This window comes from Pinus tabuliformis, chromosome 7 (genome assembly GCF_031772625.1).
Source record: "Pinus tabuliformis cultivar Carrire ecotype Pingquan chromosome 7, CPIR1, whole genome shotgun sequence".
Lineage (NCBI taxonomy): Eukaryota > Viridiplantae > Streptophyta > Pinopsida > Pinales > Pinaceae > Pinus > Pinus tabuliformis.
The window spans coordinates 469,049,395-469,337,752 of record NC_142293.1 but is presented as its reverse complement, the minus strand read 5'-3'; the positions used below and the strand labels follow the sequence as shown (position 1 = coordinate 469,337,752).

At 39.3% G+C, this 288,358-nt stretch overlaps 2 protein-coding genes and 1 long non-coding RNA gene across 4 annotated transcripts; 1 reads left to right on the top strand and 2 right to left on the bottom strand.

Moving 5' to 3' along the window:
• Window positions 1-150,143: 150,143 nt before the first annotated feature.
• Window positions 150,144-286,316, bottom strand: LOC149247974 (uncharacterized). Of its 2 annotated transcripts, none has more exons than XM_089455975.1 (6): window positions 286,200-286,316; window positions 285,747-285,818; window positions 158,253-158,435; window positions 157,983-158,153; window positions 157,519-157,856; window positions 150,144-150,529 (listed from the first exon to the last, which is right to left on the bottom strand). In XM_089455975.1, exons 4-6 carry the CDS (start codon window positions 158,132-158,134, stop codon window positions 150,375-150,377), a joined length of 645 nt encoding a protein of 214 aa, XP_089312101.1. In that variant the 5' UTR covers window positions 158,135-158,153; window positions 158,253-158,435; window positions 285,747-285,818; window positions 286,200-286,316; the 3' UTR covers window positions 150,144-150,374. The 2 variants fall into 2 exon arrangements, with proteins under 2 accessions (XP_089312101.1, XP_089312100.1); XM_089455974.1 differs by having other exon boundaries at window positions 157,983-158,148.
• LOC149247976 (uncharacterized) lies at window positions 217,803-218,408 on the top strand. Its single transcript, XM_089446657.1, has one exon. The coding sequence runs from the start codon at window positions 217,803-217,805 to the stop codon at window positions 218,406-218,408; it is 606 nt and encodes a 201-aa protein (XP_089302783.1).
• On the bottom strand, window positions 281,062-281,950 carry LOC149247975 (uncharacterized). Its single transcript, XR_016264076.1, has 3 exons — window positions 281,721-281,950; window positions 281,413-281,488; window positions 281,062-281,240 (listed from the first exon to the last, which is right to left on the bottom strand). It is a non-coding gene; the product is annotated as an uncharacterized LOC149247975 (long non-coding RNA).
• Window positions 286,317-288,358: the final 2,042 nt, after the last annotated feature.

Below are 288,358 nucleotides of genomic sequence, written 5' to 3'. Positions count from 1 at the left end.
ACTAACTTCAAACTAATTGGGGTTACTAACTTCAAACGCAAATAACTCTCAAACTGTAAAGCACTGGGAGGCGTACCATATATCAATGGAAACATATCGATGATTATGATCCATCGAGAAGATCTTTGACGCAAAATAATATGGGTTGTCAAGTCAAAATTCCCTTGAAATGTCGGGGTAGCCCTTGGTGCTGCTTGGGTTGACATCAATGACAACCATTGATCAACAACCCAAACTCTTGGATTAGATCCTTACTACGGGAGACCCGAAGTGAGAAGTAGCAAGATTAGTGGATGTTGGTAGAGAGTGCTACACTGCAGTAGTCCCGGGCAGCACAAAGCTAGCAGGCTGCAATAGTGCGAGAGGCACAGAGGAGGTTGCAACAGTGTAGGATGGCACAGAGAGGTTTGCAGTGGTGCAAGAGGCAGGGAGTTGTTGCAACAGCGCAGAGGCAGTAGAGGGAGAACTTGTTAGTGACAAAGAGAGCTTCAACATCGGGAGTGTTTCTAGTGTGATATGGATGTCAGTAGTTGGGTGGATTAGATACTTACGTCTCAGTAACTGAGTTGTAGTGTAGTAGTAGTTAGCAGTAGCACGATGCAACATGATGAGAGGGGGTTGCAGTGCAAATGCAATGCTGGGAGAAAGGACCAGCAACGACACGGATGCAGAGGGAGCTATTGTACGGATGCAACAATGGCAGTGGCATGGCCATGGGAAGCAGTACAGGGTGCAACACTGCAGAGGATGTTGGTCGGGGAGGCCTAGCATCAGCACAAGTACCGGTGCCGTATAATCAGAGTGATGCTCAGTGTGGAGTATTACTAGAGCACAGTCCTCACTAAGAGGGAGTGTTGATTTGGGGAAGCATCGGATGTGATCTAGCCATGAAAATTGGTGGAGAGGCTAAAGCACATGACATCTCGAAGACCCAGAAATGGTTTGGGTAGATTCTACCGAGTTAAGGAGATATTAAGAAAATTAATATTTTTAATGGAGTTCCTAAGTTTAAACTTAGGAAAAATAAAATATTAATGGGTATTAATATAAAACTAGGTTAGAAGGTTCCAAATGACATGGATCAAGCCAAATCTAATCTTAGCCATTGATTGGAGATGTAATATCGGCTGTTGAAGGACCAACAGGAAAATTATAAGAGGAGGCTTGGGGGTCAGTTGGAGAACATACTAGAGTGATTAGTCATTTGATTTTCTAGAGTGGGGTTTGCTACGAAAAGTCAAATAAGTGATCAGTTTGCAATGGGGGGCGGTGAGTAGGAGACAGAGAGGCAGAGATAGTGCCGAGAGACCAGTGCAGAATCAGAGAGAGGCAAATGCTAAGCCAAAGGGAACACATAGAGTGCAGCAGAGATAGTGCAGAGGTCAGAAGGGCCTGCGTCATCCACGTAGAGGGAAACATGAGTGATGTAGAGGGCCGTAGAGGTTGTGTAGTGCCTCAGAGGGCTAACGCAGAGGGTTTCGGGCCGACGCTGAGGCCAGAAGGGCGACGTTGAGCTTTAAAGGTTGCTAGAGAGGGTTTCTTGGGGCAGATTTTCTATATATCTGCTTCCGAATAGAGAGGTATTACTGTCGGATTTTTTTCTCTATTAGGTGAGCTAGTTTGGAACCCAGTTGTACTCAAGGAAAGACTGCATAATAATATAACCCTCAGAATTGTTGCACCGATTTTCCCACATTGGGTTTTTTTGGGGACTAATTGTCCAAAAATAACGGTGTCACTTGTGTGTTTGCTATTTCTTTCAGTTGTCGATCTGTAGATGGTTGAGACTGTATTGTGTTTATTTTGATATTTATATGTTTAACTAACTTGTTCGTAATTAACAAGTAGGAGAAATAAAATAGAAGAATACAGATAAAATTTCCAACTATTAGACTTAGAAATTTCAACAAGATTGCACTTCATGGATCCCCACAGTCATTGAGAGATTGCTCGTGGTTCACTTATTGGATGAGGAGGATGAACTTGATCCATCATGCCCGGCTAGCCCCAGATCTACACCATACACTTGGAAGATGATTCAAGACTTCTATGCTGATGTGCCATCCCATACATTATCATCCTAACCCTTGAGGCAACTTACAGGCATTTTCGATTTGTTTGAAGAAACATGAGGACACTTGTGTGGCCCCACAATCATTTGGAGCACCACAAGTTATTACAAGGGGCCAACCCCTTGCCCACCGCTTTTGAGCATCCTATTTTTCATTGTGGCAACCATGGACCTCATTAGGCCTCTTAGAGGGCCCTACGACATGCATAGATTATTATATGACCTCTTGAGAGGCTTACTTTTTCATTTGTGAGCTAGTTTGTTGGGCTTGCCACTAAAAGGTTGTATTATTAGTACATTATTTTATTTTGGTGGCTTATGTAGGCCAATGAGGCTAATTTGAACTCTTTAGATGTGTATAAATACAAGTGAGGTGAGATCATTTTTCATCATCACTTTGGATTGGATCTCTTCTCTCTCTTGAGAATTTCACACTTTTTCTTAGTGGATGAATTGGAGCTTTATGGATGAATTTTGATGTGTGGATATTGGTCTATCTTCTCTTGGAGCTTCTTTCTTGCCAATTGTGAATGGTTGGATATACTCTGTTTCATGTAAGTACATGCTTTTTGATGTTATCTTTGTTCACTTTTTTCATATATGTTGGACTGGGATTTTCACTGTTTTAGGGCTAATTGCTCCATGCATTTATTGCTTAAAATTGTGGAATTTGTCTCTATTATAGCATCTCTCAATGTATGGGCCATGTAATATGAGCGAAATCTCCTAAGGGTAATTATATCAAAGAATTTTACCTTGATAAACCATTTCTTTTGCACATCGAAGTATAAAAGCTACAAGGTTGCTTCTCCTTGACCTAGAAGGCTAGTGAAGTGATCTTGAGGCCTCCTTGACTGGGAAGCAAGAAATCCTACTCATATTCATCATAGAATCCATTCTCCCAAATATTAAGACACATATCTACCAAGGGTGGTCACAAAAATCATATTCTTTCATCTCCTTCCAGGTCTAGCCAAGTTGGGGTACCTAGGGCATCAATTTCCCGACAAGCTAGGCCTCCAAAAAATTTGATCACCTAGGGTCTCCTGCACTAGCCTTTCATTAAGCTCTCCTCCAATTTTGAAGCCATTTTGATGGTGGAGTTGGGAGAAAAGCCAAGCCTTAGCTCTAGGATCAAAACTTGCCTTGCCATCCCCAAGGCTAGTACCTCATAGGGTCAAAACAACATCATCAAGCGAAATTCTTTCTTTGATCCTTTCCCCCACCTTTTCTAGGGTAAGAATATCATTGGTTGCTACATACTTTCCTCATACCCTAGATAGGTTCCACTTGACCTTGTGTGGTCCCGCTCCTTTGAAAGATCATTCTTCAAGAACCATCCAGGATACCGATTTTAACAAGGATTTTAGGGATTGGGGAACTCCTTCATAAGTCTTATCCCATAAACCTAACCCTCAAATCCTCTCTTCCTTTTCTTAGAATACATAGTACCTTGCTTAAAAAGCAATCAAGCTCCATCCTTCAAACTCTTCTTGGAAAGGGTTTATTTGGGTCACTCATATCCATTGACTTATCCTTCATCAGTGACTCCATACATATTGGGTCTCCTCCCATCGATGAAACTCCGTAAATAGAAGGGAGTCTTAACTGAGGTGACAGTGGGTGAAGTCTCCATTTGTTTCCCTTGGCCTAGCATTTGCCCTTTAGGGATCCCCCTTAGGTCCGCTGCTAGTTTGAACGGCAATAGGCCCTTCATGCAACAAGAACTGTGTAGTCAATATCGGAAGAGAAGGAATGCTTTTAGGTTTACATGATTCAAGCCAATAAGTACTTGGGGCAATGGATAGGACAAACAATTCCATTTTGGTCACAAGGTTGAGCTATATTTTTCTTTGAAAGGTACCTTATGAACCTTACCACATGGTTGGATACGACATGTGGATCCCCATCAAACATTGGTATATTCTACGTGTATTTCGATGAAGCACATCTTGGGGTCCCTGTCATATCTATGGTGGGAAAATATGTGGTCAACATGTTGTTGGGTCCTTAACGACATGGGAGTCTCCAGGGTGAATGAAATTGCCTTAACAAATGCTTGCCTCATCCTACAAGCATTGAATTTGAAGTGCACTGAAGAACTAGGGATTTTAATTATGAATACAAAATTTAATGCTTAATATATACAATAAAATATTAAAATAAAATCAATTAAAATATTATATTAAATGGATATTCCTTATTCCAGATTTATCTTTACTATTAGTAAAAGTTTTTTAAGTTTAGTTTTATTTATGATTTGATTAAATCATAGATAATCTTAATTTTTTTAAGAACAATTTTGATGTTAACTTTAAAAAACAATAAATGAAAAGAAATTTAATATATATAAAATTATTACAGATTTAAATATCACTTTATTATATATTTATTTTTGTAATTATAATAAGTGTTAAAAAAAAAAAAAAAAATTACTTTTAAAAAATTTAATAGTTTTTGTTTTGAAAATTAAAACATTATGATGATGATGATGATGATGGTTAACGTCTGCTGAGACCAAACATTGGTCTATCGGACCTAAAGAAACAAATTATTTATTTTGATTTAAGATTTTATTCCTATGCTCAAAAATCTTGGAGAGAAGCCTCCCGAGCTCACTATAATTTTGACATTGTAAAAGGCTAGGAAGGTCAATATTGTAACAAAGATTGTGAAACTGAGATCTAATGTGGTTGTAGGCCGAGCACTCTAAGAGGAAGTGGTTTTCATCCTTGATGTTCCTATTCTCACATATATGGCAGATCCTTTCCATCCATGGTGTTTTAGGAATTGCCCAACGACCTGTTTCACTATGGAGTTCATGAGAATTCATTCTAATCTTTGCTATATTAAGTTTCTTCCTTGAGCTAGTTAAAATAGAGAGATATTTTTGATCTTCTAGGGTGGCGTTGATGACCTTCTTATAATAACTTAATTTTCTTTTAGTCGCTAAATCTTTCTCACACCATATTTTTTCTTTGAACTTAGAAGTAACAATATCTTTAATGTTATTAATGTTTTGCAATGCATCATTCTCGTTGATCTCCCAATAGTTTAACTAGGCCCTTGTGTCTTTATGCCACCCCCAATTGAGCCTTAGGTGGTTTTGGCTGGAATTTAAAGCTAGCTTAGGAAGTCTATGATCGTCTATGTTATTGAGTTTCTGCTTGTACAACGGAAACGTAATCATAGCTAGGCTCTTAATAGGGGAAAGACCTACTTCTATAGGGAGAATATGATAGCGTGTATTACTTTTAATTTTCAGGTTATAAGTTATAAAATGCTTTTGGATTTTCTCAATCTTTCTCCATGATTCTCTGGAGATGCTGCAACCCCAAACCTCATAGCCATATAAGATAACAAGAGTGACTAAAGTTTCAAAGAGGAACTTCTTTTTTTTCCCACATTACGAGGTTTGTTGTTTTACAATTATTTTCAAGACCAAAATAAGCTTTCCACCCCCATTAATCGTTTTCTCAATGTTATGGTTCCAGTTGAGCTTGTGATGAATATCAATTCCTAGGTACTTGTAAGAATACACTTCCTCCAAGTTATTATTGTCATACATAAAATTAGCGTTAGTGTCCTTCTTGGATTTGATAATAATAGCTTTTGTTTTGTCAGTGTTAATAGTCATACCCATGGTAGAGCAAAAATCCTTAAGAAGCCTGAGTTTCTTATCAATATCAGATGGGCACCTTGCAAAAAGAACAATATCGTCAGCATAGAGAAGAAGGATGATGACTATCCCAGCTAAGATTGTGCCATCACATCCTACTTCCTCTAAATAGCCTTCGAGCTTATCGATGTAAATGCCAAATAGGGTAGGGGAGAGGGGGAAACCTTGTTTAACTCCGATGTTACACTTAATATCTTTCGACCACCTCTCATTTCTCTTTAGCTTGGCAATTACATTCTCGTATAACCTTATAGCGACAGTTCTCAACTCGAGAGGAACCTTTCGCTCTTCTAATCTATTCCAAAGGTTGTATCTAGGAACCGTATCGAAAGCCTTTCTAAAGTCCACAAAGAAACAAAATAAATTGGATTTATCATTACGACATTCCTTCGCAATGATCCTAAGTGTAACAAGGTGGTTTGTTGTTGAGTGATGCCTTCTGAAACCTGCTTGGCCTTTAACCCACTTACCTTCACTTTCAAGCCAAATGCTTAACTTCTTTTCCAAAATAATACCATATAACTTGGCTAAGAGAGGGCTGATCATAATTGTCTGATAATTAGAGGGGTTATTTGTATCCCCACTTTTAAAAATAGGGATAATGAGGCTCTTATTCCAAGGTTTAGGGAACCTTGCTTGACTGCTTGATTGAAAAGCTTGTGGATGTGGGGGATGAGGACAAGACCTCCAATTTTTAAGATTTCCGCCTGGTAACCTTCAATGTCCTTAGCTTTCCCATTAGCGAGGCGATTAACCCCAAACTTAATGTCTTCTAAAGAGAAAACTTCTTTCATTGTGAGCAGGGTTTCTAAATTATCCATGACATTTGGAGATTCATAAAGCTTTTTAAGATAGGAATTCCAATCGTGAAAAGAAATTTTATTATTATATTTAGTCTTCCTAGTCAGAATCTACCTCCAAAATTTCTTAGGAACTACCTTAGAGAGGTGTAAGAGATTCTCTTGTCTTTGATGAATGTACTGTCTCTTTTTCCTTTTAGTTAGGGCTTTGTATATTTTTATCTTGTCCATTTTAAGAGATTCATCAACAGCTTCCTTAATTCTCTCTTCGCACTTTTACAATCTTTGTCATACCATGGATTGGTTTTGCTATTTCTTTTATTATTTGAGACTTTAATTGAGAACGTGTTAATAGAATATGAGAGGGTTGTAGTAAAATTATGATAGAGGTCTTCTATGTTGTCTATACTAGATAAAGGAAGAAAATTATTTTTTAATTCATTTAGAAAGAGATCGTTTTTATTTCTATCAAATATTAAGTTCTTTTGGCTGTAAGTATTATTTTCAGTGGGAACTCTATGTATGACAAAATTGAGAGTTATAAGTAAAGGCATATGATCAGAGTCAGGTTCGTGGTCGTTTAAGATGTCAAAATTTATTATTTCGTTGTATAATGGGAGATAGGAAATAATGTAGTCTACCACGTTGCTACCAAGTCCATGGATTCAGGTCATCTTGCTAGAATTGGGCCACTTCTCTAGATCGTTGCAAATTATGAGATCCTGAGCATTATAGAGCTTGACTAGCTCCGACCCAAACAAATTTTCCCCGAGGTCTTCAGAGCTCCTTTTGTACCTACTAGCCAGAGTAGGGTCTTTATCTAACCAAAGAGGATTAGGGTTGGAGTGATTACTTAGAATAATAGCTTGGTTGTTTGAAGTTCGAGCATCAAAGTCACCTATTAAAAGGTTATTACCGTCATTCCTTAGGCTAGAAATATCATTCTCTAAACCATTGTAAGGGTTAGTTTTATTTAGATTCTTCTTCTTATAGAAGTTAGAATTGATGGGGGGAAATAACATATTGCTATGTAGGAGTTTTTATTATTAATGTCACTGATCTGTATCCAAGATTATATTCCTTCTGAAACCTGCTTGGCCTTTAGCAGGGTTTCCAAATTATCCATGACATTTGGAGATTCATAAAGCTTTTTAAGATAGGAATTCCAATCGTGAAGAGAAATTTTATTATTATCTTTAGTCTTCCTAGTCAGAATCTGCCTCCAAAATTTCTTAGGAGCTACCTTAGAGAGGTGTAAGAGATTCTCCTGTCTTTGACGAATGTACTAACTCTTTATCCTTTTAGTTAGGGCTTTGTATATTTTTATCTTGTCCATTTTAAGAGATTCATCAACAGCGTCCTTAATTTCTCTCCTTGCACTTTTACAATCTTTGTCATACCATGGATTGGTCTTGCTATTTCTTTTATTATTTGAAACTTTAATTGAGAACTTGTTAATAGAATATGAGAGGGTTGTACTAAAATTATGATAGAGGTCTTCTATGTTGTCTATACTAGATAAAGGAAGCAAATTAGTTTTTAATTCATTTAGAAAGAGATTGTTTTTATTTCTATCAAATATTAAGTTCTTTTGGCTGTAAGTATTATTTTCTGTGGGAACTCTATGTATGACAAAATTGAGAGTTATAAGTAAAGGCCTATGATCAGAGTCAGGTCTGTGGTCTTTAAGATGTCAAAATTTATTATTTCGTTGTATAATGGGAGATCGGAAATAACGTAGTCTACCACGTTGCTACCAAGTCCATGGATGCAAGTCATCTTGCTAGAATTGGGCCACTTCTCTAGACCGTTGCAAATTATGAGATCCTGAGCACTATAGAGCTTGACTAGCTCCGACCCAAACAAATTTTCCCTGAGGTCTTCAGAGCTCCTTTTGTACCTACTTGCCAGAGTCGAGTCTTCGTCTAACCAAAGAGGATTAGGGTTGGAATGATTGCTTAGAATAATAGCTTGGTTGTTTAAAGTTCGAGTATTAAAGTCACCTATTAAAAGGATATTACCGTCATTCCTTAGGCTAGAAATATCATTCTCTAAACCATTGTAAGGGTTAGTTTTATCTAGATTCTTCTTCTTATAGAAGTTAGAATTGATGTGGGGAAATAACATATTGCTATGTAGGTATTTTCATTATTAATGTCACTGATCTCTATCCAAGATTATATGCCTTCTGAAACCTACTTGGCCATTAGCCCGCTTACCTTCACTTTCAAGCCATATGCTTAACTTCTTTTCCAAAATACTACCATATAACTTGGCTAAGAGAGGGTTGATCATAATTGTCTGATAATTAGAGGGGTTATTTGTATCCCCACTTTTAAAAATAGGGATAATGAGGCTCTTAGTCCAAGGTTTAGGGAACCCTTGCTTGACTGCTTGATTGAAAAGCTTGTGCATGTGGGGGATGAGGACATGACCTCCAATTTTTAAGATTTCCGCCTGGTAACCTTCAGTGTCCTTAGCTTTCCCATTAGCAAGGCGATTAACCCCAAACTTAATGTCTTCTAAAGAGAAAACTTCTTTCGTTGTGAGCAGGGTTTCCAAATTATCCATCACATTTGGAGATTCATAAAGCTTTTTAAGATACGAATTCCATCGTGAAGAACAATTTTATTATTATCTTTAGTCTTCCTAGTCAGAATCTGCCTCCAAAGTTTCTTAAGAGCTACCTTAGAGAGGTGTAAGGGATTCTCCTGTCTTTGACAAATGTACTGCCTCTTTTTCCTTTTAGTTAGGGCTTTGTATATTTTTATCTTGTCCATTTTAAGATATTCATCAACAACTTCCTTAATTCTCTCTTCGCACTTTTACAATCTTTGTCATACCATGGATTGGTTTTTCTATTTCTTTTATTATTTGAAACTTTAATTGAGAACTTGTTAATAGAATATGAGAGGGTTGTAGTAAAATTATGATAGAGGTCTTCTATGTTGTCTATACTAGATAAAGGAAGCAAATTAGTTTTTAATTCATTTAGAAAGAGATCGCTTTTATTTCTATCAAATATTAATTTCTTTTGGCTGTAAGTATAATTTTCTATGGGAACTCTATGTATGACAAAATTGAGAGTTATAAATAAAGGCCTATGATCAGAGTCAGGTTCGTGGTCGTTTAATATGTCAACATTTATTATTTCGTTGTATAATGGGAGATCGAAAATAACGTAGTCTACCACGTTGCTACCAAGTCCATGGATGCAGGTCATCTTGTTAGAATTGGGCCACTTCTATAGACCGTTGCAAATTATGAGATCCTGAGCATTATAGAGCTTGACTAGCTATGACCCAAACAAATTTTCCCCGAGGTCTTCAGAGCTCCTTTTGTACCTACTAGCCAGAGTAGGGTCTTTGTCTAACCAAAGAGGATTAGGGTTGGAATGATTGCTTGGTTGTCTGAAGTTCGAGCATTAAAGTCACCTATTAAAAGGTTATTACCGTCATTCCTTAGGCTAGAAATATCATTCTCTAAACCATTGTAAGGGTTAGTTTTATTTAGATTCTTCTTCTTATAGAAGTTAGAATTGATGGGGGGAAATAACATATTGCTATGTAGGAGTTTTTATTATTAATGTCACTGATCTGTATCCAAGATTATATTCCTTCTGAAACCTGCTTGGCCTTTAGCAGGGTTTCCAAATTATCCATGACATTTGGAGATTCATAAAGCTTTTTAAGATAGGAATTCCAATCGTGAAGAGCAATTTTATTATCATCTTTAGTCTTCCTAGTCAGAATCTGCCTCCAAAATTTCTTAGGAGCTACCTTAGAGAGGTGTAAGAGATTCTCTTGTCTTTGACGAATGTACTAACTCTTTATCCTTTTAGTTATGGATTTGTATATTTTTATCTTGTCCATTTTTAGAGATTCATCAACAGCGTCCTTAATTTCTCTCCTTGCACTTTTACAATATTTGTCATACCATGGATTGGTCTTGCTATTTCTTTTATTATTTGAAACTTTAATTGAGAACTTGTTAATAGAATATGAGAGGGTTGTACTAAAATTATGATAGAGGTCTTCTATGTTGTCTATACTATATAAAGGAAGCAAATTAGTTTTTAATTCATTTAGAAAGATATTGTTTTTATTTCTATCAAATATAAAGTTCTTTTGGCTGTAAGTATTATTTTCTGTGGGAACTCTATGTATGACAAAATTAAGAGTTATAAGTAAAAGCCTATGATCAGAGTCAGGTTCGTGGTCGTTTAAGATGTCAAAATTTATTATTTCGTTGTATAATGGGAGATCGGAAATAACGTAGTCTACCACGTTGCTACCAAGTCCATGGATGCAGGTCATCTTGCTAGAATTGGGCCACTTCTCTAGACCGTTGCAAATTATGAGATCCTGAGCACTATAGAGCTTGACTAGCTCCAACCCAAACAAATTTTCCCTGAGGTCTTCAAAGCTCCTTTTGTACCTACTAGCCAGAGTCGGGTCTTCGTCTAACCAAAGAGGATTAGGGTTGGAATGATTGCTTAGAATAATATCTTGGTTGTTTAAAGTTCGAGCATTAAAGTCACCTATTAAAAGGATATTACCGTCATTCCTTAGGCTAGAAATATCATTCTCTAAACCATTGTAAGGGTTAGTTTTATCTAGATTCTACTTCTTATAGAAGTTAGAAATTATGGGGGGAAATAACATATTGCTATGTAGGTCTTTTCATTATTAATGTCACTAATCTCTATCCAAGATTATATGCCTTTTGAAACCTACTTGGCCTTTAGCCCGCTTACCTTCACTTTCAAGCCATATGCTTAACTTCTTTTCCAAAATACTACCATATAACTTGGCTAAGAGAGGGTTGATCATAATTGTCTGATAATTAGAGGGGTTATTTGTATCCCCACTTTTAAAAATAGGGATAATGAGGCTCTTAGTCCAAGGTTTAGGGAACCCTTGTTTGACTGCTTGATTGAAAAGCTTGTGGATGTGGGGGATGAGGACATGACCTCCAATTTTTAAGATTTCCGCCTGGTAACCTTCAGTGTCCTTAGATTTCCCATTAGCAAGGCGATTAACCCAAAACTTAATGTCTTCTAAAGAGAAAACTTCTTTCGTTGTGAGCAGGGTTTCCAAATTATCCATGACATTTGGAGATTCATAAAGCTTTTTAAGATGGGACTTCCAATCGTGAAGAGCAATTTTATTATTATCTTTAGTCTTCCTAGTCAGAATCTGCCTCCAAAATTTCTTAGGAGCTACCTTAGAGAGGTGTAAGAGATTCTCCTGTCTTTGACAAATGTACTGCCTCTTTTTCCTTTTAGTTAGGGCTTTGTATATTTTTATCTTGTCCATTTTAAGAGATTCATCAACAGCTTCGTTAATTCTCTCTTCGCACTTTTACAATCTTTGTCATACCATGGATTGGTTTTGCTATTTCTTTTATTATTTGAAACTTTAATTGAGAACTTGTTAATAGAATATGAGAGGGTTGTAGTAAAATTATAATAGAGGTCTTCTATGTTGTCTATACTAGATAAAGGAAGCAAATTATTTTTTAATTCATTTAGAAAGAGATACAGCACAAACCAACATCATAACAATAATGATGACATACAGCACAAACAAACAGGCATACCCACACACAGAAAAAAGAACAAACTCACAGAAAGAAAAATTGGAGCGCTCCGCACATTCAATCATGGCACACCAGACTACCAACGCCTAAGAGAAGATCAGAGGAAAACGAAATACACTAAATGAAATTGGGGCATGAGTTATATATATATAGTGAGCCATGCCATCTTTTCCCGCTTTTCTTAACGGTTAGCTTTTATGAGATCTTACGTGGCTAAGTGTCAAGTTTCCCGCTGTGAATATGCTTTTCAAGAAAGCATGATGATGCGGTAGGACATTCAAAATTCTAAAATTGCGAAAATGCTTTTCAAGAAAGCTTGAATTCAAAATTCTAAGAGTGCGAAAAGGTAGGGTTTTTCTAGACAGCGTTTTTATAAATCTCCTAATAATTGTTCAGTGGATGGTTATAGCGTCATGCCTGGTCTCGTTTACTCTGTCACGAAGATGTATCGTTTCCTTTCTCACAATATTGAAAGTGATTTCTAAAACAACTTATTAATTTAAATGTTTTATTTAAAATATTAAAAAACAAATCATTATATATATATATATATATATATATATATATATATATATATATATATATATATATATATATATATATATATATATATATATATATATATATATATAACGTTTTAAATATAATTTATAATGACCTAAATTATTATTTAGGTGAAGTGTTTTGATATTTTAAATTATTAAATATATTTTAATTTTAAATTTTGTCACAAAAGTTAATTTTAATTTTCGATCTTAATATATTAAATATTTATTACTTTAGATATATTAATAGTTTAAAACTTCAAATCACTATATTAATAATGAATTTAGAATATTTAATTTTTTACATCTCTTTGATGTTCAACCAATACGCCTTAAATGTTTGTGGATTATGGGCCACTTACTTTTTTCCTATTAAACTATGTGGAGTTTAATAAGGGAGATGAAAATTCAAATGTTTTCGAGAAGGTTTTCATATGCAATCCCAAGTTCGTCTAAGAGATGCAAGGGAAGCAAAGATTAATTTGTTTCTCTAGTAACATTTTCTCCTAGTCCCCAAAAATGCTTTGGTTAACAGAAAGATTCGTGGATAATGGGCCATTTACTTCTTCACTAATTAAGCTATGTGATTGTAGAAAATTTAAGCAAAATAGTTTGAAAAACATGTGGAATTTGGCCACTTACTTTTCTCCCTAATTAAGCTATGTGGTTATTTGCAAATACATAATGAAAAATACTCTAATTGCTTCACCAATTATGGTTCGTAAAGCGACCAGAAGTATTAAACAGAAAATACTGAATGCAGAGGTGAAGGCAATTCACTAAAGGCTGCCAATCACCTGAGAAAAGAGGAAAAATACAAGGTTTTTTGTGCTTTCTGTTGACCACGCAGTTTTCACAGACACAGATGCGCGCTCGCATCTATTAGAGAAAAAGGTGTGCGGACCGTGTCTGTCAGAGAAAAATTCACGCGAGAGATAAAGAATAGAAAAATTTTCACTTCCACGGGCTCAGAACAAGTCCTAGGGGACTATAAAAAATCCAGAGAGGTGAAGAGTGCCTTGTAGGATGGTTGTGCAGAGAGGAGGTCCTACAAAAACAATCTCTAGATTAATGAAAAGAGAGTAGTATGGTCGCCATTCCTGTTGTAGTGTTTTTGGAGCACAAGTGTACCAAAAGACACCCCCTTAGCAGTGGATTGTTCCCTGCAAAGGATCACAGTCAAAATTGGTGTTGTTAGTGGACAAACTTAAATAAACACAACATTGCAAACATTGGAAACAATGCATACATAAACATCAATGGTATTATGCAAAAATCTCCCTTTATTAATTATTGGTGGTAGAGGTTGAATACAATAGACAAATATTAGACACTTGAAGAGAATTCTTTGAGCTATGGAGCTCAAAAATCCTCAGCAAGGGGGTTTTTGTTAAAATTGGCAACTAGGGCCAAACTCCATGTGGGTCATCTTATTTATGGCAGCTGATATTTTTCTTGGATCCCTTTCATTGAGACGTGTAGGATTGATCTAAAGATCATCCGATTCCGATAAGTATTCATGGAGTTATGAATTTATTTGTGTTATAAGACAATTCATCAAGGTCGGCCAGCAACCAAATATGCCCCTCATGTGCTCAACATTTTAGTATAAAAGGAGATGACTTGATAGTCATTTCTACAAACACTTCTATCTTGATTTATGTCCACTTGTCTTGGGTTGTAGTGGAAGAGAAATCTAGGAGTGGAAGCCCTAGACGTTGGAGGATTGAGGCTGCCCTAGCCGCAATTAAGAAGAAGAACACTTCCCTAATCTAGAGGATGCAGTCAAATGAGAAGCCCTAACGCTACAAGGAGGACAACCCTAGTATCTACGCTACCAAGAAGAAGCCTTAGCCTATACGTTGGCCTCTACGTAGCCAAGAAAGAGGCTACCCTAGATAGCGTGGGTGAAATAGGGTTGTTCTGAAGTCATTTTAGGAAGACTGAAGGGATGAAAGGAGGTTGAGTATCTTGCTAGAAGGCCGAGGAGAAAGGGAGTTGTTTGAGGGCTCGTAGAGGGTGGAATAGTCCTCTAGAAAGGTTGCCACAGGCTTGTTCTAAGGGTTGTAGGATGCCACTGTAATGAGAGGAGGGCAGAGCCATTATTAAGGGCTAGAAGGCTGCCCAAAATTATAGCGAAGGGGACAGCCTTCCCTTGGAGGACAACCGCATTAACTAAGGGAAATTTTGGGAAGATTTTAGAGGTTGTTTGGCTAGGTGTATAAGGGTTTCCAGATGCCCTAACCAGTCAGCACATAAGCAGCAGTGAAGGCAGCATTAGAACAACAATGTTGTGGACAACTAGGCAATGGAGCATGGTGGAACCATGATGCACGGACAACAAGACAGCAAGGCTGCTATATGCCCAAAATAGCAGTGTTTTGGGCATGACTGTTAGGTAGAGCAGTGCAATAGTACAACTAGGACAGCTAGGCAATGGTACATACATATTTGGAGCAGCGCTAATATGTTATGTTGCTATAGGGACAACAAAAATGATGGGTTGCTGCAAGTATATTGAGATAACAATCCGTGATGGGACAACAGTACTAGCAGCAATGATATTGTGCCACAATGTTCAATGGGATAGCAACATGATGAGACAGAACAATGATGGGACTGCCATGTCATTGTGCAATAGTGGCACAATGGGACAAGAAGCATGGATAGCATAGTGCAACATGGCAAGCATGGTGCAGTATGGAAAGCATGTACAACATGGATAGCTATGACAAGTACATGAGACATGTTGTATGACAACATGGTTCAACCATGGCACATGGGACAGCAGTGCAGCATTAGGTGCAGTGGTCATGAGGTCCAACATTGTGATGATGGGTGCAGCATGGTGAGGTGCAGCATGATGACGAGATGCAACACGATGATAGGTGAAGGAGTCACCTTGGAGAATCAGTTGAAGCAGCATGTCTTCAACTGATCTCATGTATCATCTTCTTAGAGATGATCTATACTCTTATCTAGATAAGTCAAATTGTTGAGTTCTGTTGTAAATGTACTATCTTTCTCTCTCTGTTGAACTATTAAAGAACATATAAGAAGAATTGATCAAGGGTTTCCCCACATTAGGGTTTGTCCCTGGCTAGCGCCACACCTTGTGTCCTCTTGTCTTTTGCAATTTATGTTTGTGTTCTATCTACAGTTTACTTTAATGTTGATGTGATTGCTAATCTGGAAAAAATATTGAGCTAACTATGAAAATTGAAATAAATTTCTCTAAGCATAGAACATACCTAAAATTAACAGTTTCTTTCCTCAATCTCTTTGCAAGTTTCTCCTCTCTCTCAAATAAGTGTGAAGACTCTCCAATGGTGGATTCCTCTTCTCTCACTAAGATGATGGGTTGCTTAGAAGCAATATGACCAACATGCTAGTGCTCTTCACTTCTTTGGCTTCAACAATGCAATGGTGGTTTTCTCAAACAACAATTTGGCCAACATAACAATGTCTCATCCTTTGGTTCTCCCATGGCTTGTTTATATAGATATTTTTTGAATCCTTCTTCCCTCTCTTGGTACATGTATGATAAAGACACATGAGTAGGACAAGAGGATTCCATTGAGGGTTGCATATCTCCAAGGCGACTCGAATTCGGCTATACTGGACTGACCTCATGTCAGAGAATCAGCCCCAAGTGTGTAAAGTGGTCTTGAATCGCTAAGTCATCCTTTTCTACAACTGTGTGGCTTTTGGAGGTTATGTCGCACATGCATTTATCGAAGAAATATATGCGTGACCTTAATTTTTTTTCCTTTATAAACTTTGGACCTTAGGAGAACTTTGATTTTTTTAAACTTCATAATGTATTCGGCTGGAAAAATGTCCACCTGTGCATTCTGCTGGACACTTTAATGTCTTTTGGATTGTACTAATAGGTGTATGACTTTTCGGTGTTAACAAAGATCATCTCCAACTTGATCCATATGAGTTTCTAGAGAGATCTCACCTTTCTCAATTAATTACTGTTAATTAATCACTTTTCCCAAGTTAAACTTAGGAAATATTTAATTATTGATCAATTAACTTAATTGAGCCATCTCTAGGTGTTTTCTCCTGAAACGTTTTTTGGGTTTTGGAGATCTTGTGTTCCTTAGCTTCTCTGACCAAAGTCGAGACTAGAACACCTATCTGATGCTACAAAAACTAACATGACCAAGTCAGCTTAGCAATGTAAACATGGTTTGGCAGTTGATCTGAGGCCCAAATGAGGTTTGTCTCACCCCTTGAGACATGGGAGGGCTAATGTCATCCTCAGAGCCCTACATTTTGGAGCAGAATCAAGTTATTCTATCACCAGGAGACCCATGAGACCCATTTTGTGCCCCAAAGAAAAACTAGGATCCACAAGATGATTCAATATCTAGGGGCCAACCCTTAGATCATGACTTTTGGATCCCTCTACACTCACTTTGGCACTGGAGGAGCCTAATGCATGCCCTAGAAGGGCCTAAGCATGCTCATCTCGACCTCTTTTTGTGTTAATTGTTATGTTTTTACATTGGCTACTAGGTTAGCATGTGACCTAGAATGATTTTTCACATTACGTTATGACTTAGGAGAGGCTTCTTGCTCTAATTTGAGTTACTAGGACCTGTGAATAGAAGCTCACTCATTTGTGATCAATCATCATCAATCTTATGAATTTCAAACCTCTTATAGAATTTTCACTTACTTCTTGTGGGTGATTTTGGAGATACTTGGATGAATTTTGATATATGGAAGTTGATTTTGACATTCTTTGGAGTTATTTCTTGGTGTAATTGAAGGATATATTGCATTTTATCTTGTAAGTGGAATATTTTGTTGAATGTCTTTTTCTTGAATGTCTAGTGCATGAAGCTATTGATTGTAGGTTGAAATTATGTGCCCTAATTTGTTGAAGATTAGTATATTGAAGAATATCTAGATGAATGTTGTATGCATTACTCATTGTAATATGTAATGAGTGTTCGTAGTGGAGTACTTCTTGTTATTCTCCATCAAAATCCCTTATTTCATTAAGTGGGTAATTGTTGAAGTTTTGATAGCTAGGGCATCAAATTTCAACCTCCTTAGAAGGAATTTGGCTTATCTTAAACATCATAGACTCCATACCCCCATAGGACAAGGCACGGGTCCTATCACTCGCTGATCAACCTTAAATTTTCTCTATAATTTCCTCTTCCCAAATTTGGTCCTTTTAAGGTTAGGCAAAAAAACTAATTTGGGAGAGAAATTTTAGGGAGGAGGCTTTTAGGTGATTTGAAAACCTAAACATCAAGATATAGGTCTACACAACCTAACCTATCAATTTTGTGGGCATCCACTCAAATTTCATCCATAAAACCTCTTGCCCTATGTGTTGCCCTAAGAGAGAACACTAGTTTCTTTTCCCTCAACTTAAGGACTTTATTGAAGGTTTCATGGGCCTCGTCTTGGCTTGTATCCATTGTAGGAAACCTTTTCTCATTGGTATTGACCTTGTGAACACTTGTTTTCATCGAAAATTTCAAAACCTGGGGTCTTGAACCTTGTTTTCTAGGGCTTTTCATTGAGAGTGATTTGCTTCCTTGAAGTCTTGAAACATTATTGAGCCCCTCTCTTGAATGAGCTATAGTAGGATCTATTTGCACCTTAACATTAGCATATCCATTTTAAGTCATTCCTTCTTACTGAGACTCTTCCCATTTTAACTCTTTTTTGTGACTTCATTGGAAGAACGAAGCCCTAGTTCTTCATTGAACTTCAAAGATTCAAATGCTTGTAGGGTGAAGCAAGCATTCTTCAAGGCATTTTGAATTCACCCTGGCAACTTCTCTCGCAGTTGATATGCAAGATTGGAAGCAATTTTTGATTGGGAAGATTTAGACCTGGCTTTGGATATTACATGGATTCTTGGATATCCAAATAGACTCGATTGAAAACATGGATTGTGACATGGCAGCACACATCAAGTAAAATAATAAACCCAACACACCAAAATCTGAGCTGATTGAACATGTGAGACATGACTAGTTCCACTGTACACATCAGTTAAAATAAATAACCTTGACAGACCAAGCTTTGAGCTGATTGTACACATGGTTCATGGCTAGGTCCTACCGTACACATCAAATAAAATAAATAAACCTGACATGCCATGTACGTCACATACCATATTTGTCCACTATACACATCAACTAACATGAATAAACATAGAGAAGAGTGGTTTTTGAGTGAAAAACAGATTCCAAGTTCAATCCCCAATTGCCACGACTCTAATGGAGGGAGGCAATAATACTATTCTAGATCTACATAAAAAAATGTGTAGAGAATGGCAATGCAACCATGGTTGAGGAAGGTTCAACAAAAATAAACGGAGGAAAGAAAGGATTTTAATGAAGAAAAAATGTGACCGTCAAGCCAATGTAGCCAAAAAACACGAAAATCTATGACAAAATTGATCGAGAAAGATGCTACAATTTATTCATAGTTTATTTCAACATAAATAATCACACTTACAAATGGGAATAGAAACTACCAAATATTTTTTCATTCCAGTTCTTCAACCCGATGCTACACTTTATTCATATATTTGAAAATAAAAAGATGATGCTCCAGTTTATTTTGAAATAAATAATCACATTTACAAATAGAAATAGAAACTATAAAAAAAATGTTTCAGTTCTTCAGTCCACATTATTAAGAGTCGGTAATTGCTGAGAGGAAATGACCCCAACAATAGTAAGACTAAGTGTGAAACAAGGTTCATTACATATAATTCTCATAAACCCAACTCTAATTTACATGAATATGTTTTATTTAAGGATGGACAACATGAAATATGTGGGACTAGAAACACCCTAACATGGAACACACATTATTTATTTAGACAATTTGATTGTCCAAAGTCCCTTTTGGGTCTATGTTTCATTATAATTGATTTAAAGAGCATTCAAAGGCTAACCTAATCCTCATAACTATATCTTTAATTACTTAGCAAGGTTCTATGTTTCATTAGGATTGATTCAAAGGCTAACCTAATTCGCATAACTATATCTTTAATCACTTAGCAAGAAATTTAGAATATCTTTTGTATTTTTAACTCCAAATAAATGTTATCTATTACAACATAAGCAAGCCCGAAGATATTGAGGAGCATCTGCAAAGTACCTTAAAAACGTTGCTAGCTCCAGTAGTTTTCATTCCTTCCTTTGCAGTAGTGCTCACTCTGCGCTTTGCACTCAGTCCTCTCTCCTCTTTATATGCTAGCAAAGACGTTGGAAGCAAAAACAAATAAACAAAGTAAGCACTCTTAGCCCATAAGTAAATGAATGAATTATTTACAAATTGCAATTATTGTTAATTTAAAAAAATCAAATCATAATAACACCACAAATAAGCAAAACAGGGAGGTGTTGAGAAGGAGCTACATTGTACCCTGTATACCTTGTAGAATATTATTCTGCCCTTTGCACACAGTGCTTTGCAAGTTGTCTATATAGTCGAAGAAATGCTCGAAACAACAAAGAGATAAACAAACCAACATCATTACCACAAAAGGTATATAAATGATGAAGGCTGCTAAAAACAAAAACAAGAGAATTAGATATGGCAATTGTTGCTAATAACAGAGAAATAAAAAATTCCCTTCTCCTCGCCAGCAATGGGCATTGCATTGGCCAGTGTGCTTCAACTATTGAACGGCACAGAGATAAATAACTCTGCTTTAGAGATTTTCCCCCTCTGCTCTTGTTCAACAACTTCTCCCTCTGTGCCATGATTTTACCTCAGAAAAAAAATTTATGAAAAAGACGGACACTGATTCACATGTCACTTAGTCAAATGAATCAACGACTGACGAATGTTACTCGTCCAGTTGCTGGAGGTTATGAACAAAATGGACTTCAATGAATTCTCCCTTTCTTGCCACCTCTATCTCTTTCGTTGTTGCCCTTTGCTGCCACTTCTACCCCTTTAATTGTTGCCCGACTCTACTGATGTTGCTTAAACCAGTGATGTTTGCTCGGTGTTTGTCGTCCTGTTGCTAGCATTGCTTCATGGTACTAAACTATGGCGTTTTGTTGTGGACTTCGCTGGTGTATTTTAAGTGTTTATACTTTAAAAATACCACGTTGGCGTTGGCGTTGGCGTGAATCCCTTAGTTAAACCACACATCAAACTAGGGCCTGCATTCTACGTTATACGTCTAATAAACTAGGGCCTGCATTCTACGTTATATGTCTAATAAACTAAAGCCTGCATTGTTATAAGTCTAATAATTATTTCTCCAAACAAGTTCTCAATGATATTAGTTTAATGTTGTTATCTTTCTAATCAAAGAGTTTTGTTATTCATTATCAAAACATTATACGATGGATTTAAGTTCATCTTTTAAATTTTTTTAAATTAGGTTGTTATCAAATTAAATATATTATATTTATTTGAATATTAATTTCTATTATATATTTTTTGTTGTTAATTTTACTATTAATAATATTTTTTTATTAATTTATTTATGTTATATAAAAGAATTAAATAATTTTTCATTATTTAAATATATTGTAGTTTGTATTATTTTATAAATTTTATTATGATTATTTTGATTAATGATGATATTAAAATAGTTTAATTTGGCGTATATTTTTATTTTTAGAATTCTAAGTTAAAGCTGCCAGTTTCACAATTTTAAGTATTTCAGGGATTCTTGAGGATGTTGAATAAAAATCATTTAAACACTTTGAGTTTCAAAAATAAGTTAAAGCGGTCAAGTTTCACAATTTTAAGTATTTCAGGGATTCTTGAGAATGTTGAATAAAAATCATTTTTTGAGTTTCAAAAATTTTGAAAAAAATCATAAAAATTGTCTTCCAAGTAAAATTATCTCCTAATTAAACAAGTCCTCAATATAATCTCTTTTTTTATTAGTCATATTAAAATAAAAAATATTTAAAATATAATCCTTAATTATAATATTAATATACACCAATAAATATGTGTAAATTATTTTATTTTTATTCTTTTATATAACATTTTTTATATCTCATGTAATAATATTTTTGTATTATATAATGGCTTTTTTACCATAATTAAAATATATTAACAAATTATATATATATATAAAAGTTTCAATGTGAACATAATATTTAATTATACGTTAATAAATATGAAAAATATTATAATAATATATTAGATAATTAATTATATAAATAAACTATTAAATATTATTAATTTAAATATCATAATTATATTTATTAATTTTGAAAAAGAAAGATGTAAAATTATTGGCTTTAAATGGTAATGGTGATACGAAGAAAAGAAAACTAAGCGCTTATAATTTAATGTGAAGTGTTTTAAATTGATTTGGTAAAAAAAGTACAACACGATTATAAATTAATTTGAAAATTAAATAGTTATAATTGTTAAAAATAATAATAATAATTTATTTATTAATATTATATAAAATATATTTATTATTAAAATTTGAATATAAAAATAATAAATTTAAATTTATATATATATATATATATATATATATATATATATTTGAAAATTAAAATTAAAATATCGTTTTAAATTATATTTATAAATTTAAAAATAAAAATTAAATCTAAGAAGTCATTTTTTTAATCTCTAATTTATTTGAATAAATTATGTATCATAAAATCATCACATTAAGTAGATATTAGTTATTTGAATTTCTTTTTTCAGAAAGAAAAAGCTTTATATTATATTGAGGCAATATATACAAAATAGATATGATGGATCTGTTAAAGATCGATGGATGATCATCTGAAAAGAGAGACAGACATAGAAAATCTGATGCATGGATCGCCTGTGAGGAGACTAATAGTCAAAATATATAGCATCTAAGGATGGAGAAAGAAAACCAAAAGGGGCTGCGTGCAGAGCCAGCCATGATAATAGAGACAAAAAAACCACAACGGTTCAGCTTCAGCGGCTTGGAGAAAAGAGAGCGGAGAAAAGAGATAGGACATAAATGGAGGAGAGGGTTGAGTCGTCAAAATTTTTTTTGTTCCTCCATTTCCAGAGGCTCCATAAAGCAATGGGAAGGATAGGACGAAAGGAGGCAATCTGTCTACCCCACCATGCAAAAGCTGCATCAACTGAAATGAAACAAAGGTGCGGGAAAGAGAAGAGCTGAGCTAGATCGGACCAGATTTGTTGGGAAACAGTACATTTGAAAAACAGGTGAAAATTGGTTTCCTCTTCCAACTTGCAGAGGGCGCATCTACTAGGCCCATGCCAAGAGCGCTTTCGCAAGGACTCCCAAGTCAGATTTTTGTTTGAGAACACCAGCCAGGTGAATAAAATCACTTTGAAGGGGCAGCCTAGATTCCACCAGAGTTATTTGAATTTCATGTCTGCTAAAAAAGAGTAAATCTCTTGAGTTAAAGTTTCCCTTTTGATATGATTTTAAAAGATAATGGAAAAGAAAAAAATAACATTTATAAAAATTATATAACAAGCATATTTTCCTAGAACCCCAAAAAGGCTAACCAAGATTAATAAGCATTTTAAAATTACAAATTTCTAACCAAAAATAACACTCATCTTAAAATTAAAAATTTTAATTTTTTATAACAAATTTAATAATAACCGCAATAAAAACAATGAAAAGAGGAAATTCAATATACTCACTCTTATTATAGGTTAATAGGGTTAGATAGAACTTTACTGTGAATTTATTTTTTAGCTTTTATAATGTACAATAAAATTAATAATTAATAATTATTTAAAAAATCTTAATACTTTTATTTTAGAAATTAAAACATTATACTTTAATCTTTTAAATTTTACTTTAGAATTTTTGTTTAAATGTTTATTATTTTTTTTAATTAAATATTTGTGTTATGATTATAATATATCTAATTTTTTATATAAAAATAGATTTATTTTATTTTAATGTAATAATAATAAAAATAAATATTGTATTGCTATTACATTTTTTTTTATATAGAGAATAATAAATTGCTATTACATTTTTTATAAAGAATAATTTTATTATTGTTATAATTTATTTTAAAATCAAATTGTATTATTATTATTATAATTTTTTGTATTGAGAATAATTTTATAATTATTTCATATTTTATAAGTAGTGGATACATTAATTATAGAAGATTTATTTTTTTTGCATTTTAAATTTTTAATAAATTATATATATTTAAATTCAAAAGTTAGTTTAATTGGTGGAATCTCTTGGGAGTAGGAAGTGATCTTTTCTACAAGATCTATTAGATACAAATATTTAGTGAATGTAGTGGTCATCAATCTCTAAAAACACGATATTTATATATATTTATAAAATATATTTTTATTTTTATGCATAGTTTCAAATTAAGAATTCACTAATCCAACCCAAATTAAATGTTAATATTTGTTAACATTTTTATCATTATAATTTTTATCCCTAGATTTATTTTAACCCAAATTTGACTAACATGAAAGTATTAAAATAATATTCGTTTGTAGCATTCTAAACTTTATTTTCAAAACATTATAAAATATAATGATATCCACCCTTAGATAACTATTTATCTAATTATATTATTATTATGATTTAACTAGTCAAAAATAGCCGTTTTCTGGGTCCATTATAGCCTTTTGTCCTGTCTAGTCTAATATAGTCGTTTTCCAGTCAAAAACCTAGCCGTTGGAAGATCTGCTATCCCTCTTTAACATGTAGCCATGATCTGATTCTTCAACTTGTCCCGACGATGAACCACACTCGTTGATTTGAAACACGTCGACAAATACATTATCATTGGAAACACATCAACAAATACATTATCACGTGATTTATGCCAAAAAATTCTCTCAGAAAATCTCATATCTTATTAACCTATACAATTCATATCAAAACTTTTTTATGATTCAGAATTCACATTTACACTATTCATTTTTATCTTTATATTATGTCATATCCAACTATAATAAAATGTAATATACCATAGTTAATAAGTGTTCTTCAACCTAATATAATATAATATAATATAATATATATATATATATATATATATATATATTATTCAATTTCAAATATATTAATATAAATTAAATTTCTCATTCTTAATTGTAACTCATAATTACTTTTTCAACAATAAATTAATATACAAATAATCATTTATATTAATAAAAATTTAAATCTTAAAAATATTTTTTTTGTTTTTTTAAGTCGTTAAACATGTACGCTACACCATCTTCAATTATGCCCGAGAACTTGTAGATTGAACATGTAGGTCGGGTCCCCAGTACATGCCAGAAAATAACAACCTGACACACCGAGCTCTGGGTAGATTGAACGGGGGGGTCATAACCGGGTTTCAATGTACACGTCAGATAAAACGGACAGAATGTATGCACCCATACCACTTACCTCCACCATACACGTCAGCAAAACTAATAAACAAAACGGAGATTGGTTTTTGAGAAAGCTATAGGTTTTGATTTCAATTCCCAGTTTGAGTTCAATTTCCAGCAGCCATGGCTTCGATGGAGCGCAGATATAACATTGTTCTAGATTTGCATAGAAAATGTGTAGAAAATAGAGGTGCGGTCATGTTTTTTTTTTTTTTTTTCCATAAGGAAAAAGTCGTAATTTCTATTAATGGAGAAATTACATTTTTTGCATTCATAATTGTGGGACGGTAACCATTCTGTAGGTGCCGTTTATCATGTCTCTGATAGGGAGTCCTAAACAGCTAAGGCTGAATATGCCTGAAATAACAGCTTACATTCCGGCTCTGCGCAGAGAGCCCAGCAGTTGCTGATTTAGCTACATAGATGATATACAAAAAAACAATAATCAAGAAAACTACAAGAAATGTGCACTGATTATATGTGGGTCTAAAGCCCAGTCCTAAGGTAAATCATGAAATGGTCTGTGGTAGTATTGATGGGATGATCCATCAATCACCTCTTGAATTAGCCAGTCATCCCTTTGAATTTGCGCTGCTGCTTTGGATAGCTGGTCCGCCTCAGTGTTCTGTTCCCTGTATATGTGGCTGCATTTGAAGGATTCAAGTGATGCGATCAGCCTTTTTGTCTCTTGGAGAATGTGACTCAGAGAGAAAGTATAGCAGTGGGTTGCATCGTTCAACCAATTGCATACAATTTGTGAATCCCCGAATAAATGAAGATGGCTGCAATGTTTCTGTATGGAAAAATGGATGATATGCTTTTTTGTGCATAATTCAGCAAAATTGTTGGTGCCACGACCAAGATTAATCTGAATTTTATAATAATGATCATCGCTGAGATATAGCAGCGCTCCTCCACCACAACCTGTTTCTTGGGCTGAGCCGTCGAAAAAAGCCCAAGGTATCGATTTATCCAGATTAATATGCCTGAAGGTGCGCGTAGGATTTTTTGGAATAGCTGTAGGGAGTAATTCGAAGTCTGCAATGGTGTGGCTCAGGATGACAGGCCAATGAGGCGCCTTATTCTGAAATATAACCTGGTTTCGAGCAATCCATATTGCCCAGCAAACAAGCAAAGGCATGTTGACGGATTTGCCTGTGTGAGATCGGCACCATTCGCTCCACGCTTCCAAGAGATTCTGTCCCTGCCAGACTTTGAGGGATGGATAATGTGAAACAATGCTTTGCCAAAATGATTTAGTGACTTGACAAAATAGGAACAGATGCGTTGTGCTTTCCTCACCTAAACAGCATAGGTGGCATCTAAACGGACCGTGGAATGTTCGTTTCATGAGGTTGGTACCTGTTGGAATTTTATCAAATAGTATGTTCCACATAAGGAGTCGAGTGCGAGGGGCTGCATCCAGCTTCCAGAGCTCTTTCCAGATGGGGAGAATTTTCGTGGGCTTGTAAGGCTCCATAAGTGTTATATATCCCAACCTGGGAGAATAGATACCATGGGATGCGATTGCCCAGATAATGTCATCGGGGCCTTCAGTGAGTCGTATGTGCGCCTGCGAGAGAGCATCAGTATAAGCCCGCCATTCTAGATGCCATTGTTCAGGTATCTCTAAGGTACGGGGGGTTGCCCACGCTTGTTGCAGAAAGGTGGTGTTCGCCCTGTCTCCGATATGCTTGATATGCGTGATGCCTTTGTTATGGAGGTGTGCTAATAATTCATCAGATAACCTGTGCGAATTGCCGCACCCGACCCACGGATCCACCCCAATCCTAACACAGTTTCCTTCATTGATGCGCCAGGTGATGCCTTCCCTCAATAGCGGCAAAGATTGGAGGACAGCTTTCCAGATATTTGATATGTTGCGGCCAGGGTTGTGTTGAAGGCGGAACCAATCCATAAGGTGCATTGGCTTGATATATTTTACCTGGGCGACACGAGACCATAGGCTATCTGTGGTCAAGAGGTTCCACCCAAGTTTGGCAGCCAGCGCCTTGGCAAAGTGGTCGAGGTTCTTAATGCCCCATCCGCCCCATCGTTTGGGTCTTGCTATGGTAGCCCATTTCACCCAGGCAAATTGCTTCCCAGTGTGATGCCCTTTCCATAAAAATCTGGCACATATGTTTTGTAATCTGTTCAGGATGCCGCGGGGTATCCATGCCAAGGTCATCCAGTATACTGGAGTGGCTTCAATGACTGCTTTTATGAGAGTCAATCTACCAGCTCTGGAAAGATATCTGTGATACCAAACCTGCAGTCTTTTCTCCACCTTTGCTATTAACCAAGACCAATCTGCAATCCGATAGCCAAGAGGTTTTAATCTGTACCCCAGATATTTGATGTTGTCATTTAATGATAATGAGATGAAAGGGAAGCGCTGTAGTGCATTGGAATATTCATGATGAGAGCAGCCTACAACCGTGATTGTAGATTTGCTTTCATTTATCTGCATGCCTGTGGCCTGTTGAAAGAGAGCAAATATATTCTGGAGAGTAGTGGTGTCACCTATGCAACCATTAAGAAAAATGAGAATGTCATCAACAAACAAGAGGTGTGTAAGATAAAAATTCTCGGAGATATTGATTCCATTGAGTTGATTCCTATCTCGAGCAGATGTGGTAAGCCGACTCAGTCCTTCCATGATAAGGAGGAATAGAAGTGGAGATAATGGGCATCCTTGCCTGAGCCCTCTTTCTGAGGTAAAGAAGGATGTGGCTTCACCATTGAGAAGAATACTGTAGGACACATCAGTTATGCAGCTCATTATCCATTTAGTGTAGCTATAGGGAAAGCCTAGGTGAGTCAGGAGAAGCCTGACGTAGAACCAGTTGGCTCTATCAAAAGCTTTAGATAGGTCAACCTTTAATATTAGGCCCTTTTGTTTTTTGATATGGAGAGTATGAAGGAGCTCTTGTGCGGTGGCAATGGCCTCATGAATCTGCCTATGATGAAGGAAAGCGAATTGTTCAGGGGATATGTGGCGAGATAAAATGGGCTTCAGACGATTGGCGATGATCTTAGCAATGATTTTGTATAGGCAGTTGCAGAGGGAGATGGGGCGGAAGTCATTGTAGGATGACGGGTGATTGGCTTTCGGGATGAGAGCGATGAAGGTGGATTTAATAGCGGATGATATTCTGCCATTTCTTCTGCTTTGCTCAATAATATTGAGGAGATCATTGCCCAGGAGATCAAGGAAAGCGATGTAGAATTCGATGGTCCAACCATCCGGACCAGGGCTTCTATCTTTCTTGAACCATTTAATGGTGGATTCAAGTTCATCCATGGTGACTGCCTTTGTGAGATCCTCTGTTTCATCTTGTAGGACGAATCTGGGAAATTTCTCTGCCACTCTCATGATCTCCAGGATGTTTGCCGCTCTGGGGGCACTATAGATGCCTTTGAAGTGATCGATCGCTAAACTGGCCAGGTTCCTCTGTGATGTAATAGGCTGATTTTGTTCATCCCTTAGCTCCCATATTGAGTTGATAGCTTTGCGGCCGTTGGCGAATTTGTGATAGAAATTTGTGTTGTCATCTCCCTCAGTAAGCCATATGGCCCTGCTGCGAAGCCGCCAGCTTTCTTCTCTATCCTTCAGGATCTGTGTACGCTTGGCAATGAGGGAGTTGAACTGTTCTTTGCTCCCTGCGTTAGAGAAGATGCCATCAGAAGAGGTCTCATATGCTGCAATGGCTTTCTCAGCCTCCTTTAGTGTGTGGTCGTCACGGACGCGCTTCTGGTGTGCCCAATGCTTGGATAATCGCTTAAGTTCAGTTAGTTTCCTAACGAAACCAGCCGAAAGATCTTCATGATCGCGAATGGGATTGTTCTGCCAATATTCGGTGACCAGCTGAATATAGGAGGGGTCCTTTAACCATGTAGAATTAAATTTAAAAGGGCTCTTGATCTTGTCATAGAAATCGACCGTCTCCAGGAAGATAGGGCGATGATCCGAGATGCCGCCGGAACCGACCCATTGCCTTGTGCGAGGGAGATTGTTATATAGGGATTCTTTAAGCAGAAACCTATCTAATCTTCTGGCCAAGCTCTGATTTCCACTTCTATTGTTCGTCCAAGTGTGCTGTAGCCTGGCAGAGGGTATGTCTACCCAATGATGCTCCTCCAACAGGTTGGATATGGTATCCGAGAAAGGGTCTGTCAGGGCAGAGTGCCCCCATGATTCACACAAACCCAAAGTGAAATTTAAGTCGCCACCGAGCATTATATTGTCCTCCTTTAATAAGTCAGATTCAAGTAGTGCACTCCAGAAGGGAGCCCTACTAGAACATGGACCATAGACGTTGACGATGCGAAAGTCCATTTCCATGGAGAGAACATAAACATCCAGGCCGATGAAACCTCTGCCGCCCCAAATGTTACGGATCTTGACTACTTTGTTGAGGATCCCAATAGCTAATCCGCCCGATCTCCCTGATGCATCAATAGCATGAAAAGTCCAATAAGGCATCCAAGATTTGAAGGACTGGACTAGGGTGTCAGCAGGACAGAGGGTCTCTTGAAGAAGTATGATGTCAGGTTGTGATATGGTAAGCAATCTCCTGAGAGCTAGTTTTTTGGGGGAACTAGCAAACCCCCTGCAATTGAATGAGAGTACCTTCATGTAGGATGAGGGGCAGGGCCTTGCTTCGCTCTAAGGGCCCGGAGGATGGTTTGTTGTCGCCCAATGGCTACTTCAGCGTCAGCAATGTGTCTGGCTTTTGTAATACGAGATGGTCGACCTCGAGATTGCTTATGTGGAACAGGAGCAGATATGATGTCAAGACCGAAAGCATCGATACCTCTATCTTTGGATCTGGATCTGAGGGAATATCGAGGGGATGCAGGGGGGGATGGGGCAAGGGAGGCGGATATGGAGGAGGTGATCAAGGAGGGCGAACTCGGGGGAATGGCGGGAGCAGGTGGCGGAATGGAGCATATGAGGGAGGGAGGGGGAGGGGGGGCAGAGAGTCCGAGGGGTACCCCCGAGAGAGGCTCAGGTGAGCAGCCGGTTGGGTAAGTGCTCAGATGAGGTGCAGAAACAACAGAAGGAGATATCGGATGTATCTGAGGGGAGGAGGTATGAGGGACCGATGATCCATCGCCCAGCTGAATAGGGACGTCGTGCACGAGGTCTGGCAATGTGCGAGTAGTGGGATCAACAGTGCTGCCCGGAGGATCAAGTGTAGCATCTGTGGCCAAATTATGCTCCGATGTAGGCTGCTCCGACTCTTGCCGATCAGGAAAGTGTGGGGGGTGTTCAGTTGCCTCATCCTGATATGTCTTCTTACCCTTGAGAAGGAGTGGACAATCCCGGTATAGATGTCCAACTTGGTGACATCTGCGACATCTATATGGGATCCCTTCATAATCGATGATCTGCTTTCGCGCCAAGTCCCGCCAGTGTATAGTAATGTATTCTTGTAGACCACCCCTGGTGTCCAGGTTGATGAGAAGACGAGCATAAGTCATCACACCTGATTGGAGGAAGGATCGATCATAATCCAAGAAGGTACCCAATGCATTCCCAATTCTTCTGAAGATGTCTTCAGACCAATATTGTAATGGGAGGCCTGGGAGCCGTACCCATATAGGCCCAATGTCGATCTGCTCAGATTCGGGGTCAAACATGGGAGTCCAGCGTTTAAGGAGAACTGGGGCATGTTGAAAATGCCATTGAGAGGATAAGACCCAATCAGTGTGGTCGGCTTGTACTAAGGGGGCGTCCTTCAGATGGTGTCCCCAAATATCAGAAGTCCAGGCCTTCAATCGAGTAGCCGAGTATTTCCGTCCCCTGATGCGGCCCACCAGGACTTTGTCAGATTGATCCATGATATCGCCCCACTGGACATCCTCCTCAAGTCTGAGGAAGATATCTTCTGCTTTGGTCTTAAAACATCTGTTTTTCCTCTTAGGATCGGGAGCCAGGGATGAGCTCCGAGCTCGAGACGGTAGCGGGGAGGCTCCAGAAACAGGTGGAGGGACAGTGAAGGATGAGGGGTCAGCGAAGCCACCGGAGGTGCACATCGGATCTGGGAGAGAAGTATTACGAGGGTGACTGCCAAGGAGAGGATCTGAAAACAGAGAGTCGGCGAAAGGGTTTATGGGAGGCGGCGCAGATCTCGGATCTGAAGCAGAGAAGGGGGCGGAAAGGGGGAGCGCAGTCCACCGTAGATCCGAGGGTCGCCGGAGAAGAGAGAGCAGGCCTGGAAGGTGGATGGATCGGAAGAGTCGCCGGACAAGAGAGCGACGGATCCCCATTAGAAAAAGAAGTCAGATCTGTATGCGGGCTATACATACCTTGGGAAACAGTTGGGGTGCGCCAGATAGATACGCCTTCCAGAGGATCAGCAGAGTAATCGACAGCTTCTTGTTCTTCCATGAGGACAGCAGGTTCCAGGGTGACAGAAGATCAGAGAGCAGGTGTCAGGGGCCTGATGCAAAGAAGCGAGATCGGCCAACAAAAGAAGGGGGCAGGTGCGCCCGGTGAATGCAGGTCTCAAGGAAGTCTCGCAGGCTCAGGAAGCTGCAGAAAGGATCATAAACCCTAGCTAGCCAAAACCCTCGCGTTCGAAACCCTTTCGCTCCATCATCTCCCTATATTACAGTCAGTTTAACTCGTTGTTGCAGTCTTACATGAGGTGCGGCCATGTTAACAAGGTTAATTAGAAAATTGAGAAGGTTAAGTAGAAAAAACATAGTAAAAAGAAAGAAAAGATGTTAGTGAGGGAAAATTTGTGACGATAGGCGAATGCTCAATTTTCGTCTGTCTGTCTATCAGATCTATGTTTTACATCTGTTTTTTACATCTAAACATTAAAATTGTTTGGTTGTCTGGAGGAGTCTTGAAATCATGTTTAATTCCTGTTCTTCACTATTAAGATTCAGTAACTGACCAGAGGAAATGACCCGCACAGGGTCATGAAACCATGTTTAATTCTAGTTCTTCACCTCGTATTATTAAGATTCAATAATTGATAAGGGGAAATGATCCGTCCGAAGTCCTCAAACCATTCTTCATTCTAGTTCTTCACCTGACATTATTAAGTTTTAGTAATTGACCATTTTTCATTCACCTCGCATTATTAAGTTTTAGTAATTGACCATTCTTCATCCACCTCGCATTATTAAGTTTTAGTAATTGACCATTTTTCATTCCTGGCATTATTATGATTTAGTAATTGATTAGAGGAAGTGACTCATTAATAACTTGAAATTATTAAAATTTAGCGATTGACCATTTTTAATTCCAGTTCTTCACCTGGCATTATTAAGATTTAATAATTGATCCTTCTGTTATAAATAATTCTCAAAACCCAACTCTAATTTACATAAATATATTTTATATAAGGATAGACAACATGAAACATATGGAAGTGTAATCAGCCAGAATTATAAGTTTGTTGCATTTTAAGATTATATGAACACTCTAACCTATGTCACATGTTATTTATTCAGAAAGTTTGTTCGGTCCAAAATCCCTTTTAAGTTTATGTTTCATTATGTCTAAAGTCCCTTTTAAGTCTATGTTTCAGGATTATTTTAGGTCTAATCTAATCCTCGTTACTCTTTCTTTAACTATATTTTTTATCTCAAATAAACGTTATCAATTACAACACAAGTAAGTAAAAAAAATATTTAAGAACAACTACAGAGTACTTTGAAAACAAAGTACCTTAAAAACATTACTATTTAAGAGCAATGACAAAGTACTTTGAAAACATTGCTCCATAGGAATAGTGCTCAAACATTGCTCCATAGCAATAGTGCACCAACAGCAATAATGTCAAAAGTCTAGAAATTAGAAAAGTTACTAAAAACGAAAAACAGAGAATTAAATCTGTCAATTGCTACTAATATAAGGAAATCAAATTTCGAACACCTCATCCATCCAATCAGAAGAGGAATGGACTTTGTGTTAGCCAGTTTGCTTCAGGTAAAATACCTCGGCTCTAGGAATTTTCCCTATGTGCTCTTGTTCAGGATCTGTGTCTTGGACGTTTATCTCACACCCACACCAGACATAAATACATAATAGCTTTTGCCTCTTACAGCTAACCAAGTCCCGTCCGGCAAAGAAAAATGATGAAAAAAAAAACTTACGCGAATGCCACTTGGTGAAATGAACTAATAGTTTGGTGGATCAATAAATAAACAACGAATTCTCCCTTTGATGCCACCTCTTACCTCTTTAATTGCTGCCCGTGCCGCTTAAACGACCACTGATGTGCGCTCGTGTGTTTCTCATCCAGTTGCTGGAGGTTCTCGATAAAAAGTAATGCTTCTTGCATCTCTTATTTTTATTATTTTAAAATTATTATTAATCATTAATATATAATTATTTGAATAATATTTATCATTATAATTATAATTTTTAATATAAATAATTTATTTATTTCTGTGTGTTATATAAAATATAAAATAATTATTTTATATTTTTAAAAATATTTCATAAATATATAATGTTATTTATAATTAATTATTATTATTAATTTTAATATATACTTATTTTAATTTCAATTTTATATATAACAGTTTTTATATAAAATACTTATATGATAAATAAAATAAAGAAAATAAATCTTTTGTCTAAACCATTTAAAACAAATTCAATTAACATATTAAATATATTTAGTTATTAATTTATTCATTAACTAAATTATAATTTTCAATAAGTTCAATATAATTGCAATATTTTAATTATATGTTAATGAATATGAAAATTATTATAACCCCACAGGGTAGGCTGCTCAGCTGTTTCAATTAGCGATTCCTCTGTTAAAATATATATATATATATATATATATATATGAAAATTATTATAATAAAATATTATGAATAATTAACTACATAAATAAATTATTAAAGATTATTTATGTTAGTTATAAGTAGAACTTCGGTGTAAATCACATAAAAAAAGAAACATTTGTGGACGCGTTTAGAACCAATTAGTGTAGTTCATGGTCAAGACAAATTAATTTTATAATTATATTTATTAATTTTATTATTATTAAATATAAAATAAAATATTTATATTTCATTTTCATATTTATATTTGAAGATAAATATATAAACTAAAAAACTTATAATTTGAATATAAATATGAAATATTCATAGTTAATCAAGAAAATAAATTATGATGTAAAAATAAGTTTTATATAAGTATAATTTAATATTTAATTAAAAAATTAAAATGAAAAAAACAAATATAATTTATTCATTAATACTATTACAAATATATATTATTGTAAATAAAATTTATAAATATATATAACCAAATTTACATATAGCTCTCATATGCTAGATCAAAACTGAGCAAATGTATCGAAAACATTAATGTGAGCCCTAATCAGCAATAATCTCGCCATAGTACAGAACGTGTTTCAAAGGAAAATGGAAGCGAGAGTCCATAACAGCAGCACAGTATAACATAACGTATTAAAAAAGAAAATGTAAGGAATAGTCCATAACGGCAGCACAATATAACAGGGCATGACACCCTAGTTCATAATAGCAGCCTTAATTAATAGAGAAAATCCCGGCTTGGAAAAGCATATGTCCTCCTCACCATAACAGACACTGCGGAGCAGAAGTCAACGCCATGGAATTTGACCCATTTCCTGTAGGCAACCGGAGCCATGAGGAGACCTTCCTTCCTTAGACAGAGCATCAGCAAATGGGTGAAGGTAACCAACCGAAAACATTCCTTTAATTTGTGTATCCACTGCATACGCTATTCCTTTATTGATCCAGTTCCAGTCGATTGTTGTTTGGGAATCGCCAAAAATATGCACCTCATCCAGTTCCAGTTCCAGCCTCTAGCACGGTATAGTAATCTCCAAAAATAAATATATATATATATATATAAACGGGAATTAAATCTATTAGAGTATATATTAATTCCTAATCAATTAAAAACTTTAATTTTTAACTTATTAGAGTATATATTATTTTAATTATGAATAAAAAAATTGATGTATAATATACAATAAAATTAATCAAAATATTATATTAAAGGGATATTCTTTATTCCAGATTTATCTTTAATATTAGTAAGGCTCTTTTAAGTTATCTTTAATATTAGTAAGGCTCTTTTAAGTTTAGTTTTATTTATGATTTGATTAAAAAAAATAGTTTTATGTATAGATTTGATCAAATAAATCTATGCAATATATTCATATTATATTTAGATTTTTTTATAATATAGGTTTTTGCAATTTATATCATAATTAAATTTCTTTATAAAAATAGGTTTATGCTAGTATTGTTAATATTACATTTATCTTTGATTTAGAATAATTTTATCATTATTCTAATTTATTTTAAATTAAAATTATATTATTAAAATTTATTTTATTGAAAATAATTTTATTATTATTTTATATTTTTTAAATTGAACACATTAATTTTATATATATAATAATTTTTTCCAATATTTTTTCATTTATTTTTCAGGAAAAAAAAAAAAAAAAACAAAACAAAAACAAAAACTAAAACTAAGTACATCATATATTTTTTCACCATAAATAGATATACACATTTTTATATCTTTGACAAATTATATATATATAATCCTCAACTCCAACTTAATTTAAATTCTCATATTTTACTAACTTCACATTAGATCTCAGTTTCATAATCTCTATAGCAACACTGACCTTCCTAGCGTTTTACGATGTCAAAATTATAGTGAGCTCGGAGGCTTCTCTGCAAACTTTTTGAGTATAAGAATAAAATCTTAAATCAAATTAACTAATTTGTTTCTTTAGGTATGATAGACCAAAGTTTAGTCGGGCCAGGCCACCACTCCTTTTACAATTATTATTATTTTTTCCCTAACAACGTAAATAATAAACCCACACCATGCATTACATTAATATGTTAGCTACCATCTAAATTTAATTAACACAAAGATTAAATTTAAAGAATATAACTTTTTTTAAGCTGCCACTAAAAATTAGCCGGAAGTCTGAACATGTATCCTACACCATCCTCAATGATGCCCGAGCTAATCGGTTTAACACCTGGGTGGTGACCAGGTTCCCACCATACATGTGAGAGAATAACAAAACTCAAACACTTGCTATTGAACACATGAATTGTAGCCGGGTCTCACTATACACTTCAAATAAAAATATACCAACAAACCCATATCACGTATGTCCACCATACACGTAAGCTAAAACGAAGTATTATATTATATATGGATACGCTTAATTCACCAGACGCGGGAAAAGAAGCAGTTGTTTACTTAGGACGGATTAAAGTTTAACCACAACCAGCGACAGATTCCGAAATATCACCAGCGTATCGTCCACCGGCAGTGGGAGTATCCGAGCAAGCGATTTCCCATCGTAAAAAGCAGGAGTCGGCGCACAGTCAAAACCCAAAGGACGCTAAAGGAAGGGGCCAGAGCTTCCAACCAAGCGGAGAACAAATGGGTTAAAGGAACAACTAACAGACTTGCAGACTCATTAATATTGACAGGCAAATATTAATTATATAAACCAAGACATCAGACGCACCCATACCACCTATGTCCACCGTACACGTCAGCTGAAACGAATAAACAAAATGGAGTGGCTTCGACGAATCGAGTGTGGATTTTCAGAGAGCTACAGGTTTTAAGTTCAATTCTCCGTCGTCATGGCTTCTCCGATGGAAGGATAATACCGTTCTAGGATTGCGGAAAAAGATGTGTAGACAATGGCAGTGCGGCCATGTCTGACGAAGCCAAAGATTCAGAAATAAAATGGAGAATTTGAGGTAGAAAAACGTAGTAGAAAGAAAAGAAAATTGTAAACGCCATACCAATCTTCTAATTTATTCATAGATTTGAAAATCTTCTGCGTTTGAGTCTTCTACGTTCTATGTTTTGGCTTTACGCTTTAGCTTTCTCTGGCAGATTCCATAATTTAACAGAGAAAATAACTTCTGGAGGAATATGACTAAGTGTGAAAGAAGTTAATCTCTTACGTATAACTCTCACACCCGTGCTTCCACAAACCCTACTCCCATCTTACATATAATGCTCGTAAACCCAGTTCCAATTTACGTGAATAAATTTCAATTGGGAATATCCAAAATGCAATTTATGTGTTTAGCATCAAGCAGAGTTTGAAGATTGTAAAAACGCCCAAAATGGAACACGCCGAACTGTTTGTTTGCCCGGAGTCTTAAGATTATGTTTCACTATGATTGATTTTCGAGAAGAATCACATGCTAACCTAATCCTCATCGCACTTTCGGAAGAAATTTAGAATAACTTCTGTATTGTTAATTGTAAATTTTTAAATCTACAAAACAAATTGATATAATAATAAATGTTATCGATGGTAACAACACAAGCAAGAAGATATAATAAATGTTATCGACGGTAACAACACAAGCAATAATATATTGAGAAGGAACTGTGGCTTACCTTAGGACTATCGCTCCATAGCAGTGATGCTCACGCTGCTGCCCATTGCAGAGTCTCTATCTGTTAGCAAATAATCTAAAAGCAGAAATAAATAAACAAATAAAGCACCATCAGACCTCAATGAATTACTTATAGATTGCAATTGAAATCAAACCTGAATAAACACAGGGACGAACTGGGAAGGAGATTGAGGGACGAACTGGGAAGGAGATTGAGAGTTATGCTTTTTCTTTATCGTCAAAGAAAAACTTCAAACAGAAAATAAATAAGCAAAAAGACACCCTTAATCTAACTCTGCAAATAATTAATGTTATCAAAACAAAAACAAGAGAATTAGATATTGCAATTAGTGTTGATATTAAGAAATCAAATCAAATTTAAACAAACGGATCCAAATCTCCCTCACCTCATCCATCTAACCAGGAGGAATCGAGATTGTCTTGGCCAGTTTGGTTCAGCGATCCAACGGCCCAGAAATACCCTCTGATCTTTCCCTCTCTGCTCTTTTTCAAGAACTTTTTCCTCTCTGCTTTGCGCTCTCTCTGATTCTCACTTACAGACGTTGATTTCTCATACAAAAGCATAACAATAATGACGACGTACAGCACAAACAAACATACCCACACACCAAAAAAACAAAACAAAAAAAACGAACACACAGAAAGAAAAACTGGAGCGCTCCGCACATTCAATCATGGCACACCAGACTACCAACGCCTAAGAGAAAATCAGAGGAAAACAAAATACAGTCAATGAAATTGGGGCATGAGTTATATATATAGTGACCCATGCCAACATTTCCCGCTTTTCATAACGGTTAGTTTTATGAATCTTACGTGGCTAAGAGTCAAGTTTCCTGCGGTGTATGCTTTTCAAGAAAGCAAGATGATGCGGTAGGATATTCAAATTTCTAAAATTGCGAAGATGCTTCTCAAGAAAGCTTGATTATTCGGTAGGGTATGTGATGATGAATTCAAAATTCAAAGAGTGCGAAACAGGTTTTTCTAAACAACGTTTTCATAAATCTCCTAATAACTGTTCGGTGGGATGGTTATAGCGTCATACATGGTCTCGTTTTATAAGTCTCCTAATAATTGTTCAGTGGATGGTTATAGCGTCATGCCTGGTCTCGTTTAATCTGTCACGAAGATGTATCGAGTCCTTTCTCACCAATATTATAAATAAAGAAATATTGAAAGTGATTTCTAAAACAACTTATTAATTTAAATGTTTTATTTAAAATATTAAAAAACAAATCATTATGAAATAATATATATATATATATATATATATATAAAACCAGTTTTAAATATAATTTATAATGACCTAAATAAAAGGTGAAGTGTTTTGATATTCTAAATTATTAAATATATTTTAATTTTAAATTTTGTCACAAAATACAATGGTTAATTTTAATTTTCGATCTTAATATATTAAATGTTTTTTATTTTAATTTTCGATCTTAATATATTAAATGTTTTTTATTTTAGATATATTAATACTTTAAAGCTTCAAATCACTATATTAATAATGAATTAAGAATATTTAATTTTTTACATCTCTTTGATGTTCAACCAATAGGCCTTATGTTTTATTTAAAATATTAAAAAACAAAACATTATGAAATAATTTAAATATAAATATTTATTTATTTTTTAATTGATATTAATAAAATAAGTTTTAAATTATATAATTTATAATGGCCTAAATTATTATTTATTCGAAATGAGATTATAAAAATATGTGTTTTTGATATCCTAAATTATTAAATATATACATTTTATTATATTTTTTTATTATTTAACTAAGAAATTAATTCTAAATTTTGTCAAAAAATACAATGATTAATCTTAATTTCCGATCTTAATACATTTTAAATGTTTTTTTATTGTAGATATATTAATGGTTTGAAGCCTCAAATCACTATATTAATATTGGGTTAAGAGTATTTATTTTTTTAGATCTCTTTGATATTCAACAAATACGCTGGTTCTAAACCTTGACCACAAATATATTAACTAATCTTAACTTTTTATCTTAATGATTTTTAAATGTCATTTATTATGTAACAAAATTTAGTATGTAATAATGTTTAAATATCATTTATTATGTAATGACATATTGATGTTTGGAGTCCATATGTTCAAGTACATGCTCTCGATGCCAAGGAAATAAGGTTTGTTGCAAAAGATGAGATCTCAATATTTCCCTTTTAGGGTAACTATTTCTAGAACCACCCTCTCATAAGTGTGATGTTGCAATGTTGCTACTTGGATGATTTCTCCTACTTATTTCTTTTTATTCAAGCCTATTTATCTAGTTCTTCCATTAGATACATGAGGATCTAACCTCACATAACTCATGAATTATTTCAAATGACTCTGCCATGGTATATCATCTCATATGCCTTACACTTCAAATTGTGTGTGCACCTGCAAATGGTACTTCATACACAATCTTTATTTTAGTTGATGTGTTATATTCTCATGTGTAGGTTTCTTGCTTAGACATGGCTTCCTATTCTCAGGTGTAGTTTTCTTGCTTAGACATGGTTTCTTATTCTCATGTGTAGGTTTCTTGCTTAGGCATGTTGTGATGGTTTCCTACCTAGTTGTGAACATGGTAAACATTGGATGAGATCCCATAACACTTCTTAACAATAAAGATTTTATTATTTTGTTTTGTTATACCATGACGAGACATAATTGTCCTTAGATAGGAGTTGCCAAGACTTGGGCCAAGTTGTAACACTGGAGATCTCATTGGGTTATTGTACTTCATATCCTAAACATACTTAACATTTTCCCTTTTTCCTATTCAATGTCATCTCATTTCATAAAAATATAGTATTCCCATTCATATTCGGTGTATCATACGTCATCCAACAAGATCTAGTCAAGCGAATTGAAGAACAATGTGAGCCTAAGTCAAAGAAAGACAAAAAATACTAGAGGTGAAGAGCGTGAAAGTTAAAAGTTGAAAAAATAATAAAGTTAGACTAATGCCACCTCATTAAAAATGCCTTCACCCCAAGGTCCTATATTAAAAAATGCATATAGAAAGAAAAGACTAAGAGATCAAAGAAAAAAATACAAAGGGGTAATAAAACAAAGTACCAAGGTGCTAACTCTAAGAAAAGTTGCCTCTTAAAAGCTTGTAAATGAAAATAATGAAGATTCCTACCTCTTGAAAGCTAGTTGGACCAATCAAAATACCTTTTACATACCATTATATATGACTTTGAGGGTCAATACATGATGTTCCCTCCCCTTTACATAAGTTATTCATCATTTTTACCCATATCTAACTAAGTGACCTAAGAAATACCTCTTTCCCTAGAAATTATCACATGTAATAGCGATAAGTTTGTCCCATCATGGTAAAATGTAACACTCTCCTCCCACATCTACCCAAGCAACTGGCCAAACGGGGTGAACATGCGACGAGAGGCCACTATGATATTTTTCAACCTCCTAAGTCACATTAAGGAAGTGGAATTGACGGAAACACACCATACAGACATTCAACATCATCAACAGAACCCTCAGAAGGCAAGTCAGCCACTCAGACAGCGGTCCTTGGGTCCCACTGTTGTTTTAGCTCTCTTGGGCCATAGTCGCTCTCACAGTAATGAAGGATCCTTGAGGTTCCCAAACTCTTGGATCACATAAGGATACAGGATCCCTTAATGACAGTAGAAAAATGAGGGGAGTCAGTTGGTGCAAGGGATGATGGAGAAAGTGTGGCAGAGCTAGAGTGCCAAAGTCTGAAGCAGTGCAGTGGAGTGTTGTAATAGTGCGGAAGGCACATAGCAAATACAACAACAATGCACTAGCATGAGAGGGTTAGCACATATTAGTAGCAGAGGTAGCTTCAGCGTTAAGGGGCATCCAGACTAACCAGCATGTCAACTTTTGGGCGGCTTTTCAGTTGCTTACTTCTCAACAACTGAGTTGCAGTGCAGTAGTTAGCAGTGGCAGTGCTATGACCAGCATGCTGCAGCATATTGAGAGGGAGTTGTAGTACAGATACAACAGTGACAGTGGCAGTGTCATGGGCAACAGTATAGATTGCAACGGCGCAGTGGATGAAGGGCAGCAGGCCGAGCATCAGCAACACAGAGGACCGATGCCGTGGATCAATGTGATACTTCTGCTCGAAAGTATTGCTAGAGCACATTCCTCACTAAGAGGGGGTGTTGATTTTTGGGTAGCATTAGATGTGATCTAACTCTGAAATTTTGTGGAGGGGCTAGAACACATGAGATCTCCAAGACCCCAAAATCGTTTGGAGAAATTCCATCCGGAGTGCATGTTATTCAAATAATTAATTATTTTTAATGGTGCCTAAGTTAAAACTTAGGAAATTAAAATAATTAAAGTGAATTAATGTAAATATGGGTGAGAAGCTTCTAAGTGATGAGGATCAAGTCTAATTTAATATTAGTCGTTGATTAGAGGTTAGATAACAATCGTTGATTTCTCAACAGGAAAAGTATAAAGGAAGGCTTGGGGTCAGTTGGAGAATACATAAAGGGAGAGTAACACTTGAGCTAGATAGAAATTCTGGGGTTTGGTTTGCTGAGAATTTTAGAGTAAGCTTCTAGTGGAGAGAGGGGAAGTTTGGCAGAGGGACTTTCGTCCAAGGCTGATAATACATAATAGAGAGGTAGAGGAGCACTATGGACAGACAACACAGCTCCAGGAAGGTGACACAAAGGGTGGAGGACTGACGCAATCACATAGAGGCAGCGCTGGGGTTTTTGTGAGGCAGATTGGGCATTGATTCAACAGATCGATTTCAGAGTCAGGAAGGCTCACCGGGAGGTTGACACAGCTCCTAGAGGAGGTAACGCAATCCCAGTGCAAAGCTGGGACCAACCATCATTGCACAAGACTGGCTACAATGCAATCACCTGTGGGGTTTGTTCATCCGGTTGCTAGATCTGCCAAAATATCTGTCTCCAGATAGAGGTACTTCTATAAGATTTATTCTCTATTGGGTGAGCCAGATTTGGCACCCTAGTTGTATTCAAATATATGCATAGTAATAAAACCCTCATATCTGTTGCACCAATTTTCCCACACTGGGTTTCTCCGAGGATGTTTAGTCCAAAAATAAGTGTGTCCTTTGTGTGGTTGTCTCGTTTATTTTTTCAGTTCTTGATCTGTATATTGGTGTAGGCTGTAGTGTATTTGCATTAATATTTTCTGAATATTTCTGAAACTAACTTGTTAAAATGAATAACACAAGTAGGTAATGCAAATTAGTTTCCTACAATAGGATTTTTGATTTGTTAGATTTAGAAATTTAAGAAATCAAATCCACCTACTTTTGATGGAGATGTGAAGCTGGAAGATGCAGAGGCTTGGATACTTGGGATGAAAAAATTATTTGAGTTTTATGAGTATATAGATAACATGTCAGAAAGGTACTACAACAATAAGGCCAAAGAATTCTATCAGATAAATATGGGGTGATTGACAGATGAAGAGTACACGACCAAGTTTCTGGAGCTATTGAGGTATGTACCGTATCTTATATATGAGAAGGCTAAATTTCATCGATTTGTCAGTGGTTTTCCATTAGCATTTAGAGATCGGATTGAGTATGATGAACCTCGGTCACTTGAGGAAGTTATTGGGCAATTGAAGCATTGTTATGAACAATCAAAGTGTAAGAATGAATCTCAGCAAGGATGCAAACGAAAAGACAAAGGTAAAGGTAAATGGCAGCCTAAGAGAGCAAGGCTTCAAAATGCAGAGGAGAAAGAAAATGTGGCACCTCCAAAGAATTTTAATGTAGTTAGACAGGGACATGGATCATAGTAGTAGCATAGAGGTAATGGTACTGGGTAGTTAGAGTGTTGGACATGTGGTGAGGAACACCTTAGGAGAGATTTTCCTCAGAATCAAGGTGGCATGCCTAAGATATACAGTGCACAGGAGGCACAAATTGTTGGAGATGTGGGATAGGGTATTCCTCATATTTATGCAGTCGTGGACAATAGACAGGTTAAGCACCAATCATATATCATTGAGATGGAAGGTAAGCTTTGTGATCAAGTTATTTTTGACCCTGGATCTAATTATAGCTATGTTAGTCCTGACTTGGTGGATAAGTGTGGTTTGAGTAAGGAATTGCATGCAGAATCTTGGTTAGTGCAGTTGGCTATAGGTATGAAAAAAAAAGTTCGTCATTAGGTAAGATCTTGTGCATTTGATTTGAATGGTATGCCTACTGCAACACATCTGAATGTATTACCATTGGGATCATACAATATGTTGTTCAGCATGGATTGGTTGTATCTTCACAGGACCAAAGTAGATTTTTATGACAAATCCATTGAGTGTGTTGATGACAATGAGGAACCAAAAGTCTTACAGGGTAAGAAGAAAGCCACATTAGTTAGGATGGTGACAACTATGCAGGCAAAGCGTAGTCGCAGGAAGGAGTGTATGTTATTTGCAGTGAACATTTCTAGTGACAAGGGTAAGGAAGTTGAGGGTGCATATGTGTTGAGCAGGTAACCAATTATACAAAAATTTAAGGATGTATTTCGTAAGGACATTATAGAGTTTCCACCTCACAAGGAGGTAGAATTTTCTATTGAGTTAGGGCCAGGGGCAGCTCCGACATCAAAGGCACCTTACAATATGAGCACACCAAAGTTGGTTGAGTTGAAGTTACATTTAAAGGAAAATTTAGACAAGGGATACATTAGGCCAAGTGTATCACCTTGGGGCACACTAGTATTGTTTGTGAAGAAGAAAGATGGTACTCTTAGATTATGCATTGACTACAGGATGTTGAACAAATTGACCATCAATAACAGGTATCCATTGTCGAGGATTGATGACTTGTTCGATCAGTTGAAGGGAGCAGCGGTGTTCTCGAAGATTGATCTGAGATCCGGATATCACCAGGTATGCATCAAAGAGGAGGACATTTACAGGATAACTTTCTAGACTAGGTATGGGCATTATGATTTTTTTGTAGTTCCATTCGGTTTGAATAATGCTCCAGCTACATTCGTGTGATTGATGAATAATGTGTTGTGTCTGTATTTGGATAAGTTTGTTATTGTGTTCAATGATGATATATTGGTATGTTCTAAAAATGAGGAAGAACACGTCGAGCATTTAGCAGCAGTGTTGAGGTTGTTGAGAGAGTATCAGTTGTATGCTAATCTCAGTAAGTGCAACTTCTTTCAAACTAAGGTACACTACTTGGGGCATGTTCTTTACAAGGAGGGAATTGCAGTAGATCCAAAAAAGATAAGGGTCATCATGGAGTGGGTAGCTCCTAAGAATGTGGATGAGGCGAGATCCTTAATGGGGTTGGCAGGTTATTATAGGAGGTTCATCAAGAAATTCTCACAGATTTCTTATCCTATCACATCATTGCAGAGGAAAGGTAAGAAGTTTGAATGGATGGAGGAGTGTGAGGACAGTTTTGAACAACTTAAGCAGTTGTTGACACATGCTTTAATGTTAAAGATTGCAGATCCAGACAGGGATTTGGTAGTATGCACAGATGCTTGCAAGAGATGACTTGGTGGGGTCCTTATGCAAGGTGGACAGGTTGTGTGCTATGAGTCGCGAAAACTGAATGAAATGAGAAGAAATAATCGACACATGATCTTGATTTAGCAACAATCATACATGCATTGAAGATGTGAAGGCACTATCGTCTTGGTAGGAGGTTTGTACTAATGAGTGATCATATTGGGTTGAGGTATTTGTTTGACTAACCGAACCTGAATGTCAGGTAGGATAGATAGTTGGCCACGATCAGTGAGTTTGATTTCAAGATCAGGTACATCAAAGGAAAAGAGAACAAGGTGGCAATGTTCTTAGCAGGCGGATACAGGTAAATCAATCAGCAGCTATGAGATCCTATGGGACAGACTTACATGATAGGATCTTGTAGGAAGGTCAACAGGATGTCAGATATATGAAGATTATGCACAGGTTGCAGTAGGGTACTCGTATAGGTACATGTACAGGTAGTGGTACAAGTACATGTGCAGGTGCACGGGATGTGGACTATTGCCTTACAGTGGATGGACTGGTTAGATTCAGAGATAGGATATATGTTCCTGACAACAGTGAGCTCAAGAAGGTGATCTTGAGGGTATTTCTTGCGAAACCATATTCAGTTCATCCAGGTTATCAGAAGACACTGACAGTAGTGAAGAGATTTTATTATTGTCTGAACCTGAAGAGGGATGTAGCAGAGTTTGTGGCTAGGTGTTTTGATTGTCAGCGTGTAAAGGCAGAGTGTAAACATCTAAGTGGACTACTACAACCGATTGCAATTCCAAAATGGAAATGGGAGGTCATTTCCATGGACTTCATCACACGATTGCCGAGGATAGTGTGACAACATGATTCCATCATGGTTGTTGTGGATAGGTTGACAAAGTTTGCACACTACATCCCAGTCAAGTCTACATTCTCAGCTAGCGATGTAGCACAGGTATTTATCAGAGATGTGGTCAGATTGCATGGTGTTCCAAAGAAGATTGTGTCAGAGAAGCATGCAAATTTCACTTCCAAGTTTTGGAAGGAGTTGTTTGTAGGTTTCGACACAGATTTGGCCTTCAGTACAGCTTATCATCCGCGGACCGATGGACAGACAGAGAGGGTCAACATGATATTGGAGTACATGTTGATATAGTATGTGATGCATCAACAACAGAAGTGGGGGGAGTATATTCCCTTGGTTGAGTTTGTATACAACAATGGTTATCAGGAATCATTGAGGACGAGTCCTTTTGAGGCATTGTATGGGTGGAATTGCAATACTCCCATCAGTTAGAGCGATCCAGTTAACAGGGTGTTGATTGGACCAGACATGTTGGTAGACATAGAACATGAGACATAGGTTATAAAGAAGAATCTAAAGGTAGCACAAGATAGGAAAAAGAGTTAAGTAGATCGGAACAAGTTTTCAAGGAGTTCCAGGTTGGGGAACATGTGTACTTACACATCAAACCCAAGAAGAGCTCCTTGCGGATTGGATCATGTGCCAAGATGGCACCACAGTTTTGTGGACCCTTCTGTATTATTGGGAGGATTGGGCCAGTAGCCTATCGACTTGCACTACCTCCGTAGTGAAATTCCATGATGTTTTGCATGTGTCTCCGCTTAAGAAGTATGCTAAATATGTTGATAATGTGATTGATTAGTCTGTATTGCAATTGGAGCCAGATGGAGAATTCTAGTCGAAGCCTCAGTGTATATTGCAGAAAAAAGTTCTCATGCTCCGGAACCGAGTAATCGAGCAAGTTAAGGTGCAATGGAAGCACTTTGGGCCCGATGAATTTACATGGGAGATGGAAGATCAGATGCGGGCTATGTATCTTTCATTGTTTGTCATTTGAGGCAAAGCAGTTTTGGTATGGTGTTTTGGTATATGTCTTGGTATATGTTTTGGTACATGTTTTGATGATGTTTTGGTGTATGTACATAGGTATATGGATGTAAATACCGCCATGAGCGATGTTATAAAGCTCCAATAAGCAATATAGATGTCATGTTATTATGATATCATGTTGTTATGTTGTCATTTGGGTTGGAATTCAGCAGTATGATCATTGTAAATACTGCATCAAGCTATGTTATAAAGATCCATGAGAAGTATGTTTTCTTCCAGCAATTTTGCTAAGGTATATGTGTGATTGAACATCGAGGACAATGTCCCCTAAGGGGGATGGTTCTATAACAACCCTGATGAAAATTCCATGTAATAAAAGTTAAAAATAATAACCACGGTTGATGAGACACTTATTCCAACATGAATGTTGAGCAAGACATCCTAGGGGGTGTTGAGTTGGTTTATTATCGCTAAGGAAATTGGAAAATTCAATGGCTAAGGCTTTGGAAATGAAAAATGGAATTTTTGGCACATTTATTTATGAAAATAATGGAAATTAGGAGAAAGGGGAGGTGAAAGGTCACAGGTTTCATGTGAGGAGGAAATTGAAGGAAAATAATGGAAAATGAAGAAAACAGAGGCCTCATTAATAAAAAGGGTTTTGAGGATCAATTAGTAACCTTTTGTCAGTTCAATTTTGGAGCTCTCTCATTATTCTCTCTCTCTCTCACTCTTGGACACTTAGAGTTTTCTTGGAGCACTTGGGCATGGGATCAAGAAAGGGAAATAAGGCAAGAGGAAGGGAAGATCAAGCCAAGGAAAGTAGGATCAAGCAGTTGCAACAAGATTCTTTGAAGGTATTGATTTTCATGTGTGATTTCCTTGATATATTTTGCATGCATGGTATTGCATGTGGTGCTTTTGTTGTTATGGCATGGGTTTTTCCAGGTGTGACAATGTTTTTCAACCTAGCCTTGCCATTTCCTGATATACTTGATGCGATGGGTTCTCATACTTTGATTGAGCTAGATTTATAGATGGATTTGAAGCTGAGTGGGGTGGATATATGAAATGACAAACACATGACGTAGTGGTCCTTGAACCAGACTATGGATCACGTTAAAGCCACCGACCTAGTAACCCTTGAGCTAGATTGTGGGTTGCGGTAAATCTAGGATTGTATGCCTCAGTGGGCCTAGGAACCCTTGTCGACGAATGGCAGGATATACGATAAATCCAAGAGGTGGAATGCTCTCCATTGAGCCTAGTAGCCTAGAGAGTGGGTCTCGGTGTAGGTCCTAGTGATCCCTAGATTAGACTGTGGAATACGATAAAGTCTAAGAGAATAGAAGGTACTAAAATTCCTCACAGTGTAGGTGGAGAACTCCAGTATCATTCATGATTTTTTGGCTCTTTGATTGGTTATGAGTCCCACATTCATGCTTGGAATATGGCACGGGGGTGATTGGCTCAACCAATCTATGGTCGGGTGGAATGTGGTAGTCCAATCCCCGATTGGTTTCTACATTCATTAATGAGAAATTCATCCCTTTGGTTTTTATGTGTAAATTTATTGGTTTATATGTGGATTCTATGGATTATGTATTTATGGTATTTATGTTGTTACTATGCTAGTTATGTATATATTTATGACAACATCTATGTATGGCTCTCATCATGTTTTTACTTGTAAATGAATGGACAATGTATCTATGACCTAATAGATGATAATGTAGTAAATGATGTGAGGGAGCAATGGTTCTTATGGATTCTGAGATAAGTACGAGATCCCTATGCTTAAATCTGTTGTTTACACCTATAGATTACATGTTTGTGATATGTTTGACAAAATGCCTTTCATGGCTAGCAGGGGTCTGGTTAAGGTCTTTTTCAACTAATTTCTTTTGCATCATTGTTTCCCTGTTATTTTACTTCTTTGAAGATGTCATTCCATTATGGGCAGTGACCTTGGCTCTAGGCCTAAAAAAGTGGCTCAAATCTCAGGGACACTAGCACCAAATTGGATAAAATGGTCCCTGGACGCTGGCTTGCAAGCCTGTGAGAGCATCTAGAGGTCCCTGTATGCTGGCATGCCCATATCATGTGAGCGTCTAGAGGGAAAGTGATCAAAAACTTTAGTGGCACCCAGGGGAAAGATGCCTGGAGTGTTGGCATGGTTCTCAGGAGTCATGTAGCTGATGTGGATGTTTTGTATGTTGTGTTTCCATCAATCCCATTTCCTTAGGGTCACATAGGAGGTTGAATCCAATCATAGTAGCCTCTTGTCACATGTTTACCCCGGTTGGATAGTTACTTGGGTAGATGTGGAAGGAGGGTGTTACAAAGACTAAGCCATACTAGAAAGGTAATGAAAATAACAAAGGAAAATGGGACGAGAAATGAATATGACCTCAGGATTTAAGTAATAAAGAGAATGTTGCACAACCAAAGAAGTTCAATGCATTTGATAGGGGACAAGGACTTCGAACAAAGGAGCATAATCAGGAGCTCATGGAGTGGTTGAATTGTGGTGGGGATCATCGTAGGAGAGATTGTCCATAGTATCAAGGTGGTAGGCCTTAGATATATAGTGCACAGGAGGCACAGGCTACTGGGGATGTTGGTTAGAGTGTTCCTCATATTTATGCAGCATTGGATAACAAACAAGCAGACCATCAAGCATCTATCATTGAGATGGATGATAAGCTTTGTGATCAAATTATTTTTATTTTGATTGACCCTGGATCTAATTATAGCTGTGTTAGCCTTGAATTGGTGGATAAGCATGGTTTGATTAAGGAATTGCATGCAGAATATTGGTTAGTGTAGTTGGCTATAGGCACAAAGAAGCAAGTTCATCATTGGGTAATAGCTTGTGCATTTGATTTGAATGGCATGCCTACCACAACACATTTGAATGTATTACCATTGGGATCATAAAATATATTATTGGGAATGGATTGGTTGTACCTTCATATAACCAAGGTGGATCGTTATGACAAATCCATTGAGTGCCTAGATGAAAATGGGGAACAAAGAGTCTTAAAGGGAAAGAAGAAGGCCACATCAGTTAGGATGGTGACAGCTATGCAGGCAAATCATAGTCGTAGGAAAGGGCGGGTGTTATTCGCAGTGCACATTTCTAGTGACAAAGGTAAGGAGGTTGAGGACGCATATGTTCTGAGAAGGTACCTAGTTCTACAACAATTCCACGATGTATTTCTTGAGGATAATTCAGAGTTTCCACCTCATAGGGAAGTAGAATTTTCCACTGAGTTGGTGCCAAGGGCAGCTCTAACATCAAAGGAACCTTACAAGATGAGTACATCTGAGTTAATAGAATTGAAGATACATTTGAATGAAATGTTGGATAAGGGATACATTAGGCCAAGTGTATCACCATGGGGTGCATCGATATTGTTTGTAAAGAAGAAAGATGGCACTCTCATATTGTGCATTGACTAAGGCAGTTGAAAAAAGTGACCATAAAGAACAGGTATATGTTTCTAAGGATTGATGACTTGTTTGATCATTTAAATTGAGCAACAATGTTCTCGAATATTGATCTGAGATCTGGATATCACCGGGTACGCATCAAAGAGGAGGACATTTACAAGACAACTTTTTGGACAAGGTATGGGTATTATGAGTTCGTTGTAGTTCCATTTGGTTTAACTAATGCTCTAGATACATTTATGTGTTTGATGAATAGTGTCTTGCATCCATACTTGGACAAGCATATTATTGTGTTCATTGATGACATATTGGTATATTCTAAAAATGAGGAAGAGAATGTCTAGCATTTAGCAACAGCTTTGAGGTTGTTGAGAGAGCATTAGTTGTATGCTAAGCTCAACAAGTGTAGTTTCTTTCAGACTAAGGTACACTACTTGGGACATGTTGTCTCCAAGGAGGCCATTGCAGTAGATCTAGAAAATATAAGGGCCATCATGGAGTGAATAACTCCTCGAAATGTAGATGAGGTGAGATCCTTCAAGGGGTTGGCAGGTTATTACCGAAGGTTCATCAAGAACTTCTCACGGATTGCTTATCCTATCAATTTATTGAAGAGAAAAGGTAAGAAGTTTGAATGGACAGATGAGTGTGAGGCTAGTTTTGAGAAGCTCAAGCATTTGTTGATACAAGCACCAGTGTTAAAGATCGCAGATCCATACAAAGATTTTGTACTATGCATATATGCTTGCAAGAAAGGACTAGGTTGAGTCCTTATGCAAAATGGACAAGTGGTATGCTATGAGACATGAAAAATGAATGAGCACGAGCAGAACTACCCCACACATGATCTTGAATTGGCAATGATCATACATGCATTGAATATGTGGAGGCACTACCTTCTGGGCAAAAGGTTTGTGTTGATGAGTGATCACGGTGGTTTGCGGTATCTATTTGACCAACCGGACTTGAATGGTAGGCAAGCTCGGTGGTTGGCCACGATCAATGAGTTCGATTTTGAGATCAGGTATATCAAAGGTAAGGAGAATAGTGTGGTAGACACCCTTAGCAAGCGGATACATGTAAATCACTTAGCATCTATGAGCTCCTATGGGATAGAATTACAGGATAGGATCTTGCAGTTAGGTCAACAAGATGTCAGGTATATAGAGATTGTGCACAGGTTGCAATAGAGTATAGGTATAGGTACAAGTATAGGTGTTGGTATAGGTACATGTATAGTGCAGGTGCACAGGATGTAGACTATTGTCTTACAACAGATGGATTGGTAATATTCAGAGACAGTATATATGTGCCAGAGAATAGTGAGCTTAGGAATGTGATCTTGTTGGAGTTTCATGCGAAACCATATTAAGGACACCTAGGATATCATAAGACATTGAACGTAGTGAAGAAATTTTATTATTGGTCGAATATGAAGAAGGATGTAGCATATTTTGTGGCTAGGTGTTTCGGTTATCAGAGTGTGAAGAAAGAGTGTAAGAATCTAGGTGGACTACTACAATTGATTGCGATTCCAGAATGGAAATGGGAGTTCATTTCCATGGAATTTACTACAAGTTTGCCAAGGACAGTGAGACAACACAATTCCATCATGGTTGTTGTGGACAGGTTGAAAAAGGTTGCACACTTCATTCCACTGAAGTCTACATTCTCAGCTAGTGATGTGGCACATGTATTCATCAGAGATTTGGTCATATTGCATGGTGTTCTGAAGAAGATTGTGTCAGACAGGGATGCAAAGTTCACTTCCAAGTTTTGGAAGGATTTGTTTGCAGGTTTGGGCACAGAGTTGGCCTTCAGTACAACTTATCATCTGTAGACAGATGGACAGATAGAGAGGGTCAACAAGATATTGGAGTACATGTTGAGGATGTATGTGATGCATCGGTAACGAAAGTGGGAAGAGTATCTTCCACTGATAGAGATCTCTTACAACAATGGGTATCAGGAATATTTGAAGATGAGTCCATTTGAGGCATTTTATGGGCGAAGTTGCAACACTCCCATCAATTGGAGTGATCCAGTTAATAAGGCGTTGATTGGACCAAAATGGAATAGGAGATGCAGGTTATAAAGAATAATATAAAGGCAACATAGGATAGGCAAAAGAGCTATGTAGATCGGGACAAGTTGTTCAAGGAGTTCCAAGTTGGGGAACATGTGTACTTGCACATCAAACCAAAGAAGAGCTCCTTGCGGATTGGATCATGTGCCAAGATGGCACCACGGTTTTGTGGACCCTTTAGTATTATTGAGAGGATTGGGCCAATAGCCTATCGACTTGCACTACCTCTGATAGTGAAAGTACATGATGTTTTTCATGTGTCATTGCTTAAGAAGTATGTTAAATATGTTGATAATGTGATTGAGTGGTCTGTATTGCAGGTGGAACTAGATGGAGAATTCCAGTCGGAGCCTCAGTGTATATTGCAGGAAAAAGTGCTCATGCTCCGAAATGGAGTAATCGAGCAAGTTAAGGTGCAATGGAAGCACTTTGGGCCCGATGAATTTACATGGGAGATGGCGGATCAGATGCGAGCTATGTATCCTTAATTATTTGTCAGTTGAGGCAAAGCAGTTTTGGTATGATGTTTTGGTATATGTCTTGGTATATGTTTTGGTACATGTTTTGGTGATGTTTGGTATTTGTACATATGTATATGGATGTAAGAACCGCCATGAGCTATGTTACAAATCTTAAATAAGTGGTATGGGTGTCATGTCATTATGATGTTATATTTGTTATGTTGTCATGTTTCTTTGCTTCTCAGCAAGGCAATCATTGTAAATATTGCAACGAGCTAAGTTATAAAGCTCATCAACAGTATGTTTTGCTTACAATAGTCTTGTGGTTATAGGTGTTTTTGAACACCGAGGACGGTGTTCCCCCAAGGGGGAGGGTTTTGTAAAAACCCTGGTGAAAATACCATGTAATAAAAGTTAATAAATGAAAAAATAATAACCACGGTTGATGGGACACTTATTCCAAGCTAAACGCTGGGCAAGACATCCTAGTGTGGGTGCTCATTGGTTTATTAATGGCTAAGGAAATTGGAAAAGGCAAAGGCAAAATGGCATTTTTGGCACATTTATTTATGAAAATAATGGAAATTAGGAGAAAAGGTAGGTGAAAGGTCACAGGTTGCATGTGAGGAGGAAAATGAAGGAAAATAATAGAAAATAAAGAAAATAGAGGCCTAATTGATAAAAAGGCTTATGGGTACCAGTTGGTAAACTTTTTGTCAGTTCAATTTTTGGAGCTAGTTCATTATTCTCTCACTGTTGGACACTTAGAATTTTCTCGCAGAACTCTTGAAGGGAGTGGTATACGTGGAGTTTTGGAGAAATAAGGTAAAGGAAGAGCAAGAAATCACAAGAGGACTTCGGTATCAACAACTACAACTAGTTTTTCTTTCAGGTACCGAGTTGCATGTATGTTTTCCTCACTAGTTTTGGCATGCATGAGATATACATGTGGTTTATTGGTCATGATCTATCACTGGCATGGAGGATTTCCTGGATTGAAAGTGGATTTGCCTAGCCTTTCCATTTCCTAGATAGCCATGGTGATTATGTATTTACTGCCTTATTTTGTTTTAATTGTTCTCATGTTTCCTTAGCTAGGGTTGAGTTACTAGTTCCCAGAGCTTTGGTTGGAAAAATTCTCTAGAGCCCGATAACAACTTGGGTTGAGTTACTAGTCCCGTAGCCTTGGTTGGACAAATGCTCTAAAAGCCCTAGGTGGGTTGAGTTAATAGTCCTAGAGCCTTGGTTGGAAAAACACTCTGAAGGCCAGTATAAGTTGTGGGTTGAGGTACTAGTCATGAAGCCTTGGTTGCAACAAATTCTTTGGATCCCTGGAAGGCTTTGATAGAAATCAATATGATGATTGTTTTGTGATGTCCAACCATGAGGTGGAATCACTGTTTGATGGGTTGAGGTGGTTGGCTCTGGAATCCCTGGATGGTTTTGTATTGATGTGTTTATGAGATCCCACATTCATGATTGGAATATGGCATGGGGGTGAATGGATGAGGAGAGATTTGGCTCAACCATTCTACAGTCGGGTGGAACGTGGAAGTCCTATCCTGGGTTTGGATTTTGCATCATCAATATGGGGTTATTTCTCTTTGTATTTATATGAGTATTATATTGGTTTATATTTGGATTATATGGTTGTGATTTCCTTGGTATTTTTGTTGCTATTATGCTAGTTATGTATATGTTTTATGACAGTAGCTATGTATGGCTCTCATCATGTTTTTACTTGTAAATGAATGAACAATGTATCTATAAACTAATGGATGAAACTGCAACTAATGTGTTGAGGCATCAATGCTTCTTAGTGATTCTCATATTAGTATGAGACCCCTATGCTTATAATTGTTGTTTACACCTGTAGATTACATATTCGTGATATGTTTGACGAAATTCCTGTCATGGCTATTAGGGGTCCAGTCAAGGGCTTGTTAAATTATTTTCATTTACATCATTGTTTCATTGATATCTTTCTGTTCTAAAGGTGTCATTCATTTTTGGGCAGCGACCTAGGCTGTGCCTGAAAAAGTGGCTCAAATCCTAGGGACATTGGCACAACACTGAGAAAAATAGTCCCTAGACGCTGGCATGCCTTGTCATGAGAGTGTCCAGATCCTCTTGGATGTTGTCAGGCTCATATCATGGGAGCGTCTAGAGGTCAAGGGGTCTGAAACCTCAGTGGGACCCAGAGGTTGGTTGCCATAAGTGTTGGGATGGTTCTTAGGAGTCCTGTAACTGATGTGGAAGGTTTGTATGGTGTGTTTCCGTCAATTATGTCTCCTTAAGGTCACCTAGGAGGTTAAATCCAATCGTAGTAGCCTCTTGTCACATATTTACCCCAGTTGGCTCACTACTTTGGTAGATGTGGGAGGAGGGTGTTACAGATGTCCGAATGTGAGGTGGAATCACTAGTTGAGGGTTGAGGTGGTTTGGCCTTTGGAAACCCTGGTTTGGTTTTGGTTGGTTTGTTCCATGAGATCGCACATTCATGCTTGGAATATGGCATGGGGATGATTGGCTGAAAGAAATATTTTGTTGAGCCCAATCTATGGTCGGGAGGTACGTGGACGTCCCTGACTTGGTTGGTATTTTCATGTGTTAATATGAGATATTTTATATTGTGATATATGAACATATGTATTGATTATGATGGTGATCTCATGGTTGAGTTGCCATTGTTTATATGTTGGTTATTTGATGGTTTATAGGCTAGTTATTTGTTGGTTATATGTTGGTTATATGATGTACATTGTCTATGGATCTTAACATGTTTTATGAATATATGAATGGTTAATGAATGCATGGACTAAAAAATGTTATTGCAACTATTATGAGAGGGTATTAGGCCTTCTTGGTGAATCTTAGATAAGCATCAGATCCCCATGTTTAAATATACATTCATGACCTGTGATTACATGTATGCCACATGTTTGACGAAATGTTTGTCATGGCTAGGCTTGGTTGGGTTAAGCCCTTGATCAATTTTTGTGTTAGAGGCTTTGTCTTTCTGTAATTTATTGTTTTGGAAAGTCTCGTCAAGTTTTGTGCAGTTAGCTAGAGTCTAGCCCTAAAAAGGTGGCATAGATTTCGCGGTTGCAGGCACAGAACTAGGAAATTGGGATTACAATCACTCTCTTGCAGTCTTATGCATGCGACTGGAGGCATACAATCATATGGATGTGTTGATTCCTCAAAAATCACTGCAACAAAATGGGGAAAAACACTCGGTCAGGGACTTGAATAATGTCCCTTATCTGTTTGGAATAGTGGCTTTGACTGGATATAATGGGACCAATTTCCCAATAAAAATGTGATAGAATGGATAGAGTTTATGACCAAAAACTAAGTGTTATATGGGGTGGTTTATAAACTATAATACATGTATATTAATCTGTCTATTACAGGGGGTTTACTTATGTTTATGCGATCTAGAATAATTGTCCTTAGTGTATGATAATAAAGATTGGTCAAACACTTATAGAAACGAAAATCTTTTAAGATAATTATTTTGATTAAATAGTTAACCAAAATAATTGATGAAACACATATAGCATCAAATAACGTTAGGAAATTTCTCATATATGTATTAAGGATGAAAATTCTAACATGTTCAGAAGTGAATTAATATAGAACTGCATTAGAAAAGTACAAATAATGAAAAATATAAAGAGAAATGACTATCAATTCATAAACAAAACAAATATACAATGATAAAAGTACCCAATTTATATGACTCTTCTCATGAAAGAAATAGTTTCGGTCTAGTCTTTCTCATTAAGATGGTTTCAAAAGTACAAAAGTGGAAGCTTCCATAGCCTTCTCTACAAAACTTCAGGACCCTGATCCAGTCGTTCTACTAAGACAAACTTCAAAAGTGCAGTAGTGCAAGCTTCCAAGTTTTTCTTTATAAAATTTGGGGACCTTTTATTTTTAGACATGAAAGGGTTTATATAATAAAAATAAAGTATAAAAATAGACATTACATGAAGTTCTCAGGAGGTTAAAACAACTCTCCTTAAAATAAGTGACAAAAATATAGAAATAGAAACTATTGAAATGATGAGCTCAAGAATGAAATTGTGTTTATTCTTTCATTCACTACCTGAGCTCGTAGATATCCATCATTGGATTAACTTCAGGAGTCTAACCTGTCCTCATGCGTAATTATCCTATGTACACTGCATCTGAAAGTGCAGGAAGCATATGGGTGGATGAGTTAGCAAGGCAACATAGCATTAGCCACTGACTATGTGGCTTCACAAGATATCTCCAATACACTTCCCAATCGAGTTTGGTCGACTTTTTAATCAATTCTTCCTTTGATTTTAAAGATTCTTGCCATTGTCTTTCCAAGAATTTGATATCAGGAAGGTTGTCAGGTGGAAATTATTGAATCAGGTTAGCATTGTGCAGGTTATGATTGATAGTTTCAATGATGTTATTTGCAGCACCGGTTGTGCTGGAAACTGCTCTCTTTGCCTATTTCAACTGAATGTCCCAATCAATAAAGAGGATTTCCTTGTGAGGTTCCTTTATTCTAGGAAGATCCACTTCTCTTCCTTCTGGAGTATCCTGCGATGCTATAAATCCTGAGATTTTATCATCAATGTCATTGAAAGTCACCCTCAGATCAGATGATTGATTCATCAGCGAATCAATTGTGACACATAGTGGATTGATGATAGATAATTTTTGATAGAACATTTCTTGTTGCCTTGATAATAGAGTGTTTAGCTCCAATGCTTCTTTTATAAAATCCTCCACTTTAGGATTGTCCTTCAACTGATCAAGTGAAAATTGGAGCTATTGTATTTGGACATCTTTAGTACTAGTCTCTCCCTGATATTGGAGCTTTAATTGATCAAAGCTCTACTGGAGTTGAGACATTTGTGTCTTCATTTTATGGTCAATACTTTGTCTTTCTTTTGCCATCTGCTACTCTAATTGTTGGATTCTTTATTCTTTTTCTCTGAATGTGGAAGGTTTTAATGAAACAGAGGTCTATTCACTGCTCACACACACACTTCATGGCTACCCATTGCTATGGTGTCACATACTGCCTCAGAACTCCGTGCACTCATTCAAGCAGTTCAATGATCTAATAGAATCTGTTTTTCACCATTTCGATCTGGAAGCACTTGATAAAAAAATGGTACAACAACGAAAGGCCCTGCATGAATCTCTAGAGGAATTTTGGGGGTGCTTCCATCTACTCATGTTTGAAGCTCCGAAAAGTCAGATGAAATTCCAATATCACATGGACAGACTTGAATATTACCTTCAAAAATCAATGTATCCCAATGAGAAGAAAAATTTCAAACCCCACTCAACATACTTCGGTGATGGAGTTGCAAAATCATAAGCAGACACAGCCGCAGTCACATGTGGCTTTCTGCCTTCTCCTCATCAAACAACTCCACCCCCGCAGAGTGATGTGGGAGAACATGCACACACATCTGATCAATTGTCACATCCTCCTACCCCACCTCCTCTTGATATCTGTGTAGATTGGGCTTGCAAGCCTACTGGTTTTGATGTGGATTTGTTCCCTCAACCTCCATCCTCATGTTCCATTCATTCTCTGGATTGTACTGTCTTGTGTTCTTCCGTTCCCAACTCCACACGTTTTGTGAATGAGGATCGAGCTATTGACGGAGTTGATGTTGTGCATCCAACCTACGCTATCATTCATGATGAGTGTGTGGGGTAATCTAAACATGAACCCGCGATAAAGGATGACCTGCCTCTATCTTCTCCTCCTTCGCTTTTTCTTGACATTTTTGGTGATTCTTCTATCTTTGATTTTCCTTGTGTAAATTCATCCATAGATGTATCTACTTCCGATCATTCGCAGAACACACCTGATGTCAGTGTATCATTTGATAGCAGAGAAGACAAATCTTTAATTGAGAATCCACTTGACTTTTCATGTACTTTTTCGAGAAATACAAAGGGTCAACATCCTTGCTTCTCATCTACCCCTCTACACGATTCATCAAATCATGAGGATACCAATGAACATCCCGAATTTTCTGATCGTGGTTGTCGTGATCTCTGTACTTGTTCATTTGATCACAATGTTGATTCACTCACTATTAATTTGTCTAAGCCATTGGTCTCCAATGATCTATCTATTGATGGAGTGGAAACCCCACATGTTGTCGAGGCACTTCATCTTGGGCTAATGGCCATGTGAAGCCCTCGTTTTCCTGAGGTTATTTCCACTTCCCATCAGAAAAATTTTGAAAAGGCTCCTTATCACTCATCTATATGCACTGAAGATCAATCCAACACACATATTTCTCTTCCTCCACCAAAATCACAAGATCCCATCGCTTATGCACTGGAGGAATCATTCAAAGTGAGCACACTTGCAAGGCATAAGTTGTCTCTTTTTATCATGTTTTTTTGTCTGTCATAGTCAAGGGACTGCATATGATTATCATCTGTATGCAGTGTTCCACAACACCATGGTAAGCCCACAGAGTGTTTGTCTTGTGCTTTCACTCTTTTCTTTTTTGTGGATGCGTTTAAACTCAGAGTGTGTTGGTATTCATTATTACATCTTTCATGTTTGCGGGTTTGCTTGACTGTGCTTCTCACTAACCATGCCTTCACCAACATGGGCCAACCAATGTGCCAGTGGCTACATTGGAAATATCACTTCACGTGAGTAGGCCCATGCACTGTTTAGCATAGGAGTAGTAGTCTTTGCTTCTTGCTTTTCTTTACTTTCTGGTTTGCATGTTTTCTTTCTTGCATACTTGGTTTAGTTTGCTTACTTATTGTTTTTCTCACTTGTTTTGATCTCACTTTACTTCTGATTTTTCTTTTTGCTTTCTTTGCTTGCTTGTACCCGTAGGTTAGCCTCTCCTGAAGTCATGTTTGGCTCTCGAGACAAGCTGGGAAAATATAAGAGGACTTGTACAACTATCAACATCTGGTTATCTGTTTTCCTCTCTCTTTATGAAGAACTTGTTATCTTCAGTTGATGATGCCTTGATGGAAAATATGTTCTGTTCAGAGTGAGTCTTGGTGAAAACACAATGCTTGCACTATTAACTAGTACTGCCTACTCTATTTGGTCCTTTGGGTTAACCCTTGTCAACTCAATCAAGTAGAGTAAGGTGAGGGGGAAAACCTTAACAAGTATGTCAGAGGTATATATAACATACTTCTCTGAAGGAACAACCTCTCCTACTCTCAATAAGTCGGGATCCCTCTTCTACCTTTGAAATAAATAAGTGCTTGTTCACAATTCTTTGAAAAAAGATAAAAAAAATAAAAAAATAAAAAATGAATAAGGTGAAATAAGATAAAGGCTTCATGCACATAAAGGTGATACAAGTAACTTCGCTAGGGTACTGACCAGGCTCACTGGCAGTGGAGTGATGCTTGTGTTCCTGCATGACTCCGTCGGGGTACTATCCAAGCCTGCTAGAAGCGGAGCAATACCAGAGATGAAACTTAAACTCTGACAATCGTATTACTTGTGCACCAATATACCACTCATCCCCAATCAAAGCAACTGAGTTGACTTGGCTTGGAATGTGTGCTGACCGATCAACAACATGGTAGGGACTACATCTTTCAACCAAGCTAGTGTGGAAACCACGATGATCAAATAATTGAACAATACTTTCGGAAGGGTTAGACTCACTTTTCACGAAACAAGGTCCATACAGAGAACTGGAGTTCTACCAATGTGTCGCCAAGTGTTGTAGCAGAAACAACCACCCTCCAAAATTTTGGCTCGCATGTGAATTTTGTAGCCTACCTTGGATCTTGCGATCGATCATCCTTAGTCACTTGTTAGTAAGATGATGATTTCAAGCTCTCCTCCTTGATCTAAGAGTTGTCAATGTTCTCATATTTATGCAACATGAGTCATCTCACCCACATCACTACTATGGGCCATACTGTTGTAATCAATATAACGTGGAAGTCCAAGAGACCCACATGTAAAGTTGGAGAGTCATGAGGGAAGTCGAACAGTCACAAGGGCCAGTTTCACCCTTGGCTATATGTATACCCCTCATTTGTACATGCAAAAGAATTTGCACCTTGGCTCTTCCCACATAGCCTTGAGAGTCTGTAATATTTTCTTTGAGGAGCGAGTAGTGGCTCCAACGCCCCACTATCGGGGTTAATGATGTAATGGTGTACGGATGTGTCTTGGAAATTTCGCTTAATTCAGAAGCTTGTTAATAGGCCATCACATTTTCACACATGTATTGTATTCGTTTGTAAGGATATTCTTTGGACGCTTGTAATGCATGTCTCTTTAACCTGTATTAAGACAATTGAACTATTTTAGTTGTTTTAGTACATATGCTATTGGAAATGTGTTGTATCAGTTGTTAATGTTGTCTTGCCCGTGTGGGCTATCCAGTCGAACTCTCGACATATCCATTCTTGTAAACTTGTTATAACGCCCGTCGCACTCGTGTGGAATATTCCCTTTAGTGTTGTATGTGCTATCTGTTCATTGTGTGTTTGTGACTACCACATTCGTGTGGACTACTCCGTGGGAAGCTGCGCATGTCCTGTCGTGTTGTGTGATAGAGTTGGGAATATTCCCTTTTGACTTGAGACTCACTTCCACCCTCTCCCTCTACGGTGAAAGAAATTTGACACAAGTAACACTGAGAACTCACCAGGCACGTGAATCTCGTTGTTTGAAGACAAAGCAGATCACTCTCATGTGCTGACAAGCAAGATCTAAGGCAAACCTTTAAGACAATGGAAACTGAGCCATCGTACCGGATGGGAATTCTACACCAAACGGTTTGAGGTCTAGTTGGGACTTCATATCGAGGAGATCCCCTAAATGTTGGCGGGTCCAACACCATCAACAGGTTACACTTCCCATGGAATGATGGTTCATAATCTATGGTTACACTGCCTATAGTTGAGATCAGAATGTTACATATAAAATATAAAATGGTATATTCATGTTTGATGACATTCAATCTACCATTAATGTTGTTGATATGTATATGGTAGCGCAAATATGGTTTTTCCAACACTAGAAAGCTATTATTACAATCTAATATGGAGCAATGTATTACTTGCAGCGTTAAAGTTTGCAGTGCACCAATATAGTCGCCATTACCATAAAACACTATTAATACAATGTAACGTTAAAGCTTCAACTATATGTGGAGCAATGTTATTTTATATATGGAGTAACATTATTTTTTGTGTAGTGAGAGTTTATTGGCGCATTGTATGGCAACCTTCACTTGTGGTGGCACGTATTATAGATTTGGTCTGCAATTATATTATCACCTTGCACATATTATCAGTTGGTTTATGGTGACACATATTGTTTGCAAAAATATTATCTGTTGGGTTTGTCAGTAGATCTCTTATTGTTGGTATACCACTCTCGGTTGGCTATTAATGTTGCATTCAATGAGAGCATTATATCATATTCCAGTATATTATATTCGGTGCGACATATGAATGTATATATTTGTGTTTATGATTGTGTTGGAGGAGAGAAAACTGACCATACCACCATTTATAGACTTCACAAAGTTTATTTTATGTATTGCATAGAGTTGGTTTATGTTGCAATGTTAATACATGGCATAATGTTTGCAATATATGCATCATGTCAGTTGGCACAACGCTAATCTGAGTATAAATCGATGTTTCTTGGTTGACAACATTAACGTCACAATATATCAATGTTTCTTGAAAGGGACTATTTGGAGCAACATTCTTATGGTGCGGTAATATTCTCATAATGAATTCATATTGCGCAGAATTCACATTGCATAGTGTTTTTACTCATTCATATTGACAATGAAATATTGTTCTTATCTCATTTAGGTGATCTCACTCTTATGGTGCAGTGAGAGTAGTTTATGCTTGCAAATGCTCATAAACTTATTTGGAACAACACTCTTCAAATGACTATTGCGGCCTCCTTAATTTAAAATTCGCAAACCTCTTTCAAAATCATGGAGAGGTTTACTGTAAGATGAACTTTCTAATGAATTTGGCATCCCTGATCGTGTATTTTTTCACATCACTGGATTCATTGGCGGTGACAAGTCCTTTGATAGAGTTGCAACAATGACCAAAGCTACTCTTAAGTTGTGATTGTATTTTTTTTTATTCTATCTTAATGAATGTATGGGTTGAACACTCATGTGCCATGAATGATGAAACCTTGGATGCTAATAAAGTTAATGCACTCATAAATCACTTCAAAATTTGGAATGACACATGGTTACCTTAGTTCATAAATATGGAACATTGTCAAGAATTGGTAGCATGGAGAGGGTTAATGCCAATATTCATGGAAACGTTGGAGTATGTATGGAATGGTATCATAAGGTGCTTTAATAATTTGAGATATGCATATTTAAGCAGTCCAAGATATGATCCAAATTCTGTGGTTCCTCCCAGTGGATGTTCTCATATTTTTTTTGGTGTGACCAGGCATGGAACTAAAAAATGTGATGATCTCAAGAGGAAACACAATGAGTGCCATGCAATGCAAGAGACATCAAATTTATATACAATGGAAAAGTGCATTGACCTTTAAATATCCATGTTTTTGAAATTTGATGGATGTGTTCATCAACCAAGAAAGCTCAAATTCTTTTTGGTTCAAACAACCAAATTGCAAGTGCTATTATTTCCAGTGAGAGAAATGACTATATCTCCAACATTTTCAGTGAAAGAGGTCAAAGTTGCAAAGCTATTTCGAGATTTTATCAACAAAGTATTTGTTCAGAAAATTGGGCACTTGTATGATCATTATTGTGGGCATTTTTTAATCCCCCTTTCCATTGATGTCAAAGGGAGGGGGGGGTGTGGGGGGGTGGTAAGAGAGGAGAGGATAAGTGTTTTGCCATAAATGCCAAAGGGGGAGATTGTTGGCATTGTTTTCATTGATGGAAAAATAACTACAGGAGTAGAAACACAAGAGTATCTTGGGTAGAGGAACAATAATGGAGCAAAGGACAAACAAAGGAAAAGGAGAGCAACAAGGAAAAATAGCAACAAGGAAAAAGAGCAACAAGGAAAAAGAGCAGCAAGGCAAAAGAGAAGCAAAAGAGTAGCAAGGAAAAGGAGCAGAGGAGCAACAAAGGAAAAGGAGAGAAGCAAGGCAAAGGAGAAAAGGAATAATAAAAAACCAATAAAAAGAGCAGCAAGGTATTGACAAAGGAACAATGGCTACAGCAAGGCCTGTTTGATATGTAGGAAAAAGAGAAAGGGTGATGGAAAATGCTTCAGGAAATATGTTGCAGAGATTTCTATATTGAAGAATTTGTTGTGATGCGAAATTGTTGATTGATTTGAATTGTTGTGATGAAAGGCAAATACAAGACTCCATGAAAGCAAAGGCAAGGCAAGACTCCATGATAACAAGGCTGCTGAGACAATGACACGAAGATGTTGTGATGCAATTCCAAGGTAAAGGAAAAGATATTACAAAGATTGTTGTGATGCATTAATGATAATTGTTGTTATTGATCACGAGGAATGAATGCTCATATGTTATTCCTATAATTTTACATGATGTTGGCATTAGGTTGATGCATATAATCATTGCATGTGGCTGATATTAATATTGTATGGATTATAATATTCAAGATATGAAGAGTTTGGGAACGAATGAGTGGAAGGCAAAGAGTCAAGCCTGTTCACTTCATATTCTTATGTAGGATACAAACAACCAAAAAATTATGTTTATAAAATATGTGATTTGGAAGGCATGGAGGTGTTAGAGAGTTGGAGAATGTGCGAGAGCTGATTGAGGTGTTATGCATTAGTTACCTGGAAAATATGAAGTTTATGTGAAGTAGATTTGAAGGAAAGAAGAGGTAGAAATGAAGATGGAGATATGCAGAATTTATGACCAGGTAAACTAACACATTATTGTTTCTTGTTTGTATCAAGGGATTGTAGTCTCCTTTCAAGTTGTGGCTTGATAAGTATCCAGTTGGAGCTGGTTGACATAGGAGCCTCTTATGGGTTGTAGCCTGCATAAAACATATGGGAGTTGGAGCTTCCTTGCATGTTGTATCTTGCAGAAAAATTGAGGTAGCAGCCTCCTGTAGTTTAGATCCTACAAAAAATCATATGTAATAAGGAGTAGGAGCTTGCCTTTGCATCACAACAATAATAAAAACGTGGTTTTTTCCCTTTATGGGTTTCCACTTATATACAATGTCAATATGTGTTGTTATTTTGTGTTCGTGTGATGTTTTGGTTTGATTATTACTTGTTGTTCACATGTTCAATCCGCTAGTCATTATTTGTTAAGTTTCTCATGAAATTTCCAGTTAACGAGTTTAATGAAAACAATTTTAATGTCCATGAATGGACTAAATTGTTTCACCCCCCTTCTGAGTTTAGTCAAGTTTTCATCAGTATATATGTTGTAGATGTTGTATAACTGTTCTATGTACATATTGTGTGGTGTACATGTGGTATATGTGGTGTTGTGTACAAATGGCGTTGTGTATGCGTGGTATACTTAGTGTTGTGTACATATGGTGCTATGTACATGTTTTATATGTAGTGCTATGTACATATGGTGTTATGTGCATGTTGTACATGTGGTGTTATGTACATATGGTGTTGTGTGTGTGATTGTACATGTGATGTGTTGTGCATGTGGTGTTGCGTACATGGTGTACATGGGGTGTTGTGTGCAGGTGGTGTTGTATACATGTCGTGCATGTGGTGCTATGTACATGTGGTGTTGTGTACATGTCATGCATGTGGTCTTGAGTACACGTTGTGTAGGTGGTGTTGGGTAGATGTCGTGCATGTGGTGTTGTGTACATATCGTGCAGGTGGTGTTGTGTACATGTGGTGTTGTGTACACGTTGTGCAAGTGGCACTTTATACATGTGGTATTGTGTACACATCGTACATGTTGTGTTGTGCACATGTGGTACTGTGTAGTCATTGTGTTGCGGCATGTGTATTCATTGCATTGTACTATGTGTATGTATATGTATTGTGTTGTACATTGGGTGTAGGTGTCTGTATTGTGTTGTGGGGTACACCGGGTATAGGTGCATGTATTATGTGGTGTTGTATGTCATGTGTGGGTGTATCTGTGTGATGTACACTGTATGTATGTGTACGTGGTTGAAGAAAAGGCATTGGGTGCTTTCCAGGTGTGGTAACCAATCTGATGTGTGTACATAAAAGATAAGGACAAAGGTAGAAGCAAAGGACTAGTTGAAGGATAAGTATCAATATTTTATTTCAGTTTTATTATGCATATGATATGTGATGTTGATTTATGATGGTTACATGTGATATATGATTTTGATTTATGAAGATTGAGTTTTGAGCTAACCGGATGTGATATATACATGATGATTTGATCAAACAACTAGTTTTACTTGTTGTGACAAGAAGTAAATAGGATTGCAGGTGTACCTTGTTTACGAGCTACCAATGAGGTATGATGTGAATTTATTTCTATTCATTTCGAATCTAATGACAATTATGTGATTGGTGTAGGAAAGAATGAAAATTCCCAGGTGGGTGGTTGAAATTGGCTGCAAGCATTAGCAACAACAACAAAAGGAATTGGAACATGCAGTAGTATGTTGGCAAAGCACTTCAGGAGAAGGGCGATTGTGGGACACTGGTACCCAATAGTTTCCATTTATTTCCATGATCATGCTATGACTAGTATGATGGTTTTAAGGTAGGGATATGCCTTATTTTTTGGACATTCCAATGCGAGGAAACCTTGCCAAGTGAGGGTTCACCCAAGGGACTGTGTAGCAGAGAAGGGGATGCCCACAAAACTTGGAAGGTGTGTGACTGCACAAAACGGGGTGATTGGATTGCTTGGGGGATTGTGTAGTAGAGAAGGGAAGGACAATGAATACATTGATTTTGGTCATTAGGATTTCCAGATGGAATCAAAAGCATATTGGGAGTGTGCCCTGGAACAATGAGTCGGTAACTATTCACTGAGAGGACAAGTAGCGCAAGGATTGTAGTGTTGGACATTGGATGCAGCTTTGACTTTGGTAATGGATTCTAGAATTCATGGGAAGGAGGTGAATACTGTTACTAATTTTGAGGGTGGAGGTGTGAGCCTTTGGATTCCCTTGTCATTAATGTGAGCATCATATCCTTTTATTTTCTAGTTAGAGAAAATGTTCATATGTGTATATGTGTATATTATTTTAAATATTGTATCAAGTGTGTTTATAAAGATCCATAGACAATATGATTATTTTTTGGTTGAAGCAAATGTGTATGAGTATATATGTGGTTGTTATTGTAAATACCGTAATGAGTTGTGTTATAAAGCTCCAGTAAATGGTATTTTACCATGTTTTCAATAGTGGTAATTGTAAATACTATAACGATTTGTGGTATAAAGCTCCATAGGAAGTATGTTTTGGTTTCAGTGGTCTTGCTGGTTATAGGTGTCATATAACACCGAGGATGGTGTTCCCCCAAGGGGGAGGATTATGTAACAACCCGTGGTTGGATTTCGATGTAAAAAATATAAGACCAAGGTCAGGGGACACGTATTCCAAGCTGAATTGTGGGAAAAAACATCCTAGTGGGTGTCACTTTCGATTTATTATAGTTAAGGAAATTGGCAAAGTCAAAGACGCGTTAATTGTCATTTTATTTATGAAAATAATGGAAAATAGGAGAAATGGAAGTTGAAAGGTCACATATTTCCATGAGGAGCAAAAATGAAGGAAAATGAAGAAAATAGAGGCCTCAATGATAAAAACGATTCTTAGGATCAGTTCATGGGATTTTATCAGTGTTAGCTTTTGCCAATTCAGTTTGAGAGCTCTCTCTCTATTCTCTCCCAATCATACTCTTACATAGTTAGAGTTTTCTTAGAGAATTCTTGGAGCACATTGGATTTGGAGAAAGAAAGCAAAGAAAAGTGGGAAACCTCAAGGGAACATGTGGATCAATGGTGACAATAGGATTGCTTTGCAAGTATCGAGTTGCATGTATGGTTTCGTTGCTAGTTTTGGCATACATGGTGCATGCATGTGGTTTCTTGGTTATGATCTATCATGGGCATGGAGGATTGCCTGTATTGACAATGGTTTTGCCTAGCCTTGAAATTTACTAGATAGTCGTGGTGTTGTGGGTCTTTCCATTTATTTTCTGATTAGTGATCATGTTCCTCATGGTTGTGGGTTGAGTTACTAATTCGTGGAGCCTTGGTTGGAAAAATTATCTAGAACAACTTGGGTTGAGTTAGTAGTCCTAGAAACCTTGGCTGGAAAAACGTTATGGAGCCCTTGGTGGGTTGAGTTACTAATCCTGGAACCTTGATTTGACAAATGTTCTAGAACCCTGCAACTATTATGGATTGAGTTACTAGTCCTGGAGGTGAGTTGGAACAAACATTCTGGAGCCCTTAACAACTTGGGTAGAGACCTATCTGGTGATGGTTAGTGATGTCTGACTGTGAGGTGGAATCACTGGTTGAGGGTTGAGGTGGTTTGGCCTATGGAAGCCCTGTTTTGACTTTGGTTGGTTTATTCCATGAGATCCCACATTCATGCTTGGAATATGGCACGGGGGTTATTGGATGAAAGAAAGATTTTGTTCAACCCAATCTATGGTCAGTTTGTACGTTGAAGTCCCTGACTTGGTTGGTATTTTCATGTGTTAATATAAGGTATTTTATATTGTGATCTATGAGCATATGTATTGATTATGATGATGATCTCATGGCTGAGTTGCCATGGTTTATTTGTTAGTTATTTGATGGTTTATAGGTTAGTTATCTGTTGGTTATATGTTTGTTATATGATGAATATTGTCTATGGATCTTGACATGTTTGATGAATATATGAATGGTTGATGATTGCATGGAATAAAAGATGTTATTGTAGCTATTATGAGAGGGTATTAGATTTTCTTGGTGAATCTTAGATAAGTATCAAACCCCTATGTTTAAATATGCATTCATGACCTGTAGATTACATGGATGCCATATGTTTGACGAAATGTATGTTATGGTTAGGCTTGGTTAGGTCAAGCCCTTGATCAATTTTTGTGTTATAGGCTTTGTCTTTGTGTCATTTATTGTTTTAAAAAGTCTCATCAAGTTATGGGCAGTATCTGGAGTCTAGCCCTAAAAAGGTGGCACAGATTTTGCAGTTGCAGGCACAAAACTAGGAATTTGGGACTGCAGATGCTCCCTTGTAGGCTTATACATGTGATTGGAGGCCTACAGTCGCATGGATGCAGGCTTGTGCATGAGACTGGGAGTTAAGGTTAGTGAAAAAGAAAGTTAACTCAGGGTTTGTGAACCTGGGGTGGTTGTTTAACCCCTGGGGATCCTGTACCTCCTATGGAAGCTCTTTAAAGTTTCAGTTTGTCGATTCCACTTCCTTAAATGTAATTATGAGGTTGAGTCATATCATAGTAACTCTTCATCACATGTTTACCCCGACAGACCGGTGAACATCGGTAAATGTGGGATGAGGGTGTTACAATTTCTACTTGATATCATGTGGTTGCACCTATTTTTGGGGGCTCTTTCACACCTAGGGTTGATTTCTAGCTTGTTGGAGATTATTTCTACTTTTGATGTGTTAACAATCATTTGGGTGCATTTCCTCTCTTCTAGCTCACATGTGTGATGCTTCCACAACCTTCTGGAAGCCTGCAATACTCATTCTCTTGTCTGTTCATATATGTGGTGGTTCTAAAGCATTATAGAAGGATGTACCACTTATCTTCTTTGTTTCCCAAACATGTGAGGGTATTCTTAGCTCTTTCCTTTATTTAAGAAGGGTGCTCAAGGTTTCTAGCATGATTTTGACCCCTTAATTGAGGGTGCTCATGTTTTGAAGGTTTTCTCCAATTGTATTGAGGCACTCATGGTTTTACCTTGTGATTTTCAATGGATCACATGGTATGAACACATTATATCATTTCCAACTCATGGTATTGTATGCATGGTTTAAGGAGGCCCTTATCTATATCAGGAGGGAACCTCCCTCATTTTCTCTCGTTGGAAATAAAGTGGAAAGAACTTCTTGATAGTTGTATTGTGAAATATTTTCTCTTGTTGGAAATAAAGTGGAAAGAACTTCTTGATAGTTGTGTTGTGAAATATTTTCTCTTTTGAGAAATGTTCTAGGGTTATAATAGAGAGATTTAAATTGCAATTTTTGTTGATGAATGAGATATTATAAGACAAAATATTGCAAGTGAGGTATGAATTGCATGTCTATTTCATTTGTTGATTGAATTCCAAGATATATTTTTTGTATTAGAAATGAATCTACCAAGGTTTTACTTCTTTACTCTAGATTAATATAAGATTCACTTTGTGATACTTAGGTTGATTCCTATAGAATCAACCTCCCTGTAATCTTTGCAAGCTTTCATAATGTTTTAGTTTGATGCTTTTATAAGTATTTTTCTTGATGTATGGGGACTTCAACAATTAAAACAAGAGGATAAATATTCAAGGGTAATATAAACCCCATAAAAAAATGGTAAGTGCTAGTTTGATTGGTATTTCCAACCATCTTTCCAAATCAAACAATCTAGCATTTTCTTGCATATCATTTCGGATTTAGATTACCTTTTCTAGGTTTTTAACTACCCTTTGTGGATATCATACATCAAACTTGAGTCTTTATATGTGAATATCTATAAGTGGAGTTAGATAACTTTATTTGTTATTATGGGTGAATCTAATCACTTTCTTGTAATTTTCTGCACATAGATCTACACCCATTTTTCCCAAGATAAAATTAAAAAAATCACTAATTAAATGAAAAATGAATGCATCTTTAATACTATAAGCTTTGTATTCTCACTCATGCATTGTTAATGAGACCAAATGAATTAGTCTTAAAAATCACATTTCTACAACATTTATCTTATTTTGTTCCTCATATCTTCTTATGATAATTCAATGCCCTTCTTGATGGAATGGCTAGCTCTCTAAGCAAAAAAATTTAAGTCATTTTTTTAGTTTCTATTCATGGTTGAAATCTATGGTTAAGGGTTTTAACATCCAAAGGTTCTCTTTGATGCAATATTTAACATGTGAATAAATATATGCATAAATAAATAAACTTTTTATACCCTCATTTCTTGGCATCTTAATTCTTTACTATTTTCATACATTGTTTTAGCTCTAAGTTTCTAATAAGAATCCATTATATCTCATGACTCTTAAGCATTTTACATTTGGGTTGTTAGCACTTTACACTTGTTAATTTTTTATGTTAAACGAATTTGTAAGTGGGCTATCATTTTGTTGAAAATTTTGATTACAACTCAAGCTAAATACTAGTGCTTTAAAGAACATAATTTGATATTTCTCTTTGCTTGAGTAAATCTATTTTTTCTGAACATAGCAACAAACTATTAGCCTAATAGTTGGCACTTATCTTCTCATGTAATCATTCATTTGGTATATTATATCATGGCATTGAACATAAATTTCAATGTTTTTGGTGAATGGGATATAATTAAAGATCTTTTTTTTCCAAGAATTTGATATTGTAACACATTGTGAATCCCTCTAAGTGAGCAACATTTGGCACTACAACTTGAAATTTTGGCATTTAAGCTTATGAAGATTATGAATTATTTCATGGAATGGTGAAACTCTTTATGTTTATGGTGATTGAATTAATTTGCAGTAGTAACACTACTTGTAACACTCGCATTGGTCACCATCATTTCATTTTCCAATATTGGCTTAAATGGCATAAATTTGGTGATGTTAGCATCTCACATAAATGGTTAAAAATTCTAGGATAATATAAATTGGGCTTCAAGTTTTTTCCATTGATTTCTTGCATGTGTACTTCACGTATTAGATAACTAATGCTTAGAGATTGAGGTAATTGTAAATATTTATGAATAACTAGGATAAATATGAAGATTTAGGAAAATAGGAAGAGTCATCAAAACTTGGAAGATGAAACCAAATGTCATAAACTATGTATTTATGAATGTATCACCTTCATGAAATGCAATCAAGAGTAGGGTTATTCATCTCTCAAATAATGGTATTGTAGACAGTTCTAACTCCATGATCCCTACTCAAATATGTGTCTCTATATCTCTTCCCAATAGATCTACCACTCTATAATTCTGAGCATCATTAGAGGAAATTTTAGCCTAAAACTACCCATGAAATTTTTATGTAATTTCCATGTCATAATATGTAAACAAAAAAAAAAATCCTTTAAATTTAAAAAGAGGTACCTATAAATATTTTGGAGGGAAAAGAAGAAAATATTTTTTTAGTTGTATTTTTGGCTTATCTCCTTATAGTTTTAGTCAAATTTCAAGTGTAGACACTCGTTGGATGTATAATTAAATTTTGCATCCAACAAGTACCCCTTACCCATAGTTTAACACATTTTTTTAATGACTCTTCATTTTTCTTTTATCAATGTGGGGTCTTCTCAAAAGTATGCATAATGGGTACTCGTTAGATGCGAAATTTAATTATGTATCCAACGAGTGCCTACACTTGAAATTTGAGTAAACCTATAAAGAGATAAGCCAAAAATACACTTAAAAAAGAAGTTTCTTTTTTTCCCTCCAAATGCATAATTCTTGTTTTATAATTTTAACTATTATTTTATTATTTCTCCTTAGAAGGCCACTTGTAGGCTGAAATTTCCTCTAATGTATCAAATATGTCGCTATAACATTTGAACCTATCATACTACTCTTCCATTCTAAGACTATCAAATTGGCCATTATGATACCATCATATTTGTTCTTCTCTAACATTCCCTCAACCATATTCATGCATGTTTTCTTGTTCATTCATGTTTGTAGTCCAAAAATCCATCAAAAAATGCTCACATTCATTACACTCGCCTCAAAATTTGTATCTCCTATCCATTTCCATTGCGGACTCTCCCTTCAATCCAAAACTCTATTGAATGCTCAATCTTTGAGACTTCTTAACTTACATTTATAGCCTTTGCTCAACTCTCTCTTCACGTGTTATTGTCTCTATGTGCTCATTCTCATAGCTCATGAAGTAGAACCTCTACTCATCAACTCTCTTGTGGGCTATCTCTCTCATAGCTTTGTGTCATCTATAAATAATCATACCAAATATATCTCCACTTCCAAGATCATTTGCCCTATATCCTCCTAAATACATAAACCTGACTTTGGGAAAAAAACCCACAGTAGATAAATAGTTAGAAGGAAACTTTAGAACATATAACTATTTGATCTTTCAACAACATTATCTAATTTATACTTATGATAAATATGCATAGGCATGAAATCATTAGTTCAATTGTTTCTCTTTAGCATTTGGCCATCAATTAAAATTATAATCTAGAACTAGTAACATTAGTATCATCTCAATTGGTGAGGTGAAGGAAGCTACTAAAACAATCTACCATGTCAAAACATGGGCTTCCATGGGTATTACAAAATCTTAGTCAACTAAAGCACAAACTAGTTTGAATTCACTTGAATAAACGTATCTCAAAATCTCATGTCATACCTAACCAATCATAAGAGTATATATATATATATATATATATATATATATATATATATATATATATATATGTTTATTTATTTATTTCACCTTAATTCACAATTCTTGGGTTTCTTGTTTCTTTCAACAAAAGAACACGAAATCTATCCATTAATTTAATATTAAAAAATTATATATAATAAAAGAAAGAATTATATATATATATATATATATATATATATATATATTATTAAGTTTAAAATCTTTAATATAAAAAAGAGTTTAAAAAATAATATCTATATTTTTTTTAAGAAAGAAGAATTAAAATTTTATATAATTTCCACAATTTATTAAAATCAAAATGATTATCTTTAAAAATAATATAAAATTTATAAAATGAAATTTAAAAACTTCACATTTTTTTATATATACTTTAAATATTAGAATTTATTTAAAACAATATATTTTAAATATTAAAAGTCATGTATCACAACTTAAATATATTTTAAATTGTGATACATGTTTAATAGATTTTCTTTACATGGTGGTGTGATATTGGCATAGATCCATCTTAATCTTAGATCTATCAAGCGATAGAGGGATAAAAAAGAAACTCAAATGCAAACCTCTTGATGCTTGAAATATCTTGGGTCTAGATGGATCTATGCTAGTTTATTTTATTTTATTTTGTAAGTATTGATGCTTTTGTAGAGCATGAATACTAGTTTATTGTTATTGTTATTTTGATTCCTTTTCTCATCTCTCTTTTATTACATTAGATGCCCCGAGCCCCCCCCCCCCCCCCCCCCTCCGCCCTTTTTCCTTTTATTTGTTGACCTTTTTAGTGTTACCCACCTACCCATCCACCATCAACATATGGCGCATCTCATATATCTTACGTTGTAGAGTTCGCCTCTCTTTTCTTGGTGCATTGATGCATGGAATATTTTCCATGTCCATTTAATGCCACGATACACTAATTTTGAGAACAATTTTTAAGTGTTGTTGCTTTGCTTTAATAGATGTTTAAATTTGGTATGCATAATACAATGATATTTCCATGGAAAATATCAAAGGGTGGTAATGAAGTTTGAAATGCATCATGATATTGGTGTTTAGGATACGGTCCATACTAATTTCATTAATCATAATAACTACCCCTTCTACTAAGACCCTTAATTGAGGAGGTTTTAGACAAACTAGACTATACATTTGTAATGTGATAAATTGTAGTCTATAATCACATAAGATAAATACTTTAGTGAGATATGTAGGATAACTTGAGTTTAGAAGTGATGCAAACCTACATGAATGATTCCCACATGATGCATGATTCAAGTGCAAACACAAATGGCTACAAGCAAACCACCTTAGCATCCCTAGCTATTTGTAGCAACCCAATACCACTCCACAGAATGCCCCCTTAGAGTGCAAAAGGGCATTGCCCTTGGTAGCCTCTAATTTGTGTTGATAGGGGAGGTCAAAGGGAAGATACCTTGGGGGTGGAGATGATGGTGCCCATACATCCAAAAAACTTCCACAACATTTAGTGCACTAAGTTCAAGCCCCACACACCTAAATATTCAACAATTTATGCATGTTAATAACTAGGAATGCCAATAGTCACATGAAGGCTAATATCTTGGTGCCTTTGTATAAAATACTCATATATACATTTTTTTTTATATCTTGTAGATCTCTAGATCTCTTAATTACCTCTTGAATAATATTCTGCCACATAGTTCTTCTTAGAACTTTAGCATATGAGATTTCTTAATCTCTCAACCCTTGTTGGTAGTACTATCATGTATATCCCCATTTTGATAGTTAAGGGAAGAGATTTAATGTTGTATATCTATCTTAGTTTTGACTATGTAATGTGATAATCTTCCTTCATGACGTGCTCAAGGTTGGTTCTCAAAGGCATCTCAACTTCTCTAGTTGTTGACTATCTATGCGAAGTGCGTTCTACCATTCAGATTCTCCCTTAATTAATAGAACCATATCTTATCGATTCAGTAAGTATTGAATTAGGTCATTAGAAAGGATATCTACAGATTATACGTTCAAGACACTTGGACCTAACCACTGATGAGCTTGGGCTAAAACATGTCTTACCTAGAGCACTTTTTGGAGCTACAAAATGGCATCGTAGTAAACCCCCTTTACATGTGCAAACATTGGATGCATTCGTCTAGGATCCTATTGGGAAAATTCCAAGTTGGTTCTCATAGACTTAAGATGGAGATAGACCACCATATACCATGGTCAGACAAGATCAATCCCCCATCTCAATGGTGGGATCATCAATGGATATGTAAAATTACGAGGAATTTTTTTCATATATAATTAGTTCTGCATGCATAACAATTTGAAAAATATAAGTAATAGTTATATTCCTTTATGATGTTATGAATTTTGTACATTCTATTATTGAATTAATAATGTTGAGGTAGAATATGAAGAAAAGTAAAATTTATAAGCTCTTACATATTACTCTTGAAATGGAAAAATGGAATTATTGAATTAGATAAGCGTATAGGAATTTGATTTTGTCTTTATGCATGATTAATTTATGAGAAGGAAATCATGTGATTTTGTTCCTCAATGGTTATGAAACACAACTAGGTACATTGTTGATGGTCATTAGAGCATGTAGTATTTTATAGAATGAATGATCTGTTAAAATGTGGATGTCATAAATTGGTATCAAACTAGTGGATGCATTATATAGATGACAAGGAAGTATGTGGATATACCACATGTGTCATATTTTAGGGTCAACATTCAAGACTTTTTTATGTAGGGGCATCTAGACTTAGTGAACAATGTGAAAGACTGATCACATGTTGTGGCTAAACAAGTTGAATTTCACTGACCTGAGTGGTTGAAAGTCAGTTTTTACCGAGAGGGTTGGATCTCTCAAGAAATGAGTTGTAATTCATTTACTGTAATAAGTTAGAAATTGTCTTATTTTAGATTCAAAGATAAGTTGTTATCATAGGCGTGTGATAGAGCTTGAAAATAGATATTGAGTTGTTAGGTAGGATGGGATTGATAAAAAGAAGAAAAATGTAATGTAGATCGGATGGGCTGAGAGAGAGAGGATTGAGCGAAGCGAGAGTCAGGAAATAGGGCGTGGATTTCCAGATTGAAACAGAGGTCTTTTAATCATTGTAATAGAGCCAAAGGCTATAGAAATTTTGAATAATATGACACATATTCACAGAGATTATCCTGATTATACACTTATAAGCGGAACATACATAATACATAACCTCCTCTACGTTGATCATCAATTTACAGAAGCAGAAACATTCACAGGCGTAAATAGAAGTTTCAATCACACATATCAACACAGTATTTTCCCGGGGAAAGCATCTCGCTAAAAACCCCAACTATCTGTATATTATAGTGATTGAATCATGTAACAATACATAGTACAATACTCCTCACAAGTACTCAGTATTATCTCCACATGCTACACACAATACAGCTCAGATCTGGTCTCCAAATCCCCTCCGCTGCTTGCCTGCCTCCACTGCACAATACCTGCTCAAGAATTGATGAGAATGGTTTACCAAACTCGTATTTGACCTGAAAATAATCACTCACACTGTGTTGGACGTGAGCACAGGCTACAATTCTTGGTATTGGCCAATTCATTGGCATACTTAATCCCTCTGATTGTGCAAATCATCATGCACAACTATAGTCACAACTGATAGCAATCTGATCCTCTAACACCTGTCCCTGCTGAACTGAACATGCACTGACATGCAACTGAGTTAACTGATGTATTCTATAGTTGCATTATGAGTTAATAACTTGTGAATTAATTAATAACTAATTCACCCAACTCATCTCTAGTCTATTGATCAGTTAGACTAAATACAACCAGTTTAACAAAGCTAAACTGAACACAACTCCAGCAACTGCACCTCCAATCCACTAAACTCAACTCACTTGAGTTCTAACTGAAGTCCTGCATGCAAATATTAGTCATCCCATAGGTAACCACATATTTCCTTCTGGGATCTGCATGTACCACATCCGTAGCTCATCCTGAAGTGCTCCAAGAGAATAAGATCAAGTTTATAGTCCAAATATTATTATGAGACAATAATATTTGACTTTTCTATTTTTGACAGCCAGTCTAAAAATAGACTTTGATCACTCATACTGTGATCACTCATACTGTGGTCACCCATACTGTGATCACCCATACTGTGATCATCCCTGCTGGGATCAAAAAGAGAACTTGCGCCATAATTTGCCTGCGGGCCCACTTAGTGAAGATGACTCTTTTCACTAAGCTCCATCATCTTGTTGCATTCTCAACAAGTAATTATTGTTGCACACTTTTCAACACTCCCTCTCAACAAGAAAGGCTTCCTCTCAAACCCGATCCTGTAACTCTGGAATGTTCTCCATGCAACACATCTGGCCGGTCCACTTGCTCTGTCATCAAAGTCTCTGACTACTATTGCCTCTGTCGACTGAAAACTCTGCATCTCTGTGCTCTTCAGTATCTGACTGCTCTAGCCTCTGTCACTTTGATCTCTGACTGCATCTGTGCTGCTGCTAGTTCTATCTCCCAGCATTACATCTGCACTGCACCTCCCAACTGACCTCCCTGTTGGGCTAGAAACATCCTCTGGTGTTGAAGCTCTACCTGCTACTGACAAGTGCTCCCTCTCTGACATCTGCGCTACTGCAACATCTCCATGCATCTCGCACCATTGCACACCTCTCTGTGCCACCTAGCACTGTGCAAAACACTTGTGCCTCTCGCATTGCTGTAGCCTGCTAGCTATGCGCTGTCCTGGGATTCCCTGCACTGTCGCTCTCTCTACCGCTCCATCCGCATCTGTCTCTACCCAATCAATCAGTTCCTGCTACTACACATTGGGGCTCCCGTAGCAAGGTCTCATCCAAGAGGTTGGGTACCTCAAGGATCCTGCCCCTCCTCCTTGGGACGATCAATCCACATCACCCCACCTCCTACCTGGAGGTATGGCTGCATGCGATCCCTCAGCCCACCTGGCTCGAAGTTTCCCCCTATTGGAGGTATCTGCATGAGTAGATGTCTCTACTCGATCTCCACTCAGATTCCCTTGTTGTGGCTGCTCCACAACCTCCTGAAGCTGCTGCACCAATCGTGGCTCCTCCACAATTGTTTGAGACTTCTTCTGGCTCTGCATGTTGAGAGGTAATATACGCTCCCTCTCAACCACCAAGTCTCCATCATTTGCCTCGCTGCTCAAGGCTTCGCATGCATCTTGAACCTCAAGAGCATACAGGTTCCTGACCCGTGAACCAATCTCATGACAACGAAAGCAGCTCACCTTCGACTTGTCAACATTCTTCCCATCATTGGAAGAACTGGATTTGGAAAGAGAAACCTTCCCCTTTCCCTTCTTCGCCTTACTCGCTAAGGCACAGTTCTCCTCATCATGCATAGATGAAGAACTGTCTCTGGTGTGCCGTCTAATCTCCTCTTGCACAAGATCCGACCAAAGTCTTTCCCATCCTGGCAATTTCTTCCTTCCATTCACCGAGTCCTGGTAGCTATGCCAACTCTTAGGAAGGTCAAGGAGTGCTAGACTCACCATCCTCATCCGACAGTCACCCCCACAATTCCCAGCTCATCCCGACATTGGGTGAACTTCGTGAGATACTGGGGCATACTGTCTCCATTCTCAAACTGAATGTTTCTAAGTTTTCTCTCTTGCTTTTGAATTAAATTCGAATTCCACCAGCTCAAAACTCAACCGCTTCTGATCTAGAATTCGTGAGAATAAAGTATTTCTTGTACAGAGATTGACTGTCTGGGCATTCACCGGATATCTCACCTTACAAAAGAAGGATGAATCCAGAGGCTACCTGGCCCGATTACAGACTCTGCCTGAAGAAATAAAATGTAAACACTTTCTGAATAATAGATCCGATGATCAATCCTCGCTTGATATCCTATAAAAATCTCTTCTACAAATCAAGCAGCTCCGATACCATGTAGAAATTTTGAATAATATGACACATATTCACAAAGATTATCCTGATTATACACTTATAAGCGGAACATGCATAATACATAACCTCCTCTACGTTGATCATCAATTTACAGAAGCAGAAACATTCACAGGTGTACATAGAAGCATCAATCACACATATCAACACAGTATTTTCCCGGGGAAAGCATCTCGCTAAAAACCCCTACTATCTGTATATTATATTGATTGAATCATGTAACAATACATAGTACAATACTCCTCACAAGTACTCAGTACTATCTCCACATGCTACACACAATACAGCTCAGATCTGATCTCCAAATCCCCTCCATTGCTTGCTTCCTCCATTGCACAATACCTACTCAAGAATTGATGAGAATGGTTTACCAAACTCGTATTTGACCTGCAAATAATTACTCACACTGTGTTGGACGTGAGCACAGGCTACAATTCTTGGTATTGGCCAATTCATTGGCATACTCAATCCCTCTGATTGTGCAAATCATCATGCACAACTATAGTCACAACTGATAGCAATCTGATCCTCTAAGACCTGTCCCTGCTGAACTGAACATGCACTGACATGCAACTGAGTTAACTGATGTATTCTATAGTTGCATTATGAGTTAATAACTTGTGAATTAATTAATAACTAATTCACCCAACTCATCTCTAGTCTATTGATCAGTTAGACTAAATACAACCAATTTAACAAAGCTAAACTGAACACAACTCCATCAACTGCACCTCCAGTCCACTAAACTCAACTCACTTGAGTTCTAACTGAAGTCCTGCATGCAAATATTAGTCATCCCATAGGTAACCACGTATTTCCTTCTGGGATCTGCATGTACCACATCCGTAGCTCATCCTGAAGTGCTCCAAGAGAATAAGATCAAGTTTATAGTCCAAATATTATTATGAGACAATAATATTTGACTTTTCTATTTTTGACAGCCAGTCTAAAAATAGACTTTGATCACTCATACTGTGATCACTCATACTGTGGTCACCCATACTGTGATCACCCATACTGTGATCACCCATACTATGATCACCCATACTGTGATCATCCCTGCTGGGATCAAAAATAGAACTTGCGCCATAATTTGCCTGCGGGCCCACTTAGTGAAGGCGACTCTTTTCACTAAGCTCCATCATCTTGTTGCATTCTCAACAAGCATTTCTTGTTGCACACTTTTCAACAAAGGCAAGACTCTATAACCATTTTTATTATGAATAATTGATGTTGTGTGTATGATTATATATCAAATATGTGTGATGTTTATTTTGGCCTCTATGTATTCGCATTCTGGACAAAATCGGGTATTTTCCCTATTCTGCACTTTATATTGTTAATCGCTCTGTTTATTTGCATTCGAGATTGAACAAATATTTCTCTGTTTTATGATTTATGTTATAAAACTTAGAGTTCAATGGAATTGCAATTTTAGTGTTATTATCATTGTCGATGCCCACTTAAATCTTAATCGTTGGATCACCCTGCATCGCATTACAATTTTATTTTTTACAACGGACAGACCTCAAGCCTTGAAGAATTGCGATATGCGATCACTGCAATATCGCATCGCACACAGACAGTGGAGTGTGGTCGGACCGCGGCCTTGAGAAGTTGTGAAATTTGATCGCAAAATGTCGCATCGCAGGAAGGCTTGTGTGTTATCGAAATCCCAGTTGTGTAACACTGCGATATGCGATTGTGATCCATCACATCGCAACATTTCACTGCCAAAGGAAAAAGAGCTCGAAACTATAGTGACTTGCGATTGCAATACAAGATCTGGACCGTTAGATCTAAATGTGCTATGATCTACAGTGAATCATGAACGATTCTATTTAAAGGGGGAATATCATTGTTTTGGGTTTTTACAATGGAAATCCGATCAAAGAAGAGAAGGTCGGACTCTAAAGGGAATTGGGAACGCAGGGGCCAATTGTGGATATTTCTCTAAACAATTGATTCCTGCGTCATTTGTGGTATCAGAGCACAGTTTGACTGAACTAAACATGCTGCCAAGGAGAGGAGATGGCATTGGTCGAGGAAGACCTGAAACAAACACAGTTCTTCTAGAGGAGATTCGAAGTCTGCGTACGAGGATGGAAACAATTGAGACTGCTCAGAGGAGAACACCTGATGAAGGGGATGACAGTGATAAAGACGAATCTTCTGAAGAAGAAGAAGAGGGCGAAAATGAAACTACCAAAGTCATCAAGATGTTGGCGAAAGTAGGAGGAAAACCAAAGGTGGAAATTCCTGTGTATAAAGGCAGTCTCAACGCAAAAGAGCTAATGGATTGGATCAGGTCATTAGACAAATATTTTGACTATAAAGAAGAAGCTGACGATAAGAAGAAGGTGAAATTTGCAGTCACCATATTGAAGGAACATGCATCTATTTGGTGGGATGAGCTACAGACATCCAGAACAAGGAAAGGAAAGTCCAAGATCAAGCAATGGGATAAAATGGTAAGTAAAATGAAAGCCAAATTTACACCTAAAGACTATCAGTTAAATCTTTTTAAACAGTTGCAAACTTTAAGGCAAAAAGGAATGTCTGTTAAAGAATACACAAAAGAGTTTTATAGATTGAGTATTAGAGCAGGACATGCAGAAGATGACATGGAGAAGGTAGCCAGATATATCAATGGCTTACGATATGACATACAAGAGGAGATTAGCTTATTAAGTCTGAAGACTATTGCGGATGCCTATCAAGCGAGTTTGAAGGTAGAGGAGAAGATGTTGAGAAAGCAAAATCAGAGGAATAAAGGAAGAAGCTCAATAAGAGGTAGATGAACTACCAAACCAAGGGGACAACAACATCATCATGAAGCACGCAGTTCAAGTAGCAGACCGCTACAGAGAGGGGATTTTAATAGAGGAAGATTTGCGCCCAGAGGAAGGGGTAGAGGTAGAGATATTCGGTGCTACACATGTGGAGAATGGGGACATGTGTCGTGGGGCTATCCTCATAATAAACCAGCAAGTCAGAGGAATGTGAATATGGTTGAGGCAAGGCAAGAAACAACTCGACTTATGGAAAAGGAAGAACCCCCTGAAGTAGGAGAATCCTGGTAGTTGAGAAAGACATTACTTAAGACTGAGAAAGAGATTGAAGAACCAGCACAGAGGAAGTATTTATTCAGAACTACTTGTAAATCAAAAGGTAAGTGTTGTAAGGTAATAATTGATAGTGGAAGCACTGAGAACCTTGTTTCTACAGAGATGGTGGACAAGCTTGGATTAGCAAAGACAGTGCACCCTACTCCTTACAAAGTGTCGTGGTTGCAGAAAGGACATCCAATTATTGTAACAGAACAATGCAAGGTTGAAATATAGATTGATATGTATAAGGATGTCATATTATGTGATGTAATGCCAATGGATGTATGCCATGTATTGCTGGGGAGACTGTGGTAGTTTGATCAGAAAGCTATTCATGATGGAAGGAAGAACACTTATACTCTGGAGAAAGACGAAACTAAGCATACATTGTTGCCATTGAAGGATGATGCTGACAAAGGAGCATCTGGGAACAACGTTACGCTAATGAGCGGAAAGGAGCTGTTGCAAGAGATTGGGAAATGTGAATAAATGCATTTTGTTGTCATAGGGAAACCAAAGGTAATTCTAACTTCCACAAACTTAGATGATTTACCTGAGGAAATCAAAACTCTGTTAGATGATTTTGTTGATATTATTGTGGATGAGTTGCTGAATGCATTACCACCGATCATGAGTATTAGTCATCATATTGATCTAATACCAGGAGCGAGTTTGCTAAATAAAAAAGCATACATATTAACACCTCAAGAGAATGCAGAAGTTGGAAGACAAGTGCAAGAGTTGATGGAAAAGGGACTAATCAGAGAGAGTCTTAGTCCATGTGTTGTACCAATAGTACTCAGTCCAAAGAAAGGAGGTGAATGGCATATGTGCACAAATTCCAGAGCCATAAACAAGATCACAATCAGGTATAGATTTCCTTTGCCACACATGGATGATTTAATGGATTGTTTGAGTGGATCAAAGTATTTTACTAAAATAGATCTGAAGAGTGAATATCATCAAATAAGAATTCGAGAGGGAGATGAATGGAAGACAACATTTAAAACAAACAGTGGGTTGTATGGATGGTTAGTGATGCCTTTTGGACTCACTAATGCACCTAGCACGTTCATGAGATTGATGAATGAAGTCTTGAATAAATATGCAGGCAAGTTTGTTATCGTTTATCTTGATGATATTCTAGTTTTTAGTAAAAGTAAAGAAGAACATCTAGAGCATCTTAAATTGGTTTTAAGAACTCTGCAGAAAGAGAAACTACTAGTAAATCTGAAGAAGTGTAGTTTCATGAAAGAAGAATTAATCCACTTGGTATTTTTAGTTTTTAAAGAAGGGCTGAAAATGGATCCAAAGAAAGTCCAAGCAATTTGGAACCACCCTATTCCCATAAATATATTTGAGGTAAGAAGCTTCCATGGTCTTGCAAGTTTTTACATAAAGTTTATCAAAGGTTTTAGTCAGATTTGTGCACCAATTCTTGAAGCAATTAAGGAGATCAATCAGCCGTTCAAGTGGACCAAAGCAGCAGACAAGAATTTTAAATTGCTGAAGAGGAAAATCATAGAGGAACCAATTTTAGCTTTTCTTGATTTTGAAAAAGTATTTCAAGTTGAAACAGATTCTAGTGGAGTTGCAATTGGCGCAGTTCTGAGTCAGGAACAAAGACCGATAGCGTACTTCAGTGGGAAATTGAATGAAGCAAAGAAGAAGTATTCTTCTTACGATAAAGAATTTTACGCTATTGTACAAGCCTTGAAAAATGGAGACATTATTTGCTGCTGAAAGAGTTTATACTGTATTCTGACAATCATGCATTACAATTCATAAACAACCAACCAAAATTGAATCAGAAACATGCCAAGTGGGTTGAATTTTTGTAGAGCTTTACTTTAGTGATAAAGCACACAAGTGGTAAGTTGAACAAATTCGATGATGCATTGAGCAGGGTAAGTTTTATTATGCAAGAATTCAAAGTTGGTGTTGTAGGATTTGAATAAATGAGTGAAATGTACAAAGATGATGCAAATTTCAAAGATATCTATATAGCAGTGCAAAATCCAATAGTTCATAACAGAAGTTGATGGTTAGATTATCTCATCCAAGGAGGTTTAAAGTTTAAAGGAAACAAGTTGTGTATTCCCAAATGTTCTATGAGGGAAAACATAATAATGGAGAAACATAGTGGAGGACTATCTCGTCACTTCGGATAAGATAAAACCTTTGATCAGGTGAATGCTTTTTATTATTGGCCAAAAATGCAAACTGATGTTAAGAGATTTGTTGAGAAGTTCAGGATATGTCAGCATGCTAAGGGGAGAAGTCAGAACACAGGATTGTATCAGCCATTGCCAATACTAGACCAACAGTGGGATGCAGTTAGCATGGATTTTGTTTTGGGATTACCTAAAACTCAAAGAGGGAATGATTCCATTTATGTTGTGGTAGATATATTTTCCAAGATGGCACATTTCATTGCTTGTAAGAAAACTAGTGATGCAACACACATAGCTAATCTATTTTTTTCAGAAATTGTAAGATTACATGGATTACCTGTAAGTATTGTGTCTGATAGGGATACAAAGTTTGTAGGGCATTTCTGGAGAACTCTTTGGAAGAAATTAGGAGCTAACCTCAGTTTCAGTTCAGCATACCATCCGCAAACAGATGGACAGACCGAAGTAGTAAACAGGAGCTTGGGAAACATATTGAGAAGTTTAGTGTATCAAAATCCTAAGCAGTGGGATTTAGCACTAGCTCAGGCTGAGTTTGCTTATAATGACACTCCAAACTGAAGTACTGGAATGAGTCCATTTCAGATTGTTTTTGGAATGAATCCAAGAGGTGTGTATGAGCTCAAAAATTTGGGTAAACAAGAGACAAGAAGTGCAAAAGCTGAAGAGTTTGCAAAGCAGATGCAGAGACTACAAGAAGATGTCAAAGGCAGATTGCAGGAAAGCAGTGGCAAATACAAACAGAGAGTAGATATGAAAAGAAGAGAGAAAGAATTTCAAGTGGGAGATTTAGTGATGGTGTATTTTAGAAAAGAAAGATTTCCTGCTAAAACTTACAATAAACTTACAATAATATACAACTTATTTTCCTTTTATTTATTAATTAACCTATAATTTTTAATAATACTTTTAAATAAAATTATTTTATATATTACTTTATATATATTTATTTAGGCATTTAACTTATTCATATATTATAAGGTCATTTATTTAACTAAATTTCCTTTTAAATTATTAATTAACTTATAATTTTTAATAATTATTTCTTGAACCAAATACCCTTAATAATAATTTATTTATTTTTATACTAATTAAACTAATATAATAATTTTGACCCCAGTCCTAGAGTCAAACTAGTCGTTGGTCAAGTTAGCTGTTGGAGGCTCCGCTCAAACTATTTAGCATGCTGAGCTAGATCTGTTTCTTCAACTTGTCCTGACGATGAACCACACTAGTTGGTTCGAAACGCGTCGACAAATGGTATTCCATGTGATTTTCGCCGAAGAATCTCTCTCAAACTTGATATGGATCACAGAAGCCTGAACTCTATAAACTGAAAATGAAAAAGATAGGACCATGTAGAATTGTAAGAAAGTTTTCAACTAATGCATATGAAATTGAGTTGCCAGAAGGGATTGGAATATCGCCTATCTTCAATATTGCAGATTTGTATCCATACAAAGAGGTAGAGACAGAGCTACAGGAGGAAACTACAGGAGATGAAGTTCAAACTGTGAACTAGGAAGAACAAATTCCAAAGACAGCTAAGAAAGAAGTGGAAGTTGTTTTGGAGAAAAGAGTATCCAAAAGAACTAGAGGACAAACTTATTTCCAATATCTAGTCAAATGGAAAGGACAATCAGTGGAGGATGCTAGCTGGTTAACAACAGCGGAGTTGCAGAAGCATGGAATAAGTCTTGAAAGTTTGAGGGATGATTCTTTTCTTCCCCAGGAGTCTGATGCAGGAGCATCTAGACTTAGCTAACAATGTGAAATACTGTTCACATGTTGTGGCTAAACAAGTTGAATTTCACTGACCTGAGTGGTCGAAGGTCAATTTTTACCGAGAGGGTTGGATCTCTCAAGAAATGAGTTGTAATTCATTTATTGTAATAAGTTAGAAATTGTCTTATTTTAGATTCAAAGATAAGTTGTTAGCATAGGTGTGTGATAGAGCTTGAAAATAAAGATTGAGTTATTAGGCAGGATAGGATTGATAAAAAGAAGAAAAATGTAATGTAGATCGGATGGGCAGAGAGAGAGAGGATTGAGCGAAGCAAGAGTCAGGAAATAGGGCGTGGATTTCCAGATTGAAACAAAGGTTTTTTAGTCGTTGTAATAGAGCCAAAGGCAAGACTTTGTAATCATTTTTATTATGAATAATTGATGCCGTGTGTATGATTATATATCAAATATGTGTGAATGTTTATTTTGGCCTCTATGTATTCGCAGTCTGGACAAAATCGGGTATTTTACCTGTTCCGCACTTTATATTGTTAATTACTCTGTTTATTTGCATTCGGGACCGAACAAATATTTATTTGTTTTATGATTTATGTTATAAAACTCAGAGTTCAATGGAATCACAGTTTTAGTGTTATTATCATTGTCGATGCCCACTTAAATCTCGACCGTTGGATCACCCCGCATCGCATCACAAAAGATTTGTTTACAAGGGGCGGACCTCAAGCCTTGAAGAATTGCGATATGTGATCACCGCAATATCGCATCGCAAAGAGATAGTGGAGTGTGGTCGGATTGCGGCCTTAAGGAGTTGCGAAGTGCAATCGCAAAATCTCGCATCGTAGGAAGGCTTGTGTGTTATCAGAAACTCGGTTGTGTAACACTACGATATGCGATTGCGATCCATTGCATCACAACATTTCACTGCCAAAGGAAAAAGAGCCTGAAACTATTGTGACTTGCGATTGCAATACAAGATCTGGACCGTAAGATCTAAATGTGCTATGATCTACGGTGAATCATGAACGGTTCTATTTAAAAGGGGAATATCATTGTTTTGGGCTTTTACAATGGAAACCCGATCAAAGAAGAGAAGGTTGGACTCTAAAGGGATTGGGAACGCAGGGGCCAATTGTGGATATTTCTCTAAACAGTTGATTCCTACGTCACTTTTGGACAATATTTTAAAAAAATATAGAGTACAATGTTTGTATTCAAGTTGATGCCTTTTTGGACAAGATTTTTAGAAAAAAAGAGTTTGGTGTTCAAATCCTTGGGGTAGACTTTGGAGAACATGTTGCTATGATAAATGGGTTGGGCGATATCCTATCAAATAATTCATCAAGAAAATTGGGATACATTTGTAAATGGTTCCAAATTTCCTGACATTAAAAACGATTGAGTGAAACTTGTAGAACTATAAAAGGGCCTTTAGATTCTATTTTAAAGTATAAGAGGGTGTGAGCCATAATTAGAATTTGAAGTCTAATGATAAACATTCCCTCCTCTAAGTATTTTTTCTTTAAATGTATTTAAATATAAGAGTTAGGATTATTTAAAGAAATTTGGTCTTTGATTTCTCTTTCTAATATTTTCCTCCTTGAACTATGATTATACAAAAAAATGATAGAGTATGAGAATTCTAATTCCACTATTTTTTTTTTCCTTTGAACCATTTCCTCTCTTAAACATGGAAATTTGAGATTTTTGAGCTAGGAGAGAATTTGGGGTAACTTTTTGATCTCGATCTTCCTTCGAATATTGAATTCAAAGATCGTTGGAAATTAGAAGCTTAAGGAGTCCAAGGGTTCTTTATAAATCATTCATAAATTTAAACATTAAAACAAAGTATGAAGTACACATTTTCACATTTAGGGAGTTCAAAAGTTTTCAAATTCTCCAGCTTTTTCGAGGTTCATCTAACTTTTAAATAAGGCACATGTAAGAAAAAATAGAAAATGAAAGAAACAATAGTATAAGCATGCTTCTTGTTTTATTTTGAATTTTATCAAGGGCTTGAATTAGTTCGAGAAATCTTACCAAGGGCTGAAATTAGTTCGAGAAATCTTACCAAGGGCTTGAATTAGTTCAAGAACGTGATTCTTGAGGGCATGCAACAGTGGGTGCATTACATTGTGGCATTAGAGCTTTGGTTGCAACATTGAGTTTGTATGGGTTTCATAAATAACATGGTTCTCCATGTTTAGTGGGAAATATCTCCACACTTGGGTTTTGTTTTTGGGGCTATCTAGTGAAATTGATTTGTTAATTGATAGGTCGAAACAACTCATAATGCATTATAATTCACATCACAAAATTCTTCTACATGATACATCTCATAAACCAAAATTTATTTGGCATGATAACGAAAATAAAAATAGTGTAACATGACAAGAGAAAATAAGAAGAGACAAAAAAAGAAGAAGAAGAAAAATGAGGAAGATATTAATTTAAAAAAAATACACAATGAATGATTTGAGAATATTTGAAGCAAATATTTGTCTACTCTTTGCAATATTAGACACAACTCTCCAAATTTCTATAACATCAAACAACTATTGAGTCACATATCGACATTATACCATAATTGCTTAAGCAAATTAATGAGTGATATTTATCAAGGAATATATGTCATTAATTTTTTTTTCTCAACCAAGACATTATAAAGTTGTGAAGGGTGGGATAATAAATGCATTTTTTCTTTGAGGAATTTTAGATTAGATATTATATTGACTTTTAAAAAATATGATACATAACATTCAAACAAAATCTTTTAAATTAAATATAATATTTTCAAATATTAATATTTTAATGTATCAAAGAATAATGTTACTATATCAATAAAATATCACATTTAAATAGACATTGTATACAAAATTACAAAATCCAAGTACCATTAAAGATTTTATCATAATTGACATTTTGTTGAGATTAAAGTTATGCAAATCTTGTCAATAAAATAAATTTATATATACGTTCATATTTATAATTTTATTAATGAATATAGATTCAAGCAATTTAATTGCATCACTGTTCTGTAATATATCTTGCATTGATAGAATGAAATTCATAATTGAATTTCACTTCTTATGCAATTTATTATTAATAAAATAATAAAATTCATATTAAATGACATATATATGAGAATCATAAATAAATAAAATTATTTTTAAAATTCGATTTATCATTTACCATTACAAATAAAAATAAAATTATAAACATTATGTAATTTTATATTTTCATTTTTTATTACAATTTTTAATTATATATTTATATATATTATACCATTTACGATTTTTAATTATATATTTATATATATTATAACATTTACAATTTTTAGTATGCCTATAGTTGTCCTCCCATCGATTTGATAAAGAATGCTTGACTGGCAAGTGGGAGTTCTGGCAGCGAAGTTAACATGGATCGATATATGCCTATGGGGACTGTCGGGGAAAGCTCAGTCAATGGATCGTTGAAATCGGCGGATCGGGGATGGAATGGTGGACGAGGTTTCCAGTTCCAGTTCCGCGTTAGGGAAAATTCCAGTTTCAGTTCCGTGTTGTGCACAATTACTTCCTCTATGTGTTGTAACTTCGAATGGTTTTTGTCCCACATTGTTAAATCGGTGGGTACCTTAAACCTCATAAACTCAAGAAGAAAAAAAACAACGGTGTCGCACACGGGGCCTTATCATGGCGGGCTTTGCACGGTTGAGATCCATTCGCTGGATGGATGCCACATGCTGTGCTTTGGACGGCCGAGATTTGACCTCTGGATGGACGCTACCTGTCGCGCTGTGGATGGATGGGATTTGGCCGCTGGATGGCCGCCATGTGTCACCCCTCTGACGGCTGGGATTTGAGCATGAGATGGGCTCCACGTGTCACGTTGTGGATGGCGAAGATTTGTCTGTTGGATGGAATTTGGCCGCTGGATGGCCGCCATGTGTCACCCCTCTGACGGCTGGGATTTGAGCATGAGATGGGCTCCACGTGTCACGTTGTGGATGGCGAAGTGGATGGATGGGATTTGGCCGCTGGATGGCCGCCATGTGTCACCCCTCTGACGGCTGGGATTTGAGCATGAGATGGGCTCCACGTGTCACGTTGTGGATGGCGAAGATTTGTCTGTTGGATGGAATTTGGCCGCTGGATGGCCGCCATGTGTCACCCCTCTGACGGCTGGGATTTGAGCATGAGATGGGCTCCACGTGTCACGTTGTGGATGGCGAAGATTTGTCTGTTGGATGGATACATGTATCGTGCTGTGGATGGATGGGATTCGGCCGCTGGATGGCCGCCACGTGTCACCCCTCTGACGGCTGGGATTTGAGCATGAGATGGGCTCCACGTGTCACGTTGTGGATGGCAAAGATTTGTCTGTTGGATGGATACATGTATCGTGCTGTGGATGGATGGGATTTGGCCGCTGGATGGCCGCCACGTGTTATCGTGCTGTGGATGGATGGGATTTGGCCGCTGGATGGCCGCCACGTGTCACCCCTCTGACCGCTGGGATTTGAGCATGAGATGGGCTCCACGTGTCACGTTGTGGATGGTGAAGATTTGTCCACGTGTCACCCCTCTGATGGCTGGGATTTGAGCATGAGATGGGCTCCACGTGTCACGTTGTGGATGGCGAAGATTTCTCCGTTGGATGGATACATGTATCGCGCTGGACGACCGAGATCTGGCCGCTGGATGGCTGCCACGTGTTACGCTGCAAATGGCCAAGATATGTCCGCTGGACAGATACCATGTGTCGCGCTAGACGGCCGAGATCTAGCCACTGGATGTTCGCCATGTGGGCATGAGATGGGCTCCACGTGTCACGTTGTGGATGGCGAAAATTTGTCCGTTGGATGGATACATGTGTCGTGCTGGACGGCCGAGATCTGGCCGCTGGATGGCTGCCACGTGTTATGCTGCAGATGGCCAAGATATGTCCGCTAGACAGATACCATGTGTCGCGTTGGACGGTCGAGATCTGGCCACTGGATGTCCGCCATGTGTCGCCCCACGGACAGCTGAGATCTGAGCGTTAGAGGGTCTCCACATGTCACGCTGCAGATGGCCAAGATTTTTCAGGGATGGATGCCATGTGTCGCGCTGTGGACGGCCAAGATCTGGCCATTGGATAGCCACCACGTGTCATGCTGCGGATGGCCAATATTTGTCTGTTGGATGGATGCCATGTGTCGCGCTGTAGACGGCTGAGATCTGAGCATCAGATGGTCTCCACGTGTCACGTTGCAGATGGCAAAGATTTGTCCACTGGATGGATGTCATGTGTCGCGCTGTGGATGGCATAGATCTGAGCGTCAGATGGGCTCCACGTGTCACGCTGCAGATGGCCAAGATTTGTCCGCTGGATGGATGGCATGTGTCGCGCTGTGGACGGCCAAGATCTGGCCGCTGGATAGCCGCCACGTGTCATGCTGCGGATGCTCAATATTTGTCCGCTGGATGGATGCCATGTGTCGCGCTATGGACTACATAGATCTCGCTGCTGGATGGCCACCACGTGTCACTCTGCGGATGGCCAAGATTTATCCGCTGGATGGATGCCATGTGTCGCGCTATGGACGGCAAAGATTTGGCCGCTGCATGGATGCCACATGTCACGCTAAGATGGCCAAAATTTATTCGCTATAAATCCGCCACGTGTCGCTCTGTGGACGGTCGAGTTCTTTCCACTGGATGACCACCATATGGCGTGATGTGGACGGCCGAGATCTGGCCGCCACGTGTCGCGCTGTGGGCGACCGAGATCTAGCCACTGGATAGCCACCACGTGTCATGTTGCGGATGGCCAATATTTGTCCGCTGGATGGATGCCATGTGTCGCGTTGTAGACGGCCGAGATCTGAGCGTCAGATGGGCTCCACGTGTCACGCTGCGGATGGCCAAGATTTGTCCGCTGGATGGATGCCATGTGTCGCGCTGTGGACGGCCGAGATCTGAGCTTCAGATGGGCTCCACGTGTCACGATGCGGATGGCCAAGATTTGTCCGTTGGATGGATGCCATGTGTCGCGTTGTGGACGGCATAGATCTGGCCGTTGGATGGCAGCCACGTGTCACTGTGCGGATGGCCAAGATTTGTCCGCTGGATGAATGCCATGTGTCGCACTGTGGACGTCACAAATCTGGCCGCTGAATGGCCGCCACGTGGTGCGCTATGGACGGCCGAGATCGAGCCGCTGGATGGCCGCCACGTGTTGCCCCGCCGACCACTAAGATCTGGCCACTAGATGGCCGCCACGTGTCGCTCCGTGGATGGCCGATGTCTTGCCGTTGGATGACCGCAACGTGACGCGCTGTGGATGGCTGAGATCGGGCTGCTGGATGACTGCCACGTGTCGTCCCGCTGACGGCTAAGATCTGAGCGTCATACGTGCTCCACGTGTCACACTGCGGATGGCCAAGATGTATCTGCTGGATGGATGCCATTTGTCGCGCTGTGGACGGCCAAGATTTGGCCGCTGCATGGACACCACGTGTCACGCTAGGATGGCCAAAATTTATTTGCTATAAAGTGGCCACGTGTCGCTCTGTGGACGGTCGAGTTCTAGCCGCTGGATGACCACCACGTGGCGCGCTGTGGACGGCCGAGATCTGGCCGCCACATGTCGTGTTGTTGGCGACCGAGATCTGCTCGCCACGTGTGGCGCTGTGGACCGCCGAGATCTGGCTGCTGGATGGCTGCCACGTGGGGCTCTGTGGACGGCTAAGATATTATCATCGGATGGATGCCACTTGGGGCGCTCCGGACGGTTGAGATCTGGCTGTTGTGTTGCTGACAGCTGTGGACGACAGAGATCTGGCCGCGGGATGAATGCCACGTGGGGGGCTGAAATCTGGCCGCTGGATGGAGGCCACGTGGCGAGTTGTGGACGACCGTGATCTGGCAGCTGGATGGAGGCCACGTGGCAGGTGGACTTCCGCGCTGATTTCGGAAATCTGCCATTGGATTGCCGCCATGTGGCATGCTTCAGTTGGACAAAATCTAGCCATTGGATTACCGTCACATGCGCGCTGTGGAATGCGTCTGTTTCGCTAAACATATAATGTTATTCACAATGCTGTCTCAATCTTCTCCCAACGCTCGGTCACGATTTAGTTGTATTGCAGTGAAGCGTAAAAGATGCATGAACTTAACTGCGAACACAAATGTCGTCCCTGCGAACACAAATGTCGGGCGGTGGAGAGAAAAGTTTACATTTGGAAGTTTACACGATAGAGATCCCCACCATTGATTATTCAATGTTGCAGCTGAGAATTTTCATTGGTAGAAAAAGTAATGTTTGTGGAGATCATTTCCTAAAATCTCACAGTGCGTAACAATATTACATTAATTCATTTCCTAGTTTAATAAACTCAACTCACTATTTGGATAATTTAATACACTACGTATATTTATGCCAAGAAGTGAATTTATGCAAAAGCTCTGGAGAAAAACTAATGCATTTTTGAGCTTTATAGATAGAACAGTGGCGCTTTATAGATAGAATAGTTTGGTCACTTTTTATTGGCATAGATTTAATTTAATGGTTTTTTATTATTCACCTCTAGTTTTTTCGCTATGTATTTTATTTGATCTTATAATTTAATGTTTTTATTTACTGGTGATGGGTTTGGATAAAAATTTACCAAATTTATTATTTGGCTCTAACAAATTGAAAGTCGTTCTTGTTCTAAGAAAGTTATAAAAGTTTAAAAAAAACCATCAAAAAAATTCAACTTTTATTATCATCTTTTCATTCTCTTTTATATGATATATTTTATTTTTAACATATTTTCATATATCTTCTATTATCATCTTTTCATTCTTTTGGTATATTTTATTTTTAACACATTTTCATATATCTTTATATAGAAAGAAGTACAATATATAAGCAAAATATCAAATAGATTGAATACAATAATTAAAACAAAATTTCAGAATTCTATATAAAATTTCAAAATTTAATATATTTTATTAATTTATTATAATTTTTTTCTTCCCTATTTTATTCTAAACATCTTCCCTACCCAGAAGCAAACAAATAAAAAACATCTTCTATGAATGCCAAATTTATTTTGTTTCCATGTTTTGTTCCGAACAACTTCCCTATCCAAAAACAAATAAATACTAAATAGAAAACATCTTTTAACAATGCTAAATTCATATAATGTTGAATTCTAATTCGTCCATCCCATGGAAACATTTTATACTTTGTAAAACATAGAGATTAAGGATTCACACTATTTCTTCACTATGATTTGTCTTTAACTCAAATCTCTTTCTCATGAGGTAGTGCCTCTAAAGTTTTATAGCTAGCATCATAAATGCCAATTCTAAGTCACATGTAACATAAATCTCCTCATTTTTCTTCACATGAAATAAGTGATGGGTTTCATAGTCTTTGAGAAGCCTTCCACAAGCCTATAATAATAACTCGCTTGACCCATGAAGCTTCACACCTCGTGAGTTTTTTTCAACACTGGGTAATCCATTATGGCCTTCACCTTTTTTGGGTCCACCAAAATTCCTTCTCCTGAAATAAGATGGCCAAGATATTAAATTTCATTCTAAAAGAAAGAACACTTTGAATATTGCTATATAATTTTTTTTCCTTTAAGCGTGTCAACACAATCCACAAGTGCTCCTCATGTTCCTTTTCATTATTGGAATATATGAGACTGTCATCCATAAATACCTGCACAAAGTGGTCCAAAACATTTCGGACACACAATTCATGAGGCTTATGAACCCTATTGGTTCATTGGTTAAACCAAATGGCACCATTTTGAACTCATAGTTCCCAAACCAAGTTTGGGAGGTGATCATTAGAATGCCACCCTTCTTAATCCTTAACTAGTGATATCCTGCAACATATCAACTTTTGAGAAAGCCATCACTCCCTTCATGTGATCACAGAGGTAATCTGTCTGAGGTATCAAGTACCTATTCTTCATTGTCACTCAATTAAAATCCATGTAATCTATGTACAATCTCAAGGAACCATCCTTCTTCTTAACGAAAATTATAGGTGCACCCCAAGGTGAAAATTTGGGCCTAATAAATCCCAAGTATAGTAGTTCCTTGAACTACATCTGTAACTCACAAAGTTTGGGAGTCATCATAATGTATGGTGTCTTGGATATCTTATCCATGCTGGGTTTTATCTCGATTTTTAAATAAAGTTCCCTCTCAAGGGGTAACAATGGTAAATCCTTAGGAAAAACATCCTCGAATTTTGATAGAACTAGATGCTTATCTAAAGAGGGTCCCTTCTTGTCACTCATTGCCTTGATCATGTACAACTTACACCCATTCATGAGGCAACATTTAACTTTCATTGTTGAGATGAATCATAGGGACACTTTCCTCTTGATATCATAGATCTCAATTGACCTTTAGTCAGCATTTAAACAAATCATTATTTTTTGTAAGTAGTATATGAAATCCTGATGGCCTTCTATCCCATACATTTTAATGATTATATCGTATATTCCTAAGGAAATGACATACACCTTTAACTTAGTTTCACAAACATAGGTCTAAAAAACATTAGTCACTAAGTCCTACCACGTGTTTTACTATAGAAGCCATCTCAACGCGTTTAAAGTCATCGTGCTTATAGAATGCCAACCCACATTTTTCTAATGCATATGGTGAAATGAAATGATTTGGTGCACTATAATCAAATAAAATTTTAACTTTTACATGATTTAGCATACTTGAACTCTCCAAGATAATGGATCAATATTTATCTTGATGATTATGAACCACTGAATAAATATGATTATTATTACCTGCTCTTCCCATTTGTGCCTTTCCTTCTTTATGTGCACAACCAAGTTACGAGTTCAGTGTTGAGAAAAAGGGTGCCAAGGAGGTGTTCTTGGTGCTTTTTTCCTTTGGCCTAGGAAAACACACAATACACCTTTTTAGTAAGTGACTTTGTGAGTTATCAAATTCATGTGACTTTAAGTCACTTTACGATGTTCAAAAAGTACTTAGTAAATTTTCTATATTAAAGTTACTTTATAACATTAAAGTGACTTTATGATAAAAAGTGTTATGGTACAACTTAAAGTTATAAAGTGACTAGGGGAAGACATTAATGAAGGGAGAAATGAAAAGGGGGTCAATGGGAGATTTGATCTCCACCATTGATTAAGGAGAGCTAAGATCTAATCTCAACCATTAATCATAGCGTCAGGGCTTCACTTCATTATGAAGACTAGAAAGGGAGAAAAGGCAAAGAGAGCTCATTCATTCTTCAAGTGTAGAGTTGGAGAAGAGGAGAGGAGAAGAGGAGGTTGAGATAACTTCTAGAGGCTAAGATAACTTCAAGAGAAGGTTAAGATAACTTCTAGCTAAAGGGGACCCTGTAATTCAATCCCATGGAGATTTGGCAACCCAAAATCTCAAATGTTGAACTGGAATCGACCCCAAGACAAACTTGGCCTCCTTGGAATGCTCTTGGCCCACTCTTAGTGCTCATTACCTCTATGAAAATCATACGGCCTGCACATCTGTTAAATAATCCCAAGGAAAAAACTCTACCTCCAAAACAAATCAACCTCTTAGCTAGGTCCTGCTCTTCCTGCCCAACTTCCCTTGAATTTCTCCAAAAATCTCCCCTAACAATTGCTCAATCTTCTTTCGTTAATTGGAGCCTCTCGACCCTCTACCCGCCCTCTTTCCCCTCTCAACCCTCTCTAGGCTCTCTCATATCTGAGGCCTACCATAGGCCCTCTTGTCAAATATGACGCCTTTATCACAGGCCCTCTTGACCCTCCACAAATTTTAGGCTTGTCAATAGCCCTCTCTGTCACAAGATGCTCTCTTGTTGACCACTACAATGAATCACACACCTTTCTACTTATAATTTTCCAAAGGGCGCAACACCATGAGTCATCAAAATACCATTGGTCCATGGGTGCAAATCCACATCACTTAGCCCACTTTCCCCACACATGAGAATACCCTTGATGCCCTTGGACATAATTTTGTAGACTCTCATGGATTTCAATGCCAAGCATGAGTGTGTTAAAATTTGGGTACCAGAGAACAAGTGGTTCCCTAAGGCTTTGATCTTTGGCATAGGGAAAAGTGTCCAAATTTATATTTTAATTTTCTCCTAAAGTGAATTTTTAATGGTAAAGCCAATTTAATTTAAAAGTGACTTTATAAGTGGTAAAGTTACATTCTAATTTAAAAGTGACTTTATAAGTGGTAAAGTTACATTCTAATTTAAAGGTGACTTTATTAAAGTGAATGAAGAATTAGAAAGTGAAAATGTGACTATGGAAATAAAAGGCTAAGTGGGTCTTTATTTAAGTGGGTGAGTTAAAAAATAGAAAGTGAGAAATAAATGCACATTTATTCTCATCCCTAGATCTAAATGTATCTCAGCCATTAGATCTTAGGGTAACCCAAAAGGTCATTTAGAGAATAAAAGGAGAAGAGAAGAGGAAAATATCATTCATTCTTTCATAAGCATTTGAGAGAAAGAGAAGAGAGAGCAAGGAGAAAATTTCTTAGCAGTGAGGAAATGAAGGAGAGCAGCGAGAAGACATTTCAGCGAATCTGGGTAGCGGCATTTATTGGCACACATCCCAAGGAAAAACCGTACAATAGGAGAAAGGCACAAAAATCGAGGAAGAGGGACAACAAGTTCTGGGCACATTTTTCGAGGCTAGTTGTACAACATTTAATGTTGTTTTATTGCTGTAAAAATTTCTGTTTTGGCTGTTTGTTGATTGGCACAATTTTCGAGGCGGAGTTCAAGCACGAAAATCGAGATAAGTTGTAATTTGTGGTTGCTGGAATTTTTACTGTGTATTTCAGTTTCTCTGTAAAAGCATTTTCAGAAATAAAGAAGAGCTCTCAAACTGGTTTTCCCCAAGAGTTGTAGGGGGTTTTTCCAGGGTCACATTGACCAAAAATCACTATGTTATTTTCTATGTGTGGTTGTCATAATTTTGTTGTGTTTTATTTTTGCAATTTCAGCAGTTGTAAAATCTCTAAATTTGTGTTTTCAGAAAAATATTATCATTTCCAGATTTTAGAATTTTTATCATGCTTGGATTTAAAACTAAATGCATGGAGTGATAAGGAAAACTGATAACCGGAGTGGGGGTTGAAATTTCTTCATGGTATCGGAGCTTGGTTGGCTGAAAAGTGCAGTTTGGGACAACAAAGTGAAAATTACAACAAACTGATTTTTACATAGAAAACATAAACCTTTACCACAGATTTGAAAATTTCAGTTTGATAGGAAAGCGAAACATGTATTTGGGTTTGAGAGTTGAAGACAGGTTGGATGGGCAGAACAACTACAGTGCATGGAAGGAGAGAATCCAGAGCATCTTTGAAGAAGCAGAAGTTTGGGGCATTATGGTAAATACCACACAGAACCCAGTCACAGTACCTGCTAACCCTGTACAGTTGGCGGGGTTTAACAAAAAGAATGCTAAGGCAAAAAGATTGATTCTGGAAGGAATCAAAGACCATGTCATTCCTCATGTGAGAGGAAAGACTTATGCACATGAGATGTGGACAGCCTTGACCAGTCTTTACCAGAGCTCAAATGAAAACAAAAAAATGGTCATAAAGGAGAAACTGAAGGCCATTAAAATGGCTAAGACTAACAGTGCTACAACATACCTCACAAAGATCACTTCAGTGAGAGATGAGTTGGCAGCCGTAGGTGAGATCATTGCACCCACTGAGTTGGTGAGAATTGCTTTGAATGGTCTTCCCAAGACTTGGGAGAATTTTGTGGATGGCATTGTTGCACGGGAAAACCTTCCCGATTGGGAGAGGTTGTGGGATGATTGCATTCAAAATGAGATAAGAAAGAACCATCTTGGGGCAGCCAAACAAGTGGAGGAGGATGACAATGTGGCATTATTAGCAAGAGGCAAGAAGGGCAGAGCAAAGAAGCAAGATTCCAATAGTGGAGGCAAAAGTAAAGGTAAAGGCAAGCAGCAGAACAAGGAGAAGGACTATTCCAAAGTCAAATGTTGGAATTGTCAAAATTTGGGACATTATGTTGTTGTGTGTCCGGAGAAGAAGAACAAGAAAGGGAGAGACAAACCCATGGTAGCTTCTGCGGAGATAGAGAGCTTCTCAGAGAGATTTGATCAGGAGTTTGGGTTCATAGCTTATGAGGCCACTAGTGCAGGATCACCTGCCATACAAGTTCAGAGGGAGTGTGCCTTCCCCGCTACTAGCAGAGCATCTTCTAGCATTTGGTATGTTGACAGTGGCGCTTCTCGCCACATGACAGGAGTCAGAGAGTACTTCTCAAAGCTTTCAGAGGATGATACCGATATGGAGGTAGTACTTGGTGATGACAACATTGTTAGAGTGATCCGTGTGGGGACATTGACATTTGATAGGGGACCCAAACCTCCCTTGAAAGTGTCAGATGTTCTATATGTGCTTGGAATGAAGAAGAACCTGATATCCGTCTCAGCACTTGAGGATAGAGGGTATGATGTGTTGTTCAAGAGAGGGAAGGTGCTTATATATCCTAGGGGAACTCCAGCTTCTTCAGCTAGATAGATTGGTGTGTGCCATGCCAAGGTATACAAGTTCTCATTCCAACCCCTGATGGCATTGAGTAGCAGCACCCGGGACAGGACCGACAACAGATCTAGCAGTTTAGAGTTGTGTGAGATTTGACACCGCAGGATGGGGCACATGTATCATGGGGCCTTGAGTACATTGCGGGAGATCACCATTGGTGTGCCATATTTCAGTTCTGATCACCTTGATGTATGCAGAGGATGTGCTATGGGGAAGTTTGCCAGATCCCCTTTTCCCAGCAGTGACAGCAGAGCAACCGGGATCCTTGACTTGATTCATACCGATGTGAGTGGTTGGATGTCTCATGTATCCTTGAGTGGCTATGTGTACTATGTTTTATTCATTGATGACCACTCCAAGAAGACCAAGAGTGAGGTCTTCAAGTGGTTTCAAGAGTTTAAAGCTCTTGTGGAGACCCAGACAGGTAGGAAGATCAAGGTCCTCAGGTCGGACAATGGAGGGGAGTATACCCTTGGTGAGTTTGTTGATTTTTGTGCTGAGGCAGGCATTAGGAGGGAGTTCACAGTTCCTTACTACCCCCAACAGAATGGGGTTGCAAAGAGGAAGAACAGATCCATTGCAGGGGCTGCCAAAGCCATGCTTCATGATCAGGGGTTACCTTTATTTTTGTGGGCAGAGGCCTGCAACACTGTTGTGTACTTGCAGAACAAGAGTCCACATCGTGCCTTGGGGAATGTGACTCCGGAGGAGGATTTTTCTGGGAAGAAGCTTGATGTTGGGCACTTTCATATCTTTGGGTGCCTTACATATTCCTATGTCCCCAAGGAGAACAAGACCAAGCTAGATCCCATTGCAGAAAATGGCATCTTTGTGGGTTATAGCGAGACCTCGAAAGCTTATCGGATTTATATTCCTGCGTAGAGGAAAGTGGTTGTCAGGTGGGATGTGAAGTTCGAGGAGGATAGAGCTTTCAGGAGGTCACGGGAGTTAGAGTATCCAGAGTCACAGGATCCTCAGGAGTAGCTGAGTCAGTCATAGGGATCCAGTGGTCAGCGATCAGGAGGTACGTCGATTACAGTGTCAGGACCATCAGTGAGAAGTGGCTCTCAGAGTCAGGTGGGTGGTTCTTTAGGTAGCATGCAGGGAAGTCCGCAGAGCAGTTCATAGGGTAGTCCACTAATGGACAGTTCGCACAGTACTTTAGCATCTACAAGCACAGGTTCAGGCATGAGGTCAATTGACAGGCCTTCAGGAGTTCAAGATTTTGATGATGATGAGGATTCTTTCACTACGGTGGGAGAAGTATGCTCAGGGAAGAGGAAGCCCAGGTGGCTTCAAGATACCTTGCACGAGGCCACATTAGTTGCTAGGCCAAAGAAACATGTTAGAGAGAGTAAATCACCTGAGCGGTTCTGTAGTTACATGGCATTGGTAATAAGCATTGTTAACTCCGAGCCTTCTAGTTCTGAGGAGGCAGCCAGCCAGCAAGTCTGGAGAGAGGCCATGATGGAGGAGTATTCTTCTATTATGAAGAACGATGTTTGGGAGGTAGTGCCAAGGCCTGAAGGTAAATCAGTTGTTACTTCCAGATGGCTCTACAAGGTAAAGCATGCTGCAGATGACAACATCGAGAAGTTCAAGGCTTGATTTGTGGCTAGAGGATTCTCACAGGTAGAGGGAGTTGACTATGAGGAGACCTTTGCTCCCGTAGCTTGGTATACATATATTCACTCCATTATATTGATTGCAACAGAGATGGGTTGGAAGATCCACCAGATGGATGTGAAGACTGCATTTCTCAATGGCTTCATTCAGGAGGAGGTTTATATTGAGCAGCCACAGGGCTTTGAGGTGCATGGGAAGGAGTCCCATGTATGCAGATTGAAAAAGGCAATCTATGGCCTGAAGCAAGCTCCTAGAGCTTGGTACTCGAGGATTGATACATACTTGTAGCAGTTGGGTTTCACAAAGAGTGAGGTTGATCCGAACCTATACTTCATTGTGGTGGGTGAGGAGCCTCTCATTCTGGTGTTGTATGTTGATGACTTGATCATCACCAGTGCAGAGAGACTCATTAAGGGCTACAAGAGAGATCTTGCTTCAGAGTTTGAGATGAAGGATATTGGCTTGATGCATTATTTTCTAGGATTGGAGGTGTGGCAGGAGGAGGGGCATTTCTTCCTGGGACAAGGGAAGTACATTGTGGATATTCTTAGCAGATTTCACATGGAGGACGAAAAACCCATGTCTACACCTATGATCACTAACTGGAAGAAGCTTCACGCTTCTGATTTCGAGTTCGTGGATCCTAATCTATACACACAATTGATTGGTTGTTTGATGTATTTGGTCAACACTCGACCAGATATATGTTTTGCAGTTAACACTATGAGTCAGTTCATGTGTGAGCCCAGGAGAGTGCACTGGGTAGCTGCAAAACACATTCTTCGTTACTTGCAGGGGACAGTGGATTTTGGTCTAGATTATAGACAGGGTGATGGAGTGAGACTGGCAGGGTACATGGATTTAGATTGGGTAGGTTGTGCTTCAGATAGGAAGAGTACTTTCGGGTGTTGTTTTGGGTTGGGTTCGACAATTGTGTCGTGGATCAGTCGGAAACAATAGTCAGTTGCATTGAGTTCAGCTGAGGCAAAGTATATGGCTGCTAGTTTGGCTAGTTGTGAGGCCATATGGCTTCGCAAGATGTTGTTTGGTCTATTTGGTCAGGCATTGAGACTTTTAGTAATTTACTGTGATAATCAAAGTTGCATAAAACTCATGGAGAATCCAGTTTTTCATGATAGGTCAAAGCATATTGAGATCAAGTATCACTTCATTAGAGACTATGTCCAAAAGGGAGCTATCAAGCTTGAGTACATTTCCACAAATGAGCAAGTAGCAGACATTTTCACCAAAGCCTTACCACACGGCAAGCATGTATACTTCAGAGACAAGATGGGAGTGGTGAGGAACACTTTCCTCGGTAAGAGGGAGTGTTAAAATTTGGGTACCAGAGGACAAGTGGTTCCCTAAGGCTTTGATCTTTGGCCTAGGGAAAAGTGTCCAAATTTATTTTTTACTTTTCTCCTAAAGTGACTTTATAAGTGGTAAAGTCAATTTAATTTAAAAGTGACTTTATAAGTGGTAAAATTACATTCTAATTTAAAAGTGACTTTATAAGTGGTAAAGTTACATTCTAATTTAAAGGTGACTTTATTAAAGTGAATGAAGAATTAGAAAGTGAAAAAGTGACTATGGAAATAAAAGGCTAAGTGGGTCTTTATTTAAGTGGGTGAGTTAAAAAATAGAAAGTGATAATTAAATGCACATTTATTCTCATCCCTAGATCTAAATGAATCTCAACCATTAGATCTTAGGGTAACCCAAAAGGTCATTTAGAGAATAAAAGGAGAAGAGAAGAGGAAAATATCATTCATTCTTTCATGAGCATTTGAGAGAAAGAGAAGAGAGAGCAAGGAGAAAATTTCTGAGCAGTGAGGAAGTGAAGGAGAGCAGCAAGAAGACATTTCAGTGAATCTGGGCAGCAGCATTTATTGGCACACATCCCAAGGAAAAACCGTATAGCAGGAGAAAGGCATAGAAATCGAGGAAGAGGGATAGCAAGTTCTAGGCACATTTTTCGAGGTTGGTCGTACAACATTTAATGTTGTTTTATTGCTGTAAAAATTTCTATTTTGGTTGTTTGTTGATTGGCACAATTTTCGAGGTGGAGTTCAAGCACAGAAATCGAGATAAGTTGTAATTTGTGGTTGCTGGAATTTTTACTGTGTATTTCAGTTTCTCTATAAAAGCATTTTTAGAAATAAAAAAAAGCTCTCAAACTGGTTTTCCCAAAGATTTGTAGGGGGTTTTTCCAGGGTCACATTGACCAAAAATCACTGTGTTATTTTCTGTGTGTGGCTGTTATAATTTTGTTCTGTTTTATTTCTACAATTTCAACAGTTGTAAAATCTCTAAATTTGTGTTTTCAGAAAAATATTATCATTTCCAGATTTTAGAATTTTTATCATGCTTGGATTTAAAACTATATGCATGGAGTGATAAGGAAAATTGATAACCGAAGTGGGGGTTGAAATTTCTTCAAAGTGTCAAGATTTTGATTGACTCTGTAACACCTTTGGCAAAAGCCAATTTTTTTAAGGAAATGAAATATTTTCTCATTATGGGAGAATAGTTTGTAATGTCCCTTCATGTCAGTTCAGATTAAGGGGATCTTGATGCAATTAATGCTCCATGTTGTGTTAATAAAACACCATATCAACTATCATTATTGTGTTTATTAAAAGTGGGTTGGTAATTCCATATCAATATAAAATTTAATAGCTTATAATTACTATAATAGTTAACATTGTACTAATGGTTATATATAAGATTCTCAATCCTCTTTGTAATCATGTATGGTGCCATAATAAGGCATTGAAGTTATATTGGTAAAAATTGAATTTATCTTGTAAAGGTTTTCAAGTTTTCTCCACTAATTTATGTTCAAGTTATCTCCACTAATCTATGTTTATTGTGTAAAGGATTTATCCACTATCAACTTAATGTTCATGTGAGCTCTACTTTCTTATGACATTTTTTCCCCTAAATTTTAAGATATGTTTGAAATCGAGTTGTCTTTAGTGAGACTTTTTGAAAGCCTTTCCCGATCTAATTTCTCTAAAATCCGACAGGAATTTATTGAAATCACAAGTTTGATGGATAACCCTTGCGCAATCCAAGTGCCCCAAGGGATTTTCAGGGTGTTGGATCCATAGATACAATTAAAAAACTAGTTTAAATAACACAAATTAATATTTCACCTCAATTTTTTCCACCGGATTCCGACGCCGGAAAGTCCAAAAGGTCACACTAAAGACAACTCCATTTGAAATATAAGACTATTTTATAGCCCGTTTAGCTAATCAAATTTTAAATCACTATATTTGGTAAAAAGATTGATACATTCAATTAAACCAACCTAGATCCATCTTAAGAGTGATCAAATCTCTCTAGGTGCAAACCTTTTTTTGAGTGGAAACTTTGAAAAAAAATTTCACCTCTCTAGATTTGATACCTCTTGAAACTTGATAGATCTAGAGTTAAAATGTATATAGATTGGTTTATGTATATATATATTGCAATTTCATTGAGTCAAGATGTTTAGATAAACATGACATTATATCTCTTCCATACTAGGCTTGAGAATGTTCAACACAAAAATGTAAAAAAAAAAAAAAAAAAAATTATTTATAAACTAATTTGATTGTGAAATGAGAAATGGTTTTTGGGCATGTGGTATTGATAAGCCATGGTATTGACCTATGGTATTGCAACCAAGCCTATTCACAACTTAACAATATCCATGGTTAAGCGGGGTGAATATCCATAGTTAAAAAGCTTGTTATATTGTAAGTATTAAGTTTTTATGTGCTTATTAATGAAATTTAAATATGATTACAAAATTATTATTTTAACTTATATGGTAAAATGAATTCATTATATCGTTACTATTTAAATCTTATATATTTTAATGTGGTAGGGGGTTTACATATATCTTAAAAGTAATTATGATCAACTTTTATATTTAATTGAAAAAATATTATAAAATTAAATTCAAATAAAATATTAGAAATTATTTTGATTGTGAAATGAGAGGTGGTTTTTGGGCAGGTGGTATTGATGAGCCATAATATTATAACAAAGCCTATTTACAAGGTAATAATATTAAAGTGGAAGTGAATATCTATTGTTAAAAATATTATTATATTGTAAATTTATTATAAGTAAATTTTTTATGTACTTATTAATTAACTTTAAAAATGGTTATATAATCATTATTTTAATTTATGAAATAAAATTGATCTTAACATTTAACAAATTGAATTTTATTATTTAATTTCTTATAGACACTATAACATCTCTCCAAACTCAGCTATATTCTATATTACTTTTAACTTTTCACTATTATTTAATTAAATCGACATGTAAATATTTACAAACTATTTATATACTAAATTATAAAAAAACTTATAAACTTAATTAATTATTTAAAAAAAAAACACAAAATATCTAAAAGTAAAAAACAACAACAAAAATTAAATCAAACACTACTTATATGGTATATTTAGACTCGTACCATATCACTAACTGAACGACAGAGATGCAATAAAGAAATAATTGAGCACATAGAGTAGAATTAGTGATTGGTTTGACAAATCTGCCTAGGTGCATAAGTGATAAAAAGTTCTTAATTATTCTTTTACAATAAATTTTAAACAAAGATATTAAACATTTAATAATTGGTTTGACAAATCTACGCAAGTACATAAGTAATGGAATCTTTTAAAATATTCTTTTACAATTAATTTTAAACAAAGATATTAAACATTTAACAACTTTTTAAATGGTTGTAGAGAAGGTTAAAAAAATTAGCGTTTATAAAAAAAATAAAAAAACTATAAAGTAAATAAGATTTCAGAACACTGCTATTATAGTGCTAATGGTAAATCAATAATACACATGATGAACCGGAGAAGAAAATTCTCTAATCAGAAGTAAAAAGCTATATGTCACTCAATATTGCTTTACATTTCCTAAGCAGTTAACCTAAATGCACGCCCTAACTTATCACCAATTTTCATTTGATGGTATGCAAAGCAAGGTCTTGCCATTGCCTTCACTACCTTGTGAAAGCTCCTCCTGACCTGGCTACAGGAAGTAGACACTAGATGAGATTACCATACCATCCAACTTCCATTATATTCAGCTAAATCAAGGAAAGTAATAATGTCTTGCCATTGCCTTCACTACCTTGTGAAAGCTCCTCCTGACCTGGCTACAGGAAGTAGACACTAGATGAGATTACCATACCATCCAACTTCCATTATATTTAGCTAAATCAAGGAAAGTAATAATAAGCTCAATTCTCCCTGAAATAACAAAGAGACATGATAAAAACGTTTCAAACAATAGCCATCAGAAGTGAGATAATTATTATGGAACAGAAATATCCCTGCAGAGAAATTCAGTGAATTTCAAGCCAAACTATGAAACTAGTAACCATTCAACCCAGAAAATGATGTAGGTAGCACTTGCTCATCGAGAAAGTCGTGCACAAAAATGATGCAAGTTGTGAATTATTTATTCCGTCGATGCAAGGATTAGACGAAAGGGAGAATGAGAAGCTCGTTCATGTAAGCTCACTGAACATGCCAAGTGGTTTTCCAGTTCGTATTCAAAGAGGAAGAGCACTTTTGGTGCATAAAAAAGCCATAGAGTTATATACCAAAAGGATAAGGCATTTTAAGTATTTGGTTATTACAGTTGCAGATCAATCTAAATAGCAGAAAGAAAGAAGCCCCCCTGAGATCTCCCAACTCCCACCTCCATATGTGTTCTTATGCACAACTCCATATGTATTCTTATGCAGACTCCATCCTAGAAGCTATGTGCAACAAGAGTTCATAACACATATTTCTAACACTTCCTAGGAATTTAGGGTTTCGTATGCCATGATTTGATGGGATCCATGTCATTTCTATAATTATGATTACAAGAATTAAAGGTGCTTAATTATGGTTTGATCAATGTCCACTTTGTGGTCTCTAAATGACTATGTGGTACTCTCATGTCTACATAGTGTTACTATGTAATGTTGTTTTGGAAATAAATAGTTTTGGTGGGGTTGATTTTCACGAATGTTTATAAATGTTAATGAAAATTATTGTATTGATATATTATAAAAAATAATTATACATATAAATTATTAAGTATTATTTATTTTAATATCATAATTATATTTATTAATAATAATATATTATTATTATTTTAGTTTTGAAAGATAGGATGCAAATTATTGAATTTAAATACATATAATTAAGATATCACCACAACATGTTGGGAGTGCTAAAAGAATGTTTCAAACACAGAAAAATATGCAAAGAAAATAACGCAATTATGATGAAAAAAAAGAAAAGGAAAAGAAAAAAGAAGGCTAAAATGTTTATCATTTGAAGAGGACTAGGTTAAGAGGGTCCAATAGAGGAGGACCGTTAGGCTAGAGTCTAAATAAAGCACTAGGCCCGAGCTAGGGAAGTCCAATTGCAAACTAGGGGAACTTACTCGAAATGCCTCTATTTGTTGCAACAGGGGGGAATGCCTCTATTCAATGTTAGCATTCCTTAACTACTACCATTACTTTCGGTATACGCCCTTATATGTAAGCCGACTAGGAGGGTATACAACTCGAACTAAGTGTTTAGATTTTTTTTTATTTAACAAGAATTGCGAATAATTATTATATTAAAAGACATTGAGCTAAAGCTCAATGTAGATATATAATTTACATAAGCAAGTTGAAACAGTGGACATGGTTGGAATGGAATATGTATGAATGGCCATCTAGAAATTGGAATGGAATATGTATGAATGACCATCTAGAAAATTTTGACCTTGAAGTTTTTAAACAAAATACTACAATATCTACAATATTCCACTTGTACATTCATCAATACTGAGCTAAAAAGCCCAAAGTTTACAAAGCATCAAATTTTTACATTAAACCATAAAGAATTATTATCCTATGCATTGATTTCTAAGTCCCTTGATTAACAATTAAAGAAGGGGGGCATATCCCTTTTGCCCCTATCACTAAAGTTCACCTTGAATTAGTCTTGACCCTAAATTATCTATGTGATCATCCCTAGAGTTGTTTGATCAGAACATGGAGACATTTCTTCTGGGGATAAACTCATACAACTGACAAATCCATTTGAGACTTAACTTTGTATATGAGGGAAGAGATTTTAAATACAAATGATGAATGATATTCAAGGAATCACTAAAAACAATCATCTCATAAATTTCTAGATTCACAATTTGCCTCAAACCCTAATATAAGTCATAAGCTTCAATAATATTCTTGGAAGTGTGACCTAAACTTTAAGCATACATATATTCTTGATTCTCAGGAAAGTGCCCAGCTCCCCCTCCCCAACTCCTAAAAATAAATCATCAGATCAAAACAACTTTATATACATATACATGTAGTTTAAGAATTAAAGAATTAATAATTTATTATTAATAATTAATAATAAACATTATAATATTTAAATAAATTATAAAAAAAATTAAATTGAAAATAAAATATATTTCAAATTATCCATTAATACAAAGAACATATTCATTATTCAAAACTTCAATATAAATAGAATAAATTGAAAATAAAAAATATTTCAAATTATTCATTAATACAAAGAACATATCTATTATTCAAAACTTCAATACAAATAGACCAATTTAATAAGAAAAAAATAAAATAAAAAAACCAATTTTAACACTAAAATTAAAATCAAAATTTATGTTAACTTTAGAAATTTACAAATGAAAATTGAATTTATAAAATCATTATTAATTTTTCATTTATTCCAATAAATTAATTTTTAATTTACTAGAATATCCATTATATTTTATTAAGAACAAGATATCTATTTTGTGATATATACTCCAAAATATTAGAGTAATCATAATACTAAATAGATATTATTTATTTCAATTTCATGTTATAAAATCATTAATTATTTTTTATTTCTCATAATAAATTAATCTTTAATTTACTAGAATATTCATTATTTTTATTAAGAATAGAATATTTATTTTGTGATATGTACTATAAAATATTAGAGTACTTAATCATACTACTAAATGGATATTATTTATTACAATTTCATATTTGTTAAGTGTTAGCAAAATCTTTTTAACTTTCAGTTTAATCTATGATTTGATTTCAAAGAAAATTGGAAATAAATTTTGTATATGAAAATCACATCGTAAAGCATTTTAAAGTTGATAATCTAAATTTTTCATAACAAAATTGATGAGCAAAACAAAAAAACAATGAATAAGGGTAAACTCAATATACAAATTTGATGAAAAAAAAAAATGGATAAGAGGAAATTCAGTATATTCAAAGTTATTACAAATTTAGATGACACTTTATTATAAAATATTAGAGTAATCATAATACTAAATGGATATTATTTATTTCAATTCCATATCTGTTAAAAGTGTTAGCAAAATTCTTTTTAACTTCCAGTTTAATCTATAATTTGATTTCAAATAAAATTGGAAATAAAATTTTGTATATGAAAATCACATCGTAAAGCATTTTAAAGTTGATAATCTAATTTTTTCATAACAAAGTTGATGAGGAAAACAAAAAAACAATGGATAAGGGTAAACTCAATATACATATTTGAGGAGGAAAACAAAAAAAAATGGATAAGGGGAAATTCAATATATTCAAAATTATTACAAGTTTAGATGACACTCTATTAAATATTTTCTTTTGCAATATGCAACAAAGTTTAAAAAATTAATAGTTGCTTCAGCTTTTTTTTTAGTAATTTTTGTTTAGAAGCTCATACATTATATTATAATTTTGCAAATTTTACTTAAATTAATAGTTGCTTAAACTTTTTTTTAGAAATTTTTGTTTAGAAGAAAACACATTATATTATAATTTTGCAATTTTTACTTTACAATTTTTTTGTTTGAATATTTATATTTTTCCAATATGTAATTTATATAATTTCTCTCTTTGTTATTTGTAATTATTTAATAGATCTTAAAAAAAAACATATTTTTTTGTTTGAATATTTATATTTTTCCACTATGTAATTTCTCTCTTTTTTATTCGTAATTATTTAATAGATCTTAAAAAAACATATTTATGTTGTATTTAGATTTTTGGAAAAAAAAATCTCTTACCATTATTTTATTATTATCTTCAATTGAGAATGATTTTATTATTGATGTAATATATTTTATGGTTTCTTCCATTAAAAATAATTTTATCTTTTTTTTTTTTCTTCTTTTTTTTTTGTAAATTGACTCAGTAAATTTTTATTGATATCAATATCAAAAGATTTTATATTGCACTTTATTTAGCAACACCTCCAAAAAAACATCCTTCACAATGACCTACTAAGTCTTGTCTACCACCAAGGATAAGCATAGGTAATGCCTTGACTATCAATAACACATTTCGAGAATATCATGAGGGCTGACTAATGTGACACATCCCTCTTCATTTTTCTAGTCTTGCTAGTGTAACTAGGCCAAGTAAAAACTAAAAGAGCTACAATAATACATATTCTTGTCGAAAAACAAAACTAACAAAACATCTAGATACAAAAAACCACAAAATACCACCCATTGTAAACCAACATACAGAGTGCTTGGTGGACTTGCTAGTCCAAAATTATTACTGGTGATGTGGTAGTAGAGTTGGCCTGAGGAGAGGCTTGAGATGGAGCGTTGATGACCGCTGACACTGCTTGATGCTCATTTGATTTCGTGTCATAGTATGAAACAACATAATGTTCTATGTAAGATAGTCTGACCACTATATCATCCAAGTTGTATCTGATATCCCTCAAAATTCTCTTTATATCCTCATGACCTGCAAACCTTGTAGTTGTCTACTTGCTTGTATCTAATAACCATGCTAAGAAGAGTTTCCAGTTGTCAATGAAGGTTGATGGAATGAAGGAAATTAATCCTTCTCTTACAAAACTTCCCTGGGTCTGGTACCCACTTGAGGCTACTACCTTCTAACTATGAATTCGAGAAATAGTCTCTATCCCCAAACTCTTTTGCCTCGAAATGGAGAATTTCCTTATAGATCTCTAGAGAGCTACCTCGAAAAAATTGGCTATGGATTCCTAACCAAACAAATTCCTTTGTCACATCGAAGGTGACCCAAGAGCGCCACCCCTATTAAAATTGGAAACTAGGGCCAAATTCCACATTAGGACAACTCATATAGTGGAGATGATTATTGCATTGGATTCCTCTTTTCAAGAGGTCCAATATTGATATAAAGATCATATCATTCTAACAAGTATAAATGGAATTTTGAATTTATTCTCTCTCATGCACAAATTGTCAAGGTCAGCCTCAGTCAAATATGGGCTCATGAAGCCCTATAGATGTGTCTCCTCACCCTCCGTGAAGTGTATATATAGGAGTGACCTCTCTCCTCATTTGGACACCACTCATCTCATCACATAGCTCTCTCTCTCCTCTCTCCTCTCTTGATTGGTTCGTACAACTTGGAGGCAACCTTCTCTACTTCGCACGTGTGAAAGGAGGACAAATTTCAGGGTTTGTTTGCTGACCGAAAATTTCAAGAAAACAGAACATTGACCAGGGTTCTTTTGACCAGCGTTGACTTCGTTCTTGTGGGTAGAAATTTGATTTTTGAAGGCCACATTTTTTGGCACAATTTTCGAGGAGTTTGGGATAGTTTGACCAGGGTTGACTTCAGCGTTGACTTCAAATTTGATTGCAAAATTTATGGTTGTGTTTACTCTCTCCTTTGACTGGTTTGACCAAACTGTTTTGGGCTAACTTTGACCCTCTTGGAAGGCCGAATTTATATGTTGTTGACCGAGCTGCTTGGAGGATATTTTGGAGCTGCTTTAACCACCATTGACTTTCTAGTTAGGGTTGCAGTTGATTGTTGTTGACTGTTGATTTGACACGATTGTTTTGGGCAAGTTGATTTGATATTTGTATTCTTTTCTCTTTGTTGAACTATTGAAGAATAATAAGAAGATTTGATCAAAGTGTTTCCCTACATTGGGGTTTATCCTTGGCAACCACCATATCTTGTGTCCTCTTGTCTTGGCTTGTCTTCTACACATGTTTTTATGTTCTATCTGCATTTACTATCAATGTGTTTAAGTTAATGTGATTACTATTGGATATTATTGGAAATTGTCATTGGGTTGCTTAAGGAACATTGAAGTAAATTGTGCTAAAATAAAGAACATAACATTGTTATCTAAAATTAACATGGTATCAGATCTCAGGTAAAGACAAAGCCCAAGAAAGAGTGAGGAAAAGAAATCATTAAGGGAAGTTGTTGGACAAGGACTTGGAACTAGTCCCAATGACGACTACATCTTACTTCAAATTTGAGGACGATCTTAAGGACAAACCGACTATCATGCATGGAAGATGTCTCTAGATTTGGCATTGGAAAAAAATGATGCCATGGACTATGTCAAAGGAAGAGTAGTGGAGCCTACTTCAAATGCATCCGCAACTGCACAAACAAAGTACAAGAAAGGTGAGGTTAAAGCTAAGAAAATTATTGTTGATTCGATTCACAAGCCTTTGGTTGCCTATATTTCTGATTTGGAAACATCTAAGGAGATGCATGATAAGCTGGTTGGGATGTTCAAAGTAAATACTGCAAATCAAGTTCTTTTTCTCAAGAGAAAGTTGAAAGACATCAAGATGGATAAAGGAAAATCCATCCAATCCTACTTCATGAGGATTACCGAGATCAAGAATGGTCTCTTATCTATTGGAGAAGTCATTGGTGAGAGGGAGCTTACTCTTATCACACTTGGAGGCCTTACAAGAGAATGGGATGTGTTCAACACTGCCATTCTCAATAATGACAAGATTCCAGGATTTTATGAATTATTGGCTAGATGCACTCAAGAAGAAATAAGGATGATGGAAAGAGACAAGCCTTCAAATAGAAACAATCCTACAACCTTCTTCGCTCATTCTAAGAGGAAGAATAATGTTGGTCCAAGAAATCAAGGTCAAGGGTTCAAGTCAGGATTCAAAGAAGGAAGAAAAGGAAGCTGCTTCAATTGTAACATGTTTGGCCACTTCTCTAGAGAGTGTCCTCACAAGAAAGACACTCCAAGAGATGATGACAACAATAACAAGAACTTCAAGGGAAATGGAAATCAAAGGAACACCAAGTTCAATAACAAAGGAAAGAGGAATGCTCCCGCTGCTCGAAATGGAAATGGTCATCCTCCCAAGAAGTCAAGAAACTACAGGTATGAAGAAGTTAATGTTGTAAAGCAATTTTTTTATATCTTATTTCTACCCTCACTACCGCCTCTCCTCCAGATACATTGAATCATTGGTTGATTGATAGTGGTGCCTCAAGTCACTTCACTGGGTACAAAGAAGCTCTCTCACTTGATTTAAAAGAAGACGAATATGGAGATTATACTTGGGGATAATACCACTTATCCCGTGAAAGGAATTGGGACTGTTACTCTTCACTTAAATCAAGGTAAAACTCTTCATTTACAAGAAGTTCTATATGTACTTGATCTAAAAAATAACTTAGTCTCTATTTCTGCAATAGAGGATAAAGGTTTCAAGGTGACATTCATTGATGGGAAGGTTCGTGTTTGGCAAAGGAACCCAAGAGTTGCATTCACTGGGTACAAAGAAGCTCTCTCACTTGATTTAAAAGAAGACGAATATGGAGATTATACTTGGGGATAATACCACTTATCCCATGAAAGGAATTGGGACTGTTACTCTTCACTTAAATCAAGGTAAAACTCTTCATTTACAAGAAGTTCTATATGTACTTGATCTAAAAAATAACTTGGTCTCTATTTCTGCAATAGAAGATAAAGGTTTCAAGGTGACATTCATTGATGGGAAGGTTCGTGTTTGGCAAAGGAACCCAAGAGTTGCATTCACTCTTGGATTCAGGGTTGAAGGTCTCTATCAAGTTGGAGGAAGTTTGTTTGGAGCAATGACTTCGTGATAGTTCTCTTCAATCTGAATTATGTCATCGAAGATTTGCTCACCTTCATTTCAAATCCCTTCCTGATGTACTGAAGATGGTCATAGGTATGCCCGAATTCAAATTAGATCATGAAGGTGTTTGTCAGGGATGTGAAACTAGAAAACATACAAGGGGACCATTCCCCTCAATTGAAACTCAAACCACCAACATTCTTCAATTGGTTCATTATGATCTATCAAGTATGTTGCCCATAACATCTTTGCATGGATATTTTTACTATTCTATTTTTTTGGGTGACTTATCTCGCAAAACATGGATCTATTTCTTAAAGAAGAAAGATGAAGTGTTCAAATTGTTCCTCTCTTTCAAAGCCTTGGTCGAGAATCAAACAAGGAAGAAGATCAATATATTGAAGATTGATAATGGTACCAAATATGAGTCAAATGAATTCAAATACTATTGTAGAGAAGCTAGCATTAAGAGGGAGACCACTATTGCATATACTCTTAAACAAAATGGTGTTGCCGAAAGGAAGAATCGAACCATCATAGAAACCACCCATGCCATGCTTCATGACCAAGGTCTACCAAAGTTCTTATGGGGAGATGCTGCCAACACCGTTGTGTATGTCCAAAATAGATGCCCACATCAAGCATTGGACTTAAAAACACCAGAAGAAGCTTTTGCCAATAAGAAACATGATGTTTCTCATTTTAGAATTTTTGGTTGTCCCATATATTTTCATGTGCCGAAAGAGAAAAGAAACAAAATAGATGCATCTGGGAAGAAATGAATGTTTGCGGGCTATAGTGAAACATCTAAGGCATATAAAATCTACGTACTTGGTCAAAGGGAAGTGGAATTAAGTCATGATGTCACTTTCGATGAAGATTATGCTCTTAGGAAAGTCTGAGATCTTCATATCCACAAGGACAATGATGATGCCGATACAAGAAAGCAAGATGAACCTTCGTCTGATCGACTGATGCTCAATGTGGAAGGTCCGATGGATCCCATTGATCCACCTCCTAGTGAGCCCACTACTTCAAGAAAAAGACCTTTATGGCTCAAAGATACCCTTGAAGACGCTGAGAAACATATTGCACTGAGGGGGACATTTCATAAAATCAAGAAGTCGAATAGGTACCAAGGGTACTTAGTTGCCATGAGTACCATTGTACAATATGAGCCTTGTACATTCGAAGATGCTGTGAAAAACCAAGTTTGGAAGGATGCAATGAATGAGGAGTATGAGTCGATCATTAAGAATGATGTCTAGGATGTGGTTCCTAGACCCAAGGACAAGCCAGTGGTCACTTCAAATTAGCTCTACAATATCAAACATGGAGCTGATGGGAGTGTTGGAAAGTTCAAGGCCAAATTTATTGCTCAAGGCTTCTCTCAAAAGGAAGGAGTAGACTATGATGAGATATTTGCACCGGTTGCCCGATATACCACCATTTGTTCGATCATAGACCTTGCCACTTCGCAAGGATGGAGCCTACACCAGATGGATGCCAAAAGTGCCTTCTTGCATGGTTTGCTTAAGGAGGAAGTCTATGTAGAACAACTCGAGGGGTTCAACGTTTAAGATCATGAGATGTATGCAGGATGAAGAAATCCCTCCATGGGTTGAAGCAAGCCCCTAGGGCTTGGTATGAGAGGATTGATAGCTATCTTATGAAGCTGGGATTTACAAGGAGCGATGCTAACCCGATCCTATACTTCAAGTTTGAAAATGACAAATCTCTCATTCTGGTCCTTTATGTGGATGATCTCTTTCTGACAGGGGATGACCCTCTCATTCATCAATGCAAGAGGGAGTTGGCTTCTGAATTTGAGATGAAGGACCTAGCATTGATGCATTACTTCCTATGGCTAGAGGTCTGGCAAAATCCAGGTGAGATTTTCCTTTCCCAAGGAAAAGACATTATGAAGCTACTCGAGAGATGTGGGATGGTGGATTGCAAGTTCATGACTACTAGGATGGAACTAAACTTCAAGAAGCTATGTGGAAGTGTTGTTGGGCCCGGATTATAAAACCCTTCTGAGTATCATCAACTTGTAGGGGCCTTGATTTTCTTGGTCAACTCTCGTTCTGACATATGCTTTGTTGTAAACACATTGAATTAGTTTATGGTGGAGCCTCATCACATTCATTAGATTGTTGCTAAGAATCTCTTGAGATATCTCTGGGGCACAATCCACTATAGTTTGAGATACATTGTTGGGAACTTGAGGCTACATGGATATTCAGATGTTGACTGGGCTAGCAGTGTGGTGGATCATAAGAGCACGTCTGGGTGCTGCTTCTCTTTGGACTCTGCTTCTCTATCTTGGATGAGCAGGAAGCATAAATTTGTTGCTTTAAGCACCGCAAAGGCCGAATACATTGCTACGAGTATGGCCTGTTGTGAGGAAGTTTGGTTGAGGAAGCTCTTCAGTGAGCTATTTGAGCAGGCGCTAGGTACCACCATGATCTTTTGTGACAACCAGAGTGGGATTCACCTATCAAAGAATCTTGTGTTTCACGACCGCTCCAAGCACATTGATATCAGGTACCACTTTATCCGGGATATGGTGCAACGGGGAGCAATAATGCTCCAACACATTAGAACATATGAGCAGGCCGCGGACATTCTCACGAAGCCTTTGGTGAAGGTCAGATTCTTAACCTTCAAAGAGAGACTTGGAGTCGTGGAAAGACCCTCCTATGAGGGTCTCGTATGAGTTGAACACTGAGCTTTGGGAGCTCTTGGGGGCTTGGGGTACTTCTTGGAGCTATGAGAGACCATAGGTTGAGTGGTTCACCTTCCCCTAGTGGTGTGCTATGTACAGGGTGAGTGGTTCACCTTCCCCTGTGATACCCCATGATGGTTGACATGTGTGTAGGGTGAGTGGTTCACCTTCCCCTATGATACCCCATGATGGTTGACATGTGTGTATGGTGAGTGGTTCGCCTTCCCCTACCCGGACACATTTATGTAGGGTGAATGGTTCACCTTCCCCTACGATTGACATATGCATAGGATGAGTGGTTAACCTTCTCCTATGACATATGAGCAGGATGAGTGGTTCACCTTCTCCTCATGATGCCCCAGCACACATCCTACCAATAGAGTCTAGGACTCATGGAAAGTACCTCTCATCTGGCTAATGAGTTGGGAAAACATGGTTAGGGACCATAGCACTACTGATGGATGCATCGTGTACTATCGTACTTCCTATGACTAGGATGCATGGTGTTCAACAACTTGATCTGGGATCAAGCACTGACTTTTGTCAGTGGAGAGTGGTATGATCTTATGAATCACTCTCAATCACTTCTTCTTCATTATTACTTCATGGTTCAACAAAGCAGAGTAGGGCAGTGATGACAGTGATGGTATATGATGACAAGATGGCATCATGATGACAGATGGATTGGCAGGTGGAATTCTCCCTAGTTGAGAGGAAGTGTTCAAATTGGAAACTAGGGCCAAATTCCACCTTAGGACAACTCATATGATGGAGATGATTATTGCATTGGATTCCTCTTTTCGAGAGGTCCAATTTTGACATAAATATCATCTCATTCTGACAAGAAAAAATGGAATTCTGAATTTATTCTCTCTCATGCACAAATTATCAAGGTCGGCCTCAGTCAAATGTAGGCTCAAAATCCCTATAGATGTGTCTCCTCACCCTCATCAAAGTGTATATATAGGAGTGAACTCTCTCCTCATTTGGGCATCACTCATCTCATCACATATCTCTCTCTCTCCTCTCTTGATTTGTTCGTAAAACTTGGAGGTAACCTTTTCTACTTTGCATGTGTGAAAGGAGGACGAATTTCCGGGTTTGTTTGCTAACCAAAAATTTGAAGAAAACATAACAATGTTGACCAGGGTGCTTTTGAACAACATTGAATTTGTTCTTGCGGGCATAAATCTGATTTTTGAAGGCCACATTTATTGACACAGTTTTTGAGGAGTTTGGGATAGTTTGACCAGGGTTGACTTCAAATTTGCAGCTGTGTTTTCTCTCTCCTTTGACTGGTTTGACCAAACTGTTTTGGGCTAAATTTGACCCTCTTAGAAGGCTGAATTTATCTATTGTTGACCGATTTTCTTGGAGGAAACTTTGGAGTTTCTTTGACCACTGTTGACTTTCTGGTTAGGGCTACAATTGACCGTTGTTGACTCCTGATTTGACATGATTGTTTTGGGCAAGTTAATTTGATATTTGTACTCTCTCTGCTGAACTATTGAATAATAATAAGAAGATTTGATCAAAGGGTTTCCCCACATTGGGGTTTGTCCCTGGCATTCGCCATATCTTGTGTCCTCTTGTCTTGGCTAGTCTTCCGCACATTTTTTTATGTTCTATCTACATTTACTATCAATTTGTTTAAGTTAATGTGATTGCAACTGGATATAATTGGAAATTGTCATTGGGCTTCTTAAGGAACATTGAAGTAAATTGTGCTAAAGCATAGAACATACCATTTTTATCTAAAATTAACAACCCTTGTGGCTAGAAAAGTGTTATCGAGGAGCCATGACGACAATTAACTTGCAATGCAATGAACTAAACCTTGTGGTATACTGACCGACTCTAATGGAATGAACGACTTGATGGTAGGGTTTGCTAACGAAAGGGAACATAACCAGTAAGGTTACAACATTGGTTTTGTTATGTGAACGAAAAACAAGAAGTGAAAACCCATGACCCTTACACTCGGGAACTGCCCATAATCCCAACCTTCATGTACATTTTGTCTTAATGAGGCTGGAGGGACTTGCAAAAAGACAATATTGACACAACCATAAACCCAATTAAAACCAAATGGAGAAGGTACTTGGGTACCATACTCCACACGCCAAGCCTGGACAACTAAAGAAAATCCCAATAGGGTCCGAGTTTTGAGGAGTTACGAAGGGTAACACTGCAACAAGTTCAAACGATAAACCAGACCCAGAATTGTGAAGGAAAAGAACAAATAACATTGACCCTTATGTATAATAAACGATAAAGCCAAAAACCTGTGAAACAATAAGCAGTTACAATCACCAACCAAGAGATAGCCCAACCTCTGTAAGGCTATGACAAAACCATACTTTAATAATGTCAGTGAAATACAGGAAAAAATACAAAGAGATAGCTCGACCTTTGTAAGGATATGACAAAACCATACTTTAACATTGTAAGTGAAACACTGTAAGAGATAGTCTAACTACAAAGAGATAGCCCGACCTTTGTGAAGCTATGGCAAAACCATACTTTAGCAATGTAAGTGAAATACAAGAACAAGATACCTCTGCACCAGCCTGAATAGAACAATGGTTGCAGATACACATATGCAATGACCTTGACCCAATAATTTTGCCACCCTGAGTCCATGGCCATGCAAATATAATGCGTTAGAGACGTGATGGAGTGAGTGTGTAGAATGAGGTAAGGCACAGGGACACTCTCCATGACAAGATAGGTGTAGAGAATAAACCAGTACTCCATCCTTCCAAGACATTTGAGCATGATTTTCTTATAAATGAGCTTACCTTGACTATCAGAGGTGACTTTGCTTGCAACCAATTCTCCATGAGAGGGGTAACCCATCTCAGAGCAGGAATAGCTCAATTTGAAACCAGGAAACTTAACGAACGCAAAGACAATACCTCCCACTTGCTCACATTTAAGTCACAACTCTGACTTGATTAGATGTGAACTGGGTTGTGATACCAAATTGTGCCATGTGAATAACATGCAACACTAGGTGTGGAGCCTAGATCTACCACCGAGGGTCGTCATCCTATTCACCACACAAATTGTGCACATGTCAATAATTATGATGTCGCTATGAATACACCACCAGAGAGCTATTGCGTCAGAAAACAAAATTCTTAGCAAACTTCCATTATATCCCCCAACGCTAAACAATTGACATGATAGAACCCCTATCGAGGATTTGTACTCTTACACAATGTTTATCCAGTGCCAGCCATTTCTTTAAAGATGAAAATTCTTTTCTCCTAGCCGCCACCAACCAAGATTCATCTAAGGCTACGTACCTCTCCAAGCTACTCCAATTCACTAATACATTGGTTGCCTTATTTCCTTCCCTTCGCGTATGAATAGGAATAACATAATCAAAGTTCACCAACAAAAAATTATACTGCTTACCACTTCTTGAAGGTTCCGACTGTGAATGTGTTTGTCTGACGTGTGCCCTAGGATCAATTTGTAGACAGTGTGGATGACTAGTTGGGAGTCGCCATGAACCTGGATTAAATGAAACCCTTCTCTTATAACTATTTGTAAACCTTTATCAAGTGCCAAGAACTTTGCAAGATTGCTTGTTGCTATACCGCATGAGAAGGCATAAACATGTATTGGTTCTGAGTTTTCGTCCTGAGAGTACCACCATAACCTACCATTCTTGGGTTGCCCTTTGGCACCCCGTAAAAACTCAATTGGATGAAATCTCTTCGAGGAGGCATAAATAAATTTTTGTTGTTATCCTTACGTCCATTATTCTTAGAAGGAGTAGAGACCCGCATATTAAGTGAAATATCAAGACTTTTTAATACGACAACCTCAAACTCATCCATTTATCCATCCTCCCAATCTGAGAGGGATATCAACATCATTTCCTGAATGTTCCTAAGAATGGTTTCCTGTAGAAGCGACATATGTCTTTCTTTCACTTCAAAGATTCTTAGGTTGCGCTCCTTCCACAAATTCCATCACGTAAAACCCAATGCGAGATTCCAAGCTTGTAAGACCATCAAGTTGTTATACTTATGATCATACCATTCTTCTATCCACGATTTAATATTCATGCTACTAGGTAAGGTACACCTAAAAACTTGTTGAACAAAAACCCACAAACCCCTGGTGTAAGGGAAAGTGATTAGGAGATGCTCTGCAGTTTCTTCTACTTGGAGACAGAGCACAATACGATGGACCCTCAAATCCCTTTCTTCTAAGACAATCCCAGGTTAAAGAACACCCCCATGCAATCAACCACGAGAAAGTTGAGATCTTAAGACATCCCGATTCTTTCCACAATATAGGTTTTAACTTTGTACAAAAATTACCGACAAAAAAATTATTAAAACATAAAAATATACAATGATGAGAACATAAAACAAATATACACAAAGATTTTCCCCTAGCTCCCAAAATCGGGACTACCAAATTGATTTTTCATTATATTCTTTTCAATGTTACAATACATATATATATATACATGTTGAAGCATTCATAAACCCCAATCCACTAACCTTGGATTAGAACATAATTGTAGTTCCTTTGACCGGATCTACAAAATATCATGAGCATAAAATCATCAGGACCAAAAACATACGCGAAAATCATGTGCAAAACCGCCCAATTTTTTTTCCCTCGAACCCCAAAAAAATCATTCCAAGGTTAGTTGTGGAAATAATATAACACATACCCAAAATTCTTCCACTTGTTTTCTTTCTACATAGGGGGTCACGGGAGAGCTTAGTCATTGTTCCAACCTTGCAACGCCCATTGTTTCTCTACACCAATAAAACTTCTCAGTGCTCACAAACTTCGTCAATGCATTAGCAGCATTCTTCAGAGTGCCCACCTTTACTAGTAACATATTTTTGTCCTCAACCATATCCCTTACAAAGTGATACTAAACATCAATGTGCTTTGTCTTTGAATGATAAGAAGGGTCCTTTGCCAAGAAAATTACACTTTAGTTGTCACAATCTATCCTTATAGCTTGCTATATTGACCCCATACTTGAACACAATATCTACAACCAAACTATTTCCTTGCTTGAATGAGTGGTTGCCATGTGTTTAACCTCTATAGTTGAAAGTGCCATTGCAGACGGTCTCTTTCCACTAGTACAAAATGGCTGATTAGTTACTTAAAAAACAACTAAAATCTGCATATAAACGACTATTTTTCGGTTGGTGACCAATAGTAGTTAATTTACAATATCTTATAACATGACCAACTTTTAGTCATTTTTAGCTTAGTCATTAATTGGTTGTCTCAACTTTATTGTCTAATAGTATATTTAGTCATTTATTGTCACAATTAATGACCAAATATACAACAAAATATATTATTAAAGGATCGCCCGAGAAAACCAATTAATGACCAAAGAAATATGACCAAAAAGTTGGCCGTGTTATAAGATACTGTAAATTAGCTACTAATAGTCGTATATATGCAATTTCAGTCATCGTTTGAAACAAATTAATAACCAAATAAATATGACTTAATTTTGGTCGTGTTATAAGATACTATAAATTAGCTACTAAGAGTCTATATATGCAAAATTTAGTTGTCATTTGTAATCATAAATTTATCATTTGCAATAGTCATTTATCTTTTTTGGCAGTTTCATATTCATTATATAAATGACTATTTTAGTAATTTATATTCATTTCATTTACTTTCATTATAAGCAACTAATTTAGTTGTATATTCTGTTAGCTTTCACTCTCACATTAAAAACAATTCTAAGTCCAAATAATTAAATATAATTAAAATCATGAAAGGTAGGATTTAATTCTACCTTTCTAGATTGAGTTTGTTCCTCATGGTTAGGAGTCAGTTTAGGCTTAGTTGGTTGAGATATTTTTGTCAACTAGTTAGGCTCCTAGATTAGCGTGTTGTTGAGATATTTTCTCAACCATAATGTCCAAGATAGACGTACTATCTTGAGACCAACTTCCTCATGTATTTATTTGTACTATTATCATTCTTTGTACATTGGATTGATTGATAATAAGAATGTGAGGAATGTTGTAAGGTTGAGGCCTTTTCTGCCATGTCTGCTCTGTATATATCTGATATTTATTTTATGATTGTAGTGTTTATTATTTGTTTATTAGTTTTCTTCGTGTGGTATCAGAGCTTTGGAACTGAGTTGGCACTGGAATTTAAGAGAAAGATTACATATCAGTGTTTTTGAATGTGTGCGACCGCACAGTTACAAGTTGTGAGTCAAGGCCATTCAAATCAACTATATAGGACGATGTAGATGGAAACGCAAATGCATCATTGAAGGTTACAGGAGCGGTGTGGAAGGATTGGGCGCTCAATTTGTCATTATGCAATCCTAATTTGCTGGTAAGATCTACATAGAAATGAAGGGAGACAAATTCGTCATGAGGAAGAAGCTTCCATCGCTATTGCTTCACATCTACATTGTGTGAGAAGGAGAGTATGATATTGTGCTTCTCAGAGGAGTCAGTCATCGAGAGGACCAAGCCATCCCATTCCTGAAAAAAATGTAGCAAGAGCGAGGATCGATGGAAGCTATCTACTGCAGTTGGAGGTTATATCCTAGCTTCAATTGAGTGTTGAATTTTCAATCCTTGGCAACGATGGTGGCAGTAACTGATTGTTGTTCAGATCCAACCTAGATGTTACCTTTGCATTTGCATAAATTCCATTTGACAGATTTCAGAAAGCTCTCCTCTTCTGTTAATGCTTGAGTGCATATCAGAAGCAGCTATTGAAAGGCGTGTTGGTAGTAGAAATCCATCCTGCTCAACACTTCCTCCATGAACTATGCTCAAAAGCCGATGGATGCAACGACAACAGATCTTGAATAATTTTTCAGCATATCTATGTTGTAACCCTGCATCAAATAATTCACCAGCTGTAGCCCTTTTTTCTATGAGCTCGTGAATCACAACGCACCAACCAAGTACAATGTGATGATCATCATTTTCTACTCGTATTTTTTCTAGACCATCTGAAAGTCTTGTCAAAGTATCTTCATTTTGAGAGAGCCACTAAAGAAGAAGCACAACTTTTTTGTGGTTTTGCTTACCCTTGAACGTCACTACATGTTGGAGTAGAGGTAGAAGCATCTGATCTAGCAATTTGTTCCTGTGAACCATCTCGTCGGCATGCTTGCCAAGAGTAGTCACTGCTCCATTCAGTGTACCCCTCTACTCATGGCAAATCCGCTTAGAAAGAAGCGCTTCCAACTGACCAGGTCTTGCACTTAACACACTATTCAATATATGGCCAAGTTGAGGTCCTTTCTTTTTGCTTTCCAACATCTGGCTTAGGGTGAGAAGTGACAACTTCGTCTGTGATGGCATGCCCCTTCGAAAACTGTGTACCACTTGTCTGCCCAGTCGGAGGTGGAGCTATAGTTATTTGCTACTCAGATGGAAACGCTACAAGATTTTCGTGATCTAATATAATTGCCTTTCGCAATTTCCGCTGACATGTTGCTGCTTTTGAGCGCATTTTCAAATGGGCTCTCTCAGATTCACTAAGGGTGTGTTGCACATTTAATTTGCGCCAAATTGAGCCAGATTCAACAAGTACACCATTGCCATCTCACCACTTAGTTGTTCTTCATATATAGCACACAACTCACCTTGCTCTGGCGCCCATGTGAATCTAAATTCTTTACCTCCCACATCAATGATATTTCCAGAGGGATTGTTGGCAGTGGATCCGAATTTGATTTTTTCTGCCCATAGTCATTGACATGCCTCTTGTGCGGGAGCTTCTTATAGGGGCAATTGCACCTGCACCTGCACCTCTCGAAGGAGGCACCATTCTCCCTGACTGACCTCGCCCGCCTCCTCACCCAAATTTCCCTGGAGTGAACATTATTGTTGATCGATTCCTCTCTTATCAACTTATTCAATCAATTAGGCTACGATGTCATATGGCTTGTTGTCTGCAACTCCTTTGGAGGACTGGAATTGCAACACTTTCATCCTGTTCGAATTCATCAATTCCTTAATACCACAACCCTCTGGCGAGGGTGTAACTCACGATTTTCTTGACGCTTGTATTACATAATTCACAGTTTTCTTGAGTGATTTTTGGAGTGGATCAAATATTTTTATTTGGGAGTCATAAGGGTGAAGATTGGGATTAATTATGAATAAGGTTGATGATTTGTGGAATGAAAAGGTGAACTTCATTTAGTCATATTTAAAGTCATAAGTGAATTTGTTTGAGTGAAATTCATTATTGTAATCCAAAGTAATATTTTACTTTGAGAGCGATTGAGTCAGTGTAGGCAGTTTTTTGAAGACAATTTACTTCCAAAGTTTACAAGTGTGACATTCTCATTGAGCAGTTTTCATGACAAAGTTGTGACAATAAAAAATGATGTATTCCAGTGATTAATAAAATCATAATTTTTGTGGTGCTTGTGTCCTAGGTCCGCCTGAAATTGAATAAGACGATCTTAAGTACACTGTGTGTAATGAATGCATGTGCATGACTTATGTTCAGATTATCAAAGCGCTCTCTTTGTATTATGCTTAAACAACTACATGCACATAAGCAAGCTTAAGTGTAAGAACACTTAATAAAGCTCCTGTAATCAAGCTTAAGTACACAAGCACAAAGCGTCACATCATCAACTTGATAAGATGATCTTCCAAGCAAGCACATTTCACATCATGTAATCAAAGCAATCAAGTTAAGGATGCTACAAAGTCAAGCATTTCAAGCCAAGACGACATCAACATCAACACTTTTTGTATCACTTGCAGATAAATTATTTTTTACTGAATTGTACGAGTGCATTCTCGGTTGTAACTGACACCCTAATTTCAATTGTTAAGGTGAATACATTAAGTCAAATATTCAATTGAGTCATCAAGTTTGAGCTTGTCATTTGTCTCTTGGGTGCATTTTCAACAGTGTTCGACACCCTTTATTTTTTAAAATCAGCACATTCAATGAGTACATTCAAGAAAGCACAAAGTGTCAGTGATCAATCAAGCAAGTTCAAGAAAGCCATCTAACAAGCAATCATCCTCAAACGAGTGTGAATTCTAGTATTCTTTTCTTCAAGTGAGCAATGAGCAATAACTTAAGCGAGCATGTCATTCAAACAATCAAAGCAAGCAAGTGTGTCATTCAAACAACCAAGAAAGCGAGCGTGTCAATCAAACAACCAAGCAAGCAAGCGTGTCAAAATCAAGTGTGAAAGTTCAAAGCACGACATCTACAACAAACGAGCCAGTGTGAAGTTGATTGAAGCATTCACAAAGTGTCAGTGAAGCATTCAAGCAAAGTGATCGTCATCAAGCAAGCGTGAAATCAAGAGTTCAAGCAACCAAGTTATAAAACTCTAGCAAGTGTTTAAAGCATCAGCAATAAGAAACAGTACAAGCGAGCCTGAATTCAAAGTGAGCAAGCTAACATGGCGACACACATTCAACTGTCCCAAATTCTTAAAAATTTGATTTTATCATCAGCTGGCGACATGGTGAACATCAGCAAAACAACTCTTGTTGATATTCAAGTGCGTCTTCAACATGCACATGAAATGATTGAATTCCTTCAACTGGAGTTGCAACTACAAAGAACTGAGTTGCTAGAGAAGAGTGGTGCTTCCAAGTGTTTGAACAATACAAATTCAGCACACGATTCCAAGTCACTGATCCAACCAACTTCAAGTGTCGAAGTGGTCCCTGATCCAATTCAACTTTCTTCCAAACCAATCATCAAGCCATGGGAAGAAATCCAAAGTAACAGAAATTGACGAGGCTTAGGATATGTAAAAGATGACGCCAAATTGCATATCCCAGATTATTCAAAGCCCATTAAGTTTGTCAGTGCAGGGTTTGCACAAATCACATCGGCTAGTTCTGAGAAAGTTGAAGACAAACAGACTGAAGTTGCAGACAAACAGACATGCACGCAAACTGAAGTTGCAATCAAACCAAACTGCCTCCATTGTCAAAGAATCGATCATTGGAAGATCAGTGTTTTGATCTCCATCCTTGTCACCATTGTGGCAAGTCAAATCATTCATCAACTCAATGCAGAAAACAACAACAATCAAGCAGATTGAAGATCGATTATTCATGGATTGATCCCTGGGAATGGTCATCCACAGTCAGAAGATTGTATAAGTTTTACAATCGAATTCACTCACACATATTGCAGCCATTAGTAAAAATGAAGATGGTACTCTCGTGCAGTTGAACAGGGAAGTACACCAGTGACACACTCCTACACCTGAAGGGGGGAGTTCAGAATTCAGAAATCAAGTGAAAGATTGTCTCTCCTTTTAGCTAACAAAGGGGGGAAAATGTCAATGAAATTGACAATGGTTGTCAAACTAAAAGTCTCGACAACATCAACAAAGCAGCCAGTGGGCATTTTCATCAGCAAGTGAGCATCAACAAAATTCGCTAGTGGGCGATTGATAGCAAAGTCAGCCATGAGCATCAACAAAATCAGCCAGTGGGCATTCTCAATATTTTGTCAGTGGACAATAGATGCTGATTGCAAGCAAAGGACAGATGGATCCTTTTGCAGCTTGGCACGTGATGGAGTTGTCAAGCGACATTCAGAGATGAATCAGGCGTGCAATTGATTCATGTTCTCTTCAAGATTTGAGTTTTTTCAGCATCTAGCTTTGGTGGTTTTTCAGGCAAATGTTTTTTGAGAATCAACAATTTTAGCATAAGAACTTGGAAGATGGTTCCTGGTTCTTAATTTGGACTTATCATTGAGGGAGGGGGGGGGGATGTTAGCCTTCACTCTCACATTAAAAACAATTCTAAGTCCAAATAATTAAATTAATTAAAATCCTGAAAGTTAGGATTTAATCCTACCTTTCTAGATTAAGTTTGTTCCTCATGGTTAGGAGTCCGTTTAGGCTTAGTTGGTTGAGAGATTCTTGCCAACTAATTAGGCTCCTAAATTAGTGTGTTGTTGAGATATTTTCTCAACTATAGTGTCCAAGAAAGACATACTATCTTGAGACCAACTTCCTCATGTATTTATTTGTACTATTATCATTGTTTGTACATTGGATTGATAATAATGAGAATGTGAGGAATGTTGTAAGGCTGAGGCCTTTTCTGCCATGTTTGCTCTGTATATGTCTGATATTTATTTTATGAGTGTAGTGTGTATTATTTGTTTATTAGTTTTCTTCATATTCATTTTATTTGAGTTCATCATTAATCAACATAAAATACTAATTTAGTAGTTTTAGATTGATTTTATGTGTTCATCATTAATCAACTCAAATTAATTAGTATGATTTTGTAACTAAATTTAAAAAGAAATGTAAAAAAATATACATGTTCATCTAATATGAAAATACAAAATTATATATGTTAATTACAATATTAAATAATATCAAGTGCAACTATAAATAATTTCAACCACATAAATTATATTATATAAAATGTCAAGTATTACAATATGAGTTTCCAACTTAATATTGTTTGGAGTACAATTTACACATGAAATATTGTTTCATCACTTCAAAACATTATCATTGTGTTGCCAAGGCATTGCAGGTGAATTCACTAACTCTAGAGACTTCACCATCGGTCTCTGTGTGTGTCTTATGCAGCGTATTAGCTCTACGGGTACCACTAGACTAGTTCTCTCCTCTTTCTCTTTAATTTGCATTCTATCACTCTAATGTTATTGTTCTCCTCTTTCTTCAATTTTTGCTTATTACCATCAATATTGAGTTCCTTTTCTAAAAAAAGAAAAGAAAAGATACAATGCATAATATAAGACATGAAAAACGATGAACAATGGAATATAAACTAAAGTAGACTATAAACTATTTATACGATATATACCTCAACATCAACAATATTGTCAATGCCATTTTTCTCCATAAAAGCAAGAAACTCGAACACGTTTTCTTTAGTTGGGCAATATTGGCCACTATGTGGCTAGATGACCTGTATAAACAATGCAAATAAAATATCACCATATAAAATAACATCTTAGTAAACTTAGTATTCAACTTTCAAGGAAAGCTTAGGCACAATCATGCCAACTAAGTTACATGCTAAAAATCTCAAGTTGTAGATTACTTATACAATGTGGGAGTGCAAACAAAACTCCAAAAAAATGCCAAAGCTAAGTCTAAAATAAAATGAAATGAATTAAAAAGGATACCATAATAGTATACATGAATTTAACCAGATAATGTAGGAGGCTAAGTGAATAAGTCCAGAGGTCGATGATGTCAAGAATGCCCAAGTTTGATCATCACTTCTTCAAATAAGAAGTACTATTTGGGTTCATTATCACATATGATAAACCAACAAGTCTATATCAAATTATTAATGTTTCACTTGTATTTATGGATCACTATAGTATGAGTGGATAAATTGCAAAGCCAATTCCATTCCCATTATGTTCCTGACCTATGGTACAATATATTAGCTGTGATTTGGAGCAAATTTCCAACAACGAAAATATGTAGCAATCAACACTAGTAATCTCTCAAATAGGATTATTTTGGAATGTAGCTTTTAGATTCCAGTTGCTATATGATTCTTGAATGGAAAATCCACACTGAATTCCAACACCAAACTTCCAATTTTAGATAACACCTGTGGCTATCCTCAATCACTCAAACTCAAAACGTCAGTGATCATTAGAATGAAAAGATAAAATAATAGCTTTTATCTGTTTTACATATTTAGATGCAAAGCACCAACAGTTTTCCTATATTTACCATATTTGTAATTTCCAAGATATAACACATTGATTGGTCTTTTACAACAAATACTTGATTCAATACAAACAAGAATTCAACATATTACAACAATACCACCAATGTTTGATCCTCAATTAGTTCAAACTAGTTAGCACAAAAACTTCAAGAAAGAGCAACAAGTAGAAATATCAAATCCATCAATTAATAATCAATCAAAAAAGGATAAGCTTTTTGTTGAAGCTTGATAAACAACTACAAATATTGACAAACCACTACAACTAGTGATCTTGTTCAAAGAGCAATGCTACCTAGATAACTCATCTTCCAAATTCTTTGCTCTATCAATGAAGCTTTCTGCTATCCTCAAAACATAATTCGCATTCAATCTTTTATGTTTTTAAAGCTGCCCAAAGGCCTTGCCAAATGAAGTAGTGAATTTCATTTATTTTCATAAAATGCTTTTGGTACTGAAAAAATATAGTTTGAGTTTGACCATGAGATAGACAATTCAGGCAAGTAAAAAATTGTGTACAATATTTCTCAAAAGACTTCATGTTAAAAGGAAAACTTGCATATTTCTGATAGAAAAAATAGCCTAATAGAGATGGTCAATATTACAAAACAATAGACTGGATATAAAACTATAAGTAGAACTAAAAAAATCCTAATTGAAATAAAGTTGATTGATTATTCTAAGTGAAGTCAACTAGATACATACAACTTTCATTTTCAAATTTCTTTCCCATATCTTTATTAGAGGTGGAAGCTAACTTGCATGCATCTCACAAGGTTGTTTTAGCAAGAGTATATGTTGCATTCTCATATTCCACACGTGTTTTTCCATGAACAATCGAATTAGATATTGGAGGAATTAGTTGCTACATTAGCTAAGTTGTCAGCTTTAACATTCTCTTTACTCGAGTTATTAATCCTTCCCCTTCTTCTTGGTTATCAATCTCATCTTTCCCCTGTAGCCAACATAGGAATAATTTGGGTCCCAAAAGAATAAAGATATTCATACGATGTCTTTAAATTTGAAAGGATGCATTTTTATTATTTAACTACTAGTAAAATAGTCATAGGAAGACCTTAAATATAACCAAACCTTTTATGTGAAGCAGTTTGTTGCAAATGTCCATGTTAGCACAACATCATTGAAAATAAATGGTCAACAATAATTAAAACTTTTTCCCCTAGCATAAGCATTGGCTTAGTCTTCGTAAAGAAACATAAACCATTTCAAACTACAAGGAATAAACAAAATAAACACCATTGATATAGATTCACAGAATACTAACAACAAAAAAAGAAGTGAATTTTCAAGGTAGTGTTGATTTGGGGTAGCATTGGATGTGCTCTAGCCATGAAAACTGGTGGAGACTAAAGCACATGAGATCTCCAAGACCCGGAAATGGTTTGGACAAATTCTACCATGTTCAAGAGATATTAAAATAATTAATATTTTTAATGGAGTTGACTTAGAAAAAATAAAATATTAATGGGTATTAATATAAAATTGGATTAGAAGGTTCCAAAAGACATGGATCAAGCCAAATCTAATCTTAGTCGTTAATTAGAGATGCAATCTCGGTTGTTGAAGGACCAACAGGAAAAGTATAAGAAGAGGCTTGAGGGTTAGTTGGAGAACACACCGAGGGAGACTAGTCAGTTCAATTTTTGGAGTGGGGTTTGCTGAAAAATTCGAACTAGTGGTTTGGATTGCACCAAGAGGTAGTGAGTACGGAACATCGAGGCAGAAACAACACCATAAGATTAGCACAAATATTAGAGAGGCAGACGTACAGGCAACAAGACTGTGTGGTCACTGGAGGGCCTGCATGGGTGACGCAGAGAGGCAAGAGCTGCACAGAGGCCAACAAGTCTGACGCTGACTCTGGGGGAGGGTGTTGGAGAATTTTTTTTTTTGGTAAGTTAGTTTGGCACCCAGTTGTACTCAAGAATAGTTGATTAATAAAATCCTCCTCTGTTACACTAGGTTTTTCGCATTGGGTTTTTCCGGGGACAATTGTTCAAAAATATTTGTGTTGACGTGTTTGATTCTTGTGCGTGTATTTGTTTCTATATTATGATGTGATGTCTACAGCAGAATTTATTTTAATGTTTATTGATGGGTTTTCATAAATAACTTATTGGAAAATAAGTAGGTAAAACAAATCAGTTGTTGCAGTGATAGAATTTTCACATGGTATCAGAGCAAGTAATCATAGACAAAAAGGGAAAATCAATTATGATTCGATACCGTGATGCAGAGGCATCTACTTTAGGAGACTCACACAGATTTTCAGAAAATTACACAAGAGATAGTAATTTCGATTTCTTTATGTTGGCTTCGAGATTGGAAGAAGAAGTCGCTTGTGTGACAAGCTCTGCATCATCAGAGGTATGGTATATATACCATGGAGCCTCCTGGCATATGACGGTAATCCATGAATGTTTCTCAAATTATCAGGAGGAAAGGATGAATTTTTAGATCACCATGGGGAACAAGGCAAAGTGTACTCCAGTAGGGAACAATACCATAGTTTTTCAAACAGAAACCAGAAAGAGGTTTTGTGCTACCAACGTGCTGCATGTACGAGGGCTAGGGATGAACTTACTTTCTGTATCGCAACTTCAAGGCAAGGGCTATGATGTGTTCTTCATCAAAAGAGAAAGTATACGTCAAACACGCGAGTTGGAAAAAGAAAATGCAAATCGGGATCAGAAGCAACAGGTTGTACAAATTACAACTAGAATCACCAATGGCATTGATAGGTAGTCATGGAGACAAGGATTTGAACGAACTATGTGTTGATTTGTGGTAGCATCAGATGTGCCCTAACAACGAAATTTGATGGAGAGGTTGGGGCACATGAGATCTCCAATACTCAGAAAGGGTTTGGGCAAATTCTAAACAGTTTAAGGGATACTAAAATAATTAATATTTTTAATGGAGTCCCTAAGTCTAAACTTAGGGAAATTAAAATATTAATGTGGATTAACATAAAACTGTGTTAGAATGGTCCAAAAGACATGGATCAACCCAGATCTAACCTTAACCATTGATATGTCAACGAGAAAAGTATAAGAGGAGGCTTGAGGGTCACTTGGAGAACACATCGGATGATAAGTCATTCTATTCTCTAGAGCGGATTTGGCTAAGAGAAAAAGAATCAGTGATCGGAGTTACAACTAAGGGGCATTGAGTACAGAGAGGCAAAGATAATGTTGGGAGATCAGCGTAGGAGCCAGAAAGAGTGAAGCAGTAGTAGCCAGGGCCACGCAGAGGCAACCAGGAGCTGCGCAGTGCTTCAGAAAGGCCAGCGTTGCTAATGCAAGGCCTCCTGAGGCTGACGCAGACCCATTCAGGGTGATGCAGGGCCAGCACTAGGCAGAGAGAGGCTGACACAGTCTAGAAAGGCTGACGCTGGGGTTTCTGGGGCAGATTGGCGCTGAGTAGCTGTCGGAGGGTTTATCCGGGGTTTCACCCGGGACATTTGTCTCAAACTGAGAGGTACTACTGCCAAGGGCATTCTCTGTTGGGTAAGCCGGATTTGGCACCCAGATTGTACTCTGAAATTGCTTAATCAGAAAACCCTCAAATAACTGCACCGATTTTCCCACATTGGGTTTTTCCGGGGACATTGGTCCAAAAATAGCGGTGTCATTTTGTGTGCTTGTTTCTGTTTCCTTTAGTTGATGATATGTAATATGTTGAGCATGCACTAGTGTTTATTTTCAAAATTTACATTATAAATAACTTGTTAAGTAACGGAACAAGTATGTAGGAATAAATCAGTAAAGTGCATGGGGGGTTTTTAACCGGTAGACTTAGAAACTTCAACACTATGGCACAGAAGAATGGGACATTTGCACCACAGGGCTCTAAGAATTCTCAGGAAAACCGTAACAGGAGTTCCAGATCTTAATACAAAACGAGATGATGTATGCAGAGGATGTGCTCTAGTAAAGTATGCAAAAGCGGCATTTACTAGAAGTAAAATCAGGGCCAAGAGTGTACTAGGATTGATACACTCAGATATCTGCGAACCTATGTCCACTAAAGCTCTTAGTGGTGCCGAGTATTTCCTTACCTTCATTGATGACCACTCAAGGAAAATTTGGATTTATTTTCTGAAAACCAAGGACGAGGTTTTCTATCGATTCAAAGAGTTCAAGGCTCTGGTGGAGAATCTCACTAGGAAGAAAATAAAAGTTTTGCGCTCAGATAATGGTGGAGAGTATGTCGATAAGGACTTCACCGATTTTTGCGCTAAGGAGGGCATTAGGAGAGAGTGGACAACTCCTTACAATCCGGAGCAGAATGGAGTAGCAGAAAGAAAGAACAGGACTATCGTGGAAGCAGCGAAGGCCATGATGTATGATCAGGACATGCCAAAATTCCTATGGGCAGAAGCATGCAACACGACAGTCTATGTTCAAAATAGAACTCCTCATCAGGCATTGGGCAAGATTACTCCAGAGAAAGTCTTCACAGGGAAGACACCTGAAGTCAGTGATTTCAGGGTATTTGGGAGCTTAGCATATCGCCGCATACCCAAGGAAAAGAGGAAGAAGCTGGATCAAACTGCAAAGAAAGGATATCCAGTGGGATATAACGAGAACACTAAGGCATACATAATCTATCTTCCAGGGAGCAGGAAGTTAATAGTTCAACGAGATGTGAAGTTCATGGAGGATAGGGCCTTTAGAAAATCTTGAGAAAAACTGCAGAGGAAGGATATCTAGTGGGACATAACAAGAACGCTAAGGCATACATAATCTATCTTCCAGGGAGCAGGGAGTTAATAGTTCAATGAGATGTGAAGTTCATGGAGGATAGGGCCTTTAGAAAATCTTGAGAAATGCCTTCTGAGGTGCAGTCAAAAAATGAGTCATTGGTCAAACCACTTCAACCAACGGAAGTAAAGAATTCTTTCTCAGATTAGTAAGAATCACAAGAGGAGGAGGAGCTAATAGAAGCACCTGTTACCAGAGGAAGAACGAGCAAGGAACTTCGTTAGATTATGCGAGATGAAGAGGATTTCATTAGTGCACCAAGAAACAATAAAAGGGAGAGAAAACAACTAGATAGATATCAAGCATTAGTAGCTCAGGATGGAGAGCCTTCCAGTTTTCAGGAGACTGCTCAACATCATGTTTGGTTGGATGCGATGGTGGAGGAATACAATTCCATAATGGTGAACGATGTCTGGGAGGTAGTGTCGAGGCCTCAAGACAAATCAGTGGTAGGTTCGATATGGATCTACAAGATTAAATACACTGCAGACGACAGTGTGCAAAAATACAAAGCCAGGTTTATGGCTAAGGGGTATGCTCAGAAGGAAGGAATTGAATACGAAGAGATCTTTGCCCCAGTAGCCAGGTATACATCTATTAAACCGTGATATCTCTTGCAGCACAGATGGGATGGGAGATTCATCAAATGGATGTCAAAACAACATTCCTAAATGGGGTGATAGAAGAGGAGGTATACATTGAACAACCAGAAAGCTTTGAGACACATGAGAAAAAGTCTCATGTATGCAGATTGAAGAAAGCTTTGTATGGGTTGAAACAAGCACCTAGAGCATGGTATTGTCGAATTGATGGCTACTTGCAGAAGATGGGATTTGTCAAGAGTGACCCAGATCCAAATCTCTACTATCTGGTTGCAGAGAATGAGCCTCTAATCCTAGTATTATATGTGGATGATCTCTTCCTTACAGGATCATCCAGGCTCATCGGGGACTGCAAGAAGAATCTAGCCACGGAATTTGACATGAAGGATTTGGGACAGATGCATTATTTCCTGGGGTTGGAAGTTTGGCAGCAAAAGGGGGAGATCTTCCTTAGACAAGGGAGATATGCTACAAAAATTCTGAAGAGATTCAAGATGCAAGATTGTAGACCCATGGCTACTCCAATGATCACCAACTGGAAGAAAATTGATGCATAAAAAGACAAGGATGTTGATCCCACCTTATACAAGCAGCTCATATGGTCCTTGATGTATCTGGTCAATACCATGCCAGACATTTGTTACGTTGTCAACACCCTTAGTCAGTTCATGGTGAAACTGAAGAGGGCGCACTGGGCAGCAACCAAACATGTTCTTAGATATATACAGGGAACAGTCGATTATGGACTCTTGTACACTAGGATTAAGGATATCTGATTGAGTGGATTTACTGATGCAGATTGGGTTGAAAGTTTAGTGGATCAGAAAAAGACCTCTGGATACTGTTTCAACATTGGATCGGGAATGACCTCCTGGTGCAATAGGAAACAAAATTTCGTAGCTCTGAGCTCAGCTAAGGCAAAATATATGGCTGCAAGCACACCTTCGTGCGAGGTCATATGGCTTAGAAAACTGCTTGTGAACATGTTGACGGTGCTAACCCTACCAACATGTTAAGGGGATCTCCCCGGTAAGAAGTCCCAATTAGACCTCAAACCGTTTGGTGTAGGAGTCCCAACAGTGGGTCGTAAGGTAATGCCTTGACCGCGATGTCGCACAGAGGCAAGTAAGATAACTTTGTCAGTAGCAAGGGTGTGACTGATGCAGTGAGTCAAGGAATGAGTATGAGAGGTTCCAACACTTCAAAGGGAGAGGAAGGTGAAGGTGAGTTCCAGGTTGAAAGGGATCAGTCCCAACTCAGCTAGGAACACACATAATAAAGGACATGCACAACTTCCGACAGAGTAGTTGACACGGATGCGACAATACAACATACAAGGTAAGATAACCTGAACAACACTCACGGATCAGTCTAAGACAAGTGTGACGATTGATATAACAAGGTTCAAAGAAAGGTCTGTCTGGTGTCTCGAAGAGCAATCGACACGAACGGTGACAACATTAACAACATATGCAACACATTAACAACAAGGTTCATATAATTGCATGTGAATCAGTTCATACACAAGTACATAAGTTAAACAACATATATCATTAAGGCAACCGGAGCAATCCAACTACAATAACAACATATGCATGAAAATGTGTTGGCTTTTATTATATAAAGAAGGGTAAGTCACAATCATACAATACACCATGTAAATTTGCTAGCCTTATTAGTAGAATGTTACAACCACATCCGCCTGCTCCTCCAAAGAGATGTACTAGCTCTATGCAGTGGAGAAGCCAAGGCGCGTTACAATACTGTCCAAGCCTTCTTCAAGATAGTTTTAGTAGAAAGTTGGCTGACCAAAAGCCTTTACAATGAGTTATGAGGGATTATTTATAGCAAAGGGTGGGGCGAGCCTTGACATTCCCCTTTGTGACAGTTCAACTACCCTCATGACTCTTCACCTACTCTATAACTGCTACATCCAACTGTTGACACTTGACTTACACTTGACATGACTCAACATTACAATGCACATGTACACATGTGAGACAACATGGTTTGAGCAAGCCTGGCAAAACATCACTGGCACTTGGTCCATTGTGGTGAGACCAATTCCCTGACATGCTTGTGATGGTGAAGTCGGTGAGCTGATGCCAAGCTTGGTCGTCTGTGATGGTGTGCATGCACCTCACGGTGACATCTTTTTGAAGCGAACTCTTGCCTCTGTTGTAATCAATGCATTGGTTCGACCCCTTCATCCAACTCGTCTCCTAACATGCGCATGGTCTTCTTGGGTATAGTTGAACTAGCAACACACTGATGCATAGCGTCCGTGTTGATATTCAAGTGTGTGTTGGTGGTCATGCGCATCAACTTGTCGAAGTGCATGTTCAGCCCCAGTTGGACTTGTTTCTTGTCTTCGCTTTGGTGAGTGTGTTGAATGGGTTGGATTGCATGCATGCGCTCAACGACATTCATGTCGTTGGATCCTTTCCATGCGATCAACAACACCGCTCACCATGTTTGCTCTATGTCCGCTGCTGGGATAGATCCTTAACTCTTACTGGCGCAGTTTCAATCATGAATGTATGTTGCACCCACTGTTGTTCATGTTCTTGTTGCAACTCATTGGTTTGTCTATGCAGCTTCATGTTCTTCCCGAGTTGCTGCTTTGGCACATGCAACTCCTTTGTTCCATCTTCTGCCTTCGCGTGATATTCATGTTGCACCATCAATTCATAGTCTAGGTCTCCACAGTTGCTTTCATTATCAGTGGATCTGCTTAATCTTGCAACTTTGCACCGCCTCTATGTTGTCAACAACCTTTCTCTTGCATCTGTTGCGTTTGCTGCATTTGCTGCGTTCGCTACATTTGGTATGCTGCTTTAGTTGTTGTTCATGATGCAATTCACTGTGATGCTGCTGCTTGGTGTCCTTGTCCATGAACAACTTGATGTCTTCGTGAGTAGGTAAGCCCATGGACACTTGATCGACTGCATCCCCAAGTGTGCTCTGAACGGTGTCTTCGTCTCTACTCTCTTGGAAACCATTGTACATGTACTGCTGAGAGGTAGATGAACACCTGTGATACCTGGAGACATGGCAACACTCATAGCAAGCAATCTATCAGTCGAAAACCAAAATGAACATGAGAACTGACCTAAAACATACCTAAGTGAATGATCGTGAAGGTTGCGCAATTTCGGTCGAGAGTTTGGGAGACCGATTGCCAAGACTGCACAAGGCATAGTCCGGGCTGCTGGGAGACTAACTGGCCACTGGAACTGCAAAATGCGCAATCCATTTGGGCAATTGGTTGCTGGGGTTGTAGAATGCGTGATTCCAACTAGGAAAGTCTATTGGCCCAAGGACAGATTTGCGCAAATTTTTGGGCCAAGCAACCACTGACCTCCAGAAATGCGTAATTCAGTCCAAGAGGTTAGTGCTGGGCCAGAATGCGCAAATCTGGAGAGGAAGGTGAGCCCTCCTTCTCTAGATTGCGCAATGCAGCCTTAGTGAAGGCAAAGACGGGGCCAAGGTAGGCCCGACTCGCTGACGGGCAACTGAAAGCAAGTTAAGTTAATGAAATGCATGGCGACACTAAGTGATAGCAGAAGTGATAAACAATGCATGTAAAACATGAATGGAATATTGAGCAAATATATCAACATGCATGTGGGTGAGGTCGTTCTGCGGTTGGGCGAACGTCCGTGCAAAACAGTTTCATGCATGCGACAACAATGAGATAGCAATGAAAGTTGAAACAAAGCTAGGACAAGCTTGAATATATGTAAACAACAATAGGTGTTCAAAGAAATCAAGCAAACAATACTCATACAAGCGAAAACCCAAAAAGCGATAGAAATGCAACACGAGGTATGGGAAGCGAGGTTACCCCAAAACAATTGAGCTGAAAATGCCAACTGCTCCTAAATGTGATGTAGGATGTCAGAGCTATAAGGTTGATGTGAGGAACGATCTCTGCAGCGTCCGATTGATAAATTTGGATAACATCGAGGTTATGATGTGCAAGCCACAAATCTAGGGGACACGACACTTGGAGGGAGGTTTCTGAATTTCTCCTTGCATGTAACCTCCAACTGCTAAACATAGATCCCTGAAACAAGGGATGCCTTTGCATGCTGCCTTGGGAGAAGAAACCTATGCATGCAAGTCTGTTTTGCTCAGTCCCAGAGGGAACCGGTCAACTCAGCTGCACATGCAAGCGATTGCTCGACTACTGGAGAAAAATGCGCATTTCTGACTATCAGTTGGGCTCACTACCCAAGGGGATTGTGCAATTTCTAGGCCCAACAACTCATTGGTGCCCAGATTTGCGCAAATCCTGGGTTGAACTTCCTGTTGATGAGAAGAATTGCGTAATTCCTGCTAGGGGGTTGGTTGGTAGGATTGTGCAATCCAAGAGACCAACAGGTTGTCAGAGGGAATTGCGCAATTCTTGGAGGGAAATGTTGGTTGCCCTCCAAAAATGCGCAAATTTCACTGGGAAGTTGCTCAGCCTGCAACTGGACCAAGTCCGGATGAGCAACCTATGAAAGGAAAAGATCAACTGTGATCAACAGGCTGCCTTTGAGCAAGAAAGACACTGAAGCTTGAGGACTTGACGAAGCAAGGCAAGCTACTGTGAAGGTTGGTAGGGAGGCCCAAAAACAGGCTAAGGCAAGAAATTTGGAGGGTGGTTGTAGCCACTACAACAGAACCTATTCAGAAGAAAGATGGAGGCGACTAGGATCATGTGTGATAATCAGAGTTGCATCAAGCTCTCTGAGAATCCATATTTCACAATCGATCAAAGCATATTGATATTCTGTGTCACTTTGTCAGAGACTGTGTCCAACGAGGAGTTGTACAGTTGAGCTACACTCCTACAGGAGAATAGGTGGAAGACATCCTTACCAAGGTCGTTGGAACAACAAAGTTTGATTATTTCATGGAGAAGATGGGGATCATAAAGAATCCATTTCAGTAACAGAAATGGGTATGATGTTGCAGTGCAGTAGCATGATGAGAAGAGGTTGCAGTGCAGATGCAGTGTTGGGAAGAAGCACCAGCAACAACACAAATGCAAAGGGAGTTGCAGTGCAGATGCAGTGTTGGGAGAAAGGACCAGCAGTAGCACGGATGTAGAGGGAGTTGTCGTATGAATGCAACAATGGCAATAACAGAGCCATGGGCAGCAGTACAGGATGCAACAGTGCAGAGGATGTTGTGCGGGGAGGCCTAGCATCAGCACAGGTACTGGTGTTGTATAATCAGAGTGATGCTCAGCATGGAGTCTTACTAGAGCACAATCCTCGCTAAGAGGGAGTATTGTTTTGGAGTAGCATCAGATGTGCTCTAGCCATGAAAATTGGTGGAGAGGCTAAAGCACATGAGATCTCCAAGACCCAGAAATGGTTTGGGCAGATTCTAATCGGTTCAGGAGATATTAAAATAATTAATATTTTTAATGGAGTTCCTAATGGGTATTAATATAAAACTGGGTTAGAAGGTTCCAAAAGACACAGATCAAGCCAAATCTAATCTTAGCCATTGATTAGAGATGTAATCTCGGCCGTTGAAGGACCAACAGGAAAAGTATAAGAAGAGGCTTGAGGGTCAATTGGAGAACGCACTGAAGGAGACCAGTTAGTTCAATTTCTAGAGCGGGCTTTGCTGAGAAATTCGAACTAGTGGTCTAGATTGCAGCAAGAGATAGCGAGTATAGAACAGAGAGGAAAAAACAACACCAGAAGATTAGCGCAGAGATTAGAGAGGCAGATGCAGAGGCAGCAGGACTGCAGAGTCAATGGAGGGCCTACATGGGTGACGCAGAGACGCGGGCGCTGACGCAGAGGTTCTGGGAGCTGTGCAAAGGCCAGCAAGTCTGACGCTGAGTCTGGGGGAGGGTGCTGGAGAATTTATCTGTCTTAGGTAAGCCAATTTGGACCTAGTTGTAGTCAAGAATAGCTGGTTAATAAAATCCTCCTCTGTTGCACTGGTTTTCCCGCATTGGGTTTTTCCGGGGACAGTTGTCCAAAAATATCTCTGTTGATGTGTTTGATTCTTGTGCATGTATTTGTTTCTGTATTATGGTGTGATGTCTGCAGCAGAATTTATTTCAATGTTCACTGAAGGGTTTTCATAAATAACTTACTAGAAAATAAGTAGGTAAAATAAATCAATTGTTGCAGTGGAATTTTCACACGTAGTAGCTCAAAACCTTGTCGTGGGAAGATGCCCTCAAGCTTGAGTAATATTTACATGCCAGAGAAGGAGTTGTGACACTCGTTTCTTACATTTACTAGGAAGAATTGCAACTGGAGCTCCAACGTTTACTTTAGATAAATAATATTGGCGTTGATATGCAATGTGGCCCTCCATCATTAACAATGGCATAGTTGTTGGGTTTCACACAATTACTGTAGATTCAACCTCTTTCATGTTTGACTGACTAGTGTGGCTGGTAATTATTGGTGCTAATCATGAGCCAGGGAACAAATGCTTAAGATTTCTCCTCGAAGGATTCTGTTGAGATTTTAAATTTCCAGACCTTCCAGATTCACCCAAACTCTTATACATGACAACAACTTGCAAGGCTAAGAGTCTCTCACTACTCTGAGGCCAAAACTACATTAATTTGGAATTCAAAATTTGTTTATTGAAATGATTTCTATCACCCACTCTTGAAGACAACTAAAGCATTTTGATAATTGATTCGACTAAAAAGTCAAGTTGAGCGGGTGAGAGAGCCCTGTGTCTTAGTTTCCCTTTCTATAGCATAATTTAAGGAAGAAATTGTAAACGGTGTTGTTGAATGGAAACTTAATATTATTTTCCCTACAACAGCTACACCCCATGATCCTTGAAGTTGATGAGTGGTGATCATGTTACCCTGCATGTTGGCATGTCTTTGCGTGACTACATGTGGAACTGTTGATTGAGGAATTGATATAAGTTTTCCAGTGGCATTTGGGTGTTCAATATATTCTAACTGAGTTGAAGGATGAATATCGAAGGCTACAAATTATGGAGGTTTGTCCATCTTTACTGTTGATTTGGGGTAGCATCGAATATGCTCTAGCCATGAAAATTGGTGGAGAGGCTAAAGTACATGAGATCTCCAAGACCTAGAAATGGTTTGGGTAGATTCTAACCAGTTTGGGAGATATTAAAATAATTAATATTTTTAATGGAGTTCTTAAGTCTAAACTTAGGAAAAATAAAATATTAATGGGTATTAATATAAAACTGGGTTAGAAGGTTCCAAAAGTCATGGATCAAACCAAATCTAATCTTAGCCATTGATTAGAGATTTATTCTCGGTCATTGATGAACCAACAACAAAAGTATAAGAGGAGGCTTAAGGGTCAGTTGGAGAATACACCAGAGTGATCAGTCATTCATTTTGCTAGAGCGAATTTGCTAGGCAAAGTTGAATCAGTGATCAGCAACGAGGGGCAGTGAGTACGAGGCAGAGAGACAAGGACAATATTAGGAGACCAGCATAGAAGCGGAGAGAGCGAGAGCAGCAGTCAGTCCAGGCTACACAGAGCACAACAAAGGCAACGCAAAGCCCAGAGAGACTGCGTCATCCATGCAGAGGGCAGAGGGAGTGACGCAAAAGATCCATAGGCTACACAATGCCTTAGAGGGTTGACGCAGAGGGTCTTAGGGCTGATGCAGTGGCCAGAAGGGCCAATGCTGAACTTCAGTTGTGTCAGAGAGGGTTTCGTGGGACAGGTTTTCTGAATACTTATTTCTGGATATAGAGGTATCGTTGTCGTATATTTTTCTCTGTCGGGTGAACCAGTTTAGGCACCCAATTGCACTCAGATAAATTGCATAATAATATAACCCTCTGAATAGCTGCACCAGTTTTCCCGCATTGGGTTTTTCCAGGGACATTGGTCCAAAATACAGTGTCACTTGTGTGCTTGTTTTCTTTTAGTTGAAGATCTGTAGATGTTGATACTGTACTTGTTTCTATTTTCAGTATTTACATGGTAAATAACTTGTTAAGTAATTAAACAAGTAGGTGAAATAACCAGATAGTACAGAAAGAATTTCTAACAGGTTAGACATAGAAATTCGAACATGGTATCGAAGGGTGGTTGCAGATCACAGGAAAACTGAAGGCATCAACCGCGCAGAGCATTTGCAACAAATTCAACTGTCCCGAGTGACGTAGCTGTCCATGCATCTAGGCTAGAGAAAGGCTAGCATAGAGGCCGAGGGAGGCAGAATCAGGCTCACGTAGAGGCCAGAAGGGCTGACGCAGTTGGATAAGGGAGTTGATTTGCCGTTGTCGGGATTGCGCAGAGCCAAGTGGCTCAATCCTTCAGTTGCTAGGGCATAGGAGGCTATGGGTAGTTTGCGGAGTGAAGCTGGTGGGGTACTGTAGTCAAAACAGTACCTAACAGGGCAAGACCAAGCTGGAAGGAGTTGTTGCCGAGGCAGATTTCTAGCCAAGGAATCCAGATCAGTCTTGTAGTTGCATAGACGATCAAAGTGGGGAAACTTGACGTTGGTAGAAGGATTTCCAGAAGGGAAATCGAGACTTAGAGGTAGTCAAACCAAGAACTTCCAGATGGGAAGTTGAGAGACTTAGCAGGGGTCGAACAAAGGACTTCCAGGAGGGAAGTAGAGAGACTCGAAGGAGTCGAAAGAAGAGCAACGAGATGGTTGTGAATGGGCTAAGAGATCAGGACAGGCTGGACGGAGTGTCCAACTTTGTAATCTAGAAGGCTATGATCTTGTCCATTCTAGATAGACATCACATCAAGGGCTTCGTCTCAAGTGTGATAGCTATCCCCGTTGACTCGGTAGCTAATGAAAGGTACGAGGAGGCAATGGCTAAGGCTAAGTGCATCATCCTTGATGGGGTCAAGGATCATGTGTACCACATATTGCCGAGAAGGAAATGAAAAAGGAGATGTGGGACACCTTGAAGACATTGTACCAGCATACTTCCGTGCAGAGGAAGATGCTCCTAGAGAATCAGCTAAGGGCATACCAGATGCAAAAGGGAGAGTAGATAGATGTCTTCCTCGGCCAATTGAAGGAGATTCGTGACCAGCTAACTTCCATAGGGGCCATGCCAGATGAGGAATTGATGGTGAGGACCGCACTTAACGTAGTTTCCGAGGATTGGGAGGTATTTGTCCAGAGCATACTGGATAGGAGGAGTCTTCTGGATTGGGAAGAACTGTGGGCGACGCTTCGTTAAGAAGAGATCAGATGGCTGACCAAGGCGGGGTGTAGCGACAAAGGGGTCAAAATCAAGAAGGAGGAAGAAGAGGATGTGGCTCTAGCATCTGCGGGAAAAGCAGGAGAAGAGAAAGAAAAAGGACCTCTCCAAGGTCAAGTGCTTCCATTGTGGGGAACTGGGTCATTTTGCAAACCAGTGTCCTAGGAAGAAGAGTAAGGGAGAGGCTTCTGACTTGACAAGAAGTGGGGATACATCGAGCTGTAGTCAGGAGGACTACAGGGGATGAGGGGCAGGATCCTTGAGGTACCCAACCTCTTGGATTATACCTTGTTATGGGAGCCCTGAAGAGGAGTAACCACTGTTTTAAAAACCGTTTTCAAAAACCGGTTACTGGTCAAACTGGTGTTTTCCCTCCAAAAACACCCTCTCCAAGCTATAAGAGGCCCCTCTCACTCTCATTTGTCTCACACAACTGATTTGGAGTGTTTGTGAGTGTTTGTGAGTTTGTTTGTGAGCTTGGAGAGTGTTGAGTTTTTGCTGAAGTAGTCATCTTGGAGTTGGAGTTGGAGCTATTTTGGAGATAGTGTGTAGCTGTCAATGGAGTTGCCATCTTCAAGAGGAGGCTAAGGAAGCTAGTTTGCATTTCCAGGTAAGGATTTGCACTTGAAAATTCCTTATTTGACTGTTGTCCATGAATTATTTTTTTTTGTGTTATAAACTTCTCACTTTTATGATCTACCATCGAGGGAGTCATCATGCCTCCAAAAGCCAGAGATACTGCATGGGCTCATTGTGATATGATTGATGGCAAAATGATCTGCAAATATTGCCAAAAATCCATTCAAGGAGGGGGTATTAACAGGTTCAAGCAACACTTGGCTGGGATAGGAGGCCATGTAAAGCCATGTGGAGCACCAAATGAAATAATAGGGCATATTAGGGCAGAATACCTTCAGAAGTTTGAGACTCAAGTCACTGAACCAATAGAGAATTTTGTGACTGCAAAGTTTGGGAGTCGAGACTCAACCAACTGAGTTTGATCATGATGACTGAGACTCATGAGAAGTTTCAACTTCAAGTGATCATGTTGATCACTATTATAGTATTCACTATTATCATATATGTAGAGTCTAGACTGAAGTCTTGTAGTAGGCCACTGGCCCCATAGTTTGTAGGCTTTGTTTTTGCACTCTAGAGGCCATTTAGAGCCTCATTGCTTATGTATTTTGCCGATGATATGTATTGCACTCGGTGCCATTTTGATATATTCACCTTTACATGGTATATAAATGAGCAATCTTTGCATATTTTGTCTCTATTGGCTTGGAATCATGGTTTTAAATCTTAAAAATAGTTTTTTTCATTAAAAAATAATTATTTAATGTATTTTTCTAAAACCGGTTCGTTTAGACCAAACCAGTCCCGGTTAGACCGGTTCCGGTCGGTAAACCGGTTCATTAGGTGGACCGGTCCGGTCACCGGTTCCGGTTTTAAAAACATTGGGAGTAACAGGACTGGCGAATGTCGGTAGAGGCAGAAGCGGATGAAGTGGCAAAGAGTGCTACAGTGCAGGAGTCATCGGACAATGCGAGGCTAGCAAGTTGCAACAGTGCGAGAGGCACGAGAGTGTTGCACCAATGCAGGATGGCACAGAGAGGTGTGCAACGGTGTGAGATGCAGGGAGTTGCAGCAGCGCAGAGATCAGTAGAGGGAGCTTCAACATCGGGAGTGTTTCTAGCCTGACAGGGATGTCAGTAGTTGGGTGGATCAATTACTTACTTCTCAATAATTGAGTTGTAGTGCAGTAGCACGATGCAACATGATGAGAGGGGATGTAGTGCAGATGCAGTGCTGGGAGGATGGAACAACAACACGGATGCAGAGGGAGTTGCCGTACGGATGCAACAGTGGCAGTGGTAGGGCCATGGGCAGCAGTACATGATCAAGCAGTGCAGGGATGTTGGGCGGGGAGGCCTAGCATCAACATAGGTACCGATGCCAAATAATCAGAGTGATGCTCAGTGAGGAGTATTACTAAAGCATAATCCTCGATAAGAGGGTGTGCTTATTTGGGTAGCATCGGATGTTCTCTAGCCATGAAAATTGGTGGAGAGGCTAAAACACATTACATCTCCAAGACCCAGAAATGGTTTGGGCAGATTCTAGCCGGTTTGGGAGATATTAAAATAATTAATATTTTTAATGGAGTTCCTAAGTCTAAACTTAGGAAAAATAAAATATTAATGGGTGTTAATATAAAACTAGGTTAGAAGGTTCCAAAAGTCATGGATCAAGTCAAATCTAATCTTAGCCATTGATTAGAGATTTAATCTTGGTCGTTGATGGACCAACAGGAAAAGTATAAGAGGAGGCTTGAGGGTCAGTTGGAGAATACACCAGAGTGATTAGTGATTCATTTTGCTAGAGCGGGGTTGCTAAGCAAAGTTGAATCAGTGATCAGTAGCGAGGGGCAGTGAGTATGAGGCAGATAGGCAGGGACAATACTAGGAGACTAGCACAGAAGCGGAGAGAACGAGAGCAGCAGTTAGTTCAGGGTACACAGAGCCCAGTAGAAACAACACAGAGCCCAGAGAGACTGCGTCATCCACACAGAGGGCAAAGGGAGTGACGCAGAGGCTCCCGGAGGCTGCGCAGTGCCTCAGAAGGTTGACGTAGAGGGTCTCGGGGTGACACAAGTCAGTAGGAGGCTGACGCAGTGACCAGAAGGGCCAGCGTTGAGCTTCAATTGTGCTAGAGACGGTTTTGTGGGACAGGTTTTCTGAATACCTATTTCCGGATATAGAGGTATTGCTACAGTATATTTTTCTCTATCAGGTGAGCCGGTTTAGGCACCCAGTTGTACTCAGATAAACTACATAATAATATAACCCTCTGAATAGCTACATCGTTTTCCCGCATTGGGTTTTTCAGGGGACATTGGTCCAAAATAACGGTGTCACTTGTGTGCTTGTTTTCTTTCAGTTGATGATATGTAGATGTTGATACTGTACTTGTGTTTATTTTTAGTATTTACATGGTAAATAACTTGTTAAGTAATTAAACAAGTAGGTGAAATAAACCAGATAGAACAAAAAAAATTTCTAACGGGTTAGACTTAGAAATTCCAACATTTACAACAATTCTCTTTTACATATGTTAGTGATTATCCAGAGGGAGAACTTAATGACATTGTTTAGGTGGTCACTTGCAATCTTTTTACTTCAGATGTGGCAACACCACCTACCTTTGATAAAGAATCTTGATGAGTTGTTAAAGCTACACTCTTGTGGGCACTTTATCCTTTTGATGGATGGGTCTGCCTATCCAATATTACATTTGTAGTTTGCATAGATGCACTTGTTTGTAAAGATCAAGTTTGAATCCTTTGCAATAGTTGGGCTGGTGAATAAGCTACTGAGTCAGATGATTGTTTGTCCTCTCTTTAAGTTCATCAATTTTAGCTTGTCTTTCAGCACACAATTTATCAAGAGTCTTTTGGTCCTTGCACTCACCTATGATAATTATAAAAGAAATTTCACTATAGTCAATGGTGAAAAAAAAACATTAAATAACTTCTAACATGTAATCAACTTAATGCTTTTAAAATTGCTTGTTTCATAGTTGCAACTCACAATAGCGTGTTAGCCCATCAAATACTTGTATATAAATAAGCTCCATCAATTGTCCACCAAAAAACTAAATGTAATGGCGGGTAGAGAAGGAAAAAAAGAACAAATATATTAATGTCATTGAATGACTAAAAGAGTTAATGGGAGAAGAAGTGACAAAAAGTGTAGCAAGGGATTGTGTAAGGCATCTCTAATAAAAAAGCCTATAGGCTATGTCCTAATCAAAGAGAAATTTAATGATAACTCATGTCAAAGTCCTCAACAGGCCATTCATAAGTAGATTGACCCAAGCCAACTAATCTTGAAGAATGTAGTGATCCAGACACTCATGGCACACATTTGGATAATTTGTACACAGATCATTCACAAGAGTTAGGGACAAACAAGTTCGGATGATTCAAGTAGATTAGTATGAGTTTGGATCTTGAACTTTGGGAACCCAGCTCAGGCCCTTCCTAGCTTATTTTTGGAGTCTAACCCATCCACGCATGCCCTCATTTAGACAATTTGGATCACAAACCATTTACAACAGTTAGGAATAAATCAAACTTCGAACAGGTTTGGATGGATTCAAGTAGATTAGTATGAGTTTGGATCTTAAACATTGGGAGCCCACATCAGGCCCTTCCTAGCATATTTTTGGAGTTTGACCCACCCATGCACAAAATTCTTATAGAAATTCCAATTGATGAATACCAAGACCCAAGACCAAAACACTAGTTCTCTTTCTCCTCTTTTCTTCTTCTTGACTCCTCTTCTACTTTGACCTTCTTAGCACTGAGATCATCTCCTCAACGAACTGTAGATACACTAGAGATAGCACCGAAACACTGTGATAGATCTCATAACTATAGCTCCATAGCACCAAACTATAATTTCTATGCCTTAGACCGAACTATGTGCCGCTGTTGTAGTATTGAGACATAACTTGTATCTTTACTAGTCACTATAACTGTGATCCGAATCAGAGAGATCCAAACTTCTTTTTATTCCTTGTCACTGCAACTGTGTCCAAACCTAAAGCTCTTTGCTGCTCCCTATCCGAGTTCCTTTGACATCCGAACTTACTGACTGTAATCCTATTCGAACTTCAAAGAGATATCTGAACTTCTGACTGGAAATGTGAAGATCATACTTGCATATATATAGTTGTTCGTCTACATAAATAGGCCAATATGATCTATTGAGGGGATGTGTCTTCAAAATAAATGAGCCGTAATGAGTTTCTACTTCATCTTGAGGCCGACTAGAAGAGGAGAAACATGTGCTTGTCTTGGAGGGCAATTAGACAATCCTATAGACTTAAATACATTTGACTCTTTGACTTTTATCATTATGACAAATCCTAAAGGCTCTCAATGGGAGCCATCTAAAAATAAAATCCCTTGCTCATGAAACCCATGAAGCAAGCATAATGATGATTTTTTTTTCTTCTTTACATCATTTAAAAAATCACAATTACATGTCATTATAAAGACCGAACCTAGTTACACTTTTCAACATATGATCAGACCTTACAGTGTTTATATCAGACCTCAGATTGGTATGGCAGTCCTTCCACAAATCACAAGAGATGTCATACAATCCCTATTAGTGAAGTAACTCAACAATGCAAGATATATGCCAATGAAAAGGTATGACTGTAGATTGCTTATGATGTCCCTGTTAGGTGTTTATATCACTGCTGTAGGTGATACATCATACCTAAACAATTCTCCAAAATTCACTGCAATCCTTCAAACAAGAGTCCCTGTAAATTAAATTTATTTCTTTATGAATTTTAGAGACTCTAGAAGCCAATTTTTACCACTGCTATATTAATGATAATGATCAGATTTAATGTTAGGTCTATCAGACTTCTAATTTAACATAACAATCCTTCAAAAATTGTAAGGAAATCCAAGCAATGCAAGCCGAATAATGCAAATGATAAAGCTAGTCTATCCTCAAGGCAAAGGGAAGAGATTTATGCGAATTATGATTTTAAGAACACCACTGTAGAGTGAAATCAAACCTCTGCAAACTTATATCCGATCCTAGAAGCAGTATATCAAACCTCCCAGAATCACAAGCAAGTTAGAAGATCAAGGCACAAAAGGCATCACCAAGATGCTAGGAATACTTCCAATTAAAAAATCCAAGCTTATGCGTTAGAAACAATGTAAAGATGCCACTGCACAATCACTGCAAGGAAAGATCAAACTGCTGCAAGCTTGTATCAGAGTTCTGCAATGATAATGTTCATCAATTTTAGCTTGTCTTTCAGCACGCAATTTATCAAGAGTCTTTTGGTCCTTGCGCTCACCTATGATAATTATAAAAGAAATTTCACTATAGTCAATGGGAAAAAAAAACATTAAATAACTTCTAACATGTAATCAACTTAAGGCTTTTAAAATTGCTTGTTTCATAGTTGCAACTCACAATAGCGTGTTAGCCCATCAGATACTTGTATATAAATAAGCTCCATCAATTGTCCACCAAAAAACTAAATGCAATGGCAGGTAGAGAAGGAAAAAAGAACAACTATATTAATGTCATTGGATGACTAAAAGAGTTAATGGGAGAAGAAGTGATAGAATGTGTAGCAAGGGATTGTGTAAGGCATCTCTAATCAGAAAGCCTATAGGATATATCCTAATCAAAGAGGTAAGGCATCTCTAATCAGAAAGCCTATAGGATATGTCCTAATCAAAGAGGTAAGGCATCTCTAATCAGAAAGCCTATAGGATGTCCTAATCAAAAAGAAACTTAAGGATAACTCATGTCAAAGTCCTCAACAGGTCATTCATAAGTAGATTGACCCAAGCCAACTAATCTTGAAGAATGTAGTGATCGAGACACTCATGGCACACATTTGGATAATTTGTACACAGATCATTCACAACAGTTGAGGACAAAACAGGTTCGGATGATTCAAGTAGATTGGTATGAGTTTGGATCTTGAACGTTGGGAGCCCAGCTCAAGCCCTTCCTAGCTTATTTTTGGAGTCTGACCCATCCACGCATGCCCTCATTTAGATAATTTGGATCACAGACCATTTACAACAGTTAGGGGTAAATCAAACTTCGAACAGGTTTGGATGGATTCAAGCAGATTAGTATGAGTTTGGATCTTAAACATTGGGAGCCCACCTCAGGCCCTTCTAGCATATTTTTAGAGTTTGACCCACCGATGCACAAAATCCTTTTTATAGAAATTCCAATTGACCAATACCAAGACCAATACCCTTGTCCTATTATCCACTCCAAGACCAAGACACTAGTTCTCTTTCTTCTTTTTTCTTCTTCTTGACTCCTCTTCTACTTTGACCTTCTTAGCACTGAGATTATCTCCTCAACAAACTGTAGATACACTAGAGATAGCACCAAAACACATCAATGTGATGTCACCAAAATGTGATCACTGTAGCAGCACCAAAACACTGTGATAGATCTCAGAACTCTAGCTCCTTCATAGCACCGAACTATAATCTCTATGCCTTAGACCGAACTGTGTGCTTCTGCTGTAGACTATAGTATTGAGACCGAACTTGTATCTTTACTAGTCACTGTAACTGTGATCCAAATCAGAGAGATCCAAACATATTTCTGTTCCTTGTCACTGCAACTGTGTCCAGCCCTAAAGCTCTTCGCTGCTCCTTCATCCCTATCCAAGTTCCTTTGACATGCAAACTTCAGAAGTATCTGAACTTACTGACTGTAATCCTATCCGAACTTCAGAGAGATATCCAAATTTCTGTGGAAATGTGAAGATCATACTTGCATATATATAGTTGTTTGTCTACATAAATAAGCCAACATGATCTATTGAGGGGATGTGTCTTCAAAATAAGTTATCCGACATGAGTTTCTACTTCATCTCGAGGCCAACTAAAAGAGGAGAAACATGTGCTTGTCTTGGAGGGCAATTAGACAATCCTATAGACTTAAATACATTTGTAACATGCCCAAGAAGGGCTCTCCCTTACAGTGTTTATATCAATGTTGCGAACATTGGCATCGGGATAAAATCGGCAAGGGTCCAGAAAACCAAAAAATCGTAAAAATCAGGAAAATATCGGTAAACATCGGCAAAATTAAGATACCATAAAAATATTTTTAAAAATCAACAAACATCGACTAGGCCAAAATATCGTGATTTCAAGATAAAATCGGGATGTTATCGAGATGTCCGCAACACTGGTTTATATCAGACCTTACAGTGTTTATATCAGACCTCAGACTGGTATGGATGTCCTTCCACAAATCACAAGAGATGTCATACAATCCCTATTAGTGAAGTAACCCAACAATGCAAGATATATGCCAATGAGAAGTTATGACTGTAGATTGCTTATTATGTCCCTGTTAGGTGTTTATATCACTGCTGTAGGTGATATATCAGACCTAAACAGTCCTCCAAAATTCACTGCAATCCTTCAAACAAGAGTCCCTGTCAATTAGATTTATTTCTTTATGAATATTAGAGACTCTAGAATCCAATTTTTACCACTGCTATATTAATGATCAGATTTAATGATGCATATAGCAGACTTCTAATTTAACATAAAAGTCCTTCAAAAATTGTAAGGAAAGCCAAGCAATGCAAGCCCAATAATGCAAATGATAAATCTAGGCTATCCTCAAGGCAAAGGGAAGAGATTTATGCGAATTATGATTTTAAGAACACCACTGTAGAGTGAAATCAAACCTCTGCAAACTTATATCAGATCCTAGAAGCAGTATATCAGACCTCCCAGAATCACAAGCAAGTTAGAAAATCAAGGCACAAAAGGCATCACCAAGATGCCAGGAATACTGCCAATCAAAAAATCCAAGCTTATGCGCTAGAAACAATATAAAGATGCCACTGCACAATCACTGCAAGGAAAGATCAAAATGCTGCAAACTTGCAATGATAATGTTAGTCTTTCAATAGACTCAATCAGTCATCAAAATTACATAAGGTGACAACCAAACATTTGTGATAAGTCTTGGTGTTATTTAGGATCTCTTTAGAACGATTGTGATGTAATTATACCACTATATGATCAACTTCAGATCTGATCTAGGATTATGACAGTCATACAGTGAGTTGTTTTAGCTGCAAAAAAAGAGAAATCAATTAGCAATAGATGATTGGGGAAGAGAACCAAACCCTCAAGGCCCTATAGCAACGTTTGGCCTAAATGCTTCAAACCTCTTCCTTTTCACTAGAAAATATTGCCAAAAACCCTTAGAGAAATTTCGTTTAGGCCTGCAAAAAAAAGATGGATCAAAGTATAACAATTATAGCAATGATAACCTCCTCAAAATATCTGTGGCTAAGCATAATAGGGCAAAAGAGGGCAGTGACTAGGCTAATTTAGCCTCTTTATGGATGTGGCTGCCCAATTAGGCCAGATCTAGCCTTCAGACAAATACAACCCTCTAGAAATGAGCCAAAAATGGCTAACGTCCTTCAGGAAATTCAGCCTCAAACCCTAGACGTCTAGGGTTTTTGACGTCACCCATGCCAATTTCTTCCATGATCCTTGAAATATTTCACCTATACAAATGAAGAGAAAATTTTCCAAAACCCAAATATATACAAAAATAATAAAAAATGAAGCCCAAGTCAAAGGCCCCACTAGTGAATGGTCATGAGTCCAAATGGCAGGCAGTCTAGGTTTTTATGTTATGCCACCAACAAGATTGCTTGAGAAGCAACACAGGTGCTGAATCCAAGAGTGGAAGAGGAAAGCGAGTCTTAAAAAGGTAAGATAGGGAGTCATTCAATCTACCTTGGAGGAGGAGCATTGCCCACTAAAAAGGAGGGCCCTCAGCTCTAGGGACGTTGGGACCACTTGGCATGCCTTAAGAGGACAAGTGCTTGACTTTAGGACAATAGGGTTGAGGGTGCATTGCTTAGAGTTGTATGTAGACCTGGAACCCATATGTTGACAAGGAGCACTGGAGGAATGAATACTTGTATTGGAGAGCAAGAAGCCTTGAAATGAGGATCACTCGACACTTGGAGCCTATGCTTGAGGGTACACCACATGAGGAGCCTTAACTTCACACATGTACAGCTTGAAGAGAGATTGCTTCACTTGGAAACCTTATCTTGAGGAAAAGATTAGGTTGCTTATGTACCTGCTACCCACCACCAGTGGGTGACCCCATAGGATATTTTTTCTCCTAGATTTGTCTTCAACCGACAGTCAACAACCCTTTGCTAGCCACCTAATAGCTTTTACATGCTACTTTTCTCTGCCACTTGAGCCAGCCATTGTGTACCCTCGCTCATTTGTTAGGATCGTATGTTTGAAGGTGGGCCATCCAATCCCAAAGTTATGATTTTTCATTATGTAATTGGGTGTTTATGCTTGTTTTTCTTGGGCACATTTGGGAAGATATAAACTTTAGTTGTAGTATTCATGTAGTAAGCATGCAAGAGTTCATTACATCATTTGTATCTTGAAGATGGACTTGTCTTACACAAGGGAGAAAGGCACTACGATTTATGTGAGACAAAACCTAAAGGAAATTTGAAGGACCGAGGGTTTGTGGAAAAGAAATTGTAGAAAGACCTGGAACGTTTTGCTTGGACAGCTTGTGTGAGGATAGCTTGATGAAATATCAAAGGTGAAAGCTTGTGTGAGGCAAGATTGGTGAAATAACAAGGATGAACATGTTAGTATTGATGCTAGCTTGTTGTGGAGTCTTTGGTGTGACTAGATAACTTGGTGGGATGTCTTGCTAGGCATTTGTATTGCTGGTTAGGGTTTGCTATTAATGGTGGATGCCCTAGCTAGGGTTTGGAGGAACTTGAGAGTCCTAGCTTGTGATAAGCTTGAAGAACTATTGTGTACCTTGTGATAAGTTGTCCATATGTGTACATCAAACATAATACTTATGCACACTTTGCTGCCCAGACTCCAAACATTGTGTACTTGTAGATCTGATTTTCAGCATATTTCCCATGGTGAACAAATATTTTCTAATGCTGCTTGGCATATTGATTTATCATAAACAATTAACATATTTTGTTGAGTGATTAAACAAGTATATGGAAGCGTAGAGGGAAAAATTGTGTCTGTAACAAACCTGTTAGTAAGTTATTTTCAGATCTGTTATATCTTGAGGAATGTGCCCTAAGGGATGGAAACATAACTCCCTTGAAGTTTGTACAGTGTTTATTTTCTTGGGCTTCATTGTGTATTTGGTTGGACATAAATGAAATATATATAATGCTATATTCTATGTTTCAGAAATTCAGACTCAACACTAAGGCTGAAACTTCACAGGAAATTGATCTAGGAAACCTCAAGGTTGACTCTTGAGGTGAAATTTTTGAATTTGCATTGATCAAATATTTCTCAAAATTTTCACAATAAATCACGATTCATGACCCATGACTCATCAATATAATTAGTGTATGTTGAATCCTCCAGAATTCTCTCTAGATAAAAGTTTGCACTGGATGTGCTCCCCTCTTGAGGGGTGCCCCTCAAGGTCCAACACTTGACTCAACCACCTCCAATGGATTAAATAACCCAAAGTCTATCTAACAGACATCATCCTCTAGGATTTAGAAGGTTTATCAGTCCATCTAATCTTACATCACCAGATAAATGAGTTTAGGGTTTACAAGGCTTTGCTTTGCATATATGTTGAAAGCCAAAAATATATCCACATTCTCTCTATCTGAGGTCTGATGGAATTGATTAAACCAGAAAACCTCCTGCAATGGGGTTATTCATTTAACTTGTAACATTGAAATATAGTTTAAATAAAGTAATGATAAACATATCCATCAACTTTAGGAATTAACATCCAAGGTTCTCCCTCTTCTATACCTATAAAGAGCTTATCGTTTTATTATTCTATTTTTTCCTTCCTTTTTTTATTTTTTTAATTACATTGATGCATCAGCTGAACAGACTCAACCAAGTCATATTTTTCTAACTCATCCATGTGAAGGTGACTTGGCTGAATCAAATGTTGACTCAAGCTCTGGAGCAGTTGGCATCTGAGTTGGACTGGTTTTGGCCAAAAAGACCATCTGAATCTGGCAAGCTAAGTTGATTCATCCGAGTCTAATAATATGGCTTTCACCATCCTTGTATATTTTAGCAACACAATCATTGCAATAGCAAGGGAAAGCAGTTCCATCCATAGGAGTATGGCCACCTCAATGTCAGGCCTATCACCCACAAGCAAGTTATAAGATGAAGATGAAGATGGATTTCCTAAAGAAGATGAAGAAAATTCTATAATCTTCCCTCAAACTCTCAGCTTGTGTAGAAAATGTAGGGATCCTTGGTGCCCATTCTCATTGATTATACTATATCTCTCCATCAGAATTTTCTGTGTTCCATGATGCCAATACAGTCCATATGTATTTACACTGTGGCCGTGCAGCAAGAAAGGCTAAGGTGAGAAACAGATGCATCATTCACAATGGAAGGAATGGAGGAGGGAAATCCAGCCTCTAACATGATGGTTAGTGATCTTTCACTAAGCTTTGAGTGCTTTCAAACAGCATCTGATTATCAATGCTATTGGCACCTAGCTGCAATTTCTTCAGCTTCAGATCTGTACCATAAAGAAGTCAACACCCAAACAACTGAATAGCCTAGAGGTCGTAGATATGAGGTAAGTTGGTAACTGTGTGTTTTTATTTCCTCATCTATTCTTTGTGTTCTAAATAGGAAATAATCCCAGTAAAACATGCTGCTTTTATACGGTCAAAAATGTACATATCACATGTCTATCCAGAGTTTATATTTTGCTAGCTTGTTTATAGGGTTCTTAGCACTGTTGATAATATCGGCGATATTCGAAAATATCGCGATATTTTCGGCAAAACGATATATCGCCGAGAAAATATCGCGATATTTTCTGTTTTGAAAATATCGGCAAATATCGGAAAATATCGGCAAAATATCGCGATATTTTGAAAATATCGGCAAAATATCGGCTATATTTAAAAATCTGGAAAAATTATTTTTTTATGCTTGCCGATATTTACCGATATTTTGCCGATATTGCCGATAAGATATTTTCTGGACCCTCACCGATATTTTGCCGATACCGATATTTTCAACACTGGTTCTTAGTACTTACCTAGTATATAGATTTAAATAATTTTTCCTTTTGCTGACCTCAATATAAGTATTGAAGATAGCTGAGTAAGAAGTGAATAATTTTCCCACTATCAAGAGTGCGTTGTCAAGGTATGTTAAAGTTAAAAGCTGCTTATTTGTATTATAGTGATCTAGTTTACTTAAAAGGGAAAAACAACCAAAAAATGTAACACCATAATACCTCCTCCATTTGTTAGGTCTGTTGTAAGGTTTGAAAGACTAAAATTCTGAGGCAGCTGTCCAAGTGATCTGAGTGAGTCCCTTAGGCTGCTTCCTCCAACGTCTGGGACAACCTGTAATGTGCCAACTCCATTTGGACCCGCTGTGTCACCAGATAAGAATGCCACATCAAGGGGCATAAGATTTGTACCGATGCCTGAAATATCAGTCGAATTGAAGGGGAAATGACTAGTTGACATGGTTGAAGCTGGACTTAATGACATGTCAGTCATAGATGATACACCACTGCAAGGTGTTTGCATAGCAGAACCTACTTCCATAGAACTGTCTGTAATATTCCTGTGTCAGCAACCACTATATCAAGACCACTTCTTCAGCTGTAAAATGGCCTCCCTATGAATTAAAACATCTAAAAGAGCATTAACATTTCAATTTGAGAAACAAAAGGAAGAAAATAAGTCTTACTCTGTTGCAGAGCTGCTCCAAATTGACTGAAAATTTCCCTGAGCAGGAATTCCATTCACTACAACTGGACTAGATAGTCCACATGACATGGAAACTAGATGGAGATGTCCAGTTGCTGGAAGAATGGGTTGTGACAAGACAGGGTACCCCATGGGTAGATGCTGGACTGCACTGCAAATAGGGTGAAAATGAGTAATGACAATTCCAACAATCAGATGCCAATAAAAGGGGCAACAAAACAACAAGGTAGAAGAGGTCAAGAAAATTTACCAGGTGAAGGGTGCATGCCATTTTGCATAGGAACCAAAGGACCAGTTGGTGGCACCTGTAGTCTCATAAGCTGATACTGTTGTTCTAGCAAACAATTGAATAATATGATCTGTTGCTTTAACTTCAACCTTGTGTAATAAGCTTTAAAGAAGTCACGGTTCTGTTCTTCTAACTTCTGCCACACTGCAATTTTATCTTTATCATACATCTTAGTCACATAATTGTCCAGATAATATCCCATTACACTTTTGGCCATGCTTCAAGACAATGTTCGTTATTCAGTCAGAATGCAAACATTAGGCACCAAACAAAGTGAAAGTAAAAATTATTGAAATTTCCTTGTCAAACTCATGGTAAACATTGCTTTAGACTGGTGTGTTATGCTGCACACTTTCTAGTGTATCATCTTCAGACTGGTGTGTAACATCCAAGGTTCTCCCTCTTTTATACCTATAGAGAGCTTATTGTTTTATTATTCTAATTTTTTCTTCCTTTTTTTCTTTTTTTAATTACGTTGATGCATCAGCTGAACAGACTCGACCAAGTCAGATTTTTTCTAACTCATCCATGTGAAGGTGACTTGGCTGAATCAGATGCTGACTCAAGCTCTGGAGCAGTAAGCATCTGAGTTGGACTAGTTTTGGGCTGTTAGCTTCAGTCGTATTAAGCACTTTTCTAGTTTTTTAGCTCAGTGTAATTTCAGTTAGGAGCATTCACTCTAGTAAATAGGGTGCACGCTCTCGCATGCATCAAATCATCTTCAATTGAGGCATTGTTGTGCATGTGTCTAGGTTTATTGTACCTACTCTTCTCCTCAATCTATGAAGGAAAAAGAAAAGGTATAGATTTATTCATTGACTGTTCAGTTCAGCAGCTAGCAGTGAGTTGCTTTTCTATAGCAGATATTCATTTTCAGAAGTAATGAAAAGCTATGATAGGTTTTGCCAGTCAGTTTACTATGTTTCCATTATATATTTATGTGTTTATAGATTCTAGCAATAATTACAGGGTGCATTTTTTAGTAGCTTTAAGATTTTAGCTGTTTAGTTTCATGTAGGAATTCTCTTAGAGTGCAGAATCTGTTTCCCATGGTTTGGAAAATCTAAATGGTATCAGAGCACAGTTTCTGAAATCTTCCAGATTCCAGGTATGGAGAGGCAAGTTGTCTAGAGTAGAGAGTTGTCAGAGGGTTTCAGTGTGCAGTATGTCCAAGCTTCAATGACTGAAAGATATGTGCCAATGTTCAGTTGTCAGAGGGTTTCAGTGTGCAGTATGTCCAAGCTTCAATGACTGAAAGATATGTGCCAATGTTCAGCATATGCGACTGAGAAGAGTTTTGGGGTGTGAAACCCTAGTTGACCCAGTTAGCCAAGAACGAAATTTGTTCAATGGAGCTGCAGTAATGGACATTCCCTTTATGTAAGAGAGTCACTTGCAGGCAGTGTCCAACTTTAAGAACCTCCAAAAACGGAATATTTATGGTATCATATGGAGAAGGAAGTTGCACCGCTTATAGATTGCAAATATCTGGCAAGACAACAAGAAGATAGTAGGTATGAAGCAAAACCTGATGGATTCAATTAAGGATCCCCTAATTCATCATATCGTTGGGACAAAGACTGCCAAAGGGATGTAAGATGCCTTAGGAACCCTGTATCAAAGTGTGAACATATCCAAGAAGATGCTCCTAAGGAACAAGCCCACCACTGCTTGCATGAGAAAAACAGATATAGTAGCAAGCTATCTCATGAAAGTAGAAAAGCTGAGAGATCATATTGTTGCAGTGTGGCACACAGTTGAGGATGATGAGCTAGTTCACATTTCTCAACCAGTTACAAGGACGATGATGATGTACCATCTAATACCCCAGTTTTGATCCCCGGATTAGCAATGCATATATGTGCATATAATGAAAGGCTGAGTGTTAAATGATGTAATAATTATCACACACTGAGGGTTAATAATAATAATAAATACAACATGAGCTGCAAATGGAGGACAAAATATAGGGGGCTACCATTCCACAAGAGAGGAAAGAAAGGGGACTTAGGGGGCTCAAAGGGGGGCAAAGACAAATAATATTATTTTATTCTAAGCCTGAGACACCTACCTCATATTATCCTGAATCATATTAACCTTGGAGTTGGTGGGGAAGTGAGAAATGTGAGCTTCTTGGGAAGACATATGGTGCGTTGTGACCATGCAAATATAATCCAAGACTTGTGGTTTTAGTGAGGGAGTTTCTAATCATTCTTCCCAGAGGTTGCCTTATAGAAAGTCTTGATGGCCTCTTAGGCCATGTCCATGCCCTCATAAATGTATCCATTGGAGGTTTGTCTCCATCCATGATCCTCAACAATTTCACAAGGGGCTCGGGCGTGCTAACAAGCTTGCTGATTTTATAAATTATTTTTAAAGTGAGGCACTTCCACAACAATTGCATCCAGTTTTGTGTTCTCTTTCCAAAATAGCCATCCATGGCTACAAAACATCCATCTCAATGCTTGATACTCATTTAGAAGGCTGAGGGAGAAAAAGTATGTGACAAAGCATGTCACAATGGAGCAACTGAGCTTGCCCTCTATGAACTCTCTCATAAGGTTCAACACCCAAGCATGATTATAAATGTACTTGGTTGTTCGTTTTCACTTGCGAACAATATCTTGCACCCACTCAAACTTTCACATGTCCTCCAAAAATGCAAGGGGAAGAATAGTAGGGTATTTTGGACATAGTAATTTTCCATCTGCCAAAAAAATTGCAGAATTGTCCATGATTACTTGGACAGCATTTTTAACCCCAACTTCTTCTACAACATCCATCAAGAATGAATATATCATATTTTCATCCTTTTCATGTGACAATACATCAATAGGTTTCAAGGGCGTGGTTATTTTAGGGAGAGCCACAAGAATATTGATGACTGTTCTACTCCTATGATTTGTCGACCCATTTGACAATATTGAGGAGTTTCAAAGGAGTGTGGCAAGTCTTAAGCAATTTCAAAGGAGTTTCATGAGCCCTGAGGAGTTTCATAGGAGTCTAGGGGAGTGGGGAGTATTATAGAAGAGTCTATGTGAGTAACTATTTTCAATGGTGACTCAGTGAGACTTTGTTGATGATTGTAGCAGTTGACACGTACTTCTCCATTGGCTAGATGTCAAGTATGCAAACGGTCATCAAAAGTCTCCTTAGGATACTTGCTCAATTTATTGAGTAAATTGCTTTTCTGATTTAGCTTAAGTCTAACTTAAGAAAAGCACATAATTGGAATCTAAATTGGTGTTGGAATTTCTAAGTCTAACCCATTAGAAACCCTTCATGTACTTTCTGATTTATTCCTACCTACTTGTTCTGCTAATTAACAAGTTATTTACCATGTAAATACTGGAAATAAATACAAGTACATGTTCAACACATTACAGATCATCAACTGAAGGAAACAAAACAAGCACACAAGTGACACCGTTGTTTTTGGACCAATGTCCCTGGAAAAACCCAATGTGGGAAAACCGGTGCAGCTATCTGAGGATTCTATTATTATGTAGTTTCTGAATACAATCTGGGTGCCAAAACCGGCTCACCCAACAGAGAATAATCTCGGCAATAGTACCTCTCCTTTGGAGACAGATGCTCCGACTTGAAACCTTGGATAAACACTCCGACAGCTCCTCAGCTCCAATCTGCCCCACAAAAAACCCCAGCGTCAGCCTCTTCTGCCCTCTGTGTCAGCTTTCCCAGCAGTTCCTGGCAGTTTCGGCTTTTGCCCTCTGCGTCAACTTTCCCGGCAATTCCGACAGTTTCGGCTTCTGCCCTCTATGTCAACTTTCCCGGTTGTTCTGGTAGTTCCCATTGTTCCTGGCAGTTCCGACTTCTACCCTCTTCGTCAGCTTTCCCGGTTGTTCCGGCAGTTCCCGCTGTTCCCGGCAGTTTTAGCTTATGCCCTCTGCGTCACCTTTCCTGGCTGTTGCGCAGATCCTCCTAGCACTATCTCTGCATCTCTGCTTCTGTATCCACTGCCCCTCAGCTGCAACTCCTGATCACTCTCTCAACTTTCTCAGCAAACCCAGCCCCAGAAAGTCGAAATCTTGATCTCTTGGTGTATATTCCAAGTGACCCTCAAGCCTCCTCTTATACTTTTCTCGTTGACAAATCAACGGCCGAGATTAAGTCCCCAATCAATGGCTAAGATTAGATCTGGCTTGATCCATGACTTTTGGACCATTCTAACACAATTTTATATTAATTTACATTAATATTTTAATTTCCCTAAGTTTAGACTTAGGGACTCCATTAAAAATATTAATTATTTTAATATCTCCCAAATTGTTTAGAATTTGCCCAAACCCTTTATGGGTATTGGAGATCCTCCAAATTTCGTGGCTAGAGCACATCCGATGCTACCCCAAATCAACACTCCCTCTTAGCGAGGACTGCTCTAGCAATACTCCTCACTGAGTATTACTCTGATCATCCGGCATCGGTCCTTGATGCTAGGCCTGCTACCCATCATCTGCACTACTGCATCCCGTACTGCCACCCATGGCTCTACCACTGCCACTGCTGCATCTGTACGACAACTCCCTCTGCATTTGTGCTGCTGCCCATGGCCCTGCCACTGCCAATGCTATGTTTGCACTGCATCCCCTCTCATCATGCTGCATCGTGCTGCCCATAGCACCACCATTGCTAACTGTTGCACTGCAACTCAGTTACTGAGAAGTAAGTAACTGATCTCCCAACTCTAACATCTTTGTCAGGCTAGAGACACTCCCGATGCTGAAGCTCCCTCTGTCGCTGACAAGTGCTCCCTCTCTGACCTCTGCATTGCTGCAACAACTCCCTGTATCTCGCACCGTTGCACACCTCTCTGTGCCATCTTGCACTGGTGCAACACTCCTCTACCTCTCTCACTATTGCAACCTGCTAGCCTCGCGTTGTCCTGGGAATCCTGCATTGTATCTCCCTCTATCGCTCCATCTACATCTGTCTCTACTGACATCGCCAGTGATGCTACTCCTCTTTGAGGCTCCCGTAGTAAGGTCTAATCCAAGAGGCTGGGTACCTCAAGGATCCTGCCCCTCATCACCTGTAGTCCGCCTGACTACAACTCGATGTCTCCCCACTTCTTCTCAAGTGGCACATGAGTACTCATGGCATAATCGTCATCCCTCAAGGCGAAGGCCTTGATACAATGTTTATCTAGAATGGACAGGATCCTGGCATTCCATACCACAAAGTTGGACGCTCCATCCAACTTATCATGATCACTCATCCCATTCACGGCCATCTCTCTACTCTTCTCTGCCGACTCCTCCGAGCCTCTCTACTTCCCGCCTAGAAGTTCTCAGTTCGACTCCTGCTGAGTCTCTCTACTTCCTGTCTGGAAGTTCTCTTCTGGACTCCCTTTGAGTCCCGATTTCCCTCCTGGAAATTCTTTTGCCAACCGTCAAGTTTCCCCTCTTCGATCGTCTGTGCAACTGCACCACTGGTCTGGATTCCTTGGCTAGAAATCCACCTCTGCAACAACTCCCTCCCCTTGGTCTTGCCCTGTTAGATACTGTTCTGACTACAATACCCCACCAACTTCACTTTGCAACTTACCCACAACCTCCTAAGCCCCAACAAACTGAAGGTTAGAGCTTCTAAGCTCTGTGCAATCTCGGCGCCAACAAAATTCGCACCTCTTGGCCACGGGCGTCAATCATTCCTAACTGAGAAAGATGACCGGGCACTGCATAGGTCGAGTCGGCTCCCCTTTGCCACTGTGTTGATCCTCTTCCTGGCTCAAACTTGATGACGCAGGCATTGCGTCACCCCTCCTTGTTGCTTCTCTGCTAGGAACAACTTCTGTCACTTGAGACAACTGTTTTTTGTTGTCGCTGCTCTGCTCGGCTGATGTCCTCAGTTCTTCTATGATCTGCAACCATGTTTTGATACCATGTTGGAATTTTGTAGGTCTAACCTGTTAGAAACCCTTCACATACTTCCTGACTTATTCCTACCTACTTGTTTTGTTAATTAACAAGTTATTTACCATGTAAATACTGGAAATAAATACAAGTACATGCTCAACACATTACAAATCATCAACTGAAGGAAACAAAACAAGCACACAAGTGACAACGTTGTTTTTGGACTAATGTCCTCGGAAAAACCCAATGTGGGAAAATCAGTGCAACTATCTGAGGGTTTTATTATTATGCAGTTTCTGAATACAATCTGGGTGCCAAAACCGGCTCACCTAATAGAGAATAATCTCGGCAGTAGTACCTCTCCTTTGGAGACAGATGCTCCAGCTGAAACCCCGGATAAACACTCTGGCAGCTCCTCAACTCCAATCTGCCCCACGAAAAACCCCAGCGTCAGCCTCTTCTGCCCTTTGCGTCAGCTTTCCTGGCAGTTCTCGACAGTTTCAATTGTTCTCGGCAGTTTCAGCTTCTGCTCTCTACGTCAGCTTTCCAAGTTGTTTCGGTTGTTCTTGGTAGTTCCGGCTTCTGCCCTCTGCATCAACTTTCCCGACAGTTTCGGTGTTTGCCCTTTGCGTCAGCTTTCTCGACAGTTCCGACTTCTGCCCTCTACGTTAGCTTTCCTGGCTGTTGTGTTGATCCTCCTGGCACTATCTCTACCTCTTTGCTTCTGTATTCACTGCCCCTTAGTTGCAACCCCTAATCACTCTCTCAACTTTCTCAGCAAACCCAGCCCCAGAAAGTCGAAATCTTGATCTCTTGGTGTATACTCCAAGTGACCCTCAAGCCTCCTCTTATACTTTTCTCGTTGAGAAATCAACGGCCGAGATTAAGTCCCTAATCAACTGTTAAGATTAGATCTAGCTTGATCGATGACTTTTGGACCATTCTAACATAGTTTTATATTAATTTACATTAATATTTTAATTTCCCTATGTTTAGACTTAGTTACTCCATTAAAAATATTAATTATTTTAATATCTCCCAAACTGTTTAGAATCTTCCCAAACCCTTTCTGGGTATTGGAGATCTCATGTGCCTTAGCCTCTCCATCAAATTTCGTGGCTAGAGCACATCCAATGCTACCCCAAATCAACAGTTGGACTGGTTTTGGCCAAAAAAACCATCTAAATCTGCCAAGCTAAGTTGACTTATCCAAGTCTAATAATATGGCTTTCACCATCCTTGTATATTTTAGAAACACAATCATAACAATAGCAAGGGAAAGAAGTTACATCCATAGGAGTATGGCCACCTCAATGTCAGGCCTATCACCCACAAGCAAGTTATAAATGACATTATTTCCCTCAAAATGGATTTCCTAAAGAAGATGAAGAAAATTCCATAATCTTCCCTCAAACTCTCATGTTGTGTAGAAAATGTAGGGATCCTTGGTGCTCATTCTGATTGATTATACTATATTTCTCCAGCAGAATTTTTTATGTTCCATGATGCCACTATAGTCCATATGTATTTACACTATGGCTGTACAGCAAGAAAGGCTGAGGTGAGAAACAGATGCATCATTCACAATGGAAGGAATAGAGGAGGGAAATCCATCCCCTAACACGATGGTTAGTGATCTTTCACTAAGCTTTGAGTGCTTTCAAACAACATCAAATTATCAATGCTATTGGCACCTAGCTGCAATTTCTTCAGCTTTAGATCTGTACCATAAAGAAGTCAACATGCAAACAACTAAATAGCCTAGAGGTCGTAGATATGAGGTAAATTGGTCACTGTGTGTCTTTATTTCCTCATCTATTCCTTGTGTTCTAAACAGGAAATAATCCCAGCAAAACATGTTGCTTTTATATGGTAAAAAATGTACATATCACATGTCTATCCAGAGTTTTTATTTTTCTAGCTTGTTTCTGGGGTTCCAAATGAAGTAAAAGAAAATGGATGGAATTCTTTACCTTTCATAATATTATTTTCGAACCAAAACTTTTAAATGTTTCACCTTCAAATCAAGAACTTTTTCAAAGCCTATAGGAAATAAGGGTATGATTTTTCTAGGGATAAATCAATGTAAAGTCTTCCCCTGCACCCTCCTGTAACATAGAACCATCATAAAACAATGTCTAGAAGTTAGTTTCTAATTAGGTTAGAAGATCTAGCACTATCTATATCCACAAACAGAACAAATTTATGCAGAGTTGAAGATATTATCTAGGAAGATTAAAGCATCAGGATATGTCCCCAGTGCAAAATTTGTTTTGAGTAATGTGGAGGAGGAGCAGAAAGAACGGGTTCTTTATTACCATAGTGAAAAATTGGCAATTTCATTTGGGCTCATCAACACATCATTAGGGACTATGATTCGAGCTATCAAGAACCTTAGAGTCTGTGTTGACTTCCACTCTACAACAAATTTCATCTCTAAGATTGTTGCACAAGAAATTGTTCTAAGAGATACGAACTGTTTCCATCATTTCAAGGATGGGCAGTGTTCTTGTGTGTTGATTTGGGGTAGCATCGGATGTGCTCTAGCCACGAAAATTGGTGGAGAGGCTAAAGCACATGAGATCTCCAATACCCATAAATGGTTTGGGAAGAATCTAACCAGTTTGGGAGATATTAAAATAACTAATATTTTTAATGGAGTCTCTACGTCTAAACTTAGGGAAAATAAAATATTAATGTGAATTAATATAAAACTGAGTTAGAATGGTCCAAAAGTCATGGATCAAGCCAGATCTAATCTTAGCGGTTGATTAGGGACTTAATCCCGGTCGTTGAATTGTCAATGAGAAAAGTATAAGAGGAGGCTTGAGGGTCACTTGGAGAACACACCGAGTTGATCAAGATTTCGATTTTCTGGGGCAGGGTTCGCTGAGGAAGTCGAAAGAGTGATCAGAGTTGTAGTTGAGGGGCAGTGGATACGTAAGCAGAGAGGCAGTAGTACCAAGAGGGTCAGCGTAGAAGCCTGGAGAGAGGGACGCAGAGCTAGCCAAAGTTTCACGCAGAGCCAGCGAAGGCTCACACAGAGGTAGCCAGGAGCTGCACAGTGCCTCAGAGAGCCAGCGTGGGTGACACAGAGGCTCTAAGGGCTGAAGCAGTGCCTCTAGAGGTTGATGCAGGGCGAGCTAGGGTGACGGTGGGTAGACACTGGGCCAAAAAGTGCTGACGCAATCCCTAGACACTGACGCTGGGGTTTTCATGGGGCAAATTGGAGCTAGGAGTTGTCGGAGTGTTTATCTGGGGTTTCAGATGGAATATCTGCTTCCCAGTAGAGAGGTACTATTGCCGAGATTATTCTCTGTTGGGTGAGCCAGTTTTGGCACCCAGATTGTATTCAAAAACTGCATAATAATAAAACCCTCAAATAGTTGCACCGGTTTTTTCGCACTGGGTTTTTCCAGGGACATTGGTCCAAAAACAATGGTGTCACTTGTGTGCTTGTTTTGTTTCCTTCAGTTGATGATCTATAATGTGTTGAGCATGTACTTGTATTTATTTTCAGTATTTACATGGTAAGTAACTTGTTAATTAATCAGAACAAGTAGGCAAAAATAAATCAGAAAAGTACATGAAGGGTTTCTAACAGTTAGACTTAGAAATTCTAACATGGTATCAGAGCATGGTTGCAAATCACAGGAGCACTGAGGACATTAGCTGAGTAGAGCATCAGCAGTAGAAAATAGTTGTCCCGAGTGACAGAAGTTGTTCCTAGTAGAGAAGCAACAGGAAGGGGTGACGCAGTGCCTGTGTCATCAAGTTTGAGCCGGGAAGAGGATCAGCACAGTGCCAGAGGGGAGCAAACTCGACCTATGCAGTGCCCAGTCATCTTTCTCAGTCAGGAAGGATTGACGCCCGTGGCCAAGAGTTGCGAATTTTGCTGATGTCGGGATTGCGCAGAGCCTAGAAGCTCCAACCTTCAGTTTGCTTGAGCTTAGGAGGTTGTGGGTAAGTTGCAGAGTGAAGCTGGTCGGATACTGTAATCAGAACAATACCTAACAGGGCAAGACCAAGGAGGAGGGAGTTGCTACCGAAGATTTCTAGCCAAGAAATCTGGATTAGTGGTGCAGCTGCACTAACGATCGGAGTGGGGGCATCTCGACATTGGCAGAAGGGTTTCCAGGAGGGAAATCGAGGCTCAGAGGGAGTCACACCAAGAACTTCCAGGAGGGAAGTAAAGGGGCAGAGAGATGGCAATGAACGGGGTAAGAGACCAGCACAGACTAGATGGATCCTCAAACTTTATAGTCTGGAAGGCCAGAATCTTGTCCGTTCGAGACAGGAATCGTGTCAAGCACTTCGCCTTGAGGACGATAGCGATCCCAATTGACCAAACTAAGAACGACAAGTACGAGGAGGCAATGGCGAGGGCCAAGAGCATCATCCTTGACGGGGTAAAGGACCATGTAGTACCACATATTGCCGAAAAGGACACGGCAAATGAGATGTGGGAGGCCCTAAAGAAATTGTACCAACATACTTCTTTGCAAAGAAGGATGCTAATTGAAAATCAGTTGCGGTCATACCAGATGCAGAAAGGGGAGCATATAGACACCTTCCTCAGTCGATTGAAGGAGATCCAGGATTAGCTGACTTCCATAGCGGCCATGCCAGATCAAGAATTGATGGTGAGAACAGCCCTGAACGCAGTCTCAAAAGACTGGGAGGTGTTTGTCCAGAGCATACTGGGTAGGGTGACCCTTCCAGATTGGGAGGAAATGTGGGAGTCTCTTTCCCAAGAAGATATCAGAAGGCTAAGAATGGCGAGAAGCAGTGGCAAGGGGATCAGAATCAAGAAGGAGGAAGAAGAGGATGTTGCCCTAGCATCTGAGGGAAAGCAGGAGAAATGAAAGAAGAAGGACCTATCCAAGGTCAAATGCTTCCACTATGGGGAATTGGGTCACTATGCAAACCAGTGTCCGAGAAAGAAGAGCAAGGGAGAGGCTTCTGAGACCAAGGCTGCGCCAGCAAGGGCAGAGAAGGAAGTGGACACAAATGAATGAATGTGCCATAAATGCTCACATGCCACTTAAGCGGAAGTGGGGAGACATCGAGTTGTAGTCAGACAGACTACATGCGATGAGGGGCAGGATCCTCGACGTACCCAACCTCTTGGAATATACCTTGCTACGGGAGCCCAAAAAAGGAGTAGCAAGACTGGTGGATGTCGGTAGAGACGGATGCGGATGGAGCGACAGAGGGAGCTACAGTGCAGGAGTCCCAATACAGCGTGACGCAGCAGTGCGAGATGCACAGAGTTGTTGCTTCAACGCAAAGGTCAGAGAGGGAGCACTTGTCAGGGACAGAGGGAGCTTCAACATCGGGAGTGTTTTTAGCCTAACGGAGATGTCAGAATTGGGAGATCAGTTACTTACTTCTCAGTAACTGAGTTTTAGTGCAACAGTTAGCAGTGGCAGTGCTATGGGCAGCACGATGCAGCATGATGAGAGGCGTTGCAGTACAGATGCAGCAATGGCAGTGGTAGGGCCATGAGCAGCAACACAGATGTAGAGGGAGCTGTCATACAGATGCAGTAGTGGTAGTGGCAGGGCCATGGGTAGCAATACATGATGCAGCAATGCAGAGGATGTTGGGCAACAAGCGTAGCATCAGCACAGGGACCGATGTTGGATGATCAGGGTGATGCTCAGTGAGGAGTACTACTATAACACAGTCCTCGCTAAGAGGGAGTGTTGATTTGGGGTAGCATCGGATGTGCTATAGCCACGAAAATTGGTGGAGAGGCTAAAGCACATGAGATCTCCAATACCCAGAAATGGTTTGGGAAGAATCTAACCAATTTGGGAGATATTAAAATAATTAATATTTTTAATGGAGTTCCTAAGTTTAAACTTAAGGAAAATAAAATATTAATGTGAATTAATATAAAACTGAGTTAGAATGGTCCAAAAGACATGGATCAAGCCAAATCTAATCTTAGCCATTTATTAGGGACTTAATATCAGCCGTTGAATTGTCAACGAGAGAAGTATAAGAGGAGGCTTGAGGGTCACTTGGAGAACACACCAAGTTGATCAAGATTTCGATTTTCTGGGGAAGGCTTTGCTGAGGAAGTCGAAAGAGTGATCAAAGTTGCAGCTGAGGGGCAGTGAACATAGAAGCAGAGAGGTAGAGACAATACCAGGAGGGTCAGCGCAGAAGTCGGGAGAGGGACACAGAGCCAGCGAGAGGTTCACGCAGGGCCAGCCAGGGCTCACACAGAGGCAGCAAGGAGTTGCGCAGTGCCTCAAAGAGCTAGCGTGGGTGACACGGAGGCTCTAAGGGCTGACGCAGTGCCTCCAGAGGCTGGCGCAGGGCGAGCTAGGGTGACGTTGGGCCAGAAAGGGCTAACGCAATCCCTAGAGGCTGACACTGGAGTTTTCGTGGGGCAGATTGGAGCTAGGCACTGTCGGAGTGTTTATCAGGGTTTCAGCTGGAATATCTGCTTCCGAGTAGAGAGGTACTACTGCCGAGATTATTCTTTGTTGGGTGAGCCGGCTTTGGCACCCAGATTGTATTCAGACACTACATAATAATAAAACCCTCAGATAGCTGCATCGTTTTCCCACATTGGGTTTTTCCGAAGACATTGGTCCAAAAACAACGATATCACTTGTGTGCTTGTTTTGTTTCCTTCAGTTGATGATCTGTAATGTGTTGAGCATGTACTTGTATTTATTTTCAGTATTTACATGGTAAATAACTTGTTAATTAATCAAAACAAGTAGGCAGAAATAAATCAGAAAAGTACATGAAGGGTTTCTAACAGTTAGACTTCGAAATTCCAACATTGTGGAGATTATTGATGACACCAAGTGAAAAAAATGGAAGTCAAAATCATGTATGGTCTAAGGGAAAAGGCAGGGGATTCGACATAGTTTTTAATTACCATTGTCTTGTGCTCAGAGCTAGATCAGTGGAATATATTTGACATCTGTTCTACTATATGCGGATTAAAGTTGATTACTTGCATGGGTTTTGAAGGTCAGATTGGTCTTCTTTTGGTATCCATTATGGATTGTTCAAAATGACTTCAAAGTTCATAGCTTTGGGATTTTTGTATTTTTGCATTCTATATTTGATGCTAAAGAAACACCTTTCAAGCTTCCAAGTAAGGTAATAATATGTTTGAATGATTCCTGGTAAATAATTCATAATTATAACGATGCTAATTAGCTCTTTGAAATTTTGTTTAATTTCCAGATATTTAGCAAAATATTGGTGAGCAATGGGAGCCTAATGTCAGATACAAATAAAGCTTCGATGTTATTATTCCATAAACAAGCCCCCTGAAATATTAAGACATGTAACACAATTTCATAGCACTCATTGGTACATGTGAAGTTCCTGGAGTTATCATGGAGCAATAAGGGGTCAGGGAGAGAGGCAATAGCTAAGCACCTAGATAGATTCCTTCAAAAAGAGTTGGGTTCTTAATGGATTCTGGAAGATTTAGTTCTTGGGCGGGATCAGGGAGGAGATATGATCTCCTTCCAATTTTTTTCCAAGTGGGCATTTGGGACTTCAACCCCTCACCCACCCTTTAATTTTACTTCCTGCGTTAAGTATGTTCATGATGATGGAGAATGTACCATGCAAGTCATTCCAGAAATCTTCATCAAAATTAAAAGTATCACTAAATCCTGGGTAAAGAAGACTTTTCACATTTTTGGTGCTACTCTTCTTTGCACAGAAAATAGAATTGATAAATTATATATGGGCTTTCCAAATGTTCGGTTTTCAGAAGACATCAAGGTCACTTTAGCTACATTGGAGAAAGAGAGAGGGCACCTTTTGGCATGGAAATAAGCTAAATGGAGAATAAACAGTAGTATCTTGGCACAAGGATGAAGATGAGAGTACAAAATTCTTTGAGTCATGCAAAATGAAAGAAGGTACAAAATACTATTTGGAAGATCACTAATGTGAAAATACTAGAATGTACTATATTTGATGATATCTAGAGCAACAACACCATGATCAAGGGGAACATGTTCACCCACAATATTATCGCCAACAGGTTGAAAATGTTCAACAACAAGAATCAAGGTTGACACTACAACAATATTTTAGTTCTCCTGAAGCCATTGAGGTACGTATACATGTTTGGATATTTTCTTTATTTGAAAAAGTGGATGTAGAAGGGCCATATTTGTCACCTCTAGTAAATTGGAATCTCTACCATTGTCACTCAAGCTCTATTGAGCGATCAAGAAAGACTTCACCAGCTTTTGGAACAACACCCAAAATTGATGCAAATGCTCCAGGTATCTTTTATAACTTCAACATTTTTTTGATAGTGACCTTGAAAGTTGGAGTAATGTTAGTTACATTTTGTTGAATAGTTTGCGCTATTTGATTAATCCTCACTATGCCATTTGGTTGTAGCATCAACATTTGTTTTCTTCAACTGATATATTCACATTCCCTAGTTAATAATCTATTTATTTCATAGGTGCATATGTAGCAATACAAATTTTTCATCTATCACAATTTTCACATTGATATTTCTATCACATGCTTTATGTTGCATCTCCTCGTTGTATGTGCTATCTGGATTGCATCACATGTTTGCCATTACATCAAAAAGACCACATAGACTGTTAATCTTTGTAGTATGTGCTATGTAGATTCCTGCATGAGCGTTAACTATTTTTTCCTGATTACTATACTCATAATCCATAATGCCATTGGCCAAACATGCAGTGCACATGGTGTTGTAGCCTTGAAGTCTCTTTTTGGACTTGATTTAGGGCCATCAGACCATCAAACTAAAGAAAAGTTGAAATATGTGTTTTCCATGATGGACCTTCATACAAAGAAAATAAATGACCATAGCACAAATGTTTCATTGCACACAGGGACTACCTTAGAGAAAGTAACAAACCTTGAAGCTATTGTTTCTTTAAGCATGTTTCATTTTAATCTAGTTCTTTCTTGTCTTTATTTCTTTCTACTAACTAATAGTTTATGATGGCAGACTAAGACAACTGTCAGAGCAATTCTTCGTTTATTAAAGAAACCTACAGGTATAATTCAGCTGTCAGAGATAGTGCCAAAAAAAGAGCTTCCATATTCTGCAATTGAGATTACAGTTTCATCTTGGGAGTTTCCACCTCATCGATCTATTAATCCCACTGTTGATAATATCGGCGATATTCGAAAATATCGCGATATTTTCGGCAAAACGATATATCGCCGAGAAAATATCGCGATATTTTCTGTTTTGAAAATATCGCGATATTTTCAAAATATCGGAAAATATCGGCAAAATATCGCGATATTTTGAAAATATCGGCTATATTTAAAAATTTGAAAAAATTACTTTTTATGCTTGCCGATATTTGCCGATATTTTGCCGATATTTTTGCCGATATTGCCGATAAGATATTTTCTGGACCCTTGCCGATATTTTGCCGATATCGATATTTTCAACACTGATTAATCCTAATGAAGATTTCAAAAGAGTCAACACCCTCCAATGAAAAAACCAAAGAATGAGTCTAGAGTATTGAAACAGTTGATGATTCTTATTTTGTAGGGGGTATTGCAGACAAATTTATGTGGGAGTGCCCAAATTCATCACCAGATAGGCCTACATTGCCTGTGTCTTCATTAAAGAGAAAATTGGCTTAAGTGGATGGCCCAAATAGGCATCAGAGAATTGATGCCATTGGTTAAAGAGATGTGGTAGGAGCCAAAGCCACTGTCTTGTTTGTTCGTACAGGAGGTACAATTGTTTCCTCATCTGGTCCAACTAGAAGAGACACATTTCAGAAACGCAAAGCTAATACTAGTAGACCACCTTCTATGCATGTTGATGATTATGTTGCAAGAGAGAGAAACAATGATGGCATGAGTAGCAGCTCCAATGTTGTTAATGTTCAGTATGGAGGGTTTATTGGTGGGAGGCCACCATCTATTTATGTGGATGAATTTATGGCTTGACAACATGAATGTCAATATCCAATAGCTTCAGCTGGTGGAGACTTGTAGAAATTTGTGCAAACACTGCCACCTGAGACTGAGAGCAGTGTTGATAAAAATACTAAATCTAGAGAACTAATACTAAATCGATTGAACTTGAAGGGCATGCCCAAACACATCTGTTCACTTCTCCATAACAATGTGATGGGTAGGTGATCAGATATATATGATTTTAGGACCTCAAATTGTAGAAATCCCATTCTCTCAATCAAATCTTCATCAACCAAGTATCGATCCAGTCGCTTGGCAATATGCTGTGAATCGGCTCCGCCATTGTGCCAAGTGGGCACAGTTGTTTGGGGTCGAACCTCCATTAGATTATTATCACTGAATATTGATTTAAGCCTATCCGCAAGTGGATCCATCCTTCGAACCGAACCCCAGCATTCATCCAGTGTTACAGTGGCGTTAAAATCTCCCACCACAATGAGGGATCCAATTTTAAAAATATCTGATGACTCCAATTTGTCCCAAAAAGTTGCTCTATCCCAATATGGAGCATATAGATCTAGTATGCGGAAATGACCAACCAGCCCCCTGAGACGTCCAGTGAGCAATATATCAGCAAAGCATCTATAATCTCGAAAAGCTTCCCATCTCGGATTCCACGGTGCTGCCAAACCCCTGGAAAGACCCAGGGAGTCAACAACCACCATATGCCAATTCAGAAACATTTTTCTGAAGTATTCAAGCACCCGGTGAGCAATTGTCATGGATTCTTGTAGAAGGATGATATGGGGATTGACAAATGAAAAGAGTTCTCTGAGGGAGAGGAATTTTTGTGAGTCCCCCAGACCCCTCATATTGAGGGAAAGGAAGAGAGTCATGACGCATGGAGTCTGCAGGACATTGCTCTAAGGGCCCGAGGTTCCAAAGAGGTACCAATTGGGATACCGAGTGATATTAAGAGCCGAGTTGGGGCTGATAGTTGGAGAGGTCCGAGGACATTCCCGATGTATGGACAGGTTTTTCAGGTCAAGTGTCGGGTTCACAAGCAGAAATTCTATGTCATTGTCCACCGAGTTCATGGGGGATGATACAGGCGACCGGGGGGAGGGTGGGGAGCCATGGGGAGAAAAAATGGTAGGATGTGGGGGATTCTCTGGAGTCCTCAACAGGGAAGGATGAGATTGGGATGCCAAATTCTCAAGGGTCATCAAGGAGGCAGAGGGAGGGGGGGCGACCTCCTAAGAATCGAAGGAGGGGAAGTGTGTAGGGATATGTGGGGATGTTCAAGCGATAGAGGTGAGGTAACAAAATGCACAGTACCCGAGTCTGATGAAACAATAGGGAGGTGCGAGGGGAGGACGGTCCAACGTTGGGGGAAATGGAAGATGGATACTCCTTAAATATCAGATTAGGAGATGAGGGGTGGGTGCAAGGGGAGGTACTTGATAGTTGTTGTCGATATTTGTAATATGTCCGACTAGGTCCATCGATCCCTCGACCACGTTGATGAAAAACATCCCGGCCAGCGCCTTCAAAAACCCGAGCATCACCGCCCACAACGCCCTTATTCGTGTGTCTCCAAGGGCATTGTGCCATAAGATGACCTATGTGGTGGCAAATCAGACATCGAAATGGTATACACCAAAAATCCAGTCTCTGATGTATGTGGATTTTATCCCAAACCAGATCTATATGTGTAGGAAGGCCCCCAGAGAAGCCGCATTCTATCAAAATCCAGGTAACCCTTTTGTCCCTAGCCCCTAAGCACTTCGGATCCACATATATGAATTTACCAATTGCATTTCCAATGTCTATAAACACCCTTCTGGTCCAAAATTCAATGGGAAGTCCCGGAAGCTTCACCCAAATCAGTTTGTTGCGAGGGGTATCCTGAGTCGGTTAAAACCAATATACCAAGGGTGAAGTGATAAAAACCGCGTCCTCGAACCCACAACAATTTGAGGATTTTTTCCAGGTCCTCCTGGTGTAAGAAGTGGAAGTTGTAACAAGAATTTATGAGTTGCCTAAGCGTGGGAGTGTAACCAAGGAGTGCTTTCGACTAAGTCGAAACCCATGTTCGCATCTCCTTTTCCTGCAAATCCGATAAGTACCAGCGACCCACCAGTGCTCTTTTCTGTAGGTTGATCACTCGATCCAGGAGAACATCGTATCCAAAACTCAACGACTGCGTCTGAGGAGAAGTCCCGATCGCCCGGTGTCGATGTCTAGTCTTAGGAGCCCGTGAAGAGTCGTGGCATTTCACAAATTGAGGTTGTTCCACATTTGAGGCAATTGGAAGATCCCCCTCCGCCAAGTGTACACGGATGGTCTTTGCATCAGGTAGTAATGTTGTTGCATGGATCTCCAATGACATATGGGCGACCAAGTGGGGAGCAGGATGGGCATTCCACTGAGTTGGTCGTGGGGTCAGAGAAGGGCTAGGTGGATGTGCCAATTCAGCCTCCAAGGTAGCTCTGATGTAAGCTTCATGTTCCGAGGTGTCCGATCTGAAAAGATTTGATAGGTCCATAGGCCCCTAGGTGGAAATAATGGAGGTAGGGTGACCATTCCAGTGCGAAGGGGCAGAGTAGGTAAGCAAGGTACAAGTGTCAGAGGTAGGTAGGATAAAGAGACGGAGGAAATCCCCATCCAGAATAGATGGTCGATGGAGAGGACTTGAATAAGTTTAAAAATTACCTCGGGAAGAAGTCCATGAGGATCTGAGTCCCATCAGGTGCGAAAGTGGTCAACACATAGCGCCCACGGCACATATACCCATAGCCACCCCGGCATCGATCCAGACCCTAATTTGGTAAATTAATGTAGATAGAAGGAAATGTCCCAAAATACCAACCCCTGACCAGATGGCATGTCTGACAATTGGGATGAAATGACAAACAGTTGTTGGGGAGTTAATACCTCAAGGTGGCAAAATTATAATGCCTAGTAAAAAGCTTCCATCAACCTCACGGAAAAGCAACCACAAAAGAATTTGAATTGCTCGGAAAATGAGAGATATGAGATATATTCCGGTAAGGTCCACCAGAAATAGTTTGCCACCCCTGCATATCCAGTTACAGTCTAAGCATGAAGGAAACTACAATGTAGTGGTGAAAGCTAGTGGAAGTATCATCACGTGCAAAAACAACAACAATAGCCCAAACATGTCCACCGTCGGTTACAACATCCGAAACCAAAGTTTTTGTAGGGTCACGAAACGGTGGAAGTGCCAATCCACTTCCTCCAGAGAGATGAGTAATTAGTGGTCTCTAAACAAGACCCATGTTCTTGATGTGATGAAGGACATGCAATCTTAAGGATGTCAATCCACAGAGGTATATCGTCTCCAGCGAAGTAAACTCGAATGGTCATAGATGATACGAAGTAGGATATATATAGTAATGAGAAATAGGATGACAATATGTAGAATTTCATATGCAAGGATATTAAACATGTCCAGGGAGGATGAGTGGAGAAGCCTCAAGTACGAACGCCGGTGATATGGTCGTTAGTGGAACAGCAAGAGGTGGAAATACAAGGATGGAACAATATTCCAGATGTATCCAAAAGAACAGAGCTAAGGAGAGGGCCTAATATGAAAAACACCGAAAACAGAAATGTTTCCAATATGCAAAAACTCCTCATTCATAGACTAATTTATCCGTCAAAACAAATGTTATCATTAAACAATTAACAAACAGCCCACTAACTGAAAAAGGGAGGCAGACAACTTAGTCACCCAGTTACCTTACTGTCAACTGATGGGACTCCATCCTGGTATGCTACATACAGGCTTCGATTGTAATCGTGAAGGCTATCTCATACTATTACCTCCTCTATTGGCATAAAATCCCTGGATCCCCTGCCCTCCAAGCATTGTTCTCTACTCCTGGCGTTGTTCTCTCACAATTATCTGAATCTGATGTCATGGTGCATTGCTCATTACACCACTTCGGCTATCTTGCAAGGAATTTACACCAAAAGCCCCCATCTTTGGTATTTATCTGCGGCTTCACATCTAGAAGCAAGGATGGGATAGTTTTTACAGTATAAATCAAACCCTAATTTGTACCAGAATGGTAGTGCCATGCTTTTAAGCTAGGAATGACTCATCAGGTTTTGAATATATTGAGAAGAGGACAACTGCGTCAAGAATAGAAATTGCCAACCACAATGAGAATAGATGCCTTTGAGTTTTTCAATGAAGATTCAATGATGGAATTCGATATTGAATTTGCCAGCAATCAATGGACTGAAAATTTGATGGTGGCATTCCATATTGGGTCTACGGCGATCAATGGGCTAAATATTCAATGGTGGCATTGGATATTGGGTCAGCCAGTGTAAAACCGTAATTCACAACTCTCTCATATATCATTTTCCCACCCTATGAAAAAAATGTGGTTGGGAGGGGTATTGTATAGAAAAATTTAAATTTAAATTTTTAAAAAGTATTAAAATTTTCCAATGCATGAAAATAGATACAATATTTTATTCTCACTTACATATTTTAGTTGTACTTGAAAAACTAAAAGGTTTTTACATGTTTTTGGTTGTGATATTAGGTGGTATTTATAATAATAATAATTTAATTTTAAGGTTATGTTTTCATGCAATGATTCTGCTATTAAAGTTTATGGAGGTTAATTGTGAGATGTTGGAAGGAAACAAATGTTTTTAACTTGGTTGTATGAAAAACATTTAGGTGTTCTTGCATATTAGGTGGGTAAAAATAAAATAGAGTATATAGTAAATTGATTTAATAGTTAAAAACAGGTGTTAGTTTATCAAAATTCATATGTCAAATTTGGAAGGAGTAGGATACACATCTTTCTTTAGGTTAAATATATTCAAATTGTTGCGTGAATGGGGTTGTAAGACCCTATGTTTTCATCTTGAGAAAATTGAGTTCTCTCCTAGTCATTCATATAGTTTAGGTTGCTATAAACAAAGTAGGTGTTTTTCCTTAAGATGTGAACATTTCGTTTTAAGCAGTGCGATAATGTGGTTTCAATGAGCCATTAAAAGAGGGAATGAGCATGCGCATTTGGGATGCTAGTGTTAGGTTTTGCTTCAGGCATGAGTGCACGTCTAAGAAGACTCTAACAAAGGTTGAAGAGTTTGAATAGTTAGAGATGTTGGAGGGTTGTAGTCTCAATTAGAGGTTTAGACAAGTAATTTAAGCACCATGAGAAGTTGTGAAGCAAACTTAAGACATTTGACTACAAGCTGCACGAAGGAAACTTCGTAGTGGTACTAAGTGAACATTCCTTGATCAAAGTTCATACCCTCTCCTTAGCACTACCACTTTGCAAGACGAAGAAGAAATGTGAAATAGATGTGCAACCCACTAAATAAGTTGGCAAGGTTGTTGCAACATATATAGGTATGTCGTGTTGCAAAAGGAGATGTTGGCCCACTCCCATTTTCGATAATTTGTCAACCTTTGAATTTAATTCCCTGTGAATGTGATCAAATGATATGACCCTAAAGATTTTTATAAGCTCCATAATTCTAATCATCCTCTGATCCAATAAAGAAGTGTATAAGGAAGTATAACCTTTCATCCAATCTATAACAACCTTTGAATCCCCTATGACTTGTAAGTTTAGATTGTTGAAGTGACACAATTAAAATGACTAACATAAATGACTAATTCATATTATTGTAGTTCTTGTTAGGTAGTCATATTTTTGTTCCTAGACTAAATTAGTCATTCACGTTAGTCATTTTTAGTAGTATTACTTATTAGCTAGTCGTGTATTTTAACTCAGGACAAAATTAGTCATTTATGTTAATCGCTTTTAGTTGGGTCTCTTAATATTGCTAATTTTGGGTAGTATTTCACTTGGAAAAGTTGTGGTGCCTAACTTTTTTAGTCACCTAGTCACTAATTTCATCATTTTCTACTAGTGTGCTCATCCAACTGACTGCTCCTCCAAATAGGTTAAACACATACCCACTTGTATATCTTCTTCGATCCAGATCTCCAGCCTAGTTTGCATGAACAAAGCCACGAATGTCTGAAACTCTATCCAATCGTGGTTTTCCTTGGTAGCATAAACCATAATCACTAGTGCCACACAAATACCTGAAAACACGTTTCACTATTGTCCAATGCTCCTTTCCTGGTTTTGACATAAACTTGTTCAATACTCCCACTACATGTGCAATGTCTAGTCCAGTGCAAATCATTGCATACATCAGGCTACCAATTACACTCACATATGGAACACGGGACATGTCTTCTTCCTCTTATTTTGTCTTGGGACATTGTTCAACATATTACCTTACACTTGCAGGAATATGAACCTTCATCGATTTACTATCCTGCATATTAAACCTCTACAATATTGTTTCGACATACTTCCTCTAGTTTAACTAGAGATTCATCTTTGCCCGATCTCGTTTAATTTCCATGTCCAAAATATAGTTTGCAGGACCAAGACATGTCGAATTTAGAGGACAATTGGGTCTTCAAATCCTAGATAATTTCCTTGTCATTTCCAATCAGCAACATATCATCCACATACAAGACCAAATAAATAACACAATCACCAATTAATTTAAAATACACACAGTGCTCTACTTTGCTCCTGGTGAAGCCAAGACCCATATATATGTATCAAATTTATGATACCACATCCTTGATCACTGTTTTAACCCATACAGAGACATTTTTAGCCTGTAAACTAATTCTAATTTCTTAACCTTCACTACAAAGCCTTTAGTTGCTTCATGTAGATCTCTTCTTCCAGATCCCAGTGAAGAAATGTTGTCTTCACATCCATTTGTTCTACTTCAAAATTAAAAGTAGCATCAACATATAAAAGTAATCTAATAGAATATAACTTGGAAACAGGGGAAAAAATATCACCAAAATCAATTCCCAGCACTTGGGAATTACCTTTTGCTACCAATCGAGCTTTGTATTTCTCCACCTTGCCTTTTGCATTCATCTTCTTTTTAAACACCCATTCAACCATCTTTGTTTTGTGTTATGTGGAGGGTGTTTTATGCATCCAATGGGTTTCCTTCTAGCTGACAACTCCACCAAACCCTAAGCCTTATTTTTGTCCAAGGATGCCTTTTCATCAACCATGGCCTCTTCCCAGAGTTTGCCATCCTTTGAATCCACTGCTTCCTAACAGTTATGGGATCATCATCAGTAATAGATAAAGAAAAATTTGAACAAAAAGCAAATGGACTATACCTCTCTAACTGCCTTCTCTCTCGAACTGATCTTCTCAAAACTGGAGTTTGTGGCTCTTCCTCTTCTGATTCTTGTTTTGTTGTAGAGTCTGATTCTTCCTCCTTTAGTTCAAACTCTATCTTTTTAGGTTCCTTTGGTAGGACTTCATGTTTAATAACATCCTTCACATCTCTAAACACCACATCTTGGTTGTACACAACCTTCCTTGTTTATGGGTTCCAAAGCTTATAACCTTTTAAACCATCCTTATATCCAATAAAGATACACCTTTCAGATTAACTATCCATCTTGGTTCTTTTCTCCTTTGGAACATGTACAAATGCATCATAGCCAAATACCTTGAGATGTGAGAGAGAGGATTTCTTATCAGTCCATACCTCATGTGGAGTCTTATTCTCCAACGCTGATGAAGGTGATCTATTAAACAGGTAACATGCAGTATCCACTGCCTCTGCCTAGGATTCCTGTCCTAACCCAACACCACTAAGCATGCTTCTTGCCTTTTCCATCAACGTCCTATTCATTCTTTCTGCAATTCCATCTTGCTAAGGTGTGTATGGAGTAGTCTTCTACCGTGATATACCACACTTCTTACAGAACTCTTAAGATTTCTTCTTGCAGAACTCTCCACCATAATCTGTCCTCAACACCTTAATCTTCTTCTTTGTCTGATTTTCCACCAAAGCCTTAAATTCTTTAAACTTGTCAAAGACTTCAAATTTCATCCTAGGAAAACATATCCATGTATTCATCAAGAAGTCATCTATAAATGAGACATAATACACAGACTTTCTCAGTGATGGAACTGACACAGGTCTAAACACATCATTGTGCACAAGCTCAAATATCCCTTTCGCCCTCTTGGCGCTAGAAGGGAAACTCACCTGATTTTTCTTCCCATATAAACAATGTTCACAAAAATCAAAATCCAAAGAGAAATTAGACATACCTTCTACCATACCATTACCATGTAGCATTCGAAGGCCCTTATCTCCAATATGTCCAAGTCGTTGATACCACAACATGGTCTTTTCTCCAGAGACCACTAGATTTTCAACTCCACTTTCATGAACCATAGAACTGTTGCACCCAGCAATAACAATGCTACCCAGAAGCTTGTACAGAGTTCCAATTCGAACTCCCCGCATCAATACCAGTGTTCCCCGAACCATCTTGCAAGTATCTTTCTCGAACACTGTTTTTACACCTGCATCATCCATCTTGCTTACAACAATCAGATTTCTGACCAATGCAGGAATATTCAAAACACCAGGAAGTGTTATAATCCTTCCACATTGCAACTTCAACTTGACTTTGTTGAAGTTTCTAAGTCTAACTGTTAGAAACCCTTCATGTACTTCACTGATTTATTCCTACCTACTTGTTCTGTTAATTAACAAGTTATCTACCATGTAAATATTAGAAATAAATACAAGTACATGCTCAACACATTACAAATCATCAATTGAAGGAATCAGAAACAAGCACATAAGTGACACCGTTGTTTTTGGACTAATGTCCCTAGAAAAACCCAATGCGAGAAACCGATGCAGCTATCTGAGGATTTGATTTATTAAGCAGTTTCAGAATACAATTTGAGTTCCAAATCCGGCTCACCCAACAGAGAAAAATCTCGACAGTAGTACCTCTCTACTCGGAAGCAGATATTCTGGCTGAAACCCTGGATAAACACTCCGACAGCTCCACAACTCCAATCTGCCCCACGAAACCCCAATGTCAGCCTCTAGGGACTGCACCAGCTCTCTCTGGCCCAGCATTAGCCCAGCGTCACTCTGGCTTGGCCTGCGTCAGCCTCTAAAGGCACTACGTCAGTCCTTTGGCCCTCTGCGTCACTCACTCCAATGGGTGGTGTTGATGTTGTACTAGGAGTCCAATGGTTACAATCTTTGGGGATGATAGCTTTCAATTTTCAAGAACTTTTCTTGAAATTTATTTGGGAAGGAAAGTTAGTTGAATTAAGGGGTATCGTAGGGAAACCAGGAAAGATAACCAGCCCTAATGGCATGACAAAGATTTTAAAGAAATAACAATAGGGCGTAATTGCACAATTATTCTCACTAGAGGTTCAAACATCGAAATCATCTATTTCTCCATATCTCCAAAAAGCCTTGGACAACCATTCCAAGGTGTTTGAGACTCCCAAAGGCCTCCCACCTATTCGTGATCATGATCATGCTATTCACTTGATTCCAGGAAGTGTTCCTCCAAACATCAAGCCTTACAGATGTCCTTATCTGATGAGGTCAGGATGATGAGTTCCAAGGTATGGCTTTGATATTGATTATGGTTTTGGATTTATATCCTGATGATCTACTTGTGACAGGTGATGAACCTTTGATGATCTAAACGAGGGAGATGGCTTATGAAGCCCGAAATAATGTATCATGGCATGATGAATCAATTTCTGGAATTTGGGAAAGAAATTCCATATTGCAAAGCTATTGGAAATTTTTTTTGAATAATGAAAATTGCAAATCCTTGGATACTCGGATTTGAAGTTCAAGATGTTGTTGAACTTGACATGGCATCCGACAGTTGAAGCATTGATGTTCCGTTTTGAACATCCATATGTATATGTATGATGTGCATAGAACCTTAATGAATTCATGATTGAATTGCTTCACTCAAATAGAGTTGCCTCCGCGAATGCTTTGAAATATTTGCATGAGGTGTTCTATTTTTGAGAATGTGATATTTCTCCTATGATATGTATCTACATAGATGTATTGCTAATATTTGAGATTATTGTTGATAAGCACATTTGGATGTTGCTTTAGTATATGATCTGCCATGATATCTTGGATGAGAGGTCCATAACATGACCAAGGTTGATCATGATGTTGCTAGCATGGCTAGCTATGAGGTAGGATACGAAATCTCCTTAGATAGTTGTTTGAGCATGATCTGAATATGACATGGATACCATGGATACATTGTGATGATCCAATTGGTAGTAAGTCCCATATTTATAGTTGGGACCGAGATACTCTCATATATTGAGACAGTGTAGTTGTTTGGAACAAGCTCAAGCTTGTGGTTGGCACCTCCTTGAGAGGGACGATGATTATGGTATCCTTTTGTGACTCATATGATTATATATGATCTGACATGATATTTGATTTGATTTTATGTATGAACAAGAAACAACTGCTATTGAGGCAAGTTGATGTCGAGAGCAGCGCTGATTGAGGACACTAAGAAAACTCTTCCTACCCTGCTTGAGCTCCCAGGGTGAGGAATTGAGATAGAGGGCTCCTAAGGTTGAGGGAACTCTGGACAATAGGGCGTTACCCTATTTGTTACCCAGGGTAGAATAATGTTGCTCCCCTATCTTTATAGGGTCGAAGAATGTTGCTCCCCTCTTGGTCTTTGCAAAGTATACCCCAATTGGCATCATACCTTCAAGCATGCCAACTTGATGGGAATACTTCTCATTTTGTCCAACGAGTTGAGAGTGTACTTGGGATGTACAACCCAAGTCGATTATGATGCAGGTGTTCTACCACATGACTATTCTGGGTCATCGATGGGAAGATCAGTAGGCAATAGGATGGGTTGAGATAACCTGATATGATTCTAGGTTGAGGGTAAACTCCCCGATGAAATTCCAAGGTCGAGGATGCACTCCCCTGTGTGATGAGTTATCCTATTGCTTGGTATGGGTGGAAGTTATTACTTCCCGATGTGGTTCCAGGTTGACACATGCTCCTTGATGATATGCCCTCTGATGACGATTGATGATGATATCCCAGGTAGCAGCCCGCTAGTAGAGATTCTAGATAGCAACCTAATGTTCAACATACGAGCAGGAACAATCAAGAGATAAGCAAGAATACACAAAGGACAGTTCGAGATATGCAATGATGATTTGTGATGATGAGATACTTGAGATGAACATGGCACAACGACTACATGAAAGAGATCATTCGCAATGATAGATGATGACACTCGAAGATTCCAGAATGGCATATTGTTCGATGGACAAATATTGACAGGTGGAATTCTCCCTAGTTGAGAGGGAGTGTTAATTTTTGCAACTGCAGTAAAATTCCACCTTGGACAACTCAAATGATCAAGATAATGATTGCATTAGATTCCTCTTTTCGAGAGGACCAAAATCGACCTAAAGATCACCCAATTTGGTTAAGCGGAAGTTGAGTTATGAATTATTTTATTCACACATGTATTATGGAATGGGTCGGCCCTAACCACATGAGTAACTGCTTGGGTCAGTCTTAACCCCAAGTGACCCCTCAGGAAATCCTATAAATAGAAGAGACCTCAAGATCATTTGGACACATCTTCTCTTCTCTTTTGTCTTGGTTTGCACAAGTTCGACAGAAGGAGTTCACTCAAGGGTCTGAAATCATAGGCGAAAGGTTTGCTTTGGGTTAGGGTCTTCTGGATCTCGATCGCTGGCATAGAACAGGGCATTCTGGTCCCTGGTCACTGGCACACAAGCCTATGAGAGCAACTATAGACCCTTGGACGCTGGCACAGAGGCTTATGGGAGCGAATTTGGGTTCAGAGGAAGATCGGAAGGTTCCAGTCCCCGTCACTCGCACCAGGTAGCCCTGGGAGCAACCCTATCATCTAGGTTGTTTGCACAACTCAAAAAGGGTGCAACTTTGGTTTGTCGATCGCTCGCATAGCTTGACTAGGGAGTGACTTTGGGTCTTTGCAGTTCAGTGCCAAGATCGCATGCATAGAGACCTTCTGGAAGCAACTCTACAGTCACAGTTGCTCACATACTGTATTCATGAGAGCGACCCAAAAGTTTCAGTCGCTCACAGATAGTGTTGATGAGGGCAACCCAGTTCAGATCTAGGGTTTGACATCTGTTGGTTTGGGGTAGCATCGAATGTGCTCTAGCCATGAAACTTGGTAGAGAGGCTAAAGCACATGAGATCTCCAAGACCCATAAATGGTTTGGGCAGATTCTAACCAGTTTGGGAGATATTAAAATAATTAATATTATTAATGGAGTTCCTATGTCTAAACTTAGAAAAAATAAAATATTAATGAGTATTAATATAAAACTGGGTTAGAAGGTTCCAAAAGTCATGGATCAAGCCAAATCTAATCTTAGCTGTTGATTAGAGATTTAATCTCGGTTGTTGAAAGACAAACAAGAAAAGTATAAGAGGAGGCTTGAGGGTCAGTTGGAAGACACACTGAGGGAGACCAGTCAGTTCGATTTATGGAGCGGGGTTAGCTGAGAAATTCGAACTAGTGGTCTTGAGAGTAGCAAGAGGCAGCAAGTATGAAACAGAGAGTTGGGATCAACAACAGAAGACCAGGGCAGAGGCAGGAGAGGCAGACGAAGAGGTAGTCACCAGAGGTTTGCGTGGGTGACACAGAGAGGCCTAGGGCTGACGAAGTCAAGCAGGTGTTGACGCAAAGTGTCTGGGAGCTACGCAAAGGTCAACCAAGCTGAAGTCGGGACTTGGAGAATTGCTGGGGAATTTTTCTCTCTGTTGGGTAAGCCAGTTTGGCACCCCGTTGTACTGAAGAATTGCTGAATAATAAAATCCTCCCTTGCTACACTGGGTTTCCCACATTGGGTTTTTCCGGGGACTGTTGTCCAAAATATCTGTGTTGATGTGTTGATTCTTGTGCATGTGTTTGTTTCTGTATTATGGTGTGATATCTGCAGCAGAATTTATTTTAATGTTTATTGAAAGAATTTCATAAATAACTAATTGAAAATAAGTCGGCAAAGTAAATCAGATGTTGCAATGATATAATTTTCACATGGTATCAGAGCAAGTAATCAGAGATGGGAAGGGAAAATCAGTTACAGGTCGAGACCATGATGCAGAGGCATCCACGTCAGGGGACTCACACAGGTTTTCAGAAAATTGCACAAGAGAAAGAGATTTCGATTTCTCTGTGTTGGCTTCCAGGCTGGAAGAAGAAGTGGCTTGTATGACTAGTTCTGCATCATTAGAAGTATGGTATATGACAATCGAGCCTCTTGGCATATGACGAGAATCAGGGAATTTTTCTCAAAATATCGAGAAGAGAAGATGAACTTTCAGATCACCATGGGGAACAAGGCAAAGTGTACTCAAGTAGGGAAGGATACCATAGTTTTTCAAATAGAATCGGAAGAACGGTTCTGTAATACAAATGTGTTGCATGTACCAGGATTGGGGATGAACTTACTTTCTGTGTCACAACTTCAAGGCAAAGGCTATGATGTCTACTTCATCAAGGAGAAGGTATACGTCAAACACCCAAGCTAGAAAAAGAAAGTGTAGATCACGATCAAAAGTAACAGGTTGTATAGATTACAACTAGAATCACCAATGGCACTAATAGGCAGTCATGGAGACAAGGACTTGAACGAACTATGGCACAGAAGAATGGGACATTTGCACCATGGAGCTCTGAGAATTCTCAGGAGCACTGTAACAGGAGTTTCAGATCTTAGTATGGAACGAGATGATGTATGCAGAGGATGTGCTCTAGGAAAGTATGCCAATGCAGCATTTCCTAGGAGTAGACACAGGGCCAACAGTGTACTAGGATTGATACACTCAGGTATCTGCGGACCTATGTCCGTCAAAGCTCCTAGTGGTGCCGAGTATTTCCTTACCTTCATTGATGACCACTCAAGGAAAACTTGGATTTATTTTCTGAAAACCAAGGACGAGGTTTTTTGTCGATTCAAAGAGTTCGAGGCTCTGGTGGAGAATCTGACTGGAAAGAAAATAAAAGTTTTGCGCTCAGATAATGGTGGAGAGTATGTCGATAAGGACATCACTGATTTTTGCGCTAAGGAGGGCATCAAAAGAGAGTGGACAACTCCCTACAATTCGAAGCAGAATGGAGTAGCAGAAAAGAAGAACAAGACTATAGTAGAAGCAGCTAGGGCCATGATGTATGATCAGGGTATGCCAAAATACCTGTGGGCAGAAGCATGCAACACAGCAGTCTATGTTCAGAACAGGACTCCTCATCGAGCGTTGGGCAAGATTACTCCAGAGAAATTTTTTACAAGGAAGACAGCTGAAGTCAGTTATTTCAGGATATTTGGGAGTTTAGAATATTGCCGCATGCCCGAAGAAAAGAGGCAAAAGCTGGATCAAACTGTAGAAAAGGGATATCTGGTGGGATATAGAGAGAACGCTAAGGCATACAAAATCTATCTTCCAGGGAGCACGAAGGTAGTAGTTTGACGTGGAGGACAGGGCTTTCAGAAAATCTCGTGAGATGCCTTCCGAGGAGCAGTCAAAAGAGGAGTCGTTGGTTAAACCTCTTCAACCAACGGAAGTAAAGAATTCTTCATCGGGTCAGGAAGATTCACAGGATGAGTAGGAGGAGCTAACAGAAGCACCCATTGGCAAAGGAAGAACTAGCAAGGAACTTCGTCAGATTTTGCGAGATGCAGAGGACTTCATTGGTATGCCAAGGAACAGTAAGAGGGAGCGAAAACAACCAACAAGATATCAGGCATTAGTAGCTCAGGATGGGGAAACTGCCAGTTTCCAGGAGGTAGCTCAACATTAGGTTTGGCTAGATACGATGGTAGAGTACAACTCCATTATGGTGAACGATGTCTGGGAGGTAGTGCCAAGGCCTCAAGACAGATCAGTGGTAGGTTCAAGATGGATCTACAAGATCAATAATGCTGCAGACGACAATGTTGAGAAATACAAGGCCAGGTTTGTGGCTAAGGGGTATGCTCAGAAGGAAGGAATTGACTACAAAGAGACCTTCAACCCATACCCAGGTATACATCTATTAGAACCATGATATCTCTTGCAGCTCGGATGTGCTGGGATATTCATCAAACGGATATCAAAATAGCTTTTCTGAACGGGGTAATAGAAGAAGAGGTATACATTGAACAACCAGAGGGCTTTGAGACCAGTGTTGTGAAAATCGCGATAAAATGAAATAATCGCGATTTTTCGATGTCTCGATAAAATCGCGATAACTATACGAAATTATCGCCGGAATTTTTTTTTAGCCGATTTTTATGAAATTATCGCGATAAATTCGAATTTATCGCGATAACAATCGAAATTATCGTGGGGGTCTCCGGCAGCGAGGTTTTATAATGTTTTTTTTGGTTTTTTAAGGGATGCTAAATGTTTGAAATGCAATTTTTTTTTGAAAGAAACAAATAATTTTTTAGTGGGGCAGCTTAATGATCAAGTCTAGGCCCTAGTATTGATATGCTATTCATGGTAATGTTAAATTCTTAAAGTAAAAGTGACATTCTCCTTAATCTTCATTTTCATCCTTTTACTTAAATTTTTAACATTACCATGAAATGACTCAGGATGTTTGAGAGTGGTTCCAACCTCATTGGATTTCATATGGAGAAAGTAGAATTTTAGATTTCATTCAAAATCCAGCAGACTTATCAGTTTTTCAGGATTTCAGGATTGGGAGATTGTAATGTTTCCAGGTGACACCACCTACCCGGGCTACCCCTGCCACCAGTAGAGGACGTGGTCTACCTCCTATAGCTCCTACTTCTAGTTCTTCAGCTTCTAGAGCATAGCAGACTCCACTGCCAACTCCACTAGCACCAGCATCTACATCTAGAGGGAAAGGGAAAGCTGTGGCATTTTCTCGCAAGAGGGACAGAGGAAATCAATAGGATTAGACTTTAGTTATTTTCTTCATTTTATTGTATATGACATTATGACATGATGAGATACATTATCATATTTTTTGTTGATATTTTGAGGTTGAGTTGGGACTCAGGAGTCAAGACTTACTATTCAGGACATGTTTCAATGTTATGCGTGATTTTAGCACTAGAAATGATATTAAACATCTTATATATTAGTTCTTTTATCATATTTATGTGTCAATGTATTTATTTTATGTTGTAGATGGTTTAGATATTAAAAGAATTGAAAAAAAATGAATTTTTTTTGTACCAAACAATTATTTCCCGATAATTCCGGTTTTTTCCTCGCGCCGATATTATCCCGATAACGGTTAATGCAACATTGTTTGAGACACATGAAAAGAAGTCTCATGTATGCAGGTTGAAGAAAGCCTTGTGTGGGTGAAACAAGCACCTAGAGCATGGTATGGTAGAATCGATGGCTACTTACAGAAGATGGGATTTGTCAAGAGTGACGCGGATCGAAATCTCTACTTTCTGGGAGCAGAGAATGAGCCGCTGATCTTAGTATTGCATGTGGATGATCTCTTTCTGACAGGATCATCCAAGCTCATTGGGGACTCCAAGAAGAATCTAGCCACAGAATTCGATATGAAGGATTTGGGACGAATGCATTATTTCCTAGGGTTGGAAGTTTGAAAGCAAGAGGGAAAGATCTTCCTTGGGCAAGGGAGGTATACTACAGAAATCCTGAAAAGATTTAGGATGGAGGACTATAAACCCATGGCTACTCCAATGATCACCAACTGAAAGAAGATTGATGCATCAGAAGACAAGGATGTTGATCCCACCTTATACATGCAACTCATAGGGTTCTTGACGTATCTAGTCAATACCAGGCCAAACATTTGCTACACTATCAACACCCTCAGTCAGTTCATGGTGGAACTGAAGAGGGCGCACTGGGCAGCAGCTAAACATGTTCTCAAGCATTTACAGGTAACAGTCGATTATGGACTCTTGTACACAAGGAATAAGGATATTAGATTGAGTGGATTTACTAATGCAGATTAGGCAGAAAGTTCAGTGGATCGGAAAAGTACCTCTGGGTACTGTTTCAACAATGGATCAGGAATAACTTCCTGGTGTAGTAGGAAACAGAAATCCGTGGCTCTGAGCTCATCTGAGGCAGAATATATGGTGGCAAGCACAACTTCGTGTGAGGCCATATTGCTTAGAAAACTGCTTATGAACCTATTCAGAAGGAAAATGGACCAGCAACAGCACGGATGCAGAGGGAGCATCAGTATAGGATGCAGTAGTGCAGAGAATGTTGGGCATAGAGGCTTAGCATAAGCACAGGTACCGATGTCGTATGATCAGAGTAATGCTCAGTGTGGAGTATTACTAAAGCACAGTACTCGCTAAGAGGGATTGTTAATTTGGGGTAGCATCGGATGTGCTCTAACCATGAAAATTGGTAGATAGGCTAAAGCACATGAGATGTCCAAGACCCAGAAATGGTTTGGGCAGATTCTAACCGGTTTGGGAAATATTAAAATAATTAATATTTTTAATGTAGTTCCTAAGTCTAAACATAGAAAAAATAAAATATTAAAGAGTATTAATATAAAACTGGGTTAGAAGGTTCCAAAAGTCATGGATCAAGCCAAATCTCTTAGCCGTTGATTAGAGATTTAATCTCGGTCGTTGAAGGACCAACAGGAAAAGTATAAGAGGAGGCTTGAGGGTCAGTTGGAAGACACACTGAGGGAGACCAATCGGTTCGATTTCTGGAGCGGTGTTAGCTGAGAAATTCAAACTAGTGGCCTAAAGAGCAGTAGGAAGCAGCAAGTACGGAACAGAGAGTAGGGATCAGCAACAGAAGACCAGTGCAGAATCGGGAGAGAGAGACGCAGAGGAAGCAAGAGACTGCGTAGTCACTAGAGGGCCTGCGTGGTTGACGCAGAGAGGCCCAGGGTTGACGAAGTCAAGCAGGGCCTGACGTAGAGTGTCTAGGAGCTATGCAGAGGTCAGCAAGGCTGACAATGGGACTGGAAAAATTGCTGGGAAATTTTTCTCTCTGTTGGGTAAGCCAGTTTAGCACCCCGTTGTACTAAAGAATTGTTGAATAATAAATCCTCCCTTGCTACACCAGTTTTCCCAACTTAGATTTTTCCGGGGATTGTTGTCCAAAATATCTGTGTCAATGGGTTGATTCTTATGCATGTGTTTGTTTCTGTATTATGGTGTGATATCTGCAGCAGAATTTATTTTAATGTTTATAGAAGGAATTTCATAAATAACTTATTGAAAATAAGTAGGCAAAGTAAATCAGATGTTGCAATGATAGAATTTGCACATGGTATCAGAGCAAGTAATCAGAGACAGGAAGAGAGAATCAGTTATGGGTCGAGACCATGATGCAGAGGCATCCACGTCAGGGGAATCACACAGGTTTTTAGAAAATTGCAGAAGAGAGGGATTTCGATTTCTCTATGTTGGCTTCCAGGCTAGAAGAAGAAGTGGCTTGTATGACTAGTTCTGCATCATCAAAAGTATGGTATATAGACAGTGGAGCCTCTTGGCATATGACGAGAATCAACGAATGTTTCTCAGAATATCGAGAAGAGAAGATGAACTTTCAAATCACCATGGGGAACAAGGCAACGTGTACTCCAGTAGGGAAGGGTACGATATTTTTTCAAACAAAATTGGGAGAACGGTTCCATGCTACAAATGTGTTCCATGTACCAGGATTGGGGATGAACTTACTTTCTGTGTTGCAACTTCAAGGCAAGGGTTATGACGTCTACTTCATCAAGGAGAAGGTATACGTCAAACACCCAAGCTGGAAAAAGAAAGTGCAGACGCGATCAAAAGTAACAGGTTGTATAAATTACAACTAGAATCACCAATAGCACTAATAGGCAGTCATGGAGACAAGGACTTGAACGAACTATGTCACAAAAGAATGGGACATTTGCACCATGGAGCTCTAAGAATTCTCAGGAGCACTGTAACAGGAGTTTCGAATCTTAGTACGGAACGAGATGATCTATGCAGAGGATGTGTTCTAGGAAAGTATGCCAAGGCAATGTGTCCTAAGAGTAGACGCAGGGCAAAAGTGTACTAGGATTGATACACTCAGATATCTGCGGACCTATGTCTGTCAAAGCTCTTAGTGGTGTCGAGCATTTCCTTACCTTCATTGATGACCACTCAAGGAAAACTTGGATTTATTTTCTGAAAACCAAGGACGAGGTTTTATGTCGATTCAAAGAGTTCAAGGTTCTGGTGGAGAATCTGACTGGGAAGAAAATAAAAGTTTTGCACTCAGATAATGGTGGAGAGTATGTCAATAAGGACTTCATTGATTTTTGCGCTAAGGAGGGCATCAAAAGAGAGTGGACAACTCCCTACAATTTGGAGCAGAATGAGTAGCAGAAAAGAAGAACATGACTATTGTAGAAGCAGCTAGGGCCATGATGTATGATCAAGATATGCCAAAATTCTTGTGGGCAGAAGCATGCAACACAACAGTCTATGTTCAGAACAGGACTCCTCATCGGGCGTTGGGAAAGATTACTCCAAAGAAAGTTTTTACAAGGAAGACACCTAAAGTAAGTCATTTCAGGATATTTGAGAGTTTAGCATATTGTCGCATACCTGAAGAAAAGAGGAAAAAGCTGGATCAAACTACGGAAAAGAGATATCTGGTGGGATATAGTGAGAACGCTATGGCATATAGAATCTATCTTCCAAGGAGCAGGAAGGTAGTAGTTCGACGAGATGTAAATTTCATGGAGGACAAGGCTTTTAGAAAATCTCGTGAGATGACTTCTGAGGAGCAGTCAAAAGAGGAGTCATTGGTTAAGCCTCTTCAACCAACGAAAGTAAAGAATTCTTCCTCAATTCAGGAAGATTCATAGGATGAGGAGGAGGAGCTAACAGAAGCACCCGTTGGCAGAGGAAGAACTAGCAGGGAACTTCGTCAGATTCTGCGAGATGCAGAAGACTTCATTGGTGCGCCAAGAAACAGTAAGAGGGAGCGAAAACAGCCAGAAAGATATCAGGCATTAGTAGCTCAGGATGGGGAGCCTACGAGTTTCCAAGAGGCAGCTCAACATTAGGTTTAGCTAGATGCGATGGTGGAGGAGTACAACTCCATTATGGTGAACGACGTCTGGGAGGTAGTGCCAAGGCCTCAATACAGATCAGTGGTAGGTTCGAGATAGATCTACAAGATCAAATATGTTGCAGACGACAGTGTTGAGAAATATAAGGCCAGGTTTGTGGCTAAGGGGTATGCTCAGAAGGAAGGAATTGACTACGAAGAGACCTTCGCCCCAGTGTCCAAGTATACATCTATTAGAACCGTGATATCTCTTGCAGCTCAGATGGGATGGGAGATTCATCAGATGGATGTCAAAACAGCATTTCTAAACGGGGTAATAGAAGAAGAGGTATACATTGAACAACTAGAGGCAATTGAGACACATGAGAAGAAGTCTCATGTATGCAAGTTGAAGAAAGCCTTTTGTGGGCTAAAACAGGCACCTAGAGCATGGTATGGTAGAATCGATGGCTATTTGCAGAAGATGGGATTTGTTAAGAGTGACGCGGATCCAAATCTCTACTATCTGGTTGTAGAGAATGAGCCATTGATCTTAGTATTATATGTGGATGATCTCTTTTTGACAGGATTGTTGACCACTACATGTCAACGACCTATAGCAGTACACCCCCTTTGTGTTCCTGCCATCTAACTATCATCATCAGCTAGAGGATCATCTTATAATGTAAACCCAGTATGCATGTGTAATGTAAATAATCTCAACAGATCCGTGTCATGTAAGTCATCACTTAGGTAAACCTACTTTTCTGGTGACGATCTACATTCCGGGACGTTTTTTGTCTCACCTATCCATTCTCGGATGGTCGACAGAGTTTTCCTTCAGCCTTACCCCAAAGTCGAAATGGATTTTATCAATGGGATCTTAGGGGAGTCCTAGTGTTCTAGATCGAGTCTATGTAAAAGTGACTTAGAGATAATCCTAACTATTTGGTTAGGTTATTTTATTACAAATTGTTTGATCTGCTAGATTATATTTGTGTCACAGAACTGGATAGTCTGTGAGAGTCTTTTGCAAATGGGTTTTCCCCCCTGAGATGTAAAAAATGTGAAAATCATGATGTAAAGTGTCTTGAGGGTTAGAAAAATAATTTATCCCTTCATAAGTTGATTAATTAAATTTTCTGGCCAAAATTAATTAAAATTTTAAGCCATAAATTTAATTAATTGTAGGTCCTAGGTAAATTTAAATTTTCCAAAGGCAAAATTCGTGGGTCCTTTAAAAATTAAATTTTAAGAGGTCCAAGGACTAAGGTTAATTGATTATTTTGCTAAATTTTAAGCCTTTGGTCCCTGGGGTTAAGTCAAAGTCAAAATTTTGAGGAAATTAATTCAAAAATTTAATTGAAAATTTTGAAATTTCCTCGATAATTAAAATTTTGACAGATGAGATTAAAATAAATTTTGATCCTCATCAACAGTCGAGATTACTTTGACAAGGATCACTCGAACTAGCCGTTGGAAGATTTATCTTTAAATAGGAAGTCAATTGTCAGTTGAGATCATCCGATCTCTAGATCGTGTACTAAGCTCTCAAGCTCTCTTGTATACTTTTTTGAATTAATGTAAAAGTCTTTGGGGTTTCAACGTGTTGTAGTGTTCCTCTTCATGAATTTATGGTAACATTGTTTTAATTTCTGCTTAATATTATGTGAAAACTATCAATCAATAGCTCTCTTAAAATAATCTAAATACAGGTATCTTATTCAGTTTGTTGGATCTAGGGTAACATTTTTAATTTTGATTGAAATAGCAGGTATCTCTATTTCTTCATAATTTTATTGTTGTTCTATTTCTCTACTTGATTTGATGGTTGATCTAGTATTTGCAGAAGATCTCTCAGGTTCTCATTGAGCGTTTGGGGATAGTCTTTGGTTGGACCAGCCAACTCTCAACACATATTTTCTGAAGAGCCTACTTCATATAAGCTTCAGGATTTATGTAACGATAATCTTTTTTTTTCTGCATGGTGTTTTTGGGCTAGTACCTCTCTAAAATTTCAAAATCTTTTAAATATTTTGTGGAAATTTTGATAGATCTGGATATTAAGAGCTTTAGATTATCAAATTTCGGAGCAGAGTTGGACTCATATTCCTTAGATTTGATAGATATGTAAATTATTTGTATAGATCCGTAAATTATTTGTATAGATCTATTATTTATTTGTGCAGATCTGAAATTTTGTAACATAATTTTGAATTTTAACACTTGGGATTTTGGGATTTTCTCTATTTTTGTACATATTGGGTATTGAATTTTTCTCTTTTCACTTGTGCAGAAATAGATCTGAGAAATCAGCCAAGAAAATCTTCAGATTTGAGCTAGATCTAGACCTTGAAGGGCAAGATCTGGGCTCAAAGATTGTTTGAAGGAATAGATCTGAGAAATCAGCCAAGTAAATCTTCAGATCTGAGCTAGATCTAGACCTTGGAGGGCAAGACCTGAGCTCAAAGATTGTTTGCAAGAATAGATCTGAGAAATCAACCAAGTAAATCTTCAGATCGAAAGTTTTTCAAGCAAATATGGGGGTTTTGAGACAGATCTAGGCCCTGGAGGGCAATATCTTATCCCAAATCTTTTTACAAGGCCAGTCATTAAAGATTTTGCAATAAATCTGAAGATCTGAAGCAAAATAATTTTTTTTCAAAACAAGGGTGTCAAGTATTAGGGCTCCTAAGCCCAAATCTGTCTTCTCCTAGCCCAACGCTAGTTCTATTGGGTCTAGTGCTAGCTCTCATTGGCCCTAGATTCCCTTGCTCCATTTCTGATTTGAATATTTGATTTTCTGAAGCTAATCATTGGTGGGTTTTTGCAGAAAATTTGGTAAAAATTTGTGTTTCAGATATTGAAATTTTTTTGGCAACTTGGGCAAGTGATCTTCAAGGCCTAGAGCCTAAGGATTTGATCTCTAAACCATTTTTTTCCTCACTGTTTGCTACAGCGGTCATATACCTTTCTAATAGGGGTGAAAAACACATCTAAGTGGTTTGAAATTAACTAAAAATTTGATAAATACATTAATAAGTCATTTATGTTTGATGTGTATCAAGGATTTGGCCTAGATCTACATTTTGGGTCACTGTTATCACTGAATAATTCTGTTTCTGAAGTCCGAAATATAACAGTGGAAAAATTTCATGTGGGTTAGCCTAAAATCAGTTCCTAAGTTGTGTAATACATTAAGGAATTAATTTATTGAATTGGGTATTCATCATTAGGCTTATTTCATGTTTTAATTGCTCGCTGTAATAAGTATATCAGCCCTGATATAATTCCAAAAATCACATCACAACATGCTGAAAATTTTTGATAATTCATGTGGGCAAGTTTGGAAAAATTTCAGTAAATTTTCGGCATAAAGATATCATTGATAGCTTATTGTTTTCATTGTCATATTGTTGTTGTCATAAAGTTTTTCTTACTGCTGTCCTAAAAATTAATTTCTGAAAATTAAGTACTCTATCATGGAATTGTGATAAAATGCATATCCTTTGTTTCATAAACTGAGTATTTTTTTTTGAGCATTTATTGACATTGATATCAAATTGCAAAGTTGTTTTTGTTCTCTTTGAGCTAGTGGTCTTGAGAGCAGCAGGAGGCAGCGAGTACAGAACAAAGAGTCGAGATCAACAACAGAAGACCAGCGTAGAGGTAGGTAATGCAGACGCAGAGGAAGGAGGAGACTGCATAGTCACTAAAGGGCCTGCGTGGGTGACACAGAGAGGCCCGGGGCTGACGCAGTCAAGCAGCGTCTAACGTAAAGTGTCTGGGAGCTACGCAGAGGTCAACCATGCTGACGTTGGCACTGGGAGAATTATTGGGGATTTTTTCTCTCTATTGGGTAAGCCAGTTTGGCACCCTGTTGTACTGAAGAATTGTTGAATAATAAAATCCCCCCTTGCTGCACCGGTTTTCCCACATTGGGTTTTTCCAGGGACTGTTGTCCAAAATATCTATGTCGATGTGTTGATTCTTGTGCATGTGTTTGTTTCTGTAATATGGTGTGATATCTACAGCAGAATTTATTTTAATGTTTATTGAAGGAATTTCCTAAATAACTTATTGAAAATAAGTAGGCAAAGTGAATAAGATGTTGCAGTGATAGAATTTTCACAACCTCTTGGCTTCAGTTGACTTCAATGATCAAGTAGATATGGGTTTCTCTCTACTGTTATACAGATATGTAGATCTGATTTGTTAGTTTCCGCTGCAAACATGTGTATTGGGCTCATTAACAGTTACAACAGTACTCAGCGTATTCGACACAGCGACAACAGTGTTCTTGAGAGCAGCAAGAGGCAGTAAGTACGAAACAAAGAGTCGGGATAAGCAACAGAAGACCAGTGCAGAGGCAGACGCAGAGGCAGCAAGAGACTGCGCAGTCACTAGAGGGCCTGCGTGGGTGATGCAGAGAGGCCCAGGGCTGACGCAGTCAAGCGGGGTCTGATGCAGAGTGTCTGGGAGCTACGTAGAAGGTCAACCATGCTGACGCTGGCACTGGGAGAATTACTGGGGATTTTTTCTCTCTGTTGGGTAAGCCAGTTTGGCACCCCGTTGTACTGAAGAATTGTTGAATAATAAAATCCTCCCTTGCTGCACCGATTTTCCCACATTGGGTTTTTCCGGGGACTGTTGTCCAAAATATCTATGTCGATGTGTTGATTCTTGTGCATGTGTTTGTTTCTGTATTATGGTGTGATATCTGGGGCAGAATTTATTTTAATGTTTATTGAAGGAATTTCATAAATAACTTATTGAAAATAAGTAGGCAAAGTAAATCAGATGTTGCAGTGATAGAATTTTCACAACATCTTGGCTTCAGTTGACTTCAATGATCAAGTAGATATGGGTTTCCCTCTACTGTTATACAGATCTGTAGATCTGATTTGTTAGTTTCCGCTGCAAACATATGTATTGGGCTCATTGACAGTTACAACAGTACTCAGCGTATTCAACACAGTGACAGCAGTACTCAGTAGTGTTCGACACAGTGACAACAATATACAACAGTTGACATCAGTTTGTGACAGCACATTACAGTCATCAGTATGAGGGTTCTGATTCTTAGCATGATTAGATATGTTTCATAGATATCATTGTTGTTTTGCTACATAGACACAGTGACAGATCATTGTACTCTCTATTGTTGCATCATTTGATGACGATCTAAGAAGAAGATTTATAAGGGTTTTCCCAATAGTCGGTTTTTCCCTCGTCTCAGACCAATCCTGGTGTCTCTATGTGTGTACATGCTTTCTTCTGCTGCCCCTTTTATATCCCGTTGCATTGATGATGATGGTGATGTTGTTTCTTCTTACGTAATTGCATATGTTGATGTATAATGGCGTAGATCTTAATAATGTAATCATGAAATTTGGTGAACTTAATGTATTAATGATGAAATGCAACTATCATAGCAAAGAACAATGTCACCTTAAGAAAAATTAACATGGGCTTCCCCTATGCCCCATTATGTGGCCTAGGACTGCCCCTCTCATTCCCTATTCCATCTCACTTATTTGTCACTTGCCACCCCCATTAGAGGGATGTACCTTAGACATACTATCCCCTCTAAGGGTTGAAACCACCTAATAAGGTACTTGGCTAACCCCCTTCAAAGCCTTTGGAGACACTAGCACATGCCAAAGCCCACTACGAAAGGGCATGCCATTATGAAGTGCCCACTTTGCTAGGGTTGTACTGGAAGCCTAGGGGACGCATTGCATTTTATGCAGGATTGCAGGTGGTTTCCATTTTGGTTTGGTTTCCCTATATGGGATCTTGACCCCCAGAGGTCTACATTGGCACATGTAGGGTGTGCATAGAGAGCCATGGGCCTCCACAGCAGCAGACAACACTCCACAGATCTTCATGGATGTTCAAAGACTACTAGCGATCCACTTTTGGGATGATGGTGATATGCTTGGTACATTATGCCCAGCAGGCCCCCCACAGGAGCCCCACACTCTTGGCAGGTGTCCCAGCACTTGTACAATGTCATGGCAGCATTCATTCCACCACTTGGACCATTACAGAGGATCTACAGGCATCTCCGATTCATATGGAGACCCATGGGGTCATTGATGTGCCCTTAGACCCACTGGGAGCACCACAGGTCTACTACTTGGAGAACAAGGGGCCACCCCCTTGTCCATCATATTCCGAGGAATTTATTCCTCAATATGGCACTTATGATACTTTTGAGTCTTCGGAGGGCCCTACGACATGCACATACTATTATTTGATCCTTTTTGAGGCTTATTTTTACATTTGTGAGCTAATTTGGTGGGCTTGTCACCAATAGGGGTTATTATTTGCACATTATTTTATCATGAGGGGCTAATGTAGGCCCATAGGCTAATTCGAACTCCTTATGAGGCTAAATATTGATGTTAGATCCATTCGTTTGGATCATCACTTGACTTGGGATCTCTCTAATATAGAGAACTTCACATTTTTTCCTTGGAGGATATTTTTGGGAGATGGATGAATTTTGACATATGGGTTTGGGCTATTTATCTTGGTTTGGAGCTTTGTCTTGTAAATGAAATGTTGGTTGGATATATTCTATAACGTTGTAAGTAAATTTTGATGTTATTATTCTTGTTGCTACATACCGCTAGAATTAGGGCTAGTTGTTGCATGATTGAAATGTGGATTTGAGCATGCTTTATCTAATTTAATGTATGGGCCAATCTTATATGAATGAAATGTCCTAGAGATTATTTGTATCGATAAGCTTGCGTCGTTTTCTTTGAATTATAAATGCTTGAAGGTCACTTTTCTTTTCTTTCTTTCAACATCGGATGAAGTTGACTTTCTGGGCCTCCTTGATTAAGAAACTAAGTCCTTACTCCTCATCGTCCTTGACTTCATATCCCCAAGTGAATTAGGCACTGGTCCCTTAAAGGAGTGATCATTTTGACCCTCTTTTTACCATTTTCCCATTTTTCCCCAAGTCTAGCCCCATTAGGTCACCTAGGGCATCAATTTCCCGACAATTGACCCAAGGAAAAACTTCGATCTCCTATAGGCTACTGCGTTAGTGGGACCCCTCCCTCTCCTCCAAATTTGAGGCAATTCTAACGTTGGAATCTATAGGAATCCCAAACCCTATCTCTAGGATCGAATTTTGCCTGGCCATCCCCAAGGCTAGACCTCAATAGGATCAATTCAACATTTTGAAGTAAAAATTCTTGTTTGGTCATTTCCCCTCACCTTGTCCAGGATAGGAACATCATTGGTTGTTGCACTCCATCCCCAAACCTACGCTGGGTCCACTTGGCCCTGTGTGGTCCCACTTCTCAATAAAGATTATTTGTCAAGGACCATTTAGGAATCCTCACCCCTTATCCCTGGTGGACCAAGTCCCTTTCCTAAAGAGAAAGCAAGCTCCATTCTTCACTCCATCCTTGGGAAAAGGTTTTTAGGGTCACTTTTACAAGTGATTCCTACACAATCGAGACTCCTCCCATCAGTGAATGTCCATAAAGAGCAGGGAGACATAGCTGTGGTGACAGTGGGCTAAGCCTCCACCATTGCCCTTAACCTGGGAATTTCCCTCTTAGGAACCTCTTTAGGTCCCCTGCTAGTTAGAGTGGTAACAATATGTATAGGAGAATTTTCTTTTCCTAGATGGTCCTCAACCGACAGCCAGCAACCCCTTGCAGCCACCAAATAGCTCGATGTGCCATTATCTCCACCACCTACGCTAACCATGTGGTCCCTCACCCATCTGTTCTGATTGTATGTTTGAAGGTGGGCCTCCCGACCCCGAAGGTATGGCTTTTCATTGGTATAGTTGAGTAATTTTGCTTACTTTTCATGGACACTTTTGGGCATGGATCGATGGGGGGATTCGGCGGAAAGAGTGAGCTAGGTTTGTACTCATGTCCCCTCTCCTCGATCTGGTGGCTACCTTTGTATCTTAGTCCCATGGGATCTCCTTTACTGCCCATTAGTTTTAGGGTTAACAGGGTTAACACTACATGGGAAATCCTTATTATGGTCGCGCGGTCCCGCTTCCCGACACCATATACATCACCACTTTCCACTCATTCTAGCCTCATTCATCATTTTTCCCATCTGGCTCCACATGTGCCCACTAGGTCCACATAGGGTTAGCCTCCCCCTCCCGTTGTCCACACCTTGGGTTGGGCCTAAAATGATGCCCTAGAGGTTGATGCAGCTAAAAAGAAAAGAAAAATCATAATTTGGCCACTCTCAACAGGAAATGTACCACAAAATGCAAAAGATTGTTGGGACATACAAATTTAGCACTTGGGCAAAAGCCAAACATGAGCTCTACCCATTATTTATGGCCATCATCCTAGTTCCTATGGGCCCTAAATGAGCACCCTCCACGTTAAGTAACCCATGATTGTCCCAACCCCTAGTGGGAAATGAAATGCCCCACCTTAAAAGGGGGTCCCTACTGTTATATCCTATACATCGTGCTCTCATTACCTGGAGCCCTGAGCAGTTATGAAGAAAAATTAATTAAAGGCAAAAGGCATATGAAGAAGGGTGGATAAACAAAAGCCAGGGTAACTCATTTACCACGATTTGCTCTCTCCTACACTCATATACCCAGATGTGGGCCTCCCTTCTTATAGCTACCCTTGTACCATGGCATGTGACTTGGAGCATTTCCCTAAGCCCCACTTTATTCCATCACTATATCATTTGCCACCTACCACCTGATGGATGCACCATGGACATGTCACCCCCTTAAAGGTTGAAACCACCTAATAGGGTCCTTGATTAACCCCCTTATTGAGCATGGAGACACTTGTACATGCCAAAGCCCACTATGGAAGGAGATGACACCATGAAGTGCCCCATTGATTCCACGACTTATAAGCTCTTTTACTTGATTGTTCTAATGATTTGTTGTATTGGAGGGCAAGGGGATGCATTGGATCTTATGCAGGATTACAGGTTGGTCTCCATTTGGGGCTGGTCTCCCTATATGGAGTCCTAGCCCTCCAGAAGACCACATTGGCACTTGTAGGGTGAGTGTTGAGAGCCATGGGCCTTCACCATAGCAATGTAATATCCCTTCCAATAAAAATTTGCTAAGTGCCTTTCTCAATTTTTGTAAATTATGGATGGGGAAATTTTGGAAACAAAACCTAGGAAAAGCGGGTGGACATTAATTAATTTAACGTTGTGCGATAATGGAGGCCCCAAACATTAGACAAAGGGAAGATTAATCACATAGTGGGATGTGGGGACCACCCCATGATGAAATACACACCCCTTGATGGAGAAATTTGAATGGCTAAGGAGGGAGCTCGAATTGCTTGGTGAAGGGGCCCACGTGAAGGAAGAGAGAAGCAATTATAAATAAGAGGAAGGCAACATCATTAAGCACTTTTGATCATTTGACATTTTACACTTTGTTGCTCAAGTTGTTCAACTGAGTCACAGGTGTTGTTTAGCACCAGAGGTTTCCAAGGGGAAATCTCACCCTCTTCTTCGGTGGACCACAAGTGCCACCCTAGGGAGGCAAATTCTACTCATTTTTGGAGTTGGAAGGAAGACCACACAGGCAACACTAATTCTGAGTTAGCTGGGACGCAGTTCAGGGAGCCACATAGTGATTGGAGGAGAGAAGAGCCGGAGTGAGGGGTTGTATTGTTGTTGGGGCACTCTTTGATCAATTTTCTGGCACAGGAGGGAGATTTGCAGGGACATAAAGCATCACCCAACAACCATTCGAATTCCTGGAGGAGGGCCTGCGTCATTCTCTCCATGGACTGCGCAGTCCTTTGTTGAGGCAACTTGTGGGGTGGCTTGCAAAGGGGTTTGAGGAGCTGGGGCTATTTGGAGTTGGATTGGAGGGGATTGTGGGGGATTTTCCAGCCATTTGGTGGAGTAGCAAACGTAGCATCTGCTATAGGTTACATTTTTTGTTTGTGGAGGGCCAAGCATTTGGGGCCAATTTTGGAACTTCAAAAATACGACAAACCCTTTCTGGGTTCTTTTGGGTTTATTGATGAGAGACCAAGATTAATTTGGCAGAATTTTCTGGGCAAATTTGAGGGGTCACCGTCAAACAGGTGTCCCAATTCAACCAGCAGCTATAGGAGCTAGGGAAAACTGCGCCGAAATTCTAAAGTCAACATTTGGCCAATCCTTTCATGGGTTATTGGCGGGGAGAGCGAGGTTAATTTTCCAGAATTTTCTAAACACTGAAGCAAGCCCTAGCAACTATACTATTTGTAGCCAGTAGTGCAGAGATTGTTGGGGACAACCACATTGCATGTTAGAGCAACTGATTTCATCACCTGGATATTGTTAGCTTGCCTTGGGAAAGCCTAGGTGCATGATTTCTGATCTTACCTTTGTACCCAACAATTATATCAATAAAATGACTTAGCTCAACGTAGTTTATGGAGATTTATGGTTGTTTAATGTGCTGTAAATTTTTGTATGTGTTTCTTCTATGTTTGCTTTGTTTATCATTGTAAATTTCCATTCGAAATATTACAAGTAGAGAGTACTTCATGGATCCCCACCTCCACTCATTGATTGCTCGTGTTCCACCTTTTGGATGACGATGATGCACATGGTTCACCATGCCTAGCCGGCTCCACAGTTGCACCATACACTTGGCAGATGTTCCAGGGTCCAGATGAAGATGTGTCTCACTGCAAGAGACAAAGAGAGGGATTATGTCATCATCCTAGCCCTTACAAATGGTTTACCTGCATTTTCGATCCACGTGGAGACCCATGAGGATGTCCTTGTGCCCCACACCCACTAGGGAGCACCATAGTGACTTGCTTGGAAAACAGGGCACCAACCCCTTGTCCATTATGTTTGGATTCCATTTTCTCGCCATGGCACATTTTGGCCTTCATTAGGTCTTCTCAATGGGCCAATGACTCATTTTATTGATCACTCTACCCTCTTGAGAGGCTTATTTTTATGTTTTTGAGCTATCTTGGTAGACTTGTCACCAAGGGATGTTATTATTGCACATTATTTTATTATTTGGGGCTTAATTAGGCCTAATAGGAAAATCAAAGTCATTAGAGATATTATAAATAATGAGAGGTGATTCATTTCTAATCATCATCACATGGATTGAGTTTAATAGCTACTTGAGAATTTTGCATTCCCTTTTGGAGGACGAGTTTGGATTGCATGGATGAATTTTGATGTTTGGATCTATTTCTCGTCTTGGAGCTTCATTATTGGCATAATTTGATGATTGGATATACTCACTTGTACATGTAAGTGATCATTTTCATGCTTATTCTTGTATTTACATTGTCACATGGAATGTTGTTGGGATTTTCGCTATACAATTCTGAAATTTACTGTTTTTCTATGCAAAATTGTGGAAATTTTGATCTTTTGTAGTGTTGCATCATTACATGGGCCATGTATAAATAGGTGAATGTTCCTAGAGATTGTTGTTGTTAAATATATCTTGATAAGTCATCAATCATTGCATATCGAAGTATAAAGACCTTAAGTAACTGCTCTCATGGCCTAATGCCATGCGAAGCCACTTAAAGGCCTCCTTGATTGGGTAAATCGTTTCCAAACACCAAGTTATCTTTGACTCCATCTCTCCCAAAGGATAAGGCACTAATCCTTCCATTGGTGATCACTTTTAAAGAATATTGCTCTCACATCTCCCCGTCTTTCTAGGCCTAGCCTCCATAAGTCACGTAAAGCATCACTTTTCTCCCATTGTAGCCATAAAAAATGATTGATCTGTTGTCCATAATTGTGTTAGGGTTTTCTCTAGAGGCCCTCCAAATTTCAGTAAATTCAAACAGTGAGATCTATAGATATAACAAGCCCTAGCTCAAGGATCGTTTCTTGCCCTAGGTTTCCCTTAGCTAGTGTCCTCATTTGGATCATTGCATTAAATTCTCAAATGAAGATTTGTCCATTAGTCCTCTTCTCTTCCATAATTAAGTCAAGCCCCTCCTTGGCTAATCAACTCCACATCCTTGACCTAATTCTGGGTCCACTTGGTCCCGTTGTTGAAGTTTCTAAATTTACTTAGTTTAGAAACCCTTCATGCACTTTTTCTGATTTATTCCTACCTACTTGTTATTTTTCTTTAACAAGTTATTTACAAAGTAAATACTGAAAATAAACACAGGTGCATGCTCAACATATTATAGATCAGCAACTAAAAGAAACAAGAACAAACACACCACATGATACCATTATTTTTGGACCAATGTCCCCAGAAAAAACCCAATGCGGGAAAACTGGTGCAACTATCTGAGGGTTTTCTTATTAAGCAATATTAGAGTATAATCTGGGTGCCGAAACTGGCATACCCAACAGAGAATTTCCTTAGCAGCTATACCTCATAGTTTGAGAGAAATCTCTTGGTTGAAACCCCAAAAAACCCTTCCGCAATTCCTCACCACAAAAATGCTCTTGCAACCCCAGCATCTGCCCAATATGGACTGCGTTAGCCCCTCTGTGTCCCATGTTGACCCTGCGTCAGCCTTTCTTGGCCTACGTCAGGAGGCCCTGCGTTAGCTCTGGGAGCCTCTGCATCAGCTGCACTGACCCCTCTGGTGCTCTGCGCAACACTTGGCTGCCTCTGTGTGGCCCTGCATGAGCCCTTATTGGCTCTGCGTCACTCTCGTTGGCTGTTGCGCTGCTCTCCTGGCACAATCTCAATGCCCCTCAGCTGCTCTCCCGATCACTGATTCTATCTCTCTTAGCAAACCCCGCTCTAGAGAATAGAATGACTGATCATTTGGTGTACTCTCCAAGTGACCCTCAAGCCTCCTCTTATACTTTTCTTGTTGACATCTCAACGGCCAAGATTAAGTTCCTAATCAACATCTATGATTAGATCTGGGTTGATCCATGTCTTTTGGACCATTCTAACACGGATTCATATTAATACACATTAATATTTTATTTTCCCTTAGTTTAGACTTAGGGACTCCATTAAAAATATTAATTATTTTAATATCTCCTGATCTATTTAGAATCTTCCCAAACCCTTTCTGGGTATTGGAGATCTCATGTGCCCCAACCTCTCCACCAAATTTCGTGGCTACAGTACATCTGATGCTACCCCAAATCAACACTCCCTCTTAGCGAGGACTGTGCTCTAGCAATACCCCTCACTAAGTATTATTCTGTTCATCCGGCATCGGTACCTGTGCTAATGCTAGGCCTTCCTGCCCACCATCTTCTGCATTGTTGCCCATGGTTCTGCCACTGCCACTGTTGCATTTGTACGACAACTCCCTCTGCATCCGTGCTGTTGCTGGTCCTTCCTCCCAACACTGCATCTGCACTGCACCTCCTCTCATCATGTTGCATCGTGCTGCCTACTGCTGCACTGCAACTCAGTTACTGAGAAGTAAGTAACTGATCTCCCAACTGACCTCCTTGTTGGGCTAGAAACACCCTCTGATGCTGAAGCTCCCTCTGCCGCTGGCAAGTGCTCCCTCTCTGACCTCTGTGTTGCTGCAACAACTCCCTACATCTCGCACCGTTGCACACTTCTCTGTGCCTTCCTGTACTGATGCAACACTCCTGTGCCTCTCGCACTGTCACAGCCAGCGAGCTCTGCGCTGTCTTGGGACTCCTGCACTGTAGCTCTCTCTGTCGCTCCATCTGCATCCGTCTCTACCCACTCAGCCAGTCTTGCTACTCCTCGTCAGGTCTCCCATAGCAAGGTCTAATCCAAGAGGCTGGGTACCTCAAGGATCCAACCCCTCATTGCATGTAGTCCTCCTGACTACAGCTCAATGTCTCCCCACTTCCGCTCAAGTGGTGCGTGTAAACTCATGGCACAGTCATCGTCTGTCAAAACTTCCTTCTCTGCTCATGCTGGCGCTGCCTTAGTCTCGGAAGACTGTCCCTTACACTTCTTCCTTGGGCACTGGGTCGCATAATGACCCATCTCCCCACAATGGAAGCACTTGATCTTGGAGAGATCTTTATTCTCCCACTTCTCCTGCTTTCCCTCAGATGCTAGGGCCACATCCTCCTCCTCCTGCTAAACTTTGATCCCTTTGCTGCTGCTACATGTCTTCCACTGCCCTCTGATCTCTTCCTGGCGAAGAGCTGCCCACATCTCGTCCCAAGGTAGGAGAGTCCCTCTACCCAAGATACTCTGGACAAACACTTCCCAATCTTCTGAGACAACGTTCAGGGCTGTCCTCACCATAAGCTCATGATCCGGTGTCGCTCCTATAGCAGTCAACTGGTCTCGAATCTCATTCAGTCCTCCGAGGAAGGTGTCAATCGATTAACCGTTCTTCATCTGATACGACCTCAACTGGTTCTCGAGCAGCATTCTTCTCTGCACAGAAGTATGCTGGTACAGGTTCTTGAGAGCCTCCCACATCTCAACTGTCGTTTTCTTCTCGGCTATATGTGGTACCACATGTTCCTTGACCCCGTCAAGGATAATGCACTTGGCCCTCGCCATCGCCTCATCATACCTGTCATTATCATTGGGGTCGACTGGGACAGCTACTACCTTTAAGGCAAAGTTCTTGACACAATTCTTGTCAAGCACTGATAAGATTCTAGCCTTCTAGACTGCGAAGTTCGATGCTCCGTCTAGCCTATCCTGGTCTCTTACCCCGTGTAGTGCCATGACGCTCCTCTACTTCCCTCTTGGAAGTTCTTTGTTCGACTCCTCTTTGTCTCTACTTCTGGTCTGGAAGTTCTCTTCTGGACTCCCTCTGAGTCCTGATTTCCCTTCTAGAAATCCTTCAGTCGCTTGTCGAGATGCCCCCTACTCTGATCGTCTTGTGCAATTGCACCGCTGATCCAGGTTCTTCGCCCAGAAACCCTCGGTAACAACTCCTCTGGCCCTGCTCTGTCAGGTACTGTTCTGACTACAGTACCTCACCAACTCCACTCTACAATATTTTTGAAGCCTTCTAGATTCCAGCAACTGCCTCTCTGTGAACTGCGTCAGCCCCTCTCTGCCTTACGTTGGCTCTGCGTCACCCCAAATGGGTCTGGGTCAGCCCTGGGATGCCCTGCGTCAGCCCTCTGGCCCTCTGCGTCAGCAACGTTGCCCTCTCTGAGGCTCTACACAGCTCCCGGCTTCTTCTGCGTGGCTCTGGCTGCCTCTGCGTCACACTTCTTGGCTTCTGCTCTGCTAGAAATAGCTTCTGTCACCTTGGGATAGTTATTTTCTGTTGCTATTGATCCGCTCGGCTGATGTCTTTTAGTCTTCCTGTGATGTGCAATCACGCTCCGATACCATTTTGAAGTTTCTAAATTTACTTAGTTTAGAAACCCTTCATGCACTTTTTCTGATTTATTCCTACCTACTTGTTATTTTTCTTTAACAAGTTATTTACAAAGTAAATACTGAAAATAAACACAAGTGCATGCTCAACATATTACAGATCAACAACTAAAAGAAACAAGAACAAACACACCACATGACACCATTATTTTTGGACCAATGTCCCTGGAAAAACCCAATGCGGGAACACCGATGCAACTATCTGAGTGTTTTCTTATTAAGCAATATCATAGTACAATCTGGGTGTCGAAACTGGCCTACCCAACGGAGAATTTCCTTAGCAGCTATACCTCACAGTTTGAGAGAAATCTCCTGGCTGAAACCCCGAAAAACCCTTCCGACAGTTCCTCAGCACAAAACTGCTCCTGCAACCCCAGCGTCTACCCAATCTAAACTGCGTTAGCCCCTCTTTGTCCCACGTTGGCCCTACGTCAGCCTTTCTTGGTCTGCGTCAGCCCCAAGAGGCCACACATCAGCTCTGGGAGCCTCTACGTCAGCTACGCTGGCCCCTCTGGTGCTCTACGCAGCACTTGGTTGCCTCTGCATGGCCCTGCGTGAGCCCTTGCTAGCTTTGCATCACTCTCCTTGGCTGTTGCGTTGCTCTCCCAGCACAATCTCTGTCTTCTCTGTTTCTCTGTATTCAATGCCCCTCAGCTGCTCTCCCGATGACTGATTCTATCTCTCTTAGCAAACCCTGCTCTAGAGAATAGAATGACTGATCATCTGGTGTACTCTCCAAGTGACCCTCAAGCCTCCTCTTATACTTTTCCTGTTGACATCTCAACAACCGAGATTAAATGCCTAATAAATGGCTAAGATTAGATCTGGCTTGATCCATGTCTTTTGGACCATTCTAACACAGATTCATATTAATGCACATTAATATTTTATTTTCCCTAAGTTTAGACTTAGGGACTCCATTAAAAATATTAATTATTTTAATATCTCCTGATTTGTTAGAATCTGCCCAAACCCTTTCTAGGTATTGTAGATCTCATGTGCCCCAACCTCTCCGCCAAATTTCATGGCTAAAGCACATACGATGCTACCCCAAATCAACACCCGTGTGGTCTCGCAACCTTGCAACTCTAATTCCCCAAAGATCACACAAAGGCCAATTCTCCACAAGGATTCTCGGGTCTAGGAAACCTCTTGACAAGATATACTCCCAAACCCTAGCCTCAAGAATCCTCCTAGCCTTTCCTAGAGAGCCTATCACCTTGCTTTCCAAGCAAGAAAACCATATTATTGAGTCTCTCCTATGAATGGGCCTTAGGAATCACCCTTTATCCTTTCATTGACCTATTCATTCTTGTGATTCCTCATACCGGGTCTCCTCCCATTGGTGAAATTCCGTAAAGAGCAGGGAGCCTTAGCTGAGGTGACAATGGGCTATCGCTCCATTGTTGCCCCTTGACCTAGTAGTTGCTCTATAGGATCCCCTCCTAGGACCCCTGCTAGTTTGAGCAGTAACATGGCCCTTTTCGGTTAGTGCATTGTGGTGTTCAGGGTTGGATCCCATCGCATGTTGCAACTCAACGGAAGTCCGGGGTGGGGCCCTCTAATGGAATAGCAGGACTGGATGGGCAGTAGTCTGGAGTTCTGGGACATCCGAAGTGAGCGTAAGAGAGTTGCGTTGAATGATCCAGATGTGGGCTAGGGTTGGATGTGCTGCCTAATCCACCCTTGGGCTAACAAAGAGAAAATCGTTAATCCACTTGGTGTGGCCTTGGGGGAAAGATTTTTTGGAGTTGTTGTTGGGGATAAATCTTTTTAGACCTGGAATATGACTTTTGTTTTCTCTCTTTAATTTTCACTTTGTTTTGTGTATGTAACTCTAGTTATTAGAGCTTGATTCATGTCTTGGCAAATCCACTTATTGAAAACCCTTCAAGGTATTCTACTAGAAGAAACCCAAATAGTTTGACTAGTCTCATTCCTAATCCTAAATAGGTTTATCAAAGGAGACTAAACGAACTTTATTCTCATAGAATCCTTGAGAATTTTGGAGATGAATCAATCCCTAATATCCATTTACTTTCTAAGCAAATAACTATCAAATTGAAATGGATGGCTTGTATGCTTCCATTGACTTTTCTAATATTGTTGGTTATCCACATGCTATTCCTGAAAAATCCCTTGAGAAGTTGCCTTTGTTACAGGGAAATAATGCGATAAGTGCCAAGAGGCACATTAGAAACTTCAATCTCTATGTTAGTAAGTGGTGCAACAATCGCAACTTTGAAGATGTAAAAATGAATCTTTTTGTCCTGTTCGTAGAAGAGGATGCCTTGGATTGGTTCACCGAGCACAGTGCTAACACTTTCACTGTGAAATTTCCACGATTGCAATAAACTTGAAATTATTCTCCTAATGTGTGCAGTTAATATGTCTTCTTTAAATTTATTTTATGACAAATAACATATAGCTCACTATTGCAATCTTCACAAATAAAAAATGTTGTGGAATATAAAATACAGAACTAACGAATATGAACACACACATAAAAATATGACACTAATTTTTGGACAAATGTCCCTGAAAAAATCCTGAAGGGAAAACCAATGCAATAGATGAGGGTTTTATTATTATTCAACAATTTAGGAGAATATACAAATAGTTGCCTTCCACTGGAAAATCTCTAGCAAATACTGATCTGCACTGGAAAAATTTACTTGAGACTAATTGTCTCCCTCTTCTACTTGATCTAGCCCTCTCCCGGCAACTCCTACTCTCTTAGGCTATTCACACTACCTCTAGGAAACACGCACTGTTGCTCCAAAAAATCAATCAGCCACTGGGAACTCTTCCCAGGAAGTCGTCCTGCCCCCCTCTTCCCATAGAATCCACTCGCTATACCTCCGGAAAATAGATTCGACCTCCAGCAACTAAAGCGTGGTCTAGAAGAGATCAACCCTAAGTGACAATGGCGCCCTTGCCCTAATCCCTGCTCGATGCTCTTCGCAGCTTCCCCTTGCACGTCTGGTTGGGGCCTCTTGGTGCCCTAACCACCATGGCTGAACCACATCAGCATCTTGGTGCCCACTCCTTCAAATATATGGTCACTGGTCGACCTCCAAACCAAGCTTCCTTCTTCACAAAGTTTGCCTCCAGCTCGGCCTTTTGCACGCCACCAAGAGGAAACTCTGACAAAGAAGGAACAATGCATCCACAGCAAAAAGAGTTGCCTCAGAGGAAAGAAGAAAAAACGAAAAGGATAACCAAGGATACTCGATCAGAAAAAGGAAAGGTCGTGGACACGCCCTTCCTCACTGACATAAATCCTTCAAAAACTCAGGAGCAGCCGCAAGATCAGAGGAAAAAGACTAAGAATAACTACAACCCCATAGCCAAGAAAATCCCAGAACTAGAAATCCAGGACCCAGGTGTAGCATTCTATAGAGAATATATGCAAGAACATGCAGTAATATGCAAGTTCATGGGCATTTGGCCAACTGAAAGAGTCTATAGAGAATATATGCAAGAACATGCAGTAATATGCAAGTTCGTGGGCATCTGGCCAACTGAAAGAATCTATAGAGAATATATGCAAGAACATGCAATAATATGCAAGTTCATGGCATCTAACCAACTGAAAGAGCCTTGGACTGGTGGATACAAAGCAAATGGACACCCAAAGGGGAGATCAGACTTCAGCTAGGCTCCAAAGGATTCTTCACAGTCATCTTTGACCTCCTTGAAGACAAAGATAAAATATTTTAAGGAGGACCCTATTTCTACAATTCAGTTGGTTTATACATGAGATTTTGGAAGGACAACTTCACACCGGAAAAGGAGGATTTTACGAGAGTTCCAGTTTGGGTTCGCCTCTACTCCTTACCAACTGATTACTGGGCTCCTTCGGTCTTAAAAGGTATAGGAGACTAGCTGGGGGAGTACATCAAAATGTCTGAAGGCACCAAAATGGGTCACTATGTTTCCTACGCCCGAATTTACGTATACATAGATGTCTCTGGTGCCCTACCAGAAGCAATTAAATTAATCTTCAAGGACGAAGTTTGGCTGCAAAGTATAGACTATGAACATATTCCCTTCCGATGCAGAAAGTGCCACGAGCATGGGCATCTCTTCCAAGACTGTCCTATGAACAAAACCCCTCAATCTCAAGAGCAAGCAAGTAAAAGAAAAGATAGCAAAGGATATACTAAAGTCATCTCCAGGAACAAGAACAATAGGAAAAAGGCTATCCCCAAGAAGAACCAATATAAAGAAGCAGGTCAGAACCAGTTCAATGCATTGAACAACACCCAGGAGCAAATGGATCCTAACGACCTGATAGGAGATGAAGCAAGAGAAGACGAAACGAACCCAGCAGACAGAGAATACGATGATAGGCACATAATATATACCAAGAGAGGAAAGGAGCATTTGCAAGAGGATACCGAAATGGAGAAAATAGAGATAGAGGAAAGCACCATAGAGGAAGCTCTGGAGGGAGTAGACTTAGCAACAATTGCAGAGGAATGGAAACAAAATGGAATAAATGCCATATCAGAACACCAGCTACAAAAAATTGAAGGCGCTTATCTCCTCCAGGAAGATTTAAAACTCAAAGCTCACCATCCAACACAAGAAAGCACAACATCAAAGGGCATATTAGCAAACATTCTAGTAGGAGGACTAAACCCCAAAGGCTCAAGCCAAAAGCAACGTCGAAAAACTACCAGTCAGCTCCTCCAAGAACTAGGCACCAAATTAATCAATGAAGGAAAGGTAAAAGCTTTAGCTCTAAACCCATCTCCATGTCAATGAATTGCATTTCTTGGAATATTAGAGGACTGAACAGTCCTGGGAAGAAAAGAATCTTAAAAAACAGAATCCTGTCTGATCATCCTGATATCCTTCTTATTCAAGAAACTAAACTAGAGTCAGCTCACCCCCTCTCCTTCTCAACTCTTGTTTCAAGCCATACAGCTCCTTAGCCAACTCGGCTACCGGTTCGGCGGGGGGTATAATGACCTTTTGGAAAAACTCCAAGTTCGACCTCATATCCTCTCTAGCCACTCATCATTCCATAACAGTGATCCTGAGAATCATTGGTACCAACGAGAGTATTTGCATAACTAATATTTATGCCCCACACAAGGTGACAGACCAAATTAAAATGCTCCAAAGCATCTCCAATCTCCTAGATCCATTACACCTTCCTCTCAAAATCATAGCAGGTGATTTTAATATGATAACAAATTTGTCTGAGAAGAAAGGAGGTATCCAGAAGCTTGATAAGGACTCTGAGGCTTTCCTTACCACCATTGAAAACCTCAACCTCATCGACATTCCCACTAGCAATGGCATTTTTACCTGGAATAACAGAAGAGGAGACCAGAAAATTGCCTCCCGTTTAGACCGCTTCCTTTTATCTGAGGCAACTTATCTTACCTCCTGGGAAACGGAAGTGAGAATCCTACCGCAAGCTGGCTCTGATCACTGGCCTGTCTCTCTCAAGATTCAAATTTCCAGTGGTCCAAAAAATAAGCCTTCCAAATTCAAAGCCTTTTGGCTGGATCACCCGAACTTCATGGAAAAAATGAAACAATGGTGGACTTACCCTCCCATCAGAACTGGAAACAAAATGTACACGTTCCAACAAAAGTTAAAACATATCAAAGAGGAAATCAAAAAATGGAACAGAGAAACATTCGGCAACATCATCACGGACAAAAAAAACTTGGAGCACAAATTGGAACTTCTCCAACAAAACATAATTGAAGAAGGGCTTACGGAGAACAGTAAGCAAGAGGAACAAAGATTACAACAAAGCTGGGAGGAAAGATCCATCCAGGAAGAAAAGTTGTGGCAACAAAAATCCAGAATCAATTGGCTGAAATGTGGGGAAAGGAACACTACATTTTTCCATAAATCAATGATACAACATAGGAGAAACAACAGAATCCTGGCTTTGAAGAACCAAGATGGTCATCTCATTCACTCTCAAGAGGAGTTGGAAACAGATCTCACTCACTATTTCAGCTCTCTTCTCAAAGAGCCAAGGAATGACCAGGATCAAGACATTAAAAATATCACCAAGCATATCCCCAAAATCCTCACGGAGGAGCATAACAAAATGCTCCTTAGGAAAGTCTCCCTCTAGGAAGTGGAAGATGTGGTCATGGGAATGCCCAATGGCAAAGCCCCAGGTCCAAATGGTTTCACTATTGATTTCTACAAAGCTTGTTGGCCCATCCTCAAATTGGAAGTGCATGCCCTTGTGGAAGAATCTCGCATTCAGAAGTTTGTCCTTAAAGCCCTTAACTCCACTTTCCTAACTTTGATTCCCAAGGGAAATTCTGTTGATTCCCCAGACAAATTTAGGCCCATAGCCCTCTGCAATGTCATTTACAAAATAATCTCCAAAGTCCTCACCAATCGGATTAAAGTCATCCTTCCTCTCCTTATCTCCCATCAACAATCTGGCTATGTGGAAGGAAGGAAAATCATGGATAGTATCATCCTTTCTCATGAGCTTATCCACTCTCTCAAATCCCAAAAAAAACCTGGTATGATGATTCAACTAGACATGTCCAAAGCCTTTGATAAAATTAGTTGGGATTATATGAGACAGGTCCTGGGAGTGTTTGGGTTCCACAAAGATAGCATCAAGTGGATCATGGCTATGGTGTTGGGAGCTTTTTTCTCCATCCTCGTGAATGGTTCCCCTTCGCAACCCTTTAATCCTTCCAGGGGTATCAGGCAAGGGGATCCTATCTCTCCCTTCCTCTTTGTCATTATGGCTGAAGGGCTAAGCCACTCAATCTCTGCTGCCTTGCAAGCTAATAAGCTCACTGGTCTCCAACCCCATGCCTCTGCTCCCCCCTCCATGCACCAACAATTTGTGGATGACACCCTTCTTATGGGGCTCCCAATGATCAAAGAAGCTTCCTCTTTCATGTCCATTATGTCCAACTTTTCTGTTGCCTTAGGAACCTCTATCAACCTCGAGAATTCCAAGTTGTTCTTCTTTAACACCCCGCTACCCATTCGCAGGAACATCCCCAGACTCCTGCTCATTCCCATCAGCATCCTCCCCTCCATTTACCTTGGAGTTCCCCTTACAGACAGGCCACTTGGGAGGACCTGATCAATAAGTCGGAGAAAAGAATTGCCAATTGGACCTTCAGATCTCTCAATTTGGTAGGTCGTCTTGTCCTGGTTAAATTTGTTTCACAGGCCATCCTACTCTACTTGTACTTGGCTTTGGCCGTCCCAAAAGTGATTTTGAACAAAATCAGAAACCTGCAAAGGAACTTCTTATGGAGAGGTGCAGAGGTAAAACAGAAATGGGCTCTGGTGGCATGGGAAAAAATTTGCAAGCCCAAAAAAGATGGTGGCCTTGGTCTTAGAGACATAGACCTCCTGGGAAAGGCCCTAGGAGCCAAAAACTTATGGAGATGGATTGCAAACCCCAACTCCCCTTAGGGAATACTATGGAAAGCAAAGTATACCCCCTCCCTCTCGCAAAAGAAAATTATTAGGCTAAATGGAAATATCAAAGGTTCAATCATCTGAAACCAAGCGTGGGAGAACAGGGATATCATTGAAAACCATAGTTTCTGGGAAATAGGCAATGGAAACAAGGCTCTTTTCTGGGAGTACGCTTGGCAACAAAGGCCAAAACTTGATCAAGAACATTATCACCAAATCAAGACTGATATGCAAAACAGAGGGAAGACCAAAGTCAACCAGTACTGGAAACCGAGTGACGAAGAGGACAGATGGAGAATCTGGTTGGTTCAAGAGGATTGGATTCCCCATATGAATCCCCAAGCCTGGTCGGACCTCTCATTAGAACTACAAGAAAGACAAATCCTCCTTGACTCTGCCAAGGATCAAATCAAATGGGGTAAAAATTCAGCAGGACATTTCAATTTAAAAGAAGCCTACAGATACATCGCCAAGCTAGATCAACTTCAACCAGACCCAAAGTGGAACTCAATCTGGGACAAGAAGCACTGGTCGAAAATAACGATCTTTCTATAGTTAGTCATGCACAGAAAGATTTTAACGTGGAACAACCTAAGAAGAAAAGGTTTTCTCGGTCCCTCAAGATGCCTTCTATGTCAGCAAGAAGAAGAAACCCCCAATCACCTGCTGAATGTATGCCCATATGCGTCCAAATTCTGGGACTGGATATTACTGGTTTTCAACGGCTCAGATCGAGATCCCTCCTCCATTCAAAGCACCATCGTGAATTGGAGATATACCTTCTCCTCACATCCTTTGGTTAACCGCACATGGAATTTAATTCTTAGTCTGGTTTGTTGGGCACTTTGGAAGGAGCGCAACGCAAGAATCTTTCGTGGCATCTCCACGGGGGGAAATCATAATCTCGAAGATCAAAAGTGCAATCCGGGAAACAGTGACTTCTCTCTACCTACTCAGACTGCCAAAGCCCCTCCCACTATCTCCGAAGAGAGAATTCTCTCAATGCTGGATCTCCTTCAGATCAAGGTTCACAAAGTCACCCCCCTCTACAAGCATGAAAAACAAAAAAATATCTGGAGGCCGCCAGAGCAGGGGACTCTCAAGATCAACTACGACAGCGCTGCTATAGGTAATCCGGGCCAAGCTGGTTTTGGAGTCTTCAGAAACACAAAAGGAGAAATAATCTGGAGATATGAGGGCAATATAGTTTCAGCTACAAACAATGTCGCAGAACTTCATGCCCTGGAAAATGGCATCACCATAGCGCACAACCTAAAGCTCAATCCTCTGATTGTAGAAGGAGATTCCACGTTGGCCACTCAGATTGGCAAAAAACTTCAGCAGGGCATCGAGGTGGATAAAATTTCAGAAAATTGGTGCCTAAACAAAATAATACAGCAGATCAAGGAGAGAATTGACTGCATGGCAGGTCTCCACTTTCAAGACATCAGAAGGAATGGCAATCAACTTGCGGACAGACTAGCGAATGAGAGTACTGCAGGGACCCTACGCTTGAATTCCCGAATGTTGCAAGATCTGGAGGACAGTGAACTCCGTCAGCACTGCGCATCAATCAATGTCAAAGATAACCACTCTACAGAACAATAAACATTTGCGTTCCCTTCATCATTTCAAGATCGATTCTAAGTACCGTGGGAAGGACAGAATTGTGGCGGACACGCCCAGGCCCATCCTTAGCCTGCCAGATATAAGACCCCTCGCTGCCACCTCCCCTCTCCCTTGTGCAGTTGTCGCCTCCCAGTCACATCCTTTCTATTCGGCTCTTCTTCCACCGCCTCGCATCATATCTTCGCATGCTTCACCCTCCTACCCCTATTCTCCACTCCCAGCCTCCCTCCATCCCCGGCCTCTATATATTTCCTCCTCTCCCTTTTCCCCCTCATTCTCCTCTCTGCCTTCATCCCTCTTCGTTGGTCCTTCGCTCCTTGGTTCCTCTCACTCCCAAGCCCTTCTGCTCCTTTCATGCCCCCAAAGAATTACTCCATCCCTCGTTCTAGTCAGGGAGGTATGCGCAGTCATGCAGCCTCCCGTTGGCAGTATTTGGGTTCGCCCCCCACCACTCGCGCGGAGACCTCTGCAAGGTGCGCAACTCTGCGCTACGCGACGGCGGCTAATCCTAAAACTCAACAATGCATTGCCGAATTAGAAGTCCAACCTAATGATCTTCGAAGAGAGGTCACGATTAAGGAAGTCGACGCCGACTTCGCCTGGATTTTGGATCCTACCCTCACCCGCGCACGTGAAAACCTCTACGCGTGAACAATCGAAACGTGGTGGCAAATGAAAACCATCATGGGGCCAGCAATGCAGGAGCAGGAGGAGCGCACCAAGGCACTCAAAACAAAGATTGATAGTCTAACTGAGAAGTTTGTGATTTATGTCGAAGCCATCCACCACTGCCGATTTATAACTCGAGACGCACAACAATACAATGTTATCAAGAAGAAGTCGATGACGAAGGTCCATTCGGCTGCTGAAGGATCCCCAAACATCAAGGAAGAGGCCATTGGGGCCTCTGCTAGTCATCCGAACACCACCGCACAACAGGAGGGGAGCTCCCAGGAGACTCCCATTTGTCTGGACGAAGATCTGGTAACCGCCAACCAGGATTGACTGCGACAACCTTCGTTTTGTCTCTCTTCCTCGTGGAGGACTGTCTGTCGCAGAGGATATCGACTCACGCCTTGTTTGCCTCGCTATGGCCTTTTTCTACTCTCTCTGTTTCTATACTCTCAGTTCTGAGAATGTTGTAAAGAGGGTCTTACACTGTTTCCACCTATGGACTTAGAACCCATTTTTGCCAAGGCTGCATTGTAAAAAAGATAAATCCATGGCCATTTCAGGGATTTCTGTTGGGCCTTGTGTCAAGCTCTCTCTCCCACACAACCCAAAAAATGTAATTTGTCAGTTCCTTCAGTAATATATTTTATCTTATTCACAAAAAAAGTGTGGTCTCCTCCGGTAGCTCGCACTAGGAAATATGGCTACTCACACTAGCTGATGTGGCCTCCTCTTCTTGTCTTCTGGACACTGGAAAACAATGAGGAAATCTCCTTCGGACTCCTACTCTCAAATCTCTGTTGAAACTCCTACCTCTGATGCTTCCCTAGCTTCAATTGTGCTCTTGCTAAATATCCGCAACTAGATAGTCGAATTGTTCAACTCACAACTACTTTGATGTATCTTCTCCAAACCCTTCGACTTGCTCTTATGAACTCTCGTTGGAGTCTCAATGGCCACGATCACAACTCAATCGATGGCTAAGATTGTCTTGACTCCATCAATTAAATTTTCTATAAGTCTCTAGAGAAAAATCAAACTTGCCCAATTAATTCATTTTAATTAACCAATTTTCCTAAGTTAGACTTAAGAAAATTGTAATTATTGGCTAATTAATTTAATTGAGGTGTCTCCAAGTCTTTTCTTGTGAAATCGCTTTTGGGTTTTGGAGATTTGTGTTCCTTAGCCTTTTAGACATCAGAGCGGCTAGAAGATTTGTCTACTGCTACCATAATCTAACACTCCCTCTTAGTGAGGAAGGTGTTCTCCACTACTCCCATCTACTCCCTAAATTAGACAAACTTTGCCTTACTGTTAAAATTGGCAACCAGGGCAAAACTTCATGTGGGTCATCTTATTCATGGCTGATAATATTTTTATTAGATTCCTCTCGTCGAGAGGTGTAGGATTGATATAAATATCATCCGATTCCGATAAGTATTCATGGAGATATGAAATTATTTTGATTATGGAATTATTATCAAGCCGACCTACAACTCATGTAGGCTCAGAAGCCCAACAGTCGCATCTATTCACCCACCAACGTTGTGTATAAATATAAGAGGACTTTTCCTCATTTAGACTCACTCATCTCATCACATCTCTCTCTCTCTACTGCGCAAATATGAGTCTCTTCTCTATTACGCTGAAATGGGTCTCTCTCTCTCTCACATGTGAAGCCGGAAGCTGTTGAATTTGAAGCTGCAACTGCAGAAGTAAAGATTGACTTGCGTGGCCTAGAAGATCTCCTCATCTGAACTGCGCTATAGGTTCATCTAAACCTCCTTTGAAAGCCGCAACTTTTGGTGGTGGAATGAAGTCAATCCGATGAACGGTTTGCAAGATATCGACTGCCCTAGTTTGAAGCTGGAAACTGCTGAATTTGAAGCTGCAACTGCAGAAGTAAAGATTGACTTGCGTGGCCTAGAAGATCTCCTCATCTGAACTGCGCTATAGGTTCATCTGAACCTCCTCTGAAAGCCGCAACTTTTGGTGATGGAATGAAGTCAATCCGATGAACGGTTTGCAAGATATCGACTGCCCTAGTTTGAAGCCGGAAACTGCTGAAACTGAAGCTGCAACTGCAGAAGTAAAGATTGACTTGCGTGGCCTAGAAGATCTCCTCATCTGAACTACGTTGTAGGTTCATCTAAACCTCCTCTGGAAGCCGAAACTTTTGGTGGTGGAATGAAGTCAATCCGACGGTCGGTTTGTGAGATATGGTCTGCCCTAGTTTGATAATGAAGCCGCTAACGCTGATGCTGCTGATCTAGGGTTTGCTACTGCTCATATGAATCAGATTTATTGTACTATTTCTCTCTGCTGAATTATTGAAGATAAAAGAAGATTTGATCAAAGGGTTTCCCCACACATTGTGGGGTTTGTCCCTGGCTAGCCGCCACATCTTGTGTCTCTTGTCTTGGCTTGTTTTCTGTCGATCGTTTAATGTTCTATCTGCACTTTACTTTATGTACATGTGATTGCTAATCGGTGGAATATAATAAGAAAAAGAAGTAAGCTGTTATAAGCATAGAACATACCATAACTTAACATGGTATCAGAGCTGAGGTGAAGACAAAGCCCGAGCAAGAGCAAGAGCAATCATTGAAGAGAAGATTGGCAAGGCTATCCTAAAAGAACTATGGGGTCCTCAACACTCTTTCTTGCCGAAGACAAGCTCCATGAGAAAGCTGACTATCACGGATGGAAGATGTCTATCGATCTAACCCTTGAAGATCAAGGAGTGCTGGACCATGTAAGAGGCAATATTGTTGAGCCTTCATCAAATGCATCTGCTGCTGCCTGGAACAAATGGAAAAATGGAGAAGTCAAAACAAAGAAGATCATCCGGGATTCTATCGACAAGCGCTTGGTGGCCTACATCTCTGATCTATACACCTTCAAGGAAATCTACGACAGACTGGTGAGTTTATTTAAAGTTAATGATGCAAATCAAGTTTTGTTTCTTAGAAATAAGTTGAGGGAAATCAAGAAGGGTAAAGATGAAAGTATGCAAGCATACTTCTTAAGAATCACCGAGATCAAGAACGATCTCCTATCTATTGGAGAAACCATTACTGACAGAGAAATGGCACTCACAACTCTCGGAGGATTACCATCTGAATGGTATGTGTTCAGGACTACTCTTCTGAACAATAATGTAATTCTTAGAATGGCTAGATGCATTCAAGAAGAAACAAGGGAAGAAGTGCAAGAAATGCCCATGCCTAAAGGTCCTCCTGTTGCCTTTTCTTCTCATGCAAAGAAAAGAAATAATTCCGGGACTAAATCAAAAGGAAAGGCTGGACCTAAGGCTAGAAGAAAATGACGATGTTACATTTGCGATAAAGCAAGTCACTATGTATGAGATCATGATGAATGAGATCATGGACATAAAGGGCAACATGAGATCATGGACATATAGGATAGCATGATGATGATGCACACTAGTTTGAGCAGTATTATAATGGATAAAATCATGGAATGGGCAGCATGATGATAATCATGATTAGAGAAGCATAGTACAGTATGCAGTGGTGCAACTCGAAATCTCTCTGATGGCAATTAAAGGAATGACAAATTCAACAGCAAAGGTAAGAGGAGAGCTGGGAATCAAGGAAGACGACAAGCATTCAAGAAGGCTAGAAATTCTAGGATGTATTGAATGCACCTGCCTCAAAAGGAACCTAGTGTCCATCTTGGCAATGGAAGACAGAGGCTACAAGGTAACCTTCAGCAATGACAAGGTATGTATATGGAAAAATAATGTTAAAGATGCCTTTACTCTTGGGTTTAGTGTTGCTTCATTATATCAGGTTGATGGAAGTCCGCTAGGTGTCATGTCTTGTGACACAACTCTTTAGTCCGAACTTTGGCATCGGAGGTTTGCCCACCTTCATTACATTGCTCTACCCGATGTGAGACAGATGGTAACAGGGATGCCCGAATTCCAAGTAGAGAAAGAAGGTGTATGTCCGAAATGTACCAAAGGAAAGCTCAAAAGGAGACCATTCCCCTCAAGCCAAAGCAAGACCTCCGATATATTACAATTGGTTTACTCAGGCATACCTGAGGTTGGTATTAAGAGGGAGACTACTACACCACATACTCCTGAGCAGAATGGTGTGGTGGGAAGGAAGAACCACACGATGATGGAAGCTGTCTGGGCCATGCTACATGATCATAGACTTCCAAAGTTTCTATGGGCTGAAACTACAATCACCATCGTATATGTACAAAATTGATGCCCTTATCAAGCATTGGGTTCCTAAACTCCTAAAGAAATGTTCACCACCGGTCAAAGGGAAGTCGTGATTAGTCATGATGTCACCTCTGACAAAGATATGGCTCTCAGCAAGGTGGACAATCTGTTGACTTCAAGTAGCTCTCAAGAAGCCGACACCAGGGAACCGAAAGAAAAGGATGATGAATCAATGCCTGATGTAGAAGAACCCATGGATCCGATTGATCCTCATCCACATGAGCCTTCCTCTTCTAGGAAGAGGCCTTCATGGCTTAGGGGGATACTTGATGATGCTGAAGGACATGTTGCACCCTGAGGAACCTTACATCAAAGTAAGAAACTTAACAGGTATCAGGGATACCTGACCATCATGAGCACGATCATACAAAATGAACCTTCATCATTCTCAGATGTCATCAAGCATTAACTATGGAAGGATGCTATGACCCTAGAATATGAGTCTATTATGGAGAATGATGTCTGGGAAGTAGTTCCTAGACCCTGGACAAGACAATTGTTACTTCAAAATGGCTTTACAAGATAAAGCATGCAGCAAATGGAAGTATGGGAAAGTATAAGGTTCATTTTGTTGCTCATGGTTTATCCCAGAAGGGAGGTATAGACTATGATATTTGCATTTGTTGCCAAATATACGACCATCCGCTTGATCATAGCCCTTGTGGCTTCACAAGGATGGAACCTACATCAGATGGATGTTAAGACCGCGTTCCTGCATGGTTCTATAAAGAAGAGGTCTATGTGGAGCAACCTAAAGGATTTGAGATTTATGATTGAAAATCTCATGTATGCAGGTTGAAGAAGGCTCTCTATGGGCTGAAGCAAGCACCCCAAGCATGGTATGAGAGGATCGATAGCTACTTGATGAAGCTGGGATTCACTAGGAGTGAAGCTGATCCTAACCTTTACTTTAAGGTTGAAGATGAGAAGCCTCTCATACTGGTGTTGTATGTGGATGACCTCTTTCTAATAGGTCCAAACCCTCTCATTCACAAATGTAAGAGGGAGATGGCTTCTGAATTTGAAATGAAGAACCAAGGACTTGAAGTGTGGCAGAAGCCAAGGGAAATTTTCCTATCTCAAGGAAAATATGTGGTAAATATATTGGAAAGATTTGGCATGATGGACTGCAAGCCTGTGACTACCTCGAGGATCTTAACTTTTAGAAGTTATATGGTAGTGATGTCAGACCAGACTTGGGAAATGCCTCTGAGTTTCAAAAACTTATTCGCATTGATGTTCTTGGTGAATCTCCGTCCGAACATATGTTTTGCAGTTAGCATTGCGAGCTCATATTTGGTTGAGCCTCACTGGATTGATGCCAGGAATCTTTTGAGATGTCTTCAGGACATAATCTCTCATGGATTAAGATACACTGCCAGAGATGTGAGACTACTTGGATATACTGATGTTGATTGGGCAGGCAGTGTGGTGGACCGTAAGAGCACTTCCGGGCACTGTTTCACCTTGGGATCTGCTTCAATATCCTGGATGAGCAGGAAGCAGAAGTCGGTGGCTTTAAGCAACGCCGAAGCAGGGTGTATTGTTGCTAGCATAACCTCGTGTGAGGCAGTCTGGTTGCGAAAGCTCTTCAATGAGCTGTTTGGATTTACATTGGATACCACTGTGATTCTCTGTAACAACCAGAGGTGGGATTCGATTATTGAGGAATCCCGTATTCGTCAATTGCTCCAGCAGATAGACATCATCTGGGATATGGTAAGTCGATGAGCAAGGAAGCTCCATCACATTAAGATGATGTACAGGTTGATACACCTTGTCAAAGCCCGAGGAAAGATCTAATCTGTGATTTTCCCAAACGACTTGAAGTCGGCAAGAAACCCTTGTACAAGGGTCCTGCATGTTGCATACATTGAGCTCTGGGAGATCTGAGGGCTTGCGGTTCCTACTGGAGCAACATATGACCACAGGGTGACTCACCCTCCCCTGGTGGTGCACACTGGAACAAGATGATTCACTCTCTTGTGGGACAAGATGATTCGCTCTCTTGTGGAACAGGATGATTCGCTCTCCTGTGTAGCAGGATGATTAGTTCTCCTGTGAGGCCTGGATTGATGTGTTCTCCATGGCAGCCTGGATTGATGTGTTCTCCACGGCGATTGTTGCAGGATTGATGTGTCCTTCTATGAGGCCTAGATTGATGTGTTCTCCATGGCAATTGTAGCAGGATTTGATGTGTTCTCCTGTGAGGCCTGGATTGATGTGTTCTCCATGGCAATTGTAGCAGGATTGATGTGTTCTCCTGTGAGGACAGGATTGATTAGTTCTCCTGTCGAGGCATCCTACCCATGCAGTCTGGGACTCATGGGAAGTACCTCTCATCTGATCAATGAGCAGGGAAATGAAGTTAGGGACCATAGTAGTACCGATGGACGCATCGTTGTAACTACCGTACTCCCTACGCTAGGATGACCTCCATTGATCTGGGATCAATGATACTGGTCTGGGACCAGTGGTAGGAGTTGTACCATACTATGACGCTGACTTCGGGTCGGTTGAGACTGGTCTGGGACCAGTGGTACATACTCCGAGACTGACTTCGTGTCAGTGCAGTACTGGTCTGGGACCAGTGAGAGTGGTACATACTATGACGCTGACTTCGGGTCGGTTAAGACTGGTCTGGGATCAGTGGTACACTCTCTGAGACTGCGATACTGGTCTGGGACTAGTGGTAGGAGTGGTACTTACTATGAAGCTGACTTCAGGTCGGCTGAGACTGGTCTGGGACCAGTGGTACATACTCTAAGACTGACTTTGAGTCAGTATGATACATTCTCGATCATTTCTTCTTCTTCATAATTCGAACAAAAGCAGAGTAGAACAGAACAATGCAAGAACAGAGCAGAACAGTACAGATCAGTGCAGGCAGAACAAGACAAAGCAGAACAGGCAGAATAGAGCAGAGCAGGGCAAGGGTCAGGTTGTACAGGGCAGTGCATTTGATGGATGAATAGTAACGACCGATAGACAGATTGCAGATGAAGTTCTCCATGGTTGAGAGGGAGTGTTAAAATTGGCAACCAGGGCAAAACTTCATGTGAGTCATCTTATTCATGGCTGATAATATTTTTATTAGATTCCTCTCGTCGAGAGGTGTAGTATTGATATAAAGATCATCCGATTCCGATAAGTATTCATGGAGATATGAATTTATTTTGATTATGGAATTATTATCAAGCCGACCTACAACTCATGTAGGCTCAGAAGCCCAACAGTCGCATCTATTCACCCACCTACGTTGTGTATAAATATAAGAGGACTTTTCCTCATTTAGACTCACTCATCTCATCACATCTCTCTCTCTCTACTGCGCAGATATGAGTCTCTTCTCTACTGCGCTGAAATGGGTCTCTCTCTCTCTCTCACATGTGAAGCCGGAAGCTGTTGAATTTGAAGCTGCAACTGCAGAAGTAAAGATTGACTTGCGTGGCCTAGAAGATCTCCTCATCTGAACTGCGCTATAGGTTCATCTGAACCTCCTTTGAAAGCCGCAACTTTTGGTGGTGGAATGAAGTCAATCCGATGAACGGTGCCCTAGTTTGAAGCCGGAAACTGCTGAATTTGAAGCTGCAACTGCAGAAGTAAAGATTGACTTGCGTGGCCTAGAAGATCTCCTCATCTGAACTGCGCTATAGGTTCATCTGAACCTCCTCTGAAAGCCGCAACTTTTGGTGGTGGAATGAAGTCAATCCGATGAACGGTTTGCAAGATATCGACTACCCTAGTTTGAAGCCGGAAACTGCTGAAACTGAAGCTGCAACTGCAGAAGTAAAGATTGACTTGCGTGGCCTAGAAGATCTCCTCATTTGAACTACGCTGTAGGTTCATCTGAACCTCCTCTAGAAGCCGAAACTTTTGGTGGTGGAATGAAGTCAATCCGACGGTCGGTTTGTTATATATGGTCTGCCCTAGTTTGATAATGAAGTCGCTAATGTTGATGCTGCTGATCTAGGGTTTGCTATTGCTTATATGAATCAGATTTCTTGTACTATTTCTCTCTACTGAATTATTGAAGATAAAAGAAGATTTGATCAAAGGGTTTCCCCACACATTGTGGGGTTTGTCCCTGGCTAGCCGCCACATCTTGTGTCTCTTGTCTTGGCTTGTTTTCTGTCGATCGTTTAATGTTCTATCTGCACTTTACTTTATGTACATGTGATTGCTAATCGGTGGAATATAATAAGAAAAAGAAGTAAATTGTTATAAGCATAGAACATACCATAACTTAACACTTACCCAAGGCTTTTGTGAGTATATTTGCATCCTGCTGATCTATGGGAACATGTTGTAGCCAAACTGATCCACGTTGAATAAAATCTCTGATTCACTTGCCACACGCTGCTACTGCACTACTATGATCTCATATTACTGATGCCCCTGCACTGGAGTCTCTCTGGCTCGAATTATACCTTGCCCATTGCAACTAGCCAATTCGCATTTCTTTCCTCCTACCTTTACACGGTTGCCATCACTACACTTGTGTGTACTGATCTCAGTGATCCACTGAGTCATTGCAGTTGGCTTTGCAATTGTCTCTCGAGTTTTTGACTGCGCCTCACAACTCTCTCAAGTATTTCATTGCGCCTTGCTGACCTTTCGATACTCTTGCTAGTTTAACTCTTGCGCTCCTATAGCAAAGGTAATGATCCAAATGAGGAACACACAACAACTAGATATGATCGATTGATCAGGTCCTCCTTGGCTAGATCTAGACCTCCTTGCTGCTCCTCCCTCAAAACTTGCCCAATCTGGCATACTAAAGCGTCATACTCCTCCTGAGAACAATGTTGCAAACATAGCGAATTCATCCTCCAACCTAGCAGACAAATCCTCGATATCTTCCGAAGTTGTTGTGTACTTCCCCTTATTGTCCTTCTTCCTCTTTGGAGACTGACTAACATAGTGACCAAGATCACCACATCCAAAGCACTTGACCTTTTACAAATCTTTCTTTTTCTTCTATCCCTTTGAGTCTTGTCCTTGGCTAGGACCCTTCTTCGCTTTTCCCTTGTACGAGAGACATTCTCCTCCTCCTTCTCTACCTTTAGTCCCTTAGACATTGCTACTAGTAGTACCATCGATGAGGCTGAGCCTTGACTCCTCCTAAGTGAAATCACTCCACAGACGTTCCCAATCTGGTAGCTTGTCATGTCAAGTAATCACCTAAACAAATGTACACCATTCCTTGGAAAACCCATTTAGAGTTGTATGCACTAGTTCGTCCTTTGTTGGCTTCTCTCCAACTACTGCAAGTTCATCTCTAAATGATTGAATCCTGGTGAGATGGGATACTACGTTCTCGTCTCTGTTCATCTTGACCGCCCACGACTTCTCCTTGATTTCTTCCGACTCTCGGAAAGATCCTTGGTACAACATCAACGATGTGATCCCATACTTCGTTGAGGACCATCATCTTAGCCTTGGCCATATCCTTCCTGTAATCATATATCAGGATAGGATCTGTTGGAATAGCAACCACTGTTGTCACAAACTCCTTCAAACAGTGCTCATCCAATAGGAACAACATCCAAGCCTTCTAGATGCCAAAGTTGGAAGCTCCATCCAACCTGTCTTGATCTCTTAGTCCTCTTTGAAAAACTCTATGAAACTTAATAAACTAGAGAATTAAAGAACTAGGAAATCTCCTTCTCCTTCCGGCAAATTAACTCGCACTCCTTCTTGGGCTCCGCAACTCTACTCTAGGTAACTCACACTTGCCTCCAGAATCTCTTCTCGGAACTTGCATTATCTGTTGCTTCTCCTGGGTAGCTTGCTCTTCCTCCAGAAAATATCCCAGATCTGGCACACACACTACTAAACCTGAAACACTCACTGGCTAGACTGGCAACCTTGCACTGGAAAATCACTTTTCCTGCTATGACCCTCTTTTGCTGGAAATTACGACCTCCTTCCCCATCACTGAGATGCCAGAAACCCTCTAAGAATTCTCTGGAAATTTCCACCACTGATAACTCTGTGTGCTATCTTCCTTTCCTTGCATTGATTTGCTACTGCAAAACCCTTATGCTACAAATCTTTGCACTAGATCTGCTATGCAAATCTCTTATCTGCCTTAGGAAACCCTTTGCGACAACCTCACTGCCTACTATTGCAACTGAGACAAATTGATTTTTCCTCTGGATCGCCTCCCTGGACTGGAGATCGAATTCTTGCCTGTGCAATTTGCATTGCCTCGTTGGCCTGGGTAGATATGGATTTTTGTGCTTCAGGTCTCCCTCTAAACTGCACAACCCTCACTCACTTTGCTCTAGAGGCCTTCTGATCCGATCTTTTCTTTGATACCATGTGAAATTTCCATGATTAGAATAAACTAGAAATTATTGTCCTAACTTGTGTAGTTTATTTGTCTTCTGTAAATTAATTTTACGACAAATAACAAATAACTCACTATTGCAATCTTCACAAATAAAAATGGCGTGGAATATAAAATACAAAATTAAGAAATATGCACACACACATAAAAATACGACATTGTTATTTTTGGATAAATGTCCTTGGAAAAACCGCGAAGGGAAAACAAGTGCAACAAATGAGGATTTTATTATTATTCAACAATTTAGGCAAAATTACAACTAGTTGCCTTTCACTGGAAAACCTTTGGCAAATATTGATATCCACTGGAAAAATTTACTAGAGATTATCTCCCTCCGCTACTCAATCTAGCCCTCTCCCGACAACTCGCACTCTCTTAGGCTATCTGCAATGCCTCTTGGAAATGCGCATTGTTGCTCCATAAATTCGATCAGCCATTGGGAACTCTTCCTAGCAAGTTGACTTGCCTCGCTCTGCCTCCGGAAAATAGATTCCGCCTCTAGCAACTGAAACGTGGTCTCCTCCAACAACTCGCACTGAGAAATCTGGCTACTCACACTAGCTGATGCGACCTCCTCTGCAAATCAATTCGACCTCCTCTTCCTGTCTTTCAGACACTGGAGAATAATGAGGAAATCTCCTTCGTACTCATGCTCCCAAATCTCTATTGAAACCCCTGCCTCTGATGCTTCCCTTGCTTCAACTGTGCCCTTGCTAAATACCTGCAACTAGGTAGTCGAGTTGCTCAACTCACAACTAATTTGATGTATCTTCTCCAAACCCTTCAACCTGCTCTTATTATCTCTTGCTGGAGTCTCAACAACCACGATCACATCTCAACCGATGTCTAAAGATCATCTTGACTCCGTCAATTAACTTTTTTGGAAGTCCCTAAAGCAAAATCGAACTTCCCCAATTAATTCACTTTAATTAACTAATTTTCATTAGTTAGACTTAGGAAATATTTAATTATTGGCTAATTAATTTAATTGAGGTGTCTCCAAGTCCTTTCTTGTGAAACCTTTTCTAGGTTTTGGAGATCTTGTGTTCCTGAGCCTTTTAGACATCATAGAGACTAGAACACCTATCTAGTGCTACCATAATCTAACATTCACAACTCTTGAACAAATTAATGATGCCTTCAAGAATAAATGGAGTAATAAGAAAGAACACTGACACTTGTTGGCCTCCCTTAATGGAATAAAGAAGAATGAGAATGAAACTATGGAAAAGTTCAATAAGAGGTTTAATGACTTAATCAAGAGTTTTCCTCAAGACAATAAACCTTTAGATACCTCTATTCCCATATATTATGTCGAGTCTTTCAGTGGTGATTTTACATATGAGCTAAAGGATAAAGAACCGAAAGACTGGAGGACTGCACAAACCATGCCATTAAAGATTGAAAAGAACATTCAAGCCTTAGGGAAGTCACATCTTCCCCGTTTCACAAGAGGAAATCCATCAAAATCCCAAGAGCATAAAAACAAAGCAAAAGCTAAGGAAGAGCCTAGTGACCCCATCAAAGAATTGACTAAATAGATAATGTGATATTCCTACTTAGTGTTTCACTAAGAGAATATCAAATTTTGCTCAATTTTGGCGTATTGCATTGTTTCACTTAGGAAAAGTGGGCCTACGGGACCCACATTTGATTTTTGGCATGAGAAGCACCCCAACATTAGAGTTCGATGGAAATATTGTAGGTTTGGTGGAGTGTGGGGGCCACCACAAATGATTTTTGGCCCATGTCGAGAGTACACTCTCATTGGTGCAAAAAAGGTGAGGGAAATTCGATGTGGGCCCACATGGGTAGCCTTGGAGGCAAATCGACAAAAAGGAAGGAGGGGCTCTCATTTTGCTCATCATCTATCATTTTCAGAATTTGTCTTTTGACAAGAGCACGCTTGAGCAGTGAGCCAAGTCTGCATGTGTTGTTCAGCACACCAAGTGTTTCCAAGCGGAAATCCCAGCCCTTGCTTCGGTGGACTTCGAGTGCCAGTACAAGGAGGGAAATCTACTTCATCCCAATTCATACCAGCAGCATTGAGTCGAGTTCCAACAGTGCAGGGACTACACAGTCATAGCTTAGGCACTACGAGAAGTTGTGGAGATAGGGGAGTCTGTGGAGGAAATAAGGAGGGAAGGCCTGGGAAGCCTTCTAATAAGGTTTGCGGACATTTTGGGAGCATTCAGCAACAGAATTCTCAGGTGGGTCAATTTACCCAGCAAGAGAACCAGCCAAGCCCAAGAGGGTCGAAATTCTGGGGTCAAGCTTTGGCCAAACCCTTCGTGGGTTATTCTGGGTTTCTTATGTAGAGGTCGGGATTAATTTCTCGGAATTTTCTTACTAGAAGAGAGGGATCTAGCAGCAAATCATTTCAAGCAACAACACCATTTCTAGGCATTTACAGCGCAACACTTGGGCCGAATTGACAGCAGATTGGAGAAGGGTGATTCAGGGATCATTTTGGGCTTTTGCTAGCTTACTAAGAGCAAACCCAAATGCACTCATTCCAACACCTTGATTGTACACCTCTTTCCATTAATAAAATGAGTATACAGCGTTGTTTTGGAAGAAAATTCATGGTTTGATTGTTTGTTCTGATTTTATGGTGTGTTTGTCTATTTTGCTTTGAATATTTACTGTTAATTTTCCCTAAAGGATATTACAGTTGTATCAAAGCTCATAGACTTGGCACAACCTGTGGGAGCAACGCAGTCTACGACACCGGAGGATAGGCAGAATGTGACATACTGGAGGCAGAGGTATAGAAGTAAGGAATGACAGTTAGAGATCACACCTGATCCTGTGACTACAGAACCGGAGGTAGAAGAAACCAACATGGGGGACAATTAATTGATTTCTAGTAGCATCAGATGTGATCTAAGTCTCAAATTTTGCAGGGAGCCTTGGGCACATGTATTCCAAAGAACCCAAAAAGCATTTTGGGAAATTCCACCCAGAGACAATTTTTTTAAGATAATTAATTATTTTTAATGGGTCCCAAAGTCTAAACTTAGGAAATTAAAATAATTAATGGGTATTAATCTAACTATGGGTGTAACTTCTAGAAGAAGACGAGGATCAAACAGAAATGATCTTAGCCATTGATTAGCTTCTAATCTGGGTTGTTGAATGTCAACAAGAAGATTATTTAAGGAGGCTTGAGGGTCATTTGGAAGATACACAAAGAGTTGATCAGTCAGATCAAATTGTTGAGCCAGAGAGCAGCGCAGTGATTTCGTGGTGATCACGTAGAGAGGGGAAGAGATAGTTTTGGCTGGAGAATCTTCTCTGGAGCCAAGAATACATAGCAGAGAGGCAGAGAAAGACGCAGAGGAGGCAGCGCAGTGCCCAGTGAGGGTGACACAGAGCCAAGAAGGGCTCACACAGAGCAGCGCAGTGCCTTCCAAGTAGAAGTTCGAGATTTTGTTGGGGGTTTGACGTTCTGAGCCGAGAGGGCTGAAGTTGAAGCTCCTGAGAGCAAATCGATCCAGCAGAGAGGTGATGCAGTGCCTCAAAGGTAGTGATGCAGGCCCATGCAGTGACTGCGTAGGGGCAACACAAAGGTAGTCGGGGACTCGTTGGTTCTGCTATCGAATAAGTCAGGACTTGCAGTGTAGAGTGAGGTAATCTCACTAAGTTCTTCTGCCGAGTGATATTATCTGTATTGGATAGCTAGCAAGGCATGCAAAGATTGTATTCAGAAATTACTATTGCATAATAATAAAAACCGTCAGATCTGCTACACCGATTTTCCCACATTGGGTTTTTTGGGGCACTTTTGTCCAAAAACAATTGTGTCACTTGTGTTGTATCTCTTTCTTGTTCAAATTGTTGTTTCGGCATATTATTTTAACCAGGGAATGCTGCAATTGTATTTACTTCGATATTTACCGTAAAACACAATAAATAACTTGTATGGGTTAACAAGTAGGAGAAGTAACATCAATTTGCTGCAGTAGGGATTCTGGGTTCAAGGAATTTTCACATGGTATTAGAGTAGTGCAGGTGAAACAAGAAGAGCAGTGCCAGAGAACCCAACGTTGAACAGAGAAGGAGGTTGAATAGTTGCAGGAGGCAACAGTTCCAATCCCCGGAGGGAATGCGCAGTCCAGGCTAGGAACGCTGAATTTCCAAGGAAAGTCTCTCTTTGAGTGAGTCGACAGAGAGGAAGGGCTTCCAGACCAAAATCTTACCAAGCTAGAGGGAGCAATGCAAAACCTCAGCATCAAGAAAGAGCTCGTGGGATGCAGTTTTCCGCAAGTAGATTGTTGGGCTGAAAGAGGTCAGAAAAGAGAGGAGAAGCACAGTGAGCGAATTTTTCCTCAGTAGACCTCCTGCCAAGAAGTCCATTTTCTTATTACCCGAGCAGCAGTAGTAAGAGACAGAGAAGATAAATTCAACATTTTCGTGGCAGAGATGGCAGCGAGTGGGTTGAGAGATCAAGACAGTTTGGATGGGGCATCCAACTATGTGATCTGGAAGGTAAGAATGTCATGCCTTCTAGATGAGCATTTTCTCAAGGCTTATGTCGACAACGTGGTGGCTGAGCCTGCAAATCCAGATCCGCTGAAGAAGTACAATGGGAAATGGTGAAGGCCAAGAGGATGATCCTTGATGGAGTAAAGGATCATGTGGTATGTCACATCGCTAGCAAAGAGACTACTAAGGAGATGTGGGATGCCTTGGCAACGCTGTATCAAGGATCTTCCGAGCAGTGGAAGATGTACTTAGAGCATAAATTGAGATCTGCACAGATGCAGAAGGGGGAGCGCATTGATCTGTTCCTCATGAAGCTTCAGGAGACCCAGGACGAGTTGGCAGCTGTGGGGTCTACACCTCAAGGTTCCGAGATGGTGAGACTGGCCCTAAACTCAATCTCAGAAGAGTGGCAAGTCTTTATCCAGAGCATTCTGGGCAAGGAAGCTTTGCCAGACTCGGATAGTATGTGGGCATCTCTCAAGCAGGAAGAGCTGAGGAGAGATCTAACCAAGTGTAAGTTTGATGGAAGAAGTTGCAGTGGGTCGAAGCCCAAAGAGGAGGAAGAGAATGTAGCCCTTGCAATCAAGGGGCAGCAAGAGCAGCGAAGGCGGAAGAAGGATGTCTCAAAGATCAAATGCTCCGGGTGTGGTGAAATGGGTCACTACGCAACACAGTGTCCTCTCAGGAAGAAGGAAAAAGATGAGAAGCACAATCTGAAGGCTGCATCCGCGAATATCGAAGAAGAGGAGTTCGCCATGACAGTCGAGATACCTCCAAGAGGGAGGTGGGCTGATTTAGAGCTGTAGTTCGAAAGAGCTACAAATGGGCAAGATCCTTGAGGAGCCCACCTCTCGGATCAATTCCTTGCTACAAGAGCCCAGATCAGAAGTAGCAAGATGGACCAATGTCAGTTGGTGCAGAGGAGTGTTGGAGCGACAAATGCAGTGGCTAGAACACCAAGTCTGAGCAGCGTAGTGCAAAGTTGCAACAGTGCAGGGAGGCACAGTGCAGTAGCAACAACAGCGTAGTGGCTTCAAAGGGATAGCGTGGGACTAGCAGCAGTCAGATCTTCAGCATCGAGATGCATCTATGCTGAACACTTGTTCAGATTTTGGGATGTTTTTCAGTTGTAATGCAAATGAAGTGTTAGCAGTGGCAGTGTTAGTAGTAGCACAAATGCAACACTTGAGAGGGGGTTGTAGTACAGATGCAGTGTTGACAGTGGTAGTGTCAGCAGTAGTACAGTTGCAGCAGCAGCGCAGTAGTTGGTGGACAACATGTCAGACATCAGCAGCGTAGAGGACGATGTTATGAAGTCAGGGTGATGCTTCAGTGGGAGGCATTGCTAGAGCACATTCCTCGCTAAGAGGGAGTGTTGATTTCTGGTAGCTTTGAATGTGCTATAAGTCTCAAGTTTTGTAGGGAGGCTTGGGCACATGTATTCCAAAGAACCCAGAAAGCGTTTTGGGAAATTCCACCCGAAGATAGTTTTATTCAAATAATTAATTATTTTTAATGGGTCCCTCAGTCTAAACTTAGGAAATTAAAATAATTAATGGGTATTAATCTAACTGTGGGATTAACTTCTAGAAGAAGACGAGGATCAAGTAGAAATGATCTTAGCCATTGATTAGCTTCTAATCTGGGCCACTGAATGTCAACGAGAAGATTATTTAAGGAGGCTTGTGTGAAAATTTGTTGCAATAATTGATTTATTTCTCCTACTTATTTATGATAAGTTATTTACAAATACTTTAGTAAATACCAAAATAAATTCAGTTGCAAACTTCACAAACTAGAACTGAAAATTAAACGGCAAGAGAAACATCAGCGTATGAACAATCACATTGACACACTTGGTTTTGGACAATTGTCCCCGGAAAAACCCAATGTGGGAAAACCGTGCAGCAGATCTAAGGATTCTTATTATTGGCAGTAAATATTTGAATACAATCTAGGATTCTCATCTAGCAATCCTTTACAGAGAAAATACTGGCGAAAAATCTAAGTGAGTTTTACCTCACTTCACCCAGTAGAATTCCGATTGATCCAACACAACACTGGCTAACCCTGACTATTTTTGTGTTGGCCCTGCTTAGCCCCTGCGTCACCTTCTCTGCCCTCTACATCAGCTCTCCTCACTGTTTCAGCAATTCCGACAGTTTAGGCTATTCCGACAATTCTGGATTCTGTGTGATAGGCATCTTTTCAACATCAACTCTCCAAGCTACTGCACTGCCTTTGTGTTAGGTCTCCCGGCTGTTCCTGATAGTTTCGGCAGTTCCTGGCAATTTCGGTTGTTCTGGCAGTTCTAGATTCTGTGTGACAGACAACTTTTCTGCATCATCTCTCCCAGCTACTATGTTGCCTCTCTACAAGCTCTCTCTGCCTCTCTGTTCTGTATTTTCCGGAAAGTCCTTCTCCCGGATTCTCTCTGCCCCTCAACTACAAGATCTCCCTAATCGATTTTCCTCCTAAGAACTTCTCACCTCAGAAAATCGATTTCCTCAATCTCTCTGTGTGTTTCCAAATGAACCCCAAGCCTCCATTTTATACTTTTCATGTTGAGTCTTCAACGGTCGAGATTAAGTCTCTAATCAACGACTAAGATTAAAACATGACTTGATCCGCCTTCTAGATCATTCTCACCCATATTTTGATTAATACCCATTAATATTTTAATTTCTCTAAGTTTAGACTTAGGAACTCCATTAAAAATATTAATTATTTTAATAAAATACAATCCGGGTGGAATTTCACCAAACAATTTCTGGGTTCTTTAGAACTCATGTGCCTTAGCCTCTCCACCAATTTTCAAGGCTAGAGCACTTCCGATGCTACCAAAAACTAACACTCCCTCTTAGCGAGGAAAGTGCTCTAGCAACAACATCCACCTGTGTGCTGCTCTATTTTTGAAGCACCTCCTTTCTGCAATACTGCTACCAACAACACTGTGCTACTGCTGCTACTGTATTGCTACCCATGACACTGCCACTGCCACTGCTACATCTGTACTACAACTCCCTCTCAAACGCTGCATCATTCTATTGAAAGGGATTTTCCAACATACCCATTTGTTCCCAAAATTGAACAAACTTTGCTCTTCCTAGAGCCTTGGTGAGTATGTCTACCACTTGATTTTCTATGGGAGTGTACTCCAACTGTACTGCTCCATGCTGAACACAGTCTCTAATAAAGTGACATTGAATATCGATGTGTTTGGAGCGATCATGAAATACTAGATTTTCAGAGAGCTTGATACAACTCTGATTATCACAGAAGATCCTTGTCGCTTCCATCCTTCTCCTAAACAAATTTACAAGCAGTTTCCTAAGCCATATAGCTTCACATGTTGCTTTGCTAGCTGCCATATACTCAGCTTCAGCAAAGCTCAAAGCTATAGACTTTTGCTTCTTACTGCACCAAGAGGTCATCCCAGATCCAATACCGAAGCAATACCCAGTGGTACTTTTCCTATCTATTGAACTTCCTTCCCAATCTGCATCAGTGAATCCACTCAATTCGATATCATTGCCCTTGGTGTACCTTAATCCAAAATTTACTGTTCCACGCACATACCTGAGAATGTGCTTTGCTGCTGCCCAGTGCGCCCTTTTTGGTTCCACCATGAACTGACTAAGGGTGTTGACAGCATAACACAAGTTTGCTTGATGTTGACTAGATAAATAAGTGACCCAATGAGTTGTCTGTATAAGGTGGGGTCCACTTCCTTGTCTCCCGAAGCATCTATTTTCTTCCAATTGGTAATCATAGGTGTAGCCATAGGTCGACAACCTAACATTCTGAATCTTTTCAAAATTTCTTATGAATATCTTCCTTGGCCAAGGAAGATCTCACCATCCTACTACCAAACTTCCAACCCAGAAAATAACGCATTAGCCCCAAATCCTTCATATCAAACTCAGTTTCCAGGTTCTTCTTACAATCCTCTATGAGTCTGGATGATCCTATCAAAAATAGATCATCCACATACAATACCAAAACCAACGGCTCACCTTCTACTAGCAAATAATAAAGATTGGGATCGACATCGCTCTTGATGAATCCCAACTGTTGTAAGTAGCTGTCAATTCAACCATACCAAGCTTTGGGTGCTTGTTTTAGCCCGTATAAGGCTTTCTTCAACCTGCACACATGAGTTCTCTTTTCATGTATTTCGAAACCTTCTGGCTGTTCAATATATACCTCTTCTTCTATCACCCCATTCAAGAACGATGCCTTCACATCCATTTGGTGAATCTCACATCCCATCTGTGCTGCAAGGGATATAATGGATCTGATAGAGGTATATCAAGCTACTGGGGCAAAGGTTTCCTCATAGTCTATTCCTTCCTTTTGCACATATCCTTTTGTGACAAACCTAGCCTTGTACTTATCTACGTTGCCATCTGCAGCATACTTGATCTTGTAGATCCATCTCGAACCTACAATTGATTTGTTCTCTGGTCTTGGTACAATTTCCCAGACATCATTTGTCATGATAGAACTGTACTCTTCTACCATGGCATCCACCCATACCTGGTGTTGTACGGCTTCTTGAAAACTAGAGGGTTCTTCGACCTGAGCTACCAATGCTTGGTACCTATCAGGTTGTCTACATTGCCTTTTCTCGGCTCTAGGAGCTCCAACGAATTCCTTTGCGTCCCTCAGAGTCTGTCATACTTCTCGGCTAGTTCTTCCACTGGTGGTGGGAGGTTCCATCTGTTCCTCTTCCTGTACCTGCTGTGACACTCCTGGCTCCTCTTCTCTTGAGGAGATGCTAGTACTGGTTACCGTGCTTGAACCAAATACTTGTCTTCTTGCCAGATCTGATCCCTGTTGCTGGACTAGAGGAGCATCCTCATCCTGTTCTTCAAATGGCATCTCATGAGATTTCCTGAAGGCTCTATCTTGCATGAAATTCGCATCCTGCCTTACTACAATCTTTCTACTGCTCAGAATGTAGATCCGATACACCTTTGAAGTCTCGCTGTAACCTACTAGATACCCAACTTTGGCAGTGTGCGCTAACTTACTCCGCTTCTCTTCTGGAATATGGCAATAAGCTACACTTCTGAATATCCTAAGGTGACTTACTTCTGGCTTCTTTCCCGTGAAAACTCCCTCTGGTGTCTTCTTTCCTAAAGCCCTGTGAGGAATTCTGTTCTGAATGTGCACAGCTGTGCTGCATGATTCTGCCCATAAAAACTTGGGTAGATTCTAATCATATAACATCGCCTTTGTTGCTCCAACAATAGTTTTGTTCTTCCTTTCTGCGACTTCATTCTATTCTAGATTATAGGGTGTTGTCCATCCTCTTCGGATCCCTTCTCTTGCACAGAAATCAGTGAAGTTCTTATCCGTTTATTCTCCACCATTGTCTGAGCACAATATCTTGATCTTCCTTCCTGTCAGGTTTTCCACTAGAGCCTTAACTCTTTAAACCAATCAAAGACCTCATCCTTGGTTCTCAAAAAATAGATCCAAGTTTTCCTGGAATGGTCATCTATGAAGGTAACAAAATACTTAGCGCCACTGATGGCCCTTGTAGACATTGGACCGCAAATGTCTAAGTGTATTAACCCCAATACACTCTTAGCTCTATTGTTGCTTCTGGAATATGCATTGCTTTGGCGTACTTACCTAGCACGCAGCCTCTGCATGTATCATCATGCTTGGTATTAAGCACTGGAACCCCCGTAACAGTTTCCTTGAGCATCCATAACACCCCATGATGTAAATGTCCCATCCTCCTATGCCACAACTCATTTAATTATTTTTCTCCATCGACATTACTGCTTATCAATGCCATAGGAGACTCGAGTTGCAACTTGTATAATCTGTTGCTTCCAGTTCCAATCTAGGCCCTCTTTTTCCACCTTGAATGCTTGACATATACTCTATTACCAATGAAGTATACATCATATCCCTTATCTTGTAATTGAGAGACAGAAATCAAATTCATTTGCATACCTGGCACATGCAGTACATTCGTGGCCCGAAGACTATCTCCTGTTGTTGTCAGGAATATAACGGTTCCTTTTCCTACTGGGGTGCACTTCATCCTGTTACCCATTGTGATTTGGAAGTCCATTTGTTCCTCCTGATAGCTCGAGAAATATTCTCATTCTCCAGTCATATGAGCTGAAGCCCCACTATCAATGTACCAGTCCACGGCTGATGCAGAACTTGATAGGAAAGCAAACTCCTCTTCCAACCTGGAAGCTAATTTGCAAATATTCTGATCCCTACTGTTCTCCATGCCCTTTTTCTTTGCTTCCATCTTGCCTGAACCTTGCTATGATACCATCTGAAAATTTGCTGCAATAATTGATTTATTTCTCCTACTTATTTATGATAAGTTATTTACCAATACTTCAGTGAATACCAAAATAAATTCAGTTGCAAACTTCACAAACTAGAACTGAAAATTAAATGGCAAGAGAAACATTAGCATATGAACAATCACATTGACACACTTGTTTTTGGACAATCGTCCCCAGAAATACCCAATGTGGGAAAACCGGTGCAGCAGATCCGAGGATTCTTATTATTGGCAGTAAATATCTAAATACAATCTAGGATGCTCATCTAGCAATCCTTTACAGAGAAAATACTGGCGGAAAATCTGAGTGAGTTTTACCTCACTTCACCTGGCAGAATTTTCGCTGATCCAGCACAAGTTTGGCTAACCCCGGCTATTTCTACACTAGCCGTGCGTAGGCCCTGCGTCAACCTTTCAAGCTCTGCGTCAGCCCTGCGTCACCTTCTCTGCCCTCTACATTAGTGCTCCCAACCGTTTCAGCAGTTCGCAACAGTTTTGGCTGTTCCGGCAGTTCTGGATTCTGCGTGACAGGCAGAGTTTCTGCGTCAGCTCTCCTGGCTACTGCGCTGCCTCTCTGCAAGCTCTCTCTGCCTCTCTATTCTGTATTTTCCGGAAAGTCCTTCTCCCGGATTCTCTCTGCCCCTCAGTTGCAAGATCTCCCCAATCGATTTTCCTCCTGAGAACTTCTCACCTCAAAAAATCAATTTCCTCAATCTCTCTGTGTGTTTCCAAATGAACCCCAAGCCTCCATTTTATACTTTTCCTGTTGAGTCTTCAACGGCCGAGATTAAGTCTCTAATCAATGGCTAAGATTAAAACATGACTTGATCCGCCTTCTAGATCATTCTCACCCATATTTTGATTAATACCCATTAATATTTTAATTTCCCTAAGTTTAGACTTAGGAACTCCATTAAAAATATTAATTATTTTAATAAAATACAATCTGGGTGGAATTTCACCAAACGGTTTTTGGGTTCTTTAGAACTCATGTGCCTTAGCCTCTCCACCAATTTTCAAGGCTAGAGCACTTCCGATGCTACCAAAAATTAACAGCTTGAGGGTCATTTGCAAGACAACCAGAGAGTTGATCTATCAGATCGAATTGCAGAGCCAGAGAGCAACGCAATGATTTCGTGGTGATCACGTAGAGAGGGGCAGAGATAGTTTTCGCTGGAGAATCTTCTCCAAAACCAAGAATACGCAACAAAGAGGCAGAGAAAGACGCAAAGGAGGCAACGCAGTGCCCAGTGAGGGTGACGCAGAGCCAGGAAGGGCTCACACAGAGCAGTGCAATGCCTTCCAAGCAGAAGTCCGAGATTTTGCTGGGGGTTTGACGTTCTGAGCCGGGAGGGCTGAAGTCGAAGATCCTGAGAGCAAATTGATCTAGCAAAGAGGTGATGCAGTGCCTCAAAGGCAGTGACCCAGGTCCACGCAGTCACTGCGTAGGGGCAGCGCATAGGTAGTCGGGGACTCGTTGGTTCAGCTGCCAAATCAACTGGGACTTGCAGTGTAGAGTGCGGTAATCTCACTAATTTCTTCTGTCCAGTGATATTCTCTATACTGGATAGCCAACAAGGCATCCAGAGATTGTATTGAAAAATTACTACTGCATAATAATAAAAACCCTCAAATCTGCTACACCAGTTTTCCCACATTGGGTTTTTCCAGGGACTTTTGTCCAAAAACAACTGTGTCACTTGTGTTGTATCTCTTTCTTGTTCAATTTCTTGTTTCGGCATATTATTTTAAATAGTGAATGTTGCAATTGTATTTACTTCAATATTTACCATAGAACACAATAAATAACTTGTATGGGTTAACAAGTTGGAGAAGTAACATCAGTTTGCTGCAGTAGGGATTCTGGGTTCAAGTAATATTCACATAATGAAGGAGACAAAAGGAAGGAGGAGAAGGGGTTTTCCCAACTCCTACTGAAGGCAATGCAGGATTTGTCTCGAAACATTGAAGGAATGGGCCAGCGAAATGGAAATGGCAACAAGGTTAAGGGAGACCAAGGGGATTTCAACTATGGAGAAGGATCTAGCACCTCACATCACCATGCATCTCTCCATGCCAACATGCCATTGATTCAAAATACACCCCCTAGATCCACCATTCCTACATTCCTACAATCTAGAGCAAGTGGGAAGCCAGAGCAAGAGGAGGCACCTTATGGGGACTATTTCCTAGAGTATCAGTCTTATGGGCCTGATTTTGGGAGGGCCATCACTTTCAAAGATTTCTGTCAGTTGAAGGGCAACAACAAGCCCAAGGGGCAGAGTGGAGAAGGTTACATGCAGGGGACAGATTTGCAACCCACTGTGGGGAGGCTATTTCTCCCAACCTTCAATGGGTCCTCCAAGAGCTTGGCCAAGGCATGGGTCGAAAAGCTGGATGTTTATTTCCAGCTGAACCAAATGATAGAAGGAGAGGCAATCAAGATTGCCACGTTGCATCTAGAAGGGGAAGCCCACGACTGGTGGTTCCACAGATTGACCACATTGGGACATGCGGGAGTGACTGCCTATAATGATTTCACCGGGAGGGTGTTGGAGCGGTTTGAGAGGAAGGATCCGGAGGAGTATTTCGGGGAGCTGACAAGGCTCAAGCAGACCAGGAGTGTAGAAACCTACATCTCAGAGTTTCTGCGATTGTCTGTGATGGTGCTTGACTTGTCAGAGTCTAGGAGGATTTTCATGTTTATGGATGGGCTAGCAAAGCCATTGCGCGGGTTAGTGAGGTCCAACAAGCACACTACATTACAAGATGCAGTTGGGAGAGCTCGAGATTTATAGGATGCCCTACCCAGGGTGCAGGCACCATTACCTCCTAGACAAGGTTTCCAGCAGAGGGGGAAGGACACCAGGGCTCCACCACCAAGAGCCAATCGGGGGCGTGGGCAGTTGGATGATGAGACCCGAAGAGACCTCAGGAGGAGGACACTGTGCTTCACTTGTCAAGAGTCGTGGGCACCAGGCCATAGGTGTGCAGCGGGGAAGGCCCACTATATCGAGGTCTTCTCTGACAGCGATGCATAGGATGACACCTATTTTGTGATGGGTGGAGAGGACAACGCAGCATCGCAGGGAGGAGGAGGACCACCACCACCACCACCACCAGCAAGGGGAGTTTCCTTAGCTCCTACCCGAGGGGTCCTTGCATCACTGCGTGGGGTACCCAAATTCTTGAATATGAGGATTAGAGGCACTGTTAAGGGGTAGCGTGTCTCAGTTCTGGTGGACAGTGGGGCTACCCACAACTTCATTGATGCTCAACTGGTTTAGAGGAGGGGCATCACAACTGAGGAGTTTGAGGGATTCTCAGTTCTTGTGCCTAGGGACAGGACCATGCAGTGCACACCTTATGTACCAGCCTTGCAATGACCATGGGGAACTACTCCATGACAGGTCATTTCTTTATGGTGGATGTATTGGACACCAACGTAGTGTTGGGAGTCCAGTGGCTCTATACGCTTGGCAGAGTCACAACATACTAGAGGAAGTTGGAGATGGAATTTGTAGGGCCAGATGGCAAGACTGTGTTGCTTCGGGGGATGCAATCCTACCCACAACAGACTATTTCGGCCCACAGGATGGAGGCTGACTTGAGACATGGAGACATTGAGTGGACTGTGGAGTTGAGGATCTCAGAGGCTGGAGGAAAACCCAAGCCACCACATCCGAAGATACAGTGTATTCTTGACAGGTATCTAGTGGTGTTTGGGGACATACCACTAGGACAACCACCTGACCGGGGGTTTGAACACAATATCGAGTTGGAGTCAGGGGTGCAGGCTTTCATCACCACCCGTTATCGACATCCCAAGGCTTATCGAGATGAGATCGAGAGGGCCATCCACGAGCTGTTGGCACTCGGGCATATCAGGCCCAACTCTAGTCGTTTTGCTTCATCAGTTGTGCTGGTGAAGAAGAAGGTCGGGTCCTTACTGATGTGCATCGATTACAGGGCCCTCAACAAGAAGACGATGAAGAACCGCTATTCCATTCCCTGTGTAGATGAGTTGATGGACGAGTTGAGGGGAGCTAAGTTCTTCTCGAAGATTGATCTGCGGTCGGGGTACCATCAGATCCGGGTGAGGGACCAAGATGTCCCAAAGACAACATTTTGGTGCCATTATGGGCACTTTGAGTTCCTGGTTATGCCCCTCGAGCTGACCAATGCACCCGCGACATTCCAGTCATGCATGAACCACGTGTTTCATGGGCAGTTGAGGAAATTCGTGTTGGTGTTCTTTGACGACATACTGATTTACAGCCGGACGTAGCTAGAGCATTTGCAACACCTTGAGACAGTACTGTGCATTCTGCAGGAACAGTTGTTCTATGCCAAACTGTCCAAGTGCGAGTTTGGGCTAACCGAGATGCTCTACCTAGGGCACATCATTGGGGAGGATGGTGTCAGAGTACATGAGGAGAAGATTAGAGCTATCCGGGATTGGCCAGAGCCCCGGAATGTGACTGAGCTGAGAGGATTCTTGGGCATTTGCACTTTTTACAGGAAGTTCGTGAAGGGCTTCTCCCAGTTGGTTGCACCCCTCACAGACTTGACGAAGAAGGGGGCTTTTGAGTGGACCACTACAACGAAAGAGGCATTTGATCACCTCAAGGAGGTCATGAGTAGCTGTCTGGTGTTGGCACTTCCTGACTTCACTCAGCCTTTTGTGTTGGAGTGTGATGCATTAGGAGTGGGTGTGGGGGCCGTATTGATGCAGGGACGGCACCCCATAGCATTTGAGAGTAGGAAGCTACTGCCCCATGAGCTACTTTACTCCATCTATGATAAGGAGATGTTGGCCATCATGCATGCGTTGGCCAAGTTCAGGCAGTATTTGGTGGGGAATAGGTTCAAGGTCAAGACCGATCACAACAGCCTCAGGTTATTTTTGGAGCAGAAACAGCTACAAGAGAGGCAGCAGAAGTGGGTGAGAAAACTACAGGCATATGACTTTGACATTGAGTATGGAAGCACAACTTAGTGGCTGATGCATTGTCTAGGAGACCAACCACTTTGTCCTTGATGAGCATCGCCCCAGACTAGAGGGCGCAGTTACTAGTTGAGTACTCCAAGGACAAGTTTGCATGTGAGGTCCTTGATCTGTAGGTGACAGATGATTGGTATCGGGTGATGAACGAGGTGATCTATTACCGAGACTAGATTTACTTGGTACCCAACTCCCCTCTGAGGGTAAGATTCTACAGGCTGCTCATGATTCACCATTAGTAGGGCATCAGGGGTTCACAAAGACATATCAAACCATCAGGGAGCACTTTGTGTGGAAGGGCCTCAAGGATGATGTTCTGAGGTATATCCAAGAGTGTGACACATGCCAACGGAACAAGGGAGAGCAGACACACCCCGCAGGCCTATTGCAGCCGTTTCCCATTCCAGAGGGGAAATGGGAGAGCATATCGATGAATTTTATTACTGGGCTACCCATAGTACAGGGTAAAGACTGCATCTATGTAGTGGTGGACTGGTTGACGAAGTACACCCACTTCTTCGCCATTTCAGCCCGGTACTCGGCCTCACAGGTGGCCAAATTGTTTTTCAGAGAGGTGTTTCGGCTACATGGTCTCCCGAAGACCATCGTCAATGACCGGGACAGCAGGTTCATGGGTGGATTTTGGCAGGAGCTATTTTGGTTGGTGGGCTGAGCTCACCCCGAGTACCAGTTACCACCCTCAGACAGACAGACAAACAAAGATAGTTAACAAGTGGTTGGAGGGCTACTTGCGTAACTATGTGACAGGGCAACAGAGAGAGTGGATATGGTGGCTACACTTGGGTGAATACTACTACAACACTATGCATCACATGTCTATAGGTATATCATCATTTCGAGCCCTGTATGGTTATGATGCGTTATCTTTTGCTGACATTATGTTTGGAGACAGCAAGGCCCCAAGGGCCAAGGACTAGATACAAGAGGGCCAAGATATCTTGAGGGCTCTGAAGGACAACCTGCAAATGGCCCAAAATCAGCAAAAGCTTTATGCAGACAAGGGCAGAGTTGAGAGGCAGTTCGAAGTTGGGGACTTGGTATTCTTGAGGCTCCAGCCATACAGACAGTCTACGCTCAAGCAAAAGGGGGGCCGAGAAGCTCAAACCCCGCTTCTATGGGCCTTATCGTGTCACTCGGAGGGTGGGGGAGGTAGCATATGAGTTGGAGTTACCCCCTATGGACGATGAGGGGCATTTAGTGCTGGAACCAGAGGCTATTTTGGACACCAAGGAGAGACATCTGCGTAACAAGGTCATCAGGGAGTTTTTGATCCGATGGAGGAATCTACCGAGTGAGCATGCCACCTGGGAGGGGGAACATATACTACAACATCCTTCTTTGCAATTGCTTGAGGACAAGCAACATTTTGGTGGGGAGGGCTGTGATATTCCTACTCTGTGTTTCACTAAGTGAATATCGAATTTTGCTCAATTTTGGCGTATTGCATTGTTTCACTTAGGAGAAGTGGGCCTAGGGGGCCCACATTTGATTTTTGGCATGAGAAGCACCCCAACATTAGATTTCAATCGAAATATTGCTGCTTTGGTGGAGTGTGGGGGCCACCACAAAGGATTTTCAGCCCACATGGAGAGTACGCTCTCATTGGTGCGAAAAAGGTGAGGGAAATTCGATGTGGGCCCACATGGGTAGCCTTTGAGGCAAATCAACAAAAAGGAGGGGCTCTCATTTTGCTCATCCTCTATCATTTTCAGAATTTGTCTTTTGACAAGAGCACGCTTGAGCAATGAGCCAAGTTTTCATGTGTTGTTCAGCACACCAGGTGTTTCCGAGCGGAAATCCCAACCCTTGCTTTGCTGGACTTTGAGTGCCAGCCCAAGGAGGGAGTTCTACTTCATCCCAATTCATACCAGCAACAGTGAGTCGAGTTCCAGCAGCAGGGAGAGTTACAACAGCGCAGGGACTGCATAGTCATAGCTAGAGGCACTCTGGGAAGTTGTGGAGATAGGGGAGTCTGTGGAGGAAATGAAGAGGGAAGGCTTGGGAAGCCTTCTAACAGGGCTTGCAGACATTTTGGGAGCATTCAACAGCAGAATTCTTAGGTGGTACAATTTACCCAGCAGGAGAGCCAACCAAGCCCAAGAGGGTCGAAATTTCACGGTCAAGCTTTGGCCAAACCCTTCGTGGGTTATTCTAGGTTTCTTGTGTAGAGGTCGGGATTAATTTCCCAGAATTTTCTGAGCAGCAAAGAGGGCTCTAGTAGCAGATCATTTCAGGCAGCATGTTAAAATTGGCAACTAGGGCCAAACTCCATGTGGGTCACCTTATTCATGGCTGATAATATTTTTCCTAGATTCCTCTCATCGAGAGGTGTAGGATTGATCTAAAGATCATCCGATTCCGATAAGTATTTATGGAGATATGAATTTATTTTGATTATGGATAAATTGTCAAAGTTGGCCAGCAACTTATGTAGGCTCAGATGTCCAACAGACACATCTATTCATCTTCAACGTTTGGATATAAATACAGGATGACTCCTCCTCATTTGGTCACTCACTTCTCATCACATCTCTCTCTCTCCTGCGCAGAAAAAGAGTCTCTTCTCTCTCCTGCGCAAAAAGACTCTCTCTCACACGTGTGAAAAGAAGGACGCAGATTTCTAGAGCTGAAGCTGCAGGAAGGTATTTTGACCAACGTTGACCAGAGTGGGCTCCTCTTTGACTGTGAGTTTGGTGTGGCTAATCCTCCTTGGAAAGCCGCAATTTTTGGCACAGGAATCAAGGTGATCCGACCTCCGGTTTGACAGATATTGACTGCCCTAGTTTAGGGCTGATCTAGGGTTTGCTGCTGCTGATATAAATCAGATTTTTGTACTATTTCTCTGCTGAATTATTGAAGATAAAAGAAGATTTGATCAAAGGGTTTCCCCATATTGGGGTTTGTCCCTAGCTAGCCGCCACATCTTGTGTCTCTTGTCTTGGCTTGTTTTCTATTGATCGTTTAAATGTTCTATCTGCACTTTACTTAATGTACATATGATTGCTAATCTGTGGATAATAATAATAAAGATAAGTAAACCGCTCTTAGCATAGAACATACCATAATTTAACATGGTATCAAAGCTGAGGTGAAGACAAAGCCCGAGCAAGAGCAAGAGCAATCACCGCAGAGAAGGTTGGCAAGGCTATCTTAAAGAAATCATGGGGTCCTCAACACACTTCCCTACTGAAGACAAACTCTGTGAGAAGTCTGACTATCACGAATGGAAGATGTCTCTCGATCTAACATTAGAAGAGCAGGAAGTGTTGGACCATGTGAGAGGCGGGTTTGTTGAGCCTCCATCAAATGCATCCGCTGCTGCTAGGAAAAATTGGACCAAGGGAGAAGTCAAAGCAAGGAAGATCATCTGAGATTCTATCGACAAGCGCTTGGTGGCCTATGTTTCCGTGCTGAACACCTCCAAGGAAATCCACGATAGACTGGAGAGTTTATTTAAAGTTAATGATGCAAATCAAGTCTTGTTTCTTAGAAATAAACTTAAGGAAATTAAGAAGGGCAGAGATGAGAGTATGCAAGCATACTTCTTAAGAATCACCGAGATCAAGAACGATCTCCTATCTATTGGGGAAGTAATTCCTGACAAGGAAATGACACTCATCACTCTTGGAGGACTACCATCTGAATAGTATATATTCAGGACTACTCTTCTCAACAATAACGTAATTCCTGGATTTGAGGAATTAACGGCCAGATGCATTCAAGAAGAAACAAGGATGGACGAGCAAGAAATACCCATACTTAAAGTTCATCCCTCTGCCTTTTCTTCTCATACTAAAAGAAGAAACATTTCCAAGGCTAAATTCAAAGGAAAGGCTGGACCTAAGGATGGAAGAAAAGGATGATGTTTCAATTGCAATAAAACGGGTCACTATGCAAGGGAGTGTCCTGATAAAAAGGACTCACACTGGGACGACGATCAAAATCCCTCTCAAAGCAATCAAAGGAATGGCAAGTCAAATGGCAGAGGTAAAAGAAGTGTCGGAAATCAAGGAAGAGGACAACCATTCAAGAAGGCAAGAAGTTCCAGGTATGAATCTAACACTGTTGACAATAAGCAAGATAAATATTATCTACCAGCTGCTCTATCTACCACTGCTCCCCCGGACTCACTGGGAAATTGGCTTATTGATAGTGGTGCCTCAAGACACTTCACTGGTTACAAAGAAGCCCTCTATAATCTGGTAGAGAAAGAAACCAACCTGGAAATTGTTCTTGGAGACAATTCAAAATATCCCGTGAAAGGCGTAGGAAATGTCACTCTTCAACTGAATCAGGGTAATACCATCCACTTACAAGATGTATTATATGTACCTGATCTCAAAAAGAACCTGGTGTCCATTTCGGCAATGGAAGATAAAGGCTACAAGGTGGCTTTCAGCGATGGCAAGGTACGTGTATGGAAAAAGAACTTTAAAGATGCTTTTACTCTTGGGTTTCGAGTTGATTCATTATATCAGGTCGGAGGAAGTCCGTTGGGTGTCATGACTTGTGACACATCTCTTCAGTCCGAACTATGGCATCGGAGGTTTGCTCACCTTCATTATAAAGCTCTACCTGATGTAAGAAAAATGGTAACTGGGATGCCCGAGTTTAGATTAGAGCAAGAAGGTGTATGTCCAAGATGTGCTGAAGGGAAGCTCAAAAGGGGAACATTCCCCTCAAGCCAAAGCAAGACCTCTGATATATTGCAGTTGGTTCACTCAAACATATCCGGTATGATGCCTGTGAACTCCTTGGGAGGATATTTATATTACCTCACTTTTACAGATGATTATTCTCGCAAGACTTGGATATATTTCTTGAAAAAGAAGGATGAAGTGTTCTCCTGGTTTTGACACTTCAAAGCCTTGATCGAGAATCAAACCGAAAAGAAGATCAAGATCCTAAGGACTGATAATGGGACTGAATATGAATCCAATGAGTTTCATGACTTTTACAAAGAGGCTGGCATTAAGAGGGAGACCACTACACCTTATACTCCCGAGCAAAATGGTGTAGCGGAAAGGAAGAACCGTACGATTGTGGACGCTGTCTGTGCTATGCTCCATGATCAAAGACTTCCGAAGTTTCTACAGGCTGAAGCTGCAAACACCGCCATATATGTACAAAACCGATGCCCTCATCAAGCATTGGGTTCCAAAACTCCTGAAGAAATGTTCACCGGTAAGAAACCCAACGTATCTCATTTTAGAATTTTTGGAAGCCCTATATATTTTCATGTGCCGAAAGAGAAAAGGAATAAATTGGGTGCATCTAGAAGGAAAGGAATCTTTGTGGGTTATAGTGAAAATACTAAGGGCTATAGAATCTATGTTGCTGGTGAAAGGGAAGTCGAGATTAGTCATGATGTCACCTTTGACGAAGATATGGCCCTTAGCAAGGTTTACAATCTTCCTACTTTGAGGAGCTCTCAAGAAGCTGACACCAGGGAACCGAAAGAAAAAGAAGATGAGACAATGCCCAGTGTGGAAGAACCCCTGGATCCTATTGATCCTCCTCCGCCTGAGCCTTCCTCTTCAAGAAAGAGGCCTTCATGGCTTAGGGGGACACTTGATGATGCTGAAGGACACACAACACCCTAAGGAACCTTCCGTGAAAGTAAGAAACCGAACAGGTATCAGGGATACCTGACCATCATGAGCACGATCATCCAAAATGAGCCTTCATCATTCACAAATGCCATCAAGCATCAAGTATGGAAGGATGCTATGACTGAAGAATATGAGTCTATCATGAAGAACGATGTCTGGGACATAGTCCCCAGACCCCAGGACAAGGCAGTTGTCACTTCAAAATGGCTTTACAAGATAAAGTATGTTGTTGATGGAAGCGCGGAAAAGTATAAGGCTCGTTTTGTCACTCGTGGCTTCTCCCAAAAGGAAGGTATAGACTATGACGAGATATTTGCACCTGCTGCTCGATATACCACCATCCGCTCGATCATAGCCCTTGTCGCTTCGCAAGGATGGAACTTACATCAGATGGATGTCAAGACTACGTTCTTACATGGTTCGATCAAAGAAGAGGTCTATTTGGAGTAACCCAAAGGATTTGAGATTCATGATCAAGAATCTCATGTGTGCAGGTTGAAGAAGGCCCTCTATGGGCTAAAGCAAGCACTCCGAGCATGGTATGAGAGGATCGATAGCTACTTGATGAAGTTGGGATTCACTAGGAGTGAAGCCGACCCTAACCTTTACTTTAAGGTTATAAATGACAAGCCTCTCATACTGGTGCTATATGTTGACGACCTCTTTCTAACAGGTGCAAACCCTCTCATTCACAAATGTAAGACGGAGCTGGCTTCTGAGTTCGAAATGGAATACCTAGGACTTATGCACTATTTCCTAGGGCTGGAAGTCTGGCAGAAACCAGGGGAGATTTTCCTATCTCAAGGAAAATATGTGGTGAAGATATTGGAGAGATTCGGCATGGTGGACTGCAAGCCCGTAACTATCCCGATGGAGCTTGACTTCAAGAAGTTAAGCGGTAGTGCTGCTGGACCTGTTTTACGAAATACCATCGAGTATCGTCAACTCGTCGGAGCGTTGATGTTCCTAGTGAACTCCCGTCCAAATATATGCTTTGCAGTCAACACGTTGAGTCAACACATGGTTGACCCTCACCACATACATTGGATTGGTGCCAAGAATCTGTTGAGATATCTTCGTGGCACAATTACTTATGGGTTAAGATACACTGCCGGAAACGTGAAACTAATTGGATATACAGATGTCGATTGGGCAAGCAGTGTGGTGGACCGTAAGAGCACTTTCAGGTGTTGTTTCTCTTTGGGATCTGCTTCGATATCCTGGATGAGCAGGAAGCAGAAGTCGGTGGCTTTGAGCACCACCGAGGCAGAGTACATTGTTGTTAGCATGGCCTCCTGTGAGGCAGTCTGGTTACGAAAGCTCTTCAGTGAGCTATTTGGATTTACATTGGATACCACCGTGATCCTGTGTGACAACCAGAGCAGGATTCGTTTATCAGAAAATCTCGTATTCCATGATCACTCCAAGCATATCGATATCAGGTACCACTATATTCGAGATATGGTGCAGCGGGGAGCTATAAGGCTCCAACATATCAGTACAGATGAACAGGTCGCTGACATTTTAACAAAGCCCCTAGGAAAGGTCAAATTCCTGACTTTCCGAGAACGACTTGGAGTCGTTCAGAGACCCTCTTTTGAGGGTCAAGTATGATGTACTGAGCTCTAGGAGCTCCAGGGGGGTGCGGGGTACTTCTTGGAGCAACATATGCCCACAGGGTAACTCAACATCCCCTGTTGGTGCACTTTGTACAGGGTAAAAGGTTCAAACTTCCCCTGACACCCCGTGGCGACTATGGAACAGGATGATTGGTTCTCCTGTGGGCCATGATGATTCGTTCTCCTGTAGGCCAGGATGATTAGTTATCCGTGGCATCCACTAGACAGGATGATTCGTTCTCCTATGGACAGGATGACTAGTTCTCCTATCGAGGCATCCTACCCATGCAGTCTGGGATTCATGGGAAGTACCTCTCATCTGATCAATGATTAGGGAAATGAGGATAGGGACCATAGTAGTTCTATCAATGGACGCATCGTTGTATCTACCGTACTCCCTATGCTAGGATGACCTCCATTGATCTGGGATCAATGATACTGGTCTGGGACCAGTGAGAGTGGTACACCCTCTGAAACTAACTTCGGGTCAGTAGAGGACTGGTCTGGGACCAGTGAAAGTGGTACACACTCCAGACTGACTTCGGGTCAGTGGAGGATGGTATGAGACATCCTCGATCACTTCTTATTCTTCATAGTTTGAGCAGAGCAGAACAGAACAAAGCAAAACAGAGCAGAGCAGGGGTCAAGCTGTACAAGGCTGTGCATTTGATGGATGAATAGTAGCGACGGTCAGACGAATCGCAGATGGAGTTCTCCCTAGTTGAGAGGGAGTGTTAAAATTGGCAACTAGGGCCAAACTCCATGTGGGTCACCTTATTCATGGCTGATAATATTTTTCCTAGATTCCTCTCGTCGAGAGGTGTAGGATTGATCTAAAGATCATCCAATTCCGATAAGTATTTATGGAGATATGAATTTATTTTGATTATGGATAAATTGTCAAAGTCGGCCAGCAACTTATGTAGGCTCAGATGTCCAACAGACACATCTATTCATCTTCAACGTTTGGATATAAATACAGGATGACTCCTCCTCATTTGGTCACTCACTTCTCATCACATCTCTCTCTCCTGCGCAGAAAGACTCTCTCTCACACGTGTGAAAAGAAGACGCAGATTTCTAGGGCTGAAGCTGCAGGAAGGTATTTTGACCAGCGTTGACCAGCGTGGGCTCCTCTTTGACTGCGAGTTTGGTGTGGCTGATCCTCCTTGGAAAGCCGCAATTTTTGGCACAAGAATCAAGGTGATCCGACCTCCGGTTTGACAGATATTGACTGCCCTAGTTTAGGGCTGATCTAGGGTTTGTTGCTGCTGATATAAAACAGATTTTTGTACTATTTCTCTCTGCTGAATTATTGAAGATAAAAGAAGATTTGATCAAAGGGTTTCCCCATATTGGGGTTTGTCCCTAGCTAGCCGCCACATCTTGTGTCTCTTGTCTTGGCTTGTTTTCTGTTGATCGTTTAAATGTTCTATCTGCACTTTACTTAATGTACATGTGATTGCTAATCTGTGGATAATAATAAGAAAGATAAGTAAACTGCTCTTAGCATAGAACATACCATAATTTAACACAGCAACACCATTTCTAGGCATTTACAGCGCAGCCCTTGGGCTGAATTGACAGCAGATTGGAGAAGGGTGATTCAGGGATCATTTTGGGCTTTTGCTAGCTTGCTAAGAGCAAGCCCAGGTGCACTCATTCCAACACCTTGATTGTACACCTCTTTCCATTAATAAAATGAGTATACAACGTTGTTTTGGAAGCAAATTCATGGTCTGATTGTTTGTTATGATTTTATGGTGTGTTTGTCTATTTTGCTTTGAATATTTACTGTTAATATTCCCTTAGGGATATTACATATAAAGACCATGGAAGTCAACTAGGCTCAATTGATAAAAACTATGGAAATCAACCATGTAAATCAAATGAATTCCATGCAAAATCAGTTGATTTCCATGAAGAGGTCACAGGAAAATAGATTCCCTCTCAGGCCAAATGATAGGTCGAAGAAGGTACCATCTTCTTGTCACTCAAATTGTACATAGAAAGCGACAACACTCAGGGCAGGGGTTGTCACACTGATCCCTACCCACTCTGTTCTAGCTATCTCCAAGGCAAGCTAAGGGATGTAGTCCCTAAAGGTTGGAAATGAAAGGGAAACTTGTTGGGAACCAACAAGCTCTAGGAGATACACTTATTTGCCTTAGTAACTTGATTAAAATTTGGCAGCAAGTTTGATTTATGAGCAATGTGACATGGATTTGGTTAGATTATTATGGCTCTAAAGATTAAACGGTTAAGAGACCAGTGCCTTAACAACAATGCTCAATGAATTATAAACCTGCACAACAATGAGAATAACTTCAAGTTACAAGATAAACAGTGCTGCAAGAGAAAGTTAGCTTGACAATTAGAGTAGTGAGTTATGAAGAGATATTGCAATGCAATGATAATATCTTGCAATTATGAAATTAAAACCCACAACTCTAATTACCAATGAAATGCAATGCAAGAACTACTCTAATGAGATGCAAGATGAGCCAATTGAATATGCAAAATGAAAAGTACCCCAATGATGACAAGATATATACAATGAATACAATTTGCGAGCAGGTTAGTATAAATCTATGATATGCTAGATGAAAGCTTAGAATGAGGGTGCAAATGTCAACAAATATCAGATTGCCTCAACGCGATAAAGATGCTTCAATGTGAACAATAGTAAACCAATGAAGATCACAATTTATCACCTTTCAAAACAAGATTGCAAGAACACCAAATAAATTTAATGAAACACTTCAAACTTATTCAATGAAGCAATGATATTAAGGCGATCTTAATGTGCTTGTTATAGTTCTCTTATAATGTTGTAAATAGGAACAAAGAAGCTTCGATCTTTTACAAGCACAACAGCAACATCTCCTTATCACTTATAAGAAACTATACCACACGTGTTAGATCATAAGAGCGCAATCACAAGCAATAAAGTGAGACTGCTAAAAGTGATGCTGGTTAGTGCAATACAACAAAATACTATGGAATGCACTGTGCGAGAAAGAGACACTTATGCAAATGCAACGCTACTAGAGGCTAGGAATGCAACTATGACATGCAATGATTGAAAGAGATGAAACAAGGTTATCCAAGCAATGCCAATCAATTATCTATCTGCTCTACTTCTAATTGTCCAATGCACAATAGTCACTTACAAAAGATGCACCAGACCACGCTGTCAATGCATATCAACCCACAACAGTCACTGTCAAACAAGATCAGTCCGTAAGAGTCTGCAAATTTGGATTGGTCAAGTGCAACAAAGATATTGGTTCTTTAATAACCCAAATTTGTAACCAGAGATGCATAAGAGACACCAATGATCACCTTAATGATGGAAGGAAAAGACCAGACCTGTATATCAGTCAGTAAATTTCACGGTAGGGAGAAATAAGGAAGGCCTTGCGACCAAACTTTATTTAGTATATCAACTTCAAAGCTCAGATGGCAATGTTTGACCACAGCCCAGTGGTATAACCCCTTTAGAATACGACACTAACCTCCTGCAACCACAGAATATTAGCCTTGAAATGAAATGAAGCAAGGGGAAGCCTAAAAAGTGTTGCGGCCAGGATGTATGAAGCCTTTAAGCCTTGCGGTTGGCCCTGGAAACAACCCTCTTGTATTGAGGATATAGTCCTGCAAAAACCCCAACGATTAGTCACAAGTAATTAAAATGAGACACCTCCAAACAAGCTCCAACTAGTCTGGAATCAAATGTACTGAAGTTTGGAATCCTTCCAATGACTAATATTTTAGTTGCCAACCACAAATGAACAAGTCTTAGAACCAAATTTGTAGTATACCCAGTCAAAATGCAACATTGTCTTTGCAAACAACTAGTATTAGTAAATGAAGTATGAGCAGGTCTTTAAAGTCTGGCAGTTGGGTCAAAAAAAGCTCTAAAACCCTATCGATAGGGTTAACAAAGCCTAATAGCCCTGTGGCTAGGCTAGGGCTAATGGGCCTGTATGACCAGCGGCCAAGTAAATGAGTGCCAGTAACCCTAGCAGCTGCCCATTCAAGCTTTGTAACCGGACCTTGGCCTCCAGATTTTGTCTTCAAGCAGTGTGATCAGCCCTTTAGGGCTTGCGGCTGCTTCATTAAGGAAAATCGTTGGGGATCTAGGGCATGGAAAGCCTATATCTAGGCCTCTAGGAAGCTCAATTAAGCTCAAACCCCTTGCAGTCCTCCAGAAATGAACCAAATGGGCTAACAACCTTCAGAAAATTGGGCCTCAAACCCTAGCCATCTAGGGTTTCTGAGGTCTAGAATCCTCTAATGCCAAGTTCTTCCTTGACCCTTGAAAGATTTCACCTGCAAAACAAATTCATGAAGAAACCCTCATCCTTTCCTTCAGATATGCAAGGAAACAAGCTAAAAACCCCAAGGAAAATATATATATACAAGATGGCAAATATATACAAATGCTACAAGATACAAAAAAATTAGAAAACAAATATAAGGGTTAGTAAAATAAATTACAAAATTGTTCACAATATTCACAAATTTAAATTTATGAGCTCTAAATAGCAGATCTAACTTTATTTGCACAATTAAATTCGAAATAATTTGAGTAAGAGAAAATTTTAATTTAATGCCATGCCCAAGTTGTTGCATAACAATCATTAGATAAGCCAAGGAGGCAAAGTTCAAATAAAGTGAAGCCACTTCAAAGTCTATGTACTTGGGGTTTCCAAGGGCTGAATAATCTGATGATTTCTCTACACACTTAAAAGATAGATTGTTAGTTTCAAAAGGGGTTTAGATACACATTTAGAACCCTCAAGATCTAGAGATACCTCCTAGATCGAATGAGCAGAAAATGTTTCTAGAACCCAACACCTAAAGCAAGATACCTGTGCTAATAGATGATCCAACCATTGGCTATTGAAACAACAATATTCAATATTTACACAATTAGAGCATTAAACATATTCAGCACACACCATAGATCATTGAACGAGAGACACCATGAATTGAACCCCAAAGGCTTTTTATTATTGCAAAATAAAATACATCCAGTAGCTTGACTCACAACTTGCTTGAGATTTTTCGTCACCTGAGTCAGCCCCACAAATCGTTTCGAGCCCAGAAATCACTTGAACCACTTGGCCTGACAAGCGCGGGATGAATAGGCAAGAAAGTATCAGGAGATAACCTGATTCTTCTTTCAAGCAAGCCACTTGATAAGATAAGAACGATAACCCGAGCTCGGACCAGGGCCAGTGATTTAGAAGAAGGAGAACCCAACTTTGCCCACCCGACGTTCTCAGGATCAAGTATAATAAATTCCCGAGAACTGCCCAGAAGAGAAAGCTTTCACAGGACTTGAACCCTGTAAGTTTTCCTGACCTGGTGGTTTCTTTCCTTCTAGAGCAGAGTTAATGGTTTGCCTAGTTGCTGGTCATTATATAGGTAATTTATGTTGAGCATCGTATGGGCCCCCCTTCCAAGTAACTGACCCTCATAATTGATCCATATGACTTAGCGGTTCTTTCTATATATGTAAGTACTCTTTATTTAGGGCACTCTTGCTTCACTGATTGATGCTAATTTGTGTCGTAACACCTAGTAAGACGCGTCTATATATTCAAGTATGTAATGACGTGAAATAGAGATATAATAACTAGAGAGAAAACACCTCGAGTTAGCAGTTCTTACTTATATCTCTAGTTACCAATACTTATATCAAGAGAAAAAAACCTATCTCTTCTCTGTATCAAGGAGATAAGAATTCTCGGGTGTTTCAGTCAAGCTCGTGACTTAGTTTGCAATTCGAAAAACACTGATGAAAATAAATCAAGGGCTGGGTGCGAGAATAAAGACGAGATAAAGTAAATCCCTATTACCCCTTTCTAATGCTACTAGAAGGAGAAAGGAATTATACCGTAACGCTAGCTTATCAGTCATTCTTTGGTGAGTCCATCCATCTTGTATGCATTCTAAAAGACCAGGAAAATGAAAAGAGAGGACCAGTAAAATGAAAGGAAGGGTCTTGAGACACTCGACTGCCCGTGAGAGTCACTCAACCGAAGGGAAAGGAAGGAAGGAGGTTTCAAGTAATGCATGATAAAATATAAAATAAAATATCGACCTCCCACACACCCTACAGGGGTTCAATAGTCTTAACTCGACGGTGAAGTCTAGCCCACAGTAGCTCAGATGGTCGGAAGAATGTTAGGTAGTTCCTTCTTGCCTCCCATTACCCTTCCTTCCTACAGGAGGTGAGGGGCATTACCCTTCCAGGGGGTGTGGGTATACTTCCGGTTGCCGATTAGAAATTAGTTGTATTGGCTACTTCCTTCCTTCTTGCTACCTCAACCTGTTGATTGAACCTTCCTTTCCATCGATAGTCTTACATAGATGAGCGATGGGTTGAACAACATTCCGATTAGACCTTCCTTCCGGACCAAACTTCCATCCAGCCACCACTGGGAGTTAATTCTACTCGTTAGGCTAGGGAGTAGCTTCATTCAACTATTCAGTAATTTGGATGGCTAGCTAGTTAGGATTTATGTTCCTTGGTCTGGTTGACGTTATTCCCTCCCATCGAGTTTGAACCCAGCTAGTTATAGCTTACCTGAACTAAACACCCCCTAGCCATCGCTTTCACCCTGGGGTGGGAATCATAGGGTTCCCGGGTGGATGCTAACATTTAATTCCATACTAACTACTGCTAGCCTAACTTTCTTTTTGGGTGGGAAGGAGTTAAGGAGTCGAGCTATGGTGATGGATAACGTGCCTGGGGTTAGTTCCTCGGCTCTGGACCTACCAGAAGGAGCGGGAACAGAGGCGACACTGACACGAGTTCCATACAAACCTGTTGGGATGCCTCAACTAAAATTCTTGTTTAAGGAGGGGAACTCGTTACTTCCAAATGAAAGCATGCTCCTTCACAGTAGAAAAAAAAGGAACAGTATGGCACCCACGAATGGCCATGTTACGTATAGAGTCTCGCTGGCTATCCGGTAGTTGAGGATATAGTTTGACTAATTCTCTACGTAACATCTTAGGCGGATTAGTTTAGTTTCCATCTGAAGTATAGAGTGGTAGGATAGCCGAAGTTAGGCTAGCTTATCTGGGAATCAAAGAAAGTCCATCAATAGTGTTAGAAAGTCCATCAAGAAAATAGTGTTCAGTTCAGGATGCATCTTCTTTCTCGTTAACTCGTTAGCTTCCTTCTCATCCCTCGTTAGCTTCCTTCCGGATGGGAACAAGGTAAGATCTAAAAAAGAAAACCCTTGCCCGTCAGGGCTAAACTGCTTTCTCATTGACTTGAACTGCTTTCTCATTGGACTAGCCCATCGGGAGGTAGAAGTTGGATTGACTTGAATGATACACATTTTCTAGACACTTTTTGACTTCACGCTCTCTCAATTCATTTTCAATTTCACTACTCACCCTTCGTTGTCAGGTGAGCCATCACTCCTATTTCGACAAATCACTTTCTCAACCAAGGACATAACATCGGCCATAATTCTTAGTTTTCTTCTTTGTGTATCCTGATCGAATGTGTATCCTTCCTATTAGATTGAATATCCTTGTCATAGTTGTTCATGAGTTGGTTAACCCCAATGCCTAGGCTATATGAAACCCGCCTAAAAAATATTTTCCGTATGCTCCATTGCCACTTTGGGATCGATATGATAGATTGTAACCATGGAGATCAAATCGATAGCCCAACCTTACCATCCTCGTTATTGGATTCGTATGGAAAGATCTATCCCTCTTGCCAGTCTCTAATCTCAAGCCAATCTATCAATCTCTCAATCCAGTCTACCTATCATGTTTATGACCTATTCTGACCTATTTCAATGTTTATGGCCTATGAAAAGTTCAAGCCCGAGACTTATATACACCAGGGTCTTTAGACACTCTTTATTATATCTCTAGTTACCGAAATGATACGAGCTCGCGGCCAAGCCCCTCCACCAAATGTGGATCCCTTAACGAAGACCCTTCTAATGTCACACTTAGCAAAGACCCTTCCTCATTGGAGAGGACGACCGTCTAAATAGACGAAACTGGCAACTTGACTATTGGCTATCATTACTATGGGATATCCTTGCGTCAGTACTATAGGCGATGGAAGGACCACATAAATATAGAAATCTATTGAAATATCTCCCTTGCCCTATGAAGGACAAGCCCCACGAACCTTAAAAACACAACTGAATGTAAAAGATATAGAGAGTAGGTTACATTCCAAGTAATAGAAACAGATCTAAACACACCGATACCTTCTCCTTGAAACAAAGTTGAACAATAAGCTTAAAATAGGCCATTTCTATAGTAAAAACCCCTATTTTGTAGGTACAATGAAAGGAATGAAACTGTCCCATTATTTACATCACTCTCTCTTTTTTGTTGATTTGGGGCAGCACCGGATGTGCTCTAGCCATGAAAATTGGTGGAGAGGCTAAAGCACATGAGATCTCCAAGACCCAGAAATGGTTTGGGCAGATTCTAACCAGTTTGGGAAATATTAAAATAATTAATATTTTTAATGGAGTTCCTAAGTCTAAACTTAGGAAAAATAAAATATTAATGGGTATTAATATAAAACTGGGTTAGAAGGTTCCAAAAGTCATGGATCAAGCCAAATCTAATCTTAGCCGTTGATTAGAAAATTAATCTCGGTCGTTGAAGGACCAACAAGAAAAGTATAAGAAGAGGCTTGAGGGTCAGTTGGAGAACACACTGAGGAAGACCAGTTAATTCGATTTCTGGAGCGGGGTTAGCTGAGAAATTCGAACTAGTGGTCTGGAGAGCAATAGGAGGTAGCAAGTACGGACAAAGAGTCGGGAAAAGCACCAAGGGAACAGCGTAAACGTTGGAGAGGCAGACGCAGAGCCTCTCAGGCAGATGCAGAGGTTGCAGACTACGCAGTCACTAGAGGGCCTGCGTGGGTGACGAAGAGAGGCCCAGTGCTGACACAGAGGGTCTGGGAGCTACGCAGAGGTCAACCAGGCTGACGCTGAGACTGGGGGAAGTGCTGAAGAATTTTCTCCCTGTTGGGTAAGCCAGTTTGGCACGCAGTTGTACTGAACAATTGCTGAATAATAAAATCCTCCCTTGCTGCATTGGTTTTCCCACATTGGGTTTTTTCAGGGACTAATTGTCCAAAATATTTGTGTCGATGTGTTAATTCTTGTGCATGTGTTTGTTTCTATATTATAATGTGATATCTGCAACAGAATTTATTTTAATGTTTACTGAAGGATTTTCATAAATAAATTATCGGGAAATAAGTAGATACCACCGTGATCCTCTATGACAACTAGAGTGGGATTCAATTATCAGAGAATCTTGTGTTTCATGATCACTCCAAGCACATAGACATCAGGTACCACTTTATCCGGGATATGGTACAGCGAGGAGCAATAAGGCTCCATCACATTGGGAGTGATGTGCAGGTCACCAATATTTTGACGAAGCCCCTGGGAAAGGTCAAATTCTTGACTTTCCGAGAACGACTAGGAGTTGTGGAGAAACCCTCTACTGAGGGTCCTATATGATATGGATATTGAGCTCTGGGAGCTTCGAGGGGGCTTGGGGTACTTCATGGAGCAATGAGCAACCATAGGGTGAGTGGTTCAGCCTTCCCCTAGTGGTTTGCTATGTAGGCAGGATGAGTGGTTCATCCTTCTCCTGCCGAGATAGGGTGAGTGGTTCAGCCTTCCCATGGGATACCCCATGGTGACATGTAGGCAAGATGAGTGTGGTTCATCCTTCTCCAGCTGAGACATCCTACCCATGCAGTCCGGGACTCATGGGAAGTACCTCTCATCTAGCCAATGAGTAGGGAAATGAAAAGAGGGACCATAGCAATGTTGCACGAAGCGGGAGCGAAGCGGAAGCGCGGAAGCGGAAGCGGGAGCGCGGAGCGTCATTTTCCAAAAATCTAGGAAGCGAAGCGTCCGCGGAAGCGTCTGCTATATATATATATTTTTTTATATTTTTTTGCATTTATACTCAAAAAAAACATCCCAAATACCAAAATTAATTGTAGAAGACATGAAAACATGCATATTTTTGCATAAATCAAGATAGATATGGCATCCATGATTCCAAAACTTTGTTCTATTAATATGGCGCTATTATTCCAAAAACTTTGTTCTAGAATCTGGATCATAAATTTAAATGGTATTATATACTTTGCAACATGTTACTCACTTCTTCTCCATTTAAAATATTAAAAATGATTATGTTTTGACAAGATAATAAATAAAGAATTATTAAATATATTCATAATTTATTTATGTAATATAATAAATAAATAATTGTTAAATATATTTATTTTTGTACTCGAATATATATATATATATATAAAATAAAAAATTTATTATATATATAGATATATTATAAAAATTTATTTATTTTATTACTTTCAAAAGCATTAAGATTATATGAAAATATAAATATAATCGTGATATATTGTTTTTCTATTTATAACACTATAACAATAATTTTGAAGTTGAAATTAAATTAAGCATTAATTTATAAGAAATGGATTTTCGTATCAATTATACCTTCGAGTCTCCGTTTAAACACATGACTATAAATAACGATAACTATAACAGTCTTATTAAAAGGCCCTAAGCTCTACGTAATTGGGCCACGCGTAATTTCTTTCCCACGTCACATTAACGAAACGAAATTTATACATGTAGTTGTATAAGAATAAACGTTGACAATAAAATATTCATGGCTACCCAACCCGAAAGTGTAACCCCAGTGTCACAAGCACGTAAGTGTAACCAGGAATCGCTCCAAAAACTCGGAACCGCGCTTCGTAAAAACTGGAATCGCGCTTCGGCTGGCGCTTCCGGAACGCTTCCGTACGGACGCGATTCCGGCCTAGGATCCGGGGGGGGGGGGCGCTTCCTGCAACTATGGACCATAGTACTATCGATGGACACATCGTGTTCTACCGTACTCCCTATGCTAGGATGATATTGATCTGGGATCAATGGAACTGATTTCGGATCAGTAAGAGTGGTATGAGATACTCTCTATTTGGAACTGATTTCAGATCAGTAAGAGTGGTATGAGACACTCTCTTCATGGGACTGACTTCAGGTCAGTAGAGAATGGTATGATACATTCTCGATCACTTCTTCTTCTTCATAGTTCAACAGAGCAGAGCAGTGCAGGGCATTGCACTGATGGCAGAGATAGTACAGACTGGCAAATGAATTAGTAGATGGAGTTCACCCTAGTTGAGAGGGAGTGTTAAAATTGGAAACTAGGGCAAAACTCGATGTGGGTCATTTTATTTATGGCAGCTGATATTTTTCTTGGATTCCTCCCTCCGAGAGGTGTAGGATTGATCTAAAGATCATCCGATTCTGACATGTATTTTATGAAGATATGAATTTATTTGTATTATTGACAATTTGTCAAGGTCGGCCAGCAACCAAATTACCCCCAGCTCAACCTCAATGTGGCATTATAAATAGGATAGGTCTCAAGTTATTTGTCACTCACACACTTCTCTCATGATCTCTCTCCACTCATTTGGGTTTGGTGGCAAGAGAGGTCTAGAAAGAGAAGCCCTAGCCGCAGTCCTCATGAAGAAGCCCTAGCCGCAGTCTTGAAGGAGATCTGGCCGCAGATCTAAGGAGCTCTTATACGCAGCAGAGGAGGCTCTAATCCGCATCAAGAGGGAGCCCTTATCCACTATAAAAGGGAAGCCTTAATCCGTTGTCCAAAGAGGATCTCATCTGCATCTAGGAGGAGCCCTAATCTGCAGTCCTGAAGGATACATAACTATTAACCGCAGTCAAGGAAAGGCTCTTAGACGTAGTCAGTAAAGGCTCTAAGCCTCAACAAAGATAGGCTCTAGTACACAGTCAAGGAGGCTTTGATCCGTTGTCAAAAGGAGCTCTATCCCGCAGCTAAAGAAGCCCTAACTTGCAGCCAAGTAGAGGCCCTAATCCGCAGTCACAAAGAAGCCTTATCCGCTATCACAAGAGAGCCCTAGCTGCAGCAAGAAGGATCTCTATAACAGCATGAAGGAGCATAGAAAGAGCAGCATGGAAATCCCTGTGACAACATGGAAAATAATGTTGTTCTAGGGCATGGTTTAGGTGTTCTTGGAAGCCGCAGTCACAAGGTTAGACAGGGCTAAATATGAATGTGTTTGGGTGCTGGAAAATGTTGTTAGCTAGGCTGAGTTTATGAAGAAGTCATCACTGTTGTTTGGGACTGTTTGGGTGCAGCAGCTGTGTTAGGGAGATAAGTATAAGCGTTGGGCTTGAAACTGCCCCAAAGGGGCAGCGTGGAGGGAAGAACCCTATTGGAGGACAACCACAGCCATTAGGAGCAATTCTGGGCCAGTTTGATGGGTTGTTAGGGACTGTGTTTAGTACCCTAACCAGTTCCAGAATTGCAGCATTGCAGCAAGTTCAAGTGTTAAGATTTCTATAGGCTAAATGTTGTTGCGTTAATGATGAATGGACACTATCTGGGATACGTTTGCTACAGGGGTTGCTATGTGCTAGGCCGCAGGCCATAGCACCATAGCAAGGGCTGCTAAGGGCAGACAAGGATGTGCCACAGTTTCATAGGGAGGACTTATTCAAGTGCCCAAATCAGATCAGCTATCTACTGCAGAATGAAATCAGATTTATGAGCAGTGTTTGGGTTGATTGTATTTACAGTTGAAAGCCAAAGTTGCCTAGGTTTGATCAAGCTACCTAGAAGTAGAATTCTGCCATGTTTGACCAGCATTAACTTCTCTGGTCAAGACCTTACTGCTGCTATCATAAATATCAGTTTTGTATATTTGTACCATCTCTCTCTGTTGAACTATTGAAGATTATAAGAATATTTGATCAAGGGTTCCCCACATTGGGGCTTGTTCCTGGCTGGTGCCACATCTTGTGTCCTCTTGTCTTGGCTTGTCTTCTACTGTTTATGTTTATGTTCTATCTGCGTTTTACTATCATGCTGATGTGATTGCTAACCTGGATATTGACATTGAGCTAATAAGAAAATTGAAGTAAATTGCTCTAAGCATAGAACATACCTAAAATTAACAAAATCACATGTTGAAAGCAAAAACATGGCATTTCATTACACATACAATCATCACATTGTAAACAACATAGATACATGTACAAATGAAATGAATCACACAAACATTTCATCCAGATAAAGGTGCACCAAACCATGCAATAGAAATTTGAATCGTTCCAAAAAGATGTGTCTTTCCCCCATCGGGATGCATATACATCAAAAGCTTATCTAAAAAAGGAGGGAATCTAACCCATAAATAGAACCCCTCACTCCTATGGGGGGAATTCTAGCTAAGGGATCTTTGTCCTCGACCAGTAGAGCACCAGTATCTCTTGCGGCTCTGTCTCTGGCTTGATCACACATGACTTAACCAACCATCATGGCCCTCCTTCATGATCGGACTCCACTCTCTAGGAATCCCAGCATGGGCATCTGTAATCTTGTTACTTTAATCCTGCCAAACCTGCTTAGAGAAGTCCCTGAAGAACTACATCCAACTATCGCTTTAGATACTATAACAACTCTACCTCCTATCCAACTCAGGGGATGGAAAACCCTACCTCGTCATCATGGTGGCATCATTGCAACCCTTCTGCTACTAGTGTCACTACCGCTATGTCTAAGCCTAGTGGTTCCGTTGGTCCTACATCTGCACAAAGCAAGTCAAGGTCATGAATATCCCATACCCATCATAGTCAAAGAAAACATAGAGCCAAATCAGATACACCTATGAAAATATTTAAGGTACAAAATGAGTCCTCATTGTCAGCATGAGAACCTATACCTGTGTAGGGGTACTTAAGAATCACCACGAGTTGCTTCTCCTAGACAACAACAAATTAGGGAGTGTAGACCTATCCCATGATCCATCTCATTCCCATAATTGAATTTACCCAAGCCATCCATCCCATCCATGTCATCCAACAATTGGGAGAGCAAGGTATTTACAAATAGGTCCTAGTCAAATCGACCATCTAGCAGACTTCATCCTTGTAAATTCTAAAAAGCTTCTGAGATGCATCTTTTCCTCTCCTGTTATTCAAGCCCTGTTGGGGGCATCCTCTCCTGTTAGTCGAGCAATTTCATTCCTACTACATACAACATCATTATTATTATTCCTCAACTGGATTCTGGATAACTACTTATTATCCAGGAGCTAATTCTAATTTCTATTCTAAATAGTAAGAGGTCATAATAGATAGTAAGATATCATTATATTTCTCTATAAATCCCTAAAGGAGTTATTCCCTAAAGAAGTAGCTATAATTAGTAAACAAGACTTGAGGCAATCCTGAGTTCCTAACCCTAAATAGAAGACAGTAAATAACTAGACTAGATATCCTAAATATAATAAAGTGATTAACTAGACTATACAAGGCTACTAATATCTTATGTCTCTTCCTAAATCTAATCTAATGGACTAAACCCTCTGTAGTTGAAATAGCATTAAGGTCATTAACTACTCTCTGTCAGAGAAAGGGGATTTGGGGCTTTCCCAAAGGTGGCTCCCTCAGGGCCTTGCATAGAAGAGATCTTGCGATGCGCTTCTATTCAACTGTGATATAAAGGTATGGAATCGATGTTGTTGGGTTGATTCCATCAAGTGAAGATACTAATCAAATTCAGATCATCATCATCAAGGTGCATTGTATAGTCAACAAATTCTTTCTCTTCATCTGATCCAACAACAAAGGCATAGACAAAAAAGGCACAGAAACTAGTCTCAAAGGCAAGGGCACTAACAACAACAGCCACTGATTCTGATTGCCAAACAGCAAAAGCACCTGTTGACCTAGAACCACCACCAACAAGGTAAGCAACACTAGCAACTATGGGAGAGCCCACTTTCTAGTTGAGCAAGGTCCAGATTTGGGAATATTTTCATTGGACCTTGGCTAACACTCATGTGCCATTAATTGGCTACTAATAATGCTCGTACCTAAATGGTTGCTACTACTAGTGCCTATTCCACGACAATCTCTTACGAAGATGTTGATGCTTGTGATTAATATGCCCTTGGGTTTGATGTTCATGATCAAGATGAAGAGACTAATGGATACTTTGGAAGTAGCATGCACGGGACCAAAAAGGTCGTAGTGCATTGTCTGAACAACTCAGCAACTGGCATTCTTAAAGGCCCCGAAAAGCGTGCTGCTAAGAATGATGATCCACCAGATCCAATTGATTAGATCGATCCAATGGTTTCAGTTCTAGGTCCATATCCACTTGGAAATGAGCCTGTTGTTTCATAACCAGCAGAAGAGCGAGCAGATTCACCAATAGCTTACCTACCCGTATATCATAGTTTAGCTCGAGGACTTCCATTTATTTCTCTGTTGTCTTGTATATGTGTAAGGGTTCTCTATATGATAGTCCTATACCAGGTGTAGCTTACATCACCGCGATTAACCTCGTGTGAACTCCCATATACTGTATGCATGTCACATGCTACTAGCATTGGTTTGGGACTGTCATCATGCCTATTGCCTATGACATCTTAAGTTTGGGGTTACATTTGTAGGTTCACTATCGGTTGATATTAAAGATTAGTACATTTCGAATCTAACTATCATGATTCTTTTCCAAATGAACTTTTTTTCAATCAAATGCGAAGTTGGAGCTAGATATGCTTCCAGTGACTAGTCTATCAGACTATGATCTGAATAGGCTTGCACCTACGTAAGAGCAATCTGTGCTTCATGCGATTGGTACAAATGCTCTAGATTTCGGGAGGCTCGACGCTAACGATTATAGCCCTAGAAAGAGGATGAAACTGACTAAAACTATGATAGACCTATTGAGCTGCTACCACAATTGGTACATCGGCCAAAAGCATGATGTGGCCCAACAAAAGCACTTACTACACATAGTGATCCCAGGCATGACCTACTTATCAATGGCTTGTTATATTGATCAATGGCATGGCTCTTTGGTTGGACAATGTTATTAGACGGTTGTGGATACTTAGTACTTATTACATACACTAACTGTACCAGATGGGCCCGTACGAATTAGAGTGAATTGAGACTTTACTTAATATCGCAAGACTAGTGATACCACTTAAGCTATCCCCCTAGGAATAAGGCTGACCCCCGCTATTAGCGTGGTGACTTTAGTGAACTATATCCAGGCTTAGATACCCATACTTATTACTAGATTTGGTTCGATACTTGTAAGGGCTATACCAAAACCTAGGGTGTCTCATGAGCTTTCAAGTGCTTCTCCTTACCCCGAAGGTGTAAATACTTAGAGATCGTCGTGTCAATTTCATCTCCACTAATATGCGTGTTTCTCGCATGATCCATCTAGCACTAGAACCATCCTGCAGGAATCGATTGATCTCCTGTTTTGGCTATAGATGCTTTTGGCACTCATAACTATGACAACGAACCAATTACTAAAATATGGTGGTGAGTCCTTTGTGCTTGGATTGATATCAGTCGCTTGAACAAGAACTTTGGGAAAGTTGTTGATCTCACCTGCCCATCAATTCAAGATTCGATCCAAGATGCTTTGATTAAAGCCCTACCTAATTCATTTTTATAAGCCCATCTCGCTTGAGATTGATTAGACTGAAACATGAGGGCCTAACTTCCTTAGTGAGTTCGGGGTTCTGTAGTTTCATGAGGTCAAGGGATATGGTTCCTTCGAGGTCTAGGGTTGAGGTATTCTCTGTGGGGTTCTAGGTTCGAGGTAGATTGTCGATGTATGTCTGCTATAAGCTCTAATGGGCAAGAACTCTTCGAGGCAAGGACCTTTGGCTAGTTATCTTGTATCGAATCTAGTATCAAGTGATTGAGTACCGGCATCGAGTGTATGACTCTTGGGATCAACTAGCAAGATTGATTCTTGGCATTGACTAGCAGATATAATCGAGTGCAAAGACTCTTGGATCGACTGCATCAACTAGTGGCTATTGGAAATTACCTTTTGTTTGTCTATGATTAGTTGTTACTCCTTCCTCATGTCCCAACAGAAGACTAACGGTTGGGATAAACCTAATGGGGTATCGTCCCTATCCTTCCTCTCAACCAGTTGTGAGGTTTTCCTCCATCCAATGCCTATCTCGCTCAGAAGATGTGTGGTATCAATCAATAAACAAATCTTCTAGCAATTGTTGATTGTCTTCATTAATCAATCATATCAAGTATCCTATCATTAGTGATACAAGTAAGAGTCATCAATTGTTATCGAAGGTCCATTCGTCTAACATGGCTCTCCTAATTGACAATCATCCATCCAGCAGTTTTGCCCAGCCATGTCTCTGAAGTGTTGGGAGTCAAGAATTACTAAATAAGGCAGTTCCTCCAACGATCCCACCTACAAAGTCTTCCTAGCAAAATGAATTGGTTGGGTAGGCAACACTCGTTCCTCCCTCCATCTCCTAAGGTGAGGGCAGTAATCAAGCAAGGTAAGGAGGTACTCTGATCTCGTCCTGAGAAGATGAAATAGCAGTATCTCCTAAGCATTCATTTAGTAAGTGTGATAGAACGAAAGACTTATTAAGAGACAAGCTTAGTCCAATAAGTTCCATGAACACTTGTAAGGTCTTTCTTTAGTCCCATGCCCTAAGGCCATAGAGAGTGAAAGCTAAGTGAAAGCCAGTCTCCACCATTCTTTCAACTTGTGGTTCTATTTAGCCCAACTAGTTGATTACCCTGGCCTTCTTAGCTGAGTTAAGCATGCCTCTCTCTCTTTAGTGCACCTACCTCTTGTTATTATTTCTTATAAACAGCTTTATTACTAGATCGGAATTTTCTGTCTCCAGCCCATCCTGTAATCCAAGCTAAGTATCCTAGTATAGTATCCCCACCCAGCAATCGATTGCATCTCGCGAATTATAGATAGACGTTTTGAAAAGGCAAAATTGAGTAATAAACATTCATTTTTAGTCCCCATGATGAGGGGGATATTTCCTCGAACTCTCCTAATGAGACGTTTATGAGAAAAAAATATAAAATGGTGGGAAGGTTTAAAATAATCTGCTCAAAGCGGAAATTGTGCCTGGGCAAAATCTGTCTGTTGGGTGTCGCCCCCCCACCCCTTCCTAGAGTCTGTAAGCTATGTGAGGCGGCTTTATCCTCTGGGCCATTGGGTGAGTCTGTTATTTGTTTGTCCGTGGTCACCCCTCTCACCATCAGAAGACAAATCAGTCCCCTCTGGACGCTACTTCCAGCCAGCCTCATTAGAATACAATTCAGTGGAAAATAATATCAGATGGTGCGCCCATCTCTAAAGATATTTAGTATTACTAAATCAAGTAGATCAATAAATAACTATCCGACACGCGCACTTCCCTTACTGGCATTGCCTTCCTAGCATGAATGAAACCCTATGTCTGCTAATGATCATGAGGTGGATCTTAAGTAATGCATCTTCGTGTTCCAAACCATTCATCCCAAAACTGGCATCTCCACCTGTATCGAATCAATAGCATCAACTAGTGTCTATTGACTGATCTACGGCTACCACATGCACATATATAATGGAGTGTACACAAACACCCTTTATGGCTTTTTGTGATGTTAAGGGATTACCTACGGCCAAGCAAGAAGGGTTGATCTTCTTGGTCATGGGGTAGGGAAGCATCTGAAGGGATAGCGGCATAGACAACCTGGACAAAGCCAATCGCGTAGGTAGGAAGGGTTTAAGGGAAGGACGGATTCATTTAGTATATGTACTTATTCAAAATGAATATGTAAATGTACATTAATATTATGTAAAATTACATTAATATTATGTACATTTACATTTTGATTGAATTGATGAATGAAATGAACCAATGAATAAGTAATTGACTTGCTCAATTACGTATATAATAATAGCATTTCTAACCCACGTAGTTGCTTGTCAACCCCAAGATTTATTTTATCTTCTATTTATTCATCCAACTTTGGAAGACTAAAAGCCCCATGTTTGGGGCTAACTATACATATTAAAAGGCCTTAAATGGTCACCTTGTGGAAATCCCAACCAGAGTTGGATTTTGACCCGTAGTGGGGAAATATAAATCAATATTGGACCATGGATTTCTTTTTTGTGCTGCCAACCACGCAAATTGTGACATTTATGGACAACTAGTCCCCTTAGATGCCAATGCTGCCTTGCAAGGATGGAACCTACATCAAATGGATGTCAAGATCGCTTTCTTGCATGGTTCAATCAAAGAGGATGTCTATGTGGAACAACCCGAGGGGTTTGAGGTCCATGACCGGGAATCTCATGTATGCAGGTTGAAGAAAGCTCTCTATGGCTTGAAGCAAGCACCCGAGGCTTGGTATGAGAGGATTGATAGCTATCTCATGAAGTTGAGATTCACTAGAAGTGAAGCCGATCCCAACCTTTACTTTAAGGTTGAAAATGATAAACCTCTCATACTGGTACTTTATGTGGACGACCTCTTTCTGACAGGTGCAGACCCTCTTATTCACAAATGTAAGAGGGAGTTAGCTTCTGAATTTGAGATGAAGGACCTAGGACTGATGCATTAGTAATTACTTCCTAGGGTTGGAGGTCTGGCAAAAGCCAGGAGAAATTTTCCTATCTCAAGGAAAATATGTTGTGAAGATACTGGAAAGATTTGGGATGGTGGACTGCAAGCCTGTGACTACCCCAATGGAACTTAACTTCAAGAAGTTATGTGGTAGTGTTGCCGGACCTGAATTGGGAAATGCTTTTGAGTATCGTCAACTCATAAGAGCACTGATGTTCTTGGTGAACTCCCATCCAGACATATGTTTTGCAGTTAACACATTGAGCCAATATATGGTTGAGCCTCATCATATACATTGGATTGGTGCCAAGAATCTTCTGAGATATCTTCGGGGCACAATCACTCATGGACTGAGATACATTGTCGGAGATGTGAGGCTGCATGGTTATTCTAATGCTGATTGGGCTGGCAGTGTGGTGGATCGCAAGAGCACTTCTGGATGTTGTTTTTCTTTGGGTTCTGCTTCGATATCCTGGATGAGCAGGAAGCAGAAATCAGTTGCCTTGAGCACCGTCGAGGTCGAATACATAGCTGCTAGTACGACCTCCTGTGAAGTTGTCTGGTTGAGGAAGCTCTTGAGTGAGTTGTTTGGACATGTGTACCATGATCCTCTGCAACAACCAGAGTGGGATGCAATTATCAGAGAATCTCGTGTTTCATGATCGCTCCAAGCATGTAGATATCAGGTACCACTTTATCCGGGACATGGTACAACGAGGAGCAATAAGGCTCCATCACATTGGAACCAATGAGCAGGTCGCCGATATTCTGACAAAGCCCCTGGGGAAGGTCAAGTTCTTGGCCTTCCGAGAACGACTTGGAGTCGTGGAGAGACCCACTTATGAGGATCCTATATGAGACAGACATTGAGCTCTAGGAGCTTCGGGGGGCTTGGGGTACTTCTTGGAGCAATGAGTAACCATAGGGTGAGTGGTTCAGCCTTCCCCTAGTGGTTTGTTGTGTACAGGGTGAGTGGTTCAACCTTCCCCTGCGATACCCCTTGGCGACATGTAGGCAGGATGAGTGGTTCATCCTTTGCCTGCTGAGACATCCTACCCATGCAGTCTGGGACTCATGGGAAGTACCTCTCATTTGGCCAATGAGTAGAGAAATGAGGATAGGGACCATAGTACATTGTACTACCGATGAATGCATCGTGTGCTACCGTATTCCCTATGCTAGGATGACCGATATTGATTTGGGATCAACTGGAACTGGCTTCGGGTTAGTAAGAGTGGTATGAGACACTCTCTTTTGATTGGAACTGACTTTGGATCAGTAAGAGTGGTATGAGACACTCCCTTTTGATTGGAATAGACTTCGGGTCAGTAAGAGTGGTATGAGACACTCTTTTATCTGGGACTGACTTCGGCTCAGTAGAGAAAGGTATGATACATTCTCGATCACTTCTTCTTCTTCATAGTTCAGCGGAGCAGAGCAGTGCATTGATGGCAGAGATAGTACCGACTAGCAGATGGATTAGCAAATGGAGTTCTCCCTAGTTGAGAGGGAGTGTTAAAATTGAAAACTAGGGCCAAACTTCACATGGGTCATCTTATTTATGACAGTTAATATTTTTCTTGGATTCCTCTCTCCAAGAGGTGTAGGATTGATCTAAAGATCATCTGATTCCGACATGTACAAATGAAGATATGAATTTATTTATATTATGGACAAATTGTCAAGGTCGGCCAACAAGCAAAACAGGCATTCAAACCCCCAGCTCATCCTCAACGTTGCATATAAAAGGAGGAGACCTCAAGTCATTTTATCATCATCTCATCTTCACACATCTCTCTCTCCTCACTTGATTGGGTACGCAAATCTGGGCAGCTGTCTCTCACACGTGCAAAGGAAGGAGGACGTTTTTCTGTTTGACTACGTTGACCAACGTTGACCGAATTTCAGAGGCTGTATTTTGGGTTGCGTTGACCAACATTGACCTCCTTTTGACTGTGGATTGGGTGAGGTATCTTCTCCTTGGCAGGCCACAGATCTAGGCACTGAAATCGAGGTGATCTGACCTCTCATTTGACCAACATTGACTGCCCTAAGGCTGGCCACAATTTGACTTTTGTTGACCAGCTTTTGACTGGACTTTTTCGGACAATTTTGCGTTGTTTGTGCTTGCTGTTGGAGGCCGAAGTTGACTAGGTTTGACCAAGCTATTTAGAAGAAGAATTCTGCCATGTTTGACCAACGTTGACTTTTCTAGTTAGGGCTTCTTGCTACTGTCATAAATTATCAGATTTGTAATTTGTACTATCTCTCTCTCTGCTGAACTATTGAAGAATATAAGAAGAATTGATCAAGGGTTTCCCCACATTGGGGTTTGTCCCTGGTTGGTGCCACATCTTGTGTCCTCTTGTCTTGGTTTGTCTTCTACTATTTATGTTTATGTTCTATCTGCATTTTACTATCATGCTGATGTGATTGCTAAACTGGATATTGATATTGGGCTAATAAAGAAATTGAAGTAAATTGCTCTTAAGCATAGAACATACCATTGTTATCTAAAATTAACACTTGGAGATCAAGGAGCCATCCCTTTCATCACTATTTTTGGAGCCCTTCCGCTCATTTTGGCACATCAGGGACTTCACTAGGCCTTTCAATGGCCCTCCTAGCTATTGTATTACCATTTTGACCCTCTTGAGAGGCTTATCTTTCATATTATGAAGCTATTTGGTGGGCTTGTCACCAAAAGGATGTTATTTTGCACATTATTGTTATTATAAGGGCATTGTTATGCATAATTAGGCCATTCGAATCCCTTGGAGGATCATATAAATATGAGAGAGGTTCATTTGATCTCTCATCATCACTTGGATTTGGGATATATATTTCGAAAGATTTCGGACCTGCAATTTGTGGAATGATTTGGATGATTAAATGCATTTTGATGTGTGGAATATTTTCGTTATCTCTTGGAGCTTCTATTTGGCAAGTTTATGGATGGATATACTCTTTTTGTCATGTAAGTGCCCTTTTCATGCGAATTTCATAATGGTTCATGTTTAATGTATGGAATGTTATGTCATGATTTTACTTCTGCTCTAAAACCTAATGTGAATTTATAAAACACTTGTAATCTTGGCTCTTGGATATGTTATTCATCTTGGTAAGAAGAATGAATTTTCATAGGGGTAGGTTGTGCACCTTTTACCTTGAAACTCCATCAAATCTTGCATATCGAAGTATAAAGCTCTAAAGTTGTCGTGTAGCTGCATCCATTATTAGTGAAGTTGCTTCTTTAGGCCTCTTTAAAGAGCGAAGATCCCAAATATTGATCATTTGACTCTAATAGTCAGGCATTCCTAGATCCTTGATGGTCAACCCTAAAACTACATTTCTTCAACCTTTTCTTATTTTTCTACCCTAACCCTAGAAGGCCAACTAGGGCCTAGCATGAATTGCATTAGAGACATCTCCCTGTGATGCAAATTGGCACACTACTGCGTTGTCCTTTTCTCTAAGTGCTCTTAAGTTTTAAGCAATTCTCGTGGCTAGTTTGAGAGAAATCTCAAGCCCTAGTTCCAAAATCATTTCTATTCTTCACCTTCTTTGGTTAGAGCCATTTCTAGGGTCATTTGCTCTTGAAAACTCATTGGAAGTTCACCTTTCTTTGACCCTTACTTCTAATCCTTGCTTGACTTAGTCATAGTGTTGATGATCACCCCAAACCCTAGGCCTTGCTTGGATCCCCCTGGTCTCTCTCTTCTAGTCCTAGCCTTTATAAGATCTATATTTCACAAAACCTAAAGAGAATTCCTCCTCCCTTTCTAAGAAACCTTGATGTAGGCATAATTCTTCTATTGAATATCCTTTCACCTAGGTCTAGGCCTCCTTCTTTCAAGCCTTTCTTGGAGAGCCCTTCTTTTGCTTCTAAAACAAGCAACCTATTATTGACCTTATCATTCTAGTGATTTCCCACTGTACTGGGACTCCTCCCATCAGTGAAAGTCCGTAAAAATCAAGAGACATCAACTAAGGTGACAATGGGTCCTTGTCCCGTTGTTGCCACTTGGCTTAGTAGTAGTCCCTGTGGAACCCCTCCTAGCACCCCTACTAAATTGAGCAGTAACAATAACCATCGGGCCAATGTAGCTAGGAAACAGAAGATCAATGACCAAATGATGGAGAATGATGCTAGCATTTATTCATAAATTTGAAAATATGAAGAAGATGCTCCAATTTATTCATTGATCTCATCATTATGTACTGGGAGTACACAATCATTATATTAAAATATTTTTATTAATAAATAATAATTTCTAGTCAAAACGAACTATTTGATTCTAACGTTCAAAAACTAATTCTCTACATCGCTATCCCTATTTAATCTGATGCCATGATCTGATTCTCCATCTTGTCCTGATGATGAACCACACTAGATGGTTCAAAACATGTCATCAAATGAATTTTGATGTGATCTTCTCCGAAAAAATTCTTGCAATTAAGTACACAATCTACCCAAAATTTCCAACATAAAAAATCACATTTACAAATGGGAATAGAAACTATCAAATAACTTTTCATTCCAATTCTTCACCCTGCATTATTAAGATTCAGTTATTGACGAGATGAAATGACCCTAGGAGTAGTAAGACTGAGTGTGAAACAAGGTAATCTACAACAAGAATAACCAAACTATACTGTGCTAAGGTAAGGTGTTCTTCTGATGCCCTGTATTACATAGGCTAAAAACCTGTGCTCTGGGAGATAACAGCACCTGGGTTTGGGGAAGATGAATGCATGCTAGTTTAATGTAACGGAACTGAATGATCCCACCCTTTATGTGTCGGTTACAGGCTGGGCGTTCCTTTCGTCGGGGAGGAGAGACCAGCATCAGATGATCAAGAAAGGCTGACCATTGGGAGGAAGACTCTACCCAGCACTTAAAGGTACAAGGGCCTAATTATGACAAAAATACCAAAATTTTGCAGTTCTTTTCCTCTGCCAATGTTGAGGCCGTGTTTGAGGAAGCCAAACGATCTGAAAATAAAATTAAGAAGATTAGGGGAAAAATGCAGTAGAAAGAATGAGAGGATATTAATGAGAGAAAAAATGCAAATGTCAAGCCTATGCTCCAATTTGTCCACTGATCTGATCATAAATAATCACATTTATTCAGATTCCATAATTTAGTAGAAGAAATGACTTCGGGAGGAGTAAGAATAAGTGTGAAAGAATCAATCTCTGCTTTGCTCTGCTCCGCTCCAGCCCTACATATAACTCTTATAAACCTTAGTCCCTACATATAATTCTCGTAAACCTAGCTCCAATTTAAGTGAATAGATTTTGTTTGAGGATATCAAAATGCAATTCTGGGTTTAGATCAACTTAATTGTTTTTTTGAATTTCAAGATTATACAAACACCCTAAAATGGAACACGCTGAAGTGTTTTGCTTGACTTGAGTTTTAAGACTGCGTTTCATTATGATTAATTTTGGAGAGGAATAACACGCTAACCTAATCCTCATCGCTATTTTTATAATTACTTAGCAAGAAATTTAGAATTACTTCTGTATTTTTATTTTATCTGTAAAGTTTGAAATCTACAAAACAAAATTGCTATCATAAATGCTATCAATTGTAACAACACGTGCAAGAAGATATTGAGAAGGAACTGCAACTTACCTTAGCAATATTTCTCCGTAGCAGTGATGCTCACTCTTCCCTTTGCACAGTCTCTCTACGTTAGCAGATGCTTTAGAAGCATAAACAAATAAACAAATAAAGCACCATCAGCCAAGAAAAATCTAGAAATAAATCAATGAATTACATACAGATTGCAATTGTTGTTAATTGAAGAAAATAAAATATGAATAACACCACAAATAAGCACAGGGAGGCGTTGGGAAGCTGCAATGTACCTTGTAGAATACGATTCTGCCATTTGCACTTAGAGTTATGCAACCTTTACATGGCTGAAGAAGAGCTCCAAACAGAGAATCAATAAACAAAAAAACGCCATTAACCCAAAAATTCTGCAAATAATTAAGGTTATTAAAACAAAAATGAGAGAATTAGATATGTCAATTGATGTTGATAAATCAATGAATTACGTACAGATTGCAGTTGTTGTTAATTGAAGAAAATCAAATATGAATAACACCACAAATAAGCACAGGGAGGTGTTGGGAAGCTGCAATGTACCTTGTAGAATACCATTCTGCACTTAGGAGTTATGCAACCTTTACATGGCTGAAGAAAAGCTTCAAACAGAGAATCAATAAACAAAAAAACACCATTAACCCAAAAAGTCTGCAAATAATTAAGGTTATTAAAACAAAAATGAGAGAATTAGATATGTGAATTGCTGTTGACATTAAGAATTCAAATCCAATTAAAAATAAACCCAGATCTCCCTCACCTTATCCATCCAACTAGAAGAGGAATGATTGTCTTGGCCGTTTTGGTTATGCGAACGAACGTCCCAGAAATAACTCGTTGGCTCTAGTACTCTTGCAGTCCAAAGACTATTGCTCCCCTCAAGGATTTGATTGTGAGCTTTCTCGGATGGTGTGACCCAAGATTGCAGAATTTTGAAAGTATTTATCAGGATTTGTTGTCAGCCCTGCAGCAGGAAGGCCTCCTTGCTCTTTTGGAGGGAGATGAAGATATCTATGAAAATGACAAAGAAGACTCCCTGAAGGAAGAGTGCCCTATGGTGCTAAATGAAGAAATAAATGAAGGTGAAGCATCCCTAGACTGAGATGTCTTGGCTGTCAATGAAGACAATGTTGTTGAAATTCAAAATAAAGGCATTAAACAGCCACTAATGATTTTGAAGCCCCTATTCATGATGATAATGATGGTTTTACAGATGAAGCATTAGAAGAAGACTTTCAGGAACAATTGGAAGAATATGATAAGGAGTTGTTGGCTGTCCTCCAAAAAAGGGACCTACTGTACCTTTCTGTCGAAGATGACAAGGCTGTTTTTAAAGAGATTGCAACAGATCCACAGTAAGAACACCAAGGCACTGGCATTGATGCTATGAAAGGCAATCCTCTTGAAATCATTGAGGAGGTTGCTATAGATCTAGCAGAACTATACAAAAAAAACACTAATGAACACCTTGAACAAGATTTATTCATTGCATAAAGTTGAGACAATGGCGTTGATAAAAATTCAAATGGACCATGCTTTGAAAAGCCACTAAGCTTTGATGACAGTCATAAAAACAAATGGGATGACCCAACAAGGGAGCAGTCTGGTGGCGCACATGATCAGGGAAAGTGGTATTCCGATGCCATAAAGGACAAATTTGAACAATCTGATGAATATGACAGAGTTGGCCAGGAATTGGTTAAATACTATAATGATGTCTAAAATGAGTGTGCATTTGACTTTGCAAATGATGAAGCCCTTGGCATGTTATTGGAGCAAAAGCACAAATGCTATTTTGCAAGTTTTGAAGGTTCTCCAATATATGATACCGAAAAGGAAGCTGTTGTTGAGAAGGTCAATCACCATGATAGCATAAAAAATGAGCTGGAACCTCAACTTGGTCCAAATAATGACAAGGACCTTGAGCCAAAAAAAATTATGGTGAGAATAGTGATTCTTTCGCTGAAGATATGGATTTAGATTCGGCAATGAGCTTTTCACTTGCTTTGGATTCCCACGTTAGCATAGCTGATAAGATTGAAATGAACTTCAGATTGGGGAAGAAGAACCCTCGATTATTTCTCAGGCCGTCGTGCAAGAAGAATTCAGAAGGCGTGAATGAAAGTATAGGCCAGCAGCTCATTTTGCACGATGAAAATGAGAGCTCACTATATAATAAGTGTTTTTTGTTCCAAGCAATCAGCCAGGATGCACAATAATAAACTAGATAAGAGTGTTGAGCCGACCCTTATGTGGAAACCGTGGGCTGACCTGCATTGTTTTGAAGCTAATCTAGAGCACTATTTGGGCCGATCTATGTCATTATAGATGGTTATATGTGTTTGAATGTTTTTTGAACATGATTTGGAGACCCTCATATGCACCTTTCAAGGGAAGTTTAGAATGTTTTGATCGGCTTTTATGGATGGATGATTCGAGTTGTATGCTTAAAAGATCATTGGAAGTAGAGTATTGCTTCAGGGTTTTGTGTCCACTTTTGAAAGTTCAATTAAGACAAGATTAGTGAAGGAAAAGGAGCCCTGGGGGCTTTTGGAGTTCGTGTTGTACCTTGGGATGGTACAGGAGGGTTGTTCCTTGTGTGATTGGCTTCAAGGACTATCCACATTGGAAATGGTGACAAGGTATATGTTTTGGGATCTTGGCTACCTTGGAAGAGGGCCTTGGAACTGTGTACCAAATTTAGAATGACTTTGAGTACCAAATTGGAAGACACGTGACTCTCTTGAAGCCCGCATATGTTATCTTGCTGTACACAATTTGGGAGGTTGATGGACCTCAGGGAGTTTTCAAGAGGCTTTAAGGATGAACAACCCATATTGAAGCTCAACTTTGTATGATGAAAAGGTGCCCAATTTTAAGAGGGTTGCTTGCACCACAAGACAACCCATCTTGGATGATGTTTTGGGTTTCTTTCATGAACTTTAAGATTATATAGACTCTCTAACATGGAACACACGTTATTTATTCCAGTTTGTTTGTCAGAAAGTCCCTTTTAAGTCTTTGCTTCATTATGATTGATTTAGATAGCATTCACATGCTAACCTAATCCATCGTTGTCTTTGATCACTGTGCAAGAAATTTAGAATAGCTTTTGTATTTTTAACCCCATATAAATGTTGTCAACTCAACTACAACAGAAAGCAAGCCAAAAGATATTGAGGAGCAGCGGCAGACTACCTTAAAAACATTGCTCAATAGCAGTACTCCTTCCTTTGCAATAGTGCTCGCTCTGCCCCGTGCACTTAGTCCTCTTTCCTCTCCATATGCTAACAGAGACACTGGAAGCAAAAATAAATAAAGAAAGGCAGCTTTATTAAGCCATTAAAATCGAGAAATAAATTAAAGAATCACTTACAAATTGTAATTGCTATTAATTTAAAGAAATCAAATGATAATAACACCACAAATAAACACACAAAAAAGAAATGTTGGGAAGGAGCTACAATGTACCTTGGATACCCTGTAGAATATTATTTCGCCTTTTGCACTCAATGCCATGCAAGTTCTCTATATAGTCGATGAAAAGCTGGAAACGGGAAATAAAAAAACGAACAACAGAATTAACGCGAAGAGCCTAAAAATAATTAAGGTTATTCGATATGGCAATTGCTGCTGAACTTCTTTCTCTGTACCATGCTCTTAATGTCACACCAACACCAGTCATAAACACAATAATAACAATAATGTGAAAATTTTCCAAAAACATCAGAAGAAAAATTATGGAAAAAAATAAAAAATAAAAAAAAATAGATACTAACCAGAATGCGACTTGGTGAAATGAAGCAACGACTCATCAATCAAGTAATTAAACAACAAAATCACTCCAACTAGTTCTTCCCTCGCAGCCACCTCGATCTCTTTATTGGCTGCCCCTGTCTATGTTGTCCGTGTTCTAACTCCTGGCTTTGCTGCTTAAATCACTGATGCTTGGTCGGATGTTTCTCGTGAGGTTTCTCATCATTGCTCTGAGTAAGAAGGAAATGTTGCTTTCAATGGACTCTGGAATTGGAGGATGTTATCCCGCGGGTTTTGCTGGTGGTAAGGTGCTTAAACTTTGATTACACCGCATTGACGTTGGTGTGAATCCCTTGGGACACCACACGTCAAACTAGGGCCTACATTATTTTCAAAGAATCATGATTGCAATTAACTGGCCCAAAGATGTTATCCATGATATTCCGAACAAAAAAGAGTTTTGTTATTTTTTTTACACGTTATACAATGGATATAAATTTATCATTTTAAATTTTTTAAATTACTTTTCAGTAAAATCCCAAAAGAGTTTTTGTTAATCTTTTACTCATTATCCGATGGATTTAAGTTTATGATTAGTACTTTTTAGTAAAATCAAATTGTGTTATGATTATTTATTAGTTAATATTATAATTTTATGTTGTTATTAATAATATCTTGTTATTATTTTATTTATGTTATGTAAATAATCCTAAATCAGTCAATACCCGAGAATCCATTCATGCTCTATAAAATCAATTTTATTTTATTACTTTTATTTATTATTATTTTTAATATAAATTAATTTTATTATTATAATTATTTAAATATTAATTAAGATTATAATTTTATTTTTATTTTTTTCAAATTTAATAAAAATAAAAAGAATGTTCATAAATTTTTACTTGCTAATTTTTATATATTAAATAAAAAGAATTATTTTATTATTTTAAATTTCTGTATTTATTAATAAATTAATAAACTAATATTATTATTTAAATATTATTTTTTAAAAATTAATTGGCCAAAAATTTCTCTTATATAATTTCTAACAAAAAAAAACTTTGCTTGGTATTTTAAATTTATTATTTATCACTACAACTATAAAAAAAAAAAAAAAAAAAAAAATAATAAAATAGTTTAACCTAAAATATTTATAACTTGAATATTATATAAAACGTAAATCAAATATATTTTAATATTAATTTAATTTTCCTGATTTTTACGTGTAATTATGAAGTAGATTATATAACTTCATAACAAACCAAATACTCCACCACATCCGTGCATTGCATTAATACACAAACCAAATACTCCACCACATTCGTGCATTGCATTAATACACTAGTAACCATTTGTATTTTATTAACCGACAATAAAATATTAAGCATATGACTTCGGCTATTTTATTCTGTTATTGAAATTTAGCAGATCACGGCAAGTCTGAACCTATACGCTACATCATATTGAATGCCCAAGCTAGCCGATTGAACACATGGGTAGTGATCGGGTCCCACCTTACACGTCAGACGAAAGAAACCAATACATCGAACGGCAACTCCTATTTCTTACCTCATAGAAAAGTTAATGTAGTCTGACATGGAAGGGGAATAGCAGTTTCTTTGCTGCTAAAATGCCAAAGTCAATTTTGAGGGAAATATAAATGCAAAGAAACTGCTATTTCCCTACCATGTCATACTGCATTAACTTTTCTATGGGGTAAGAAATAAGAGTTGCCCACATCGAACACTTTGCTTGAAAGCGCGGATAGTACCTTGGTCTCAGTGTACACATCAGATCAGATAAAAATAAAGGAGGGAAGATGTAATAATTTTCTAAATCTATGCGTAGAAAATGGCAGTGCCGGCATGTCTGAGTCAGCCAAAGATCCGGAAATTAAGATGAAAAGGTTAGGCAGGATGATGCACTAGAAAGAAGGAAAATATTTTAATGAGAAAACAGTGGCGCCAATGCTCGAAGTCATTATGTTTTATGAATACTCACATTCCCAAAATTCTGATATGAATAATTACATTTACTAAAGGTAATATGATAATAAAAAAGTATCAAACACAACACTCTCCTTCGAGCGCTTGAATCTTCATTATTCAGATTCCATAATTTAGTGGAAAAAAGGACTTCAGGAGGAGCAATCCGAAGGAAGTAATCTCTCCTCCACTCCGCTCCCGTCCTACGTATCTCTCGTAAGCCCTGCTCCCGTTGCACATATAAATCCAGCTCCAATTTAAGTGAACAGATTCTATTTGAGGATTTCCTAGAAGCAATATCTGGGTTTAGAATCAAACGAATTGTTGGGCTCATTTTTTGAATTTCAAGATTATATAGAAACCCTAAAATGGAACACGCTGAACTATTTGTTTGCCTGGAGTCTTAAGGCTGTTTCATTATGATTGAGTTTGGAGAGGAATCGCTGGCTAACCTAATTCTCATCACTATTTTATAGCTACTTAGCAAGAAATTCAATATAGCTACTGTATTTTTATTTTTAATTGTAAATTTTTAAATCTACCAGACAAATTGATATCATCAATGTTATGAATTGTAACAACCCAACCAAGAACATATTGACAAGAAACAGCAGGGTACCTTGGGAATATTGCTCCACAGCAGTGATGCGCACTTTGCCCTCTGCTAAAACTATATATGTTAGCAGATGCTCTGGAAGCCAAAAGAATTGAACAAACAAAACACCATCTAATAAATTAATGAATCACTGAGATATTGCAATTATTGTTAATGGAAAGAAATCAAATCTGAAAAAAGCACAATGATGTAGTGGGAAGGAGCTACAATGTACCTTGGAGAATATTATTCCGCCATCTACACTTAGAGTTATGCCTACATAATCGAAGAAAAGCTTCAAACGGGAGAATAAATAAACCAAAAAACACCATTAACACATAAAGTCTGCAAGGGTATTAAAATAAAATGGAGAGAATTAGAAGAAAAGCTTCAAACGGGAGAATAAATAAACCAAAAAACACCATTAACACATAAAGTCTGCAAGGGTATTAAAACATAAAGTCTGCAAGGGTATTAAAATAAAATGGAGAGAATTAGATATGGGATTGTTGTTGATATTAAGAAATCAAATCAAATTACAAACGGAACCAGATCTCCCTCACCTCACCCATCCAACCAAAAGAGGAATGGAGATTGTCTTGGCCTGTTTATTTCAGCGATCGAACGACCCAACAGTAACTCTGCCTCGGGATCGATTCCTCTCTGCTCTTCAAAAACTTTTGCCTCTTTTTCCGGGATGTAATTTCTATATAGTCCAAGAAAAGCTTCAAACCGAAAATAAATACACAAAAAAACACCATTAACCTAGAGAGTTTGCAAGGTTATTAAAACAAGAATGAGAGAATTAGATAAGGCAATTGCAATTGATATTAAGAGATCAAATCAAACTACAAACGAACAAAAAAACCACCATTAACCCAGAGAGTTTGCAAGGTTATTAAAACAAGAATGTGAGAATTAGATAAGGCAATTGCAATTGATATTAAGAGATCAAATCAAACTACAAACGGTCAAAAAAACCACCATTAACCCAGAGATTTTGCAAGGTTATTAAAACAAAAATGAGAGAATTAGATATGGCAATTGCAATTGATATTAAGAAATCAAATTACAAACGGACCCAGATCTCCCTCACCTCATCCATTCAACCAGAAGAGGAATGGAGATTGTCTTGGCCGGTTTGGTTCAGCAATTGAACGGCAAGAAACACTTACGCCTCGGGATCTTTCCCTCTCTGCTCTTCTTCAAGAAAAAAATTCCTTTCTGTTCTACGCTCTCATTCACAGACGTCGATTTCACGAACACACCGTGCGTAATCACAACAATAACAATAACATACAGCACAAACGTCTATAACAATAACAAATACTTAGCAACAAATTTAGAATAGCTTCTATATTTTTATTTTTAATTGTAAATTTTTAAATCTACAAAATAAATTGATATCATAAATGTTATTCATTGTAACAACACACGCAAGAAGATATTGAGAAGGAACTGCACCGTACCTTAAGAATATTGCTCCATAGTAGTTATTCTCACTCTGGCCATTGCATAGTCTCTATATGTTAGCCGATGCTCTGGAGGCAGAAAGAGTTAAACAAACAAAGCACCATCAGCCGAGAAAAATGAAGAAATATATTATTGAATCACTCACATATTGCAATTGTTGTTAATTGAAAGAAACCAAATCTGAAAAAAGCACAAGGATGCAGTGGGAAGGAGCTACAATATACATTGTAGAATACTTTTCCACTATCTACACTTGAGTTCTGCAACGTTTACATAATCGAAGAAAAGCTTCAAACAGAAATTAAATAAACAAAAATACACCATTAGCCCAGAAAGTCTGCAAACAATTAAGGTTATTAAATCAGAAATGAGAGAAAACGATATGGCAACTGTGGTTGATATTAAGGAATCAAATCAAATTTAAACAAACGGATCCAAATCTCCCTCACCTCATCCATCTAACCAGAAGAGGAATGGAGATTGTCTTGGCCAGTTTGGTACAGTAATTGAACGGCCAGAAATACTTATGCCTCGGAATCTTTCGCTCTCTAAGAATTTTTTCCTCTCTGTTCTACGCTCGCTCTCACCGGCACTGATTTCACAAATACACCATGCATAACCACAAAAATAAACAACACAAACAAACAGGCATAGCCCAAAAAAAAAAAAAAGAGAGAGAACAAACACGCAGACAAAAAAATGGGAGCGCTCCACACATTCAATCATAACACGCCAAACCACCAACGCCTGAGAGAAGATCAGAGAAAGACGAAATATACATCAATGAAATTGTGGATGAGTTCTTTATATAGTGAATCATGCCATCTTTTTAGGCTTTTCTTAACGGTTAGCTTTTCTGAAACTTTATTTTGAAAGTCAAAATTTCAAGAAAGCATGGATATTGCTTCAATTCAAAATTTAAAAATTGTTAAAAGGTTTCACATCCGAATTGGAAACAACTGTTGCACACATCAGGCGAAAACCACTTAGATGGAGCTGAAAACCACTTAATAGCTTTGTCGCTCAATTCTGGTTTTTATGAGCTTCCTCGTAGATCTTCCATTGATAATTGTAAGAGCTTCTTTGTACATGTGCTCGATGAATCTCTAACTAAAGTGTATCGAGTACTTTTTCACCAAAAACATGACTCGTAAAACAACACATTAAAATGTTTTATTTAAAAATAAATGTCAATGAGAATTTATTATTTTTAATTAATATTAATAAAATGTATTTATAATATTTTAATTAATACTAATAGAGTGTAATGAGAAATTACTTTTTAATTAATATTGACAAGTACTTTACTAACTTATTTGCATTATAATGTCTCATTCATTACTATTTATATGAGGTGAGATTATAAAAATATTGGTCTAAAATTATTATATTTTTATTATATAAGGTTTTGGAGTTTTATCTTATTATATTTTTTGTTAAGTAATATAGAAATTAATTTCAATTTTTTTTATAAAATATAGTGGTTAATTTTGATTTATGAGTTTTGGATGTTAGATATAATGGATTTTAATGTTTCCGGGTCATTATACATGTGAAGTTTGAAATCTCAAATCATTATATTAATGATAGGTTAATATATTATATTATTTTAATATTTTTACCAATGCCCTTCTTATGCACCTTTTACTTTAATGATTTTCTTTTTCTTTCTTGCATAGCTTAGGTAATCAACTTGCTTGATGCTTTGGAATCCCCCCTTAAAGATGCAAAAAATTATTTCTCATCAAGGTTGGGATATTCATAAGTTCCTTTTATTTAGATAAAGCATGATATGCTAGGAACTAGGTGATCGCTATTGATGGGGGTAGAGCTCAGACTAGGATTTTTTCCATGCACTTTAAATTGTCTTAGCCATCTTCTCCATTTTACATCTTCTTTCAATTATGGCTATATATGATTCTATCTTTCTTTTAGTTGCATCAACCTCTTAAGGGAAAAAATTTCTAGGCCCTTGCTCAAATATAAGGATAAGAGGGTGCTAGTGTAGTAACAAATGATAATCAACCCAGAGAATGAAGTTCGATACAAGGGATTATTGGAAAGTGATAAGTATGGATTATCTTAGCCATGTTGTATCAATCAATGTCTCCTATTTGTGTCCCTCCTAAGCAGTTGAATGGAAAGGCCTCAAGGAATGTCAAACTAGACTACGGGCAAAAAGGATAACCGCCTAGGTGAATCGAGGGAATAAGGATAAAATCAAGAGCGTCCAATCATCCATCTAAGCATGTAATTCACATTATAATTTCCTTAACATGAAATCAAATCACGTGATTATAGAAATGGTTTTTATACCTTGTAATAGATGAACCACCTTCCTTCAAAAAGTATGTTAGATGGGAGAGAAAGCATTGATCAAACATATGTGGAGAGATATGAAGCATAACTATCTGCGGATCATAATAAGGTTGTTGGTTGTCGAGTTGATCAATTAGGAGAAAATTGTTCTCCTATGGGTTATTCACTTGGGTTGGTAATAGGCCCATGCATTGACAAGCATCATAACATATTGCATATTCCTTGGAATCTTTATGGGATATTTGCCAATAAAAACCTGTGGAGAGGATTTTCCTTGTAGTCCTTTCTA

Bases quoted from the DNA above. Each gene is read 5' to 3' on its own strand.
- LOC149247974 (XM_089455974.1), bottom strand. From the start codon at position 158,319: ATGAGACTACAGGTGCCACCAACTGGTCCTTTGGTTCCTATGCAAAAT. The intron at 157,857-157,982 runs GTAAGACTTATT...TTGCTGACACAG, and splicing joins TGGAGCAGCTCTGCAACAGA to GAATATTACAGACAGTTCTA. The intron at 150,530-157,518 runs GTATTATGGTGT...TAATTATCATAG, and splicing joins AGACCTAACAAATGGAGGAG to GTGAGCGCAAGGACCAAAAG.
- LOC149247976 (XM_089446657.1), top strand. From the start codon at position 217,803: ATGCTGGATCTCCTTCAGATCAAGGTTCACAAAGTCACCCCCCTCTAC.